Raw genomic sequence first — 288358 nt, forward strand, 5'->3', positions numbered from 1 at the left:
AGCTAAATGTCTTTCATAGATTTTCTTTAATCACAGTAACAGATTTCAGTATGACACTAGAATGCTATTTACTGTACATGGCCTTTTAAATAATTAAGTAACTTCCAAAAACAAGCACAGATTTAAACATTATACAAGTGAGACTGGGTTGAAAATATACAATTGTCCAATTAAGTGATGAGTAAAACACTGGGGTTTGCTGTTATAGGAAAATAATCAATGGCAGAGTGATGTTATGTGGCCTGTAGCAAAAAAATGACTTTCTGTTATCACCCAGAAGTGATTTTTTGCGTTCTGTACCAGAGCAATTTCATAAGGATGAGATTATTATTTTTTTGTGAGTGAATCGTTGTACTTTTGATCAATTTATAGTTACATGTACTGTGTTATTGAAATGCACAAAGCATGCAATTATGAAAGTTATTGCAATTAGTCCTTTGCCTTGAATATTGTTAGAATACGATTGCTACAATAATGTTAAATAAACAGAAACCTTCACTATATTTAAACTATTGCTATTATGTTTTCTTTGTCAAATCACCATGCTTAAAAATAAATCATTTTTTATTGGTAGCTTAAGATTAGGTAGATTATCTGCCATATACATAGCTACCTGTGTAATTCTTTCATTAAAGAAAAGCGTAGAACAAGCACAGTTTAATAAACCTGTCTCTTGTATTATGGAATTTATTGCTGTAGTATAACTATTTATTCCTATGTATACTAAAAGTTTGTATTTAGTAAAGAGCTTCCATGCATGTTTGAAGAATTTAGCATGTACTGAGAAATATAGCGTTGTTTAATCCATCTTTAATCCTCAATTAAAAAAAGTACATCATGAATAGTTCATTATGTTGGTTATTTTGCTTTGGGTGGAATGAAAGGGTCTGGTCACTTTGCAGGGAATCTTTATCAGAGTTACTTATAAAGAGCGCACACATATCAATGACTATGGGAAAATAGTAGAAGGACAAATAAGGAAAATGTTTTATGGTTATTAGATAGAAATACTGCAATCTTTACATCAAACCACTAAACCGTTGCAAGATGAAAAAGCTCTATTTGGTAAGAGAGTCTGGCTATTACCCATCTCCAATTAGAGAGGATGGGTGTACTGTTCTTGCTCCGGCTTAATCCCCTCTTAAATTAGAAGAGCGGCAGCCAGGCTCTCAGAGCGATGCATACGGTCCACTCGCTCACCGCTTTTCATTATGTGTACAAAAAGCAGACACACACGCTTGCACAGTGGCTCACAAAGCATGAGGCGTCAGTCATCTCAGAGATTGTGTTGCCTCTTGGGTTCAAACCAGGATTTGTACACTCAAGCAAAACATCTTTCAGCCTCTCTTTTGTTCAACCAATTTATCCAGGAGGCAAAAGAGTGAGCACTAACCCCCACCATTACAATGATTCTCTTCTACTGCGTTCAATCCATAGCCAACATGACTTTTCTATCCAGCCGGATTCACAGATGCTATGATTGATATTGGTCAGAACCACAGTAAAGCTTATAGAAGTGAAATACTGTCTGGGATGCACCACAGATGGACGTGCTTGAAAAACAAAAGCATGAAGGATTACAGTTGGGTTACAGTCTTGCTTTATTTATCATAAACTAAATGAATAATGTTGGGCATTTGTTTGGGAGTTTGTGTGTTCAAGCAAAAGATTTGCGGTTACTAACTATTTCTCTGGATGAAGTTTCAATGGCTTCAGTGGGTTTCAGCCATATTAAGTAGCGATCAGCACCGGATTTTGGTTTTCCAGCCTGGAATTAATGACTGTTTTGAAGGTTTAAAAAAATCTTTTTGGTGTTAAGCCAACTGGTTTACTAAAATTAAGAAGAAAGCAAGAAGATCAATGGAGTTTGTTTCACTCTTAAAATCCCTTTGCTTTATGTTCCATTTGAAGTTCGTAGTGAGGGGGTGCACGTTCGATGAGAATCAAAGGGCTGTCATTTATCTTTTAGTCGGAGATCATGCTATGGTTAAAGACTTTAAAAGTAATTATCCAAATATGAACAGCAAATTTGAGCTTATATTTTGCGATTGTTTGCCTCACACAGACCATGGTGATGCCAAATATGCCGCTGTAATTAAACTCATTGCCTGGCACCAGGGTGCCTCATCGACCAACAGTATGCATCACTGTCATCGCATCAGGATTCATCATCAGCTTTCATGTCCTTACAGAGAAAGAGCTTCAAGACCCAGCTGAGTTGAGCTGAGCAATCCAAGCGAACACACATTCACTGAACTGCGCAGAGAAAACAACTTAGCAGAGCTGTATATTAGTCTGAGGGGTTCCAGAGTAAACAAATACAGTCTGTCAGAACGTCTGCGGTATAATGCCGTTTTCAGGCGATCTCCGCTGTTGTCCCACAGAAGTGTCATTCTCCAATCCAAAGGCTTCCCACATGGACCACAAAAACGACACGCTGTGGTACTGATGCAGTGCTATAAGCTAATCGAGAAACCAAACCGTAACCTTGACTGAGCTTAGTGAGACTCCGATCCAGCACTTTACTGTGGCTTTTAGTCATTCTTTCGCCCCGGTTCCATCTGGCTCGTCTGGCCGGGCCCCTCAGAGGGCACAAAGGACGGATTACTGCAGCTGCCAGTCACGTTAAAACCCTCAGCCGCTGCCGTCTTCGGCCCACATCCTTGTTTATCACAAAGGGACATCATTAACATGGTACAATGGAGCCCTCTGCCATCAGCCACACACTCACACACTCCTTCTTCAAGAACACACCAATGACGTGAAAGGACAAAGAAGAAGAGCCATGAAATATTCAGATTAAATCCAGATCTCCATAATGTGATTTGAGACGCTCTCACTCTTGACATAGCCAGAAAAACAGCATCTGATTGAACATGTAGTGTTGCTGCTGACCTGAGTAGTGGTGATGGAGCACTCGAACATTAACAAGTAAGAAAACAATTCCACCAAATCCCTCAGAACGGTATTTGAGGAACTGTTCAAATATTAGGCTTGTTATTTAATTTTGCATTTTGCTGATTTATTGGATAGAGCTTTTAATTCCTGAACTTTCCATTGACAAGACCGATTATGTCCAAGTTGACATTATTTATAGGCCTAAGTGTTTTGCACTTATTACGGTTTGGATTAAACCCAGTCAGTTCATACTAATAATTATAAGGACTCAATAACTATATGGGTAATGGCGGTTTGTGTTTCCACTGTGGTAACAAATAAAATAAATCACTTGAACATAACCAGTGGGATCCAACTCAACTAACTGTATGATTAATATCCTCACGTTCTTCCAAACCAAAGAAATTTTTGTATGCTTTATATACACTTTTCTTATTTCTGGATGGGTTCTTAAGAATTCATGATCAAACGCAACACATCATTATTAATCATACATTCATAAACTCATGAAAAATTTTAACTCACATACTTAACTCCTATTAAGAAAATTACAAAGGAAAACATAAGGGTTAGGGTTTCCACGACTTCACTTCTTCTAATTTATATAACGTTTTATAAGATCTGGTTCAGTTGTTGGATTTATATGGTACTTTTAAAAGCTATTTTGATGCAAGATCTAAATATACAAATTTGCTTTAAACAAAATGCTGCTTAATCCATCAAGAAATATTTTCCATAATTTTATATTTGATTAAAAAAATATATATATATATAAAAAAAAAAAAACTTTTTTCATGGAGATTACAACCCACAAGCCAAATTATTAAAACTGAATAAATGAATAATAATAATAATAATAATAATAATAATAATAATAATAATAATAATAATAATAATAATAATAATAATAATAAGTTTGATAATTGGATTGCCCTCCTAAAGAAAATCTCTGGCATTTTGAAAATGTCCCATTGTCTCTAAATGAAATCAGTATAAACTCTGTAAAGTCCATTTCTTTGCTTTTCACTTTATACAAACCTTTAAGCAAGAAGCAAGGACTGAAGTAAGCTATGGTTTATCTCAACAGATGCTAGGCATCTAAAGCAGCATGTTTAGGGAGTATGGATGTCTATGTGGCAGTGTTGGGGATTAATTTTGTCTACCCCTGCGATCCAATCCACTGCCTCTCAGCGCTGCCCTCAGGAACTATTGGCATTAACAGAAATGATCCAGAGTGGATTGGAGTGTCGTATTGTGCCATTCCATCTCTCCCCTGGTGAATTCATGGGTTAGGGATGATGTTTTAGGGATACAGTGAACTCAGGGCCTGTAAGGAACACCGGGCTCTGAGGATTTACCCAGCAGTGCCGCTTCCCTTTGGTGCTGAAAAACAAAAACAACTGTCTCCATTTCTGTTTGTGTTGTGTGATGAGTTTGTCATATTCCATCATCAATACACTGCCCTGAACTTTGCTTAATGGTCTTTATTGATTCCAGTTTTCATGCCCCACGTGCTGACAGGATCAAATGTCAACAACAAAAACAAAGATGTTTCATTTGATGCCACAACGAACAAAACTGGAAACACACACCGTGACGTCTTTGGAACAGGATCTCTAGATCTCTGGTGCCTAATGGTAACCACAGAGTGTGTTCTCTTCTCTTCTTTCATCCCATGGAAAATGTGGCTAGCCGAGAAGAGTTTCTTTTCCCCATGGAGGTTAACGTACCCCTGGGAGGCCACATCACACACCATAGCCACTGAGAGTGCAGGATCAGATCCAATAAATATCCCTTCTTTAATGACGTCCTCTCCTCCTTGCGGGAACTTCTCTGCCATTGTTGGTTTTGATTAGCTTAAACTGCTTAAGTCGTGACAAGTCCAGAGCGATTGCACAGACGACTCTTAAACCACACAGGCACGGATTGCCTCTTTATTGGGAACGTAATGGGAGAGTTTGGGAGATTTTTATGATGCTAACAGAGCTACGCGTTTACAAGTTTGGGCTGTGCTTGGACTGTTATACAGGCAGTGGGAGATCGTCCATATATTTTTAATCCAGGAGTAGCCATGATCTGCATCTGGAAATGCCATAATGTATTTTTATTGGTGCATGGGGGTGCATGGGAGTTCTGGATCACCAATCTGAGATTAAAACCAGGTGTGATGTCAAGATACTGCTCTGAAGGAGTGCAGAACTTTGAACGTGATGACCTGAGCATGTAAACTTCCATGCAGAAAGGAAATATCTGTATGCTTAAATGATATAAATGACAGAAGTTTTGATTGATTGTGTCTCAGTCTCAATGTCTAACTCTCTGTGTGTGTGCATGTGTGTGCATGTGTGTGCATGTGTGTGCATGTGTGTGTGTGTGTGTGTGTGTGTGTGTGTGTGTGTGTGTGTGTGTGTGTGTGTGTGTGTGTGTGTGTACATTGACGAAACTCTGTCCACAGTTGAATTGGTGCTCTCCAGACATATCAAAGACCCAGCATCAACTAAACAGCCTTCAGATGAAGAAATGGAGAAAGCCCATTGGGTATGGTGTGTTTACCAGAGCACAGGAGGAATCAAAGCACGGACATGGCGTCTGGAGGCATGAAAGAGGAGGAGCAGGCATGGGAAGAAGAAGGCTGAGCGATGAGGAGGAGATTTAAGATGGAGGAAGGCCAAGTGATGAGACCAAAGCCCCTGGGAACTAAAAAAAGGACATCAGAGTAAGCCCACCCAAGCATGTAAACGCTGTAAACAAACTGTTGGGGCATGTTTTTTTCCCTTAGTGTTTACCCACCAAACCCCAAGTCGGCAGGCTTCATAACACGCATGGTAGCAAATATTTACAGAACCATGCTCAGTGGGTTTTATTATAGAATGTTATCGTATCTTTCTTGTATTGGGTCATGTTGGAGATTTGAGATTAAAACTCTTTAATCATAAACAAGCACTGTGAAAAGCTATCTCCAGGGCAGACAAGAAGACATAAGCGAAAATCAAGTGCTCGTCACTGTAAACATTTACGGCAGGGCTTGCTCCACTTCTCTCATACAGCATGGCCCGAAAATGTCTTTTAAGTAGCCGTTGGGTTTAAAATGAAACCATCTGTTTTGAAGCAAAAAGTTATGAATCGCATACATGTTGTGTAACAGTAAACCAAGCATGACAAATATTCTGTCAGAACAACAAGAAACTGAATAGTACACTGTGTTAATTTATACTGGACAAGTTTCTGATAAGAGTGAAATGTATCTTGTGATTATGATAAAATGATACACTCTCTACTTCTTACTCTGCATTCCTATGATTTATTCAAAGCAAATGTCAAGAAGTGGAAATCAAACACTTAATAATATAAGAGTAAGCCATATAAAATTTAGCAGTTTAGCATTTAAAATGCATTTGATAAATAAATACATACCTACATGAATACATACACTCATTCACAGGTTGTGAACATTAAAGTGATCGAAAATATTATAAATTATAATATTATAATATATTATAGTATACTTATAAATTTTCTATACATACCCCAATTGTAGACAATAATCCAAGACTTGTTTGATGTTTTCTTTTTAATGAGGCTAATATACTAGCTAAGAAGTAAGCAAAGCTAATAACTAGCAGCTTACAAAATGCAAACAAGAAACTGTGAAGAAAACACATTTAAAAAAATATATATATAAACAAAGCTGTAAAGCAAACCGCAAATATAATCTCTTTACACCTGACACACAAGTCTGCGGTTTGTGCCAATGAAGAAAGTGATTCTGGCTTCATAATGGCTGCTATGACTGCTTATAGCTATGCAGTATGCTTCTTTCATACCTTACAGAGTGTCTTATAGCTTTAGAAACCAAATCAAGGTTTGTCTGTTGATTGACTGATTATTTAGTTGTAGGGTTTGATTCGTTTAATTGTTAGCATCATTAGGGGTCACATAGCACAGGGTCACCTATGATACAGGGTTAAGGGCATTGCTTAAGGGCCCAACTGTGGCAGCTTGGCAGTGCTAGGGCTTTATTGTTGTTCTTCTATGAAAATATGAATTTAAAAATCGAGGAATTGTGTATGAGGCAATAATATCTTAATTTATTTGTGGTTATTTTGCAAACAATAACTGCATTTTATTTTCTAGAGAACTAGGAACCAGTTACCCTGAAAGCAACAGAGTTATGTTTAATAGAATTAGTTAAAATAGTTCAAAAAGTTAAAATAAGTAAATAAATGCAGTTAATTAGCATCCAATGGCATGTGGACAATGCACAATGATTACATAATGATAGACATAAATAGTGTTAACTTGTGGTTTGGGGAGCAGAATTACTTACATGAAAAAAAATGAAAAAAACTCTTCTTCTTCTTCTTCTTCTTCTTCTTTTTCTTCTTCTTCTTCTTCTTCTTTTAGAAATTTGCAGGATGCGACTTCCTGATGAATGAGTGACTTATGGAATATTCCAAATAGTTATTAGTCTTATTGAGTCAGAGCTGAAATGTGCATTTTCTAACCTGTAATGAATGCCATATGGTCAAAAAAAAAATGGTTCATTCAAGATAGATTCAATAGATTAACATAATTAAGCAAAATAAGGCTTAATAAGTTGTATTCTGTAATTATATTATTCATCTGAAACATGTACATAGGTTGCTGGACATTTTAACTGTGTTATAGCTTTATTTTACTTACATACATCCATTTTCTGTAGCATTTATCCTACACAGAGTCACAGGGAATCTGAAGTCTATGCCAGGCGACCTGAGGACAAGGATGGGGACACAGTTCCGACCCATCACAGGGCAAGATAATACACACTCATGCATGTATTTACACATCATCTGTGTGTGGGTGATTTAGAGATAATAGATATGTATAGATAGTCTACAGAGCATGTATTTGGACTGGTAGAAGAAACCGGACTTCCCAGAGGAAACCCACAAAGCACAGGGAGAACATGCCAAAGAAGTTCAAACATAAAGGCCAGAGACAGAAATCAAACCCCTGACCCTGACCCCGACCCCGACTCCGACCCCGACCCCTCGAGGTGTGAGGCAAATGTTCTAACCTCCCTGTTTTATATTATAATATATTTCTTATACTGCAATATATTTTAGAAATACAATATCAGCCAGACACAAATGACACTAAATTTGTGCAATTTCCATGACTCCTGTTCTTGTCCTCTTGTCTCTAATGTGGTTCACACACATGTTGTGTCTTCAAGTCAGGATTTGCCATGGATCTAGCAGAAAAGTTGAAAAGCAGGCATGACTTACATACTGTTGTCCCGGAGATAAGGTAAGTCACTTTGGTAAGCACACTGAACATTTATTATCGTTAATGAGTCATGTTTCCCTGCTTTGGATCTTCAGACTTAATGCTTTTTGTTTAGTAATGTCACTCGCCAGTAGGGAATTTCCAAAGTGTTTTTTATTGACATTTTAGAGTTTGAATGAAGCCTTTCAACTCCACAGAGTGTTGAAGTGAGAGGGCCTGTAACTAATCCACGGCTGAGTTTTTGGCGACGTGTGTTTGGGAAAGGCTTGCGTCAAAGAACTGCTCATGGGATTTGGTTAGAATCCGCTCAAAATGAGAGAAATCAATCAGAGCCCTTCAGCTGCACACTTCAGTGCTTGGGAGCTATTCTGCAAGCACTTAGTCATTTATTTAAACAAAGGGGGGAGTATGTTTTACTCCTACACTGGTTAATGACACATGCAGACACAGGCTGAAGACAGACATGTGTAAATATTGCTGAACCTGACATGGCACACAAACAGACTTAAAAATCATTACTTTGATGTGCCAATGCACCCTACGAAAATAATTATTAAATAGTTAATTCATTGGTTCTCAACCTTATGCAGATTGGGGTGAAGGGGATTTTTTTTTTTTACCAACCAACCATCATGTTATTTTTTTTAAAAGCTTATTCAGAAATATTTAATTAGAATATTAATAATAAAAAGGTTCTGAAATTTCATTAGCCTGGCTATATATACACACCCTATCCATTCCTATTGGCTGTATTATTAGAGCTGCTGTAATAGAAAATATGTTTCAGTCTGCATGTGCAGAGACATTATAAAAAAATACAATTGCAAAGAAGGTTTATTTCAATATAAAGTTATTTAGTTACACACTATAGCAATATAGAAACACTATAGACATTTTTAAGCAGTAGTGATACGTTAAAAAATGAAGTCACTGTGAAAAACTGTTGGACTTTAAACTGGGGTCACTGGCCAAAAAAGGTTCAGGACGCCCAAGTTAACTTCTTTTCGATGGTGGATTCTAATTACATACTATAGTGCAATGGTCAAATTTCTTACAATTCTTATAAAGGTTAATATTTTTCATTTAAACCAGAGACTTTCTTAGTATTTCTGAGTAATTCATTCAGTCTGATCTGATTGTGATTTAGTCTTTGATGAGTTCACTCTTCATATATTAGTTCAGTTTTAATTCAGTGTTATGTGAAAAACCCCTTTAGTGTTTCTAAACAGAAAAGAAACAGACATATACCTGAAACAAGTCACCTAGCAACATGACGCAATGAATACTTTATAAGTTATGATCTGAATGAAGAACCTATCAAGAGTCTTTATTTAAGAAATTTATAACAAATGAGAATGGGTTCACTTTTGAGTCTGGTTCCTCTCAAGGTTTCTTCCTCTTCCAGCTAAGAGAGTTTTTCCTCGCCTCAGTCATCTCAGACTTGCTCATTGAGGATAAATACAAACATATTTAAATGTAAGTCTAATATTAATCATGAATTTTTGCATTATATTAATCTTTGTATTATATAATTATAAGTATTATGTTTCTTATGTTCTGTAATGCTGCTTTGAGAAAATGTCCATTGTTAAAAGCCCTATTCAAATGAATTTGAATTTATTTGAAATGGAATCACATTAGATCCAATGTTATCAAGATACAGGTAATGTTATAAGGATAAACTAACATTTTTAAATGTGGTAACTCTTTACTTGTCAGCTTCTAAATTGCACTAAATTGGTGCATAGCCATCTTTTCTGACATAATAGCTACTTAGCAAAGAATATCGGCAAACCACAACTGTTTTCTTTTAGCTTATATTATAAAGAATTTCATCCCACTGTAATATTGTTTTATAATTCTTTACAATACATTAGTAAACATTAGGATGCTTTAGTTCCCACACATGCAGACAGACACACACACACACACACACACTCGCGCGCGCGCGCACACACACACACACACACACACGCGCGCGCACACACACACACACACACACACACACACACACACACACACACACACACACACACACACACACACACACATTGTATCCTGACTGTATACTGTTTACCCTGCATACTGGTGGTGATGAGATACAGACACTAAATCACTGATAGCACAGGGAACAAAGCTTGTTTGATCTTTCAGTGAGTGTGTGTGTGTGCGTGTGTGCGCTTGATTACAGGCTGGACGGGTCCACGCGACCCCTCAGCAGGTCGAGCATGACCTTTGACACCTTCCCAGTGGGCCTTGATGCAAACCCAATGCATTCACCAACAAGACTGTGGGATGAAAGGACGAGTCCAATGCACTGAGCAACGAGAGCATTTCCTCTCTTTTACACGCACACCACACACACACACACACACACACACCACACACACACACACACACACACACACACACACATATCCTAAACACAGGCTACATTCTCACTAGGTCCCTATATATTACCATGTGCTTCTGTATGGTTCCAGAGGCTCATTTCTGTAGTCAAAGCACAGGCTGTATACAAAAAAATAAATAAATAAAATCCAGAATTTGTAACTATTACATTGTAATTTTTTATGTGTAGGTCATGTTTTATGTGTCATATTGTGTTTAACATATTAACTTGAAGCATGTACTAAACTGTTCCTAAATACAAGTGCTCATAAACCAAAGGAAGTAAACTTCTCCAGAAAGTACACACTTTTTTATAACCCATCTCTTGCAGCATAGTGTGTGTGTGTGTGTGTGTGTGTGTGTGTGTGTGTGTGTGTGTGTGTGTGTGTGTGTGTGTGTGTGTGTGTGTGTGTGTGTGTGTGTGTGTGTGTGTGAAAACTATGCTGCTTTTCACTAAAGTTAATTATTCATAAATAATTATTCCTCGTTAATTATCCCTTAATCATCTCAAGAGCTCAAGAGTTCGGCAAATGGAATAAATATGGCTGCTAACAGCATCACCAGAAATATTGTAGCATTTTTCACTTTTAAAAAAGTTTAACTGTATATACAATTGTATATTTTTGTTTGTTTAAGACCATGTAGACATGTTCACTTGTTAAATCCATAACACTAACTGTATATCTTGATATTTATGCCAGGTAAGTAAGATGAGTTAGATTGTTGCTAACAAAAGACAAACATGGAAATGTTCATCAACTTTGTAGCTCAATTTTAATGTGTGATATTGTAAATATATAAATTTTAATAAAAAATAAAAGGCTTGAAAACCTTTGTGAAGGTTCTCAATTGAAAAGTTACAAATCTTCGGGTCAAAGAATGATCATTTTATTTATATGCATAAATATTCTACAGAACATATATTAAATAAAACTGAAACAAAACCGATTAGCAAAAGGGAATTTAATCTCATTTAAAAAAAAGTTTCTGAAAAAGTTTTTTTTTTTTTGAGATCTATATGAGATTGTTGAGAAGAGACAATTAACGTTCCTAGATTTTCCTCTGAGTATATACAGAATATTTACACACATTGATAACCCACTTTTCAGGAAAAGTACTAAAATGCTGTATATGATGTATAACAAAAAACATCAGCTACCATGGGAGAGAGCACGTTTTCAACCACACATATTGTTTATTCACTAATGAACTCAGATTGTTATGAATATTTCATCGCACTTTAATTGTACTGGCCTCGATTCTTTAGCTCTCACCAGATGTTTTTAACAGAGCCCAGTTTCCTCATACAGAAGAGACAGATCAGAAGATTCCCACTGTCCTAATGGAGATAATCAAAAAGACGTGTGTGTGTGTGTGTGTGTGTGTGTGTGTGTGTGTGTGTGTGTGTGTGTGTGTGTGTGTGTGTGTGTGTGTGTGTGTGTGTGTGTGGATTTCAATACCACAAAATATAATCAGTTGAATATGTATATGGTCAATAGGTACATATACTGTATTTCCTAAAATTGCATCATATCCAGCTGGACATACAGTAGATCCTCTTATTACATATTTTATTTCCGATTGTGTATTCGTGGAAGGGATTTTTTTTTTGTCACTCTGTTTATTAGAAATGCATGATTATATCTGGCTATATTACTTACAGCATTATGAAATCAATCTAATAAAATGAACCTAAAATCCATACCACAGTTTCACATTCATCTTCCAAATACATCGCTTTATTACTTATTCATTTACTTGTCTGAAATTCGGCATCATTTGACATCATTTCTTGTTGCTAGGGTGGTAGACTTCAACTGGAAATGTGGATATGCTGTACATTTAGGGATATAGTTAGATGCTACCTTAACAAAGTTAAGCTTAAACGGTGTACCATATGCTCTTTGCTAGGTAACACATATGCATAGGAACAAAAGGTCAGGGCACGGTGTGTAATTGGTTAGCACGTTTGCTTCGCACCTCTGGAGTTGGAGGTTTCCTGCTTCCATCTTATGTGCATAGAGTTCCTCCTCCTTCCTCCTCCAATCTAAAGAAAGGTTTCTAGGTTGAATGAGGTCTCTTAATTGTCCATGGTGCATATATGTGTGTGCAGTTGTTGGCAGCTCAACCATTGTGCTCTGCACATTGTGCCCTGAATCCACTGGTATAGGCTACAGGATCCCCTGAGCCTATGTTGGATAACTGGTACAGAAAATGGATGGGTGGGTGGATGGATGGGTGGATGGATGTGTGGTGGATGGATGGATGGATGGATGGATGGATGGGTGGGTTGGACGGATGGATGGATGGGTTGGACTGATGGATGGGTGGGTTGGACTGATGGATGGGTGGATGGATGGATGGAAATGTTTACCACTAAGGCTTTCACCTCCTTTTTTTTTACAGGGCAATAAGGATGGACGATGGTGCTGATTTTTTTATCAATAATAAAAAAAAGTATCATGACTTCTATCCTGATCCTGATACTTTTATTTTGTGTGTGTTTAAAAATGATATGTAGAAAATATGCAAAACTGTTCTGATATAAGCCATATATCTCTCATTATGTGTGTTCAATGTTTTTTCTTTCATGTGTTTGGGTGTTGAGAGAGCAGATATCCCCACAAGGATAGGAATATCTCCAACTTTTCACTTTGTCTGGATAGTTGGCTGGTCCCCACAATGACATACATAACTAGCCATTGATTTAAATACAAAACACATATTTTTTTTATTGTGCTCTTCTTACTGTATTGCCATCCAACATAGTTTTAGACTGAAAGCATTCTTAGTCTGTGACCTAGTGAACTTAGTGAACCAGTATTGATGTATTCATTGAAAGAGACTTCAAAAGCACTTTTGTACATTGCTCTGATGATGTCTGCTAAATTCCATAAATGTAAATGAGTGAATGAATAAATAAACAAGGAAATATTAAGGAAATAAATACAATGAGAAAACTGTAACATCTTCATCAGCTATTAACCTCGTATGTTAAATATTGCAGTGTTGAATGAACACAAGTGGTGTTGGATTTAGTGTACATTTATGTTCAGTTGGATTGATATAAACACTGCAGGTGTTCATTTGACTCAAGAGGGATTTTACTGCTCACAGTGGTCACAAATCAACTTGCCTCCAAACGTCGATACCAAATTTCCCCTGCAACCCCAAAGCCCCCCCACCCAGTGTCTGATTTGATTTTAATAATAGTGTGTCTGCTTGTGCTGCCGGCACTGCAGTAAATTCAGCAGATCACAGGGCAGGCGCGGGGCTGTGCGCCACACTAAACTGTCCCCCCAAGACACTTTACTCTCCACTCAACCTCACCTGGGTTTCTACCAATCCAACACGAGCGAAAACCATCACTCAACATGGACCTCCCCTCTCATCTGACTCCCCTTATCTGATTTTTTTTTTTTTTATGATGATGATGATAAACGGCTCTTCTTTTTTTCTCCCTCAAACTTTAATTGCACGCTCTTTTCATCTTAATGTGGTGTTTGTTTCCTGTCGTTTATGCACCAGTGGCAGGGCTATAATTTTTGGATCCAGGGGAGGTGTGAGGGACTGCAGCAGGTGGAAGATCTGTTTGCCCTCGTGCCAGGTCTATCCTCTAGACAAGAGGATGTGGAGGGAGATTTCACCACCATTTAAAACAAATCTCCAGGAATGGTGTCTCTAATGCTGCTAAAATCACAGGGCCTTTAACGATGCTCATAATTCCATGGCCAGGTGTCAGAAGCCTGCTTTGTTTTACTGCCATAGATCTCAAATTCATTATTACATGCTCTTATTTTATTATACCAAATTGATCAAAAGCTTCTAAACTGTATTGAGATTAATTTGTTTGTCAGCTTGACATTCAGTGTGACCTACAATTAATATATAATACATGCCTTAAGGGTTATGGGGAATTCTTCTTAAAAACTCTACATTTTCACCATCTGACCCTTTAACTGTTGGTGTTTTGTGATAAAGTATTTTGTTCTAAAAATGGTCTAACTGAAACACAATATGAAATCAAAACTAACTCTTTTAAATCTACAATCTGTTTCTGATCATTTTGTACATGAATTATCAACATCATGTACTTAAAAGACAGAATTTGTAACTTTTCTCCACCTCTAAAGATGATTTAAAAAAAAATATGCTCTCATACATGCCATTACAGCAATAAAGAATATTATATTCACATTAATATGATTTTTAATAGCTTAATTCTTAGAATTATTACTTTATTTGACAGGTCATTTGAATCGAATGAGTTTAATCCAAACCTCAGCAAAACTATAAATAATGTCAACTTAATGTCAAACGAATGTGTTTTAGAAGTCAAAGGTTCAGGAGATAACAGCTCTACCTGTGTGTGTGTGTGTGTGTGTGTGTGTGTGTGTGTGTGTGTGTGTGTGTGTGTGTGTGTGTGTGTGTGTGTGTGTGTGTGTGTGTGTGTGTGTGTGTGTGTGTGTGTGTGTGTGTGTGTGTGTGTGTGTGTGTGTGTGTGTGAATAATAAGCTTAATATTTTTTTTACTATTCTTCATAGGAAATTATGGACTGAGTGGAACTGTGGATGCAAGAATTTGAGAACTTCTATTGTAGCAAGCCATTAGTCTATATATCAAGCATATACGTGTAAATAATGTACAGCTGGCAATTATGAAGTCCTCAGAATACCAGTGCAACACTCAAGCTCCTTATGCAGGGGGTGTGAACACATGAGTACAGGATGAGCAAATAGTAAAATAGAGCCCAGTAAAACAAAGCCCAGTATGATAGTGTAGGCACAGTGGACAGTGGCAGTAATGACACACTGCACATAGTTAACACACAGCACTGAGTTTTAATTGCAGAATGCTGAGCAAACCTTCTGATCTGAAGTCCTCATTTTCAAGCTAAGCGTAAGGATGAATAGGATGGCTGAGGTCAGTTTGTCTCTGCATTCCTCCTCAGGTCCATGTTTTAAATCTGCTCTGATAAGTTATGCTGTGTTACAGATATATTCCTGCAACACCAAGGTTATATAACATTTAATATGCAGTAGCTGAATGTGAGAGACAGCTGAATTCAGGTCAAAGCACAGCAGGAAGGCTTCCTTTTCATGTTTCATCCAGAGGGGTCATTTCTACAAACTCATTAAGGCAAGAAATGCAAATGCTGCCTGTTTTTATCTCTCTTTACTAAACCCTGCCTCTTATTATTGTATTAGCAGAATGATTAGGATGTACATGAGGTCCAGCTCACACTATATCCCTGCAAGATGGTTGTTTAAAAATGAACAATTATAATTGAGCATTGGACATGATCGTATGTGGTTACGTACTGTGGTAAAATATCCAATTCTTCTATGTAATTATAAGTGTGCAGCTTACGCATTTTATTTTTGCAATAGCTGTGCATAGAGACATTACATCCATGCCTTTTTGCATATAGAGTTATGTAGGCATGATGTATGTCAGGTTATGTATTAACTGCTCGTTTTATTTTTTAAAAAGTAAATCATGTCAGCTGGAACACAAAACAAGCAATTAATACTTTAAAAATCATTTCTGCTTGAGCATCATGTACGTGCATTTACGCTCTGTCTTTGGGCCAGAGCAAGAGCAGGATTGTCTGAATAAATGTCTTGCTAGTTGATCATTAACATTAACCATAAATGAAGAAGGAATATGAACACACTTCCAGCCAATGTTTACTATACATATTAAGCTCTTTTTTTTATAATACTTAATGCACTGATAAATAGAATCCTTGATTGTTATCCAGACTCTGCTTGCGTGTGTGTGTGTGTGTGTGTGTGTGTGTGTGTGTGTGTGTGTGTGTGTGTGTGTGTGTGTGTCTGGGTTTTTTCCCTCTCCCTTCTGGAATGCGGCCAGTCGCGGCTCTTTTGAATCCACATCTACACTCGGATCCAAATCCAAAGCCTTTGATCTTTTTCCCCCCCTTACCCGGAAGAGAACCCTCTCCCCCCGTGCGCTCTCTCTCTCTCTCTCTCTCTCTCTCTCTCTCGTTCTCAGCTGGGATGAGCGCGCACGTGGAAGTGCTGGCGCGCCTCCATGCTCATTACCAAATTTAGTCATACAAAGGAAAAGGAGCGCGAGCGCGAGGAAGAGCGAGGGGGATGGAACGCGGGGGATGAAAGAAGCCGCCGCCAGAAGATCAAAGGAAGTCGTGGCCCCGCCTATTAACCCCTCCCACGCGCTTTATAAGAACCCGCCTCACAGGGCCCGGCTCACTCTCACGCGATGTGTCCGAGGCGCAGCTTTTTCTCGCTGTGTTTTTCCTTCTTATTTCCCCTGCTTGTTTTTATTTGGCTTTTTTATATTTGTTACGTTTCCTATTTAGAAATAAAGAGTGCATGTGTTTGCCTTTGTTTCAGTCGCTGGGAGTTTGGGTTAAAAGTGTAACGAAGTTTTTTTAGATCATTTATTTTAACCTACATTTACTTTGGATGATTTCTTGCATCACTATTTCAAATGATCAAAATAGGCTAAGAGTTGCATAATAAATGGCCTGCTTTTTAAAAGACAGAACATTTCATGAAGCTGTTCTCCCTCTGGTTGAGGTTTCCAAGTGTTTAATATTTCATGTGTTTGTTAAAAATATAGTATGTTAATAATCTATCTGGACAACTTTGCCTTTTGACCAAATTACTCCTAATCCACATGGCTCTTTAGATGCTTCAGACTAGTTTAAGCTCGTTTTATTTTAGAAACTGAAATATCTGCCATGCACCAAAATGTAAAAAATCACCAAATGTTTAGAGGACTCTTCATATAGCTCATTTAAGGACACACTATTTTTGCTCAGGAAGACAAAAGGATCTATTAACCCAGAGTGAGTCATTTTCTGCTAATTATGCACGCCCTTCAGCTCCACCTATGGAAGCAGATCTTTACACACTGTGACTAATTGAACAACTCGAGCCAGCCTTTCCTAATCTTCTAACCCTTTATTGCAATGAAAGATTCGGATATTTCTTGCTTTTACTTTAAATGAATATTTGCTATCGACTCCTTTACATGGTTATTAAAATGCAAATAAATAAATAGAAAACTCTGAATATATAACATATATAATCTAAATATTTTAACATTGTCTTTGGCATCATTATAAAATAATGTGAGTGGTGCATAACCTAATAACCTAATAAAACAGTAAGGTCAAATTTGTAATGTTTTTTTGTTAATTTATCACTTTTTGGATAAATATCTTACACTAAATTGTACATTTTCTTGTCACTGACATGGAACCATCTAGTTTTTCCAACCTGTAGTACATGTCTTTTACATGGTACGGTGTATTCAAAATGAATTACAAAGTGCATAACTGCACCTAAAGGACCAATGTCCCATTTGATTAAGCTTCATTTAAAGGTACCGTTCTTGTATGTTTTGGACTAAATGATAAATCAAAAAGACTTTTGGGATTTTTAACTGTAATGTGAATAGACTACATAATTATACCTATCTTTCAGTAATTGATTGCATCTTTAAGATGTCTTCCAGCATTGCTCTCTTCCCATCTGTTGTAGTGAAAGCAGTATAGGTCTGGTGGAGTTCAGAAGTACTCAACACACCTATTAAAGCTAATCATGAAGTGTTGAGTTAGAGGAAACGTGTGTGACATGCAGAGCAATCACCAATCACTAAAGAGTTTAGTACCAGTTTAGTACTTTATTTCCTGAGAGTTTATGAGATTTATGCTATATATCCAGAAATAGGATTGATGGTTGCTTCAAAAAATAAAATACAATAAAATAAAAAACCCTAAAACTGCACTTTATGTCAAAAAAAAAGTAGAAAATGTTGTTGTTATTGTTATAAATCATTACCAGACAAAATGTGTACATTGTTGTACAGGCTATGTGTATAAAGATCATTATACAGGATAGATAGATAGATAGATAGATAGATAGATAGATAGATAGATAGATAGATAGATAGATAGATATTTTATTGATCCTGGAGGAAATCAAATATATGTATTATATGTATATGTATAATAATTCAATAATTTTCAAAAATACATCAATCTATTAGACAAATAATCTGACGTAACATTTTAACTCAAAATGATTATCCTACAACTCTAATAATACGTATGAAGCCTTTCGCCATTGTTATTTACAAATTTACAGTATGCATATAGTAGATTGTAAACAAATATCAATGCTATTATGTCTAATAAAAAATACACTTATGGACGATCAATTTAAAGCGGTTTTATTTTAGAGCAATATAAGGGGTAAATCACATCCAAATCATTTTAAACTGTTTGACATTTCAACAAACTTTCAACACAATAAAAATATATATGTATACACACATCATATACTTTTTTTTACATTTTATACAAGTTTTGTTTGTTGCTTTTTTAACCTCAGAAATCAGCTTCATAGGGAATTGTGTAAATCGTGCAAATCAATGACATGGTTCGAAGATGATATTTTCATTATCATATTTTATCAGTTCTAGCATCATTATGTGCATCATAAACAGTTTGTATTTTAGTAGAATGCCAATTAATTTTGTTTGTAAACGTTTTTTTTTATCATTCAGATAAAAAAAGTAGAAGGTTACTGGGCTGTTTCACACAGATATGTTAAAGCCATTGTTTTTTTAAAGTAAGATAAAAAAAAATATTTATTATTATAAAATGTTTAAAAAATTACATGCAGTTGTAATTTATGCATCAAACTAATGCATCACACTAATTTATGCATCAAAGACTTAATAGTATTCTATGTTTAAATAAAAAATACACCACCTTAGTTTTGTTCACTATATAGTTTGAGGTGTATCAATTTTGTTAGAAATCACAAACAGACGAAAAGTAGACACTGGTGTACAGGTTATAATCTTTAAACCTACACACATCTCTCTCTCTCTCTCTCTCTCTCTCTCTCTCTCTCTCTCTCTCTCTCTCTCTCTCTGTAGATTTGCCGATGAGAGATGTATAAACTCTCCCTCCTTCCTTCCCTCCCATCTTCCCCCCTCCTCCTATCTTCCTCCTTCCTTCTTACGGGAGTGTCAATCAGAGCGGCGGCGTCTCTTTCATCTCTACCTTCACAGTCAATGCGGGAGCTGGAAGAGGGAAAAAAAGGGGAGGAGAGTCGTTGCTACGTTACAAACACGCAGGCGCGCTCACGCACACACACGCACGCAAACGCACTCGCTCCAATGTGCTGCATATCGCGCGGAGCCGCTGCTCCACTTCGGAACTTGTGCTGTGTGCGCGCGTGTGGCGCTTTTCACAACAAGCGAGTTGGTGGGAGATTTTTTTTGTGTGTAGCTCGTTTACCGAAATTCTGAATAAAAGCCGAGTTGTGAGGTATTCGTGGACGTTTGTAAGAGTTTAACGTGTAGTTAAGACGACTTGGAGTGGAGTGGAGAAGGTGAGAGTGTTTTGGTTAACTCGCCAAACAAACCAAACAAACCAAACAAACTTAAGACTGTTTTTGTTTTTCTCAAGAGGACAATTTCAGACAAGGGAATACACGAAATACGGAGTCGCTTCATCACAGTGGGAAAAATTGCACGTTTTCCTTTTTTTTTTTTTTTTTGGGTTCATTCAGAAAAAGAGTTGTTGTTTTTAACCCAAAACTGAACACGTTTTTATTTCACGTTGGATTTGTTTACCTCGTTAGTTGAGCCGAGTTACTGTAGGTTATAGTGTTGTTTGTAGAACTGACTCCGCGTTCAGGTTGTAAAAAGGTTGAAATTCGGTGTGAAGGATTTTTTTTTGAGCTGTTGCTGCTGCAGAAAGTTGTCAGGAAAAAGGTGTGAAACATGCCGCAGCTGGCGGGTGGTGGAGGCGGTGGAGACCCGGAGCTCTGCGCCACAGACGAAATGATCCCGTTCAAGGACGAAGGAGACCCACAGAAAGAGCAGAACTTCGCAGAAATCACCAACTCTGAAGAAGAAGGAGACCTGGCTGAGCTCAAATCATCTCTGGTCAACGAGAGTGAAACGAGTCCGAACAGCAACAGCCATGATGTGAGTCCTCAGATTCACAACTCCACCAAACTCTCACATCATATCATCACTAATGAATACAAACATGTGCGTACATTTATTTCTGGGCTTTATTTTGTTTATTGAGTGATTTTAAAATAAAAAAAAGAAATGCAAATATTTATATTCTTTCTAAACTATTTATACGAGCTGTCTGGTGTTTAGCAGGAAATCTCATTCATTTTACTTATACTGTTTTATCCTGATGTGTGTATATATTTCTTTTGCTGTATTTAAATCCACGTGTGTCGTCTTGCTTCTGGTTTTCAGTTCATTTAAAATGTAAACGCATTAAGCCTTATTGATTGAAACTCGTTTAACCTCTAATGACAAACACGCACAAATTTTACGCACAATTTATATATAGGAAAATAATCAGTAAATAACTTGTTGATATATTTTTTTTAAAGATTAAGATAATGCTGCTGTTTGCTCATAGAGATGTGGATAGAATAGCATTCTAAATATTAAGGCGTTAAAAATGAATAGAATTCCAGTTTGAATAAAAGAAATACTAATAATATTTAAATATAAACACATCTTCAATTTTAATTTCTTTAACTTTAAACAATTTAATCTGCCATGCTGTTTTTATTTATTTCACTTATTTCACGTATTTCAGACATTTTGGTTGCAGAGATAAAGCTGCTTGTTCTGTTTTTTTATTCTGTTTATTATTTCCATTTCATTTGTTCTGTTTACTGTTCGTTGCCTTACATTTAACGTATTTAAAATGAACCTTTTTTTGTTTAAAGATTGGACATTTCATTTTACTGCCTACAAGTCTGCTTTTTGTTTGTTTTTTGGTAGTAAAATTCTCTTTAATCTTTGCCAAGGATGTGTGGATGCAAATGATCTGGCTTTGTTGCATCCTGTCTTAGTCTTTCTGCCTTTTCTGGAGATAATGAGATCTTTCTAAACAAACATTACTAATCATACTTGGTAATATTTTTTTAAAAAAAGTAGGTTTTATTTGTGTAATTCCAGATCTCTGAGACTGTTTTATTACAAACTATAAACCATTTATCATCACAGCATGGATGGAGCAGAATGTGCTTTATTAGCCAATGTTAATGAAAAGCTTCCCTCCTGACACGGTCAACATTTAGGGTTAGGAAGTGTCGTGAGGAAGAATCAAACACTTGGCTAAATGTTGATTAGAAATTCGTTGCAGATCTTTGGCTCTAAGCTCTATTTTTGCAGTGTGTGTGTGTGTGTGTGTGTGTGTGTGTGTGTGTGTGTGTGTGTGTGTACAGATTTCTTTTATTGTCTCAGGTTTGTCTTCTCAGAACAAATATGAAGTACAGATTTGGACTGTTTATTAGCAAAAGATATTTACTTATATATTAAATATTCATCTCCACAAGGAGAGAAAAACACTTTGTTTAAACCTATGAGTTGAAAAGCCTTGTTGCTTTCCCTCTTTTTCCATTACTTCTAATGATTGTTGTGTTAATATGCGTAGCATGAATATGATCGATTATCAAATCTTTATTTCCTTTTTTTCTAACAGGCAGCTAGACAGTCCCAAATAACCCCAGACTCCTATCATGACAAACACAGAGAACATCCAGACGATGGTAAGTGATTCCTGGCCTTTTTTAAAATCTCCTTTTTTTTCCACATAACACACCATGTGCATTTAGTACAAGGCTCTTGTATTATACAGAAATTTTGCTTATACAATTTTATGTTTATATTTGTAACTGAATGGTGTCTAAAATTGCTTGACACCTTCAATTTTTGTGCAGTAAAAAAGGTCTAAATAGCAACAGAAGGTTGTATATTTTTTTAAAAACACAGAAAAATTTACTGTTTGCAATCCCAAAGCATTTATTTATTTATTTATTTATTTATTTATTTATTTATTTATGCTTTATCCATCTTTTAGCTCCATTTTGCTTTTGTCAATAAGACGAGCAGTAGACTTTGTGCTGACGGTGCTCTGCACGTGCCAGTGTGGTGGTCTAGAGGACTCCCACTGACACTTTGGCCTACACACACACCAGTGCTACCATCAGGGACATGTAGCTGTGTAGTTTATTTGATCTTTACTGATTGCTCGTCAATCTAACGCCCGAGTGTCGGACTTCACAATAGTGGGGCTTGTAGCCCTTTTTGTTCTCGGGTCATTGTGAATAGTATTCGGCCCCCCTCTTTAAACCAAGAACACGCACATCACCACCCCCGAAATCGGTCTCGCTCACACCCCCACCGTTCTTACACAGGAGGCTGTCTTTCTGTCTGGTCTTCCTTTAGAAGCAACCTCCTGTTCCAAACACTTTCTGTCTCTCTTTCACACTAACACAAAAACATGAGCACTTTGAAGACCTCCATAAACAGTCGGGGGTCGTATGTGTTTTGATACTTTGAGTGTATGTCTGTGTGTGAGATACTGTGTGTTAATTGTTGCTAATTGGCAAAGAGGGCTTCTATTGTCCTGCTAAAAAACAGGGCTGTGCTCTGGAGAAGATGAAGGGTGAAAACATTTAATAAAATGTTGAGAGAGACATTTTTATAGTCGTGTGCACTGAAAGAACAATAAATGAAGGAACTGAAAGAGACACATTTTAGGTCTTCTATATAGTGCAGGGATATTATATTGTTGCTATTTTATTTTTTATTTTTTTCTTTCTTTTACAGTATTCATTAGAAAAAGCAAAGAATTTTATTGTACATATGACATGTTGAATCGATTTATTTTGCAGTAAATTAAAGAAGCAAAAGTTGAAGTTTTTTATTTGATTTTGCTTTCTGAAAACAATCATTCTCTAAGGCTGAGTAATAAAAATATGCATTTTTAAAAATATTTTTTGCACGTTAGCAAAGAACATGACTCATTTTCCTATTATGAATAACTTCATTTATAATAGCTTATTGTAGACTTTGATGTGTATTACAGATCTGTTTAGCTCTGTTTAAATTCCACTGGACTTTACTTTCAATGCTAAAGGCCTTGTATTTGAATAAGCAAATAACCACCCTGTCCTGTTTTCAGGAAAGCTCCAAGATCTGTACAGTAAAGGGCATGCCTACTCTGGTTACCCAAGTTACATCATGATGACCAACATGAACAACGAACCCTACATGAACAACGGCTCGCTCTCGCCTCCCATGCCCAGAACGGTGGGTTTTGTCTACTCTTGTTCTTTTGCTGTAGGACAGATCAGTACTAGATGTGTCCTTGTTGTGCATGATTTTTAACTGTTCTATATTGTGATGGGAGTAATGCTGATTTGAGGAAATTTGGACAATTTGCTTCATGTTGTGACTGAGAACCTGGCAACCATGTGGTGATGTTTTGAGAGAAATGCTTATCATACCACTTTGGCTTCTAGCATGCTGCATAATATTCCCTATTAAAATCGGGAAGCATTGAATGTGTTCAGTTTACAGATATGTGAAGAGTAAGAGTAGCTTGATGCTATACGTAATCTATACCTCGTCTTTCTTTCTTTGGTGCTACTCGCTCTCAGTCTGCTCAGCCTCTTTGCAAATCTTCGGTGCCTGCAAAAAAAAGATGCAGGACATGCAAGCAGCTGTCCAGTCTAATCCTGTTTGGAGGTTTTTGTATGGAGAACAGTCTGGCAGTGGCCCTGTGTCCGGGGACAGGCACCCGCCGCAGGCTAACATACGAGCTCATCTCTGGCATTGTTCACCCAGCTCCAGCCTGCGTGTGCTGATCTTGAGCAAATGTACCGATTCTGCCAGTGTAGGAGTTCAGCTGTGATGAAAGGATGCTAGAGAAGGCACCTGTACATTTCAAGGTCTTTTGTGTTCATTTGTTTTAGATAAATGTGATGTAGGAAGCATGGAGCACACACTGATGCCTGGGTCTGGTGTCACATGATGAGTGTTGTCTAATTATTGGTAGGATGTCTAATTTTCTATTTATTTCTTCAGACATGCATTCTGTGCAACGTAAAGGACTATGTCCCTTTTTTCTCATTCTCTCACATTCTCCATTGGCTCAAATACGTTGACACAGTATCTCAAGCCTAGGATAATTTTTTTTCCCCAAGATCAAAGGCACTACTCCTGCCCCCCCATCCTCTTCTTTCATTCCCTGAAGTTTGGATAGATTACCATTGGCCATGACATTCCAGGGCTTGACACACACCCAGTCAAGGGTCGGCGGCTTTTCTGCCGCTCAGCAGATTTGCTCTGCTGCTACCTGACTGTGGGAAGGTATGAGACTGTGAGTTTAGCGAAGAAAGCAGTGGTGAGATTTAAATGCTCCCTCAGGCTGGCTTCACTGACCCATGCTGCTATTAGCTTACCAGTGGCAGTGGCCCATGGAGTCTGCGCATGTTGCTCTGGTGTAGGGCTTCTCCAATATCCTGAAATCTGGAAATGATATGAGCTCTAACCAAACGTCATTGTACGGGTATATCAGAATTGCAGCTAATTTTAGCCATGAACATTTCCATTGCCCTTTGTCACTTAATTACTGTTCTTTTTCCTCATGAATGGGGAAGTGTTGTTGTTTTTTTTTTTTTTTTTATCAAGAATGGTCTCCAGAAAGGAGAGGATGAAGATAAAAAGAAAGAAGGCTGGTGAGAGGATGGGTTTTGTTTGGCAGCGTGCTGAGTTCCTGTTCCTTTCGTAGCATGTTTGGGAGCAATCAGCAGGGGTTCGCTTGAGGTCTTGCTGTTCCGTTTTGGGTTATTTAGAGTGACTGTCTGTGCAGTGGTTCACATTTCTTCACAAACCACTCGCCAAAAGGCGGTGGTGGAAGAATACGAAGGCAGGGGAAAGCAATCCGGTTCATTTCATCATTTTCATGCCTTAGAGGGCCGGCACAGAGAAGACGTTACAAGTCTGGTCTGTAATCCATCAATTAGCTAACACCTTGCTATGGGAACGCTGCCAGAAATTACGCTGTGGCTTAAAGTGACAGTTTTATGTTAAGACTTGCAACATTTTGTAAGTTGATGCCATTTCCTTTCCTGTGGCTGATTTTAATAGAAGCTAAAGGGATCGTGGGTAATTATTAAGCTGGATTTATAACATAAAAATTTTGGTAGTAAGATGTATCTGAGACTTTATAATACAGATGTGCAGGGAAGTACTTGGGATGTCAGAGCAAATTGAGGTTTTTTGTTTGTTTGTTTTGTTTTTCTTTTTTTTTCTTTTTTCCCTTTTTTTCATGTTCCAGTATGAATTGGCACACAGTGGTCGGTCTTTTGAGGGTTGTCTTTTCTGCACCCATTTCATACCAACCCAAGCTTCAGGAATAAATTCTCTAAGTGTTCCTGTAATTGCTAATTTGCTGTTTGAATGTAAGATTGTGTAGGATTTCGGTGGTAGTTCAAAGGTCATGCTCATCCTGCTCACCCGCCCATTAGGGCTGGAAGCTGGCGATAGATCACACACGCTCACACACTCTCCTTTGATGTGGGACATGATGGATTTCTTCCTCAGGGTGGATATGCCATGGAATGACAGCCTCCCCTAACCCTGGCTTACCTAACGCGATTTAACACTGCCGTTAACCGAGCTTCCTTTCTTCGCAGGCTCTGCGGCGTCAATGTCAGCAAACCACATTTCCCAGCAAGCCATGCTTCCTGAGTATGGGTTGGTCTCACTAATGCCTTTTTATTCGGATTGCCAACTTTTCAAGGACTGGTCTTGAAACTCAAGGAGTTGGCTGTGGTCTTGTGGAATTATTAAAAAAAAATCAGTCATTTAGTTTTGCTGGGAATAAAATCCATGAATGACACAGGTAGTACTGTAAATGGTAAGAACAACCCTTACACCCTTACTCGAATGGCAGATTAACAGCTACATACAGAATGCATTAAGGTGGTGTAGGCAACCCTATTCATCCCTTTTTTTTATTTTTTATCTAACTTGTGTTATGCTGTTCAAGCAGCAGATTTGTCTCAATGCTACAGTAGATGGCATGGTTGTCTTGCTGATCTAATTCGTTTTGACATCAACCACTTATTATTGTCTGATTTCTTCCACCATAACTAACATGTAATTGGCCTGGCTTTACCTTTTTGTAGCTTTCAGTGTTCAAAGCAAAGAACACTTCAGAACTGGCTGTTATTGGATATACGTGGTGGTACTGTAAGCACAGCATGTTCGATGGTGATTGAATCCAATTGTACAACAAGTCAAAAATTAGAAGAGCTTTTGAACTGTTTCCCGTTACATTAAATTATGCGGAAGCTCCACAAGATAAATTAGTTCCTTTTATCACTTTAATTTAAACAGTCATTTACTCATCATTCTCTCATTTTTTGTTTACTTAGTTAAGACAATTAAACAGCTTTGTCATCTTTTAAAGGAAAGTGAAAGGCTTAAAGATGTCTGTCCTTAAGGCTTTCTGATCGAGGGAAACTTTTTTTTTCCCCGAAGCACTGACACTGCACTTAAACAACTTACAACATTACCAAAGAAATAATAATGAATTTAAACTTTAGGAAAAAAATAAACTCACATAGACACAACTACTGTCACGTAGGCCTAACAGAAAACACCTTGCATCAAACAAACTTCAGAATGCAACCACGCTGTGGAACAAATCATATTCGTACATGACATGCACATAGACTGTAAACATGCTGAAGCATTTTATAGCATCGAGGTGTTCATTTCATTTCTGTCTTACTTTACAGTAGCAATAAAGCCTCCACACATGCAGTGAGTCAGTGAGGAGGGTCACAGAGACGGCCATGTCATCTGCAGAGCAGGTCTGAACACACAGACCTCACAGTGTGTGTGTGTGTGTGGCAGCCCGCAGGCCTTTGAAGTGCTGATGCACATTCAGGCTTTATAAACAAAGCCATCGATACTCCGTCTCCATCCAGCACTAAACACTGCTCTATTGAATCCATGTGGCTGAGGGCTTTTTATTTTTGAGAAAGAGAGAGAACGGGTGTGGGGGTGAGGAAATAAAGTATGTTTCTTTTTTTTCTTTTTCTTTTTCCTTTTTTTTTTTTTTTTTTTTTTTATTGAAGTGGTTAGAAATGGTTCTGTGAAAACCTTTCACCTGAGTGTCAGAGTTGTAATTTGTATGTGGTTAGTCTGGTGGCGTTAAGAGAAAAACATTCTCCGGAACTAGCAACAAAGCCCTGCTGCATTTAACTGTATCCAAAGTTTTCTAATCAGTGCTTGCGATGCACAAAGCTGATGCACACGTGACTGTCAGCATTGGTTAATAAACAATAAATATTGGTATTGAATTGGAAATTTGGGATTGGTAGGTCTTTGAGCTTAACGTTAAAGTGCATTTATTTTATTTTCATCCCGCATTAATTTTGCACCCAGTATCGTATGTGCTGCGCTTTTCAGGAGGACTGTCTGATATGAGAAATCTTTATAAATATTTTGATTGATTACATTATCGTACACTTTTCTGGTGATATCAGTACTTGTACTTGTATCTGTCCAAGTGCTTTTGGTAAACAAAGGTACCTTTTTGTAAACATTTTACATTTTAAAAATGTCATTAAATTTATTTTTAATGTTTTGCTACCAAATTTCTGGCACTATTTTAGCAAGACTTGTATTGTGCTGCATATTTTTTGTCATTTAACAAAAATTAATTAAACTTTTTCTAGTCAACATGCGCTAGTACAGTACCTTGCATGTTAACTACTACTGCCTACCACTTAGTCTCTCTGTCTCTTCACCTGTGTAGTGATTTTTCACACCCTGGGTCTTGAGTCTAAGTATGAAAGTCATAAAATTGTTCTGTGTTTGCATTCACACGACTTGTTGTTGTGACTTAACGGCTATGTGTGACCTTGGTTAAACGCGCCTGCTCAGCCCTGCTATGAGGCGCCTGCTCAGCCCTGCGCCGTTGTCACTCGCTTATCAGACTGGCTTCTGTGTTTGCACCGCATGTTTTCTTTTGTCTGTTAATTCTGATGGCTTACTCTGATTTCCTCAGATGACCAAAAATTTCATACTGTTCCTGATGAACATCTGTCTAGTGCATAGCGACATCCACTTTTGACGTTAATCCCATGTTTGGGCGGTGATGTGTAAATTGGGACAGATTCAGCTTGTTTTTAGTGATTTTGTGTATTGTAGAATGACAGAAACGAATGCTTGACATGCACGATGTCGGATGCAGCCGTGATAAAGGAAAAGCTTGAGCTGTGGACTTGTACGATGACAGATATGGGACTCAGTGGGAGGTGTGTCTGTGTGTGTGTGTGTGTGTGTGTGTGTGTGTGTGTGTTAAATCCCAGTTCTCCTCTGAACTTCAGACGCTGGAATAAGCAGCCGCACGTCCCCTCAGTGGCACAGATGATCAATGGCGACTGCAGCACAAAGTTACAGTTCTTTCTTTTTTAACTTCTATCTTTTTGCAGAAGCTCATTATTTTTTGCCCGTCTCTGTGGGTGAGAGTTAAAGAGGCCCGTGTGCTCTGAGGAGCCGACAACACTGAAGTATTCATGCTCTGTGCAGCACGAGTTCGATTCTGGCCTCGGCTGAATTGCAGTACAAAGGGACGGCTGCCACCAGGCTTTATTAGCCTGCCGCTTTAATGGATGTATGGATACAGCTGCTCCCCCCCTCACTCTCTTAATTTTTTCTGTCTCTACCAGCACATTTATGCCCCCCTTCTTTTCTCTCTCTCTCTCTCTCTCTCTCTCTCTCTCTCTTCCTCTCTCTTGCGGTTTGCTATCAGTTCATTTTTGTGTGGTCTCCATCATGAAAAAACCCCCCAAAACAGCCTGTTCTTTGACTGTGAAAAAAACCTGTCTTTAATTTTTGGGAAACTCATAAAAGTTTGTCGCTCCTTTCATATTGGCCACAGAATTGAAAACAAATGCTCCCCTCCACCCCAGCCCCCAACCAGAACCCCCCCCCCCCAGTTCCCTTTGAACTGCCCAATTATGGAGTTGTGAAAATAAAAATCACTCTGTCGATCTCTCTCCCTCCCCTCTTACACTAGCGCATGCTTCTCTCATTCTCTTTGTTTTTTTTTCTTTCTTTTTTTTTTGTCTTTTACGTCGTCACCCCCCCCCCCCGTCTCACTCTTGTTTTGAAGAAGTGGAGGGGGGGGGGGGATGGGGGGTTCACTGATGTCAAAGTCAAAACCAAGAGCATTAAGAAAACCGGCGGAATGCAATCCAGCTGCAATCCGACATGACTCTGGAAAATGGGGCTGAGGAGCAGAGAGGCTCACTGTATTCCCAGAGTGCCGCACTGCTCGCGGCCTTGCCTTTGATCTCTTCAAAGCCTCCTGCCTCTGACTAGATGGAGAGTCTTGGCTGCTGTTCGTGAGCGCAAGAGGGAGAGAAGGGGGTGGAGGGGGGAATTAGAAAAAGGAGAGGAGAAGGAGAGTTGTGTGTGTGTGTGTGTGTGTGTTGGAAGGAGGATGAAGATGAGGGAAGAGAAAATGAGCGAGCTTAAGACCGTCTTTTTTTTTCTGTTCCAAGATGAAATCCATCAGAGCAATTACTCGTGGTTCTTGATTAGTGTCTTGGTTACCTGAGCACTCGTGTCTCTCGCAACATAGAGGCTGATAACCAACAACACACTTAGCACTTGCTTCTGTCTAGCAGAGCAGGAAACAAGAGTCCACAGTGGATGTATGCAGGTGTCCCCATATTTATCTCTCATCCGTTCCGCCTTTGTCCACATAATGCCCTAGCATCCCACCTCACTGACCCCAATGTGCAAATCCAAAGCATATCAAAGACACATGAATGGAACACACTTTCACACACCTTATTAAGGGCGAACACTAGCAAAAGTGAAAGTCCTGTTAAGTTTCGCCCATTTGGTTTAGCCAGAACCAAAAGTTAGCACAGTTCCCAGGAAATCACCAGGAGTGTGAACAGAAGCAAGTACCTAACTTTTTTTTTTTTTTTTTTTAATTATACCCTTTGATATGCTGGTACATTTTGTGGCAGGTGATCTTACATTAGTTCAGTGAAGTGGCCACAGAGAGGAAAGCTCTAGATGCATCATAAATATATACACAAATCAGGAGATGTCAAGAATGCAACTTAAGTTCATAATAACCAGTCATTACATCTTCATGTAGGTGAGATGTTGTTAAGGTTTATCAAACGAATGGATATCAGCTTTCATGTCTGAACCCGTGTTCTAGCTTTATTCAGTCTTATTCGCTAATTGATTTGGACTTGCATAAACGGACTTGGTCTGGCCAGGAAGCTCTCGAGTGTTTGGTCACAGGATAACTAAGTGTTCAAGTGCCCTTCTTGGGTGCTTAGTGCTTTCACAATGAGCCTGAGGTGGACTATTATAGCAGGGCAATATGATGATAATAATATCAAATTTAACATTGTCCCAAAGGATCACAATACAGGTTCGTGTTTGTTGTATGCTTTGTCTTCTGCTGCTTGTTACTATACACTTGATCACATCTCCTCTCTCTGCTGATTTCAGAGTTAGTGTTTCTTTGTTTATCTTTTCTGTCCTTGGATACAGGATGATGAAATGCATAAAAGTTTTCAGCAAGAGCGTTCATGTGAGTATTCGTCTGTAATGGCGCTTGTATGCATGTCTGATCAGGGTACACAGCGCCTTGATCCCTCGTTATAGCAGCTGTTAATACAATTTCATTTAATTTTTTCACTCAAAATGTGCATGCAGTGAAGAAATTATTTGATTTTATTAAAAAGCTGTGTGGAGGATAATGGTGAAAATACTTTCTGAAATGCAAACTTTTTTTTTTTTTTTTTTAAAAAACATTAGAGCAGGTTCATAGTGCAGATAGTTGTGGATCAAAAATCTGATCCATGCACCGCTGTTTATGTTCATGTTAGGGAAGTAAGTGGCATTTTAAGGGATTTGCCTACACACTCTTACACACACGTGCACATCTGTTGGACAGCGAACATTATTCTTCTTTTTTGTCTTCATAGTCTTTATTTCTTCTTCAGTTCTCTACACAGGGTTTAAATGTCTCCAATCCTTTTCTTTTTTCCTATCACCATCCAGCCCTCTGTCTTTATCTCCTTTTAAAATCGCCTACTGGCAAAAGAAAACAAAGGCCTTGCGCACATCCTTCAGTCGTTGTGATTGGCCTTGTTCCACACAGGGCCGTGTTTCGTTTGCTTTGGCCCCTGACAAGTCACCGAGGCGCTTCTTCAAAAGTATCGACTGGGGGAGGTGCTCATCGACTTTCGAGAGCTTGTTGAAGTGCGCCGTCATCATACAAGGGTGGGGAAAAGGCATTTGTTTAAAGTAAGCGTGTGTGTGTGTGTCTGTGTGTGTTTTTCACTTTATAATCACAGCCTGAAAAGCAGTTGTGCTGAGGCTAACTAGCTAATCCTACACAATGCGGCCCGTTAGTAGTGCAGCATTGTCCTACCTACTAAAGCCGCCTCCAGAGAAGGGAGCAGGGGTGTGAGTGTCTTTAGTACAATGTCCTTTTGGCTGTTCTGTCCTTGTTGTGCAGTACAATGACCGAATAGCCATTTGATGAAAAATGCCTCGTCATTAAGTAGGTCTAAGATTTTTGTACACAATAAAAACACCTGGACATGAAGGCTTTGCGGTTGCAGGTCTGTGCGGGGGCTGATCGTGGGTGGAGACTGAAAATGGGAGGTCTTTACTCAGGTGGCTCAGGGCCACAAGTTCAAATGGATCGAGCTTTTCAATGCCTTTCCTTTTTTAATGAACAAGAGACCTTGTTTCAAAGCTTCATAATATCTTTTGATGAACTGAGTAGCAGTGCAGACATGTGAATGCAGGATTTGTTTTGCCCTTGGTGCCTTACTTTGTTCATTATCGTGTCCCTCACACTGGCTGCTTTCAGACATGTGCTTTAATGTGCGATTCAAAATGGCAATTAATCAGGAAGGGGTCAAGTGTGAATACAAGGTTAAAACCTGTCAAGATGGGCGATTTAGTGCTTGGGAAATGAGCTGATGTATTCCTGGAGAGGATGAAATCTTCATGGCTTTATCCCATCACAAGTTTGTGAGCTGATTTAAAACAGCAGGATGAAAAGCACAATCTCAGCAATTTAGACATATAGACAGGACGCTGTTGATCATCTGTGTTATTACAGGATGTGTCACAAATGAGCCTGAAAATGGCATAAGTAGAGTAGAGGCAGGCAATAAACATGCTAAAGTGATGAAATCGTGGTTATTTTCTAATATTGTCTACCCAGGAATTTCTATGTTGAGGCACAAGTAAATGTGGGGATCATTTGTATTTTAAAATGAGTAAGATCAAGAGTGGATCTGGATTCTGTCGATTCATATGGATGGTCTCACCTGGATCATATCGACTCTTCAACTCTGTTCATAGTGTGCAGCATCCACTCAGCACACTAATGTCTGACTTTATACTGCTGTAGAACAGTCATGGTCTATGATGTCATTATCTGGTGTGAAGAGGGTGAATGAATCTGGTTCCGCTAGATCTAAATCTACATTTGGATTTCTGTAAAGCTGCTTTGGGATATTATTAATCGTTACAATTGTTATACAAATACAGTTCACTCTCACAAGATAGTTAATCAAAATTTGTGTATTAAGTATTTCATTTCACAGCAAATTCAGTCATGGGCTAAATTACATATTCATCCGTCACCAAAGGACTTAATTTGTGGCTTTGAAATATTAAATCGTTACCTTCTTAGATATTTTGTGTTGCATCTTGTGTAAAAAAAAAATAAAAAATAAGTAAAAATAAAAAAAAAACACACATCACATTAACAAAGCAAGAAAATGTGTTTGGATAGTGCATGTCTGAATAACTTGCACCTTAATATATTAATCATTCAAGTTTTGATGAATAACATCACAGGATTTGAGACTAATGATTAATCAAACATTAACCTGAATTCAGCCCTGCTGCATTGAGACAGATAATGAGAGGATCGAGCATTAAAGAAAGAGAAAGGCCGCCATACTGCTAGGGATATAAAGCCATCAGCAGGCACCATTCTCCTCTCACTGTCGGTTTCCTCAAATCCAGACTGACAGGCATTCACCTGCAGATTGCTGAGTACCTGTGCGAACGAGAGTGCAGCACTATCAACACAGCAGGCTCGTCCCTCCCTCTTCCTCAGCCTCATCACCTCAGTGTCTGCCAAAAGGTGTTCAACACCCCCCCCCCCCCACACACACACACACACACACCCCGTCTCTCACTGCCATTTTATCCTTCTTTTTCATACTAGTGAAACATCTACTAGGAAAATTTTTTTTGCCACATCTTTTCTTCATATGTACACACATACACGCGTAGCGTGTTTAGCACTAAACCCCAGCTAAACAGATGCAATGCGATGTGTAACAGCTGCTGGAGAACGGTGGCTATAAATAACTTGAATATAAAGCTGGCACCAGCCATGAAGAGGGAGTAACCACTCGTTCATTCATTTGTGCTTGATCGAGGTCACGAAGGCTGTAGAGATCAGTAGAAATGATCGCTCTTGTTTCTCAGATCTGCTTGTGTGGCTTTTTGTGAGGGGTTGGTTCAACCATGCTGGGTTTTAATTAATTAATTGCGTGTGTGTGTGTGTGTGTGTGTGTGTGTTATCCACGCACGCGTTTGTTCGGTAGGAGCAGCCGGGCCTGCTGACTGGGTTGCTCCAGTGGAATGTTTGACCTTTCGGCAACGCTTTGATGTGACCAGGCCCTGCTGTGCTAATGAGCCTCGGGCTGCAGGGGGGCCAAGAACTCAGCCAAACCCTCTCAAAACCCTGCACAACCAATCAGACACTCGCCCAACCATCATACACCAATAAACATCCACAAGGCCCCTATTCAGCCACTGGAAAACCACAACAACCAAAGAGCCCCACGTGACTCAAATGACTAAGCAGAGATTTAAATAGTATAAAAACCAGCATAGTTTCGCAATGTTGCTTGCGTGATTAGCTTTAGAATGCTTTGCTCAGTTGCATGACAGTGAGACACACAAACAGCTTTTAATACTGATATCACAGAAGCCTTCAAGACACGAAGCATTCTGACAAATCACAGACGAACGTTCAGTGGTTGGCCAAAATTGTTGGTTATGACCAAGCTTTAAACCAGATCACACAGGTTTGTGTGGGTTTGTAGCAAGGTTATCCAAATGTAATAGTTTGGTCTGTATATGAACATGCAGTCATGTTCAGTTCAGTTAAATATCTTCATATTTAAAATCCTGCTTTTGATCTAGATCCCTAATGAGTGAGACGAGGAAAAACACTTAGATGGAATGAAAAAAACAGTTGAAGTTGAATATTAGTCTCAACACACACAATACTAATCCTAAAGCTTTAAAGTTCATCCTGGCAAAGTCTTTTGGTTCATACCGAAACACACAATGATATAATCATTGAGTCATTTCATTTTTTTTTAGCAGTCACGTTTTGGCAAGATGAGAAACGGTAGCTTTGCTTTGCGTTGACTTTGGCAGCATGCCACTAAAACGTGTCTGAATCTATTTGTGATTTATTGTTAATGTCTGTCAGTGCAGTAGTGCCTGCATCGGTTATGTGACCTGGTCCTGTCGGGTTAATTATGGAGCACACATGCGCTGTGTCTTGAAATGGCATATTAACTGAACACCTCGAAAAGCAGTATTTTGTGCAGCGTGTAAACATATTTCCTGTTTGCAAAAAGACACCTGGATGAAGTAATACTCAGACCAAATTTCCTAATACTCATCTAGGGCTATTTTTATGAACTGCTTATTTACTTATTTAATGTGTGCAATAGATACATAGCTTGGTAGTCTGTTTAGCCATATCATTTAATCTGGTTTTAATTTTTCGTCTGTCTGTAAGATAAGATAATACATGAAATTCTCTTGATCATAGCTGTGTCTTAAAGCCTTGCATTTTTAATATAATTGCTTTATATTTGACATTATCCATTAAATGAAATTAAATTTAACCATATATTTGACGTTAACCATTAAATTTAACTGTAATTGACCAAATTCTATAGTTCTGGCTTTCTACACTGGAGCAATAATAGTACACCTTTCTATGGTCCTTCTGGGGCATTGCTTAAAACATATTTTCTATCGTATTGTTTTGGGAAAAAAAATCTAATGCTTACTCACTTTTGCAGAAGGTTTGACCAACTCGCGTAATACACCCAGTTAGTATTTTGGTAGTATATTTGCAAAATATCCGATATTTTCTGATAACTTTCTATTTCTCTTCTCAAATTCAAAACAATTGAATGTTTTTAACCACACCAGGACAAAGCAGTTAGTGAAGATGAATGAAAGCACAGCACCACAAGAACACCCTGTATGCCCTCATGTTCATGAATGATTCTTTGTGCTTAGAGCTTCATATCTGATCTCCCGCATGAAAGTAAAAGCCACCCACTCCAGCGACTCTTTTGTCAGGTCCCCAATGCACACCTGTAGAACCCTTAATTATCCTATGAACCCCTTTTCTGAGATTGTTTGTTTTAACTTTGCAGTTTATTGGTAAATATTTTATATTTAATAGCTAGAACTTGTCAAGATGTTTAAAATTCAGATTAACTGAGATGGTAGATGGGCTCATCAAAGGGTTTTAGAGTTCATTGCATAATTACGGTGTCTTGGCCTCCTAAAATGATTTTACTCCAAACTTGGTCAAATAGAGAAGTCTGCTGTTTTATATAAAAGCTTTTAAAGATCCCCAGAGGGACAACCGAAACCTCTTAAATTTTCTAAGCGTGTACAGTTTTCACTCATGCTGCATAAAAGTATATGACGGTTTGAAAAGTCATTGATGTTTGGCTTCTAACTGGAGCCTGATTTCACATCCAGCAGCCAAGTGACTCAGTAACACAAGTTCAGTATGATGGATGCCATAATCACAATACAAGGCTTTAATGTTTAACATGTGTCAGTTTTGTGATAATATATGGATAGGTTTTCTTTTTAGGTTTTATGATGAGCATTTATCAGTGATGTGAAATGAAATATAAATGGTTTTTTTATGAGGCATCTCATATGGATGGCATGCTAAGATTTCTGGTCATCTGAGGACATTCTGAGCATTGAGGAATAGATGAACTGTTCGTAGTGAAGAATGACTGAGAAACGCTTCATTGATGTCACTGTTTTTTCACCCTCCAGGGCAGGCTTTCTAACGTTTATTTTTCCTCTTACTCTTCTTTTTTTTTTTTCTTTTTTTTTTTTATTATTAAACCCCCCTCAGTCAGTCTTACTCACTCTGTCTGTCTCCCTCTGTCTAAACTCGCTCACTTTTTCTCTGTCTCATTACCCAAGGCGCGTGGCATGTGCCGAAAGTCACCCTTTCTTCTCTGTTAATTGGGTTTGGTTACATTTAAGGCCTTTGGCCAAAAGGATGTCCTGCCAATAACACATTCCATTTTCAACACTCCAGTGAAGATGGCAGGCTTTGCTTGTTTTTTTCCAGTGCTAATTGGTTATTTATTTAAGCATCTAATTTTATGGTTGTATCCCAAACAAGTTCATTGGTGCTCTGTGGCTTGTTGAGATGCTTTGAAGGTACCAGGGCAGTAGAATGGTGTGTGTTCACCTTTTGTTGTGTAAAGGTCACGCATTCCAGCTGATCTGAGCAGGAACACCTGCCCCAGCCCCACTGTGTAGGCAGCGCTTGGGTGTGCCCCGCCTTTGGCCTTTTAACGTCATTGTTTAAGCAGCTAAATAGAGTAAACCCTATAACTAAATCACATCATCCCAACATTCAACTATCAAAAAGAAAATCTGTTGTTCCTTCTTTTAATGCTTATGTCATATGAAACTCTCTTAGTATTGTTCTTGTTTAGAGAATAATTCTCTGTTGTTTCTTATTCTTTTTTGCTGCTTCTTTTTCTACAGAACTTTATAGAACGAACTAAAATTCCTCCTCAGGAGGTTAAGGGTGCAAATATAAACAATGTAGTTTCAATTGACCATTTTGCTTCTGGTAGAGTTCATTGGGGTGAAGTTTCACCCAGGAAGTCTGCAATCCTCAGAAATGAATGAATAGGAAACAAAAGAGCTGGTTGTGGTTTCATTGTTCTCTAAAATGTTAAATGGACAATATGCAAATTTTGCATCCTTAATTTCATGATATTCCTCTGCATAAATATACAGATCAGTTATTTAGGGTTGAAATCATATGACCCCAGGACTGCCAAGAGTCATGATTTTTGCCTTATGTTTGTGAAAAACAGTGAGAGTTTAGTGTTATGCTGCTTAAGCTCCAGATTAATGTAGGTGGCGCTCGGGAGAACTGAGTGCATGTATAATGGCAAGCTGTGCTGACTCTTTTTTACAGTTTTATTAGGCTGAGAATCTGGCTTCAACGTTTCAGTTCCCTGACTGAGTGAACTGTTTTGCTCTTGCTCGACTGTAGCCGTGAGCATCACGAGTCCTCATTGCATATAAATTACAGAAGTGGGAAGCGATTATCATAAAAGTCCTGCTTCTCTTTTTTTTTTTCCCTGCATGTCTCAGAAGTGGGATAATTGAGTTGAGTACAAAAATGTAGTAAGTAGGGAGGGGGGTGTTTGGAGAATTACTACAAGAACAATTTAAACATCAACGGTTAGGAGAATGTTGACTGGCCTAATCTATATACACCTTTTGAGCACTGTAGAAAGATTTTTACACCACTCTCTTTCTGTCTCTCTACCTCTAAGTTTCTGCAGGACTTCGGCCAGCTCAAGTTCCGCACAATGAAATTTCTCTTAAAACCACATCTGAGGTTGTTGTGAAGCCAGGCCTGGTTATAAAACTCCAAATGGAATAGCTTCTTTCCAGTCCGTGGCCATCTCTCCCCAAATATGAAAAGACAGGCTTAAGCCTATTATTTTTCTTCACAATAAAAAATGAAATGGCGACAGGGACTCCCAGCATGGCTGCCTTACACTCTATGCCTTCCCACCCAGTCTGTGTAATTGTAGCATCCATGAGATCCCACCAGTTACCATGATGCCGACGACTTCGGTTCCTGTGGCCACCACATCCTGGGCTGCATCAGTAAAAGTGTTTGCACAGTCCTTGATGAACGTGTCAAACCCTTTGCTTTATTAAAGGCTGCGGCTTTGCAAATTAGACTGTGTGCTATGTAGAAGGACTATATTTTTGCAAGACTTATTTGATTGAACCTACTGCTCAAGGGCTCTTATTTCAGAGATTGTAAATATTGTGACTTTGTAGCTCCTCAGGCTGTGCGTGTGTGTCACATTAGCCTAGCTGTTGAAGTGATGCACAGTGCCGGGAGTTTATTAAGAAGTTGAGTAAAATGCACTTTGACAGCTGTGACTGGGGCGAGTACAAAGATCCAATATGCTATCGAAGGAAATGCAAGAGCTCTCCACTCTTCTGATTTGCTGCAAGTCAACAGCCTTATACTAGCTTGATAAGAGTGTGTGTGTGTGTGTGTGTGCATGGGACTAAGAGAACAGCTCATTTTCATGAGCAGTTTGATGACAACCCCCCTCTCAGCACTTCCCCATTCTGTTCTCTACTCGTCTTTCTTTTCTTTTTCACCCCACTGTGAGACAGGGATAGGGGGCTTAAAGAAAAAATTCACCCGCTTCTTATCTCTTTCCCACAGGAAAAGCCAATAGGAGCTGAGAGGCATAAAATAAAGGAAAAAGCATGCATGCTATCATTCAGGCCTCAAGTTCGGACCTGCCTCAGACTACAGGCCTCTGGTTGCACGTTATAAGTAGAGGCTGGGTCATGCTTAGACTTCCTATGCTAAGATAGCGTTTATTAAAGGTTCTCCTCCACCTATATTATTCCTGACCTTTAACCTTGGTCATAAACAGGCCTACTATGACGTACACAACCAACCACACACCCTATTTGCTAGAAACCAATGCTGGAATCCTAACATGCCCATATGTTAAGTTCCTGCTGCTAACTGAAGTCCTATTAGCTTCTTTTCTCAATTCATCTTGATTATTTTGCTATGCTAGGACAAGGACAAGGTGATCCTTGGGGTAATGTGGTGCCAGCCACGAAAGACTCCCACACACAAACTCCCACGCCTTACGGCTTGAAACCAGGCCATCTCATGAACCAATAATGCTACCTTCCACCGCCCGCTTGGCCTCTCTTACCAATTAGCGGGTCGAGAATGTCGAGCTCTGCTCACAAATTAGAACAAACTAGTCATTTGAACCCAGCCCTACCTCCAGGACCACATGGCCGTTTCGGGCTCGCCTGGCCTTCACGGGCAGGTCAGGAGCATAATTTACTGGATGGGAGAACATTAGCCTCAGGACTCTGAAATAAAATAAAGCTTATTGGTCTTCACTGACTACATGAACACTAAGGAAATATTTATATATATTTTTTCCTGTCAATCCTCCAAGTTGACAATGAAGTCATAAGTGGTTCATTTGGGTTACATGAAATGGATAATCATTATGGCAACATGTACATTCTGAAGATGTTGGGGTTGCTGTATGCATTTGTGGGTGTGTGAGTGTGTGCTGCTTAGTGTCAGGACGTTGGCTTTGTGAGTCAGCCCACAATCCTCTGTGTGTGTGTGTTGAGGCCGCTGCTGACGTGATTAACCCTGCTTAGTTCCACCGCAGACGGCCGGAGCTCTGTAATGAACTCCCTTATTCACCGGCTAATGATTCCCTTTGATCTCCAGCCCCAAGACCTCTGCTCTGCCTCTGCCCTGTGGCACTCCCTTCCTCCAGCTCTCCTTCCTCCCTCCTCTTTTCCTCCCTCCTAAGTATTGCAGTGGAATATTTGGTATGATTGAGAGAATGTTGATGATAAAGTATGGCATGTTAGGTCACCAATTTTTAATCTTTTAACCAGGGCATACTGCAGATAAGAGTTAAGCAGTGATCACAACAAACATGAATGTAGTTTGCTTTAAATAGAAATAAGGAGCAAAAGAAAGGTGTGGTATGTTATGGTTGTTGTGATAATAATAAGAAAAAAGACAGTTATTAACTGTATCTCAGATCTGAATTTGATTTGCTATATTCACATCATACAAGGATCATGCATAACCATCTCATATTTATTTAATCTTTGCGAGAAAAGATTGACATGACAATCCAGTGTGATCATTGCTTTAATGCTGTGATGTTTAATAAAGTGTTCTAGAATCCTAATGTGTCTCCTCCTGTGCATGTGTCCTACAGTCAAATAAGGTTCCTGTGGTGCAGCCATCCCATGCAGTTCACCCCCTCACACCGCTGATCACCTATAGCGATGAGCACTTCGCCGTTGGCCCTCATTCCGCACACCACCCACAGGATTCCAAAGGTATACACACACACACACACACTTCTTCTATATACATCTTAAATTAATACATTTGATTAAGACTCATCCTAGAACAGCATTGAGTCGAGTTCCACGTTGTCCTCCTTCAGCTCAGCAGTTTAGAGCAGCTGGAAGAACCAGGTCTGTGGGGGTGGCAGGGGGTCTGGCAAAAATCTGCACACAAGCTCAACTCCATATGTGCTCCTTCCGGCAGACATTTGTCTCTGCAGCAATTCAATACGAGGGAGGAAAAAGATCGAAGGAATGAAGGAGACAGATAGGGAGGATGTGGTGATGTCTTGGAGGTCTAGTGAGCTATAAATATCCTCAATGGAGTTGCACACCATATGAAAACATACACACACACACACACACACACACACACTCTCTCTTTGCCTGATTCTCAGCATCAGCCAGCCATTCATTGTGCTTTTCCAACGGAGACAACTGAAAATCCAGATATGTCTGTACCCTGGTTAATATTTCCCATCTTTTAATAGTAACGAATGTATTGACACACAGAATTAACAAATGTAAACAGAGTTCTCTGGAGGCTACAGTAAATGCAATGCTGGTGTTAATATTAATTAACAAAATTACAATTAATTAATTAACAATTAACAAAAGTATCCATCAACAACATAATAGAACAGAAATTTGAGGTCTGAGCTACCTTTTGCTCTGCGTTTTTGAAAATCCTTAAACCAGTCCAACAGAACTTTTATGGGTTTATTTTGGATGACATCAGCCTCAACTAAAAACTGCTATACGGTCCAGTAGAAAAGTTTAAAAGTGTATAGCTAGGATGGGCCAAATCCCAGACTGCACCCTGCAATACTAAATACTAAGCCACTACATGAAGAAGCAAATTGTGGAAAGCTAATATATCGTATTATCAGACTTGGATCGTTCGAAGAATTTGCCATACAAATTGTAATTAAGGCTTCAAATTCGAGTAAAGAGGCTTTTATTGTCATGTCAACCAAATATAGGCTGACATATATGATGCAGTACACAATGAAATTAAACAAGATTTCTCCAGGACACTGGTACTGAGCTACGTCAGACTAGGCAAACAAAGGGCAAAGGGGTTCTACTCTCGACTGGATAAATATACCAATTACTATTTAGTCTGTGGTTGTTCTTTTTAAATGAGTCATTGACTTGTGATAATTCACATATGACTGCATTTGATTAATCAGTAGCCTGCACTGCTAGCTCCACCTCTACATCCCTGTTTGGTACTCTTAATATCCTGAAAGGAAGGGGAACTAAAGTCTGAGTTTCAGTTTGGGCCAGTTAGCATGAAATGGAAATTATGACAAAATTGTATGATATAGGTTTGTTACCATAACACACTGTATACACTGTAACCAGGTGGAAAAGGTCTGTTGGAGCTTAAGGTCTGTGTTTCCTTTTCATGGATTTGCTCACTTTTCAATCCAGACCTGGTTAGGATTTGAGTTTGGTGTTGATTTGAATGTGTGTTTGAACCCATCACATCATACAATACTTAAAATAAGGGATGGAGCTTGTCTTTGGTTGCACATCTGTCTGCCAGTGTTGACTGTATTTGTTAAAGCATGACGTGCTGTTTGCTATAGGAAGGTAATGTGTGTGTGTGTGTGTGTGTGTGTGTGTGTGTGTGTGTGTGTGTGTGTGTACTTACTGTGTGTCTGCATGGTGATCAAATGTTAAAACAAAAGATACTATGCACATTTCTCTGTGTATACAGGAATGCCTAGGCATCATCCTGGTCCAGATATTCCTAACTTTTACTCACTTTCCCCTGGAGGAGTTGGACAGATCACCCCACCACTGGGCTGGTGAGTATGCACACACAAACACACAGAGCTCATCAGGCAGCCTAAATCAGCAAATGGCATCAATATGGTGCATGTGTGTGTCTCTACTGCTGTTCCCATCTTGAGCTTTCTCCTGACTCAATCCTGGCCGTGCGCCTCCTTGGCTCGGCCCAAGCCACATGCAGCTGCTCCTCAGCTTGCCCTGGCTCCCATGAGCTGAGCGTGAGAATCATACGAGACGGCAGGAGAAAAGAACTCGCCCGAGCGAGGGCTGAGGACTCTGTGTGCAAACACACTGAAACAGGATCAGACCACAGGCAGGCACTGAGGTCAACCGTCCCCACTGCAGATCAAATGGGAAAGTAACTAGAGATGATATGGAAGATTAGAAACCAGTCAAATGAACTTTATTCATGCTTAAATGTTAATTGGTGTTTATGATCAAGAGATCAATTCATTAATGACAGACTGGATAAACAGCACAAAAAGAAAAACAAAGGATTTGAAGAAGAAAGATTTATTGATTACTGGTTAATTAATAAATCTTGGATGTTATTTGCTATTTGTTATAATATTGGGCACAATAGGAAGTAATGATACTTATGGTACCTGCTGATTGGTTGCACATGCTGTATAATATGAGGCACAAAGTGTATAATTAGTGTCTCAAAAAATTTCAAACAGCATTTTAGAAAGCTGTTTTTTTGGTTCTTTGAAAATGAACATTGGCACACTATAAGTGACTTGCATGGACCTTAAGTCTTACCACCGTACACCATATATAATCATTAAAACACTTTCACATGCATAGTGTGCTGGTTTAATTAGGGGGCACCTGTAACCGTCAAGAACAACTTGTGAAGAAAACCAGATTTAGATTCCTTAAGAGTTCACCAGTCTGTACCAAAGACGCATCTAATCCTGGGACTTAGTTCAGCTCACAGAGCGGAAAATTACTTCTATCTGATGGCTACATTTGACACAACAGTAGCAGTAAATTGCAACAAAGGATAATGATGATGAGATTTATGTTAAGCACTTATTATCATTGATTCCCTGCATTACTCCTCTCTGCTGTGCCTTTTTTCCCGCTTTCTATCACACACATTCACTTTCCTTGGTGGTTCGGTTCTGTTTCCAGGTTCCCACATCACATGGTTCCAGGACCTCCCGGACCTCATGCCACGGGAATCCCCCACCCTGCCATTGTCAACCCACAAGTCAAACATGAGCCTCCACATGAGACGGACCTTATGCACATGTGAGTGGTAGCCCCTCCTCCTCCTCATTATCACCCTCTTCCTTCTACTCAATCTGTTCCCTGAGACAAGAAAATTAAAAACATTAATACCTTTAATTAGTCATAATAGGAAAATTTTGGTTGCCAGTTTACTTTCATTTTTTTATATGTATATTCTTGGGGATGTTTTTATCATGTAACAATATTTTATCTAATAAACTAGAGTTGCAAGTGGCACCAGTGTGACCAGATGTATAAAAGTGACACTCATTACTCATCCAGCTGTTTCAACTAATTGATGGAACAATTAGTTGAAACAGCTGGATGAAAAAATGACGACACAAGCATTTCTACATTGTTTGATAAAACATTAGTGTAAACATGCTGTTATGTCCATAGTGCCGAATAGATGTAGTCACTCTTTCATCACTGCCATCACTAGGACTGATCCAATTTAGTGGAAAACAAACTACAATAAAAAGACAGGAAGCCAAGTTGTAAGGTGCTTATAGATTGGTCTAAATGGATGAAACAAACAAAAAATGGAGGGATTTGACAGTGGCAAGTAGTAAATCTAACCAGCTTTAATTCCTTTCTTCAAAACCAGTCCATGATTTTTAGCTGGGTAATTAATCCTAATCCAATTGCATCAGTTGGGATCTTTTTTGCCTTGATTGCCAGCCAGAGAAAGAAAGGTATTCTGAAGATTTGGGGTTTTTGCCATTTTGTAGCTATGTGAAAGCATAGTGGAGAATACAGAGTGTTATGCATTTAAGTGTTGACCCTAAAACCACACTGCCCCATATGTTGTATCTGAAGAAAAGGTGACAATTAGTTGTTTTTTTTTTTTTTTTTGCTGCTGCATAGCTGAAAAAACAACAACAAAAAACGATCCCTGGCATGTTACCCTTATCACCCCTTTGTATCTCTTTGTGTATATGGAAAAAATAGAGCATCTATAAAAATTATTTTAAGGTATATAATTGGACCAATAATTGGTGCTTGCAGAGAAAAGCTTTTCAGATACCTGATGGTAGCTTTACAGAAAAAACAATGCATTTTAAAGGTATTTCAAAGCACCAAGCAATGGTAGAACCTTTTTTTCCCCCTCAGAGCATAGGTATGAGCAATATACTATATGTATAACAATCTAAATAATGCTGAGATTTCAGCATTCCTGATATTTATTTAACAGGTTCAATGCTATTTAATTAAAATGAAGGCAAAAATAAACATAAATTTGATCTGTGGCAGAAAACTGTTTCCCATGTAGATGTCATGATACATAAGACACCGAGACATTTCCATGATACAGAATATGTATCTTGTAACGATTTGAAAATAATCATGTGACTTGATATTAATTACAAAAAAAAAATAAATGGATATAATGACCCGTTCCTGCTTGTATAAGGTGATCTCATACATTTTTTTGTGGTGATGGTTCTACATGAACTTGTACACAAATGTACATGCAGGTTTGACCCCTTTTTAAATGTTTGTCCCAGACACAGGGCTCAACAGTTCCCATTAGCAGCACATCAAGACCTGCTTGTAGAATCACAACCTCTAATTAACCTCGATTGGCTGTGGATAAGCAGTAGTGAACAGATAAGCCTCTGTGCTCCATTTGGCCCCAGGTAGCAGATCTAGCTCTGAGATAGACATGTGCAGTTAAAAGGCATTGTAGAGGGACGACTCTTTTCCTTTATTGGCAAGAGGAGTGAGGAGCAGGGTTTGGTTGCCATTACTGGTGAAGTAATCTCTCTTTGCATGAAAGCACCCAACTGGACGTGATTAAAGGCACTCTGCTAGTGAGTCGTGCAGCTATGCTTTGGGTGACCAAAGCAATCACTTGCTTTTCTATTCTCACACTAGCTGCCGTCTCCGTGGCGTCGGCCCCAACGACGCCTCCGCTGCCCCCCGCTTTTTTTTGTTTCTTTATTGATTCCAAGCTTACTTTAAATGCTTTTGTGTTCTTTCTTGCAGGAAGTCTCAGCATGACCAGCGAAAGGAACAGGAGCCCAAGAAACCTCACATCAAGAAGCCTCTCAACGCCTTCATGCTTTACATGAAAGAAATGCGTGCCAACGTGGTGGCTGAGTGCACACTGAAGGAGAGTGCTGCCATTAACCAGATTCTAGGCAGAAGGGTAAGCATAGAAGTTACAATCCACCATATGTCCTTCATCACTAGCACTTTTCATTTAACAGATATTTGGATACAAGGGCTGTCACTTTGTGAAATTTAGTGTTTTTTTTTTTGCTTTTGCATGGGGCTTGGCACAGTCAAGCCGAGCAGTGCTAAGGTTTGCCAGGACGTGTTCCTCTTTTCGGAAAGAGAGGAACCACTGAGCATGTTTAATGCTTTAACCAAAGCCTGAGCGGTTTGAGGCAGCCAGCCACAGCAAAGCACCGTTCTGTGGTTGTGTGGGGTAATTGCCCGCTGACATAGTTTGAAGCAAAACGCCGCTAAATTGGAACCAGTGTTTTGATATGAAATCAAAGTTTTTTCCCGCCCCCTTTTTCCCTCGCTGTGCAAGTTAATCTCTTCATCGTGTTTCCCCCTTGCCACCAGCACCCCCCCCAAATACAAATCATTTGGCAAAGGATTTTGTAGCAAAACACTAGCATGCGTCCCTTTGCTGGAAACTTGAAAGCACACAAGTAATGGACTGACTCTGATTTTCTTTCTCTAATCTTCCCTTTGCACCCAACAGTGGCACGCTTTATCTCGGGAAGAGCAAGCAAAGTATTATGAATTAGCCCGCAAGGAACGACAGCTCCACATGCAGTTATACCCAGGCTGGTCTGCCAGAGACAATTACGTAAGTATCCATACATGCTTGAAGTGTGTTTGTGTTTTGAGCTTCTGTCAGCGCATGTGTTGCTGCTCACTAGAAGGGTCTGACTTATATAGGCCATTAAAAAGGCAGATTTTGTTTGGTTAACCTTGTTTATTTTTACAGTAATTTGGTCTGAACATCAACAATCACACCTTAAAACTGGCAGGTTAAAAGTGTAGTTAAATCTAGGATCATTTGGGGTTTTATGCTCACTCCACCAATAAGGACTTTTTTGTTATGTCTTTAGTTTGGTTCTTTAATCTCTTTATAGGGCTTTCCAGGGATAAACATTCTGTGCATATGAGCAGATAATTTTTTGTTTTGCCAGAATTGCTTTTTTGAGGCTTTAGACCATAATAATCTTAATTCAATTGTTTCCTGTACACTTCAACAGAATACTTTCTTATTGCTCTGACTGGTGAGACCTGCAATAAAAAGTCAGACGTTACAGCGCATATACAATCCTAAAGTGCTGAACCATTCAAACAGTGAATAGGATTGAATATCCTATATAACACTATATAATATTTATTCTAATAAATATATTTTCCAATAAGAGCGTATCCTATAGGGTTTTGTTTTAATTTATTCCTCTTATACCAAAAGTGATGAGATTTTGTTGAATATTTTTATAGTCTGTGAAGACATATTACAAGTTACTCTTATCATGTGCATTATAGCAGCTATAAACAGTCTTTCTCTCCTCCGTCTTTTTTTCTTTGTCAGTAACGTGACAAGCTGAATTTATTGACAAACCACATATATATTTTTGTGTTATGAAACCAACAGTCTGTCACAAAACCAACACTCTGTCACAATGTCTGACACTGGAGGCTCCTTCCATAGACATTAGATTACAAAAAAAATCACCATCAATGACTATAGTCTTCTGTTTTTTATATATGAGCAGAAAAAAATCTGTTAACTCATGAATTGTTAGTTACAAATGAGTATCAGAACAATAATTCTAATTTAGGATTTGCATTCCAGCTAGCACTATGTATAAGCTGCTGCAGGAAATCTATTAACATCATCTGACCATTTAGTTTTAAGAATTCACTAGTTTGTGGTATTATGCATAGGCAAGTACAAAAGGAGTCCAAAATAACAATACTGATTTTGTTAATGTAAAATCGATGTATTGTTACTTTTGACGCCTTCCTTTTAACTGCAATCAGACCCGAGAGATTCTACTCAAGCTGTGAAACAATTTAGGAAATGATGGACATGAACATTTTAAGTTGAACCAGTCACCAAGCCAGTAGGAGCAAAGAAGGCTAAGAAACACTTCAAAGAGAGACGAACCTTTCACTCAGCTGGTTGCATTAGCAGCGGCCATACAGCTGTATTTAACTGCGCTAAGCACTATGAGCCCATCCCTGCTCTGTCATGCACGCTCATTCACTGCTCAGAGTTTCATGGCTCTGTCAGCCACAGCTAGAATACACAGATTAGCTGCTGAATAAGTGGATTATCAGACTTTTACAGCAGGCAACCAAAGCACGCCTGATATTGGACCGCAAAATGACGGCACAGAGCAATCTATACCTATAGTCACCCTGCTAGGGGATTTAGGGTAAGCTACAAATCCTCAACCAATCCTGACTTCTGGCTCAAGAGCAGTGATCTTCATGGAATTAGAGCAGACCAATTTTTTTATTCCTATGTGTGACTTTTGGACTGATCATTATTTCCTAATGTCTTGTAGAAGGATTAGTGAGATGTGTTTGAATTGTAACGCTTTCACAGACATAAAAGATTGAATCAGGTAAAGTAAAGAAAGACAAATGGGTTGAAGTGTACTTTGCGTGTTTGGTAAAGAGTGAGCATGAAATCTGGAGTGGTCAGGAGGGATTGAGCTGTATTTTTAAGCATTATTCTGGATATTTTCTAGGGAAAGAAGAAGAAAAGAAAGAGGGAGAAGCTCCAGGAATCAGCCTCAGGTAAAGAAAAATAAAATACAATTCCACTCGCCTACTTTGCTATATTTTCCTATTCCACTCCTCTGCATTTGGCTCCCTTCTTTTAGCAAATGTACTGTACAACTTCTGGTTTGAGACTGTGCTGCATGCTCTACTCTGCTCTACTATCGAACCATAAAACATGCTTTAACCCAGTGTTATAACCTTAGTGCATTTTCAGGGAACCTTCACAATCGTTTAGTTAGCATTTAGACTAGCGCAGGTTCTGAAAGGTTGTACGAACACTGCAGCAGCACACTTCCTGTCGTCACTCATGCTTTTCATTCCTCCATCCGTCTGTCACTTCCTCCACATGAATCACAGTCTTTGGGATTAGTCTGTCCATTCTTTGATAAGACTCAACTCCCTCAGGCTTTAACTCTTTTTCTTTGCCCTGTCCTTTTGACTTCTACAAAGCTGTACCTATTGGCTTAGTGATTATTATTTACTTTTTCTGTGTATTTGTATAAGCAGTCAATATGTTTTTGTTTTTTTGTCTGATAAAAAGGCCTGTAAGATAGCATTGGTGTAATAGGCTAGTGGGGAATACTGAATGTGTTTTTGATAAAGATAATTGACTAGTCTGTCTGTGCTTATCAAATTATTCTCTATGACCACACATTGAAGGTACAATGTTAAATTACCATCCCCTCTTTTGGTTAAAGACTTCCATTTTCTGCAGGTACAGCCCAGAGAATGAAAACGGCGTACATCTGAGCAATGGTAAGAGGCCCTCCGTGTCCGTATATTAATCGTCTCTTAATACAGACTAATCCTAAAGCTTCGCCAGTGTGTTTGCGTACGCTCATGTTCTACCAACCACACTTAACATACACGCTATATAGGCAAAAGTATTATTATTGTTATGACCATCACACCCATATGTGCTTGCTGAACATCCCATTCCAAAATTATAGGTAATTAAAGAGTTGACCCAACTCCTATAACAGCATCCAATATTCTGGGAAGACAATCCACCTGATTTTTGAGTGTGACACATCACTAGCACTTATAAGTTGAGGAACTGATATCATGTGAGGGCTCTGTGCAAGCCACTCGATTTCTTCCACATTGACCTTGCAGATGATGTCTTCATGGAGCTTGCCTTGTCATACTGGAACAGGTTTGGCACTTTAGTTCCAGTGATGGGAAATTTTAATTGTGAGCTTCCGAGTGGGTAGCACCAGTTTGGGGAAAAACCACATATGCAAGTGATGGTCAGGGGTTCACATACTTTTGACTATATAATGTCCATATATTGCATCATCCAGTCGGTGTGTCTATTCATCCTTTTTTTTTTTTATGTTATTTACTTGATTTTAACACTGACTAATACAGGTATTGCTCAGTTTAAAGGTTCATCGTTACTGAAAGTTTTCGAAGATCTGTAATAACCATTACAAGATTCTGTTTTAATACTAATATACATCTTGCTTGTTTCTTCATCTCAGACTTTTGTTTACACTTGCTCTGGTCCTAGTTCTGCCCTCCCAGGGCTAGCACAGTTTTCTTCTTTCTTTAAACACACACACACACACCCCCCCCTTAAGTACACAATAATAAGTGCAATACGATCTATATTTGTGTTATACATTTAATTATTATTTACACAGACCGATACAAAGTCGCCACAGTCCTCACTCTTAACTTTTGTATTTAAAATCTTGAGTACAGAGTGTAGAGGAATGTGTGTGTGTGGTGTGTGTGTGTGTAAGAGACTGGCTTTAAAAGAGCAGACCCAGATGTGATCTTTCCTTATCCTGCTATCCACCCACATGGCCCGCATGTGTAATGCGGCAAGCATCATGAATGACGAGTGGTTTTGCCCGCAGTTTCTGTGTATGATGGACTTTTTGACTTTGTGGAATTCTAGAAACAAGGCAGCGATCGTCTTCCAATTAAACCTAACCCCTGCCAATATCAAGCATGAGGGCCTTCTTTCTGTCTTTTTCATAAAATGTGCCACTGTATCCAGTTATTGCGCTCCCTCTGTCTGCAGCGAAACGTACGCAGATGTGACAAATCTGCTCTGCGAATAAGATGAAAGCCACCAGACAAAGGTTTTATGGTCGATCGATTCGCGACCCTGTGGCTCTCTGAACCTTAATCGGAACCCTTTTCTTCTTCGTGGGCTCGGTGGCCACTGGCAAGAAAGCCATTTATCCCTGATCCAATAATTAGCAGTGCCGAGCAGACGGGGGATGGACACCCTCGCTGATTCATTGTGACAGCCTTAAACTAATATGCATAATACCAAGAATACTGCTGCTACCCTGAAAGCCCTCAATTTATGCAGATCTCAAGAGCTGAATTGATGTTAGCTTAGCTTAGGATCACGAAAACATTTTTTGTATTTTTTTTTTTGTCTATTTTTGTTTACTGCCTTCTCATCCAAGGAAAGTCACATGACTGTTTCTACCAGCATGTATTAAGTTACAGTTAATGTAAACTTTATTTTTTTTAATCTTTTTATTTAGACAAGTTAATGACTTTGTATTAAACATTGCTGTTATTATATTTAGAGCTATTTTGATCAAATGTTTCTGCTTAATCCTTTGAAGTTGGTTGTGAAGCATTTTGTTGTTGTTTTAGTTGTTTTTCTCTCATGACCCAAAAAAATGGCAGGCCACTTAAGCAGAATGTGCGTGTGTTCGTGGGCGTGTTTGCGTGGGTGTGTGTAAACTCATTCAGCTATTTGAGAGTTCGAATAATAATGGTCATTTTGCTTTGCTTGTGTTCTCAATTATCCATTATCCTTAGCCTGTCTTTGGCCATGCTGCTTTTAATGACCCCCTGATTTCCTTTGAGCCATCAGATTATTATCTGTGTTGGAAAACACATGGCCTCCAGGCTCTTACGTTTTCCCCATGTGTGTTTTGGAGGGGTGGGGAAATGTTATGTAAGGAATAAAACACAACAGGACTCGGTGTTATTAATAATCGATGGTGTTAAAATAATCGATGACTCAACTCTGGCCAGTAGGTGATGAGGAGAATACAGCAATGCCGTGATATAAATCGTACGAGATGCTTACTGGGGTGTGCTTAAGGCATTAAGGTATGATTCCATGTTACGCATCTGAATACACTACTTTTTCAGGTATCAGAATCGGTGCATGAGGAGAGACACTTTTTAGAGCTTTAAGAAAACTCCTAGCTTCAGAGTTTGTTGTTGCTGCTGGCAGGCTGCTGGGTAAGGTTTGCCCTGAATCTGGGTGCGGCCGTGGTGGGATTTCAAAGTTGTGTGTGTGTCTGTGTTTCGGAGCATGTCTGAGGGAAGTGTGGGAAAGTTATAGAGGTAGGGGAGCGGAGTACAGGGCCAGCTCTGAGGAATGAAAAGAAGAGCTGTTTCAGAGCGATCCTCAATCCCCCCCCCCCCCCCCTCTCCACCCCGATGTGAGGACAGAAGTCAGCTGTCAGCCTTTGATGAGGACGAGGGAGAGAGTGAGGGAGAATTGTAGAAAATGTAAATCTCTCATGCACTTAAATGACAGGCTGTTTTCTCGTTTGTCGTTTAACACTGTGAAGCTGTGAATTCATCTCTCTCTCTCTCTCTCTCTCTCTCTCTCTCTGTCTCTCTCATACATTTTTCTTCAGCATGCAATGAAGCTTAGCATGCAATGCTAAAATTTTGAACCATGGCATGCAATAAAGCTACCTGATTGAAATAATGTGAATTAGTTTTTTTTTTTTTTTCACCTAAGGTGTACACTCTCAGAAAAATGGTACCATAAGCATATTTCTAAGTTCAACTATTCTTGTTCCTGACAGAGACGGAGACCCTTTCATACAAACTATACGCTACGTTTTACTTTTGAAAATGTGTTGAGGGTTCTGTGTAGATTCTGAAAGAGTGTACCCAAAAATACAAACTTAACAATCGTTTAGTCTTCTTAATTAAGACTGCATGCAAAACTCAGTATTTCCAGTCAATAACACGCATATAAAATGCATCAGATTTCACAAACGCAAACCGATAATGATCCTGATGTTTAGTCCCGTGTGAGTGCATGACTCAACAGCAACAGCTGCACCGTAAACAGAGGTTGAGGCCAGAGACTTTTCTTCAGACGCTGAGTCTGCTATCGGCACATCAGAGGGTTGAGACATCCCTGTGTGTTGTGATGTCTTCTCCGTTTCCTCTCACTCTCATTCTTGCTCTCGCTGTCTCACTCACACACACACACACACACACACAGACCAGCGATGGAGTTTCTCTAAATCTGGCTCCTATTGTGAATGCAGGCGGAACTTCCCCCCTCTTCCTCCCCACTATGAGCGGCTCTTTGAAGCCTGCCGCCGGTGGATGCAAGCAGTCATTGTGCCGCTCTTTGATAGTGCCGCTCTGGTCCTCAGCTCAGGCAGCGCAGGGCCATATCGGCCCTGGGGCCCCTAGCCACCACAACCTCAGATGTGGGCAGATCCTCTATACTACCCCATCCTCCTTCTCCCACCACAAATGCACACCCATCGTCATTCCTGCTGACCCCCATCCTCCCCCACCAGCATATGCGTGAGGTTTGAGGAAGTAATCGTCTTCCTGCCCCACTCCAGTGCATGTAGGCTCTACACTCATTCGCATGCATCTTATTCATTTTCTTTTGGGCTCTTTTTCAAATTAATCCTCATTGTGAATGTGTAAGAGGGAGACCCTTGCCTCATACACACATACACACACACACACACACACACACACTTTGGTGGTTGCAATAGAGTTATAAAGGCATAATTGTTCTGGGGCTTTTCCTTTTAATGTTACGGTCTCTGCGCCAGATGAACTGCTGACAGAACAAAGTACTTTGTTCAAAAATCTAGTTTTATTCCAGGTGCCATTTTATTACTGGGCCCCAGTGTTTAGCGGCTTCCCCCGAGCACTGGCCCACTTGCAGCGGCCGTTTGATTTTATGGACTCGCTTCTTTGCAGGGCATTGCCAAACCAAACGCCTAGTCGAGCATTGCAAGGCCAGGCCACTGGCACAGCGTCAGGAGAGAAGGAGAGAGACAGGAAGAGGGAGGGAGTGAAAGAGAGGGGGGCTTTCCAGTTGGCTGGACTTAACACAACCCAGATTATGCTCACGCACACACTCCCATACACTCAGTACGTAGTACTTTATTCAAGCCGCTCTTGCCTGCCTGCCTGCCAGAGTTGGACAGTGATGTCATACACACTTTGATCTGTTTTATTTCCTCTTGTCGTTTCACAGTTGTTGTTTTTTCCCCCATTTTCTCTTTTTTGTTTTTATTTGTGCATAACTATGTAAGTAGCACTTGCAAGAAGGTTTGTGCAGGTTCTCTACTCTCTGCTGTAGCTTTGTAACCTTAACAGGTCTTCCCTGTCTTAAAAAAAAAAAATGTTCAGCACACTGCATGTGGGATTCTTTTGGTCAGCTTATTTTCAGAGTCTTTTTTTTCGGAGAGAAACCCAAACCGCCAGTGTGGGAGAGCGGAGCAGAGAGGGAGGTGTGTCGGCTCCAGCTGCAGGCTCTTTGATTTGGCCCGGGAGGTGAACGGGCCGATTGAGGGACCCAAGGCCGTGCCAGTTATCTTAACCTCCCACACTTCAAAGCCTGCCTAGCTTTGCCTTGCCTTTCCTCACCGCTAAGAAAAGGGAGAGCAGATGAGAGAGAGTGAAAGAGTGAGAGTGGCTGGCTCTCAAAAACAGAGGAGCATTTCAGTCCCTGCGACTTGGTACAGGCTATTCTGCAGCACTAAAGCTTGTGAATCCTAGCTCTTGTATTGAGGTGGGCCGTGCGAATCCGTCTCAACTTCCCTCATTCCCTCCCTCGCTCCCTCTGCCCCTGGCAGGAAGGGCAGCTAGACCTTTTCATGTGTGGCCTGGAAGGAAAGTGCGCTCCAGGAAGGGGGCATGGGCCGCTTGGGAGCTTTGAGGTGCAGGGATGAAAAGAGGGGATGGAGGAGGTAAACAGAAGCACTAGGAAGCTTTGGTCTCTACCGCCCTCCTCTGCCCGTCTGTCTTTCTGTCTGTCTTTCTGCCTGTCTGTCTGCATGCAAGATATCACCTGGCTTTCATCCACACAATATAAAGCAGTAAAGGTATGTGTGTATGACACATTTAAACAGTGGACTTGTATCTGGAGCTCTTACCTCAGCTCATGGGAGCACTGCTTCTCTATTATCTCCCTTTGATCAGAAATTCCATTTCATGTGCTCCTCCAATACGTCCGTAAAGCTTGTCAATATGCGCAATGGAGTCTGTATCATTGAATTCTTTATGACACGTGGGAGTCCGATCAGGTTAACGATCCACTTCCGGATGATTTTCAGAGTGAAGAATGATTGTATTTTTTTTTTCTCATCCTTTTCAAGGCTGGAGGACATGATCTGAATGCTCTTTCCTATCTGTACATAAACATGTAAATATAAGTACTTGAAGCTGTATTGAAATGGCTAAAAACAAAAGTAACCTTAAAAAAATCACAGTCCTCCTTGTCAAGTACAACACCATACAAGACATCATCTATAATTAAGTGCACTGCATATGAATGAAACAATGCAAAAGATTGTATAAACCTGGGGCAAAAACTGTGAGTTTGCATCTCATTTAATTCACAGATTTAGCAACTTCAAGGGCATGTAATGTACACTTTGTTTTTATTTATTTATTTATTTAAAAAAAAATTTTTTTTTATCTGCTTTTTGCTGACCTTCCTTCAAAACATTTGTACCTGTCTGGCATTTGCTACATTCTCATCAAACTCATACAGTGTGTTTCTTTGTGTTGAACAGGAGGAAAACGAACTGCTTTCTCCTCATGCAAAGCGAAGCCAGCAGCTGCGGGGGCCCTTTTGGAGATGGAAGCCTGTTAGATGACCTCTGACCCCTTCTGCAACCTCTTGACTCCCCCCTGCTGACCTCTTGGAGGGCTCCAGCTCTTGAGTTCGCTCCTCTGCTGTAGAGACACTGAACTGAAACCACAGACAATCGCTTCCTGCCTAGACCTGCTACTATTTTACACACAAACACATACACGCATACTTAGCCCTTCATAGTTCCGAGTACACACACACATACACACACAGTTTGTTTGGGGTTCGCTTTCATTTTAGCTTATTTCTCCCAAAGTCCAAGTTATTGCACTGATCATGTCTTCATCCAAACGCACAGAATCACCACACACATGTGCACAGAGGCAAGAAATCAATCACACACCTGTCCCTAAGTTATTTTAAATTATTTGGCACCCCTGTTTTTCTGTATGTACAGTTCATCCCGTGCACAGTCTCACTTTTCACCCGATGATGTAGCATTTCAGGGCCCAGTTTTCAGGAGCGTTCTCTTCGGGCATCACACGGATCATTTATTCCCGACTTGAAAACTCTCAAGACTATTTCACATTTCAACCAGTGGGTGCAACATAAAAAAAAACAAAAAGTATCAAAGTTTTGGCTTTTATGGGTTCAAGTTCTTGATTTTGCATTTTAAAAAAATATTAATTTCATCTCTTGGTGTGTATATTTTAAATCATTTTGGGTTTTTTTTTTTTTAAATCTTTTTTATATATATATACTGGTGTGTGTATATATATAAAAATATATATATATATATAAAAGAGAATAAGCTTCACGATAGGAAAGCTGTTCTGTTTTTCTTGCAGAAACGACCTGCTTTCATTTGAGAACTGTAACTAATGATGACCTCCCAGTGCTCAGATTTAAGTAATGCTCAGTATGTGTACTTTTTAATGAAAAATATCCAGATATGTCTCTTGTTGGTATTTTTGCAGGCAGCGTTAGGACATGCGTGTTCGAGTGGGTACTCAGAGGCCTATATTTTATTGTTCTGAACAGACAAATGAAGCAGATATATATATTTACCCCAGCACTTGCCGGTCTCTTTTATTGCGAAGTTCCTCTGTTTCCTCTCTATCTGCTAGATAATAGTGTGGTCTTTTTGCCATGTTGTTTATTACATGCAAGCATTTCTGTAACAATTTGATTTTTATATTCTATTCTTTAGTATTATCGGATATGTTTTTCTTTTTTCTTTTTTTTTTTTTGTTAAATATTTTTTTAAATTCGTTGTCATTTCGATTCACTGTCATCTTGGTTTAGCATTTTGCTTCCAAGTGGTCACATTTGAACTGTGTTTCTACATGCCTTTTTTAAAAAACCAAAAAAAGACAAAAAAATAAATCAGCATCTTTGACTGACCCTTTCTCTTCAGTACATTTATGATTCTTACACCTGTTAACCGCTCCGTCTACAAGAAATTACATATTTTCTCTCTTGAATATGGAGTACGAGATGCGGTCTTCTAAAGGAGTCGAGGAACTGAAAAGGTGCGTTATGAAGAGCTGATTGTAAATTTCAGGTGGTTAAAGTATATGACGATTAACTAATTAATACGTAATGGCTTAATCTTAAGTCCTGTTTGAGTGAGCATTTTGTTGACTTTCTGATGGTTCTGAAGTAAAGTTTCTTAATTTTATTCTTGCAAATGTTCAAGCAGAATGATGTTTAGTGAAATCCTTTTCATTACTGCTCACTAACAGGCAGGTATTTGAGCATTTCTGTGATTTGTGGTGTTATTTATGTCCAACTGATTTTCTACTTGTGTGTAAATTAAAGTTAAAATACGGGTTAAACTCTTGACAAAGTGTCATAACAAACAGCATACAGTATCTGCATACCTCAGATCAATAACAAAAGACCTATAACTATTTTCTACATAATATGAATATTCAAATTCCAAAAACTGGAGCATTAGTTTGCATTATGGTATAAATCCAGCTATCCTCACATGCTTTAAAAAGTCATCCTTAAAACAGGATTAACGTCCTACAGCATTCAGCTTCATTTTTTTCCCACCAGGGCTAAAAAGCAGCACAATCTCAGTTTAATCCAGTTAATAAATGCAGTAATTTGTATTGCAACTTCATCTTGTGTTTCTAGTTGTTGGGAAATGGAGGAACTTTCATAATACAAATATATGAAAATGTAAAGTTTATTTTATTGTAGAATTTTTTTTATGCATGCATTTATGATTTATGATTATGCATTCATCCTTTTATTATTTTTGCCCTGTTGTTATAGTGATATGGGAAACGGTAAACTCCAGCTAAATTCAGTATTCAGACCAAACACTTTTTTTTTTTTTTTTTAAAAGAGAGAGAGAGAGAGACAATCAGTTCACTGAAGTGGAAAGGATGTGGGACGTGAGACGTGCAAGACGTGTTTTTATTTCTGGTGTGGTAGCAGTGTGAAGTTACAAACCATGGTCTTGTAAGGCAACACAAAACAAATACGTAGAACTGTCATCTCTTTGGTCAGAAAAAAAAACAATTAACTGCTTATTATTATCAGATAAGCGGTAGAAAATGAGTGAGTGAGAGAGTGCTTATTATTATAATAATAAAAAAATCATGCCAGACATATTTTCTGGCTGTTTTTATACTATTTGCTTGCCATATATCTGCTAAAATTCAGTTTCCTTTCTGGTACCTCTGTGTTGGTCTATTAACTGATGTAGATCTTTAAAAAAATTGCCTTTGGCCATATACATATATATGGATTATTATATTATCTAAAACTGCACCAGCCATGTTTGTTCATCAGCATTATTTTATTGAATATGCTTCAATGGCTGCAGACTTTCCAAGAGTGATGACCTTTCATGGAAGTGAAATAAATCCGTCAATGGGATCAGACTTGGCACCAGAGCCGCTTGGACAAATGGAAATCCAAAATATGAGGACTTCATAATCAGGGCTGTCATGCAGCGACTTTATTTAAGCTGGAGTGAAATGTTGCAAATGGATAGAAAGACTTCATCTGTAGGTCAATGACTACTGTATAGTTATTGCACTGTTCATTGTTATCAACATTCTTTGTCAGCTGGTATAAGATTTGGCTATTTTGCAGATTTGAACATTTCTTTTCTGGCTTTCAACAAATCAATTTCTATATGGTGTTTTCCAATCTTCCAGACCAAAATGAGAAGAAAAATTTGTCATTCTTTTTTCTGTCTTGTCAGTGATGGTATGGTAAAAATCTAAAAACATAAAGGCTTTTAATAAAACAAACATAAAGATAGACACAAATAAATATCATTATATTATCATCAGACATGCTTTCATTCTCCAACAACAATGGGAAAACTGTTTGAATGTATTTTTTTTTACAGACAGATGACTTTAGACAAGGCTCACTAGGGTCAATTTTGAACGACTCAGATGCTGCTAAAAGTGTCATCGATATTGAAAATAATAATAATAATAATAATAATAATAATAATGTTGAATCAATAAAATAATCTTTAAAATAATTCGGCTCCTAATTCGGCTCCACCTAAAAGACTTGGTTCAAAAAGTTGACTCTTTCGCAAATGATTCATCACTAGAACTGAAAATTGGTGCTCAGTACGATGATCTAATTTGCATATTAACAGGATCTCAGTCGGTTTGATAGGAGACGAATGTGGTTAAAAGCAGTAGAAAGTGTAGCTTGAACGCACACACACACACGAACACACGTACGTTTAGGCTTTATTTGTAACGTATGGATTTTAAAGACAATGGCATGCTGCCATCTAGTGGGGAAATTGGTGTATTAAGGCTCTAAACCTCACATCTGTGATGGAAAAGAAACTGTATGAAATGAGGTCCTGTGTAATGTGTAACTGCTGCACTTCATGTTTACTTGTTGAAGCTAGAAAAAATATATATATATTTCTAATCAATAGTTTGAAACACCAGGGATTTCAACAGACTTTTACTACAAAGCTAGTAGTACAAAATTTTATAGGTTACTGTAGAATTACAATATCTTCTCTGGACCTAAGAAACTCAAACGTGTACATATATATATATATATATATATATATATATATATATATATATATATATATATATATATATATATTTGAAATTGAGGTCATGTGATATATATAATATATAAATAATATATATTTTGTTTTGTTTTTTTACACATATAATGCACTTTTAATCCAATCCTGCTAAACAACTGGATTAACCAGTGGTTAAAGTTGCTCCTGCAAAATTTTACTAGATGTTTGTACTACATCACATGAAGCATGAAGTCTGAATCCCTTTTACACTAAGCAGAATGAAACATCATGCAGACATCAGACATGACCCCTGATGATTATCTGCCCAGAATGGCTTATTTTGAATTGCTGGTAAATATTTAATCAAGGCCAGACTGGTAAGTTTTAGGTCATTGGCCTCATGCATGGAAAACATCCTATCCACATTGCATTGGCTCCCAGTCCAATTTCACATTAATTCTAAAATACTATTGCTTACCTATAAAGCACTTAATGGTCGCACGACACAGTACCTGAGAGATCTTTTGGTTTTTTATGATCCATCACAGGAGGCAGAGCTTTTTCTTACAGAGCAAAACAGTTATGGAACAACCTTTTAATTTGTGTTCGGGACTCAGACACAGTCTCAGTGTTTAAGTCCAGGCTGAAAACACATTTGTTTAGTCTAGCTTTTTATGAATAGCTTTTCTCAGATAAAGGAGCAGATCTGGAGGGTTCATTGGCGTAAAGTGTTTAGTGAACTGGTTCAAGGTTTGCAGACTGTGGTACGCTTTACATCTCAGGAAGCCCTCATGTTTGTGTCACCTTCTAGCTCTCACACCAAGTCTTGTTATGGAGTCCCTGTCTGCACCCCCATTCCATTCATACCACATCACTGTAATATTTTCCCTGTATGTTCTATTTTCTATTTATTGTCCATAGTGTGTGTGCCCTGCGATGGGTTGGCACTCCGTCCAGGGTGTATCCTGCCTTGATGCCCAATGATGCCTGAGATAGGCACAGGCTCCCCGTGACCCGAGAAGATAAGCGGTAGAAAATGAATGAATGAATGAATGAATGAATGTATCTTTATGTCTTCATTTTTCTTCACTACATATGGCACTGTGTACGATCGTGTTTACAACAAATAATATTTGAATTTGAGAAATGAGTCAGTAAGTGAACAAAGACGATTTGGTTCACTTAAAAGAGTCGTTCAAAAGACTGATTCGTTCACACACGAAACATCACTGATTTCGTGAGAATCTTTGGTCTTGCAGGACAATTAATGAGTCTTTTATTTCACCTAAATGACACAAGCACTTTCATGTTTAAATAATATGATACACATATCTGGCATTTATAGTGACTTTACAAAAACAGACTACTTTTTCTAGTCAGTTACAGAACTTGAAGACTTTGATCTTGAAGAAATCACTTTTTTAATTGTAGCACTACATGCAAAACTAACACGGTATGAAGTGCACATGAATTCATGATGATCTGTTCTGAACATGTGTTTACAAAACAGCAAGGCACTAGTGTTCATTCTTTTTTTTTCTTTCACTATTGCATGACTACTGTTTAATGATCCATTAGTTCCTCATCAGCTCTCTGGACTTTTTGTTCATGTTTGTTTTTGTGTTTTTTTTAAACCAAGAATACAAAGTTCAGGTTCATCTCTGTTCCGCTTATTTGTACTTGTAGAAACCCTCTCCGGTTTTCTTGCCCAGCTTGCCCTCGGACACAAGCTTGTTAAGAAGCTGGCTTGGAGAAAACAGCGGGTTTTCTGGTTCCATCTGATACCAACCTATAACGACCCATTTGAAGTGAATTAGAAAAAGATACTACAGTTTTGTTAAATGTAAAAATAAAAGGATAACCCAATTGCATGAATGCTCACCGTCTATAATAAATTTAGACGTGTCCAATCCTACATAGTCCAAAAGCTCAAACGGACCCATGGGATAACCGGCTCCGAGCTTCATGGCCACATCGATGTCCTCCTTGGAACCGTGTCCTGAATAGACAGAGATATGAACACAAACTGTTGTGAAATAATGTATGCAGGCGTAAGTGTAAATCATCTTGAGCACGGGTAGGAAATGTACCTCGTTCGTGTAGTCGCACCGCCTCCATTAGGTAAGGCACGAGCAGCCGGTTTACAATAAAGCCTGGAGTGTCCTTAAACAAGAACAATACTGCATTACAGGTAGAACAGCTCACTCGACGCCTACAGTATTTACAATACAGCATCTCTCGATTTAGCAAAATGGTCACTCTAACTGCCTCAATATATATGTTTCTGTATTGGCTTATAAGATAGATTCAGAATAAATTCATTTTCCTCAGAATTGTTTTTTACTTCCTCACCACCAGCAATAAATCCCAATAAATTGCATCTAATTATAGCACATCAGCTATGAATGGCATCATGGATGTAGTTTCCAAACGTACTTTGCATGACACCGGATGCTTTCCTAACGCTTTGCCAAAATCGAGGAGTGCGTTAAATGTTTCTTGGCTTGTTCCTGGAGCCTGAATGACCTACAAGCAGAAAAGAGACATTTCAGAAAATGTAAAGCACTTCAACATGCAAAGTTTCACTTCTAATCTAACACACTGTGTTCCAGATAATCAGGGAGAGCTGCAAACGAATCGATGTGGCCCACTCTGTACATAACCTCCTTGAGTGACACCGTGTGAGCGCTGGTGTGTCCAGAGACTCATGAGAGTCAGTAGAGGTCATGTGATCTGTGGCAAAGATCCCACACTTCTTTTCCTTCATCTTGTATGAAACGATGCAGATATACACTTACAAATGTTTTGCCAAACCTCCCTCCTGCATGATTCATTTCAGCTGCAAGAACACTGGCTTACAGTCAAGTCGAATGCTAGTTGTGCCACCAACTGATGAACATTACTGATAAACAATTTACTATGACAACCAATAGTAGAAACGCTCACTGATGAATTCATAATACAGGGACTGGAGCCTTTCAGAGATAAAAATCACTGTATGTAACACCTACAGTACAAGTTTATGGCAGTGTCTGGAAACTTTAAGGAATTGCAAAAAAAACCTCAGAAGACAATTCCAGATATGATGTCAGCGATGGCAAAACATTAACAAAACCTATGGGCGTTTTTTTTTATTTTTTTTATTGCGGTCTCTCTAATGTTTCGTAACACATACAGAACGTTATGACAAGAGAAAACATGGCAGGACGTGTTGTGGGAAGATCACATGGGATGAATCCCAGCTTTGGAGGTACACAAACACGAATATTATTTATTTATTATTATGAGAACATGAAACGATTTAATGCATGGAACATTCGCTGCATCACTGTGCAACTTTCTGACATGAAGAACAAGGTATTGTGTAGTCTATTAAACAATTCTGCAGAGACTTAACTGGATCATTTTTGTACCGCGTGTTAATCTGAAAGGTCGGTGGAAGCTTAGTGTGTAAAAAATGTGTCATGTCAGAATGGTAGGTTCAAAGTTCATTACTGGTCACATACATATTACATACATGTGATTATAACATCACATACATATTACATACATGTGATGTAACATGGTGAAATGTTTTGCTTTGTCCCACAGTGCAACAACAAACAGAACCAACAACAAGGTTAATCTGTTTGCTACTTAATAATAATAATAATAATAATAAAAATAATAATAACAATAATAATAATATTGTGATTTATTATTATTATTATTATTATTATTGTTATTATTATTATTATTTTTATTATTATTATGTTCCTGTGGCACCAACACTGTTCCTGTGGCACCAGCAGCATAGAAAAATGTGTTATGGATGCTGGGCATGTCATAGCGCACAGACGCCTGTCAAACAGGGAGCTGATGTTATATATGGGTAGACATAAGATGTGCCGTTTTCACTGCACTCTTACAACTAAGGACTTTGCACAGTGCTCCAGTGCTATAAAAGTGTGGTTTTATACAACAATAACCATAATAACCCTTTCCAAAGCACCACTGAAGTAAAAACCGGAAGTAATATATCCCCTGGTTAAGCCCCAGCATGGCCACGCTTCTTCTGTTCAGCTCCTGATTAAGGTCCTTAATTAAATTCAAAATCAACCAAATAAATAGACACTGCATAATTAAAGGAAGATACCTCCACAAGCTTCATCATAGGGACGGGGTTGAAGAAGTGGATCCCTCCAAACCGGTCTAAGCGAGTCGTAGAGACGGCGATGTCCGCGATAGGAATTGAGGATGTGTTGCTGGCAAAGATGGTGTGTCTGATGAGAAACACAAGCACCCATCACTGCTTGTTTCATGATGTGAAATATACATGTTAATAATAGCAAGACTGTATGGTATTTAAACGAATGATAAGAATGAACTAAAAGGGATTGAAGCTCTCACTCTGGTGCCACTTTATCCAGTGTAGAGAAGAGGTCCTGTTTCACTTTGAGGTTCTCCACGATGGCCTCCACCACCAAATCAGTGCTCTGCACCACTGACGTAGCGTCTGTGCTCGTGGAAATGTTCTTCAGCACCTTCTGAACAAACTCCTCTCCAGCCTGTGGAGAAAAGGCACAGAATAGACTGGTTCATCAGGCTTCATGTTTCAAAGCTTCAGGTCATTTTTTAATCACTATGATGCCAGTAGAAATCTAACCTCAGGTTTATCTGAAAACTTCTTTTTAACTACTCTCCTCAGACTGCCCTCGATGCCCTTGGTGGATTTCTTCAGGATGTCCTCGGACATGTCCACCAGCACTACTGAATGTCCAGTCGCCGCGGCAACCTGGATGACGAACAAGCAGCAAAAAGCAAAATAAGTCAGAATTCCTTTAATAATCCAACGTATGGAGAAAAACCATGAGTATATACACACACAAGTGCTTTAAAAATAATACACAAATGTGACCTTTTCCTTTTCACACTATAAACTTAACAACTTTAAAATTGTAAATAACAAAAATAAATGCCTATTGTTAAAAATATAAGAATTGTTATATAAATGTGTATGGGTTTTTTTTTACTACTTTTCTTTTGTAGCTTGCATATAAGACAAAATGTATATAAAAAAGAAAATAATAATAATAATAAATTTAAATAAAATGCAGATTATATTGAAATGAGATAAAAGAGTCTTGATAAATGAAATTGAAATGTATTTTGTTATAATGGCTGAATCCCAAATCCCTCCTTAATCCCTACACACTTTATAACTTGGTCTTCTCCACACTATCTAGTGTACTACATGTACAATAAGGAGCTATTTAGGGTTTACCTATAAAACTTATATTTTAAAGTGCCACCTTTTCCATGCCTCAATGCAATCCGATGCAAAAGCGTATATCAACGTGTATGAGACGTGTTTTTCATGGAAATATCACGCATATGAAACTAAAATGGACTTACAATGGACAAGTGATCTGCTGCAAAGCTAGTGAGATATTAGCTTGCTAGCTAGCTAGCTAGGCTGCTTACTAGTTAGCCGTTAGCTTGTTTGTATGCTAGTTAGCCTACCTGAGTGATTCCTGAGCCCATTAATCCTCCTCCGATAACAGTAACATGTTTAATGGCAGCGTTTCGGAGTGTAGAACAGCTCAAAGCTCGGGTTATGTGGTGAGTGAAAAACGCCATGACTTTGTGTGACAGCAACTCTCCTCTAAACTGGGGGAAAAGTCAGCCTGGTCACGTGATCAAATCTCATCTCATACAGAGACTCAACCCATGTGACTCCTTCTACACTACCCTACTAACTAGTGATGGGAAGTTCGGTTCTTTTCCGCGAACTGGTTCTTCGGACAGTTCGTTTTAATAATCCAGTTCAATAATCCAGTTCACCAGTTCTTTTACGTCCTGACATAATAACGTAATTCACAATGACGTCATGACGTAAATTCCTTCATCCCGCCGCTGCCGGCATATATATCAATACAATCAATTTAACACATTTGAAAAGTTCTTTGTAATCATAACTTTAGTTTAATACGTTTCTTAAATTTAAGTTTTGCAACTAAAACACCCAGTACAGGCATCGATGTGCAAACGTGGATGTTTTACGTGTCTTAAAGATATAAAGTTAATAAACTAATCTTCATCAACTTCATCAACAAAAACTGTTTCTTTCGCTCCATCAGTTGTTTCAAAAACTAATGTAACTGAGTTAAACACCCATACGTTGATAAGACATTAAATCGTAACCATTTCCATTTGTTGCTGTATCAGTTCAGTGATTTACGCATGCGCAGTAACAACAGCTCATCGGTTCTCAGTATGTCGGACGCGTCCGAAAGAAACAGTTCTCAGTTCAGTGTACTGATGATTCGCTGTATCGGTTCTGTTACTCACGCATGCGCAGTATCAACAGCTTGAGCTCACAGTTCTCTCAGCACAACATGTCTCAGTTCAGTGTACAGGAGTTACATATACTCCGGGATATTAGTTTATTTAGAATCGGAGGGGCTGTCAGGCATGACAGCTTGTGGAGGTAGCTTGTGGATCAGCGCTGAATCAAGACGCGAACTGTTTAGAACGAATAAATCCGATTTGGTGAACTGGTTCATCCAGTTCACTAAAAAGAACCGGTTCAAAAGAACGATTCGTTCACGAACTGGCCATCACTACTACTAACTAGTGTACCATAAATCTGTAAGACAGATCTGTTCTTGCATACTGTTTAGTACACTAGTATCTGACTCAGGACACAAATAATAACCAGAATTATTTAATTTTTTTGAAAGTGCTGTCTAGTTTTGTGGGAAATAATGAGCAGGACTTGAAATTGTTGGATTTGTTCAAAATGATAAATAATAAATAAATCAATAAAAAATATGAAAATAAAATAAAAATATGAGATATTTAAGCATTAACCGTATACTGTTTTTTTTATTCTACTGAAATCTACACTGCAGGTGGTATTATTATAGCAGGACGATATTATCGATATCATCGTGATAAAATGTGACACGATACACTCACCTGAGATATTATAAGAAATGTTTTAATGATTATTCTTTCATAATTATAAACTGAATGGAACAAAATAAAATGAAGATGCTGATTCATTGGTATAGATTTTTTGTTTCCATATTTTTGGTAGACATTAAAATAAAGCTAGACTCAATACAATATAATGATAGGTTATAATGATAGACTGGTACTCTAAAAATCTTTAAGTATCATGACATTTTTTTTTCAGAATTTTTTGTTTAATACAGTTATATTGTTATTATTGTACTATATATATATATATATATATATATATATATATATATATATATATATATATATATATATTAAAATAATAACAATATATTGATAAAGAACAATAGATGTATTCCAAGATATAGACAATAATTTATGTAAATGTCTGAATAAAAGCTTACATATTACAATGTTGCGGAGAGTGGTAAATTATTCTATCTATCTATCTATCTATCTATCTATCTATCTATCTATCTATCTATCTATCTATCTATCGGTCATTTTTTAATACTATTATACATTTAAGTGAGCAACAATAATAAACATGCTGTCTCAGTTTTTTTTTATCCATTTATATCAGTGATAAAATAAAATCTTTACGTTCCAAGGCATGAAACATGAAAGGACACGGTAAATACCTTATTTATATATAAAGAGAAAAAAGTCCCATTTGATTCCATAAAGAGACTTTATGGAATTTGTGTGTGTGTGTGTGTGTGTGTGTGTGTGTGTGTGTGTGTGTGTGTGTGTGTGTGTGTGTGTGTGTGTGTGTGCATGTATAAATTAAATATAATTAAAACTATACATGAGTAATTAAGAGATCACCAGCATATTTTATATTTAATGTGATAATAAAATCATATCAGAAAGCTTTTAATTTGAAATTGACATTTTAAATGAAACATCATAAATGCTGTAGTACGTATGCATTGATCTGCATCTATAATACATTACTGCATTATATATTTACACTTGCATTCTATACAAATCCATAAATTAATTTTGAATGCTCTTAAGGCCACTTGTACTTCAAAATTCATATACAGCAGTTCAGAGTTTTTGATAAAACTGAAATTCATTTTGTTAGAGTTTGCTGGATTGTTCAGTAAGAAAAATCAAAACGTCCTTGTCAATGTCTGTTCTCTCATTTTATAGAAATGAATGAAAGATATGAATTAAATGACTAAAATACAGTATTCTAATCACAAAAAAATTAAAGCTGAAAAAATAAAGGGTAAAAGTATGAAATGTAAATTAATTGTATTAATACAATCATATTATGTCCAGGATTTTAGAAATTGGATTTCATAGCAGTAAAGTGCAGAAGGTGAACGAAAGCTGACATTAGAAATGAATACAAAAACCACAGACAACTGTAGTATGAATGTACACTGATTTTGTAAAGGAATCCGACACCATTTAGTGAAATGATTTGATACAATGCACAGACATTCTCACTTCATCACCTTCTTTTGCATGATTCATTGCCCTAAAAAGCATTAAGCTCATTCCAGCTATGAAAGAAACCGTTATCAATCCTGTGTTTGTGATTTTCTGAAGTGATAATGTCTGTTTCGGTTAACGTGGCGTTACACACACACTGAAGTGACAGGGAGCCAGCGTGAGGCCGAAGCGTCCGTGCATGGACAGAGGTTGGTGTCCCTCGGGGAGACGAAATGTGAAAGCCTGCATCAGGCTGGTGAACAGCAGGAAGAGCTCCATCTTCGCCAGCTGTTCTCCCATGCACACTCTCCGACCTGCGGACACGAGGATGACATCTCACCTTACACAGGTGACAAAACCCCAACAGAAATGGAAATGGCTGTGATTATTTTCTGTTCTTCACCTACTATATTTCTAAATTCCACCTCAATAAAGTCCATCCTTTCATCCATCCATCACCAGTATACAACCCTCATCATTTTTAAAGGAGAATTCTGTAGCATCTAGTGTATGAATTTTAAGAGTCGTATATATAAAAAAATCCCTGAGCAGAGTTTAGTGTAGTTTAGTTTAGTTGATGGTGTCTGTAACCTAATGACCCAGTGTTGATGTATTCATCCATAGAGACTTAAAAAAACTTTTGTATGTCACTCTGGATAAGAGAGTCTGCCAAATGAAGTAAATGTAAATATAAAAATAAGCCGTTTCGCAATCGATGGCAAATGTCGTCGAAAGCACATACTGTAACATGACATCACTAGCTTTAGCAGAATAGTGATTTTTTTTTAGTGTTAAAAAATAAATTGCAAAATTTCAAAGACATTTCATAGATGGAGTTTTTTCCATTTTTCATAGATGGAGTTTTTTCCCTTCTCCCTCTTTAAAAGCAAAGCTGTGAGTGTTGAGGGATTCACTTTACTTGTCTGCACTTCTTCTTTTTTAGTGTGAACATGCTACAATGGTGTAGAATAGTGCATATGTGATTTGAGATGCACCTTCTGGCTTCAGCTGCCAGCAAGAAGCATTTGGCATCTTCAGAGTAAAAGAAAAGCACAAACCATACCTATTCCAAATGGAATAAAATATTCCTTTCTAAGGAGCTGGCCTTCTTCATCCAGAAACCGTGAAGGATTGAAGTCATCTGGATTCTCCCATACAGTGGGATCTCTATGGACCGACCACAGGTTAGGAAGGATGACTGTGCCCTTAGGAATAGTGTACCCTTGTAATTCTGAGGGGGAAAAGAAAATAATTTAATCAATTCTTTTCACACATCTATTTTAACAATAGCATGCTTTTTGATCACATGTGAGGGGATTTTATTTCTGCTAAAGAAACATATTGTCTGGTTTTACTTCTTAGTCTGTGGTTTAGATCACACGACAATCACGTGACTGATTTACAGAACACGGGATTTTGTTTCTGCTAGTTCATTTGTTTTTCTTCCTAACCTGTAGTCTTGGAAGTCATGTGAGGGATAGCAAGAGGCACTACCACAGCCAGTCTCTGCACCTCCATGATAGTGGCCTCGGTGTAGGGCAGCGTGCCTTTATCAGTCAGTGACGGCAGCCTTCCACGACCCACTACAGCATCGATCTCTCGCTGGACATTCTCTAAGACAGCGAAGGAAAGATGATTCCTTTTAGCTCTGTGGCCACAAGGAGTAACTTAAAAACATGTGATGTTTAACCCAGTGTATGTTCAAAAGTGTATAATAAATAACTAATTAAGTAAATAAAAAATCAGAAGTGAGTATTTCCACACCTGTGTTATGATGTAATAATACTACTTAAAGCATGTCACTTAATATAGTGTTTTTTACAGACCCAGACATATATAAGAAATATAAGAAATATCATATTATAAGAATGTGTAGTAAAGCAATTCTAAATAAAAGCAGAATCATAGAATATTGTATCGCTACATTCATATTAGAAAATATTTGCGGTTAAAGGTATGTTTACCTTGGACATCAGGATGCAAACACATGTACAATATCATCCACAGGATACTATTAGTGGTTGTATCTGTCCCTGCAATAAACAGATCTCCTATTATGTAGAACAGGTAATCCTCGGAGAATCCATCCTCCTCTGACCCTCCTGTTTTCTGCTGCGTCAGCATCTCCACCAGATACATATCGATAAAATCCCTGGGGTTGTCTGGGTCCAGCGTGGCCATGTGTCTGGCTATAATCTTCTTCAGGAATGCTGTGATGTCCCTCTCCACTTGTCTGAGCTCCCCGAAGACGCCGAAGGGGAGGTAGTAGAGCCAGGGGAAGATGTTGATGAGCACGGCGGAGCTGTTCATGCTGATCTCCAGCCCATGGGCCATGAGGTTCAGCTGTTTACGGAACTCCTCATCCTGGTGGTGGAAGCGCTGACCTAGGCTGATCGAAGAGATTACGTTGGACACGGCATTGCTGATAAAAGGTGTCAGGTCCACCCCCTCTCCTCCTGCCTCCTGGTTTTGCTTTAGCAGCTCAGCCTTGACCATGGCAAATCCCTCGTGTATGCACGGCTCCAGGCTCAGCTTTCCCAGGCCAAAGTTTCGAAGAGTCATGTGGCAGAACTTGCGCTGTTTTCTCCAGACTGGACCATAAGGTGCGAACACAATGCCTATGAATGAGAAGAATTACATAGGTAATGTTTGAGAATGCTTTGAAATGTTGTTTTATAACCTATACCACTTGAAGCTCTTAGATGTCCATCACATTCCTGGAGGTTTAGCTTCGGTACAGCCTTCTCTATCTATGAATAATAGCCTTAGATTAAATACAAACTCATTTGTTTATGCCGGTGTACTCGTCTACATCTACAGATGGTTGATACATTAAGGGAAAAACCAGCAGCGCTGTTATGCTGCAAGATAACTAATTGTCTAGGTTCTTCTGTCTAAACTCTATCCTATGAAGAATCATTTCTATCCTGACTCAACCAACAGCTCATTAGCCTAAGATATTTATTCAATTTGGAGCTACTTAGTCAGTCAGTCAGTTAGTTAGTCAGTCATTCGTTCATTGAGTAAAATGTAACGCTACAACATACAGTTACTTTCTAGACTATTGTGAGCTTACAAATTGATGGCATTTGGCAGACACCTTATCCAGAGCAACTTACATTTATCTCATATACACAGCTGAGCAACTGAGGGTTCAGGGCCTTGCTGCGGGGCCCAGGAGTGGCAGCTTGGCAGCCGGGATTTGAACTCACATCTTTTGATGAGTCGTCCAATGCCTAGTCCTGAGCTACCACTGCCCCCAAATTGCACCAGTTTGTGGAAGAACCACATACAGGTCCACAAACATCTGGACGTCTAGTGTATTTTGGGATTAAATATAACCAGCACATAGATATAAAACAATTTTCTACCTTCGTGTGATACTATGTATATTGAGTTCACTCATGATGGCAGAATGAATGACAGATGAGCTTCTCTCACCTTTCCGCTTGGTCAGAATGGAGATCAGAGGGATGTCAGGTCTGTCAGAGAAAACCTCGGCGTTGTTAGACAGCGCCTCTCTGATCACCTCGTATCCGTTCAGCACCACGGCCAGCTGACTGCCCACAAACAGGCTGTAAATGTTACCGTAAACCTTGGACAGCTCCGTCAAACCGACCTGCGGGGAAATTGGGCTTGCGCTTGTCTTTTTATAGTCTTCAGCTTTTCGCACGAACAGCTTCAAAATGAACGGCGGCACGAACAACCTGCCAAAGTTCCCCACAATCGGAAGTGGTTTCGGACCAGGTGGGATGTTTACAAACAAGTGTTTACGTTGTCGATTCTTCTTCAGCAGGTAGAAAACAACAAGGATGAAAAGAATAAAAAATACAAAGGACAACGAGGGGAATTCGACTTCATGCCAGATTTGACTAAATACAGCCTCCATGATAATAATAATAATGATGATGATGATGATGATGATGATGATGATGATGATAAAGAAAAAAAAAACTTCTAACTGTTAGTTAGAACACTTCCGGTTAGTCCATAGGCAGATTGTTACTGATATATCCCAGTGATAGCTGACAGTCTTTTTAACATCATTTAAAACTCAAAGCTCATCATAAACAAACCATTTAAAATCGTCCGACGAGGCTCTCGCGCATCTGACACTCGAGTGTTTATTATTATACGCGTGTGTTTTGGACGTTGCGTGTTGGGGACGTGGTGAGATCTGCTGCTTTTCATTGGTTAGCGTCAGTTTCATGTGGCTTATACACGGGCATGTCTATTCGCAGACGTTGTCCAATCAGATGCCACCATAGATTTGACGCGTCAGCCGCGTCGCCATGTTGAAGAGGGCTTTCAGGTTTAGACAATGCTTAAATGTGCTAAAAGTAAAGAAGGAATTTTCTACAGCACAGAGCAAGATAATAAGGAATGATGATTATTGTTGTTGTTTTAAGTACAAACAATCTTTCATACCTAGATTCACTAGAAAGGTGTAACTCTAGACTAGAATTAAATAAAGAAAAAATAATAAACAAACTCTAGTTTGTTTATTCTTTATTTTTAGTTGTAATTTTAGGAGGGTCGATGTAATGTGTCATGATTTTAAAACAAATAAAAAAACAAAACATGTTGGGTGTTAAACAGTATTTTGTTTAAGTTTTTAGAATACTACATGATGTTCCCATAGCAAACACTAATGTTATTTTGATTAATGATTTCTTAAATTAATAAAGGGTTTACAGATTGACACTAGCAAAATAAATAATAAAACAGCTTTTGGGCATTTATACTAAAAGCTATTAACAAACTTCTGTATTTTATTTTATGGGGGAGTTCATGTAGGACATATGTGTGGACATACATGTGTGATTGGCTTCTCATCAGTTGATCTTGTTATAATTTTTTTAGTTTTTCTCCTCTGGATGTTCTGTGCTTGTTATAGTAACCGCAATAAATCATCCTTTAAACAATTATTGCAAATGTTGTTTGCATAGATGAGCTGTGTGATTTCTTCGGTTTCTGATCGATTAAATTACGGACTGATTTAGACAGTGTGATTTATTAATAATTCTTATTAACAAACACACTACACGCTCTGATTTGTCAGCTTTTTAATGCAATCTTTTGTTTAAAAAAAGACATATATTTAAAAAAAAGTAATAAAAATTCAACATTTAACACCAAGCAATAAAATTCACCAATACAAGGTCAAAAAGGCACAATTGTGACCATTTCATTGAGTTGAAAAATTGAATTTTAAAACTGAATACCATTTCTTGTTAATGAATTATTCATAGAATTTATTAGTTATTCATATCATTTATTTGGGGGAAAAAAAATCAGTATCAGGTAAATATTTTAAGTTACTGAATTCCGCATGAAATCCAAATTTAATTTTTAATTTTTTTAATTATATATATTTTTCACACCTGCCTAAAACTTTTGCACAGTACTGCATATATATATATATATATATATATATATATATATATATATATATATATATATGATTAAACCTGAGCCATTGAATTCTCCCAACCCCTTCACAAAGTCTTTGGTATTACTGATATGCAAGATTACAAATGTTAATAAATAAATGAAATACAATGTTGCAGTAATTGTAAAGAACAATAACAGTGTGGAGGTGAAGATGTGACAGTCACTCCTCACGAACGCTCTGCACCATGGAGTATTTTTTACACGGGTTCTTCAGGCAGGCTGGAGGCCACGTCGGCGGCCAGCAGAACGAACAAGGCACTTGTGACTGCACGTTACGCTCCAGGAAGTTGAAAATGGGGTTCCACCATGTGTGGGTGAGGTAGTTGTTTGGTGAACACCTTAGAGCCTAAAGGAAAAGCACATGCAGGAAATGTTACACTGGAGAAAGAAGGATCTGGTAGCTTAAATGTGTTGTGTAGAAACAAGAAATAAAAAAAAAACATTTTCAAGGAAAACCCATTTATAATGTTGGTTCCAAAGAATCCTTGCTCAGCTCAGAGTTTTTCTTGCCACCGTCACCTCGGGATTGTTCATTAGGGATAGATGATATATAGTAATTTAAATTTGCGACTGTGAATTGTAAAAAGCACTATACAAATAAACTGTATTGAATAACTAAGGTCTTACCACTAATGGCTCACAGTGAAATACACTGGAAGCTGAGTGAAGGAGGAAAAATGGGAGATAAAAGAAATTTATAGAGAGAGGAAGATCTATCTATATCTATCCGTCTATCTAGCAGAGGGGAAAACGTTGATGTAAAGGGGCAGTGGAAAAGAGATAAAGAGAGAGAGAAGAAAGACAGATGAGACAGACAACATTAAGAAACGTGAGAAATCTATTTTTTCCTAATCCATAATTCATCATGGTTTGTATTTCTTTGGTTCATTGGAAGTGTAGTCACAGGTTGCAAATGTGATGACTTGCTGGATATAATGCTTAATATTTCATTTTAGGATTATTTTTTTAAAATTAAAGATTAAGTCTAATTTAATTAATGTGTCTTCATTTCACTTCAAAGGTGGAGACACATTCATCTGTCTGGTTATGTCAAAACTTCATTTTGTTTCTTGCAGGTGTGAATATTTCTTCACACTAAAACTGTGTTTCTCTTGTGTGTGTTGGTGTGATGATGTTTGATTTGTTTAATTGTCTATTTCAGAGGATAATGGCTGACGTTAACAGGTTCTAGTTGACAGGAAGGCCACAATTAAAAAAAAAAAAACACTCTACAAACGTAGTGAGCTGAAAAGCATCTCAGTGAATGTATATTGTTTATTTTATTTTTTTGTCACCCGTGCATTTAAATTTGAAGAGCCTTTTACATTAGTACTATATACTAATAGATACAACTTTATCTTATCTTCTTTTTGTACAGCATCACAATGACAATCATTTCTGTTTTTGGTGTCTATTCTTTTCTGTCTGGCTCTAAAGGATTTGTATTGGCATACTGTACTCGGGGAGCACTTAGAAGTCATCAGAGAGTCATATCTCATAAGCCGTGTACTGTCTAATGGATGAAAGTGTTTCTCCGAGTCACGTAAACACTTTCAGCAGGAGCTTAGTGCCATTTTAAAGTCCTGTAATTCATCTGTCTTTCTTCGCATTAAAACCACACAGAACGAGCCTCAAGTGTGAAGGTGTGTGTTCATGTTTCCATTTGGATTTGAGCTCATAGTGTGTCGTATCTATAAAGAGCACTTGAGTTCAAGTAGATTGAACAAAATTCAACAATTACATTCAAATGTGTGTCTCACAGAAGTGTATGTGTGTGTTTGTGTGTGTGTGTGTGTGTGTTTGGATGTGTATTGCATATGTGAGGACTGATTTCTCCTTAGTTTGACCTGGTTGGCCTACCTGCACATTGGCCATTGTGTGGTACCAGTAGAAGAGGCGGGAGGTGATGAAATACGCCACCACCACATCCACAGTGTAGTGCTCATGAGCCACAAGGATACACACCGCACCCACTGCGGCAAGGAGCCAGCAGAGTAGATGATACCACCAGAATGAACGTGGGGAGTCTGCAGGAAAGGGGATTACATCATTATTACACCAACAGGTGCTGATGGTGAAAACCTGTAGCCTTTGACCCTTAGAACTTAAGAATAAACATAAGGTACCAAATTATACTTTTTCTTGTCACTAGGCTGGTGGAATTAATTAAACTTATCAGCTGGACCATATCTTCAGACCTTGATGATGAAAATGTTTTAAGGTAGTAATAAGAGTTAAAGACTTAAATAGAGTTCAAGTCCACTTATAAAGTTTAGCTTTACGCTTTATGCTTAAAAGCTAATTAAAAGTAACCTACATGCACCTTTCCCAGGTATACGGTACAAAAGATGTACCCTTGATGGTATCACTCTAGCAAAATTGTTTGTTTTGTTTTGTGTCCTCTTATTTGCTGCTTAGATTCATAGAAAGTTATATTATTGCTGACCAATTTGGTGTAACTAGTGTTTGTGTTTCACCTTCCATTCATCCATTTTCTATACCACTTTATCCTATGGTCACAGGGAGCCTCGAGTCTATCCAGGGGACATAGGGCTACAAGGTGGGTGACACCCTGGATGGAGTGCCAACACATTGCAGGGCACAACCACACACCCACTCACACAACAACACAGACTATACACAATCTAGAGATGTCAATCATGTATTTGGACAGGGGAGGAATCCAGAGTACAAGGAGGAAAGTACAGAGAACATATGCAGACCCACAGGGTGGAGGTGGAAATTGAACCACCACACATCAGACACACAGGGTGGAGGTGGAAATTGAACCACCACACATCAGACCCACAGGGTGGAGGTGGAAATTGAACCACTAACACCAGAGGTGCAAACATGCTATTCTCACTGCTTTGTGTGTTTCACCTGTAATTTTCAAATGTACTGTTCTAATGGTGGTCAGATATTGGATATTGGAGGCCAGTGTTCCACTATTCTCACTGTACAAGTCACACACAGATTTGGTCTTGTGGACTTTACAGTTCTTATCCTATAATGTGGGAGTGTCTGTGTTTGACAGTATGCACAAAAGACCAGCATGCTGACATTACGCACAAAAGCCAACATGCTGACCATCTGCTTTTAGCCTACATTATGTTTGTCCAAGGGTCACAAATTACTGACAGTGTACACTATGGTACATTTATTGGTGTGTATGCCGAACCCTGATTATGATGAACCAAATACTAAAGTAATATGAATGAATGAATGAATTAATTAATTAAGTAAATGTGTGAGAATATGGGGTTTCCTCCCCGGGTCCAAAGACATGCATGGTAGGTTGAATGGTATCTCTGGAAAATTGTCCGTAGTGTGTGAGTGAATGAGAGTATGTGTGTGTGCCCTGCGATGGGTTGGCACTCCGTCTGAGGCACAGGCTCCCTGTGTGACCCGAGAAGTTCGGATAAGCGGTTCATTCTTTGTAATCCGTGAAATGAATTCGTCTGGGTAGTTTCCCAACCATAATTCTCACCTAGTGCCCACTACATTCTGCTATAAATGGTAGTTAAAATGGCTTAGAGGTGTTCTCAGAAAAGGTCAGCCATAAACAAAACCACAGAGAAATACCAGAGAGAGGTGGTGCAGAGCCATGTAGCAACAGAATTAGCAAGTACCATGTCTTTAACAAAAATAACTCCCAGAGCCTGCCAGAGGACAATAAGCTCCTCATGCTGAGACCTTGTTCTTTCACAGAAATATTTCCTTGCCTTGCTTCTAGAAACTACAGCTACATTGTTATTAAGTATGTCTTAACTAAGCTGTGTATTATAATCTGGTCTGGTGTAATATTAAATCCTCATAAAAAGGCCTGGCTGAAGGAAGTAATGACTTGTTAGTGAGAATGTTGGTGATTTAAAGACTCACACTCCTTGATGAACAGGTAGGTGAGGGTAAGCATGACCGTGTGGCCGCTGTACAGGAAGTCACCACACATGATGTGGGAACCGGTGATGGACAGACCAGCTCCAGAGATCAGCTGTAGAACTCGTTGTAGCTTTGCCTGTGAGTCTCCATAAAGCTGGGAGGAGAGAGAGAGAGAGAGAGAGAGAGAGACAGAGAGAGAGAGAGAGAGAGAGAGAGAGAGAGAGAGAGAGATATGAAGTGACCCATGTAAGAAGTGAGAGGAAGAGAAAGAAACAAATAAGAGGTAAAAAAACACAGGAAAGAAAGAAAGAAAGGAATAAAACGTTTAGAGATGCAGGAGAGATGCAGGGAGTTTAACAAAATGTATCAGATAAGTGGTAAGAAGTGAAAAAATAGAAAAAGGCAGAAAGAAATATTTCATTCAGAGAGATAAAAGATTAAAAGAAAAAGAAACCAGGGAAGAAAGAGGAGAGGATGAGATATAGTGGGGAAAAAATGTTTAAAATTGTATGAAGGAAGTGAATGAGGGAAAATAAAAATAAAGTGGAAGAGATATTGCATAGAGGAAGAGCTAGACATTGGAAGAGATTAAAAAAAGATGGACAAAAAAAAGAGTACCATGGATAAAGGAAGTAAATATACAAATAGTAAAGATAGATAGATAGATAGATAGATAGATAGATAGATAGATAGATAGATAGATAGATAGATAGATAGATAGATAGATAGATAGATAGATAGATAGATAGATAGATAGATAGATAGATAGATTCCTTGAGGTATAATTCAGACCTGATATGATGGAGAGAGTTTTCATGCTGGCTGTTTACCTTTGGGGCACAGGACATGTGTATGCCAGGCACAGGCAGAGTGGTGACGTACATGGTGATGCAGCGATACAGGTACAAAGTGCCCATTAGGAAGAAGAACCTCCTACCCAAGATGGCCCTGTAAGCACAGGAGAGCAGATCTGATGATGTGAACTGTGAGGCTGTAGGGTGGAAATCATGTAAGTGGGCGTTTAATCTAATACAAGTGATGTGGACAATAACTGGTCATCTCCGACATGACACAGAGATCAGTATCTGAGTTTTTCAGAATGATTCTCTGGAAGGCTAATGCTCCAGTTACACTGTGTTATTGTGTTTCAGCACATTAAACCAATTCATTTTCATTTAAAATGTATGTTAGGCATTGTGACTTTGTGTTGCAGGAGGAGTTTGTAATTCTCCATTCAGGCGTACATCGGATTGCTTTTGTGATCAATTTTATTAGCTCCTAGCAGATAGCATATGTAAATTGTACAGGATCTGTAGTTTGACATGACTCATTCACAACACAAAAACACACATTGTGAAGCAGAAACAGAACAACAAAACATCACGCTAAGTGACAAAAAAAAACCTGAAATGATCTCAACATGGATTATTTGTTAGAGAGAGCATTAAAAGACTGCTATTCCTGACCATGTCAATATTATAACTGGCTTAGCTTTAGTAATTTGGATAGAAGATGTTGTATGCTGGGGGGCACGGTGGCTTAGTGGTTAGCACGTTTGCCTCACACCTCCAGGGTTGGGGGTTCGATTCCCGCCTCCGCCTTGTGTGTGTGGAGTTTGCATGTTCTCCCCGTGCCTCGGGGGTTTCCTCTGGGTACTCTGGTTTCCTCCCCCGGTCCAAAGACATGCATGGTAGGTTGATTGGCATCTCTGGAAAATTGTCCGTAGTGTGTGTGTGTGTGTGTGTGTGTGTGTGTGTGTGTGTGTGTGTGTGTGTGTGTGTGTGTGTGTGTGTGTGTGTGTGTGTGTGTGTGTGTGTGTGTGTGTGTGTGTGTGTGCGCCCTACGATGGGTTGGAACTCCGTCCAGGGTGTATCCTGTCTTGATGCCCGATGACGCCTGAGATAGGCACAGGCTCCCCGTGACCCAAGGTAGTTTGGATAAGCGGTAGAAAATGAAAGAATGTTGTCTGCTGGACTTTTTTTTGGATGTGAATACAGCAGATTTATTTATTTTAAGCTTTATTTTTGTTAGAATGTTTCATAAAAGAATCTAAGCAGGTAGCATTATTGGCTCACAGCTCCAGGGTCCACAGTCTGATCCATAGCTTGGGTTGGTGTCCCATGAAAACATTGGGAAAAAAATCATGTTCTCCCTATATTGGTGTAGGTTTCCTCCAGGATTTATGTTTTCCTCCTATCTCCAAAACCTCATGCTAGTGAGTGGATTAGCTGTGCTAAAAATGCATTCCATCCTCAATTGGTATTCCTGGGGATATACTCCGGATTCAACCCAAAACTGGTCAGAAGATTCATCCACAGTCCTACAGCATATGGTGTTACTTTTATAACGTTTGATATTTAGTGTTATGTCTCAATATGAATCGGCTCTTGTGTCGAAAATGCATTTTATTCTACAAATATTGTGTGGGATACACACGTCTATATACTGTACATCTGCTCAATGTTTTATATGTTACACAGCCATAATACAACATGAAGTCAGTGTGAGCGGGCCATGTGGTCTATAAAATAATTGTGAATGCAATGTGACGGGCACAAACCTTGCAGCATGCTGTAATTATATCATGAATGAATTTCCAGACAAATAAGATTCTATTCTTGTTCAAATGAAAAAATGAAGACTTCCAAGATTATGGCTTGTTCATTTTGACTGAAAAGGCTATAAATCTGGACTAAAATGATTTAGCACTAACAGAACCAAAGCAGACAGAGAAACATAATTAGGAAATCTTGAAACCATTTAAAGAAAATGACTTCCTACACAGCTTACTTGTGGGTGGGGAATCAAATTATCCTGTACATAAAGTTCTAAAAAACCTTAAGTCCTGATTGCTTTCTTTGTCCATGTATAAAGTAAGACAAAAATTTACATCAATTTATGTGCATGTACTTTGCTAGGAGGTCTCCTTTTTAAAAAAAAAAACGGGAACGTGGGTGGTTCTGGTCTTGATTAAAGCTTGTGCAAGCTTCATCTACACAATTTTGATTTTACTTGTCCTGCCTACAGATCTTTAATCAACAAGACCACAAATATCTTAAAATCTAATAAACGTATCTTATATATAATAACCTGGCAACTCACTCACTCACTCATTCACTCACTCACTCACTCACTCATTTTCTACCGCTTATCCAAACTATCTCGGGTCACGGGGAGCCTGTGCCTGTCTCAGGCGTCATCGGGCATCAAGGCAGGATACACCCTGGACGGAGTGCCAACCCATCGCAGGGCACACACACACTCTCATTCACTCACACACACACACTACGGACAATTTTCCAGAGATGCCAATCAACCTACCATGCATGTCTTTGGGCCAGGGGAGGAAACCCCCAAGGCACGGGGAGAACATGCAAACTCCGCACACACAAGACGGAGGCGGGAATCGATCACCGACCATGGAGGTGTGAGGTGAACATGCTAACCACTAAGCCTGGCAACTCAGACCCTGATAAATTGTGAGCACATTTAGTGAGCAGTTGATGGACAAGAATATCTTGTGTTGGTAGGAAGCAACATTTAAATTGTTTTCACAGATCAATTCTACTCAAGTGCCTGCGGTGAGAACGGCTTTCAAACAGACTGAAATGTAACAAACAATAAATAATGCAAAATATTAAATACCAAATAATGGTAATTTAATGTATGAGTTTAAAAATTAAAAGTATAGAAATGTTTTGTTAATCAAGTAAATGTAAATTTACTTTTTTTTCAAAGACTCGGTGTGAATGTTCTTGGCAAAGATTTTGTTAAATTTTCTCGTACGTATATTTAGTAGATTTACATTTCTTTTGTCTCCAACTAGTGGGAAAAGGGTTTTTTGCCAATGTAATGCCTGCCCATCAATTGTATAAATTTTCCTTCCTGATGTGACTTTTAGTGCAGCAACAAATCACATTATTCTTTTAGGCAGAAATGCCCCAGATTTATTAAGACAAATAAGAGCAACAAACATCACATTCAATCCTTATTAGTAAAATAGCTTTTTACACACACTAACCTGTAGTGAATCCAGGCCTCAATACAGATCTCAATTTTCATTCATTTATTCATTTTCCACCGCTTATCCGAACTTCTCGGGTCACGGGGAGCCTGTGCCTATCTCAGGCGTCATCTGGCATCAAGGCAGGATACACCCTGGACGTAGTGCCAACCCATCGCAGGGCACACACACACACTCTCATTCACTCACACACTACGGACAATTTTCCAGAGATGCCAATCCACCTACCATGCAAGTCTTTGGACCGGGGGAGGAAACCGGAGTACCCGGAGGAAACCCCCGAGGCACGGGGAGAACATGCAAGCTCCACACACACAAGGCAGAGGCGGGAATCGAACCCCCAACCCTGGAGGTGTGTGGCGAACATGCTAACCACTAAGCCACCGTGCCCCCTAGATTTCAATATTGATTTATGGAAACTGACAAATTATTAAAGAATCACACTTGTAAATTTAATATTGGGTTCCTGGATTGATCCTTAGATCAGTTTTGTGGACTTTCAAATGTCTTTGTTCCACTGGGTTTTCTGGTTTCTTCCCACCTTCCAGAAAAGATGGTAGTAGGTTGGCTTTGCTAAATGGGCCAACAGATTGGCTTTGTTAAATTGGAAATGCAGAGCTCAAAGAAAATCCAGAATGTCCCATTCAGAATTACACTTTGTGCTTGTGTTCATGTGTGGCAAATATGAGGTAAATATCATTTATTTTACATGACTTGAATGCACCATTAGATTAGCTAGTGTTTGAGAAGTGTTCCTATTAAAGTATTGATGCTATATCTCCTCTGACTTTAAGGTTGATTTGGCTGATTTTGTTTCTTTGTGTCATTCACACAAGACATTGGCCATGTGAACATTCTAAGAAGGAAGTGTCGTGCCTTTCCTTACCGATATCTATGGAAGAGCCATTGTATAGACCAAATCCCCACCAGCAGCATCCCATTCACTTCCGTCACAGTGAAAGCCCACTTCACACGGTCCACATAGTCGAAGAACTTATCCGGCAGTGGCGGGCTGGCCTCCTTCTCTGGGACTCGCTCATGCACCACTGTGATCATCACCGTTGTCAGCACCAGGTTGAACGTTGCGTATATGAACGCAATCACTGTCTTCCACCACTCCATGGGTGGAGGCTTGCCCTTGCCGTCAGGTACAGAGATCTTCACGTAATCTCGATGTCTGCTCAAGCCCTTACGTATGGCACTGTTCTTTACTTCCTCTGCTGCGGGGCTGTGGACAGGGCATTGCGGGTGGATGTGTTGGTGGGCACCTGTGGGGTGTCGCTCGCACTGGTGGTCTGCCAAAGCCATGAGAGCTCCCACACGCTACCCACTAATTATGCGCACGCTGTGATCCACCAGGCTTGGCTGCTTTTCTGAGACCCGCCCAGGTTACTGCTGCAAATGAAAGGCTTCTTAGTTCGAGGTTTCAGGTGTGGTGCTCCAGCTGTAATGAAAGAAATAGGCAAGAAATCTGATCCCATAATCCTCTAGAAAGCATTCAGTCATTTTTAGTAGGTAATAATAATCAATACAGGCTTTTTGCTGCCACAAATAAACAAGGCTCTCATACTGACAGGACAGCTTGTAGATGTGCCTGACAGTTATTGAGAATTGCTTCTAGATGTATGCAATCCAATCCCAGAACATTACCCTGCTCTCTCTTTGCATGGTTTGTACATGAATATTACTTTGAGGTCACCGGGATTCTGGCTGAATACCAATATATATATGAAGAAAATCTGGAAACGACAAAAAAAATGAAAGGAAGATAGAAACTTGAATATCTATTGTCACCCGGCGAAGTTTTTTTTAGTTGTTTCAAGCTGTTCGGTGTCTAATCTCCTCAGCACAACAGCTGATAGTAGCTGCAACAAATTAATCTCACAGCGAGGAAGTTCCTCCAGGATACAGTTTAAACTATTCACCACTTTAGGAAATACATCAGATATCAGACATTATGGATCTGTAAAATAATCAGATATCTATGCTTTCTTCACCTCTAGTGTGCCTTTACAAGTAACTGAGGAAGATATGAGAAAAATTGTGCCACAGTGCCAAAAGGCATAGCTCAGATTATTAGAGAAAATACCACAAGTCCCCAAAGTCTACCAGAACAGAAAGAGAACTAGGATCAGAGCAGTTCTACACTAATACTGAAGAAAACAAGAGTGTAACCCCAAGGCATTGTTGACTGAAACTCATACTGAACCTGATCACATACTTTGGAACTCCCTTGAAAGGTGAAACCTCAAATAGATAGGATTAAATATTCTAAAAAATAAATATCACTCAATTACAGCTATTAGTACAGCATCTAAGAACGCTGATAATATTTCCTAATCAGTTTCCATGACCCATATTTTTGACAAATAAAAGGAGGTCTCTGGTTTCTTAAATCGAGAACCCTCTTCTTTAGCTTATCCATGTGGAGAAAGCCTTAATGTTTTATTTTATTTTATTTTATTTTTCATAACACAGCTTTTCTCAATTTCTTTCGCATTTCTTGAGAAACCAACCCTCTCTGTAGAACTGTATAATCATTGTGGTGTAACACATAACACCCTGTGTTAACACCCTTTCCCAGTTAAACGATATTCCTTTCTAAACACATTTAGTCAAGCTATTTGGAAATCCAGTGACGGTAAATCCAATTCTTTCTATTGTTAAAGTTTCTCCTAGCAAAACCTCTCTAAAGAGAAGAATTGCTGTAGGAATCCTTGTAGATATTTTAATAGTTTAAGAGTGATAATTAAAAACCTTCTTCTCTGATGCTACAAATCTGACACATGATATTAACCTAAAACACTGGATCGTGATGTGCACAGGACAGTCTTTATGATATCAGCAGCAGGTCTTATAAGTACAAATCGATAGCATTCAGGTGAGATGATATCTGTAAAAGCTTTGTTCCTTATTGCCAATAATGCTAGAATAAGTGCGTTTGATATTATTTCAAGTGTCTGTTATGACTAACTTTCAGTAAAAGGAACGGTGAAGACACAATACAAGACCAGTACAAGACAAAACAGATGTGATGATTAAATATGAACACAGTTACACTCAAACAACTAAAAGTTTATAATTAGAAACAGTTTGTCACTTCTTTTTCTTCTTCTTCTTCTTCTTCTTCTTCTTCTTCTTCTTCTTATTATTATTATTATTATTATTATTATTATTATTATTATTATTATTATGCTTTGTCACATTAATTAGGCTACCTAGCTAGCTAGCTAGTTGACTAACTAGCAAACAAGTGATTTCGTTTGTTTTGCAAGTGAGACAAAATTTTCAGAATCACCTGTCAGGGAAAGATTAATATCCTTAAGATTAATATTAGCTTAGATTTGATTTACAAATCAATTCAATTCCATCGCGTTGACCTTAAAATAAATGTTTAAATAAAAAGCTTGCACCCAATTTACCCCCAGTATAATACTGAATTTCAAAGGCACATTGAGATCATACATCCAGTGTAAACACAATAGATCAATTTTCTGTTCAATAGCATCACTGCAGCTGTCTTAGTAAACTAATAAAACCTAGCATAAAGTGGCTATCTAGAATTTCTGTCTTGAAAGCTAAAAAGCTACAGATATCATAACCTGTGTACCATAACTTGAGGTTTCTGTTTATTTGGATTTATTTAAATCACACTTATCCAACCATCCTTTCAGACTTCAATATCAGACGTAATTAATGACTTCTCCTAGGCTGAAAACACAAGAGCGTATCAGGAATGGCTTTTTCCCATAAAGTGCCACTTAAAAGCTACATTAAGAGATCAGAGACCATTCACTTTTCCCAAAATGCATCTCAATAGCTAGCAGCAGACAAACACTGGAAAAACAATGGATATGCTGGAGGGAGGATGAGGACAGAATGATGGAGGGATACAAGGCATGAGGGGAACCATTTCCCCTAAATGTTACTCCTTTTCAGAAAGACTTGTTGCATGGATAATGACTCTCCAAACAGAGCTTGGATACATTTACAAGATTTATAGACTGGAATACTATACACAACACACACAACACACAACACACAACACACACACACACACACACACACACACACACACACACACACACACACACACACACACACACACACACACACACACTTACCTATAATTTTAAACATTCAGCCAAAGAGAGAAATTGTACTGTACCACATAGAAGATGACATCTGAATGCTGCATACTGTACCATAGATGTGTCCCGGAATCCTATGCAATCACAGCTGTAACTTATGTCCCTGTTTGCATGTGTGTGTGTCCTCCTCCAGGCTTATCCTTCTCTCTCTCTCAAACTCAGAATGGTACGTTTACCCAGCCTCCACCCTTCTGCCCTGATGGGGACATGTGTGGTGGAAAACTGGCAGGGGAAAATGTCTTCCACATGCACACAGACGGTAATGGATGGGTTGTCTGTTTGCGATTGCTCTGCCCTGCCTGCTATTTACAGAAACGCCGACCCAGGGCTGTGTTTTACGTTCCTGACCTACACGTTAACACAAGCTGCTAATGACATGCTTTGGTTTTTTTTTTTTTTTTTTGCTTTTAAATACACGGTCAAAAGAAAAAAGGATTAAAAAAAGATCTAGCCATACCATACCATCTGGTCACAGCACAGTGTACAAGAGTAGAAGGACTAGCAGTTAAGCAGCAATATGATATGTTTAATGTATTTGGGTCTTGTACTTTTTCCATGTATAACTGGGGTAAATTAAAAACCCAGTAAAAGTTGATTAAGGATGTGGCCTGAATTTAGTTCTACTCCCCCTGGATTTATACTGTAGGTAGAATGCAGATATAGAAAGAAATTCAATCTAAACTTATATCTATATATCTTGTAGCTTTCTTGATTTCTTTGATTTAAGTGACGTAAGGTGATGTAAAGGTAAGATGTAAGGAATAAAGCTGTTAAAGGACAATAATCATTGACGATGTGGTGTGAAGCAATTTTTTATTAACTCTTTTTCCAGAGGCCAAAACATGGGATTTGCACGCACCTGATTTGTTGTGTCCATGTTCATTGAATGTCTTTGTCATATCAGATTCTACATTGCTGGTTAATTACTCATATGACAGTAGATACTCAGGGCTTTAGGAAGTAGTAGTATGTAGTATTTCATAAGTAATTATGTTTTACTTAACCTACTTGTGGCAATACATTTATAGAAAAGTTCCGAAATTCTTTCTGAGATGACGTGACTGTTAAGGTGTTATATTCTAACACTAAAATTTCACTTGCGGCTATAAAATAATGCATATACTGTGTTTATACTGATAATAGGTTTGCCAAACAATTTAGTTTTTATTAAAAATCATGACATACTTTGTAGGTACCATTTATAGCTGTAGAATATACATGAAACAAGTTAGTTCCTCTTGTCACTTACATTATACTGTACAGTAGCAGCTATAAACCATCCTTCTGTTTTCAGCCTCTTGTTTTTCTGTCTCTTGAAATGAATGAGACAAAAACTGCAACTTTTTATATTACCAAGAAATTACAAAGCACTCATTGCAATCACTAAAAGTGCTAACACTGGAAACTCCTTACAAAAGTGCTAAATTAAAATCTCCTTACAGAACATATCAAATCTAAGGTTGTTGTTACAAGTCCATATCGATTTTAGAGGATTTATTTATTAGATCATGTGGTGATGTGTTTTATTCCTTAGCCTTGTGAAGAACTAAAGAGAACATGGACAAGAGGACCAAAGTCTTTAGAGTTTCAGAAAGATTTCCTGGTTTGGGATCGTAAAGTAAAATAAGACACTGGCTTATAAGGTTGGCTTATACTGTAAGACAGCCAGTGTCTTATAAGCCAACCTTATAAGCCAGTGTGTTGTTTAGATCATTTTAACACAGCACGAGGGACAGCAGCACAGCAACACCGCAACACAAATACTAAAGTTGTGTGATTGCATTTATTTAGCTTTTTAAACCTTTAACACATGGCACAAAGCAGAGTAGTAGCTACATTTGCACAAAGAACTACAAGCTTTTGCAAATATCCCTGGAACTTGTAGTGAAAACATGGTTAATATGGTAGAAACTACATACATTTTGTAAAAAAAAAATAAATAAATAAAGATAATAAACAAACAAACAAACAAATAAATAAATAAATAAATAAAGGCCACATAAACATTCAAGTGTTTGTTAAATGGCAGGGTCACATATAATAACTAAAAAGAGTGCTGGAAATCCTTAAAAAAAAAAGTCATAAAAAAGTGTTGGAAATGATTTGTTCTTTTACTAACTGCTTATCCCAAAGCTTTCATCTTTTGGAAAAAGAAAAAAAGAATGATATAGCTCGCCTTGTATAAATTGTTTAAGTGTGTATGTTTGTGTGTAGAGGTTTTCAGTACAGGGGAGATTCAACCATACGGTCTCTCATTGAGGGCTGGGAAAAGGTTGGTGGCTGTAATTTCTTTCTCTGCGGATAAGTGTGGAGTTATTATAGGCTAGTGGTGCAGTTTCTGGACTAAACAGCAGGTTCCAGATTTACTTCAAGGAACCAAGAACAATAATTTAAAAAAAAATCCTATAAGTTACATCAAAGCTCTTGTACACGATTATCATGTTGCAGTTTGGCCTGAGATTAAGCCAAATGAACAACTTATGAAAACCGTTTTGCAAAATGTTTTGTGCCTTAGATTACTTAATTACTTAAAAATTGCCTAAAAAGAGAAAGGAACTGTAAGTTTAAATGCTTTTAATAAACCTGTTACTATTTATTCAAACAATGAAATGAATAAAGATGTAGTAAAGGCAGTGACATATTCAGGTTGCACCTGTAGCTACCGAAAACGCCTCTCTGATTATAATTACATTTATCATCCCATTCAAACCACATCACTGTTCCACACATGGATTAATGACTGTAATTACTGTATTTAGATACTACCTTTATATATAAAATCTACTTATTCTCCTATTTCCATTATAGTCTCCCTATTCATTATATCTTATTTGTATTTTATTTTAATCTAAATCTTATTTTTATCTTTTTACACAATTGTTATTTGGCTCTATTTTGTATATCAAGTTGTTTTTTTTTATAGCTGTCGTAAAAAGCATTTCACTACATGCCTTATTGTGTATGATTGTGTATGTGACAAAATTTCAATTTGAATTTAAAATGTAAAAATCTTTCTGCACATGCGTGCTTCACTTATACGTACAGCCATTTATCCATGCGTAATATAAGGTATTTTTAGAAGATTGTTTTTTAGTAATAAAGTAGATAAATAGCATAAAATACTTGCAATTTAGTGTTTCTATTAATCTATTGATCTATTAATGCGTGTAATGGTAGGACATTTAGTTAAATATGGGGTACACCTGTGTTTTCCCACACGACTTAATGCATATTACTGTCATATATAGCAACAGGTTCTGCCAACTCTGGCCCTGAAACTGCTGTTCTAATGTTATTTACTACTGTGTCTTTTCTTTTGCAACTCGTGTTTCAGGTTTCTTTAGGTTTAATCATTCATTATCCAGTATTTTTGCTGTTTGCCCTTATGCGCATTTTGCGCACAGCCAAAGACGAGAGCGCGCTCTTATAACGTATATTATAGTAATTGTATCATCTAATGCATCTTTCTGCTTGCAATAACATACATAACTGTACAAAAGGTAGTTTATATGGATTTGTATTTAGCGTTGGTTCTTACCTTATTGAGCTCTCAGAGTGAATGAGGAGGAAGTGCGCCTCCAGCCTTCTGCTCTCACATTTCCTGTTCAATGGGTCTTACTGTGAATCAGAGATGCTCTTCATGGGAGGAAGAAAAATCTGGACTCACTGCCACGACAATTACTGAATAAGTCAATGTAAAATATTATTTTCTACCCTGATCCTGTTGAATTCTCGATTCTGATTGGTCAGAAAGAAAGAGAAAAAAAAGGCTATGTGTTTATAGCTTCTGTAATGTAAATAATAACAGGAACTGACTTAAAGATGGTTCAGCACAGTTGATATATAACTATAAAGGGATATAAATTGTATGAATTATTGGCAAATAGGCTTCTTGACTTGACTTAAATTTACTGAGGGGCAAGAGGTTGCCTTTATTTATTGCCTTTATTTTATACTTTCATTTCAGATGACCATTAGCTGCTGAAAAGAGTCTACATACATACATACATACATACATACATACATACATACATACATACATACATACATACATACATACATACATACATACATACATGTATGTATGCCTACAATACTTGAACATGTGTCTAACAATGTGGTCCACCAATGGATTAAATATGGTTAGAGATGATATAAAGATTTCGATATACACTATTTGGCCACAGGTTTGTGAATGCATGATCATCCTTGTTAAACCTTCTGCTTTTGTAACAATCTCCACACTTCTGGGAAGGCTTTCCACTAAATTGGGACCATGGCTATTATTTGATTTATTATTTGGGTCAGACATGATGGTGTGTCAGATGGTAAGGTTGAATTCAGGGCTCTGTGCAGGACACTAAACTGGACAAATCATGTCTTCTCAGCGCTCACTTTGTAGACAGGGGAATTGTCAATCCGGTGAAAGGAACGGAAGACATCAGATTAAATTGTGAATCAACTTTTATATTAATTTATATTAAGGTGATTGTCCTTGACTTTTGACCATATGGCATATTTAGAGATGATATGAAGACTATGATATAGTTTTTGAGATGATTTATGACATGAAACTTCCCAGTGTTTATAAAATACACAGATTTTAGCCCTCATAATAGGATTTTTTATTATTATTTTATTCCTTTAAAAGATTTTACACTCCTAATGAAAGGTACGTTAAATAAATGAAAAAAGTCTAAAGAAACACGTATTAAAAATCTATCATTTTTAAGCTCTTGTGGATGAAATTGTGCAGCAATGACATGGTATGGCCACTAGATGAAGACATTTTCAAGTTATAGAATAGGTTCAGGTACGAGGAGTACTTGAGTCTGGTGTGAACATTTTTGGGCAAAGAAGCTGAATATTGTTGGTTTTATGATCTGGAAGTTTTATGTAATGTGAAATTCTGAGCATAAATTTAACAAAGAACCAAAAAAATTAAATGGTTGAGCTTACAAACATGGAATATATGAGTAAAAGATAGATAGACGCTAGGAACTCTTCGCCGTATTTCGTTGCAAGTCGGTGTGTTTTTTATGTAACACGCAATTCCAACCAGTACTCCACGTGAATCAAAGTTTATTGACAGCGGTTTTGTAAACACTGTAAGTATCCCATCGGTAAACATATTAGTTACTAAAACATCTATTTGTCTTTTGTTTGGCTTAAATTATACGGGCTGAACGTTGTTTGTTTACATTATATTGATCACTAGTGATGTTCACATGACAAACTGCTGAGAAACAAAATGAGACAGAATTTGAGGTCTGTTTGGTGTTTGGTGGTTTTGTAATGTTTACTAATGGTGTTTCAATGTAAATCGTCCTAAAAGTGAACCAAAATAGGCAAATAAATTGTTTTAGATGTTTGCTGGCTTTGAACAGACTTTCAGTGTCATGCTGGACTCTAGTTAGTGTCATAATCTCTGTCTTTTCCATTATTTTGTATTAATCCTGGCTTTTGGGTGGCTTGAAATGAAACCAGATGTATATTACATATAATAAATTACATTCAAGTTCATTCTTTTATCCACCCACCCATCCATCCATCCATCCATCCATCCATCCATCCATCCATGTTTCCACCCATCCATGTATCCATGCTTCCAGTATGCACTTTACCCTGGTGGATCCTGAGCCTATCCCAGGAACTCTAGGCATGATGTAAGAGAATTCATCTAGAATGTGATGCAGATTGTAGCCATTCAAAGCAGTGTAACCATGTTTTTGGAAAGAGGAAACTATATACATACACACACTTGCGCAAACTACACACTCTTCCAGTATACATCCATGTACATAGCACCACCATATCAAACTGTTTACATGCTGTATTGCACAGTTTTTTGCTCTTTGCACACGCTGTCTTTCACATTTCAGTTGATTGCTATTTCACACAATACATTACAATTCCAGTACATCTGCACATTCAATAAATAACACATTATTTACACTGGTCGGTGCTGTTCGTGTATTGTCTTTTGTGTATTTTCTTGTATTTTTTGTGCTGTATTTTGTGCCTGCACTGTTTGCACCAGGTTGCACAGATACACTTTATGTATCTAGGAATAACTTACTAAGTCCTTATAGCTCTGTCTTTGTATTATGTAACACCATGATCTTGGAGAAATGTTGTCTCATTTCACTGTGTACAACAGCTATATATAGTTGAAGTGACAATAAAAGCTTTTGGACTTGCCTTCAAATCAAATCAAATCAAAGTTTATTTATAGAGCACCTTTTTAAAACAGCAGGTGTTCTCCAAAGTGCTGTACAAACAATATAAAATAAACAATAGAACTAAAAAGCATAAAAGAATAATAATAATAATAATAATAATAATAATAATAATAATAATAATAATAATAATAAATAAATTATTATTTATTTGAAACTCTGGATCAAACCAGGGCCCCTGGAGATGTGAGGCAGCATAACTATTCTCTGCATTACCATGTCACACCAATTCAGTATTAAATTCATTCAGTTTCAAATACAGACACACGTTCAGTGATCTCTATACTGAAAATGTGTGTCTGTATTTGGAACTGAATTAACAGCAATGAACATTACTAGCTGAGTAAATTCCCTTTATTTTTGTTTTTAGGATCAACTCAAGGCTCCATTACAAATTGCTGATACATCAGATCAGAATGAAGCACTCAAACATAAACCCAGAGCAATCAAGCCTTTTTCTGGAGGTCTATCACGTCGGCGGAGTTGCGGTTCTTCCGCTACACTCCTCCATTGCCCTGTTCCTTCTGTCCTACACTGAGTGCAAGTCTTTCCAGGTCTCCTTGGTCTCAGATCAGCCTGGCAGTGTAGAGGCTTTGGCAGGATCCCTTCCAAAGAGCCTGTCTGTGTCTGAAGTGAAGAGGACTGAGGCTCCAGCCCTGGTAGCGGCATGTCGTTTGCCAGCTGTGCTGGAGCCAAACGGGCGATTCTGCAGAGCCGGACTGGCTGTGGTGCTCAGACACATCATCCAGACAACCTGCTGCCTGGAGCCTCAACGCAGAGACGTGGCCTCACTGCTGGGCTTCAAGAACACCTGCCTGAAGGCCTGCGCTGAGGTGAGACAAAAAAGCAAAGAGGACACAGGGACTTGAATAGTGGACGTTTCTCTTAAACAGAAGAAAAGACATGCTTTTATTTACAAAATTGGAGCATTTAAAATACATGCTCTTTTTTTTTTTTAACAAATTTAAACACATAATTGTTGTATGGTGAAGTTTAGTGCTGTTTATTTACCATTTTGGATGATTGATTATTTTTCTTTAACAGCATTAGTTATTTAATTAATAATATGACTTTCTCAGCTGCATATTAATTAGCAGCTTAGTTGCATGATCCTTTCTATTATATTGTAAACCCTCTATGTGTGGAACTGTAAATGACTATGCCTCGTTCCCGTGACAGGTGAGCCGCTGGACCAGGTTGTGTGAGCTGGACATTCCCTCAGCGGTAGAGGATCACCTATGTAACCCGGCAGAGGCGCGACTCCATCTTCCCTCCGCTCTCCTCCAGCTGGAGCACCGCCTGGCCGAGCCGGTCAAGGTGCACAACGATGACAAACTAAGACGTCACAAACTTCAACAGCAGAAGACGTCTGAGAAGAGCTCTGAGAGGAACCCTGAGATGAACCCTGAGAGGAACTCTCAGCCATCTGAGAGCCAGCAGGAGGATCCTCAGAACCAGTGTGGTGTAGAGATAAGTGCAGCTCTGGCTAAACTGTCTGTGTCCGGAGCTCCACCCGTTCCCACCACAAGGGAGAGCTCTGACGTAAGGAAAGTGAAGACGACTGAGCTTCCAGAATTGGAGCATGTGTTCGCAGAGGGGCTTTACTTCACGCTCACTGATGTGGTGCTTCTGCCCTGCATCCATCAGTTTCTGGTAAAAGAAAATTCCTCTGGCTCATTTCACCTCAGAAAGGTGGCATTTATTTTTTCCATTTTATTTTGATTGCCCACGTTACACACACACTTTCCACCAATACCTGTATGGACACGAGCAGCCAAGATATTCTTGGTGTGTCAAGTTCGCAAGTTAGTTGCATCCGGGAGCCATTAATGTAGCTGAGATGTACTCTGAGGGAAGTGGACAATTTGTCCTCATGGAAAGTTCATGCAAAATATTAACACTCACTCACTCACTCACTCACTCGAAAAAGGAAATGTTTTGTCTGTAAAAATAGACAAAGTAAAGGTTGCACAGAGAAAGGAGCCGTAGCAGCCATCCTTTTTCCCCTTAGCATAGCATATGGTTAGGGATCAGTGGTTACCTCATTTATTGTTTCTGCTAATTACACATCAGATCAAATCAAAATTTATTTGTCACATACACGTACATACAGAGTACGACATGCAGTGAAATGCTTTTTACAACTGTCCGGTGTTCAAGTATGAAAAGAAAAAGGAATGCAATTTGGGATAAAAATAATAATAATAATAATAATAATAATAATAATAATAATAAATAAAAACAAAAGGGGGGAGAGAAATAAAGTATAAACTATATAAAAACAATATGAAATATGAAAATATATGTGAAATATATACATAAATGCGTTTTTCTGATTGTCCTATGTGGAGAGGAACGTTAAACATACGTTACGTGAACGATAAGTTTCAGATTCTTTCTAAATAACCCTTAATTGGGGGTGGGGTGGGGTAGAGAGACGGTGGCTTAGTGGTTAGCACGTTCGCCTCACACCAGGGTTGGGGGTTCGATTCCCGCCTCCGCCTTGTGTGTGTGGAGTTTCCATGTTCTCCCCGTGTCTCAGGGGTTTCCTCTGGGTACTCCGGTTTCCTCCCCGGTCCAAAGACATGCATGGTAGGTTGATTGGAATGAGTGTGTGTGTGCCCTGCGATTGGTTGGCACTCTGTCCAGGATGTATCCTGCCTCGATGCCCGATGAAGCCTGAGATAGGCACAGGCTCCCCGTGACCCGAGAAGTTCGGATAAGCGGTAGAAAATGAATGAATGAATGACCCTAAATTGGCATTATACCATTATTTATACTAGCGTCTGTATGCATATATGTGTTTTTTAACATCACAATATATTTGCACAAATGTAAAAGTTCAAAAACTATGCTACTGATAAAAGTAATTGCAGGATAAGAGACAGATTTGTTTCAGCTTTTATTTACTGCAGACTTTCAGCGGGCAGATTATACACGAGTATTTTTTTTTTTTACATCACTTTTTAATTGCTTTGTTTGAATCAAGCTTTCGGTAAAACCTTCCACAAAGCTTCTGAGAATACCTTGCCTGACCTGGTGCACGTTCCTCATGACAGAACCGGTGTAACTGAGTCAGGTTTGCAGGCATCCTTTTTCAGTTCATATGATTCATATCAGGGTTTTGTGATGTACACTCAAATATTTTTACTTTGCTCTCTTTAAACTATTTGCTTACCGCTTAGGATCATCGTCCTGCATGAAGAACCAGTCATAACCAGGTATTAGCTTTTTGGCTAATGTCCTCTTGAGTTGTTGTTTCAGTATTTCTCTTCATCGTGATGCATCATGATCTATTCATGCATTAGTCACCTTTTCTAGCAACCAGCCAAGACCTCACTGACACGATGCTGCCACCCCCATGCTTCACAGTTGTGAATTAAAAGCCTCATGCTTTTGTCCTCTGTATCTAGCACTCTCTATTATAGCCTTTATACTCTATCTGACTAGACAACACTCCTCCAGAAGCTCATAGTTGTCACATGCAATTTTCAGTCTGGTTTTTATATGCAATGATCAGAGTAGGGACTTCCTCCTTGTGTGGCCATACAGTATAGAACTTTCTTAATAGTGGATGCACTGTACCTCATGCCTTTAACCCGTTCCTTTGTTTTGTGGTTCGGTTAAATCTTTCAGACCCAAGCGCAACTCTGAGCGGTTACTTGTGCCTCTTTCCAGTTTTCTGTGTGTTTTAAAAACATTTTTTTAAATCATAATTGCACACAATTATTGCCACAGACACGTGTGGTATCTTCAGTTGTTTGTATATTGCTCATATGGAGTCTACAATGTTTTCCTGAGGCCTTTGCAAAGTTGCTTGGATTTCAAATGGAATTATGGGCAAAATAGCACTGACCTTATTACACCAGATTTAACATGGTGTATGTAAACTTCTGATGAACTGGAATAGCGAGTTAAAGCTGAAATAAATTCATCTTTGTTCAGTTGTTTTAAAACGATCTCCGATGTAAACAAAGCTAAACCGTCAGCTGGAAGCTTTTCCGATAGCTGCCTTTTAACATGTTGTGCTGGTCATCAGAAGTGCGGAGCTATAATAAAATAACCATGTTGGGGCAGTGATGGCTCAACTGGTTAAGGCTCTGGGTTGTTAATCGGCCAAGCTGCCACTGCTGGGCCCTTGAGCAAGGCCCTCAACCCTCTCTGCTCCAGAGGCGCTGTATCATAGCTGCCCCTGCGCTCTGACCCCAACCTCCTTAGTTGGGGTATGTGAAGAAAAGAATTCCACTGTGCGATAATAAAGGCTTTTATACCCCCGTTCTATAAATACGCTCATGCTGGTGACACCGGATAGGGCGATTTATGAAAAATCTACTTTTTCTAACTGTGTACTATTTGGTCAAAAAGCGCAATCATGTATCCAGGAAGTCATCAACTGTTCACTCATGGTCTCCATGGTTTCTAAGTCGTACAATCCACATGTAATGGGAAAATAATTTAGTTCATAACAGTAACTCTCTTCACATCATCACACTACTGACTATTTTGTAATAATAGCAGCTTGATCCCGTACATCCTAAACACGTATACTACTCATTTCGAACACTTCATGTTTACCGTTAAGTCCCTAGAAAACATTTCTGGACGCGTGTGTGTGCACTCTGTATAACTAACGCCATTTGCTCAGGAGTGTGCAGTATATTTCTGGTCATAATGACAGACAAACATCTGTTTGAAAACATCTGTCATCTTTTTTTTCAACCTAGAATCGTGTCCGAGGCCGAACTGATGCTGTCGTTCAAAACTTTGATTTGGTTTGTTGTTTATATATTCATTCATTCAATCATTCATTCATTTTCTACCGCTTATCCGAACTTCTCGGGTCACGAGGAGCCTGTGCCTATCTCAGGCGTCATCGGGCATCGAGGCAGGATACACCCTGGACAGAGTGCCAACCCATAGCAGGGCACACACACACTCTCATTCACTCACACACTCACACACTACGGACAATTTTCCACAGATGCAATCAACCTACCATGCATGTGTTTTGGACCGGGGGAGGAAACCGGAGTACCCGGAGGCGGGAATCGAACCCCCAACCCTGGAGGTGTGAGGCGAACACGCACACACACACACACACACACACAGGTGTGTGTATGTATGGTAATATATATTAGATAGATAGATGGATAGATGGATGTGTGGGTGCTATTATAACAGTTTTCTACCTGTGTGTTGAAATCCTTTTCCATGCATAAACATAGCTGGGACTCAGAGCGTACTAAAGGTGCGTTTGGAGCTACTTTTTTCAGGACAGCTCAGGTGAGATAAGCACTCTGCTCCGGGGTGGTCCTGCCATTCCACTGTGGGCATGTTGCAGTCATGCGGTCAGGATAGAGACTGAACCAGTCAAAACTTTCTACAACTGGTTAGAAAGCGAAACTTAGGTTTATGATATGACTAAAGAAATTAAATGGAAAAACATGTTAAAGCTCACATTATTATTTGATTATATATGATCTTATCATGCATCTAAAAGATCAGTTCAGTCTGCTTTCTTGCTTTCTTTTTTCTTTCTTTCTGTTCTGTTCAGACTCTCAGAAGGTTTAAGGCTACGGTAGGAAAGTGCAGTGTTTTGGGTATATCGATGGGAATTTTATCCAGAGATGCAGAAACGATGAACAGAGTGGGAGAAGAGGAGCAGGAGGAATCAAGCAGGTCTGTAGGGTGAGACGAGTGAGACGAGTCACGGCAGGAGAAGTGCATTGGGATCAGGGAGAGAATGAAAGAGAAATGGAAGATAAGGAAGAGAGATGTAGGGAAAGAGAAATCAAGATTGAGAGAAAAAGGGAGAAAGTGATGGAAAAAGAAAGATGGAGGGATTATAAGATGGAGGGTGGGAGAAAGATTTGTGGAGAGAAATGGAGAGAGCGAGAGAGAATTAGTTGTGGTTTTATACTGCAGGTCAGGTGGAGACTCCAGCAGGAACGTGTCCTCCTCCAAATGAGGACATCTCAGCTGTAACTCTATCTATATGGCAGAATATGACCCAAATATGTCCGAACTCACTTTCAACAAAATTGTCAGACTCTAGCTTTTATCTCAGAAGGGCAGCGCTGAAGTTTGGCCTGGAAGCCTGGGCTGTTGAGCTTTATGCCTCGTGTCTCACTGATGTGTTGCTGCGGATAAAAGTGTCTGAGTAAATGAAACACACACATCTCTTCGTGTCAGAAGCTCTGAACATCTAACAGAAGGAGTGAGTTCCCACTGAGGAAGGGATTCACACCAGACTGGAAGTGGTACTTTAATAATACACTCAGGCTTTTATTAGCTCTGATGTTTTCAAAAGTGTGTAAACGTGTAGACTGATCATTTTATTACTTATAATTACTTATAATCATTCTGACTGATATTTAGCCAACTTAGGCTTCAATTTTGTTTGATTGAACATTGTTTCCCATTTAGCTCCTTTCTTTCTTTCTTTCTTTCTTTCTTTCTTTCTTTCTTTCTTTCTTTCTTTCTTTCTTTCTTTCTTTCTTCTCTCTCTGTGAACTATGTATTCAGGGCTTAATCCTTGCTGTAAAGTCTGATAAAACACACTTGTAGGTTTGCTGTAATCTATACATTTGAAGTTATTTTAAAGGTTACTAATGGTAAATGATCTCAGGGGAAATCATTCCAGTGTGCAGACAAGTCAGTGCGTGAACACTGTTACTGCAGTGGAGCAGAAAATCATTACAAAATCTGATAAGGTTTAAAAGCATGAGCAGAAAGATTTATTGGAATGTCTAGAATGTGGAGTAAAGTGGAATGTGGAATATGGAGCAGTAATGTGGAGCAGGGAGCGGAGCAGTAATGTGGAGCAGGGAGCAGAGCAGAATGTGGAGTAAAGCGGAATGTGGAGTAAAGCGGAATGTGGAGTAAAGCGGAATGTGGAATATGGAGCAGTAATGTGGAGCAGGGAGTAGAGCAGAACGTGGAGTAAAGCGGAATGTGGAGTAAAGCGGAATGTGGAATATGGAGCAGTAATGTGGAGCAGGGAGCAGAGCAGAATGTGGAGTAAAGCGGAATGTGGAATATGGAGCAGTAATGTGGAGCAGGGAGTAGAGCAGAATGTGGAGTAAAGCGGAATGTGGAGTAAAGCGGAATGTGGAATATGGAGCAGTAATGTGGAGCAGGGAGCAGAGCAGAATGTGGAGTAGGGAACAGAGTAGTATGTGGAGCAGGGAGCAGTATGTGGAGCAGGGAGAAGAGCAGTATGCGGAGCGGAGAGCAGTATGCGGAGTAGGGAACAGAATAGTATGCGGAGCAGGGAGCAGTAAGTGGAGCAGTAAGTGGAGCAGGGAGAAAAGCAGTATGCCGAGCAGAGAGCAGTATGCCGAGCAGTATGCCGAGCAGAGAGCAGTATGCCGAGCAGAGAGCAGTATGCCGAGCAGAGAGCAGTATGCCGAGCAGAGAGCAGTATGCCGAGCAGAGAGCAGTATGCCGAGCAGAGAGCAGTATGCCGAGCAGTATGCCGAGCAGAGAGCAGTATGCCGAGCAGAGAGCAGTATGCCGAGCAGAGAGCAGTATGCCGAGCAGTATGCCGAGCAGAGAGCAGTATGCCGAGCAGAGAGCAGTATGCCGAGCAGAGAGCAGTATGCCGAGCAGAGAGCAGTATGCCGAGCAGAGAGCAGTATGCCGAGCAGTATGCCGAGCAGAGAGCAGTATGCCGAGCAGAGAGCAGTATGCCGAGCAGTATGCCGAGCAGAGAGCAGTATGCCGAGCAGTATGCCGAGCAGAGAGCAGTATGCCGAGCAGAGAGCAGTATGCCGAGCAGTATGCCGAGCAGAGAGCAGTATGCCGAGCAGAGAGCAGTATGCCGAGCAGTATGCCGAGCAGAGAGCAGTATGCCGAGCAGAGAGCAGTATGCCGAGCAGTATGCCGAGCAGAGAGCAGTATGCCGAGCAGAGAGCAGTATGCCGAGCAGAGAGCAGTATGCCGAGCAGAGAGCAGTATGCCGAGCAGAGAGCAGTATGCCGAGCAGAGAGCAGTATGCCGAGCAGTATGCCGAGCAGAGAGCAGTATGCCGAGCAGAGAGCAGTATGCCGAGCAGTATGCCGAGCAGAGAGCAGTATGCCGAGCAGAGAGCAGTATGCCGAGCAGTATGCCGAGCAGAGAGCAGTATGCCGAGCAGAGAGCAGTATGCCGAGCAGTATGCCGAGCAGAGAGCAGTATGCCGAGCAGAGAGCAGTATGCCGAGCAGAGAGCAGTATGCCGAGCAGAGAGCAGTATGCCGAGCAGAGAGCAGTATGCCGAGCAGTATGCCGAGCAGAGAGCAGTATGCCGAGCAGTATGCCGAGCAGAGAGCAGTATGCCGAGCAGTATGCCGAGCAGAGAGCAGTATGCCGAGCAGTATGCCGAGCAGAGAGCAGTATGCCGAGCAGTATGCCGAGCAGAGAGCAGTATGCCAAGCAGTATGCCGAGCAGAGAGCAGTATGCCGAGCAGAGAGCAGTATGCCGAGCAGAGAGCAGTATGCCGAGCAGAGAGCAGTATGCCGAGCAGAGAGCAGTATGCCGAGCAGAGAGCAGTATGCCGAGCAGAGAGCAGTATGCCGAGCAGAGAGCAGTATGCCGAGCAGAGAGCAGTATGCCGAGCAGTATGCCGAGCAGAGAGCAGTATGCCGAGCAGAGAGCAGTATGCCGAGCAGAGAGCAGTATGCCGAGCAGAGAGCAGTATGCCGAGCAGAGAGCAGTATGCCGAGCAGAGAGCAGTATGCCGAGCAGGGAGCAGAGAGCAGTATGCCGAGCGGAGAGCAGTATGCGGAGCAGAGAGCAGTATGCGGAGCAGAGAGCAGAGAGCAGTATGCGGAGCAGAGAGCAGTATGCGGAGCAGAGAGCAGTATGCGGAGCGGAGAGCAGTATGCGGAGCGGAGAGCAGTATGCCGAGCGGAGAGCAGTATGCCGAGCGGAGAGCAGTATGCCGAGCGGAGAGCAGTATGCCGAGCAGAGAGCAGAGAGCAGAGAGCAGTATGCCGAGCAGAGAGCAGTATGCCGAGCAGAGAGCAGTATGCCGAGCAGAGAGCAGAGAGCAGTATGCGGAGCAGAGAGCAGTATGCGGAGCAGAGAGCAGTATGCGGAGCAGAGAGCAGTATGCCGAGCGGAGAGCAGTATGCCGAGCGGAGAGCAGTATGCCGAGCGGAGAGCAGTATGCCGAGCGGAGAGCAGTATGCCGAGCGGAGAGCAGTATGCCGAGCAGAGAGCAGAGAGCAGTATGCCGAGCGGAGAGCAGTATGCCGAGCGGAGAGCAGTATGCCGAGCGGAGAGCAGTATGCCGAGCAGAGAGCAGAGAGCAGTATGCCGAGCAGAGAGCAGTATGCCGAGCAGAGAGCAGTATGCCGAGCAGAGAGCAGTATGCCGAGCAGAGAGCAGTATGCCGAGCAGAGAGCAGTATGCCGAGCAGTATGCCGAGCAGAGAGCAGTATGCCGAGCAGAGAGCAGTATGCCGAGCAGAGAGCAGTATGCCGAGCAGAGAGCAGTATGCCGAGCAGAGAGCAGTATGCCGAGCAGAGAGCAGTATGCCGAGCAGAGAGCAGTATGCCGAGCAGTATGCCGAGCAGAGAGCAGTATGCCGAGCAGTATGCCGAGCAGAGAGCAGTATGCCAAGCAGTATGCCGAGCAGAGAGCAGTATGCCGAGCAGAGAGCAGTATGCCGAGCAGAGAGCAGTATGCCGAGCAGAGAGCAGTATGCCGAGCAGAGAGCAGTATGCCGAGCAGAGAGCAGTATGCCGAGCAGTATGCCGAGCAGAGAGCAGTATGCCGAGCAGTATGCCGAGCAGAGAGCAGTATGCCGAGCAGAGAGCAGTATGCCGAGCAGAGAGCAGTATGCCGAGCAGAGAGCAGTATGCCGAGCAGAGAGCAGTATGCCGAGCAGAGAGCAGTATGCCGAGCAGAGAGCAGTATGCCGAGCAGTATGCCGAGCAGAGAGCAGTATGCCGAGCAGAGAGCAGTATGCCGAGCAGAGAGCAGTATGCCGAGCAGAGAGCAGTATGCCGAGCAGAGAGCAGTATGCCGAGCAGAGAGCAGTATGCCGAGCAGAGAGCAGTATGCCGAGCAGTATGCCGAGCAGTATGCCGAGCAGTATGCCGAGCAGAGAGCAGTATGCCGAGCAGAGAGCAGTATGCCGAGCAGAGAGCAGTATGCCGAGCAGAGAGCAGTATGCCGAGCAGAGAGCAGTATGCCGAGCAGTATGCGGAGCAGAGAGCAGTATGCCGAGCGGAGAGCAGTATGCGGAGCAGAGAGCAGTATGCGGAGCAGAGAGCAGAGAGCAGTATGCGGAGCAGAGAGCAGTATGCGGAGCAGAGAGCAGTATGCGGAGCAGAGAGCAGTATGCGGAGCAGAGAGCAGTATGCCGAGCAGAGAGCAGTATGCCGAGCAGAGAGCAGTATGCGGAGCAGAGAGCAGTATGCGGAGCAGAGAGCAGTATGCGGAGCAGAGAGCAGTATGCGGAGCAGAGAGCAGTATGCGGAGCGGAGAGCAGTATGCCGAGCGGAGAGCAGTATGCCGAGCGGAGAGCAGTATGCCGAGCGGAGAGCAGTATGCCGAGCAGAGAGCAGAGAGCAGAGAGCAGTATGCCGAGCAGAGAGCAGTATGCCGAGCAGAGAGCAGTATGCAGAGCAGAGAGCAGTATGCGGAGCAGAGAGCAGTATGCGGAGCAGAGAGCAGTATGCGGAGCAGAGAGCAGTATGCCGAGCGGAGAGCAGTATGCCGAGCGGAGAGCAGTATGCCGAGCAGAGAGCAGTATGCCGAGCAGAGAGCAGAGAGCAGTATGCGGAGCAGAGAGCAGTATGCGGAGCAGAGAGCGGTATGCGGAGCAGAGAGCAGTATGCCGAGCGGAGAGCAGTATGCCGAGCGGAGAGCAGTATGCCGAGCAGAGAGCAGAGAGCAGAGAGCAGTATGCCGAGCAGAGAGCAGTATGCCGAGCAGAGAGCAGTATGCCGAGCAGAGAGCAGTATGCCGAGCAGTATGCCGAGCAGAGAGCAGTATGCCGAGCAGAGAGCAGTATGCCGAGCAGAGAGCAGTATGCCGAGCAGAGAGCAGTATGCCGAGCAGAGAGCAGTATGCCGAGCAGAGAGCAGTATGCCGAGCAGAGAGCAGTATGCCGAGCAGTATGCCGAGCAGAGAGCAGTATGCCGAGCAGTATGCCGAGCAGAGAGCAGTATGCCAAGCAGTATGCCGAGCAGAGAGCAGTATGCCGAGCAGAGAGCAGTATGCCGAGCAGAGAGCAGTATGCCGAGCAGAGAGCAGTATGCCGAGCAGAGAGCAGTATGCCGAGCAGAGAGCAGTATGCCGAGCAGAGAGCAGTATGCCGAGCAGAGAGCAGTATGCCGAGCAGAGAGCAGTATGCCGAGCAGAGAGCAGTATGCCGAGCAGAGAGCAGTATGCCGAGCAGTATGCCGAGCAGAGAGCAGTATGCCGAGCAGAGAGCAGTATGCCGAGCAGAGAGCAGTATGCCGAGCAGAGAGCAGTATGCCGAGCAGAGAGCAGTATGCCGAGCAGAGAGCAGTATGCCGAGCAGAGAGCAGTATGCCGAGCAGAGAGCAGTATGCCGAGCAGTATGCGGAGCAGAGAGCAGTATGCCGAGCGGAGAGCAGTATGCGGAGCAGAGAGCAGTATGCGGAGCAGAGAGCAGTATGCCGAGCAGAGAGCAGTATGCGGAGCAGAGAGCAGTATGCGGAGCAGAGAGCAGTATGCCGAGCAGAGAGCAGTATGCCGAGCAGAGAGCAGTATGCCGAGCAGAGAGCAGTATGCCGAGCAGAGAGCAGTATGCGGAGCAGAGAGCAGTATGCGGAGCGGAGAGCAGTATGCCGAGCGGAGAGCAGTATGCCGAGCGGAGAGCAGTATGCCGAGCAGAGAGCAGAGAGCAGAGAGCAGTATGCCGAGCAGAGAGCAGTATGGCGAGCAGAGAGCAGTATGCCGAGCAGAGAGCAGAGAGCAGTATGCGGAGCAGAGAGCAGTATGCGGAGCAGAGAGCAGTATGCGGAGCGGAGAGCAGTATGCCGAGCGGAGAGCAGTATGCCGAGCAGAGAGCAGTATGCCGAGCAGAGAGCAGAGAGCAGAGAGCAGTATGCCGAGCAGAGAGCAGTATGCCGAGCAGAGAGCAGTATGCCGAGCAGAGAGCAGTATGCCGAGCAGAGAGCAGTATGCCGAGCAGAGAGCAGTATGCCGAGCAGAGAGCAGTATGCCGAGCAGAGAGCAGAGAGCAGTATGCCGAGCAGAGAGCAGAGAGCAGTATGCCGAGCGGAGAGCAGTATGCCGAGCGGAGAGCAGTATGCCGAGCAGAGAGCAGAATTAAATTTTGTTCAGATGGTTAAACTGAATGTGCTGTTGCTCTTTTATTGTTTGTCATTTTGTGTGTAAACATGCTAGAAGATCACACAAGTGAGTGCCATCAGTTATTGTGGGAAGTGTGAGGAGAACTGGAGTGTATGTTTCACCTCAGGATGCAGTGATGTGGAGTTAAAAAAACCATCCAGGAATTTCTGATCAATTATGGATTTTCTGCATTATTCAGAAAAACTGTTTTTTCCCCCCACATTTCCTGCAAACACTTACTGTCTTTCTCATGATCTCAATCTGTCTATCTTTAGACCAAGTTCTACAAACCCCTTTCCCTCACGCTTCATTTCCTCTTTCTCTCTCTCTTTTCCTGGCTCCCTCACTTTCTCCTTCCCCACCTCTCTCTTCACACCTCTCCCCACCATCTCTTTCTCTGAGCAGTGTCACACAGATTTTCCTCTCATCTCTTTCTCTCTCTCTCTTCCTGGCTTTCTTCCTCTTTTCCTCTCATCTCTCTCTCTCTTCCTCTCTTCATCTTTGTTTTCTTTGTCTGTTGGGATAGTCAGAGGGAGGGGTGATAAAGTAGTTGATGACACTTTGATGGATTAATTACGCATCTCTGCGTCTCTGTGCGTCTCTGGTTAGACCTTCACTATGATGCTGCTTTATACACTGCCTGTGTCTCTTTCACTTCTGTAAAATATAGTTCACTTCTCAAATCTTATATCCAGTCATTTCAGTAACCTGTATGTCATCTAATTTCTCATATTTAGGAATTATTTACCACAGAATACCATGTATAAGTGTTTAAGATATCATCCAGATTTGAATACCCAACTGATCCCAGTAAATATTCTAACTCTTTATTATATTATTATTTATATAAAATAATATAATCCCTAATCAGACCTTTCAAGATTGTTTTTCTTTCTTTCTTTCTTTCTTTCTTTCTTTCTTTCTTTCTTTCTTTCTTTAACATTTTTCTTCTTCCTCCTCTTTATTATTTGCTTCTCCTTACTATTGTTGTTATTATTATTATTAATCGAACACTGACAAATCCTCCGTAGAGATCTTTAAGATCTTTTCATTCATCTGGCAAAGAGCTTCACCTGGTCGCTCAACACCAGCCCCATCACCAAGAAAGCCCAGAAGCGTCTCTACCACCCATCCAGACTACGTTTTTCAGGGAGAGCATCTTGAGCAGCCGCATCACTGTCTGGTTGGTGAATTGCACCCACCGTCTCAGATTGCAAGACAATGCAGCGTACAGAGACGACAGCTGAGAAGTTCATTGAAGTCTCTCTTCCCTCCATCATTGTGGATGACCCCACACACCCCCCACACACACTCTTCTCTCTCGTGCTGTCTGGAAAAAGCTACCGATGCATTCGGGCCTCACGACCACACAGTGTAACAGTTTCGTCCACAAGCCATCAGACGACTCAACAACTGAACTTTACTGTAAACACACACACACACACACACACACACACACACACACACACACACACACACACACACACACTCAACTGTGTGGATTGCACTGATCTGCATCAAATACACACTCATCCAGTATACATCCATGTCTACAGCACCTCCATATCAAACTCTTTACATGCTGTCTTACACATTCAGTCAATTGCTGTTCAACTCATTTACAATACCTCAAATAACTGCTGCTATTATATTGTGTTCATTCCTATATTCTTGCACATGTACTGTGTGTGTGTGTGTGTATATATATATATATATATATATATATATATATAAAATATGTGAATATATATACTCCGGTCAGTGCTGCTTTTGTGTAACGTCTTGTATTGTTCATCTTTTGTCTCACACTGTTTGCACCAGGTTGCACAGATGCACTTTATGTATCTAGGACTAACTTTAAATCCTTAGCTCTGTGTTGTTCTATGTAGCTTTGTCTTTATTCTAAGTAGCACCATGAGAAACGTCTAATTTCGCTATGTGCTGCTTCAGCTATGTATTTTTGCAATGACAATACATTTTTTTTAAACTTTATCTTAAGCTTTATCATTATTATTGTTTCTTTATTTACAATTCTCCTTTCCTTTCCTTTCCTCTCCTCTTCATCGGAGATTTTTATTTAAAAAAAAAACTGTACTCCAAGAAAGACTGATGGACCGTGTGTAGGATTTATATCGAGTTCTCTTTGCAGAGGAAATGAGTAGATTTTGGAATGGATCCAGACAGTGTCAGGGTCTCAGCAAGGCCAACAGTCTCCGTTTTCTTCAGTAGCTTCTTTCCTGTTTAAAAGATATTTTAAGGGAATTTGGTGCAAATTATATGATGATGTATAATATCGTGCAGGTTATAACCTTTTGACTGTCTTTTTTTTAACAGAACCTTGAAAATTTTCACATGGATGAAAACAATCTCCTTTTTACTTCGCTCACTTCTTGTAAGTTTGCTTAGACGTTGGGATAGATATGCGCTCCGGTGTCTCTAATGGTCAGTTTATGCTTTGTTTGTTTCAGATCTCTCTACAGAATCATGCTCCTCATGTCCTGATGCAGCTCCCTCTGCTGCTGCGCTGGTACCACCGTGTGCAGGAAGTGCCAGGGGTCCGCCGTGCCGCAGAGAATTGTGGGATTGCTCTGTTCAGACCGCAGGTGCCACAGCCGTGCTCCACTCAAGCATACACTCCTCATTGCCTGGAATCAGAGCAGGAAAGCCCTGCTCCACCCCAAGAGCGCTTTGTAGGAGGTCCGAGACCTACGCTTACCAAACTCCAGGTAATCCAAAGAAACTTTTTCCCCATTTCTGTTTCCTGTTTTTATACTCAACCGCTCTTGCTGTATGGTAAGAGGTTTTACTTTGCTGCTCTGGTGAACCCGTGAGTGGATGATAGAATCTCCTTCCATTAGCATGTTGCTCTGCTTCACTTTATAGCCGTCTGTTCTGCAGGAGCAACTTTAAGGGATTTATGCCCTCCAGTGGGCTGCAAACACGCTATAACTCTGCAAGCGCTGCCCGAGCTTATACAGCTCTCTGTACTTTGCACTTAAAAGAAGAGGCTTGTGCCAGCTAAATTAGGCCATATATTCTGAGTAAAGTGGTTTTATATGGTTTGCTGGCTCTATGCTAATGGGCAAATTCTCTTAGCTCACACATTTTAATCAACATCTGCTGTAGACCAACTGTTGCAGGTCTTAAGTGTTTGTGGGTCTTTCTGTCTTTCTCTCTTTCTGTCTTTCTTTTTTTTTTCTTTCTGTCATTTGTCTTGTTCAGATATGCTTTTCTGCTCACCATGGTTGTGAAGAGTGCTTAAGTCACCATTCATTTCTTGTCTGAATGATCCAGTCTTACCCAGAACTGATCCAGGGTGACTTACATTTATCTCATTTATACAAATGGGCAGATTTTACACTGGTAAACACTCCAGTGTACCAGGGCACTGGAGTGTTTACCAGTACACTGGAGTGTTTACCAGTACACTGGAGTGTTTACCAGTACACTGGAGTGTTCGCCAGTGCGCTGGAGTGTTCGCCAGTACACTGGTGTTACAGTTTGCTGGTAAAATAGATATCTATTTATCAAACATATTTAATTTGTAGAGACAAATTAATTATTTTCATGCCACAAGTCTGATATAAAATGTGTCAGGATTTTTTGGGCTTGAGTTTTTCTTTCTGTTGGGAAAACCTTATACAGAATTTATTAGGCCTTTGTGTCTGATTCTGATCACCATCCTCCTCTGATGTCTATCATCAACAAGGACATCTGTCATCTGCCTGCAGAGCTGTAACATACAGGATGATTTTCTGCACCATATACTTTCTTTCTTTTTTCTTTTTTTTTAAGCTTAATGTTGTGTAAAGGCTTGAGGGCATAAGGAAACCAATCTGATTTCTTTTTAGTATTAATTTAGTTATCAAAAGAGCAGACACGTGCATTAAGCAAGGTTAAAGTCCATGAAGAGAGACAAGACGCTGTAGAAACTCTAAGATTTCCGCCGGTTGGTATGCGCCTTGACAAGGAATAAAAATCCGGGTCAATTCACATGCCCGGTTAAAATTCTACAGCACATATAAATAACAGTTTTTATCTATCTTATGTTACTGAAATGACTGGAATTTTTAGTTGAGAAAATAAAAGGATTTCTATCTTGTGTTCATGTGGCCTTGGGGGTGACCGTGGTGGAGCAGGTTGAAGGAGAAAGCAAACACCACAGGTGTTAAACACTGCAGTGTTACTCTGGACTTCTGAGTGTGAATGTCTAGATAAATAGCTGTGCTGAAATGTTTGTATATCTTGGGAGAATTTGCAAGATGTGTACCATTTATGTATTAAAAAAAAAAACGGTGAGAAGGTAAAACAAATTTATTTTATTTCTTATTGGACTGAGATTAATATGTTAGGCATAACAGAATTGCACAAACATATATAAAGAAGAATATAAGGAAATATTTCCTATACAAAAGTGTATTGCCCCCTTTAGCATCAATGATGGCATGCAGTCATTTGTAATAATTTTGCATGAGGTTCTTCATGTCTTTAATTCTCTCAGGTGGTATAGCTGCTCATTCCTTTTGCCAAAATGCCTCTGGTTCCTGTAGATTTTTTGGTTGTCTTGCATAGACTTCACGTTTGAGGTCTTCCCAGAGTGTCTCAATGATATTGAGGTCAGGAGCCTGTGATGGTCACTCCATATGGCCACTCCCTAGCCATTGGAGGGGTCAAACTTTTGCTTTGTGCTTTGGATCATAGTCGTCATGAAACATTCAAAAGCGTCCCATTTCTATATTATAAACACAACACTTTTGTTTTTGCCCTCATTTTTCATGAGCTGAACTCAAAGATCTAAGACTTTTTTTCTATGTACACAAAAGCCTGTTTCTCTCAAATATTGTTCACAAATCTGTCTAAATCTGTATTAGTGAGCGCTTCCCCTTTGCCGATATAATCCATCCACCTCACACGTGTGGCATCTCAAGATGCTGATTAGACAGCATGATTATTACACAGGTGTGTCTTAGGCTGGCCAGAATAAAAGGCCACTTTAAAATGTGCAGTTTTTATCACACAGCACGATGCCACAGGTGTCGCAGGTTTTGAGGGAGCGTGCAATTGGCATGCTGACTGCAGGAATGTCCTTTGGCTCCTTTATTTTTGTATATATAAAACTATTGGGCTTTTATGCTAATGCTTATATGCCAATCCTGTTGCTAGGCTGCGTGTTTAGCAAAACAAACTAGCAAGGAAGTAAAAGTTTAGGAACAGCACCTTTTATTAGATTAGAGAATATTTTTATGACCGTGATGTCTTAATGCATTATGTTTTTTAGTTAAAGGTGGGGTGCACGATGTGTGAAAGGCAATGTTGACATTTGAAATCACCTAAACAAACACGCCGCTAACCCAAATGGGTGTCACCCCTGTTTTGATAGCTCCTCCCACACATACATACGTAACCCAGGCAACTATTATGGCAGAACCTGCTGGGGCAGCTGACCAAGGGTATATTTTTATCAATAAATGAACTAGATGAGTAATACTATGGTAATACAAATGTGTTTTTGTAGTACTGTGTGTTGTTCCATGAAAGGTTTAGCTCTGTTTCACGCAGAAGATGACATTCAACACCTAGAACCCGAGGCAGAGGTAACGGCAGGTATCCGCCTTGTCAATCTTTCATAGACATGCGCACTGAACACTCTCTCCGCCGCATATTGACAAGACACGCCCCTTTCTGCTCATTGGCTACACGTTTGTTTTGTTAGTCGGCCCGACTCAGTTTTCTGAAGCATTTTTCAAACATCGTGCACCCCACCTTTAAGTTAGGTGCTATGTCAGTGGTTGTTTTCTCTTTTTTTTTTGGTGGGTCCAGGGGCATAGCTAGGGTTGAAATGGATGAGTGGCCTGGCCCCTGAGACTTTGACTTACCTATAGTTGCATTATTATTACATATTATTTTTACAATGAAAAAATAGACTGTCCAATGCCTGTATACCAACCGTGCCACCTGCTGACTGGAATAGATACTGTCGTGTAAATTAAGTGCTCATGGACAGACAGGTTTCTTGTACTGGCAAGTCTTGTACTTTATTTGTGGTGTAAAATGTGTACAAACTTTTAAAAGGAACCTGTAAATTATTCATTCATTCATTTTCTACCGCTTATCCGAACTACCTCGGGTCACGGGGAGCCTGTGCCTATCTCAGGCGTCATCGGGCATCAAGGCAGGATACACCCTGGACGGAGTGCCAACCCATCACAGAGCACACACACACACACTCTCATTCACTCACACACTCACACACTACGGACAATTTTCCAGAGATGCCAATCGACCTACCATGCATGTCTTTGGACCGGGGGAGGAAACCGGAGTACCTGGAGGAAACCCCAGAGGCACAGGGAAAACATGCAAACTCCACACACACAAGTTGGAGGCGGGAATCGAACCCCCAACCCTCTAGGTGTGAGGCGAACATGCTGACCACTAAGCCACCGTCTCCCCCTACCTGTAAATCGTATTGTGTATTTTATGAAGGAACAGGAATGTAATAAAAGGAGTCTCTGTAAAACACACTATCATGGACACACACAAACTTAATTTGTTTGTCAGAATTTGTCTGGCATCACTTGGTCTTTATCCTTATTCTCATTAACCAAAAAGTGTTAAATTGGATAAAGTGTTTGTGTGGTTCTAAAAAAAATATCTTATTACTGTGGCTTAAGAGGAATAAAACAATTCATGTGCTGTTTCTGGAAAATAACCAATCTCCAGGCGGTATCAGTATGTCCTCCATACATTTGGCCACGTCACACTGACCATTGATCGTTTTCCCAGAACAGCACACCAACAGTGTTTTATACCTTGTTTATCACATCTGATCCATTTGCGTACATTCCTGCTTCATCCCATTTGTGCATAAAAACAGTTGGAGGAAACATTGAATTAATGTTCCCCACAGTCTACACTACTGAAAAGCTAAAGCGCTGCTAAAAAGCTACCATGGCGACAATGTATTGTTTCTTTCTTTCTTGCGTGAAACCACAGCAGCACCAGCACCAGTCCACATATCTTTTCACACATGCAACCTATTTTGTTGTTGTTAAAGTCCTCACGGACACATTGTATTCGATGTCAGCTGAGTCAACGGAAAACATCTTAAACCCAGGACGTATTTAGAGCCGAATGAATGACAAGTTTGCTTTCGTTTTTTTCTTTCCAGACAGCCTTCCATAAAACCTTCGGCAGAGAGACTGATCGCTGATGTTTTAGTGCATTTCTCTGTGTCTGCTCCACGTCATGTGTGAAGTCTGATGCCGTCAGAAAAGGCTTTGTTAAACACTCGCCCTAAGCCATTTCACTCGACCGAGAGATGTTTACTCGAACACGTTCGGTGACACGAGTGTTAAGAGGCATCAGGTTGGTTTGACATTCGACCCTTTAAAGTAAAATGGTGGTTTATTTATTTATTTATTTTTATTTTCTATTTTAAACCTTGGTTACTGCATACTAAAATAGCAGGATATCAGTGACACTAAATAAACAAAGGAATGTGCTGTATGTCAGATTTAAGGAAAGACGTTTTATTAATTAAAGACGTTAAGCAATTAAGGGTTAAAGACCTTGCTCAGGAGTGGCAGCTTGGTGGCCCAGGGTTGTGAACTCATGACCTTCCGACCAGCCCATCACCTTAACCACTGAGCTACTACATCCCCATGTGTATACAGTTGGGATATAAAGTTGTTATGCACTTGTATACCATTAAATCCCATCACCTGAGCTATTATGTAATATGCAGTTTTTGTTATTTTACTCACAAATTAATTCAGTGTTCAAAAACCTTTCCATCATCATTGTACAGTGCAAAGATGCATTGAAGAAACACGGAAGGAAAACAAATAATTGTCTGTAACTGCAGCTTTGATAGTAGTTCTGTTTATTCAAGTACTTTGTTGTTCTATAGTAAAATCTCTACAGTTCTTCTTTTTTTTTTTTTACAGGCATTTGTTTGGAGAAAATGCAGCATAAACAGATTATAACCCAATCTGTGTAATTGTTAATATGGTGAAACATTGGAAGGAGTCTCCAGTGTCATTGCTTTGTAACCGTGCTTCAGTGTTTAAAGGTAGGGTCTCCGATATTTGAGAAATGCTTCAGAAACCTGAGTCGGGACGACAAGCTAAACAAAAATCAAAACAAACGTGTAGCCAATGAGCAGTAAGCGGCAGGTCTTGTCAATATACTGCGGAGAGAGTGTTCAGTGCGCATGTGTAACATTAGCAGAATGTCATTGACATGGAGGATAAAAAGAAAGAAAGTGAAGAAAGGCTTACGATAAGGCAAAAACTAGGACCCGTGTTAATATAGGATCAGCTTTCCAGCGCTGGAGAGAACTGAAGGAGCAGGAAGTTGGCGCATATTCACAGATTGGAGTTTCCCGAGTCAATAACTCCTGAGCTAAACGCTGTTACTACACAAAACGGTTGCCAGCTACGGTTGTAGCTGCCTCTCTACATTACTACGATAGAAAATAGGTGTTATTTGTGTAGTAACAGCGTTTAGCTCAGGAGTTATTGACTCGGGAAATTCGAATCTGTAAATATGCGCACATGCGCACTGAAAACTCTCTCTCCGCCCGTGTTGACAAGACCCGCCCCTTTCTGCTCATTGGCTACACGTTTGTTTTGATTTTTGTTTTGTTTGGTGGCTCAGTTTTCTGAAGCATTTCCCAAATATCGGAGACCCCACCTTTAAGTGCCAGTGGTAAAGATATTTTTCAGGTTTTCTAAAATGAAAAAGCCTGAAAAACTGAATTCTTTGTATTTCTACTTTCTCTGTAAAATGATATTTTGCATTTTTTATTGTTCTTTTTGTTGTGATAATTTTGTGGTGGGGCAAAGAATATAGCAGCAATAAAGTGATGACTTGGTTCACAACAATCCTTTATATTATGTGTCTTGGTACTGATGATAAGTACTACAGCATTGTGTGCTTTAATAACAACTAAAATTGTATTTTCTGAAATATTTTGGTGTTCGATGAATTAAACACTTACAGTATGTGGTGTGTTTTATTCTTTTTTTTTTGTCAGATAAATAATGATGAATTAACAGACCAGTTGTTGAGTCTGAGTGTATGGGGTTGCTACGATAAGCATGACAGAACAAACAAAGTTTCCTGTTCCCAAATATCACATAACAAATCAAGGACTCAAATAAATTCCAGTAAAACATTACTTATGGAAATATTCCCATACGGTTTCACACTCCTGCGGCTACTCTGGCACCATAAAAGATGAATTGATCTTGCTTTCTCTTCACGCCCCATGTGGTTATTTCACTCTGTTTCTGTTCCCATACAAACTGCTGAACACAACACAAAATCCAATAACACTTTATAGCTGGTGTAAACAGGGTGGTAGTAATGAGGAACTTGCTGTGCTGCAGTGCTATACGTTCTCTTGCACTTTCGTTTTTTTTTTCGTCTATTAGTCCCCTCTGGAGAGGTGATCCTGCTGCTGTATTGCTGACCCACTTAGACCCTACGCTGAAGTGTGTAGGAGCAAATGAACTCACAGATGCGGCTCTGGAGGAAGTTCGGGCCAAGACCTGACTCCCAGACTGTACCCCGGTGGGTGTCTTTACGTGTTGGCCAGCACTGACACAGAGTGTGTAAATAAATCAGTGATTTCCTGTCAAAGTGATAACCGTATGTGTGTGTGTGTGTGTGTGTGTGTGTGTGTGTGTGTGTGTGTGTGTGTGTGTTTGCGAAGGGTGGAAGCGTTAAAACCGTAACGGTGGTCTGAGGTTCCCAGGCTGCATGGATGCTTGTCATGCTTGTTTGGTCTACTCCACAGCTGTCGTTGGTGGCTCTTTTGCAGTATATTTAACGCCCCCCTTACCATGTGGCAGGTCCATGTCTACTGGACTCGGTGATCTTGGCACCAGGCGGTGACACTTAATCCTTTACTGCTGCTGATCCACAGAAGTTTTTGCTAATCAGCCGGGCCTGTCTCAAATCAGCAATGCATGCTCACAAGCGCCTTCATTACACACACTACTGGGAATCTGACTCCAGCTGTCTCAGAATACCCCGTGTGTGTGTGTGTGTGTGTGTGTGTGTGTGTGTGTGTGTGTGTGTGTGTGTGTGTGTGTGTGTGTGTGTGGACTTGGTGTTATGGAGTCATTAAAGCCTGAATAACTAAAACAGCATGCTGGTTGTGTCCGCATGAGTCCCTGTCCTCTCTGTTGAATCATAAAATGTCAGAGGCTTTAGATATGATAACAGACTAATACAGAGGCACTGATAACCAATATACATATAGAAGTTTTTTCCTTTTTCTTTACAGAAGTGAAAACACATCATGAATTTCTATAATAGCTTTAATCGTGTTAAAAATTTTTTCGTGATTTTTATATCAATTTGAATCAATAATCAATCAATAATGAATTTGAATGAATACGGGCCCTGGCGTTCTGCCCTTCAGGTTCTGATCGGTGTCTGTTGCTAAGTATCTAGCTGTGATATTCGCAACATAATGTAGTAAAACATAATCGTTTCATACTGTACACATTTGGCACCACAGTGTGGGGCTAAAATAGCAAAAGCCATGACAACCCATCTTCCGAGTGCAAAACATTCCTCTACTGGGGGATGAAAGCTAGCTTTAGAGTAGTAATGTCTTGTTTTTTATTTGACACATCGCTTCTTAATACACGCACCATGCTGAATGCTTCTTTAAGACATCTTAACATGTTCAGTTTTAAACCTGACAGGCCAAAGACCCAGACGTTCACACTGTATTCAGCTTAATTACTTTTCTGCTTTTTTGCTCATTGCTTTTGAATGAAAGAGTCTTTACTAACCTTATTTTTTAATACAAAAAGGCATTTAATGTCGTCACTTATGTTTACAATCTACGGAAATGCATTTTTTCTTTTTGGCAGTTTAGATTACACGTTTGATTATCGATCAGCTGATGGCAGCACAGTAGTAAAGAAAAGTCTAAGGTGCAGTTTGCCTTCACCTTTAAGCGTTGTACTGAATACTAGCATCTACTCAGTATTTTACTCGACGATGCGCATGTTGTGTTTAATACTTTTGCTACGCCGGAAGCAAACAGAAATGTTTGAAAGCCCTAAAATATAGTTTGGAGTCGCTGTACATTTTCAGACACAACAGGCAATGATAACGCAATAAGAAGTCATGCTTTCTGTTTATTTTTTAGAGTTGCTCAGGCTTTTCACCCTGTCCCCTTGCTGTGTGTCTGTCTGGTGTGGGTGTGTGTGTGTGTCTGTGGTGTCTATCTGTTGTGTTTGTATGGCTGTCTGTTGTGTGTGTGTGCCGTCTGTGTTTGGTGTGTGTTGTCTGCATGTGTGATGTCAGACGTCTGTGTGTGTGATGTCAGACATCTGTGTGTGTGTTGTCTGTGTGTGTGTTGTCTGTCGTGTGTTTGGTGTGTGTCATCTGTATGTGTCGTTTGTTGTCCATGTGCACGTTTGTGTGTCTGTCTGTTGTGCTTATATGTCTGTCTGTTGTGTGTGTGCCGTCTGTGTTTGGTGTGTGTCATTTGTCTGTCGTTTGTTGTCTGTGTGCGCGTTTGTGCGTGAGTGTAGTGTTTTGAGTGTTGTGTGTGTAATAGGTTGTAGACAGTGACATGTCTCTCACACAATCCTGACTGAAACACACAATCCTAGCACAAGAATTAAAAGCTCTGTAATCTGGAACACCATATTTTTCGCTTTCGTTCCAGTTGAACCAGAAAAGCTGTTAATATGCATGACAGAAAGGAAACACCTGCATCAGTGTATTTGGTAAAACACCAGCGATGGCAGACAGGCCTGAGGTGATTGACTGTGCTTATGGGAATCAAAGATGGTGTCAGTAGGATTGTTTTATCCCTGTTTTAATGTCTAATACATGCTGCTGCGTGATGTTACAGTATAATATGTTTCAGACCCCAATCCTATCCTTTTGGAAACAAATCAGTAAGACATTGTTATTAGTTGCCTAACATGCCACCGTCTACCTTATAAAAAACATATCGTAGCCTGTCGGGATCCCGGTAAATACATTTTTATTTATTTGTTTGTTTATTTATTTATAGAATTGAGCCTATATTCAACTGGCTCTTTTTCAGTTAAGACAGTTAATATAGCCATGCAGAGTTCTGTCATAATCGTGTCCTTTTGTCATTGACAGGATTTAAAAAGCAACAGTAGAAACGTCTGTGTGCTGCCAGACTGAAGTTTAATACTGTTTTTATTAGTCTAAACGGAACAGAGGAAGAGAACAGAAATCAAACACGGCTCAGAAATCATCTGAACTCACTGAACAAACAGATCTTTTTGATTGACGTATGCTTGATTTGATTGACAGCCTTCATTCTGAGCGTTCCAGCCTGCTAAACCGTCCGAGCAGAAATAAACACAGCATAAACATATTAAATTATAGATGTTTCACAGTGTATTGTGGAAAGGGAATATGAGGTCAAGAGAAAGCATCTGTGTCTGTCTTTCTGTCTGTTTATAACATGTGACGGCATGGCTTTCAGAATTTATAGTGTCCATCGATGATATAAAGTCTTGACTTGGATTCAGTTTGCTTCATGGCTTTGAAAATACAGTGCATGATGACGACGGTACAAGGAAAGTATACATCAAGAGTCTTCTCTGTTCTGGGGCCAAGAACAGCCGAATCATTGGCCGACTGTGTTTGTGCTTATGGGAATTTGACAGGATTTAAGTCCTGGACATCAGCCATTTGCCATTCCCACACGATCAAAATGAAGTCGCTAATTTTTCCCCTAGAAATGGTCAGCTCTCAAAAATATAAAACATCTCTTCTTTGTTTCTTAAAAAGTTTTCTGAGCTTTATTCACCAATTTGACCAGACTTTTATTTGTTTAAAGTACAGTGACCAGTTCTTACAGTTCGGTGTGCGAGGACATGCGCCGTCTAAAGAAATATCTTGTTTTACATTCTTGAAAATGGAAAGAAATCATTCTGAATGCAATGTTTTAAGTTTTTATTTGTTGGATCGTTAGAGAATGTCAAAAAGAAACATAAAAAAAAAATCGTAGTGAAATCTGGCCTGATCTGTAAAGTGGAATAAATCTCTGCATGAAGTGCTAAGATTTTATTTAAAAACTATTTAAAAACTCATGAGCTATGAGGAAACTACATATTTACAGTTTAGTAAAACTGGGGGAAAAGTACCTCACGTTCGAAGCCCAGTTTCATTTTTGCAGTCCATGTGGCAAAGTACCCACTGTTTTTTTTAGAATCTGTTGCTCTGGGGTTTTTTTTTTTTCGTCAGTCAATCACGCATCCTGGGTGACATGGCCTTTATTACCATCGTCGCCTTGGAGAGAAAGCAAACTGTTCATCACGAGAGATTTCCATGCAAGAGATTCAGGAATAGCCAGAAGGTAGCTAGTCATCATTCCTGCGTTCAAGCTTCACGTTTTCACCCTGAGTTTGATTGGCGTTCACTCAGATTGCCTGTCAGAGCCTTCCAGGCAGGAAGGTCTCTAGATTGACTGTTCTGATCTCAGCGGTGCGGTCAGTGTCACGACTTCCTGTGCAAACTTGAAGGTGTGTGCATAACTTATTTATTTTTTATTGCTATTGGGAATTTTTATTTTTATTTTATTTGTTCAGTTAAATGCTGAGAAGCTTTTAAAACTCTGCAATGACACACCATGTATGTAGAAGTCCTGCACATTAGGGACAGCTGTAGAGACAGCAATGAGTGGACTTAAGGCTTAGAAATGTAATTCAGCTACATCTCAGCTAGTTAACAAGAAACGAGGTCACTTGCGTGCTTTAGCAGATATTAAAGGTTGAAGCTACAGAGGTGACCGAGCTGGAGAGACTAAAAGGGTGAAGTGCCACCACATCACTATGCCTTTGGGTCAATATCACTTGGGTAGATACCACAGTAAGCAGGTTGAACTGCATTGTGGGGAATAAAGGAAACCATTAACCAAGTTAATCTTAGGGCAATATGTCATGAAATAAATGTCTGTTTGCTGTCTTCTGCAGCTTTTAGATCAACAATTTTAAATTTTTTTTTTTGCGTCCTTATTACCTTAATAGCGTATGTTATTTGACCATGGAGCCGGACCAAAACAGATCATCCTCACTTCATTTGTCTGTACATTACCAAAGATGTTACGCTGTGCTCGCCTCCAACATACACCGAATCTTTGCCCATGAAACACAGAAATAAATTAAATTAAGGAAACAAAACCACATAGTTCATAAAGTCTAGTGCTTAGTTTCTGTAATTTACTTTCTTATGATCTTAGTTACAGCTGATTAATCATTCAGCTTATTTATAGTCTCATATTCAGTTTCCCAAGAATCACTGACCTTAAAGGATAATTTCAATTGAATTCAGTTATATTTTATTTGTATAGCACTTTTAACAATGGACATTATCTCAAAGCAGCTTTACAGAACGTTAGAAATAGGTAAACGTAAGCGGCTTTGGATGAGGCCGTCTGCCAAATGCTGTAAATGTCTTTCACTGCTGAAGCTCGTACATCTCTGGGTTTCTTGTGCTGTGTATTCTGACATGCTTTTCTGCTCACTATGTTTGTAAAGAGTGATTAAAGGTGGGGTCTCCGATGTTTGAAAGTCAATGTTGACATTTGAAGTCACCAAAACAAACACAACCCTAACCCAAATGGGTCCCACCCCTATTTTGATAGCTCCGGCCCACACATACACCAGACAAGTATAACCCAAGTATAACCCAGACAAGTATTATGGTGGAACCTGCTGGGGCAGCTGACCGAGGGTATATTTTTATCAATAAATGAACTCAATGAGTAATACTATGGTAATACAAATGTGTTTTTGTAGTACTGTGTGTTGTACCGGGAAAGGTTTAGCTCAGTTTCATGCGGAAGACGTTCAGTTCTCTCCAGCGCTGGAAAGCTGTTTTTGTATTAACACGTCCTACGTCTTGCCCTATCGTAAGCCTTCGCTTTCTTTCTTAGTTTTATCTTCCATTTCAGTGTTAAAACCACTTTCTGCTAATGTCACACATGCGCACAGAGACACCGCCCATATCTCTCCGCCCAAATCGACAAGACACGCCCCTTTCTGCTCATTGGCTACACGTTAGTTTTGTTTTTGTTTTGTTTGGCGGCCTGACTCAGTTTTCTGAAGCATTTCTCAAACAACAGAGACCCCACCTTTAAGTTACTCGATACTCAAACCAGTCATTCTCTCACAATCTCACTATTTTTTTTTCTTCTTCATTCTGAACTTTGATGTCAACATTAATATAAGCTTGTAGCCTGTGTCTGTATGATCGTATGCATTGTTTGTAGGTTTGTGACAGTGTGTGTATAATTATCCAGACAAACCAATCAGATAAATCTTTGTGTCTTGCACCTACTGACATGTTGCCAACACCGCAGTTATGTTTTAATTGGCTTGGAAATGAAATATCCTACAATCATCAGCAGCAGCATGTGGGCATGTTGTTTTGTCAGCTAATTAGCAGCTAGCTTCCTTCCGCGAGTGGCCGTGTTATACGTCGTGCGTGATCCAACCCCACAGCCAGGGAATTGAAGAACGATTGTGTCTGAGGATCCTGTGTTTCAAAGAAGATGATGTAAGAAATAAATGGTCATAGAAACCAATGGAGAAAAAGTGGGCAACAACTTAATAACCCAATTTTAGGAGTGAAAGTTGCTAAACACACATGCAGCTTTTTCATTTTTGTGTTCTTTAGCCTCACAGTGACTTGTGTGGTTATATTCCTCAGGATCATGGCATCGAGGCTATCTTCTCTCCACACCCCTGCCCAGCGTGGACCCTCGACTGGGAGAGTCTGCCTGCTGCTGTCAACCCTACTGAAGGTACAGAGTGCAGTATGTATGTATGAGTGTGAGTGTCAGTGCCACCTCGATGAGGCCCAGAGCTCATTAAAATGTAACGGAGCACCTGAACTTCACAGGTGTTTGCATAAAACATCACTAGTGTGTATTCCTCTGTGATTTCCATCACCTACAGACTGTTTGCTTTCTTCAAACCTTTTGAAACTCTAACAAATTCTAGCAGAATGCATGTTTTCAGCTACATACTGGTACAAGACTCTCCTCAGTACCATCGAAATCCTTCAGTATGTACTCCCATTAGACACCTGTTTACTTGTGTAGCAACAATCAGCCGTGACAGGAAGTGGCACTAACTATGGATTTTGCTCAGGTTACTATAGGTATTTATTTATTTATTTATATGAATTCATACGGCAGTACGAAGGTATGAAAAGCTTTTGTGTTAAGATGTTGAACTACTTATCAGAAGGCTATGAGTTCATATCCCAAGACCGGTTTAAGCATTTTTCACAAACTCAGCTATTTTCACTTGATGGAAGCTTTGGGTTGAAATGAGCCAGAGATTTGTTCTATCATTATATTACCATCTGTTTGTGAACACCTGATCGTCCTCATTCAAACTCTTCCTACAAAGTGGGAAGCACACAGTTGTCTAGAATGTCTTTGTAAGGTGTAGAGACAAACTGTTCCTACATCACTGTGTTCCTGTGCACACAGCGAGCTCCATAAAGACATGGTTTGTCTTGTAGTAGATACAATCCAGACCTCAAACCCAGTGATATTTTATACCATTGGGATGAACAGGTATGCCAACCTCGCTCGAGTCCTCCTCGCACGAAGGACATGTATAACTTGACTGGACATGATTAAATAAATCTTGACTTGTTTAGGTTCTACATATTTTACATGCTAGACTTTAGCTTATAGTGACATTAATATAGATTATACGATATGGGTTAATAATCATTTTAGTACTTGTCTATACAGGAAGATTTTTTTTCTATTAAGTTGATACATATGTCTATCTAAAATTAGAGAGATAGATGTTGATTGACCAATCAGAAGGTTGTGAGTTCGATCCCAGGTCCACCAATGTACCACCTCTGGGCCCCTGAGCAAGGCCCTTAACCCTCAATTACTCAGTTGTATAAATATGAGATAATGTAAGTTGCTCTGGATAAGAGCTTCTGACAAATGCTGTAAATGTAATGTTGATCATTTCATCTGATTTATTGCTCATTATCATGAGAGAACATTTTGATTTAATCAAAGCTCGGAGTCAGGTCTGACACGTGATGCTGAGCCGGTACATACTGAGCCAAAACTCTTTGAGCTTCTGAAACACCCCCAGGCTTTAACAGCAGTGAGTTTTAAATCTGTCTTTGTCTTATGTCCATGTGCATGTCAGCTGTAGAACTACACTTCGGTCATAAACACAACTCTAGTGTGGCATGCCAATGATGTGTAGACTTAAAAAAACACCATGAAACTATAAATGATATGAACAGATAAGAGAGCTGGAACGTTGGCTCTCTTTGTCATAGGAATGAGTGTAGATTCGAGGCCTAGGTATAATGTATGAATTGTTCCATGCTTCATTTATGAAACTGTCATGCAGCACTCAAGTGGGTGTACATGATGAATCAGTTAGCTTTGGCCAAAGCCTACACACCAGTCCCTAATGTACGTGTGTGTGTGTCATGGGCACGTAGTGCATCATGTGCATAAGATGAACAGGTGCATGTGTATACACACACACACACACACACACATCTACACACTATTTACAAAAAACTGAAGAAAGAAATGAAATGTTATTATTATTATTATTATTATTATTATTATTATTATTATTATTATTATTATTATTATTATAAGTAGTAATAGTATATAATTCCAAAAACTAATAATATCGATAATTATTATTAATATTATTGTTGGTTGTTGTTTTCTACTTGTTATTGTTGTAATCATTACTGTAGCTTTTGTCATTATTTTTGCTCTTTATCCTTGTTGTTTGTTGTTTTCCTTGTTTGTTGTCACTGTTATATGGGATTTTTGTCATCATAACTATATTTGTGATTGTTGTTTGCAGTGTTGGTTGCTGGCATTGTTTGTTATTGTTGTTGTGGTGGTGTAATATTTTTGCTGTTATTTTCATAAATCTTGGCTGTCTTTAGTGTCATCATTGTTGTCTTTCTCACGTTTGACGTTCATTCGATTTCACTTTTGTTTGTCATTGGTGTTTTATTGTTGTTGTCACTGTTTATGGTTATTGTTGCTGTAAATATTGTTGTTTAACTGCAGCTGCGTCGCAGTCAGTTGTTATTTATTGTTGTAGTTGTGCGCTGTCTTTTGCCCTTGTTGGTGTTCGTTGCTGTTGTTTTATTTTAACGAAGGTATATTATTAAAATATAAAATATTGTGTTCAAAGAGACCTTTCTGAGTTTAACAGGTCATATTGAATGTCAAATGGGAAATTGATAAACAGTAGCACTGATGAAATCTCTGCTTTTTGATTATCTGTAAGCTGTTAGCTTTTTAATGTGACAGCTTTTGGATTCTTTTGAAAAGTAACACGTGATTTGAAGAGATTCATCACAATGCTGGAAGTGAAAGTGCAGTAATAAACAGGCAGAGATCCAGTAGATTGTCTTGCCCTTTGTCAATGTTGATGTTGTTGCATTGTTTCTGAGGCAGAGAGAGAGAGAGGCAGAGAGAGAGAGAGAGAGAGAGAGAGAGAGAGAGAGAGAGAGAGAGAGAAAACACTGGAGCCTGCAGCTCTGGGTCCTTCCACATCAGTCAGGCAGCAGCTGTTCTGCTTCAGCAGAGAAACACACACACACACACACACACACACACACACACACACACACACACACACACACACACACACACACACACACACACACACACACACACACACACACACACACACACATGCTGGCAGATAGGAGGCACACTGCTTAGTGATAAACCTGCAGTTACTGTGTGCACCAAATTGAGGTATGCAGAAGTAATAAGAAATAATGAATTGTGCTGATACGCTGTGCTGCATGTTCTTGTCCTTGTTTTAGTCTAATCTATGACGCTGGGCTTAAGAGTCTATTAAATACAGTACTATCAGTAATTACGGAGCAGCAATAATCAAAAATGGACTTGTGGGGGGAAATGAGTAATTTAGCCCTTTATTCTTTGATCATTGTTATACTACTTGTTTTTATGACTGTCATTAGTGTTCTTCAGCTTGCTCTTTATTATTCAGTAATCACCAGGTTACTGCATTTTGCCAGTTTTCCTCACTCTCTACATGAATTCGAGATATAAAAACGCAATCAGGCCGGCTCTGGGAACCCGCAGAGATCTCCATTTAAGGCGCTTTCGCTCTGGATCGGCCCTGACAGCAGGTGCAGGCGGTTTGCGTCACCGACATTATCATTTCTAAAGCAGATCTGCTGTAGATACTGTAGGAAATAAGGAATCGGTGTATGTTAATGTTCCCGAGCTCTGACAAGCATGAACGATCCACACAATGCCAAAAAGAAGCAGTGAAGCGATAGAGCTGTGTGTCTAAAGTCTGTCTCATGTTTCTTGTACGGAGTCTTCTAGAATCTGCAGCTTACCTACTGATTCAATTCAGAGCACTTTTACATTTGAAATATTTTTGTATTATCGAAACGTTCTGCATATAAGACACTCACACAGTGTATTTTCCTCCTTATCACGAGCCTGTTCTTTTCACTGGGCCAAAGAAGGAAATCGTGCTGTACTGTAAGCACCAAGAGCTCGGAAGCTACAGATGATGATAATAGTACAGCACAATAGAACTATTCTCACACAAATCAACCAGCAGCGGTTTATCCATTTTATTTATTTATTTTTATTGTTCTGGGGGGAAAAAATATATATAATATATATATATATATATATATATATATATATATATATATATATATATATATATATAAATATATATAAGTGTTATATAAATATATAACACTTTCGTTTGAAAGAGGAGAGACTTAACGTCTGTGGTTAAATCAACTAGTGCTTTCTACATTCTGGTAGTCATTTTATTTTTCGTGCTATTTTTAATTAATAGCACTGACTACGATCTAAGGATCTGTTTGATTATATCAGATTTCCTCCACGTTGGACAAAATACACTATGTCAATAAAGTCTCTATGTGCAAACACCTAAGAGACAAATTCCAAGGGACCGTCTGCAAAGTGCAAAACCTGAAAAGCGAATGCAATTTCATAAATGCAACACACTACAGTTTTTTCTATACTTTCCATAAAGGTAAAAAAATGCAGTGTTATCTTCATTTTAGATGTCAAAAGGGTTTTGTGTTTTTGCCTGTATTTTTTTTTCTGTGGGAAACGGGTCCAAATTGCTCTTTCAGTATTTAAGGTTGCAAACCCCGATCTAAACTATCAGCAGACTTTGTCTAGAAATGTAAGTAGTTTATCATTTTTGTACACCTCAAATGATCAATTACAATTAGGGATTTTTTTTACTCTATTTGTATTAAAAAAAAGCATTGGCTAGCCTACGATCCTGCTTGAAGTACATGAGAGAATTGAAAATATTTGACATGTTAATATTTGGGTTTTTACCTTGACTGATGAGTAATGCAGAACGTCTCCAGAAACTGATTCATCAGTGTCCTAATTTGTAGTGAGACACAAAATTACTCGTCCACTGTGCAGCTGATTGTGGCTCGCTCCTACACTTTAAAAAAATGTCCTCTGATGTAATTCAGTCCATTAATGGGGATGGATTTTGGTGTGCAGACTGATCACAGTGTGAAGATTCCCACTGCTGCAGTCAGTATTGAACATTTTACAAACTGTCATTACATAATTCACACCATATAACACCACTTTACTAACAATGGGGTCAGGAAGTGCAGGGTTCAGGGCATCTAGCATTTGCATATTTAAGGATTTTTTAGGGTATAATTAAGTAGGCGCTGGCATCTGGTTTACAATATTGTCAAGCGAAGTGTTTTCTGGTATTTATTTTATTTATTCATTTTTCCAATAATTGTCGTGTTGTGGTGGCCCGTGACCAAAGATTTTGTTGTGGCATGATGGCATTATTAAATTTTATCTGGATACATAACATTTGTTATTATTTAAACCATCCCATGAGAATTAACATTTGTAATTTAATTAATTTTAGATGCAGCTTTATTCAGCTGTGTTTGACAGAACACGTGTGCTAACCATCACCACTGTGATACACACCTCATTCACCTCATTTCTAAGTCCAACTACATGCAAAAAAACACGGTAAAGAATTTTGCGTGGTAAATGAGGTCTTGTATATTTGTTACATTTCAACACCTGTATTCATAACCCTTTTAAGAATGATCGCTTCTAATTTAGCTTAAAAAAGTCTAACTAGGAATTTTAGCTTAAGAGTGATTCGGGACAATACAACAACTTTTATCTTAGAGAGGAGGCGGGGCTTAACCCTGTTACTAGGTATGACACATACTTTTGAAGACTGTGATTGGTTGTCTAATAATAAAAAAAATAATAATAATAGGAACGCTTTTAAAATTTGGTCTATTATAATCCTTCCCTTTGTCTCTATGTTAAGATATTTGAGTCTATGTCGTGACCGATCATATTAGAGATGCGTTAACATCTGTATGTTATAAATGTGATGTTATTGTATCATTTCAGCCGTTATGGCATTGCAACTCTATTTCACAGGTGTTAGCGTATCTCTAAATGCCATAGCGGCAGAATATATACAGTGTGTATGTATGTATATATATATGTATGTATGTATGTGTATATATATATATATATATATATATATGAGATCTCCTAATCTCCTAATTTTGTCACTAGGAGCAACTCTTTGCACTAAACATTTTCATGAATACAGGCCCTGTTTACTCATTGATCTCTTTTCCTGGGAACATTTTTATAAAAGTTATATATAATAAAAGTTGCTCTTCTGTGTAAAAATGAGCAAAATGAAAGAGATAAATAAGTGGACAGTATTGTCTATAGCTTATGCTCTGCCTTTGTTTTGTGGAAAAATATTCAATTTAATATATAGAAATTTTGATTTTGTGTAAATCAAAATTTTGACACTTATGAAGACATTGTGTCAAGATAAATAAAAGAAAAATCATTGTCTAGCTTCTCTCTAGGCATGGGGCAACGTGATTCCTGCGCCAAACTCTCTGAATTCACGTCTGTTGGTGACTAAATGGTTTGAATTTCAACAAGCTTAGACAAGAAAATTATAACATCCACCACGACCCCAAAGTTCTCAGCTACAGTACATACTTGGCAACACTTGACACCTATATCCCATTAAACCTGACAACAAGGCCAGTGATCTAAAGATACTCGCACATCACACACCAGTGTGTAGCCTTGTCTTCTTGCTACCACTGTATTATGTCCAAGTGTATTTAAGTCTCATTTTTCAGTCACGCCAACACCCAGTTCATTCACAGACGTGTAGCAGATATGTGCTTTTCTTTTCATCTTTTCTTTTCCCACGCAGATATATGTCCAGCATTCATAGACGTCCATCTGTCGCTTTCTCGTTGTACAGCAGATCCACGAGTCTTTCTGACATGAAACACCGCTTTACAACAAATTCAGACATTATGCATTAAGTACTTTTGCAGAGAAGCTGTGGCTAGTCAGCAAATCCAGTCCACCTACACAGAGGAAAACATGTCGTGTTTGTGTTTTAGTATTCGCCAGGTTCCTGAAAGGTTGAACTAGTGGGAGTGACTGTTCTCAACACGGCACCTGGAGACTCGATTTTATACCGTTATTATTTTAGACGGCTGATGCTAGAACCATTAACGATGCTGTCTCGCTTTTTGTGTAGAAACGAACTCACATACACACTGACTATTTTTCACTCCTGTCATGAATTATTTTTTCACTTTATTTCACATATTTTTGTTTGCATGGGATTTTTGTTTCTGCTTTGTTTTTTCTGCCCTTGTATTGTTTTTGTTTTTTACCCGATTGTGTTCGCCTGGTCTCTGTTTCACCCTTCATTAGTTTGTGTGAGCCTAGCCTGTTGTTTCATAGCCCTTTTTTGTAACGGCTTATATTTCTGTTTTGTTTATCTTCCTTGTTACTAATTCCTTCTATTTTTCCTTGTTTTGTTTTGCGCATGTTTTTCTTTCTGATTTACAGATTATCCATGTTAAAGATTTTATATTAGTATATTATCTAGTACGTTTTAAATGTGGCTTTTAGATTGCACTTGAGTTTGCACACTTACCTCCTACCTCTGTTAGCGATGTCTGATGGCCGCTTTAAATATGGTCTGCTTACTTTTCTCACATTTTATTCCAATGAGCTGTTGTGGGGTACGGGCCTTGCTCGAGGCCCCAGTAGAGGCACCTTGGCAGTGCTGGGATTTCAGCTCACAACCTTCTGATCAGTCGTCTTAACCACTAAGGTACCAGTATTACATGATTTAGGGTTTCTTGGTTGTCAGATGTTTTAGGTCTACAAAATGTAGGCTAGTTATAAAATAACAGCAGCAGGGTATTAACCGAGCCTTTGACGTCTCTATGGTTACTATGCCAGAGACTCCAAGCGGCATTCTGAGAGACAGGAATGAAGAAATTTTTTACACTTGCTCTCTGGAAACCAGCAATAAAGCAGAAACCACCTTTTCTAGCAGTTAAAAAGTCCAGTTGAATAAAACCTTCATGATGGATTGAATTACTGTGATGGACTATGATTACAGACTTTATCGTCATGATGACTCCTGATCTGTTGTCGAAATACAACAAGCCTTACTAACAAGGCATTTGGAAAACCTCGCCTCGACGATCGTGACCACCACAAACTCTTCTGATCCAGACACCTTGAGTTTTCATACCCGCTCCGATTCAGTCTCTCTTTATACGATTGAATTGAGTTTGCAGATGTTTGACACCCAGCAAACAGAACATAATATATTTTCTGGATGTAAGTGCTCCAAAAGCCACCCACATTGAGTTCAATTCAGGAGTCTTTTGAGGCCAGCAGGTGGGAGGGTTTTAACTCCTGCTCACATCGTTATCCCTTTCTTTCCTCCTTATTCACTGGAAATGGTTTAAAAAAGGGCTTCGGTTTCCACTTATTTTTTGGATGCATGTATTTCTTTTTAATCAGCGTCATTTAAGTTTCTGAAACATTGACGGTTTCAATGGATGTTTGATTACGTGGAATATTTGGATATTTTGATGTGTCTTTAGTGGTAAACGATGTTGACATGGCCTTATGTCTTTAGATTTGTTTCTATGTAATGATTCTACTTCAAATAAATTACTTCCATGAGGATGGATTTGTATTTTTTTTAATAGATGATCGGTTTAATAAGAAATGTAAACATGAGCAAAATATCAGTGATAGATAAACTGATAGAGGCGGTGATAGCTCAGGTGGTTAAGACTGTGGGTTATTGATCGGATGATCGTGGTTCAAGCCCCAGCACCACCAAGCTGCCACTGTGGGGCCCCTGAGCAAGGACCCCAACCCCCCAGCTCCAGCGGTGCTACATCATGGCGCTCTGCACCAACACTCCAAGGATGGGATACGTTTTTGCAGATGCTCTGGTCCAGTTATCTAGTCATCACAATGTGGTCCTTATCAAAGTCACTCAGATGATTTGTACCATTGTACTATGGTAACTAGATAATCACTGTTTTTCACATCACTTGTCAGTGGTTTTAATTTTATGACTGATTGTTGTATGTATTTTTGCATCTGCATTTTTCTCCCCCTGGGAGATCTTGAGAGAATAGAAGAGATTTTCTCAAATCACTCTCACTGCTGCACAGCTGCCTTGAGCCTCAGGATCACTTGGGAAATGTGGTACACTACTGAGTGTGTGGGTGTGTGACTGAACCAGGCCAAATCTGCTGCACACGTCTGTCTCCTTTCCTTTAGCGTCTGTCCGTCTTGACTTTTAGAGGTTATGAAATGCCAAAGGGCAGAAGAGGAGATTAAGGGAGCTGGCGATGAATTCCTGAGGAGGACGACCATTGGCACAGGGACTCAGGACCTGATTATTGTACCGACAGGCAAGCGTGGCTCGATTTGAGATAACATTTTGTGATGTGTCTGAGGTGGCAGATGAGGCCATCTGCTCCTCGAACAGGGAGACTTCAGGTGAAGATTGAAGGAAGGAACGGTAGCATTTCTGTATAATTGTTGACATTTTCCCACATGAGAGTAACACTGATATGCCATGAATGTCTCTGTGGATATCAGTTGTTTGGTTTAAATCATGATTATTGTTTAATGAACAGATTTTATTTTAGATCTGCTAATTTTTTTCTATTTTTTCCCCAATTAAATGGCAACTTGATAGAGTCCATATTTTTCACGAATGCAGATAATTCCATGGGACATTAACCTGAGCTTATGCTTTTTTCAGACCAAAGTTCTCTACATGCTGAAGATGGTTCAGCACTTGACATGTAGAGGTTATTTAAAGGCAGAAGGTGAGGTTGGGGAGTTTTAGGAGAGCAGAAGATGGAAGTGAATGATTAACAAGGAGTAATCTTTGAGACCCAGGACCTCTAGGTTCTCTAGAGCCTCATTACAGCTCAGCCAGGTTCTTCAGCTCAGCTTCTGGAGATCAGAATTACAGTATGTGTAGATGTGTCTGAAGCAATCCAAAGAATGGTGGTGATGACTTTAAAAAGAAAAGGGAACAATTTCCTTGTCACGCACATTGCTTTTTGTGCTTTTTCTGGTTATACAGGGCATCAGATAATATGCCCTGTATAACCAGATTTTTTCTGGTTATACAGGGCATCAGATAATATGCCCTGTATAGATGAAGAAATCTAATAGACAGATCATGCTTAGACACAGAGTATGATGATTTAAATAAAGATTGAAAGAGTTATCAGAGGCTTAGCGAACATAAGTCATGCGACCGTGCATAGTGCAATTTATTTATAACATTTATATCTTTTCGATTCTAGTGATTGTTTATAGGCTTTCAAATTCTTGAAAGTTTTGTTAATTTGTCGCAGAGTTTATTTTCATCCAAGTCTGATGCTGATTTCCGTCTGTCTTCTATCGGCCTGCAGCGCTCCCTGAACTGCTAAACTGTTATAATTGTAATAAAAGATAACCAGGTGATGTTCTAGGAATCAACATCGGTGTACTGTGATACAGCCTAAAAAGTTCAGTATTTTTCATGTAACAACCCATGCTAAAATGTTTTATTCCAATTATTATAATGCAAGTTTAACCAATTTATATTTACATTTTATATCATTGAACCTCTAACTAATTCCTGTTATCACAAAGTGTTATCACTTTGCAGCAACAATAATCATTTGTTCCATCAGCAGATTATTATTATTATTATTATTATTAAATAACAGCTTGTCTGCCTGAGAAACCATACAATTTGACATTTTCAGCATTGAGCAGATGCCTTTATACATAGAGACTTACATTATTTAATTTTTATACAACTGAGCAATTGAGGGTTAAGGGCCTTGCTCAGGGGCCCAACAGTGGCAGCTTGGTGGACTTGGGATTGAACTCACAACCTTCCGATTGGTAGCCCAACACCTTAACCCCTAGGCTACCATATGCAACATCCTGTGCTGAAGACTTTGACATGGAGGACAAATTACAGGCTGTACGTCTTACATGTCTCCTTAAAGAAAAAAATAATCATACTATGTAAAAGTACTTATGGACTGTCTGTTATACAAGTTCTATATTTGTTACTATAGAAAGAATAAACCATTAGTTATAATCCTGTGATTTGCCTGACAGCAGGAGCTACTGTCAGAAGTAATGTTCTAGCTAATTACTTAATACCATCACGGATCAGATTTGATTATTTTTCAATTATTAACTGCTTGATCCCTGATTGTGGTGTTTTTCTAACAATATAAAGACTATGGGTGAACTTAGATTCTCCTCATATGGTCCTGAGAATAATTTCTGTAGCTTATTTCTCTCTCCTTATGAGAGTTACTCTACCTCCGGGGCCTTTTTACTGCCTTATTATTGCTCAGGCAGGCAAACTCTCCCAGGAAGATAACATTTAGTGATAGGAACTGATATAGGGAGCTTGCTGTGAGAGAGAGACGGAGACGGAGACGTTGCTCTTTCTCGAATCTCAATCACTGCAGCCGAGCTGGAGGTCTGAGGGGCCCCTGGGAAACGTGAAGCTCTTGTGTATTCAGGCTATATGTGTGTGAGTGTATGTGAGGATTAGCATGACACTCTGGAGGGTGACATGTCTGTCTGCACTCCTCTGGTATCCACCTGTCTGAGGTGGTTTAACTGTAAATCTGTAGAGGGGATTAAAGGTCAGCAAGCAGAAGAGGCATTTAGGGAGCAAGAAAGCAGTAATGAATCCTTGAAAAGACACGTCAGTGGGTGAGATTCAGAGCCTCCAGAGGCTTATTACAGCCTTCTTCATGCTCGGCCTTGCGGACGTCTGGTGTTATTTTGTTCTCGGATCCATTACCGATGCTGCACTGGGGTCTTGCTGCGAAACATTGCAGTTCAGAGACTGTGCCAAGATAATGGGCAAAAACAAATCAAAGAATTAAAAGGAACCAGCTTCATGGCTGAAATTTTACTAGTTGGACCTGTTTTCTTTCATAAATATCGAAAGTAAAAGCCTCCCTGCTGAAATTTACCATTCAGTTTTAATTGTGTCTCAATTTTAATTATTCTCTATAATCAAAGCTCCCTTATGACTAATGGTCTATGTGGGAGTTTGAGTTTTAAGCAGCTTATCGGTTTTTAGCTTATCACCGCACTGTTTTCCTCTCCTACTGTAGCAGTGACAGAAGCATTTCTCCTGGCTCAGAGGAACCTCGGATATTTCTTCATTTGTGTCTTTCTGTTCGATTAACTGAACTCCTTTATTAACTTAAATGGGAGAAAATTGATAGATCTCAGTTACACATGCCTGTCAGAGCAGACTTGTAGGTTTGTTAAGCTCAATTAAAGCTTAATTACCTTTTTTTTTTCTCCCCTCGACTCTCCTGGCACCTCAGAAGCGACCACTGAATTGTGGTAATTGTTGAAATATTTCAGTCATCCGTCTATATGCATAAACGGGAGGTTTTGGCTTCTCGCAAGTGCCAGTGTATGAATAATTATAGCCTGGATATGTGTTTTTCCTCATGTCAGTAACGGTGTTGCGCTCGATCTGACAAGTAATTATGAGGCTGCACCTGCGGCCTTTTGGTGTGTTTTTGTGGTTAAAGTTACAGATTCTCTCATTGTCTACATTAAGCTCTGTGTGATGTCTTTATTTTTAAGCCGTATGAACAGAGCTGGTCGATATAAATGTTCTAGTAGGGTGAAGCCGTATCTGTTTTTCAGGGAAACGCACAAATATGGTTTCTACACCTTTTGTGCTTGGACCCCTAACAAGGCTCAATTTTTGCCAGCCACACTGACTTCATCTCGAGCCACAGACGTTAACTTGGAACTGTTGTATCTTGTGTTATACAAGGAATGTATTTGTCATGACAGGAAACAAAGCATTTTCATATGATGAGCTCAATTTAAGAGAATTCTGTTTACCAGGTGATATTGCACCTATTAGGGAAAAGGTGTAAAAAAAAAAAAGTCTTTTGATACAATGCTATTTGGCACTAATGTAAATTTTTCAGTAGTCTGTGTCTGCAAATCTACTGCGAATGTACTGTACGTTCAAGCCATGTGGTCACCTTTGTTACCTACTGGTACAGTTTACTAGGTTTCTATATTACATATCTAAAAAATGTGTCTGAAGGAACTCTACTGTAATTGTCGAGTGAAAATGGAGATGTTAAAACACACATTTGCCAAGTCAGAGTATATTTGGAAAGTCAGCCAGCTCTCATCACCACTTATCGCGTTTATGTTTTATGATGCATCATCGGTGCTTTTTTTATATATATATATATATACCAAGAATTTAAGTTTCAGCTGTTTCTCTTTTCTTGGATCAGTTTTCAGCAGAAACTCCTGTTCTGCCACTTTGTTTTCTATTTCTTGCCATCATTTCCATTTGAACTTCTTTCTCAGGTCGTCCTCCCAAAGGATTTCTCCTAAGTGCACAGTGCACTCCTTACTTAAAGGTATCGGCCCCTAACCAACAAATTAGAATCTATTTTTTTTCCCCACCAAGTCCCATTTCTGCCCTTTTTCCTTACAGCTGTCCTCTTTCTCTCTCTCTCTCTCTCTCTCTCTCTCTCTCTCTCTCTCTCTCTCTCTCTCTCTCTCTCTCTCTCTCTCTTTCAGCTCTACTTTCTCTCTATTCTAGGCAACATCCATCTTGAAGTCCTAAGAGGACTGGTTTCAAGGACACCCACCTGAACCTGCTTCATCTCTCTGCTGTTCTGTTTGTTTCTGTTCCTCTTGTAGCAGAATCCTCTTTAATCATCTAGAAAAAATGATCGTACTTAATTGATAAGCCATTTGGATGCTTTGCCCTATTTCTTTAATTTGTCTCAGAAGGTTATATAGTAGATTTGTTATGACCAGTGGGTTGTTTGGTTACATTCGCTAAGTGATTGCTGGCCTGTTTTTTGGGAAGTTGTCTAAATATCTAAGCGCTCTCGAGGGCTTTCTTGTTTATTCCGTTTCTCGGTAGCAAGCACTTTACGGTATACAGATCGGTTTGCTAATCCCCTGTGGTCTCCAGCTTTCTTCGAATAGGGTATATAAAATCCAGTTAAAAAAAAAAACAGATATTTGTCGAGATTCCTCCATTTTTCCACCATCTTTCATCGCACGCAGGTTGACGGATGACAGCAAGGTGCTTTCTCACAAACTGATTTGTACGTGCTCACTTTTTTGCAAAAAGTGCATGTTCTTTTCTACAAAAATGTGCTGTACACTTTTTTGTCGACACAATTCAGGACATTGTGTTGCACTCTGACTGCTTCTGCCATGTGGTTGCACCAGGTTTAAGTGGGAGATCTTCTGGAAGGATGACAATCCTAATCCGATGCTTCAATAACCACTGAATCAAGCTTTTAACATTCCAGTCACCGTCCCCTGACCTGAAGCTCAATTCAAACCTGTGGGATGACCTCAAGATGCTTATTTTTGGCATATATATGCCATTATACTGGTATTCATAACATTAAAAGACAGAGACAGGTACAATAATAATACTTCACTTAACAGTTATATCGAAATGAAATTAAGCAAATGAATTTCAGACATTTTTAAAAATTATTTATGCACCTTTTAAATAAATAATTTTAAAAAAGAGTCATAAAAGGTCGTATAGGTCATGACTCTGGTAAGACTCTGTATATATAGCTCTGGAGGGCTCCTGCACTGCACACTTCAGCATTTTACCCTCTCTAGAACACCTGATTCAGCTCAACGGCTCATTATTCGGCTCTCTTGGGCTGTAACAGGTGTTTTAGAGTCGGAAAAAACGCTTCACTGTGCACCGCTGTGGCCCTGCAGGACTTGGCTTGAGCAGCATCGCCTTTGGGCATTATGAATTTGTCTTTTTAAAGCCTATTCACAGGGCCTGCAGAAGTTAAAAGCTGACTCAGTGGAATTGTAACTTTTAAAGTGTGACAGCGATTGCTAAGGGCCAGGTTTCCATAAAGTGTTCTTGCTCTTAAGACTGTATTGTTCCAGCATTCTGATGTAAATCTTATGTTTTCTTATCGCCATGCTAATTGTTGAATTTTATTAGTAAGTAAGTGCTGATTAATTATCTGCATTAATTGACAGTCGCTGTGATTGAAGTTGCAGTTATAATACAAATGATAACGCCTTATTCTAATGTTATTTTTTCTATATTATATAACAGTTGCGCTAATTTAATCGGTCAAGATTAGGGTTTCAAAGGGGCGGAAAGTTTCCGGTAAATTTCCGGAAACTTTCCATGGAAACTTAATCGAGAATTTTGGAAATATTCAAAATTAGAAACTTTACGGGAATTTATGGAAATTTACAGGAATTTACAGGAATTTATGGGAATTATTTGGAAATATAGGGAAATGTATATAAACTATATCACTTAGAAACATAAATAAACATTTTGTTTGGTCATAAGCAGACATGCATGCAAGGTAATACAGTGTTGGCTCAACTGGTTAAAGCTCTGAGTTGTTGATCAGAGGATCGGGGTTCAAGGCCCAGCACAGCCAAGTTGCCACTGCTGGGCCCCTGAGCAAGGCCCTCAACCCTCCCTGCTCCAGGGGTGCTGTATCATAGCTGCCCCTGCACTCTAACCCCAACCTCCTTAGTTGGGGTACAAGATGTGAAGAAAAGAATTCCACTGTGCTGTAATGTATATCTGGCGATAATAAAGGCTTCTATGCCCCATTCTTCTATTCTATTTAAAAAATTACTTCTTGACTGATTTAATTGTAAGTAGAGCTTTAACTGATTCTTTCATTGAGTAACACAAAATCATAATAAACATTATTATGCTTGTAATAAACATAAACTTAATAATTGTAATAAACATATTTCCCTATGATTGCTGTAAAATGAAAGCGTCCCCCATCCTTGCCCTTCTAAAAAAGTCCCAATCAAAATGTAAAATGAAGCATTTTTTCTCAAACTTATTAGGTCTCTGCTTCTGTGGTAGTCACGGCCTGGAAAATGGAGGTTAACCCCCCCCCCCCCCCCCCCCTCCCAAGTGATATATGGAGGATTTTTTTATTTCAGGGGGATGTTGTCATCAAATTATGACTATCAGCAGTGGTGTAGTGGTCCCCCTCCCAGCCTCATACGCAACCCATCCTAGAGCGACACCCCATAGGCACCACCACACTCACCAATGCATAAAATATGCATCTACATGTAATTGAGAGCATTATTAAAGACTGCTTATGTGTTATCAACATTCCAATTTATTTTTAAGCAACAAAAGACAGTCAGCTGATAAAACCTGTGCTCCAGGTCCCATATAAAATTTAACACAAAAGATGATATTTTGAAAAAATGTTGGTAATCAGACAGTTGGCAGCACCCATTGACTTTCACAGTAGGAAAAAATATAGACTATGAAATTCAATGGGTGCTGCCAACTGTCTGATATTATCTTTTGTGTTAAACAGAAGAAAGAAACTCGTACAGTTTTGGAACAAATTGGAAATAACACAATTTTCATTTTTGGGTGAACTACAGTATACCTTTAAGAGCTACATTTAGCCTTAAATGTTACATGAATATGGGACCTGGAGCACAGGTTTTATCAGCTGTCAATTTTCAATGTACATTTCATTGTGAACAAAAAACATTTGTTCATTTCTATCACCAACACTCTTTCATTGCAGAATATTATGAACAAACTGGTAGTTTACAAAGCTTTCCAAATACTCGGGCTGTGGGTGAAATGTCACCCCAAGCTGCTGTAGCTTTAGGCGCAGGCTTCCGAAAGAGTGTAGTTTGAGTCTGCTTTCGTTTCATATCTTCTCTTACATTAGTTAGTTAATTTCAAATTTGCGCCAAAAAACACCGCCAAGCAACTGATTTTCCTCCTCGGCAGGTGACGTCAGATCAGGTCACAGGCCACGGAAGCCCCAATGGTCCAAAAACGTTAGTGATTCGCAATCGCAACCACAGTCTGTGTTCGCAACACAGACGGGGTGAATTTGTGAATGAAAGTTGTGTCACAAAACGATATTGTTACGTATCCTCACGCTTTTTAAGTGGGTATACGGAAATCCTTGGCTTTTCCTAGTGGGTATACGGCGTATACCTGCGTATCACGTAGACTACACCGGTGACTATCAGCATGGTTGTGTTTACCCACGCAGTCGCCCTCATGAGTGCTCGTTCTATATTGTATAGGGGATATTGTATAGGAATATTTACGTATTGTAATATAACAGTCTAATGTTTATCCGGAGATAATATAACATTTATGGAACAGGTCTGAGAATCCTGTCACATAAGGAAAATATTTAATACGCAGGACTAAATATGTCTACTAAAAATGTCTACTAGAGTTATAGAGTTGTTTAGAAACACTTGTGTATAGCTGCCGTAATGTACGAGATATAGGGAAGTAACTTGAAATGAAACACTTCAGGACATGTCGTTAAAGGAGAATAATCCATTTTAGGGACCAGCCATATGGTCAATGATTATTTTCTTAGAACAGAATGTGCTGTTGTCTTTTATTCCTACTTGATTAATCACTGAAACACTCCATGCACTCAGGTCCTGAGGAGAAGAGCTTCTAAGCTTTTTATCACTCCTTACAGTCTGTAGATTTCTCACCCTTCTAAACCTGCATCCCTCTTTTTTTAAAACAGCTTTTTTGCTATTAAAGTTTTTATAACCCGAGTATCTCTGAGATGGTGTGTGTTTTGTTTTTTTTTTTGTTTGTTTTTTTGATAGTACCAGTTTTCTGGGATCAGCTTGTAATCCACACCTTTTTGATGTTGATAGACACCACCAAAGTCAGACACTATCCCAAAATGTTTAAGCTCCTTGTCTTGATGTAGGCTTGTGTCTTAATAACTGCGGTTATCGCCAAGTTTTTCCTCTTGGCAACTGTAAGTCCCCTAAAGAGAATTCTTCACAGAAGATCTGCTATCAGTGTCATTTTGTTTCTAGTCACGAACTGCATTTCCCATGTTGTAGTGAAGTCCAAACACTATTTTAGGTGACTTTTGAATATTTGCCTGATGAAAATGCCAAGGAAAAAACAACCTAAATGTCACATGCTGTATTCATAACCACATACCACCATAAATAACTCATCAAACAGTAGGAGGTGGACAAAATGATTGATGGGCCACATGACGTAATACCTTGGCCTAATAAAAGCATATGTTGGCTAAAATTGGTCTGATATCCAAGTAAGATTTTTGCAAGAAGGAAAGAGGGCAGTTAACACTTTAAGCAGGACGCTGGCATTTGTACATCTGTACATCTGTCACCCGACCAGTGTTGTGATACTGTAGTTACTAAGAAAAAGTAACTAGTTACAGTTACTAGTTACTTCATTCAAAAAGTAACACAATTACTTTGTTTATAACTTACACCGAAAAGTAACGCATTACTGTTAAAAGTTCCTTTTTTAAGAAATAATGAGCATATTTCCACTTAGAGAAACTCTTCTTGCTCTCGCCTTGACTCGCCATTACTGCCACACATACTTGAGTAAACGGAAACACGCCCATCGTCTTCGTGTTTACAGGTTGGCATCCACCAATCCTACAATGTGTTGCTGCTGTAAACAGGTTAGACTGAAATGAATTAATTTAAAAAGTAACGGACAAACGCACCATATGATAATGGTTGGCTCAACTGGTTAAGGCTCTGGGTTGTTGATCGGAGGATCGGGGTTCAATGCCCAGCACAGCCAAGCTGCCACTGCTAGGCTCTTGAGCAAGGCCCTGAACCCTCCCTGCTCCAGGGGTGCTGTATCATAGCCTCCTTAGTTGGGGTATGTGAAGAAAAGAATTCCACTGTGCTGTAATGTATATGTGGCAATAATAATGGCTTCCGTTCTATTCTATTCTTCTCTAACGGAGTTAATTTATTTAAAAAGTAATGCGTTAAAGTATTAGTTACTGTCAAAAGTAACTGCGTTACAGTAACACGTTACTGCCCAACACTGCTCCCGACAGAACGGAAATCGACTTATGTCACATTTTCAATTAGTATAAACATATGAATTATTTTGTACACTGTAAGTCTGATACATAATTAGACAGGTTTTGGTGTGAGATGCTCTTCCCTATTATGGGATAACCTTATACAGAATTTTACTGGTTGAAAATAATGCCTTCAATTTCTCAGAGAGCAGAAATAGGTTTGATATCACAATTTACTTTGAAGTTGGATTGAAACATTTGGATGAATACAAAACTAACCGATTTAAGAATATTCAAATTTTTCTATGAATTTATTGCCACTAATAGACTAGGTAAGCACACTACTACTTCTGAAAAACTACAAATTTCTAAAGCGACGATTGTCTGTTTTTATATGTGCCATTAAGCCCATCTGAGTCTGTGTATGAGAAAATGAATTTGTTAAACACTAAAGCCTTCTCTGATGTTTTTCATCTGCCTTTAGGTGCGACCTCCATCTTGTTCAGTGATCAGTTACAGTGATCTCAGGCTAATCAGAATATACAATAAATGTTTCCGCTGAGGTTCAAAGTTTCATAATGGAAATAGGGAAATTATTATTATTTTTTTAAAATAATTATTGTCAACATGCTGTTCAACAAACATTCAAGAAAATACTTTTTTTCTCTGAAACTGAGGGTCAGGACTATATTATGTGTTTTCCCTTAAGCAGTATTAAGCCATATCGGCAATATCATGGCACAAATATTCATCTTACCTAACATATTATTTACATTTATGGCATTTATGGCATTTGCCATGGTATTATGGCATTTGGCACTCATGTCAGAGCGACATACATTTTATCTCATTTTATACAACTGCGCAATCGAGGGTTAAGAGCCTTGCTCAGGAACCCAGCAGCAGCTTGGAAGACTTTGGGATCGAACCCACAACCTTCCAATCTGCAGTCCATTGCCTTAACCACTGAGCTGACACCCCCCCCCCCCCGTGTTTGTTGTCATAGTAACGTTCCAACATTAGTTGTGGCTTGTCGTATTTCTGTGGGATTTGCAATCTAATGCAGTAAAGTTGCATAGAGGGCACTTGTGCGCATCTTCTTTCATGGCCATAGAGAAGAATTTTGCCCTCTGGAGTGCGACACCATAGAACTCACTCTGACAATATGCTCTTCAGCTGCACCGCTCAGGAGCCGGCGGTGTTGCATAAATGTATGCCTCAACATCCACTGATGGTATTCTTACTAAAATCAATGCAATGAAAAGTCCTTCAATGCACTTTAAGCATTGTGGATGGTTTCAAGGGGTTTTAAGGGTGTCAGATGTATTTCTAAGATAAATGAAGCTCAGATAGCTCGAGCCTAAATACACACTTCTACATGGACACACACACATTCACTGGGAGCCTGACATTTCTCCTCATCTCGATCTATTCATGTCCTCTCATCACCTTTGACAAGTGGGAAGAATTTCAGTTCCTCTGAAGGCTGTTTGGCTGTTATGCTGTTTGTCAGCATAAATCAGTAACACTATTGTCCTTTTTTTTTGGGGGGGGGGGGGGGAATTAATCACTGACATGTTTATTCAGTTTCAGAGCTTCTCTGGAATGTGCTTTTTGGCTATGTTTTGGCCTTTTGCTTGTTGGACCCGAAAGCCTATGGAAAAGATAAGCGTGAGAATTACAGTGTTATCGGCATGTATACGTGAATGTGCCCATACACACGTGTAGTTTAATGGTGGTGTGTATGTCGCCCTCAGCTCCCTCAGTCTGCAGAAGTCTCACATGAACACATAGGGGTTTGTTATCAGTCTCTTCAAGACAGTCTGTCTGCCTCACGCATGTCCTGAACGCAAGCAGGTGTTAGCAAAAGGACTGACGAACTAAATCTCGTGCTGTTGTGATGTTACATTGTCATTCCACAGTGATTCCTTCATGCTTGAATAGTTTTGACCTTGGATATTGATGTATATGGACCACTACCATACTGTTTTTCTATGCATGCATAGCATTTCCGAAAGCTACTTTATCTCAGGATTGTAGAACGTAACTACTTTTACTCTTTTCCTCTTATTTCTATGAAGAAATTCACATTACAAGTACTTCTGACACACACAAAATGCACAGACTCAATCATTTATGTTCCTTTGCCTCTTCTGCCAGTTCATTCAGTTATGTTTCTGTGTAAGTGATACAGCAATTAACTAAAATGAAACTATTTTGTCACTGAATCGGGTGAAACGTTAGGGACATGGACTGGAAAAAATCATATGTTGAGAAATAAAAACATTTTAGATATGATCATGAAGCCCTACATTAACCTATTGTGTTAAACATTGCTTCGTTTACCGGTGTCTGTCTTATGTCTGTCTCCCGAGGCATCCAGAAATTGTACCAGCTCCGATTGTCTTCCGTGCAATGAATATTTTGGACCCTCACTGAGATGAGGCAGACTCTTTGAGGATCCTGAGCCGTCTAGAGATCTAACAGCTCCATTTAGACTCTGTGATACTAAGAGGAGATGCCAACGTCATGTGGTCTTCTGCACCAATACAACATTTGCCAGACTGTATATTTATATGTATCTGTATACCCATATGAGGATGAGGTTCCCCTTTGAGTCAGGTTCCTCTCAAGGTTTCTTCCTTCCATTCAAAGGAGTTTTTTCTCACCATAGTCACCATAGTCACCTCAGACTTGCTTATTGCGGATAAATACAAACACATTTAAATATATCTAATATTAATCTTGAATTTTTGCATTATATTAATCTTTATATTATTCTTTATAATAACCTTTTGTTCTATGTTTGTGTTATGTATGTGTGTGTGTGTGTGTGTGTGTGTGTGTGTGTGTGTGTGTGTGTGTGTGTGTGTGTGTATATATATATATATATATATATATATATATTTGTTTATTTATTTATTCATTTATTATTTGGGATTATTTGCAAGTGGTTGTCTTTAAAGGTGTAGATGCTATTAACCTTTTCTGAGACCTCTGTTTAAGAAAAAATTAGCAGTGAACTGAGCATGAACTGAACGCAGGTCATTTTAATAATCTGAATACATTTTAAATAATCTGATCTGGAAATGAAATTATGAGCTCGGACTGCAGCTCTTAATAGCGAAGGCATGGCCACTGAATGGTGGCATGGTGAATGATGCATGTCTTACCACTCCTCCAAGCTCACCATGGTTTCTTGCATTGTATTTCCTTCTAACAGCCCTGACCTCTATCATATCGAAGCTTTAATACACTGTATAGAGTATAGAGACCCATGTCGTGTATTCAGAGCCAATGGGAACAATATCTCGTATGTTGAATATTATGATTTATGGCACTGATTAACTCGGATTTTCAGGAGAGCTGCGATCTCAGTCCTGAAGCTGAAGGTACGAATTATGCTGAAATGCTGCCAGCATACCCATGATCAATCTTCATCTATATTTAAGTAGTCATATGCTGCGACTATGATTTTCCCACACGTCTGCCTCGAAAACATACTTTTTTTTTTTTTGCTCCCAGATCTTCAGGCTGCAGTGTTTGATGAAGAACTAGCCATTGGGAAGTTTGCATTTTTTTTTTCCAGGCGACGGAAAATGTGTGTATGTTTCATATCTGGTTTCAATCCAGAGTTTTGACTTCTTCACTAATAACTGGGGAGCAGCTGGAGGATCCCTTTATCTCACGGCTGGCAGGATGCGCCTCTTTCTTTTCCTGCCATGCCTCCTGGGTTTGCTGAGAATTTCGAGACTCTCTTTGCATCCCAATGGTGCTGATTTAATTGTAGATCATCTCATATTTTCATTGTGCAGCACACCAGTTAAATGGGAGCTACCATCTTTATCAGCCAAATGTGAATATATATATATAATTTTCCCTCCTCAGGTGAGTTATGAATAATTAACTTTAACATGAAGTGACTAGTTCGATATCGCATACTCACACACTATTCAGTGGCTTTTTTTTTTTAGTATAAATAGTGTGAGTGATGTGTTCATGCTGAAAATTTCCCAGTATCCAGTTCCTAAGTACACGGATGATGCTCTTATTTAACTATTCAGGGAAACAAAGTGTAGAATGTTGACTATGTAGCAGGAGATGAGTGGGGAAACCAGCAGTGACACCGACTAAGGGGAAAAAATTCACAATGGCTGTTGATACTCTGTTGGATCACGTTGCAAGCATTTTTAAATTGCTCGCGGTAGGCTTTTTTTTTTTTTTTTCCAGTTCAAATTTTCCACCTTATTCTGCTAAATCCTGCGACGTTGCATTTTGTAGTTTTGACGTAATTTGCCAATTGGGAAACGCCTTATTCTTCCAGTTAGTGTTCTATTTGAGATGATAATACCCTTCTAAAATGCATACACTAGACAGTAGAGTACATATTGGATAGCGTATCTGGGACCCAGCTGTTGTCTGGATCTCAAAATCTGTTAACCAAGCGGTTCTGCTAAATTTATATCTGAATGTACGTGTGGATCTTGTTTTACTAACACGACATGTAAATGAGCTAGACAGCTAGTGAGTGTGAGAGAAGTTAGTCAGCTGACAATCTGACAGGACTCAGATTGCCAGATATTATAATTGTACAAGCTGTGCCTCTCTTTTGAGGCAGAGCCTGACTTCAATCTGCGGCAGCTGCTTTAGGAACGCTTTTTTTTTTTTTTAAATAAAATATTCCTCTAGTGTTTCAGAGTATCCTGATGACATCCTATAGGCAGGTACTTTCTCTCTAATGCCAGCTTGATGTGATCACAATGTACAGATTGTGTTTCCACCTGTCTGAAGACCAGACAGCCTACTTACATTACATTCACACTGCAGAGAAGCTAAACAGTTGGCAGCTTTTGGGGACGTCTCACAAAAAACAAGCTAGTTTAGCTGTCAGGGAAAATAAAATGCTTGCCGAGTTGTAGATTTTCTTCTCCGTGAAGTAGAGGTTAAGCACCGTGACTACACTGAAATTTTGTTCACTCTTAAACATTGTTGTGGAATTTATTTATCAGTTGATGACGATTATACGGATGTTTGAAAAATCGGAGCTACACGGTAGTGAAGAGAGCTGTAGTGTAGGTGGATTGGCTAATCAGCCTTTGAATTAAAAGTCTGCAAATATCCGAAACATCATTACTCATCATTACTCACTCATTAGTATTTATTTAGCATTCATTTAACTTGATCTTGATGAGGATCATGGTGGATTTGGGGCCTTTCCCAAGAATGTGGGAAGATGTGAAGTGGGAATAGACTTGAAATGGGATTGGAGTCGATCACAGGATCACACACAAACACTATATTCACACATAGGGACAATTTATCAAAGCCAATCCACCTGAAATGATTGTGGTAGATTGGAGGAAAACATGAATGAAAGCTCAATTTCAGGCTCAAACCAGAGGCTCTGAAGCTCCGAGATGCCGATAGAACCCTGATCCATGAACCCTGTCATGTATTGTACATGATCTGATACCCAGCTCATGACAGCCCTAACAATCAATTTTGTTTAATTTAAAAAAAAAATGTTTTTAGCGTTAAATATTTTGCATCGCTATGGAAACATGCCAGACAGGACTAGCTATGCCCATTAATGGACATTATTTTCCTGATTCAAGAAAGGCCCATAGGCGAGTATATGAACTGTGATGCGGTGAGTCAAGTTCACTGCCAATACAAACCCTTCTAAATGTTCTGTTGACTTTCCAATAACATGTCACGCTGTGTGTTCATTTACACTTGTCGTATTCGCTGGAATAAACCCCACAAAGCATCTTTATGCAAAGAAGCAGTAGGGATATTCTTACAGCTTCCACTTATCTAGGAGGAATTTGTTTTGGGTGTCGTGGCTATCTCACAGTCGTACTGGATTACCGCTTCTAGCATACCGTATTGCCCTATGAACATCTGTTTGGAAACATGATGTCGAAGACACCCACCATACACTGCTGTGAACCTTATGATCCACTGCAGCTGACGAAAACTCAAATCTGGCCAAGCTCCGTTCCATAGATTTAGCTAATGGAGGGCATATGGTCTTAAGTTGCAGTTGAAGTGTTAAACCATGCCAGAAACTCATTTAGATGTTCATGCTGTCTTTCCCCCAAATCCCAGCGTTTCTTGCCAAAGCAGTTATCAGCTCCTGCCAACTAGGGATTTTTCCAGCAGAAAGATAAAAGACAAAACTGACGAGGTTGTGCTTCTTGGAGAAATTAACTTGACGCTCACTGTGTCTGAAATATGTGCCACTGTCTCGCTTTTTTATTCTGTTTGCCTCCATCTGTGTGCCTACTCCTCATGAGCTTTATGACTGTGGTTGGAAAGCCAATACCCGAACTAATACCTTAGCAGATGACTGCTGGGACTTTCAGTCAACTCTAACATTATTGGCACCCTTGGTAAAGATAGGTTAAAAAAATGTAAAAGGTCTTTGTGGTTCATTAACTGGTATTTAAAGGTTTTTGTGGTTATTTTACTGAATGTTACACTGAGAATAGGAGAGAAATATATGATTTAATTAAAAGTCCTTAGATAAACAATAGCACGGTGGTTTTATCAGCAGTTATTTCTTTAACTATAAAGCACAAAAAAGAAAGGATGTTCAATGCTCTCTAATTTTATAGTTTAAATTAAATTAGAGAGCATAGAGCAGTAAGTAACAATCAGTTTAAGGTCAATACCTAATTTGAAATATTCCATAATTATTTTGTATGTTTTTTCAAAAACAGCTATTTTTGAAACCTGTAAGTGCAAATGCTAAAACACCAGATTCATCGCAGTTCTGTCACGAGGTGTCTGTCTGTCTGTCTTAAGTGTTAATTAAATCGATCTGTGTGGGTGAACTGTTAGAACATCAGTGTAGGTGGAACACATGGTGTTTTGGTTGAACATGACACGAAAGACATGTGTTGGAAAGATAAAAACGAGTGCTGACAATCTTGACTACTGAACCCACTGTGCGGTGTCTATAGCCTTGCTTGGTTTGCATAAAGTCTGTAATTGCTAAAAGTACACAACGCCTACAGTCCCCTTTAAATACGACAGTTTTAGCCAGTTAGCAAGAGTGTGCAAAATATGGAAAATGACATTTCCATGAAGTTCGAATCACCAGGATATAAGCACTTCGTAGCTCCTTGTCTTAGACAAATCAGCATGCAGCACTGAGTCACTTGGCTGTTTGGAGTGCTTATTATTACCTCCATGGAGCTTTAGCTCACTACCGACCTGCCAACTTTTCTATTAAAATTGCAAATGTAAATTATTGATGTTTACTGCAGTATTTATTAATGGCACCTTGCATATGTGTGTGTTTGTGTGTGTGTGTGTGTGTGTGTGTGTGTGTGTGTGTGTGTGTGTGTGTGTGTGTGTGTCAGTCATTGGTGGAGAATCGAGTGGTTACATGCTCCTACCAGTCTCCTCTTCATTTCAGAATAGGGTTTTAAATATCTTAATATTTAGCATGGAGTGTTTAATTAAAGTCCAGCTGAGGATGTTGAGTAGGTTATAGTCTATAGATTTATAGTCTCCTATAAATCCTGGCCAGTGCTCCGTCTGAGCTGCCCCGGCATTCACTCTTTACCTCTTCCACATACACGAGTAACGACAGTCATGTCTGAAGCATTGGCCATGTTTCTAACTGAAAACTTTATTAAAACATAATTAAGTTGGACTATTAGACACAGCCTGATAAACTGATAGACTGATAAACAAAAGTCTGTATATTGTTTGTATAACACAAAAAAAAACCTTGAGCCTGTAGCATGAGTGCTGTAGGTCATTAAATATTGCTAAATATTCTGTATAGCCGCACGATTGCGAGGGCGATAAGGCTTTTATAAATAAACAGCAGTTCCACAAACAAGAAACTAGTTTTAAGTGACATTTTTAAACACATTATAGCCTAATGTTTATCGATCCTGAAGAAGCCACACTCGCATTATAACACGTCCTCTACCTGGCCAGCTAACTCTCATTGCGTTTGTACATTCCAGTTAAAGCCCTTTCCCTCACTTACCTCTATGTCTGTGATGGATTGTAGTGGATCTGTATTACTTTTGTGCACTTTATATGTGTTTTATGTATCAGGTATTGTAATGTACTTTATAACTAAGGTTTAGAAAAGTGAGTCATAGATAAAGATTTCTTACCTTCCTGACTTCCTGTCTTCCCTATTTCCTTTTTGCCTTTCCTAGTTCCTTCCTACCTTTTCTATTTCCTTCCTGTCTTCCCTATTTCCTTCCTGCCTGCGTTATTTCCTTCCTTTCTTTGCTGCCTTTCTTCCTGCCGTCCTTTCTACCTTTCTTCCTGCCTTCCTTCCTTCATTCATTCCTTCCATACTCCCTTCCTGTCTTCCCTATTTCCTTTTTGCCTTTCCTATTTCCTTCCTACCTTTTCTATTTCCTTCCTGTTTTCCCTATTTCCTTCCTGCCTGCTTTATTTCCTTCCTTTCTTTGCTGTCTTCCTTCCTGCCTTCCTTCCATACTTCCTTTCTGCCTTCCTGTCTTCCCTATTTCCTTTTTGCCTTTCCTATTTCCTTCCCACCTTTTCTAATTCCTTCCTGTCTTCCCTATTTCCTTCTTGCCTGCATTATTTCCTTCCTTTCTTTGCTGCCTTCCTTCCTGCCTTCCTTCCTTCCTTCATTCCTTCCTTCTATACTTCCTTCCTGTCTTCCCTATTTCCATCCTGCCTGCTTTATTTCCTTCCTTTCTTTGCTGCCTTCCTTCCTGCCTTCCTTCCTTCCTTGCTGTCCCTCCAATTTATACCCGTGATCTTGTCCTAGAGGATCAGAATCAACAATTCCGTGGTGATGCATTTTAATAATTATTAGTGCATGTGAACAAATTTGAACAAAGTTGTAGCAAAACAAATTCTGATGTACTTCAGAGGCAGCATTAAAACTACTGATTGAACCGAAGCTGTAATGTTTGTATTATATTGAATCACTTTTTAAAAGGGAATAATTCAAAAATTCAAATGTTATTGTATGTCACATACACAACCGTACACAGAGCGGTGCTTTTTGACTGCCTGTCAGTGTAAAGATAGATTCAGTAAGAATTAAAAAAATAGAATTTACTGTAAAGTCGTGTACACAGAGGATGTGGAAGCTGTCGTTAAGGTGTTGTACTTATGACTGGAAGCTCAAACCACAGGTCCACCAAGCTGCCATTGCTGGGCCCTTGAGCAAGGCCCTTAACCTCATTTGCTTGGTTGTATAAATTATTTAAATGTGCGTTGCTCTGTGTGACAAATGTGTGCAGAATGTGGTAAATATGTGAAAGGGAAGCTAATAAAAAATGTATATATGATTGCAGATCACTGGTCATGCGTTATGACTAATTTCAGGACAAGTCCAGGTTCTAAAAGTTGTCCTGTTTGAGGGCCTGAACGTACTGTGAGCAGAAGCTCCTCCTACTTCTCTTTGTCTTTCCTTCAAGTAGCGGAAGTGAATTCTTAACCGCAATGCAGAGAATCGTAGGGGGCACGGTGGCTTAGTGGTTGGCACGTTCGCCTCACACCTCCGGGGTTGGGGGTTCGATACCCGCCTCCACCTTGTGTGTGTGGAGTTTGCATGTTCTCCCCTTGCCTCGGGGGTTTCCTCCGGGTACTCCGGTTTCCTCCTCCGGTCCAAAGACATGCATGGTAGGTTGATTGGCATCTCTGGAAAATTGTCCGTAGTGTGTGAGTGAATGAGAGTGTGTGTATGTACTCCGTCCAGGTTGTATCCTGCCTTGATGCCCGATGACGCCTGAGATAGGCACAGGCTCCCCGTGACCCAAGAAGTTCGGATAAGCGGTAGAAAATGAGTGAATGAATAAATAGAGAGAATCGTCATGACCTTTATACAACAGCCCAAATATAGTCAAACTAATTTCATGACTAATATTGGTTTAAAGATTATTTCCTTTTGTCACTGGAATCATACCTCTATTTTGTGTACCTTGTTATCGCTTGATAAGGTAAGCGCAGTGTAACTTATTTTTAGGTCTCTCTTTTTCTCCCTTAAGATTTTCTTTATCAGGACTAATATGCGAATCACCTTATAATATTTCCAAGCCTCCTCCTGACATCTCAGCATTTCCACTCTTATGTGTTTATAGCCTTGTTAAGGGGTCCGTTCCTAACGCTAGATTACACACACATCTTGTTATGGATGATCTGTCTGCCCTGTCTTCTGTCCACTGTTTGTAATTGAGTGTGGAATTTTTATGAGCAGATCCATCACACACAAGCTCTCCTGCGACTCTCGCTCATTAGATGCCGTCTAAAAAGAGACGTAACGTTTCTGAAAAAGTAGCCGAGCTGTCGATTTGATGGGTTTTGTAATGCTCGGTGGAGCCTTATTTTTAACGCATGCAGAAACGTGAGTGTCCTTCACGACGTCAGTGAGTATGATGTACAGTTCTGGTCTCAGAGGGCTTAGACACATGCAAAGATATACAGCAAAGCAAAGATTAAAAAAAGTCAATATTGGATGTGAAATGAGAAACGAGCTGTCTACTGAGCATCACAGAGAACGTACCGTAGTTCTGTTGTAGTTCTTATTCTTATCTTAATTTCACCTCAATAATTCAGTCCATCCTTCCATTTTCTACACTGCTTATTTTACACAGGGTTGAGGATAACCTGGGGTCTGGATACACTGGTAGATTTTGGTATTAATCCAAACAGGGTCATGGTCACAGCAAGGTCAAGAGTCTTCTTCCTTCCTGTTTGTTCAACAGATGTTATTGATTTGTTTCTGTTATTTTAGCTATCTACGATTTTTGACTTTGTGTCCTTCTGCTCGAGATTTGAGATTTAGTGATTGAAAGTTTGTCGGTTTTAACATGAAGCAACATTCTGAGAAAGACTCTTACAGTATGACTTGACAGAGCGGTGGTACTGTATCACTCTGATGTTCGTGGTTCAATGTATTTTAACTTTCTTATACCACAACAATTAGTCCAGTTGTTTTTATTTATTAAAGCATGACATCCATATTTAGATTTATTTTATAATTTTTTTTTTCTCTAATCGCGATCGACAGCCGTTCCCTCGTCGGCCTCTCTCGATGTTAATTAGAAAAAAAAAACCTTCTCAATCTCCTGACTATGTCTAATCAACAATGAAATGATTTTAAATAGGTTTTCAATCCATATCTACAATTTGTCCCAGTGTTGGGTAACTATAGAAACGGTAACATATTACAACAAGCGTGTTGACGTTGATACAAACCATGCAGGTAGAAATACACACCAGACCTTTTTTTATTAATATAACTAATACCATGTGTACAGTAAAGTATTTAGTGCTAAAGTATTCATCTCTGTTCCTGTCGGCCTTGAACAGCTTGTGTACCCACAGGACATTAGCAGGATGCTCTCTGTGTGTGTGTGTGTGTGTGTGTGTGTGTGTGTGTGTGTGTGTGTGTGTGTGTGTGTGTGTGTGTGTGTGTGTGTGTGTGTGTGGTTATTTAATTATTCAGTTCAATTATTTGTATAGCGCTATACAAATTACAAAGGACATTGGTTCAAAGCAGCTTTACAGAACATAAGAAATATAGTACAAAAAATTCAAAATTAATATTAGACTTATATTTAAATGTGTTTGTATTTATCCTCAATGAACAAGCCTGAGGTGACTGAGGCGCTTGTGGTGAGGAAAAACTCCCTTAGACGGAAGAGGAAGAAAACTTGAGAGGAACCAGACTCAAAAGTGAACCTCATCCTCATTTGGGTGACACTTGAGGGTGTGATTATAAATTATTATAATAGAGTTATTATGAATAATGTCCTTTCTACACTTGTATACATATAAGTGATATTATAATTATTATTATCTTTTTTGTTGTTTATTACAATTATTACTTGTAATAATACGTTACTAGGTATACAAGTAATGTTTAGATCTAGTTTAATAGAAGTGATTTCTTTGATTAGTTTTTGATAGCAGGAGGTTGGAAAAAGTCCTAATGAAACATTATGCAATGTGTAATGTACCTATTTTGGCTTGCCGTGCAGCTGCGTCCTTGCTTCTATAAAAGACATTCAAACCATTCAAGCACTCATTAAAAGACGTTATTGATGGGTGAAAGCTCTGCCAACAAAATAGTTAAAAGCTGATCGTGAAAGTAAGTTGGCAGCAGTAGAGGGTTTTAATAAAAAGAAGCTACACATCTATAGTGCTCTAAACATTAGCAGTATTACTTCCTGTTTCCTTTGGAATAGCAGTCTTGTGTGTGTCACTCGTGGCTTGATTGATTGTGTGTTTTTCTTTGTGTCTTTTCCTTTCCTGTTATCTCTTTGGAGCTCATCATCTGTCAATGTTAAGAACAAACCATTGGAAATGAACCAAAATGTTGACCTTTCTTAGGATGAAACCTAATTTTCAGTCCAGATTAAGGTGTGTAATAAGACTATTAATTTGATTCGGATTTCACTTCTCTTGAAGGAACGAAGAAGCAGCGAACGCTTGAGCTAGTTTATTCTGCCAGTTTCCGGCCAACACATGTTTAAACAAAAGCCACCGGTGTGACAGTAGTGCTGTTTACATTCCTATCAGAGACAGAGATTGTCTTCTGAGGTGTAGAGCTGTCTGTGATGAAGGCTGATAAGGGCTCTTTTTCATTGAAGCTGAGCGAGATGCCATCCCTCTTTGTCCTGTCTACTTTTTTGTGTGTCTTGTCTCTCTTTGTTTCCACGCTTGCGCGAAGCTGGGAGAGTGACCCCGGGGCGTCCTCTTCACAACGGGGATCCCTCGACTGCCAAGCCAGTGTTTATCATGAGAGACAGATGGACAGCTTGCTTCATTTCCCTGCATACTTATACACACCCCCCACACTCACATAGATAGATAGATAGATAGATGGATGGATAGATAGATAGATAGATAGATAGATAGATAGATAGATAGATAGAGAGATAGAGAGATAGAGAGAGACAGATAGATAGAGATACAGATAGATAGATAGATAGATAGATAGATAGATAGATAGATAGATAGATAGATAGATAGATAGATAGATAGATAGATAGATAGATAGATAGATAGATAGATAGATAGATATTCAGACAGATAGATGTGATGTGACTAGGGTTGATGTGATGTGACTAGGGTTGCAAAGGAGCGGAAAGTTTCCGGTAAATTTCTGGAAACTTTCCACGGTGACTTAATCTGGGGAATTTTGAGAATATTCCAAATTGGAAACTTTATGGGAATTTATGGAAATTTAAGGGAATTTATGGGAATTATTTGGAAATATAGGGAAAGGTATATAAACTTTATCATATACAAACATAAATAAACATTTTGTTTGGTCATAAGCAGACATGCATGCAAGGTAATACAAATTTTAAAAATGACGTCTTGACTGATTTAATTGTAAGTAGAACTTTAATTGATTCTTTCATTGAGTAACACAAAAGCATAATAAACATTTTTATGCTTGTAATAAACATAATAAACGTAATAATTGTAATAAACATAATTACTTATGATTGCTTTAATCTACTCTAGTTAGTAAGGTAGTTATTAAGTTTAGGTATTGGATACAATTAAGAATGTAGAATGAGGTAATGCAGAATAATGCATTAATATGTGCTTAATAAGTACTAATAAATAGCCAATATTCTACTAATATTCATGCTAATAAGCAATTAGTTAAATGACACTAAAATAAAGTGTTACTGTGCATGTTATGCTAGAATGCAAGTACATGCAGGGGGTTTGGCCTCAATGGCTCTCCAGTAAGCAGTGTGCTGTGTGCAAGTGACCGATTAATGCAGGGTACAAATTTAACTTAAATTGCATTAAATCTTGTTGTTTTAAACAAAATTATGCTGCACATTTAAGTTCCTTGTTATAGGCAACTCTGCATTTTCTTAAAATAATTCCCATATATTCCTGTTAATTCCCATATATTCCCGTTATTCCCATGGAAAGTTTCCAGCCTTGAAAATTCAAGAATTTTGCAACCCTAGATGTGATACACTTATTCTTGGTAGTAATTAGTAGCTCCATTGACTATTCACTTTGTGTTGATGTGAAGATGCAGCAGACTTGTGCCTAAATGTACTTAGGTTAAATGAGGCCAGTTCTACAGTCAACTGCACAACCCTGCAATGCAGGGAGAGAAAAAAACCTTTCTTTTGCTTTAACGGATCATTAACACTTTCTCACTTGAAGTGGAGAGGTGTGTACAGGTTTTTAAACTCGACTTCAAGGCTCTAAGTATCTTCTATTGTTTTGCTGCCCACTGTAGTCACAGGTTCCTGTTTTTTTTTGGCTAACAACATGGAATTCAATGTAGTCCTATGCTTTGGTAGTCCGTTTTGCGTGCTTTCAGATGCTTTTCTGCTCACTACGGTTGTAAAGGTTGGCTTACTCGACTCTTGACTTGGCTTGACGCGTCTGCATGAATTACTACGGGTGGCAACCACATATGACATCTGAAGTGTTGACTTTTATTTTACTTTTACTTTTATTTTTGTCCATTTCAAAAACAAACTAGCCAGCTAACTTAGTGATCATGCGTTTATAATATTTGCTACCTCTGTGTTAGAGGTTTAACCAACTAATGTGTCTGTGTCGATGAAAAATTGAGTACACGCTACTATAGACGCCACAAATCAGGCAGCTTCTTTTTAGAAGTTGATTTTATATTATTTTAAAGGCTTTTCTGAAGTGGTCATACCATGATGTATCAGTCATATGATGTGAATTCTCTTGAACTTTAAGTTCTTTGCACATAGCTTGTGATTTGGGTGTTTGGCATTCATTTGCATAGTGACTGAAACAAAAATTGTAGCATGACCACACCTTTATACATGGTGCTAATTGGCTGGATGGATAATTTTATGAAAGTGTTCTATCACGGCTGGTGAGAGTTTATGAATATGTATGAATCTAACACTCCTGTTTAAAATCTCATAGGTTCTCACTTTGTTTTCTCTTCAGAGCCCTTCAGACTCTCACAAAATGCTGGCCAGAAATTTCTGGCTGCACCCCAGCATCCGCAAAGTGTTTCGAGTTACTTCAGGGCCGTGTAATCATGAAGGCACAGGACCGTGACATTTCACAAATGGACTCACCTGGGCCATTCAGACGATTGCTCTCCATTTCCAAATCCAGAGTTCATGATGTAAAAAGTGCTAATGGTGCAGTAAATGGCGCATTTAAAATCAGGGGCCAGTGTTCGAAGCAGATTGCTCAGGGTGGTGTGTTAAATGCTAAATTGCCCTTATTTCAGGCTTCCCTTTATTTCTTTTTACTGAATGGAGATCTTTGGAATACACTAAAGACTTTTTTTTTTTAGACATTTGAGCCCTCAATGAGAGATTACAAGTAAGTAATAGCTGCATTTTTGTGAAATTATAGATAATTGGAGCAAGAACGGTACAAATAGTGTCAGTTAATTGTCAATAGATTAACAGTTAGTTGTCAATAGGTCTTCCATAATGTTTCAGAGATTGTGGTGTCATTTTTTTTCCCTCTCTTTTCCTCAAGGCTTATGTTTATAAATTATGTCTAGACAATCTACTTTAAAACAAGCACTTGTTGTTAAGCACAAAGAGGTTTAATGAAAGCAAGTACAGTACTAGTACATAGACACAACACAGTTAGAGAATATTGGGTGATGATATAAAGCACGTGTCTTGGTATTAAGAAAACATTTATATACTCTCTGAGTTAAGATTGCTGGACTTGCGTCTCTATCGATCAAATATCTATGACAAAACCGTAAAAATATTTTAAGTTTCACACAGAAGACAACTGTAGCAGCAAATGTGGACAAGTTTTGAAGACAGACAAGAGTGACATCTCCACCCCCCCAGCGACCCCTTATTTAAAACAGTTCGGCTCAAGCCCAGGCATTTTTAGTGTCATGATTGAGGACAATTTCCCGTTCAGAGACAAGCTGTTTCGTGTTGAGGTTTTGTTCAAACCGACCATCAAAAATACCCTCTCTAATGAATGTTTTTTTTTTTCATTGGTTGTTGCGTTAAATCTTACCCAGGTTCAATAGTGCTATTTTCTGATTGGCTATTGTGTAGCCTCTTTTATTTGAATGGCTGATAAGTGTCAGGCTCGACTAAGAACTCGCTTGATTCCTGCCCGGTTCCATAGAGACAGTGTTGCGGACAGATACATCTTGGGCGATGCGGCATATTAAATATATGATAAATAGTCAAAAAGTTTTTCTGTGTGAGAAATACAATGTGTGGCAGGAGAGCGTGAGAAAAGACCGGAATATCCCTGGTGGTACGATATGTTAAGCTCCTGTCTTTGTGAGCATCCTTGTGAGAGATGCCTTGCCTCAGTCTCACTAGTCATCGACAGACTGCAATTGTCTCAGTCTTGTCTCAGTGCACAATTTTTTCTTACGACAACTAAGTAATTTAGCCATTATTAACTTAAATTAGTTCAATATGCAGACTGCGTACAGAATCTTGTTGAGTACAATACAACACTTTAATGCATGTATGATCTGAAGCTTTATTGATTCCATTTAAGTTTTTTTTTTTTTATAACATTCTATTAGATTGCATTAACCAAATGTACTGTAATTTTTTATATTATTAAATAATTACAGTGTACTACCTCATAGTGATCACCTTTATCTAAGACTTCGGAATAACTCTTATTAATTTATAGCTCATGGTAGTGTTACATTTACATTACATGGATGGCATTTTGGCAGATGCTCTTTTCTAGAGTGATTTACATTTATTTAATTTATACAGTCAAGCAGTCGAGGGTTAAGTCCCTTGCTCAAGGACCCAACAGTGGCAGCTTAAGCGGCGAGCTACCACTTTCTTAAAAATGGACAAAAAAAGACTTTTATTCTATAGTGCTGGATGAAATCAATAACAAACACAAATTACTTCACAAATGACTCCCAAGCCTCTGATCACTGAAATCTGGAAATATTGGTATAAAGTGTTGTTTTTTCTTGAAATATTTTTCGAAATATTTATACACAAATGTGTACTGTATGTATGTAATATACACTAAAATGACCAATTACAAACTTTGGGGACACGATAAAGTTTTCTGCTGTGGTATAACTGCTATAATGAGTAGTGTTTGTTTATTTTTGTACACATTTATAAAAATGCCTTCAAACTAAGTATTGTGTATATACTTAGTAATAAAGGTGAATATACGTACAACAGTACAATTTTTACACTTTAACATGTAAAATGGCTCTAATGAGTTTGTTACTTGCAATAATCAAGTCATTACACTTATATGCAATCTTATATATATATCATAGTGTGCTCTATTCTTAATTCTTCCTATCATAAGCAGCTTAGATTTAATTATGACACTTAAGATTAAGTTGTAAAAATTTATATTTTTACAACTTAATGTAATTGTAAAGGATGTAAAGAAAAAGTGTATAGGATTATGAGTGGGTATTTGGGGGAAGCCTTTGTTGGGGCAAACTGTTTGGGCAATGATCACAGAGAGTACTAAGGTCTAAATACAAATGTGCACATTTTCTTCAGTAACTCAAAAGAATTATCTTATTATCATCAAAGTCATTTCTCATTTATCCTTCAAGCTAGTGGTATTTACTCAGTCAAAGGAGGATTTTATTGTGCAGTGTCATGGAGTGCAGTCCATGACTGATGTTGGATCTAGCCATGTCTCCGCATGAGTGAGAGCCGCCTTCATCTGGTGATGTGTAAGTTGAATCAGGCAGGGCTCTTAACTTTTACTCGAATACAGAGAGAACCAATTAGGCCCAAATCTCCTACTGTTGTTAAATAACACCATAAATCCATGCTGCTTATGCTGGAGTGCTGCTAGCACTCATCGGTCAAACAATTCATGGGATACAGGCAGTGAATTAGACTTTGAATTAGGGCATGTTGAAAAGATCAATTGAACAAGTTGAGTTGTGAAATGACAGGTTTTTAATGTTCTTTTAAGTTAGGATTAGACCATCATCAGTTCAATCTCTCAGCACCTATATGTTCTTGGTAGTCACATTTCATTTTTGAGCCTCAGTTTTAGTTTGGCTTTAGATCATGGGAAGTTCAAAGGTATCAAAAAAAAATCAAAAAAAAAAATCCAAGATGCTCATTTGTAATTACATGAAGGAGAAAAAAAAGGGAAATGTTGGGACAATTAATCCAATGATATTTGTATGAATTCATAAGAAAATCGGATGTTTGCCAGTGGTTCTGTGTTATATTATTAAAATGTTGATTCTGGTGTTTAAAAGTCTTAGTGCTGCAGGGAGACCTGGTGGTTTGTAAGCAAACTAAATGAATTCTCGATTACTCCATTTAGAATCACTCTTTTTATCATAATATTTGAACATTTTATTGCGTTCACTTTAACCTACAAATTTTATATCCTTGTCTGGGTGGTTCCCTTTAAGATGGACAATTTCAACCAAAAATGGCTGTGAATGAACTTTAACACAGATCCTTCCAGAGGACAGCGTTATTGATCATACATTCCTCCAGAACATGATTTTGGATGGGTTCGTTATTTGAAATCCGCTGTTGAGTAGCAGAGGAAACAGTCCAGGACATGCCTTTCAGCCAACATGACACAAAAGGGCTTTTCATACTGTGCATAACCCTCTTGTCATCGCTATAAACCCAGAGTTTAACCCCCAATAGAGGAACATTTCACACTGCTAGCTTGAAGCGAAGGTTGCACCACTTTTTATGCGGGGTTAGCAAGCCTTTCTCTGAAGGAGGCTTAGCAACACTTTTGCAGTATTAACTCATTAACCCCAGTGCCAAACAGTGTACAGTGTGAAATGACTACACATTAAATATACAAAAAAAAGGAAACCAAGATAAATCCTTAGACCTTTTCCCACCCTTAGTGTGAAAAATAAAAAATAAAAACATTTACTCTAACCAGGTTGCACGAGTGTGTACACTCTTTTAGAATAAGTGTTGTGTTCAGAATAAACCAAGCATAAAAGTATTCATCATACAGCTGGACCAAACATGGGGCATTGAAATGGTGAGAAATTCCAATATACTAAATGAAAAGTCAACTTTCAAAGCATGTTGTATTCCTTTAGCAGAAATCCATGAGCAAATACAGATTTTATGAATCAAAGAATGGCACATCATACTTATCCATATATACAGTATGTACACTGTCATAGCGTGTTTGCATCATGTATGTAAAAAGACTTTCCTGTGACACTGTAGACTTCTTCCATAAACGAGCATCATCTTACAGAAAAAATTATTTAAAACAGCTTATTTTATGTGGAGGATCTGTTTATGAATGGAAATGGAGTCAAGAGAAATCCTACGAAAATATACAGACACTGGAAAGTCACCGATTATTTGTACAGTGAACTACATATTATATGTTTACAAGACCAACATAAATCTGGGTTCCCTGGTGATCACTGGGTTCCCTCAAAAATCACCAGTTTGAACAAAACTTGTGTGTTATTAATACATTGAAATAATTAATGAAGAAACCAAGAAACGAAGGATGATCATAAACAATCAAAGTAGAAAATTTAATTTTGATTTAGATTTAATATTGTTAACAAAACATATGACATAAAAATAAATATATGTTACCAAATAATTTGATTTAAATTGAGACTGAAATGTAATGAACTCCATCGAAGAAATAGAGCTCCAAAGTTGGCTAAACTGCCCGATTTCCACAGTCTTGGCAGTTGCCTGAAAGCTCCTTTTTTATAATGTGGTGGTTTAATCATACAATAATTTTTGTTGGTTGTAATAATTCCGAGTAATCTAACAGATTTGAGAATCAACTTCATATCTCGAAGGCAACCACATTAATAGTATTCTGATTTCTATGACTCAAATCGCACTTGAATTTTTTTTTTTTGGACACAAAATATCATTATGTCTCTAATTGAGGCAGCAGGAAGAACAGTTACACAGAATAATAAGCAATGGACTGCAGCATAATCATTTCTGTTCCTTCACCTTTTTCCAAACTCGTATGCAAAAAATTAAAACAGTCACAGACAGGAAGATTCTGAAAGCATTTGAGAACAATAATACACTATTCCAGTAATTTAGCTCATTGTGTTCAGGGATAGAATAGTTCTCAAGATTATCTTGAGAAAGCCATACTCGGTGAATTACGGGGATGAGAGCATGATGAATTTTTGAATGTTGATGAATGTTTAAGAACATATGAGAAAAGAAGTTCATCTCATCATCCAAAAAACTCAATCTAGGGGATGTTTTGAGGTTTGTCCCTGAACACACCACCAAAGAATATCAAAATAACCATCATTGTTTCTTGACTCGAATCCCATTGAACATTTGTGGAGAGTTTTGAAGATGAGAAACCAGCAGTTGTGGGACTCTTACAACTTTGTCGAATGGAAGATGATTTGTCAAGCAGAATAAGCCAAAAACAAACCAAAATGCTTCAGCAAAACAAAAAAAAAATCATTGCTCTTAACAGTAAATGATAAAGCTGTAATTAGCCAACAGACAGCTCTTGATCTCTTAATGTTGGTAATTTGTGGTGTCTGAGTACATTTTTCCCCTCTATTAATTGAATGTTGTGTTCATATCTCCATTATACTTTTTTGTTGATGGTTATAAAGTCAAGCATCGTGTGTAAATGTAATGTGAATGTATAGACCCGAGGTTTATTAAATAACCAAAAGTGTCCAATTTCCTCCCACTAAAAAGTGCACTGATTCAGTATAGTTAAATGTGTTTAAGATTACATTTTGAACTCATTTTCCTGATCTCAGTCTTATTTAATGCTTGAGATTGCCTACCTCCCAAACGTATGATGAGTATTTATGTGCTCCACTGAGTCGGCGCCTGGCACCATCTCACATCTGACAGGGTGTAAACGCTTGACGAGCTGGATGGAGACAGAGCTGTAGTTATGGCTGTCTAATAAAGTTAATTATATACGGTTCCTTTTGGCTCAGGTACACACACGTGCTCGCCTTCCTGTATTGCATTGACAGAGCGCTACATGGCTCTAATCCTGAGAAGACAAAAATAGAGTTTGCATGCTCTGTGAATGCAGGTCTGACTAATCCTTCATATCGCTTCTGAGACTTCAGACCTAAAGAACACTGCTGTTAGCTTTTAGAGAAAAAGAAAATGTGAAAGCGAGTGGCTCGATGCCAAATGCACAGGAGCTGCAGGGCAACGTTGTACCGCAAGTCCCTTAAGAGCATCGCCGGAAATAGCATGTTTGCATAAGCGCTTGCTTCGGTGCTGGTTTTGTAATGCAAAAGTCATTTGCAATGCACCAGTTCAATTTGGTACTTTTTTAATCGAACCATTTGATTTGAATAATATCGAGATGATATTTTCCTCATATCATACCAAGATTCTTGTAGCTTCATGAATATAAATATTGGTGTTACTCCGAAAAAGCAGAAAAATGCTGAGTCAGGAGTAAAACCTAAGGCATTCTATTAGAGGAAAATAATCAATGACTGTGGTGCAGAGGGCTGTGAATACTTCAGTCAATTATTAAACAATAAAAACACGTGTATCCCAAAGTATTTTATTTTGTTTTTACTCTTTGTCCATTTTTAAATAGTTGCATTTAATGTCACGGAGCAAGTTTTTTCTGTGATCTCTTACGTTATAGCAGCATCAAACAACAATTGGCACAGTCACCAACTTCTCTCTCTCTCTCTCTCCCTCTCTCTCTCTCTCTCTCTCTCTCTCTTATCTTTCTATCAATCTTCTTTTGTTATATAAAAATAATTATTATTAGATTATATGCCACATCTGCAATGTAATTCTCTTAGAATGACCTGTTACTATAGCAACAACAATGTATTAGGATGAGTGTAATGAATCAAAATCAGTCATTTGAGTTACAGTCAGCATTAATGTTTGAGCGCGTAGAAACCGAATAAACATCATCTGTCCAATCAGAGTCAAGAATTAAACAGCATTATGGATTATAACACTGATATAGCAGCTTACAATCTGAGAGTTTAATTGTTATTTAAGACAATGTGTGATACATAAAGATGCTGTGATTATATACAATACAACAAAATTCAATTTAACTTTCTGCCACTTCTGAAAGGAAAAATTAAGAATAAAGCACGCTGTGATGTGTGTGTGTGTGTGTGTGTGTGTGTGTATATACACATTAGAGGCATTTTACACGTAGTATAAAGTGAACTGTTGTGCGTATACTCACCTTATTACTAACAGTGTTGTATAAAGTAATAGAAAGCAATACTTGAGTAAAAGTACAAGTATTGTACTAGAAAAAGTCTTTGGTAGAAGTGAAAGTTACCTTTTAGAATATTACTCAAGTAAAAGTCTTAATGTATCTAATATTTACTGTAAAGTAAAAGTAAAAATTCAAATTTCAGTGATTTTCGGTAGGCATAAGAGACATTTCATCCGGTAGGAGGAATCTTTCAATTCCAATGTACAGAAACATTTCTTGCAAATACGGCCACGGGTGTATAACGTTATCTACTTCACCCTGTTCACCACTATCGTCAGGGTGCTCGTCTACGACAGGGGCGGTCTACCCGCGGCTCCTGAGCTGCATGTGGCTCTTTGCCCGGTTTTATGCGGCTCTCACGTTCTCTTAAGTTTGTATTTGTGTCTTTTTATTGTGCGTGTTCGCTTCGCTTGTGTTCAATGCGGTATTTTCATCAAACGCGCATGTGAGTGGGATGAAAATACCTCAAAGTTTCCCAGTAGAAGCAAAATTATTTGAGTAAACAATTTGTGTCAAATTCGCTCTAAAAATGGCAGGGGAAAAAAGGTGATGATCATGTGTGCCCATGTGTATGATGTGGCTCTTTGCGGTAACACAGTAAAAAATGTGACTGTTTGGCCAGCCCTGCTCTACGATAACGGGAGGTCCTCCAGTAGGTGCTTCCATGGCAGTTTCAGTTGTGCTTCCTCCTCCTTTGGCAACATTACGCTGAAATAGAGCATGCGGAGCTGCGGGATGTAATCTAGGAGCAGTGATTCGCCAAACCTCCCTTATTGCAGTCAGACACATTTTCTGCTGATTTTATTTTGTAGTAATGAGTAATGAAGATGCTTAGTGGAAATATAACAGAGTAAAAATGTAGTGGAGTAAAAGTGAAAGCTGACATAAATTTAAATAGCAGTAAAGTAAAGTACAGATACGTGCAATTTCTACTTAAGTATAGTAACGAAGTGTTTGTACTCCGTTACATTACAACACTGATTACTAAGTATATACACAATACTTAGTTAGAAGGCATTTTTATGAATGTGTACAAAAATAAACAAACACTACTCATTATAACAGTTATACCACAGCAGAAATCTTTATTGTGTCCCCAAAGTTTGTAATTGGTCATTTTAGTGTATATTACTTACATACACATTTTTGTGTAAATATTTAGAAAAATATTTCAAGAAAAAAACAACACTTTATACCAATATTTCCAGATTACAGTGATCAGAGGCTTGGGAGTCATTTGTGAAGTAATTTGTGTTTTTATTGATTTTATCCAGCACTATAGAATAAAAGTCTTTATTTTGTCACATATACATTACAGCACAGTGAAAGGTACCTTTGGAGGTAGGAGGTCAGAGCACAGGGTCATCCATGATACAGCACCCCTGGAGGTCAGAGAACAGGGTCAGCCATGATACAGCACCCCTGGAGGTCAGAGAACAGGGTCAGCCATGATACAGCACCCCTGGAGGTCAGAGCACAGGGTCATCCATGATACAGCACCCCTGGAGGTCAGAGAACAGGGTCAGCCATGATACAGCACCCCTGGAGGTCAGAGAACAGGGTCAGCCATGATACAGCACCCCTGGAGGTCAGAGAACAGGGTCAGCCATGATACAGCACCCCTGGAGCAGACAGGGTTAAGGGCCTTGCACAAGGGCCCGACAGGGGCAGCTTAGCCGTGCTTGGGATTGAACCCTGAACATCTGATCCACAACACAGAGACTTAACCACTTTTTGGTGTGTTTTTTTCTTCTTATTTTTCCCTATTTCTTGTTGTTTTATGTAGCACCAGGGTCCTAGAGGAATGTCTTTTCTATTTTATTCTGTATTGCCTAAGCTAAATATGGTCAAAATGCCAATAAACTCTAATTGACCTGAGTTGATATTGCACTGCCCTCCTGCAAATTGGGAGAAATTTGAAAATAATTTTCTGAAAGTTTCATGAACGTTTTATAAGGCTTCGCAATGAAGTGCCATTTGGAATCTTTTATTCTAAAGCCATTTGATGAATCATGCTAATTTGTGGTTAACTGTCATCTTATTGTTGTAACATATTACTCTACATTAGTTGCACAACGTGCGATGTCAAAAACCCATCTGTTCTAGTAATTTGTTCTCTAGGAAAAAGAAATGGAAATAAATGAATGAAGATTGTCACACTAATACACTGTAAAATTGACATCCTGTGTGTGTGTGTGTGTGTGTGTGTGTGTGTGTGTGTGTGTGTGTGTGTGTGTGTGTGTGTGTGTGTGTGTGTGTGTGTTTCCTTCAATTTGGCAAGCCAGAAATATGTGGCAGCGAAATGTAAATCTTGATGTAGCTGCTGTAAGTATGGGTTTTGGAATTGGTGTAAATTATCATCGTGGACGTCTGACTCACACTGAAGCTCACACAGGTGAGTTGGTGAGTCAAACATGCAGGCTGATATCTACAGAAAGTCTAGTTTCTCACTGCCTGTGTCCCGAGAGTAGAAAAGAGGCAGTACAACACACTCATGCACACACTCTCTCTCTCTCTCTCTCACACACACACACACACACACACACACACACACACACGCAGAATTCCAAAAGGCTTTTTAAGCAGCACAATTAGCAGTTCTGTTCCCTTTCATTCATCATTTCCTCCTTTGTCTGTCTTTAATAGAATGATAATTGCTGGGCAAATTCAGGGCTGCCTTTTTTCCCCCTTATTTATTTATATATTTAATTATTTATTTTTTTTGTTCCTTCTTCTCCTACAAATGTCACATGTTCTAATTTAATTCAGGGTGAAATGCAACAATTCTAAATCAGTTATCCACTTCCTGTCTTTACAACCTATTTTTAATTATCATTTAAAAAAAAATCTTAGGCTTATATTAAACCAAGCAGAATAAAGACTCTAAAAATGAAAAAAAAAATCTCTCTCTCTGTAAGTAAATAATCCAAAAAAACATGACTTGTCACGTTGCAGAGAAATAAAATTTTCCATCTCGACGAAAGCAAATCTGACACTGAGACTCTTTCCATAAATGTTGGAGAAATAAACGTCTCCTTACAGAAATCTTCAGCACATCAGTGACCGTTATACTCTGTTAAATAACAGCAACTCTTTAAAATCTGTTTATTATTAGGTTTTGATTATGTGGTGCATCTCTGATACAAGTCTCTGTGAAGAAGCTGTTACTATAGCAACGGTGATGTATTAGAACAAGTGCGGTTGCTCGAATTCAAATTGTATTGGTCACATACAGACTCGTACACAGTATCGCATGCAGCGAAATGCTTTTTATGACAGGCCGTATCATAAAAATAGAATGGAATCGAAAAGAAATAGACTTAGGAGTAGGACTGTTATGACTAAAGTGCAGATACTGTATGTGCAATTCCTACAATCAGAGCTGCTGTTAGAGAAAATGAACACATTCTGACCAATCAGAATCAAGAATGGTTAAAATGTTAGATTATTTATCAGAAGGTTGTAAGTTTAAGTCCCAGCACCACCAAGCTGCCATTTCTGGGCCCCTGAACAAGGCCCATAACCCTCAACTGCTCAAATGTATAAATGAGACAAACATAAGGATGAGGACATCTGCCGAATACCGTAAATGTAAAAATTCTTGATTTATTTGAGACAAATATACGTTTAATGGCAAATATATGTACTGTAGATAATTAATAAAAACATTTCTGTAAAAATATAGAATTTTTATAAAATTGTGTGTGTGTGTGTGTGTGAGAGAGAGAGAGAGAGAGAGAGAGAGAGAGAGAGAGAGAGTCTGTCTATTTCAATCATAAATATAATTTATTTGTATGTTTATTTATTTATCTATTTCGTACTGCTGCTGTTTGCGTTCTGTGACAGTGTAACAGTACAGGCTCATGAACACTTAACTGCACTGAAATCCTGACTAGTATCGAATTATTAGTATCATTGGTAAGGGATTATTTATCGAATACCTGTTGATAAAATGTTTCATTTTCTAAATTGCCTGCACATAAGCAGAGAATTGCAGTGCACTGAAGAATTGATTGTTTTTCCCTCTAACTTTTTGCCTTCGGCCTTCAATTTCTATTTCTCGATTCCATGCATCCTGTTTCCTCTACGAGTCTGGGCGCTGCTCCATGCTAATGTGTTATGTTCCTGTGGGAGTTGAATTGGCAGGCATCGGGGATTGCCTCATTTCTATTTTAACTCTCCAACTTTGTGTCTCACACTCCAACTTGGCATCTCCGCTAATACCCACGCACTCATTATTTATTAAATGCCGCCAAACCTCCATCTCCCTAGTACCCACTTTCTGAAAGCTTGCTGGATACAGTGCAATTTTGCTTGTTTAGACCTTGTTTGCTAACTTTTAAATATCCCATTTTCCTGCCAATCACAACCAGCCACAGGGACCGAAGCAGTGGCCTGGAACGCGGCTGAGGAATCAAACCACATGGGCCGTCCGCCATGGCTATTTTATCATCTTGCATATACAATTATTAATAAACCTGATGAGAGATGCTTTAGCTGAGTGTTGAAATGTTCTGTCTCTCACCTCTTTGATAAGAAACCACTTTTAGTAAATGCTTTGTCACGTACAGTTGCAGGAAGCGAAGAGTTTGTGTCGGTGTGAAGGTGATGGAAACCATTCTGCCCTGACACATATGGTGCTGAAAACATTTTTCTGTTAAATGAAACAAATGATAAGATTAAAGGTGGTTCTTTAAATGGAGGAAAACCTGGATATGGACCACAATTTCTGGGGCAATCGGGTTGTGGGTTCGAGTCTCTGGACGGCCACGACTGAGGTGCCCTTGAGCAAGGCACTGAATCCCCCCCAACTGCTCCCCAGGCGCCGCAGCATAAATGGCTGCCCACTGCTCCGGGTGTGTGTTCACGGTGTGTCTTTGGATGGGTTAAATGCAGATAACAAATTCTGAGTATGGGTCACGATCTCACGTCACAATCAATCAACCAATCATGACAAACCGTTAACCTTCTAATCAACATCTTTGAAAGGCTAATTATTATTGCCATATGCCTTGTGTGATGATGTGAACTTGCACACATGCTGATTTCAGATCAGTTTTTAGATTATGGGCATTTTATTTAGTTTATTGAGTACTAGCTGTTCAGAAGACTGACTTTATTTTGAAGTTGAAAGATCTTGTTCTTGTTTACTTCCTGTTCATTATCCGTTCATCAAACTTTTAGCAAAAAAATTAACAAATTCCAAATGAACAAAAATCCAGTTTGCAGCCTCATTAATGTCAAATTAAATTGGGACATCTTCAGATGTTTTTTCCTTTTAAGAAGAAACTCCACACATCATATCATTGCATCTGTTTAGCTTTTTCTGCCAGTTAAACATTTCCATGAAAAGCTTCTCTACTGCATTATAGATTAAAATTTTAATAAGCTTATTTTAATAGGTTGCCAGATTGTTCAGCTAATAAGAGATTGTGAGGAACAACCATAGGTCTGGAAACGAGTACAAACCTTAGTTTAGGTAAGTTTATGATGGTTTGTGGACACAGTTCCCAGATTGTGATCATGTGTTTTACATCTTTTCTAAATTGTTAATCCTGGTCAGGGCATCTTGGACCCAGAGGAAACCTCTGAAGGGAAAAAGCCTTTAGAGTTTTATAAAAGCTTTTTGTAGGGTTTTGTGGATTGATTGATTGGCTGGTTGGTTGGTTGGTTGGTTGGTTGATTTATGGGAACTGCATCCCTACATATCTAGTCTATATATACTGATATCCTACTTATTTGTTTCTCAGTTGTGATGCTTTACATATAGAAGGAACCACTGTCACTTCATTAACCTTGTGCCCGCTGTCCCTCTTTCCACACTGCAGTTTATATCATAGTGCACCATGAGAACGCTCCTCAGAGTGAGGATGAGATCAGATGTGTCACTCGGGAGATGATAAGGTGATGCCGGCTTTGTTTTTGCTTACAGTCAATTGAGCGATATAGGATTCATTGCTTTATATATCTTTTTTTTTTTTACTTTTCTCTGGACGATTTATCTAGATTGCTATGGGCACAACGGGGCCATGAATCGCTGAAAGAGACGGCCTACCTTGACTTCAGAAAAGGCTTGCTTGCTTCTTTAAGTGTAGTATTCTCTGTTAAATAAAATCTTTCTCAGAGTGTGTAAACGTGCCATGTACACCATGCTGCGCATTGAGATCTCTTCCACTTACGTCTCTAACGAAGTAATCATGTGCACAATAATTATTTATACCCATTGTTGTTGAATTCTCGTTTTCTGATTGGTTAAAATAATGCAACCTGCGGCAAGACATCACAGATTCTGATTTTATCCTTTGTTGTAATGATATAACGAGGATTTCTCGGAAGGAGATCTTGATTAGACATTTTGCCGTAGTAATAATGTTTATCAATGGGTGGCACAACTAACATTTCTCTTAACAAATCAAACAAATTTTGATTTGATTCAATATGATTCATGAAATGAATCATATTGGAGGGAGATTTGGTGGTTGTGTATAAAATCTCATACTAGATGAAGAAGTGGTGTGTCCTTTTTGACACTGATCACATCACCTCTTCACTCTCATTGGTAGTCGCTGCAAATATGGTAGTCAATCCATATTTGCATAATGTTAAATTAGTTAAATTGCTGGACACGCCACGGGGGGCACGGTGGCTTAGTGGTTAGCACGTTTGCCTCACACCTCCAGGGTTGGGGGTTCGATTCCCGCCTCCGCCTTGTGTGTATGGAGTTTGCATGTTCTCCCCGTGCCTCGGGGGTTTCCCCCGGGTACTCCGGTTTCCTCCCCCGGTCCAAAGACATGCATGGTAGGTTGATTGGCATCTCTGGAAAATTGTCCCTAATGTGTGAGTGAATGAGAGTGTGTGTGCCCTGCGATGGGTTGGCACTCCGTCCAGGGTGTATCCTGCCTTGATGCCCGATGATGCCTGAGATAGGCACAGGCTCCCCGTGACCCGAGGTAGTTCGGATAAGCGATAGAAAATTAATGAATGAATGAATGCTGGACACGCCCACATCTAGTCGTCAAAACTCACCGTCTCTCCTGTTTCTGGAAATCGCCAGCTCTTATCGAAAAGAAATAATTAAGTCATAACATAAGCAATAACATGACAAGCTCGTCTTAGTAACAGAGAGACAAAAGTATGGTTAGTGAAAATCTGCCTGTTTATAGCTGCTATAATGTAGGTGATATCAGGAGCTAAATTGTGTTGCAGACAATTCGCAACACTCATTTAAAACTTTATAGAGTTAAATAGTATGAAATGCCATTCTTTAATAAATAAAGGATTTAAAGAATGGTATTTCATACTTTTTAACTCTATAAAGTTTTAAATTAGTGCTGCCTATATATTTAGAATTTGGTGGACAACACTGGGGTGGTGTCAGTGATTGTTGACTATTTTGAGAGACAGAGAGAGACAGAGAGAGACAGAGAGAGACAGAGAGAGACAGAGAGAGAGAGAACCATGAGAACATTTCTCATGAGAGAGAACATTATATTTCTGCACAGAGAGAGAGAAGTGAGATAGATAGATAGATAGATAGATAGATAGATAGATAGATAGATAGATAGATAGATAGATAGATAGATAGATAGATAGATAGATAGATAGATCTGCAACAAAGTTCATAGATTTTATTGTATTTTTTTTTCACTAAAGGAAGTAGTTACATAAATAAAGTAATAAGTAAATAATAAGTAATAAGTAAAACTTTTACACCTGGTCATGAGTGTTCAGATTTAATGGTGTTCCACAAATATACTGATAGTCAGCAACCTACATAAGTTCACGTGTGGGTAAGTTCTAATTTTAAATGACACTCATGTGGCAAGAAAAGATTCTACCAAAAAAAAGAACATTTTATGTACAATTATATACGACAAAACCAGTAACTATCTTGCGTATACTGCTGGCTTGCATGCTCTGTGCGTCACACACAAACTTTCTTTGTTTTTCTTTCATCACTGACTTCTATTTTTCATCTAGAGGTGTGATTCTTTTTTTTCTTTTCTTTTTTCTTTAAAGGTTTCCTTGGACTCTTGATAACCTACAGTATATTCTTTCCTCATCTTTCAATCTCTTTCAGGAAATGAAATTTTGAAGGTTGGAATTGCATCATTTGTTTCTGAGTGAAGAAAACTTGCATCAAATTTTGCATACAGTCTATATATATATAGCGGCAGTACATTTTAAAAGAAGATAGAAAGAAGACAAAAGTGATAATTATACAAAAGAGGGTATTTTTTTAATTGATCTTTCTGTAACTGTCATTAACATCACACCTGATTTTCGAGGTTGTTACAACTGCTGTTTGTACTGAAGATGAACAGAAGGTGTGAACTAAGCTAATTAAAGCCCGAAAACAAGTTTCTAATTGTGGACCTGAGCATATGTTTAATAGAAACTCTCAATAATTAATGCATACTGCATATGTGTAAAATATGTCAAGCCTTGGTGGCTCTAACATTTCCTAAAACCCCTAAAACCATTTAAAATAAATTGCAATTCATCTTAAGTTGAGTGAATTTGTACAGTTACAGTAATATACAACTTTATAACCTGTAATAGTTTGGTATCTATATTGTACAGACTTCGTGATGAGTCGTTTCTCATTTGTTCTCAGGTAAGATGTCAGACACTCGAGCTCTACGTAAGCGGCAGCAGCTGAACAATCTTGTCGCCATGGTGAAGATGCTGGCTGGTACTAATCACACTATAGTGGACTTCTGCAGCGGAGGAGTGAGTCTGAAGGGTTTCTTATCTAAATACTGAATTTGGAAAGTGTAAATGAAGACCATCCTAGTTTACACACGCACTGACTGTTCTGGGGTTTTATTTGTGTACATAATCAGTTTTTTTGTGGTGGCTACTGATGCTACTGAAAACAAAACTGCCACATTTCAGACAAAAAAAAGATTTAATTCAATTCAATTGATGTGTAGAGCGTTTTTAGCAATTCACCTTTTCTCAAAGCGGCTTTCTACAAGTATAGAAACAGATTAAAACATTTAGGTTTATTTCAAAATTAAGTTACTACTGTATGTACTTCTAACATCTATTCCTAATGAACAAGCCTGAGGTGATGGTGGTAATGAAATGAGATGATATAAGGAAGAAACCTTGAGAGGAACCAGACTCAGAAGTGAACCTCATCCACATTTGTGTGACACTAAACATGAAATATGGGGCACAGTGGCTGGAGGTGGGTTTGGGGTCATTGTCCTGTTGAAAAGGTGGTGTGTCCAAATTTTGGTCTGTGCTATAGTACAGACCAAAATTTGGACACACCACCTTTACAACAGGACAATATATATATATATATATATATATATATATATATATATATATATATATATATATATATATATATATATATACATATACATATATATATATAGTACAGACCAAAATTTGGACACACCACCTTTTCAACAGGACAATGACCCCAAATATATATATATATATATATATATTTAAAGCAGTGACCCACTTGCCCCAAACAATTTTTAACTTTATTTCTCTCCCATTGTATAGCGTGTGAGACTGACACATGTACATACACACACTGTCATGTTCTTTGGTGTTTTTGTTATGCCGTGCACAGCAGCCATGTCTGGATATTCCGTCTTTCATGTGCAGTTCACAGGCGTCGAGGCTCGCAGGGCAAAACTCTGACGGACGGAGCTCGGCTCTGACGGCCAGCCTTTGATCTGATGGTACTTTGAAAGCTGCATCTTGAGACTTTCTTCTTTTGTTTGTGCGTTTCATTTCAGGGCCATGTTGGGATTGTTTTGGCACACACACTTCCTCAGTGTCGGGTAAGTCGGCATCGCTTTCTTCCTTTTGTCCTTCCGTAGTCGAGGCGGAGATGAAATTCTACACACGTCTAAAATGAAGACTGGAGTATTTACTTCCAGGTAGCTCAGTGATGTCTGGGGTTTATAAACTCACTCTGACTCGGCTTACACTGATGCCAGAGATCAGTAATGATTTATTGAAAGCTTAGGTTTACACTCACTGTACACTTTATTTGGAATGCTGTATTAATAATAGGAAGTGCCTTCCTTGGCTCTCAAAGCAGCCTCAATTCTTCATGGCACGGATTCCACAAGATGTTGGACATATTCTTTTAAGATTCTGCTCCATGTTGATAAGATTGCATCATACAATCCATCCTTGCAGATTTTTCAGGTGCACTTGTATCCAGCGTATCTTCTGTTCTGTTCATGACACCAGTCTGAGAAGTTTTTTTCATGCTGGAAGTAGCCATTAGAAGATGTTAAATTGTGATAACAACGATGTTCAATTAAGATGGGACGATTGATTGGTATTATCAGCATCAATGTGTGTGAAGAAAACATTTCCCCACACCATTACTCCAAAACCACCAGTATGGACAGATGACACAATGCAGGTTTAATGCCATCCATGAATTCATCCTTTTGGCACCAGATTCCAGCCTTACATTCTATGTGATTCAGAATAAATCGAGATTGATGAGATCAGATTACATTTTCCAGTCTTTACCTGTCCAGTTTTGATGACTCGGTGCCCATTGCAGCCTCAGCTTCCTGTTTTTGGGGTGACAGAAAGGGACACCTTCTGTTTAACTCGTCCACCTCACGGTTCAACATGCTGTATGTTCTGAGACGCTTTTCAGCCCACCACAGTTATTCAGAGTGATTATCTGAGGTATTATTTCGTTTCTGTCAGCTCAAACCAGTGTAGCCATTCTCCATTAACCTCTTTCATCAACAAGGCTGTAGTAGGCTGTCTGCAGAACTGATGCTCGCTGGATGGTTTTTCTGAAACTGTGAAAATTCCAGAAGATCAGCCCATCTTTCACTAACAATCGTGCCATGGTGAAAATCACTGATATCACACTTTTTTCCCATTCTGATGGTTGATATTACCTGAAGCTCCTGGCCTGTATATGCATGATTTTAGATAGATATAGAACGGGGCACAGAAGCCTTTATTATCGCCACATATACATTACAGCACAGTGGAATTCTTTTCTTCACATACCCCAACTAAGGAGGTTGGGGTCAGAGTGCAGGGGCAGCTATGATACAAGGGCCTAGCAGTGGCAGCTTGGCTGTGCTGGGCCTTGTACCCCGATCCTCTGATCAACAACCCAGAACCTTAACCAGTTGAGCCAGCGCTGCCGTGCACAAGCATTGCACCGCTTATACGATTTGTTGATTAGAGATGCATGAGTGAGTACATTTGTTCAGGTGTTTCTGATAAAGTGTTCATTGAGTGTATAAATACAGCAGGGTGTGCTGAAACAGGAAACAGTGTGGTATATTATGATTGTTTTTTTCCTTTAGGTCATCCTTATAGAAAACAAAGAAGAGTCTCTGGTTAGAGCAAGAGACAGAAGCTCACAGCTCGGGCTTCAGAACATCAGCTTCGTCCAGGCAAACCTCGACTACTTCGTAGGAAACTTCCAAGTCGGGGTGAGTGACGATCCAATTAAAATGACGGTCTAATCTAATTACAGACAGGTCAACTGAAGCTTGTATTCATTTACAGAGACGTTAGCGATGCATCTCGGGCACAGACAGTCGAGTGCGTACACTGACAACAACATGAAGACAGACAGCAATTTGAATTTACAAGACATTAATTTTTTTGACGATATGCATAATAACTGAGCGGATATGTACTATAGGAGTCTCTTTAAATACCTTCTTTGTCTTCTTTGCAGCTGATTCTTTGAAATTCAATTAGATGTTTTATTCAGTACATGTTTTAACCTCAGCATCCTGAGGACATGGCCACTGATGTGACGTTTGTTGTTAACCACCAGACTAGGAAGATAACATTTCTTATTCAGCAACGTTAAGCCGTACATCAACGCTAAGCAATTTCTGTGCATTTAAACCTCCAGTTTTATTTATTTTGAAGTCAGGAATGCGTATTTGAGTGCAGCTTTTGTTTGCTAGCACTCACGCAGAACCGAGTTGTTGGATTGCTGTTTTTTTTCCCCACCGTCGTCAGTGGGAACGGTTTTGTTAGTTCTTGCCTTTTTGCGATGTGAAAAATACCAGATTCCGCGAGAACGAAACTGTCGACTTTTAAACCACAGCTCTGCTAGCACTCCCACTACTTTAACACCCAGAAGAGTGCTATTTTCTCTAAATTAAGGAGTCTTTATACTAAGTGTAGCGTTAAAAAGTGTGTGATTTTCAGAGTCATCATCAGACAGAATGACTTGGTTTCATCAGAAAACTAATCGTATATTATGTTACACTAAAGCGTGGTCTGGATCAGAAGGAGGATAGATGAGGAGAAGGAAGAAGAGGAGAATGAACAGAAGGATGAAGAGGAAAATGATGAGCAGGAGCATGCTAATGATTTTGGCTACAGCAAGGTTGAGATTTCACATCACAGCTTCCTCCCAAGCTTTCACGCTTGTTTCATTGCATAAGAACCTCAAACCGCAACTGCTCGGTCGTGTTCGTGAGGTGGTGAGGAGGAGAGCCATGGTGTGAGTAGCAGAATTTTGAGGAGGAGGATGGAATGAAAAAAGAGAAAGGTGGAAAATGAGGATGCAATGGACCATGGCAGTGGGATTGAGAAAAGGTTGATGAGAGGGACGAAGAGGAAGATGTCGATAAGCAGGAGGAGGATGATGAGAAAAAGAGGTGACGATGACAAAAGTATACATTGTCGGTGTCACATATACAGTACATTACAGCACAGTAAAATGCTTTCTTTGCATATCCTAACTTTGAGGTCAGGTCAGAATGCAGGGTCAGCATGATAGTGTCCCTGGAGTAAAGAGGGTTAAAGCCCTCGATCAACAACCTCAGAGCCTTAAGCACTTGGAGTGATGACAACGATTATGTTGATGATCATGATGATGCAGAGGCAAATGTTAATGAGCAACTGGAGTGGGGAGGAGGAGGAGGAGGAGGAGGAGAAGGAAGAGAAGCTAGGAGAATGTTCATGAAAAAGAGGAGCGGGGACAATGAGGAGGAGGAGAATGTTAATGAGATATCGAAGCAGGGAGATGATGAAGAATTGGCGAGCAGAAATAAGAAGGAGAATAACTGAATATATAGAGAAGACCTGAATGAGAAGTAGAGGAAGAGAGTGATATGGAAAATTATGATGCAGTGGTGTAGTAGTATGATGATGATGATGGTGATGATGATGATGATAAATAGAAGAATGATGTGGAGATAAAAGGACTATTAGAAAGAAAAGCAGGATAAGTAATGATCCGGAGGAAGAGGAGAATAATTCTAATAAAGAAGAGCAGAAGAAAGGATGATGGGCATTCTGAGGAAGAGAACCGTAATTATAAGAAGGAAGAGCAGGTGAAATGATGAGTGTGCTGAGGAGGATGAGAAGGAGGAGAAGGAATGGATGATTTTGAATTGCAGAGCAGAGATAAAGATAAGAAGAAGACTGATGTGGAGCAGATATGAATAAAAAGAGGATGATGTGGGAATTGGAACTGGGGGGGAAAAGGACCAAGATGAACCGAAGAATGATGAGGCAAATGAGGAGGAAGAAGAAGGATTATGAGGTGGCAAATGATGGGGAGGAGGAGGAGAAAGAGATGGAAGCTGGAAATTTTTTTAGTTCCACCGAATCATTATCATCATTGATCATTAATCGTTAGCATATATTTTCATTCATTCATTCATTCATTTTCTACCGATTATCGCAGGGCACACACACTCACACACTACGGACAATTTTCCAGAGATGGCAATCAGCCTACCATGCAAGTACCCGGAAGAAACCCCCGAGACACGGGGAGAACATGCAAACTCCACACACACAAGGCGGAGGCTGGAATCGAACCCCCAACCATGGAGGTGTGAGGAGAACGTGCTAACCACTAATATATATTTATATATATGTGTGTGTATATATATATATACACACTCTGAACAAAATTATAAACTTTTGTTTTTGCCCTCATTTTTCATGAGCTGAACTCAAAGATCTAAGACTTTTTCTATGTACACAAAAGCCTGTTTCTTTCAAATATTGTACACAAATCTGTCTAAATCTGTATTAGTGAGCGCTTCCCCTTTGCCGATATAATCCATCCACCTCACACGTGTGGCATCTCAAGATGCAGATTAGACAGCATGATTATTACACAGGTGTGTCTTAGGCTGGCCAGAATAAAAGGTCACCCGTATCCATGCTTATCATGCAGTTATCCAATCAGCCAATCATAAGGCAGCAGCTCCATGCATTAAATCACTCCTATGCAGATTTTCGGTCATTGTTTCACAAATAGAACGAGGGAGAAAAATCTCAGATCTCTGACTTTGCCCATGGCATGTTTGTTGGTCTTAGATGGGATGGATTGATTATTTCAGAAACTGCTCATACTCTGAGATTTTCACACGCAACAGTCTCTAAAGTTTACACAGAATGGTGTGGAGAGCAACAAACATCCACCGAGCTGCGTTTCTGTGGGTGGAGACAACCGAGATGAGCAGAAAAGCAGCTTGCAATAGACAACACACCTAACCCCGAGTTGTATTATATTATTTAGATATTTATTATGAGTTGCACCGAATAGGGTCAGGACCTTGACAGATAAACCTAAGAAGCTTGCATAAACATGAAGATGAATATAGTAATAACCCACCTCTGATAGATCAAGAACGAAACTCGTGTTAGAGATTCGTTCTCGATTGACAGCACATGACAGGACAGGGTGGAAACTGAAGACGAATCAATAATGAATTTTAAGATGAATTTTAAAAAAATGACATTAGCAATATTTATATCTAATCATTTTTTTTGCTGCTGTCAGTCAGAGACACACTAACATCTCCGAGCTAAAATACCATAGCGACGGAAATGATATAATTTGTCTCTCTGACATTTCTGCTCTGTGTCAGAGATGTCTACCTTTACATTTACATTACATTTATAACATTATTATGACATACAGATTTTAGCGCATCTCTAATATGACCGGTCAGAAAGATAAGCGCTCAAATATTTTAACATAGAGACAAAGTAAAGGCTTACAATAGATTTCAAAAGCAGATTTTAAAAGCACTAATATATTTTTTATTGACAACCAATCACAGTCTTAGTAGCCAGGTTTAGCCCCGCCTTCTCTCTAAGATAAAAGTGTTTATGTTTTCCTGGATTACTCTTAAGCTAAAATTCTTAGTTAGATCATTTAAGGCTAAATAAGAAGCTCTCTGAGATTATTCTTAAAATCTTTACGATTAATGGCCCAGCAGCGGCAGCTTGGTGGCACTGAGGATCGAAATCACGACCTTAACATTAGTAGTTCAACACCTTAACCACTGAGCTACCACTGCCCTTTAATCATACGTGGAATTTTTTTAAACGTTAAAATTGTGCACTTCACCCAAATTACCTTTTTATTTCTTGGCCTATTGAGCAGAGTTTTGAGTGCAGACATTTTAAAGGACAAAGGACTGCTGTTCCATTTGCCTTGACATTGGCATCTGTGATGGAGATAAGAGTGGGGAGATTTTCTTCTCTCCTTTTGTTTTCTTGGCATTTTATTTAATCTCTCTCTCTCTCTCTCTCTCTCTCTCTATATATATATATATATATATATATATATATATATATATATATATATATCTGTGTGTGTGTGTGTGTGTGTGTGTGTGTGTGTGTAGATAGATAGATAGATAGATAGATAGATAGATAGATAGATAGATAGATAGATAGATAGATAGATAGATAGATAGATAGATAGAAAATTTTGTTTGTTTGTTCTGGCTATTATCAAGGTGAAAGGCCCATTAGGCATCAGACTGGGCTTTTACTACATGGGTGTTGTTTAGATTCTTGAAAGTTACATAACCCATTAGTACGAATTGTTATTGTAAGTAATGACCAACGTTACCGAATCATTATAGATCTAAACCCGATTTTGATTTGCCTTGGAATTGTTGAATTGACTTGGGAATTTGCCGAAGATTTGTTGAATTAGTTTCTCAATTTCTTTCTAATGTTTTGTTGAAAAGATGTTGATTTCCCCTGACCACAGCGGGTTTTCTGTGTGTAATCCACTATGGAGATTGAGCGGCTCATTTCTTCTGCAGAGCTGTTCTTTTGATTGAGTTACATAACACGGGCCTCACTCGAGTGACGCTGTGTGTGGCTGTGCTGTTAGTGTTTTGTTGGACGTCTATGTTTTCTGTGTGCTCATTGCCCTAATGAGACATTTCAGCTTGCTCTACGCTCTGTAGGGACCTGCTCCACTTGGCCTTCCATCCATACCATGTGCTGGTTGTCAGCCTGGCAAATTGTCAGTCTTCCCCACACACAGGAAGTTTATATCCTCTTAAATGTGCCTATGTGGTTGGGATTTAGAGAGATTTCTCCTGGGAAAGCAACATGTAATAAAAAGTTCTATATTTTTCCATGTGGGTGTCTTTCACAGGATGCGAGCCATTGTTTTCGCATTCTTGCTACCCTAAAATTTTGCTTGGTTCCCTGGTTCGAGTCTGAGCTCAGGCAGCTGTCGTTTGCGTGGGTTTCCTCTGGGTTCTCCATGAAAAACATAGGTGTGAATATAGATTTTCAAACTTGAAATATTTAACTCTTCGTCTTTGTAAACTCCAGCTAAACAGAATCCTGGGTTTTCCTGTTTGACGTTTCACACTGCTCATAATTTACCTGGGGTTAACGCTTAATATTAGATGTTCATCCAACCTTCTTATTTTCATGTTTGTTGTTTCAACGATGATTGGATAAATCCAGTATGTGACCGCTTTTAATGACGGCTTCTCTAACTTTCTGTTCATTGAGGGTGGAGAAGCACCAGACTGCCTTTCTGCTCCCGAGCTTATATTCTTATCTTTCACATATTTAAAATCTTTTATTGTCCTTTTTAAAATAGTCCTGTAGTTGATCAGGTGTTTACTGATATCTAACTTCCACCAATTTTTCAGTGTCATGAATGTCCCTCACGCTACGGCGAGCACTTGTTCACTGCTGCTCAACACTACCGACTCCCAAGCTGGTTTCATTGAGTGTTTCTCCATCCTGGTTTTCTCGTGAGATGAGGCACGAGCTGTTCGGTTTCTGATTGCTAAGTATCTCGCTGTTACATCTTAACACAGCATTGTTTCACACTGTACACTTTTGACAAACATTTGTGGGGTTAAAACTATAAAAGAGCAGGAGCAGGTTTTTATAACCTGGGGTAAATAGTGACACAAACCCCACTTCAAATGTTGCATGGTGTTTGAGCTTGCCGTCCAGGTTGTGTTCAGTGTTCCTGGGGTTCCATCCAGGTCCAACCTGACACCTTTAGTGAAGATGAAAGAAAACTTTGTTCATGCAGTTTTAATTTCTTTCTAGTATTTTTTTTTTTAATATATGTATTTATTCATGTTTTAATATATATTTAGTGTGTACCCAGAACTCCAGTCTCCTTGGTTGGATCAGACAGCTTTTGTGCTGCTTGCGCAATGAGAGTCTAAGAATCTGATCGATCTGGTCTTACAATAACAGCGTACAGCTGGATATCCTTCAGCAGTGCTCGGTTATGTTCTGTCTCACACACCGTCTGCTTAGATTCTACCTCAGAAGCCAGACTGAGTCTGTTACAATCTCATCTGGGGTTTGAGGCGTGAAAACGAGTCGCCGCAATTTCTTCTGACAGTCACACATAAACTTGTACTTTCAGCTCCAGGCTTGTGTGGAGATGTGAGTAAACATAGCAGGAGCGATGTACTAGGGGGAAAACTCTGGGGCTGAAGGCTGGTGCAGACTTCATTTGTCGTGGCTGTAGCATGGTTCAGCAGAACTGACTGAAGACTTTTAGGGTTACATTTATTCATTTGGCAGATGCTGCTGTTCAAATCCACTTACAAGAGAGGCCGAATCTAATCTAAGCCCCAGGTTGTTAAAGGAAAAGCGTCAACATTTTTCAACCTAATCTCTATGCACCACAGCTGTAGAATATGTGTCTACCAAAAGCAATCATTTTAAACCTGCTTCCTGTACAAAGTCAACCAACAACAAAATCAATTTGTATAATGTATAATGTAAGCCTAAGGGGCAGTTGACTCTGCCGATTAACAGTTCTTTACAGCTACACTAGCAGTCAAACTTTTTTTTAACCAAATTGAGTTTATTAAAGATTAACCACAGGCAAATAAAAAAAGGGGGTAAAATATAAATAAGTGGCTCTCAAATGCCTAAATCTTATGCCAGGTCCCAAGTGACATTCTAAACACTATGCACTTTTTTATGCACAGTTCTCTAGCGTCTAGTTTATGAATTTTTGTATCATCTCAAATGGATCCTTTATTTTTAACTAACAAGAAGTATTAGCTACTGTATTTCCCAGTCGATGGCAAATAACATCAAACACATTTAATTAGACGCCTCCAGCGTCTTTAGTGAATAAGTGTGGGAAGGAAGGGAGGAACTGAAGGAAGTGAAGGAATTGATGGAACTGAAGGAAGGAAGTAAAGAATGTAGTGAAGGAATTAAGGAAGTAAAAGAAGGAAGTGAAGGAATTAAGGAAGTAAAGGAAGGAAGGAACTGACAGAACTGAAGGAAGTAAAGGAAGGAAGGACATGAAGGAAGGAACTGAAGGAAGAAAGAAATTGAAGGAAGGAAGGAAAGAAGGAACTGAAGAAAGGAACGAAATCTCAATAAAACTTGAATTAATCACCTGTATTTATGCAGTCGCATCTTTTGAACATAGTGTACAGTCATAGAAGGGAAACGATTTATAATCACATTATCCAGTGTCACCCAGATTGAGTCTGTTTCCCCTCAAGGTTTCTTCCTCATATTGTCTCATAGAGTTTTTCCTCGCCAATGTCACCTCTGGCTTGCTCATTAGGGATCAATTTATATTTCATATATTTCTGTAAAGCTGCCTTGCGACAATGACTACTGTTAACGGAGCTATACAGATACGGTAAAGTTACAGTCGAATTGAACGACAACCTCATGAGCCACTTCTTCTTTTGGGAACACCTGCACCTTCATGCAGTTATCCAAGCAGCCAATCATGTGGCAGAAGCACAAAGAATCAAGTCGTGCAGATGCAGATCAAGAGCTTCAGTTAAGCATCACTTCACATCAAGCATTAGAATGGAGAAAAACTCTGATCTCTGTGACTAACCATGGCATAGTTTTTAGTGCCAGATGGGCTGCTTTGAGCATATCACAAACTGCTGATCTCCTGGGATTTTTACACACACACACACACACACACACACACACACACACACACACACAACAGTCTCTAGAGTTTACACAGAACGGTGTAAAAAACATCCAGAGAGCAGCAGGTTTGCAGGCAGAAACACACTGTTGATGAGGGAGATCAGAGAAGAATGACCAGTCTGTTATGAGGTGCCAAGAAGGCAAGGGTTACTTACAGTAAATAACTACTCTTCTCTGAGCACACAAGATGTCAAACCTTGAGGTGAGTGGAAAACAGCAGCAGAAGATGACATACTGTAAGCTTTCACTTTTTAGCTGTATAAGCACTTGTTTTTAAGTGTATAATCTCAAGGTGTGACAATCCCAAGAGCTTAGAAAGTATCCCTTGATGATTTTCCCCTTTGCTGAATTGCTGTATCGAATGTAAGCCGATCAGAATGGGATTCCACAGCCCCCAAATCTTATTTTGCATTTTCATATTTTCATAATATTGAATCTCTACAAAAATTCAATTCGTTATTTAGATGGTTTTAGCATGATTTGTAGATTTTTAAAAAATATATCTAAACATTTCTATGGTGATTTATTTTATTTTTTTTTTTTAATTATTATTATTATTATTATTATTATTATTATTATTTTTTAAAGCAGTAGTGATTTGAGTTGTCAACTTAAGCTTTGCACATTATAAATATTATATTATATAATTTCCAAAATTATATACAGAATGTTGGCGGATATATATTTTTAGTTTGGGCTTTGATTCTACGGTTCCTAAAGGCTGGATGTTGTGTTTGGTTTTCTCCTGTTGGAGCATGTTGTTGTTGTTTTTTTGACTAAATGCAGATGTCTTGCTGAGGGAAGCGGTTCTTTCATATAGCTTTTCGAAATCATGATGCTGCTGTACCATCACCAGGCTTTGGTGCATGGGGCAATAAATATAAAATTTCTCATGAGCAATTTTTGAAGCGGGGACACAAATAATACAGTCTAATTGTACTTATAAAGATTATTATTGTAGCATGGAGACGCGTCATTATGCTTATTTTCACAGTTTTTATTCAAAGAAAGTAAAACTATCATAAAAATAATCACAACAATAAAAACAAGGAATTAAAAAATATTTAAAATTTTATTTCAAATTAACTAAGACACTTAATAACAATAGAAATTGATTATACAAAAAAATACAGTGAGGTCAGTTCGAACGTAGCACAGTGCTCATTTAGTAAATATGCTAAACAGCTAAACAATATGCTAATTGTGGCCGTTAATGTTAAGTTAACATTATGCCAAGTCGTCCCAAATAAAACAATGCATGGGAAACGGCTTTGCCGTGTTAGTTACAGTGCACCATGCAACAAGCAAGTAAACAAGCTCACGTTAACTAGATAAGTCATATTTTAATCGCTAATATTGCAGATTCATGGAAAATTACATCGGTAATCAGCATTTTTGCCACAACTAATTTATGAATGAGTCTGTATCAAGTACATTAAAGAGAATCGCTTAATTTAAAGTGAATAAAATCCCCTACTTAATGGAGTACATTTATTTTATTTTTTTTGGGGGGGGGGGGGGATGCCCTCCCTCCCCCGGGGTTTAAGCTCACGATCATGCTTTAACTTTAATCTCAAATAGCTCATCATTTTTCATCTTGTCTCAGAGTAAAAAAAAAAATGTTTCCTAGAAACTTTCAGGTTTGGATCTGGATTATGGAAGCTGGATCAATGAAGAACTCATCATATTGTTGAGTTCTGTACAGGTACTTTTTTTTCAGCTCTGTAACTTCATTCACTGCTGTACAGTAGCTGGCCTCTTGGACACTGTAAATTACCCAAGCTCTTGGTTTGACCCGAGTTTGGTAGTGTCTGGGTTTTTCCCTGCTTTATTTTACTGGATTTCACAATACACCTAAGAAGGTTCAAAGCTTTGCTGATGTTATAATAACCTTCTCCTTCTTATTTTCTCATAGCTCCACAGGCATTTCCTTGATCTTCATGACCGCAGGACTGATTTGATCTGCCGTTTTTAAGCTATGAGTTCTCCCAAAGTCAGATATTATTCATTACACATTTGACAAAGTGTAAATTAAACATATTTGTAACAAAGCTTAACATAGGTGTATTAATGATCTCTAGCATTGTTGTTTCGTGTCATTATTAAAATCAAGAGAATTTGTGTTTGATTTCGTTTTGAACAATCGCTCTCAGCAAAAATTAATGCTCAAAACAATAACGCAGTTAAATAAGGTAAAAATCCCATCAACCACATTATCTGTTATCTTCTCCTCATCTGCAAATAATTGATGCACAATGAAGCAGAATTGCTGGTTAATGCAAGCCTCATTGCAGAGCTTTTCTTTTCCTTCATCAATAACAGAAATTAGGTTTATTCGATTTCACATGAGACTACTGGTCCAAATAAAATATTTCATATTAGTTTCCATGGAGATACTTGGTTTGGGAGAACAAACAAAATTAGCCCTTAAAAATGTCTACTTATCCATACCAATAATAATTTCACTGGTCTTCTGGCAAGATAGCTTGTTTTTATTGATTATGAAGGTCCTTTGCAGAATGTACAGGTGAAGGTGACCTCATACTACAAAAATGAGGTTTATTTCAAAAGCAAAACAGTGTGTGAATTTCAGGAAATTATGTCGCAAGGAGCAGCATGATAAGCGCTCTTGTTATTCTGTTACACGAATCTGTATTATTAGAGGAGATCTGATGCACACTGCACATTACTTTTCCATTGATAGATGGCCGAGATGCAAGACGAGACCGACTCAAAAAATTTTATTTAGCACCTGGGCTTCAAGATTTGTATTACCATATTGTCAGATCTGAAATTTAATGCATTATAAGGATGCTGAGCTTCAAAGAGTTGAGATGAAGTGGTATTGATTCATTGATCATGAGGTCATGTGAATCCAAAATGATGCTATTCTAATTTTCACCATGGTATAACAGTCATACACGAACAAAAATCGAGAAAAATTTAATTAGAGAATTTTAGAATTGTGTACAAGGACAATATGTCCATCTACAGACACGTTGCTAGGGCTGAGCACCTGGACAAACTCATAGAAAATAACCAAAACAATCTCAGGTTCTTATTTTGCACAGTGTTTTTTTTTTTCTGAAGATTATTCCATCACAGTTTAGTAGTGAGGATTTTCTTCACACACAAAAAAAAAAAAATTAAAGTGTCAGGATCAAAATTGTGGATGTTCAACCACTGACAACATCATGTGATCCAATCTCCCCTAAAGCTCCACAAGGCTTTGCAAGTATAGGACAGGAAAAGATATATAAACTTATCACTACAGCTAAATTGACATCATGTTTGTTAGATCCCATTCCAGAAACTACAGAAAGAAGTGTTACAGACAGCTAGAGAGCCTCTTCTCAAGATTATTAACTCCTTGTTACATTCAGGTCTTGTCACTAAATCCTTCAAGTTGGCGGTTATTTAGCCCCTTATTAAGAAACCTTATCATAAGATCTAGGATCTTATCTAGATCCTAATAAATTGTCAAATTACAGACCTATTATGTTAAAATATTAGAAAAGGTCATCTGTTCAATTATGCTCCTTCTTATGATCGATGTTTTTTGGTTTCAATAAGGTTTCAGGCCCCATCATAGCACAGAATCTGCTCTTGTTAAAATGACAAATGACCTGTTTTTAGCTTTGGACCAAGGCGTCTTCTCACTGTTATTTCTGCTTGATCTTAGTGCTACATTTGACACTATAGATAACAACATTCTCTTAGATCGCTTACAAAATTACACAGGTATTCAGTGACAGGCATTAAGATGGTTTAGATTCTACCTGTCTGATCACTCTCTCTCACTCTCTCACACACACGCTCATACCATGCATGTCTTTGGACCGGGGGAGGAAACCGGAGTACCCGGAGGAAACGCCCGAGGTACGGGGAGAACATGCAAACACTCCACACACACAAGGCGGAGGCGGGAATCGAACCCCAAACCCTGGAGGTGTGAGGCGAACATGCTAACCACTAAGTCACTGTGCCCCCTCTGTCTGATCAATATCATTTTATTGATTTAAATGAGAATGATCCGGTTTAATGCCTGTGAAATATTTAGTCCCTCAAGGATCAATTTTAGGACCTCTGCTTTTCTCAATATACATGCTTCCCTTATTAGAAGGCTTAGGGTTAGTTTGTTATGCTGATGATAATACCCAGTTATATATCTCATCAGAACCAGATGAAATATCTAAATTGTCCATGTTAACCGAGTGTTAGAGATATAAAAGATTGGATGATCCATAATTTTCTATTGTTAAATTCCGATAAGACAGAGATATTACTTATTGTTCAAAAACCTGTACGCCAAAATTCATCTTGCACTTAGAAGGATACTACTAGCTCAGAAGTGAAAGAACTGGGTATTTTATTAGACAGCAAGTTGTCTTTTAAAAATCATATCACCCATATTACAAAAACGGTCTTATACCACCTTAGAAATATTGCCAAGCTAAGAAACATCCTATCTGTATCTGATGCTGAGAAGCTAGTTTATGTATTCATGACCTCTAGACTGGACTATTGTAATGCATTACTACGTGGTTGTCCTGCATCTTCAATAAATAGGTTACAATTAATCCAAAATGCAGCTGCTTCAAAATGCTTCTTACCTGGTCAAGAAAATATAAACAAATAACCCCAATTTTATCATATCTCCACTGGCTACATGTTATGTTCAAAATTGATTACAAACTGCTGCTACTTACATGCAAGGCACTAAATAGTTTAGCTCCCATGTATCCAACCAGTCTAACATGCTATTATCAATCACGATCTCTCTGAAATCACAAAACTCTGGACTTCTTGTAATTCCCAGACTATCTCAGTCTACTAAAGGCGGTATAGAGCATTTTGTATTCAGCTCCTAAAGTTTGGAATAGCCTGACAGTGTTCAGGGCTCAGACACACTTTCCCAGTTTAAATATAGATATCTTTAGCCAGACATACACATAATACACCCCATAAACATATGCTCCAGTACATCTGATCAAATGCACATTATCATCTAGTGCTTGCTAATATAATGCATATAAACAGCAGCTACACTAATTCCTCTCTACTTGCTCCTCTTTTTCTGCACATCTCAAGGGATATAGAGACAATTGCCAGCTACAATTGTGTTCCGTTGTGTTCATAAAGACTTTCTAACCCCATGAACACATTGAAAAGAACAACCTTTTAATCAATACACAAAACATTCTACATATGCTGTATCTCAATCATTGAGCATTTAAGACTTTGGCATGGAGGAGTTGGTGTTGAATCTATGATGAACTCAGAAGCTTGTGGTTACACAACTCCAAATGGCTGTATACTGTATACGATTGTAGGACATTACTTATAAGCCCACTCTCCAGTGTTTATAATAATTTATATTCACACTCTCTGTTGTCACCCAAATGACTATGGGTTCCTTTTGGTTCTTCTCGAGGTCTGTTCCTCATACCATTTAAGGGAGTTTTTTCTTGCCACAGTCCTCACAGTCTTGCTCATTTGGGACAAATCGGGATAAATTCAAATACATTTTCAATTACAAATTAAATGTAATTTAATTCATTTTGACCAAAGAGTACATGGTTTTTCTGTAGGCCAGTTAATGTTTTTGAGTTATACAAATTGAGCTGATATATAAACCTAATTGCTGTTCAAAGGTATACATATCAGTTGTATAAGGCATTGTTAATATGACTATATAACACTTACATAAACCCTTATTAACCATCAGACATAAACTGTATATGTCGGATGGTCATGATGTATGAGTTAAATAGCACTGTGAAAAATGATCTTAAATACAGCATTATGCAGTTAATTAAGCAGAAGTGCTTGTGTATGTTTTATGTAGAATTTTAAACCCTGCCCTTACATAAGGTGCCATATAGATTTATTTCCAGTGATTAGGAAGGACTTATGTATGTGTAAAATAGCAATGTGAACACTGCTATTAAATAAAGCTTGTCAGGTGGTCATGAAAGAGTTGTGTATGTTATGTGTAGCCTTATGAACTTTGTATTGAAGAAAGGTGTCATACTTTGTAATTAAAACGTGAGTGAGAGCGCATCTGCTTTTGGGCCACTACAGCAGTCTAATGCAGAGAACACAGCAATGACTAGGTGTGATTTATATAAGTCTGTGATATTTATAAAAAAAAGTTTAAAATGTAACCAGAACATTGTACTGTAAGTGATTATCAGAGCATCTTCCCCCTCATTACCTCGGATTCTCATCTTAACTCCGTCATACTTTCCAGACTGGAGAAGGAGACAATGAATGCTTGTCCATCTCTTACCCATCCTGTCGGACCTCATTCATTGTGCACGATCATCGGCTCTTATTCAGCTTCCTTTAAGCAGTTCTTACCAGTTTGCAGCTAATGTGCACAGACTCCTCTGCTGTCATGCTCTGTTACACTGTTGCCTGAGAGGAACCGCAGCTTCGTGCTGAAACTGCTAACAGATCAATGAGTACACTTCGTTAGTTTGTACTCCACTCCAAGTGTTGTATTAATTTAATCAACCACAGGGTATAAACTTTGTGTTTACCAACTAGAAATGGGACATATATAATATACATGGTGCACATTAGCCACCAAGATACACTGTTGTTGACTGAACCAGTAAAAAATATATATTTTGTTATTATAATTATAGTTGTAGTTGACAATTGAAGCTAATATCCTGAACAGGAAATGAAGACATATTTTGAATTATATTTTAGGATTTTATTTTATTGTATGGTTTATGTCTAATTATGACTGTTCTTTTTAGTAGAACATAAATATATATTTTTTTAAAACAACCAGTCAAATCCAGATGAAGAAATGATGAATTCGGGGGCACGGTGGCTTAGTGGTTAGCACGTTCGGCTCACACCTCCAGGGTTGGGGGTTCGATTCCCGCCTCCGCCTTGTGGGTGTGGAGTTTGCATGTTCTCCCCGTGCCTCGGGGGTTTCCTCCGGGGACTCCGGTTTCCTCCCTCGGTCCAAAGACATGCATGGTAGGTTGATTGGCATCTCTGGAAAATTGTCCGTAGTGTGTGATTGCGTGAGTGAATGAGAGTGTGTGTGTGTGTGTGTGTGTGCCCTGTGATGGGTTGGCACTCCGCCCAGGGTGTATCCTGCCTAGATGCCCGATGACGCCTGAGATAGGCAAAGGCTCCCAGTGACCCGAGAGTTCGGATAAAGCGGGAGGAATGAATGAATAAATGATGAATGCTTAATTCACTGTATTCAAATTTATTTAATATCATTTTCTCTTTTTTCCTTTTTTTTTCTCCGATATGTGTGGATCCTAAATTCCTTTAAATAACACTTTCAACTTTTTGTTCTGTCCCAGGACTCCAACCAGACCCCCAGGAATTATGCTAGGCACACAGCCAATCAGAAGTTGTTCTGCATCTGTGGTTCATTCATTATTATGCCACAGACAAGACTTATTAAAGTGCTCATCAACTGTGTGTTCTCATATCCTAATGGGGCTCTAAAGTAGTGCTTGATTAAAGGCAGCTGCAGTCGGAGGGTAAACCAGATGCCACTAGACAACCCATAAACAAGTCAAGTGCATTTTATTGACATTCCTCAATAAAATTAGTGTATATTGGAATGAAATTGCATTTCTTCAGGACTATGGTGTAACACTGCAATATATCTGAATGGTACACAAGACAAAAATATAATGCATTACATTTATGGCATTCGCCCTTATCTAGAGTGATTTTTGTACAACTGAACAATTGATTGTTAAGTGCCTTGCAGTGGCACATTGGTGGTTTTGGGATTTGAACTCATAAACTTCTAATCAGTAGGCCAATGCCTTAGCGCTTTAATAATAATACAGTAAATGCCCACTAGGCACAACAACAGAACAGTGTTATAATAGATTATATGGTAAAGCTGAGAAAGAGCTGAACTTAGTTGTACAATTATGTGCTCACTGTACTGAAGCACTTCATCTGTCTTATTAGCAGCAAGAATGGGAGAAAAAGTGGGTTATGGGATATGCACTGATTTGTAAAGTACAGGTGTGTAATGATGGTTTTATGTATTATTTGTGTTTTACCTGTTGCAGGTGGCTCTGCATGCATGTGGCGTGGCGACAGACATGGTTCTAGATCGCTGCATTCAGGCTAAAGCCGGATTTGTGATCAGTCCATGCTGTTACGGCTTCATCCAGAATACCCTCAAGTTCAGCTTCCCTAGGAGGTGAGTGTGTGTGTGTGTGTGTGTGTGTGTGTGTGTGTGTGTGTGTGTGTGTGTGTGTGTGTGTGTGTGTGTGAAAGACAGACAGACAGACAGAATGTGAGTGTGCATGAATGTGTGCGTGTGTATCAGAGTGAGTGAGTGTGTGAGTGAGGGTGTGTGTGTGAGTGAGTGAGTGTGTGTCTATGAGAGTGAGTGTGTGTATGAAAGTGAGGGTGTGTGTATGAGTGTGTGTGTGTGTATGAGAGTAAGTGTGTATAAGAATGAGTGAGTGTGTGTACGAGAGTGAGTGTACTGTATGATAGTATGTGAGTGTGTGTGTGAGAGTGAGTGTGTGTGTGTGAGAGTGAATGTGTGTGTATGAGAGTGAGTGTGTATGAGAGTGAGTGTGTGTGTGAGAGTGAATGTGTGTGTATGAGAGTGAGTGTGTATGAGTGAGTGTGTGTATGAGAGTGAGTGAGTGTGTGTATGAGAGTGAGTGTATGAGCGAGATGGTGTGTGTTATTGAGTGTGTCTTTGTTTACTTTTCTTGTTCTCACTCTCATATGAAATCTGCCTGGTCATGTTCTTGCATGTTATTAAATTTTATTAGATGTCCTGTCCTTCTTGTCCTTCCCTCCAGCAGTGTATCAGCAGCACGATATAGCTGAACTCAAATAAATAAAAAACAAACACAACTTTATCGTTTGCTATGCATTCCATTTCAACCTTGGCGTGCAGTAGGCGTGTGGTCTGGGTAATCCCATAATTCGATGCTATAAGAGATTTTCCTCCAGGGGCTCTGGAGGATCGGTACGAGAAGCCGAACAGTTGTTTTGCCGCCGTGCCTGAGCTGTTACCATGACACTGCCATGTTGATTGGCTTTCTGGCAGCAATGTTTGTCTAACACGAGTGACGTTCATGGTGCAGGATTGTTATTTTACTGTAAGCCTGTCAGGCAGTCTGTGTGGTTCAGAGCGTTTGCTTTTCACACTATCGCACAGCACTGAAAACGGGAACAAGTTAAGAGCTCCTGTACTGTAGAGTGACAGCTACACATCATCACCTTTATAATGTTCGAGATATTTGGTGTGGCACGTCTCTGACCACGGAGTACGACAAGCAAAATCTCTCCCTTAATAATACTGAAGGAACGCTAACCAACGACAGAGAGATTAAATCAATGATACTCTGATCATTGAATTTCGACTCTGAAGAGACGAGATGTCTGAGATCTGTCAGTTTAGCAACCAGAAACCTTTACCTCATGTCTCCAGCCCTGTAGCTGTTCTCTGACCTGATGAGCTGCCTTCAACTAAAATATTGATATAAATGCAGGTCATTTTGTATCCACCAGAGGTTGAAAAGCCCCTCAGGTTTATGCTTAAAAAACTACAGCCAGTTTTTCTTTCATACCTTTATATGCTCCTGCTACTGGAATGTTTCTCATGTACATCGTTTGATCTGGTGAAATACTTACTATAGTATACTAGCAGTTTCTGCACCCAGAATACAGTCCACCAGTTGACAATCCTAGTAGTCACAGTAATTATATGTGCGAATAGACTATAATAGCGGCTTCGTACGTACTTAAGCTCTCTGGCTTATTATGACCATATATTGTACCCGTTCCTTCCATTGTTTTAATGTGCAGTGTAATCATTTGTTTATATTGTAGTTCATGTTCAGGGACGTTTTTTTAATTATTATTATTATTATTATTATTATTATTATTATTATTATTATTATTATTATTATTGTTATTGTTATTATTGTTATTATTATTCTAATTTTGGCTCAGTAAAGTAAAAAATATTAGACACCATATCATTTCAATATAAATGATTGCTTTTAATTGTTTCCGTGTTGTCTGGTTAAAAAAAAAAGCACAAAAAATAAGTGACAAGTATAAACATATTGGTAACAGTTTAATAATATTAAAGCGCTAATAAACAGCACAAGGTTGTCAAATTGCAATATATACAATTCTACACATACACACTTATATTTGCTCAGTTAGAAATCAAATAAGTTATGTAGAGGTTAAGGATGATGGATATCGTTAATGGATTTATTTATGTTTTTTTTTTTTTTATTAATTGAATTTTAAGTAAGTAGTTTCATTAAAGGTTTTAGTTGCTTAGAAGCAAAGGTTCCTCAGCTGGTCTTTAGTTAAAGGATCTTTGCTCCATTAAAAGCATATTGGAAAACATTCTGTTTTGAGTTAAGGATTTCTCTAGAGTGACAAACCAATTAGCCTTTTAAACTTCTGAGTTTAACCATTTTTTAAAGCATGTGTATTGTTTAGTAAGATCCATGTGAAGGATGGGAGATTGATCGTATTTGTTCAAGATGTTAAAAGGGTTGGCTTGAATCATCAACGTAGTTCCGAGTGGGGTTAAAGGTGAAGCAGCTTAGATCAGGGGAATAAATCATGATGATTTAGTTGTTTTTGTCCCTCTATAAACCTTTGCAAGAGATAGAGGCTTCTGTAATAATAATAATAATAATAATAATAATAATAATAATAATAATAATAATAAAATAAAAACTCTTCTTTTTCTTCCCCATTTGACTTAATCACACTCACTTAAATTAAGTTTTAGCTTCGAACATAGAACTGTATAATAATTTCTTCTTGTCTTTCACTACGTTTTTTAAAAAACTTTCATTTAAGCCTTACTTTTACTACCGTGTGTCATTAATCCTCCTTTCTTTCCTTCCTTCTTCACAGTAAGAAATTTGCAGACACATTGACATATAAGGTAAGTGTGAAGGTATTCGACATTCCTTCGTTCTTCATCATTCTTCTTCATGTAGATGATGTCTGTCTCTCTTCCTTGGGTTTATTCTGTCTTAACACTCTACATAGTTGTAACAGCTCTCATCTCAGTAGTAACCCCATTTTATTCCAGCATGTAGAACTCTGAATCATATTGCAGAGTGAATAAGACAGTGAAATCCATACACATGGTATCAGATCTGTGCTGGATAAACTGGGTGTCTCAAGAGATTAGTGTCCTCCTGCTGTGGGCTTTGAACAGCTCATTACAGCTTCAATAAACTCTTTACAGCGAACTCACATCAGTTTATTAGTCTTGTTTGTGGATTCCATTTTGTTTGCAGCAGACTGTTCAAACAGCTCTCAGATGTTCCTTAGCACGTTGGTATCCTCATGAATGATTGTGTTGTACACCTAGTGGTTGTAGTTCTCGCACTTTTCTGTCTTACTTTGCGTGTAAGAGACACATAAATCTGACTTGTGAGTGATGGATTGAACATAATCTGCAGGATCTACTGCGATTGCTTCAGCTCCGACAGCTTAATGTCCCGACAGACGCAGATAAGTTACCTCTGAAAATAAACTGTGATTTATTTTATTTCTTTATTTTTTTAATTGGTCTGCCTTTCTCTCTCTGGTTAATGACTTCCTACTGGTCCAACCTTGATCGTGGAGATCTATCACCATTAAGAGTCTAGGTCTATCAATTCACTTGGAGATCTGACACATTCGAAAGTTTAGATCCCACCTTGTTTCTAAAGATCTATAACAAAGTTTGGGTATCATCATTTACCTGAACTACCAATGCTCCAGATGTTAAGTAAGATGTTGCTCAGAAATTCTATGACCCAGTTTACAATTACAGCATTTAGCAGATGCCCTTATCCTTAGCCCTTATAAATTTAGACTCTACCCTTCTACTGGAGATGTACCACCCTGTGGAATTAAACCTTTATACTGGTGATTTATTCATTCATTCATTCATTCATTCATTCATTTTCTACCGCTTATCCGAACTTCTCGGATCACGGGGAGCCTGTGCCTATCTCAGGCGTCATCGGGCATCAAAGCAGGATTCACCCTGGACGGAGTGCCAACCCATCGCAGGGCACACACACACTCTCATTCACTCACACACTCACACACTACGGACAATTTACCAGAGATGCCAATCAACCTACCATGCATGTCTTTGGACCAGGGGAAGAAACCGGAGTACCCGGAGGAAACCCTGAGGCACGGGGAGAACATGCAAACTCCACACACACAAGGCAGATGCGGGAATCGAACCCCCAACCCTGGAGGTGTGAGGCAAACGTGCTAACCACTAAGCCACCGTGCCCCCTTTGGTGATTTATTATATAACTTAATTTGGGTTCGACCCTAATTAATGGAGGTTTACTGCCATGAAGAGTTTAGGTCGAACCTTGTGTCTGAAGATCTGCCACTCTAAAGAGTTTGGGTGTAACCCTTACACCCAAATCTACCACCCTCTAAATGTTAAGTCAAATGATGCTTCAACAATCTAAGACTTTTCATTCCACCTTTCTCCTGGAGTATTGTCATCTTGCAAAATTGATTTCTTACCCTTATCCCATGATCTATCACACTCACCTTTGAGTTTGAGGGGTTTTTTTGGACATCTGCTGCCCTGCAGGTTTAGGTCCTACTTGTTGAGATATACAGTACATTACCATCCACAGGGTATAGGCAGTACTTTGCTCACTTTGTTTCCACTATGTTAAATTTAGACACAAACCTGCTACTGGAGATGTACCAGCCTGTAAAGTTGAACCTTTGACTTGGAGCTTTATTATGGAGCAGAGTTTATAGTCAGCCCAGGACATATGCCACCAACAGAATTTAGGTTCAGCCTAATTCCAGGATATCTGCCACCATGAAGGTTTTAGGTTCATCCATAACTGTTCATCAATATCACCCTGCAGGGTTTAGTTCCTCATTTCTTCTCATGATTTTGAAGTGTTTATGCATGTTCTTACAGTATGTTCCTATCTTAACCTTGCTAGATTTGTATATGTGAAAATATTCAGGTTCTACTATTTTTCTTAAAATGTAATTATTTGTGGTTTAGACTGCTTTTAGAAATCTGCCAACTTGCAGATGAGTGAGTTATAGTCCAAACTGTTTCTTGGAAAAATGCAAGTCAAACACTCTTCCTGGAGGTTCTGTCATCCTGAAGATTTCAGCACTGGCCCTGTTTCTGTAAATCTTTCTAGATATATACTGTCTGTTATAGTTAAGTTCAGACCTACTGCTTGGAAGTCCCTCAGCCTGTAAAGTTAAATTCTGTTCTTACTTCTAGAAATCTGGCTTTCCTCAGAGTCTTTTTTTTTCTACAGTATAGTTGTCTTCTGTCTCCTTGAATTTTGATGCATATCTGCTTCTGAAGGTCTTGAGTGTTACAGAATATACTGTAGTTATAAACCCTTTTATAGAGGTCTATATGTCTGTGATTCTAAGCTTCTTCTTTTTTCAATGCAGTCATATTTTCACAAGCTATATTTTGCACAATGGAAAAAAAAAACAATTTGTGCAAATATGCACTCAAACAAGGCTTCTGGGGCTGTTTGATTCATGAGGGGAAACAAAATGTACAGCATTTATTGTAGCTATGAACACATCCATGACCTAAGATTAGAGGTAATTCTGTTTGACTAGGCAATTACACTCCATTTTCTACGATTTCCAACGATAGTCTAAATCAATTCTCAGTTTCAGAAGATCTTCAGATGAATGTTTATAATATTTGATTTGACTTCAGAACACATCATCGGACGCTAAAGGCTTTTTCATTACATATGACTTAAAAGCCATTACTCTGCAAACTGAAATTAGGATTGAATGTGTCTGCAGTGCATCTTTGGAACACAATGTGCTGCTGTCTGCTCTAGGCTGATTATGGAGTTGGAAGCGGTTGTGACAAATTACATATTGGTGTAATATGAAGCACATGGTTTGCAGTATTATACACGTCTGCGATTCAGATTGCTTGTAATTTGGCCGCATATTCATTACTGACCACTGGGAATGAAGGATAAAAATACCAGTGCCCCCAAAACCCCATCCCCTTTGCATATTTCATGATTTTTCACGATTGACCTCCTAATCATCTCCTCAACACACCCATGGCTGTTAAAACATTTATTATTGTTAAGATGAACCATGCAATCTCTGTAAACAAACACTGGCAATAGAATGCTTCATGCTTCAGTGACTTTAAATGTAGCACTGTCATAAGACACCACAAGTTATTTCTTGAACTTTCTACCCTGCTGGATTTGCCCCAGTTAATGTAAGTATTATTTTTGTGAAATGGAAATGCCTACGAGCAATTGCAATGCAGGAGACCACACAAACTCACAGAGCAGAACCAATGAGTGCTGAAGCGTGTAGCATCTGAAAATCACCTTTCCTCTGTTAGATCACTCACTGCTGAGTTCCAGACTGCTGCTGGAAGCAACATCAGCAAAAAAAAACTGTGCATTTCATGAGGTTTCCGTGTCAGGGTAGGCCTCACACAAAGCCTCACTTTGTCACATATACAGTACAGTGAATTTTTCAGCTTGTGAGAAGTCAGAGCTTATTATGGTGCCCCTGGAGAAGAGATTTAAGATTTAAGGTCCTTGCACAAGGGCCCAAAAGTGGCAGATTGATGGTGTCTGACCTTCTGTTCAGTAGCCAAGAGCCTTATCTGTTGACGCTTCACTACCCTAAGATCACTATGCACAATACTAGAGCAGTGGCAACTTGTTCTCTGGAGTGATGAATTACTTCACTCTCTGGAAGTCTGGTGGATAAATTAGGGTTTGGAAAATTTCAGGAAAACAATAACAACCTGGAATGTACAGTACCACCTGTAATATTTGTTGGAGGAGGAACCTTGTACCCCTTTTCCACCAAAAGGAACCGAGTGATGGTTCAGAGCTAGTGCTGGTGCTGGTTCAAAGTTGGTTCCACTGGCGAATCTTCTAAGAACCAGTTTGCCGTTACTTCGGTTAGAGAGCATCACAGAGTCGAGTCTGACGTCACTGTATACGGGTCACGTTACACAGCAACGTTAGCGCAGCAGCGGCAAACACAGACACATCAACAGTGGCGGATATTGCTTTACTGTTAATGCGCATGGCTTTGTGAACCTATGTAGTTTCATGTAATCTGTATAAACGGAGGTTGTAATTCGAAAAATTACATAACATTATTTTGTCATTAACACAGAAAAAAGTTAGCCTTAGCATGTAGCTACCTACTATCATGTGTGCTGATAATGTATAATATTGCGGTAAAGTAAAAGTCTATTAAACATTAGTATACTTAAAGTACATTATCAAATGCGCTAACAGTAGCCCCGCCCACAGCCCCTAACGCAAGCGGTTCTTAAGTCTAGACCAGCAACGTTTTGGTGCTACTTAAGAACCACTTTTCCTGGTTCAGAGCCGGTGCTTTGGCGGTCGAAAAAGAAAGAACTGGTTCTAAATTAGGCTCCGAACCAGCACTCAAACTGCCTCAGTGGGAAAGGGGCATCGGTGAACTCCTTTGCGATGAATTGGAACCTGAGCCAGGTCTTGTTGTCCAAAATTTATCCCTAACCTAACAGATGCTCTTTATTTGAACCCACTCACATACACTCACACACATGAAAATCTTGGGATTATAATCTTGGAGCCTCGGTGCATTCCAACTCTGTGTAATTAAAGTTAAGCAGATTTACTATTTTTTGCTTGAGATGTGTATTTTTCTTTTTTCTATGGCTGAGTACCAAAATTTAGTTCCCCCCCAAAAAAATGCCAGAAACTTCAAAAATTGGCAGCATTTTATACAGAATGTGCATAATAAAATAACTTACATTCTTGAATACCTACCTACTGGAGGCAAAGTTCCCAACATGGGAGATGAAAGTGCGCAAACACGTCCAAGCCGAAGCACTTTTAAATCTGCTTCAACTTTTCCAAACCACATAAAAAATGAGTCAGATATTTAAACTGGCAATTTAAAAAAAAAAAGTCTGTTAATACATAAACCCCAAAGAAATGTGTATCACAACAGATTAATCTGTTAAAATAAAAAAAAATAAATAAAAAACTGCAGCCTTGACTGCATGGGAAACAACACACACTCACTTTCCCAGGAGAAGCTTCCTTTTTCTCACCACCATCCTGAATTAAACACAAACACAGAAAAAAAGGAAAAGGTGGTCAGTCAGATCTAGGTTATACTGTATATCACTATAATGTTTCTGAACAAAATGCGATTTTATTGCTTATACTAAACTCAAACAAGTTTCAATGGCTAATTCCCGTGACTGTTTCTGCACTGAACAGCTGATATGGTGTTAACAATCACCAATGTACTGTCACTTTTCTTCTGTGTTTTGCATTATTTTGCACCACTTTAAAATCATGCATCCTTGCACCACCCAAAAACTATCATTACACTTCTGTATGTCCATCCATATTTATTCTGTTTATTCTGTGTGTGTATATATATATATACTGTATATCTGTCATACCACTTCCTACTGTATCATACTTATATAAAAACCATACTATATATACCCTTATTCAGTTACATGTACATATTACTACACCTTCTGTATAACCTCATACCCTTATTTATTACACTGCAACTTGTAAATAAGCCATCTATGCACTTCTGGTTAGATGCTAACTGCATTTCATTAGCTCTGTACATGTACCTTGCACAATGACAATAAAGTTCAAGGGGTTTGATTTTATTCAGTACATAATACAGAATACTCACTCAAATGATGTTGGATGTACAAAACTAATTGTGTTCATGTTACTCAATGCAGTCAAGTCAAACCAATGTACGAGTGTCGAATCTATGATGAACTCAGATGATGAGCTAATTTACGAGTTGCTCAGGATCTCCTGGTTACACAACTCCAAATGGCTGTATACAACCGTAGAAAGGATGTTATTTATAATCACACTCTTCAGCGTTTATAATCATTTATTTTCACACCCAGTGTCACCCGAATGAGCATGGGTTCCCTTTTGAGTCTGGTTCCTTTCAAGGTTTCTTCCTCGTACCATCTAAGGGAGTTTTTCCTCACCACAGTCGCCACAGGCTTGCTCATTAGGGACAAATATTGCTAAACATTATGTTCTGTAAAGCCGCTTTCATTTTTAAACGTGCTATACAAATAAAATGTAAAAAATCTAATCTGAATTAAGTCAATATTCCGATTTTTTTCAGTGCACGTGACCGTTGGGAATTGAATGTCCTTTACAGTTATTAATGATGCTTGCAAAGCAACATTCTTGTTATTGTGCCGGACACTTTTTCGCGCGTGACTTGTCCCGCAACTTTTGTCCTAGTCCCATGAATGAGGTGTCAAATTGACTGGCTCATTGAGGAGAGGTGTGCTATGATTTTATATGCGATCGGAATTCCGGAATTCCCGGTACGGAAGCTCAAAGTGGCTTTTTTCCCCATAGACTTCCATTATAAATTTTGGAGGTTTATAACTCGGCAAGTTTTCGAGTGATTTACACCAAACTCGACCAGCTCCTTTAGGACCTTACTCTGGACGAAGTTTTATTTTCAGTAGCAACTTTTGTTCAAAAGTATTGGCACCCCACCGGGTATTCACGTGACATCACGTGTTGCCCCGCACCCAAAATAAGCACAACATGGAAATGTACATTCTAGTTTACTACTACTGTAGTGCTCAGTAGTTCTTAAACGTTTAGTCTCTGTGTTTTCCTCACTCTTCACTTAGCATTCATTTATGAGTCCTTATGTGTTGTAAATGGTTGGTTTGGAAAAAGGTCATATGATATCCAGGTAATGTGTTTGTAGCTAAATGTGTCATCTTTGTTTTGTCCAGGAGCACATGATCCTGTGCAGATTTGCTGATCAGACAGCTGTCCAGCTTCCCACTGAGCGACGTCTAATCGGTGAGTTTGTCTTATTTTACTGGGGTGGAATCCATTTAATCTATCTAAGACCCACTTTCACCAACCACTTTAATAGAAACACCTATATACCTGCTCAGTCATGCAGTTTTTTCTTTAAATCAGCCAATCATGTGGCAGCAGCACATAGATCCATAAAATCATGGATATCAGAGTGGGTTTTTATGTTCACATCAATCATCATTTCAGAAGCTACTGATATCCTGGGATATTTACACACAACAGTCCATAAAGTTTATTCAGAGTAAAAATAAGTGGCAGAGTAATTCAAAACGAATAACTGAAATAATCACTATGTACAGCCGTGCTGATCCGAAAAGCATCTCAAAACGGTTAGTATGTCAATCCATAAGATGGATGGGATGAAGGACACATTAGGTTTCAGTCCTGTCAGGTAAAGAGATGAATCTGAGGCTACAGCGAGAACAGGATGTCTAAAACTGGACAGTTGAAGACCAGGTGATTTAGATTCCTGCTTTTGGATGACAGGAGAGAAACTCAGTGTGGTCTTCTGCTGTTGTAGCCCGTTCACCTCAAGTTGCAACCTGTTGTGCACTCAGAGATACAGTATTTCTCTGCTTTGTATATATTCCATAATACACATTTTACAAGCCAGGGGGGGCACGGTGGCTTAGTGGTTAGCACGTTTGCCTCACACCTCCAGGGTTGTGGGTTTGATTCCCACCTCCGCCTTGTGTGTGTGGAGTTTGCATGTTCTCCCCGTACCTCCGGGTACTCCGGTTTCCTCCCCCGGTCCAAAGACATGCATGATAGGTTGGTTGGCATCTCTGGAAAATTGTCCGTAGTGTGTGAGTGAATGAGAGTGTGCCCTGCGATGGGTTGGCACTCCGTCCAGGGTGTATCCTGCCTTGATGCCCGATGACGCCTGAGATAGGCACAGGCCCCCCCGTGACCCGAGAGTTCGGATAAGCGGTAGAAAATGATTGATTGATTTTACAAGCCAAAAACAAAGTTCTTCCTTTCAGATTTAGATCTCTAGGCATATCCGTGACAGGATATTTGTAAACTATATAAAGGTTCATCCCTGACTTAACTTTCCTCTCTACAGAACTACCTGCTTATGCACATTTCAATTAAAATAAACACGCTCGCCCTACCAAGTTAATTAGTTTTTCAGGGAAGGTGAAGTTTCAAACCTGAGTTGCAATCCAATATAAATGGAGTGTGAGTGAATACTGGTGAAGTGCAGATCAAGCCAAAGCGAGGCAGCATCACTTAGTCTCCCGTTGTGACGGCTCTCCATCACACTGTGCTGCAGCCTCATTGCGCTGAAGAGCTCTCGTTCAGATTGGATGATCAGTCATTCCTGCCTACCATGCTCATCCTTGGCAGCTACCCGGAATGATACACTGTCCTGCTTTTCACACATATACACATACACACACGTACATACACAAAGCATTGTCTCTGATGTGTATACTGACTGGGAAGGTTAATGCTGCAACATATAACCTGCAACATGCTTCAACAGTTCCACTGTTTCTCTGCACACTGCCCTATTTACTGTTACTACAGTACACGTAACTGCGTGTTTGTCTATTACCTTATGCACATTATGGACAATATTTTATATCGTTCTTATCACTACTTCTCCATTTCTTTTTTTAGCATAGTTATTTTATAGAGGAGGTCGGGTTTCCATTTTACTGCAAATTTTATATTCTATATAACTGAATAAGTGACAAATAAAATCTTGAATTTTGAATCTTGACTCGATAACCATAAGGTGTAACACTCTACAATTTGGAAATTGCATGCATGATTTTTGACCCATTTTTATAGTATTACAGGAGAGACCTGACAAGTGCAAGAAAAAAAAAATCACTGAAGGAGAAAATACATGGCATGTGAAAATTTGCTTCTGGTAGCGAGCACTTGATATGCACCGACTTTGTCATGCAATGACCACTTATCTGGAAATTCATAAGGATTCATGAGCTTCTGTCTTATGCACCAATCTTATTTTATCACCCTCACTGTTTTCTTGCTTTTGCTTGATGCAAAAATGGAAGCAAATCCCCTTCTCTTTCGCTGAATTGTGCTAATTCATTTTTTTTCCTTTGACTGCTAGGATTTTACATTGGCACCTCTGTATATGTTTATTTTTTTTAGTCAATATTCATTGTCGAAGTGTTTAGTAACAGGTTAATATATCAAAAATAACAACTAGTGCTTAGAACAAAATGACAAAAATACTCCGAACATTGGTCATAATAGAAGTCACAATTTGAATTACACATAAAGAAATGGTTAGTGCAGATTTATTCTTTCTTTCTTTTTTCTTTTTTTCTTTATTTATTTTTTTCTTTACACTGGTTCATCAATGTATTCATCCATCCATTAATTTGCACATTGATTCATTTATTCATTTTTGCTTTTGTTCAACTTCAGTATCCGCTATTTTGGGTACAAGGCAAAACTACACCTTGGATTAGATGATAGTCTATCACAGGGAACTACACACACACACACACACACACACACACACACATACACACACACACCTACAGTCAATTTAGTGTACCCAATTAACAGGAAACACACAGGGACACATCAAAGAACCTCAACAACTCGAACCTTAAGGGTGCTTTCACACCTATAGTTCGGTTCATTTGGTCCGAACCAAAAGCAAATAAATGATGCGTTGTATATTTTCAGCAGTTTTGGTTCCTTTTCACACCACACTGATCGTTCTGTTCCAGTTGAACCGAACCAAAATGCAGTCATGTGATAACATCCACATCACTCATTGGCCACATATATTTCCTAAACTGCTTCTCAATTGGTCAGAATAAACGTGCGGGAAATTTCAACGAAACTCCGGAAGTAAACAAAAAGAGGAAAATACAGCATACAGTACACCATGGAGAGACGACTGTGCGCTGCAATTATGTTCATGGTTGTAATCGACTACATCGCTTGTATACAGCATTCTATGCAAAGTCTTAATTTTCAGAATGAAGTGCGGATGCGGCTTTACAATATAGCATTACTTTTGCGAAACTGTGACATGCTTATCTTCCGAAAATATTGCCAACAACCCACTACGGCAGCTGGTTTAGTCCAAAATGCGCAATACTTTTTGCAGTCAGATCTATTCGATCTCGGACCGTGTTCTCACCACAAACGAACCATACCAGAGTTCGTTTGAAAGCATACCGAGACCACCTCTTCAAGGAGGTCTCGGTACGCTTGTTTAGTCGGCTTTTGGTGCACACCAGAGTTCGATTGCTGCATTCTCACCTGCCCAAACGAACCGCACCAAACGAGCAATCGAACTCTGGTACGATTCAACTGAACTAAACAAGGCAGGTGTGAAAGCACCCTAAGTAACGTAAGTTCTGGATCGAAGTGGAAACCCTTGAGCCGGATGTGTTCCTTTCATTTTTAGGTCCTCTAAGCAGAAAGTTCCATCTCGTACTGTGCAAAAGTGATGAGAGAAAAAAGAAAAGACGAATGAGATGATGGGAAATGAGATTTTTATTGTTTTTCTCAAGAAGAATGCATTAACGGTTCAGAAACCTCACGTTTCCCGACGACCAGTGACCTTTCCCGTTCTCTAACAGAGATGCAAAAGTTTTTGTAAGGTTCGGAAGAATAATAATACGTAATACATTTCAAAATATAGCCTAGATGAAAAGAATGGGAAAATGTTGAAAACTAGAAGAATAATATGACAAACATGATTAACTGTAGGTGCATAGAAGGCACTATAGTTCCCTTCTGAGAAAACAAATATATTTTCACGTGGTTTTTCCATCCCCAGAGTGTCGTTCCTAGCCTTGAAACTAACCTACTTTCATATTACTTTTATATTACTATATCCATCTACTGTATATGTAAAGGCTCACTTATGATTCAGACAAGCTGAAGCACCCACTGTTACTGATATGTGTGTGAGTGAGTGTGTGTGTGTGTTTGGGGGGGGGGGGGGGGCATAGGGACATACTGTAGCCAATTTATTAACATAACCTCGTTTTCTATAGTGAAGTGAAAGTGTTGTCCGTTTTAAAGCCAGCAGCTTTTAAATAAATTAACTAGTTTATTGACTGAGTAGCGAGAGACGAAAAACAACGTCCTTTCAATCGCTAAAGTGTTTTTAAATTAATGGATGGATTCTGAGAATATTTCAAAACCTTCAAATCAGGTTTTCAAAGGAATATTTTCGTAGATGGAGTTTTTCCATCAATAACAGTTGAAGAGTTTTGTTTTTTCTTTTTGAACCAACGTCAAAAAAAATGTCATATATTCATGTAGCACTACTAATAAGGATGGTTCGCATAACTGGTTTAGTAGCTGTTTATTACAGGATCCAGTTTAAAATGCTGTTTGTTTTTAAAGTTTACTAGACTTCCTTTGGCCTTTGACTTTTCCTAATAGCATTTGCTGAATGTCAGAAAAGCGTCCATTGAGTGGAAGTTTTGCCTTGTTGATCATCATCTTCTTTCTGCTTTTCCCGTTAGAAGTCGCCACAGCGAATCCTTTGTTTCCACCTAACTCTATCCTCAGCATCCTCTACTCTCGCACCAATTAACTTCATGTCCTCTTTCAACACATACATATATCTCCTCTTTTATCTGGCAGCTCCATTTCAAACATCCTTCTGCCAATATAACCATCTCCCACCTCTGTACATGTCCTCGTGATGTGTTCTACTGATTACTGATGAAAAAGATCATTTATTATATGAATATCAGTTCTTAATGAATGCAAACTCTTACACTGGTGATTGATGGTTCTGTAAATAATCTAGAGGACTGACAGAGTGATGTTTTTAGACAGTGCTGTCATGACCGTTCTCTGTTCCGTCTCCAGGGAAAAGCTGCATGGGATTGGTCGACTTGGATCGCAGTTGGGCTGCAGAGACTCAAGGTTACTCAGTGAAGGTGATGACCATGGAGCCTGACAGCTGCTCCCCCAAGAACAACATGCTAGTCGGGGTTCTAGCATAGCATCTCTATCACATGACTACAGTATAAAAGTATAACTGGACGTAGACTGTAGCCTTGAGGAACACCCGAATGTTTTTCACAGTAGCTCTGAGGTGTATGTAAGTCGTGAGAATTTGTTGAGTCCTAACTATTCAAAGCGGATTTTTTTATAAATAAATAAATTTGTTTGTTTGTTCTGTTTTTTGTTTTTTGTTTTTTTTTGCAATGATTTGCTTTCAACAGTGGATGTTTTTCTCAGGAGGCTGTTCCATGATTTGTGTTTTATGTTCATGACAATTTAAGTACAATAAACATGAAATGAATGATGAACGAGGTTCCAGCTATGCAATTAGGAGAAAATAATCAATGACTGGAATCATTCCATTATTTTATTATAACAGGTTTATTCCTCTTATACAATAACCTGTATTTATTAATGAGTATTTTATAATGATTTCTAACTATCGACAATTAATACAAAGACATTTGAGAGCTGACACTGAAGACTCCTTCCATAACTGTTACCTACATGCATCATAACAGGAAACGTTACCAAATCAACAATTATAAAAAATCAGCTTATTATTAAACTCGGATTGCAGTTGGGGTCAAAAATTTGCATACAGGTTGAAGACAAAAAAAGACAGATTATAAAAAAAAATGTTATTTAGTTCTGCCCGAATAAGCCTTTTCACATAACAGATGTATTCGTATAAATATATAAGACATTAAATAATAACTGAATTTACACTAATGAAACAGTTCAAAAGTTTACACACACTTAATTCCTGATACACTGTCTTGTTGCCTGGATTTTAAAACACAAATTGATATTAAAAACACAAATCTGTGCTTTGAATTACATCTAGAACTGATCTAGAACAGTTAGCAGTTGGCGGTTGTGCTGATTTGCTGAGTGTGAGCTACCAACTCAAGCAAAACCAGCGGTACTCCGACTCGTTCACAAGCTCAATCACTTTAATAAATTAAAAATTGCTTCACGTGCTGTTTTCTAATGAGGCTTTATTGGATTGGTTTATGCCATCCAGCATATTTTACTCATTATAAGAAGAACAAAAGACTGCGTCTCGATAGAAACCGTCACGTCCCGTCCCACATATTATCGATGTAAAATTATTCATTATAATCCGCTGCTCCTCCTTACAAGAAGGCTGCATTTTTTAATTCATTCTTTTCAGGAGTAGCCTGTTGGGAATGACTATAGCGAGATATTAATCACGCAGTCATAGCCGCTGCGTGTGGATGGAGCGTTTCAGGAGTGTGTACGACTCGAATGTTTCAGCGGTTCGTAGACTATATAAAGGTCATTTCATGACAATGGGCCACAGTGAGATATACACTCTTCTAACTCTGTGTTTATGTATCCTTCTTCTGATGGTTGGATTGTTATTGCACACACACACACACACACACGTGCATTTCCTCAGCCTATAACAGCCAGCATGTCACGTTAGATATCGAGTGGGAAAATTGCTCTCGCACTGTGAGGAAGTGGCCCGAGTGTGTGTGTGATACAGACACACACCAGGCTAGCAAACCTCATCTGAATTCTGCCGGCGAAGTCAATCTCTCCAGGATTGAATAGCTGGAGACGCTGAGGCTCTTTCCAAGGAGAGGGAATCATGTGGGAAAACCTGCAGCGTGTCGAGAAATGTGTTCTGCCGTAGAGAGAAAATAGAGAATCTCTCACTTTTATAATTAAATATAGGTGTGAATTACGGAAAGGCTCTAGTTTATTAGTGTGTCGGTTTCTATAATTCAGAAGTTGCAATACATTAAGCGTTGCTTCTCATGCAAATGAGGCCTATCGAACAGTGTACAGCAATCCAGCAGATTCTCTTCTGTCATTATCTCTCATTATGAGGAAAACAAAAGGAAGTGCCTCGAATGAGCCATCTCATTTACTACAGGGAGAAGATATGTGGTGCTCGAAAGGCTTGAAGTGTGGAATGACCTTATAGGTTTATTAATGGTGCCGTGACCTTTAATACCTTATGTCGTTTCAATTTGGTTTAAATTTCATGGCTATGGATCGAGTTAATTTCCCATATCCAGCGCCAGCTCTCATATTGCAGGTGCTTGATTGAATTTTCTTTGCATTAATGACTCTTAGCTCCAGCTGCCTGCACTCGCAGTGTTTTTCCAGTGGTATTATTTGATGAATCTCAAACTTTGAGCATCATCTTTTTGGTTGTGTTTTGAAGATAAGGATCTCAGGAGGTGGTGTTTCCATTTTCTTTAAGCGTACGCAGCAGGTTGTTTTAAACTTTAATGCAGATGTTCTTGTACTATTTTTTGTCCAAAACGCCCTATTTTCTTTCTCCCCAATAATAAATTCAATGAATTGCTGTTAATAAGTGAATTGTCTGCAGAAGATATCTTTCCACATCTATTCATTTATTTTAACTTTGATCCATATAAAAATATTAAAAATATATATTTTAAAAATTGGTATACATGGGGGGGGGGGGGCACGGTGGCTTAGTGGTTAGCACATTTGCCTAACACCTCCAGGGTTGGGGGTTCGATGCCCATCTCCGCCTTGTGTGTGTGTGTAGTTTGCATGTTCTCCCCGTGCCTCGGGGGTTTCCTCCGGGTACTCCGGTTTCCTCCCCCGGTCCAAAGACATGCATGGTAGGTTGATTGGCATCTCTGGAAAATTGTCCATAGTGTGTGATTGTGTGAGTGAATGAGAGTGTGTGTGTGCCCTGTGATGGGTTGGCACTCCATCCAGGGTGTATCCTGCCTCGATGCCCGATGATGCCTGAGATAGGCACAGACTCCCCGTGACCCAAGAAGTTCGGATAAGTGGTAGTGAATGAATGAATGGTATACATCAAAAAAAAATTTGCTGCAAAAAAAAGTGCTTCAAACCTGAACGAAAGCTAAATTTATAAATATATTAGTTTGAGTGTCGAGTGCTTTTAAGGCGCTTTTTCCTTCTGTGATGTGTACACTTGACTGTTCGTGGAAGTTGCACAGCACATCAACAAACAATGTAAAATTGTACATCAAAGTAGGAAGTGTAATCAGTGTGTGATTGAGATATAAGGAGAATGCTATTATATAAAAAGCAGCAGTGTCTCACATCGCAGTGTGTCTGGCTTTCTCGGCACGCTTCAGACAGAAAAGATGTTCAGACACTGGGTAGTTGACTAGTGAAGTCTGAGGATATATGAAAGAACAGCCTGTAATCTGTCTGAAATCTAATCAGAAAAATCACAAAAGCTAATCAGAAGTTAGAGCGTACCCAGGAACAAAAGAAACTCGACTGATTGTGTATGATCTGAGTTCATGGAATTATCCATGTACAGTAGCAGCAGACCTTTATTCTATTTGAGTTAGTTCTTAAGATCAGCATTTAGAAGTCTTGCTCAAGGACCGACGTCTTTCTGGTAGTCTCTGGATTTGAACTTGTTGTCTTTTGGCATATGCTGATGCTGAATTGCTGCACAGATGCTGAATTGCTGTCCACTCCATCGTGGATGTTGTTATGATGACGTTCATCTTGTATGCAGTGACTTACAAGACTAATATTTCACTAGCACTTTGTCCTTCATGTTTCCTCTCAAATCGTGACCTGTTGTCTTGACACTTTTTCACTCAGCACTGTGATAAACAGGCGGGTTTTAAAAACGCAGGCAGCAGCACTTTTTAAAGGTGCGGTGGTGGTAGAAAACAAGGGAAAAACCCTACTGTGAAAGAATACTTCTCTGTTTGTTGAAGTGAATAATCCTTCTGTCCTGAATGGAAGATATTATCATTAAATCGGGAATAATTGTATCTTTTCTTAAATGAGCATTAAAAGGGTTTTAATAATACATAATCACTTAGCTTCAATTTACGTCATGAATTTGTCATGGCATTGTTTTGACAACTTTATGTTAAGTTACGGCATTTTATTTCTTCCAGAGTTACATTCTTTTTTTTTTTTTTTTTTTTTGTTTTTTTTTTTTTTAGAGATCTTGCATTGAAGACAGGAGACTCGAATGTCTCTGTAATGTCTTCTTCAGCACAGAGCAAAGACTTTCAATGAAGTAAAGGTCAGGTATCTCTGGTGGCAAATTCATGTGTGAAAATGATTCCTCATGCTTCCTGAAACACTCTTTGATCATTTGAGTCTGATTAATCATGGCATTGTTATCGTTGAATATTCCTGTGCTGTCAGGGAATTAAATACTTTGATGGAATAATCTGGTCATTCAGAATGTTCTGATACTCAGCTGACTTCATTTTATTACCACTTAATATTGCTAAGCCTGGTTCTGACCGATTGGAGCAACCCCAGATCATAACACTGTACCTTCTTATGTGTTCCTACCACTGGTTGCCATAGTAATGATGTGTGTAAATCAGCGGGTGGTGCCAGGAGATTTGATGTTTGTGTATACATTTTTGTATATTCGTTCCATATTTGCATGAAATTCAACTCAACTTCTACATCTAGTCGCCAACGCTCGCTGACTCTCATGTCCCCAGAAGTCACCACCTCTGGCTGTATGTGTAGACATTGCATTGGTTCGAGTCTGATGTGCCCATCACTTTTGTAATTTTTACCCCATCAGACCACATTACTCCACAGTCCAATGTTCCTTAGGAGTCATTTGAAGTCATTTATTCCTGATTAGCCTCAATAATAATGTATGGCTTTCTTCTAGCCACACAGAGGTTTCGTCCCAAGCTTGTAATTTCTCACCATATTGTGCATGTGGAAGTGCTTTCAATTTCACTGTTGACATCACAATGTGATGTCACCAAGCATTTAAAAAAAAACTCTGACAATATTTCTTCCACCAAATTGACAGTTCACCACTCGCCTTCCAGGTGGTAATAACACATTAGCAGTACTTAACCCGATTTCAGTGATTTCAGCAGTCTCCATGGTTGTTTTGATGCAGTCCAATTTGTGCCTTATGAAACACAGTAACAGTATTTTCCATGAACCACAGATGTGTCTTCCAACATGGTTGTTTGAGAAAGGAGAAGCTGCCCACTGTTCCAGTTAGGGTTTAAAGAATTGTTGTCAACTGAAACATAATCACTGCAATAATAATCCAGTCATTGTCTCATAAGTACTTGCATATGTAAATCCAAACAGAGATGCTCTCTTGACAGGCTTGATGTTTATTTTGCATTATATCAAGTTGAGTGATATATTTTTTCCCCTAACTGTATCATTAGGTATTACAAGCCATTAGCACATTGCTACAATGTGCACTCAAATTCTCAATAAACAGCCTTTAGTTAAATGACTGTATTACCAGTAATGCACCAATGCACACTATGTCCCTGTACCAAAATGCACAGGCTTGGTGAGGTTAACAATTTTCTATGACTTCAGTTTCCTATTTTTATTTCTATTATAATTTGTCATGTTCACAGTGTTTTCTGAAACAGGTCAGCTGTCTTCATAACTGCTGCCCTACGTAGTGCTCTACTGTATATAGGACATGCTTTATAGTAAAGAGTGAAAGAGTGAGTCACGGAGTGATTTTAGACATAGAAAATGTTTCCTTCACGTTATTGAGGCAGAGAGGCCACACCTCCTTCACTGTCACTGAGGATCTAGGGTCACACCTCCTACACTGTCAATGAGGAACAAAGGCCACACCTTCTTTACTGTCACTGAGGAACAAAGGCCACACCTTCTTCACTGTCACTGAGGAACAAAGGCCACACCTTCTTTACTGTCACTGAGGATTTAGGGTCACACCTCCTTCACTGTCACTGAGGAACAAAGGCCACACCTTCTTCACTGTCACTGAGGAACAAAGGCCACACCTTCTTCACTGTCACTGAGGATTTAGGGTCACACCTCCTTCACTGTCACTGAGGATTTAGGGTCAAACCTCCTTCACTGTCAATGAGGATCTACGGTCACACCTCCTTCACTGTCACTGAGGATTTAGGGTCACATCTCCTTCACTGTCACTGAGGATTTAGGGTCACATCTCCTTCACTGTCAATGAGGATCGAGGGTCACACCTCCTTTCACTGTCACTGAGGATCTAGGGTCACACCTCCTTCACTGTCAATGAGGATCTAGGGTCACACCTCCTTCACTGTCACTGAGGATCTAGGGTCACATCTCCTTCACTGTCACTGAGGATTTAGGATATATATATAAAATAGATGATGTAAGTCGCTCTGGATAAGCACGTCTGCCAAATGTTGGAAATGTAAATGTAGTTATGAAGGCTCTAGAGACCTGCATCGTTTTAATATTCCCGACTCATAACATGCCTGATACAGTTCATGAGTGAATTATCAAATCCAATACAAGTTGAGTCAGATGAATTAGAAGTGGAAGAACCCGAAATGAACCTTAGGACTGCAGAGCTCAGAAGCCCTGATCTAGTGGATCAGACTCAGTAAAGTGCATGTCAATCAGTCATCTTTTTCAGCCCTTGTATAGTACTGAGATGCAGATATTCATATTTTTCTATTAAAAGAAAAGAACCTTAAAACCTTTTCTTCATTCTCTGTCAGTACACCGAGCATCTGAACTTTCACTCACCCGGTGGACGTTATTAGATCATGCAGATGTTTGGCCTCATTAAATGGGAAAAAAATTGACATGCCTGAAGCCACTAAGTTTCTCTTGCTTTGCAGGTCTATATTTGAAAAGGTGTGCACGTGTATGTGGTTTTAAATGTGTGTGTATACACAAAAGAAGCTTCTGGCATCCTAACATATCTCGTCTCAGCTTGTAAGAAACACCTCAAGCCTTGGATCATGGTTTGAGGAGGTTCCCCTAAATACTAAGGATGCGTGCTGAGGAAAGAAGCCAACTACACTCTTAGAAAGAAGGGTTTATTGAATATGTAAAGGTTCTTATCTTCCTAAAAAATTTAGTTTATTTATTTATTTATGTATTCATTCATTCATTCATTCATTCATTCATTTATTTATTACTTTAAGGTTTAATAAGATCCTAATTTGTGATATTTTTGTCTATCCTTATTATGAGTTTACAACTACTAAATTCCTCATTCACTTTAGTGGTGAGTTGTTGTTTTTTTTAATTTATTTTCATAGTAGCAGCTCTTACAGTAGTACAACCTGATATTCAATTCACACCTTTAAATGAAACCAATATGTGGTAATATGTTAGCATTTATATTGTGACCTCTTAGACAGGGACACACCACATTGTTTAATAATAAACAGAACATAAAATGTATTTTTATTATGGTATATTTTATAGAGAAATTCAAATGTTTACTGGTCACTGGACAAAGGGAAATACTTTTTTTTTATCAACTGTATATTTCTCAAATCAAATGGAATCACGAGTGACATTTTTTTTTGGGGGAAAAAAAAATCAATTACACATATCAAAGCTCTTAATGTGATGTGAACTGTCCTAAAAGAACACATACAGTAGTTTTGCTTCAACCAGTTTTGAAAACCTTGACCTAACGCATATGTGTTTTGAGAGATGCTTCTGGTATAGCTGTCAATATAGTTTGCTTAGTATGTACCCAGAGGACATTTTTATTAACAGCATCTATTTTGAATGTATCCCATATAAAATCACTTAACAGGTATGTAATGACTGACTGTCACCCATCTGCTGCTACTGTATACACGATTACACAGCCCCTTTCTACCCTGTCCAGAATGGCAAAGTGACCATTTTTGACCACATATTGTTTAAGGAATGCACAACAATAGAAGAGTTTTTTGTTGTTTTTAATTGTGTAATCAGTATCGAGTCCAGTGGCGCATAATGGGTCTTTAAAAAATGTATTAGACATAAATCAATTAAACACCATGGTGCTTTCAGTAAGTAATACAAATTAGCTCATTTGTTTCTAGGAATTATAAAAAATAAATAAATAAAAAAATAAAAAAAAAAACAGGCAGACAACAGGCCACACCTCATAACACTAAATGCTACCAAGACCCCATCATATAAGAGACATAATAATAATAATAATAATAATAATAATAATAATAATAATAATAATAATAATAATAATAATAATAATAATAATAATAATAATGTTATCATCATCATCATCATCATCATCATCATCATCATTATTATTATTATTATTATTATTATTATTATTATATTACATAATATTATAATAACAATATTAATAGTTATCATTATTATATGACAAATAATGTTTATTATAATAAATAAACAAAATTGATTTGTATGACAAATTACCCAAAGTCTAAATTATTCACAAACATGTAGAAGTATTTTCTGCATATAAAAAACAGCTCTCCGTCGGCATCACGAGTCAGTTTACTGATTCGATTCTTTTGAACAAGTGAGTCAACAATAAAAGTTCTGATTTGTTTGGCTCGCTACGCTGAGACACTGAGTAGAGTACAGTTTCTGAGGGTTTGCCTTTAGGATATAACATGGATATAGTATTTAATATGGATAACTAAGTAAATAATAATAATAATAATAAAGTGTATGTATGTGTGAATGGATAAAGTATTATTATTATTATTATTATTATTATTATTATTATTATTATTGTTGTTGTTGTTGTTGTTGTTGTTGCTATTAATAATAATAACAATAATAACAACCATAATAAAATACAATAATAATAATAATAATAATAATAATAATAATAATAATAATAATAATAATTCTTCTTCTTCTTCTTCTTCTTCTTCTTCTTCTTCTTATTATTATTATTATTATTATTATTAGTAGTAGTAGTAGTAGTAGTAGCAGTTGTAGCAGTATTAGTATTATTATTAATAATAATAATAATACTAATAGTAGGCAATACCTCAAATTACCTTGACAAGTCAAGTAAGGCAGGTTAAAAATGGACGACTGTTTTATTATTTTATTATTATAAGAATCTTAGACAGTAAAACACATTAAAGTGGTTAATGTGTAAATTGTGCCTGTTAAATTTAAAAAATACAAAACAAATTTCTGATCCTTTCGCCTTAGGAATCGATTCACCTGATTGATTTCCCTAAGGGAGTCGTTCAAAAGGAGTCGGCTCCTTGATGAATCCTTCATCAGTTTTGTGCGCACCAGCAGAGTGCACTTGGCTTCACGCGGTATATAGGCAGGACTCTCAGCACCACACCAGTGCAGTTCACACACACACACACATACTGCATGAACTGGTAGCAGAAACAGCACCGTGCTCTTTTCATGCCGGACCTTCTGTGAACTTCTCGATCTGTCTCTGAAACGTTATTTTTACAGCCTGCTGAAATCCCGGAGCGGGTACGAAATTACCGAAGTGTAGGATTTCTGTGTGAACGCACGCGGAGATGTTGAGAAAGTTGATCGTGTTGTGGATTTTCCTGATCGGTGTGAGTGCAGAATTTGATGGGAGGTAAGCCTATACATGCATGAGCAGGTTTGCATATTGTGAATGATTTTCTTTGCAGAAATTATGCAAATGTATGTAGAGTTTGTTTCTTTGGGTTTTTGTCCCGATAAAACGCATTAATATTTTTTAGGGTAGTGCATCATGTATCTATTTATTTAACAGAGCAAAGGATAAATATCAATACATGCAACACACCTGATATGTATATTTATGCAAAATACCCGACAATTGAATTTCCTATATTCTTGAAATGCATAACATATAATACCTTTTTGTTTGTTTGTTTGTTTGTTTACTGTAAACTTACTATTGCACAGAGGAAAGGACATGGCAGGAGGAATGATTGAAGTGTAAGTGTGTATTAGTGTTTCCTCTGGACTGAGAGAACAGACTGAGAGCGCGCGCCGGGATGCCGGCTTTTGGCTTCATGTTCTAACATGAAATGCTGAACTATGTGAAGAAGAGCGCTGCAAAAACTCACACTCACACTCACACCCTCCAGACAGCACCCTGAGCTTCACATGCACCTAACCCTGATCTCAGATTTTTTTTTTCAGGTCAAATTCTTGCTCTGCAATAACGCGCAGAGGCTTTAGGTTGAAACGAAATTAATGCGCCCTATTTATGGATAACAACTTCGCTTTCGGCACCAGTGACAGCTACATTTACCCGAAGGGGGCTATTTTAAAAGTATGTTTCAAGCCCTTGCATCATGCTCCCTTATTAATATACCTAAGCTTAACTTTCCCTGGCATGTGGTGCTGTAGTCTCCACTTACAGCTATGTTTCCTGTGCGTCCTGCTCCTGGAGTTCCCCTGCGCTATCACACCTGACCCAATTCATCAGGTCATTAACAAGTTCAGTTGGGTGTGTTAAGGCAAGGAAACACTAAAATTGATATTCCTAGGGCAAGACTGGCAATCACTGGCTTGTCAGCTACAGTAAGTGCTATTGGAGCATTCATCATGCCCTGAGGTTTTACGTTAGCAGAATGGAGGAATGTCTGAATACACTGCTCTCCAACTTTGCTGTAAAATAAAACTTCATTTACTTTGGGCTCTGCGCAACTAAAAATAGGGCAATCTTTTAAAATGGAGTCATTATCTTCTCAGTTGTAGTCTTTTTTCTTCTTCTTTACCTCTGTTTATTTGTCACTGTTCCACTCGCAGAGAGAGAGACCTTGTGAGCGATGCAGGTTTTGCTGGAATATTTCTAAGTTCACCACAGAAATGTTGGATTTTAAAACAAGCACAAGCTCTGTAGGATCTGCAATCGATTCCTTTGTCCACACAACTATACATTTGCTTTCAGTGCTCGCCAGACATTAATGTGACCTGATTTGAAAAGGAAAATAGTGGGCTGGGGATTGATGATGGCACTCCACACAGACTGAAAGAATGGAAGCTCTTAAAACAATGTTCAAGGTAGCCACTTTCGGTGTCCTCAATCATCTAGAAGAATCTTTCACCTGAGTTCCTGTTAGAGAAAGTTCCAAGTCTTGAAGAAACACTTTGGGAAGCTGTGTAAGTACCCTCATCCAAAATCCCTAGGAGAACCATTGAAGTGTGGACAGGTTATGAAACTTAAATCTCAAACTTAAGTCTTGACTTATTTTCAGCATCTAGGTCAATGTGCATTCATACAAAATATGGAAGCCTCAAGGGTTCTTCTGTTGTTCTGTTAAAGGTCCAACTGAGTGTTTTCTTATTAAAAGGTGTTCTAAAATAAAAGCCTTTACACCAAAATCCTTGATGAACCACTTTATTATTCAAAGAAACCTTAAAATGGGTTTATTTCAGGGCTCATTTGATAATAATGTATGTTCTTACTTTAGGAAAATACTACCTGGAACTACCTGGAGCCCTAAATTTTAACCATTAAGAAAGAAAGGGTTAATTATTTAGGATACATTTGGTAAACTGTTCCAAACTGTTTTGAAGGCACTTGAAGAATCATGTTTTCCATTAAATAATCTATACTACCATTAAATAATCTATTTAGCTTAAGTTTATTTGTACTGTAGCTGATCCATATTTTTACCATTTTTTTTTTGTTTGATTGTATGAATGAAAGGGTTACTTTATGTTTAGCATTTTTATATTTCAAGGAAACACACTAGTGTGTTTTTCCCCACACTTGAAGCCAGTGGAGTATTACAAATGTACACTAAAAAATGTAAATTTGTGTATTTAACAGTTTTCCCCACATCCTTCTATGCAATCAGTTTTGCTTGCACTGCCAAGTTATCGATTGCTATTAGAGTTTAGCCTTCCATCTAAATGTTGTGTTTGTACTACATTCAGCTCAAAGGTTCAATTCGTGAAAAATCCCAGTGTGTCTCATATTGGACATCAGAGCATTTCTTTAGAGTTGGCTGACCAGCACATAATCAGCGTACATTAACCCTCCAGCATGCTTCATTAATGCCAGCCGTGAAGGACGGAGCATGTCAACAAAGTCATTATTTGCCAATTGCTACTGCTTATAAACCTACTTCACTTGCCTCAATCTAAATTCATTGACAGAACATTCTCAAAGAAAGGACTATGAGAGACCCATTCATTATTTCCTGTCCTTTGGCAGGGCTATTTAAAAGTCGTGTCTAATGGGTTGTTCCTACCTAAACTGCATACAGGCATTTTGTACCACAATGACAGATTTAATCAATAGAAAAACTCATTATAGCAGTTTGCTCAGAATAGTAGTGTTGGTATTTGGATTTTCTTTTAAGTTCAAGGTCAGATACTGTAGGTTACTGCATCAGCTACAGTATATATGATTGAAATGACAATAAAAGCCTCTTGACTCGCTCTCACTCTATAGTGCAATTATCAGAATTAAACAACACAAAAGTATGTCTATGTTTTTATATCACTAAAAAGGATAGTTGACAAAAATGTATCTAGATAAAATATACATGTTTAATGAACAATTCGCTCACCTGTTTGATTATTGGTGCCAAATATACCACACTGAAAAATGCCTTCAATGTTGTTTAGTCTGTGCTTAACTCAGTTATTCTGGGAAGCATAGAATTCAGCTGGAACAATTAAGTTTCTGTATCAGAGTTTGAGTTCAAAGTTTGTCTGAGATCCACCTGAGCTTTGGGACTTGGCCCTTCACTCATTCTCGTATGTGTGGATTAATTCTAATTAAATCAGTCCAGACTCAAGCTGGCATAAAAATAATTCAAGTTGTTGAGGTGCTATATTAACACTGAAAATCCTGGCACATCCAGACAACCAGTTGAGCTTTTCCACTTGGCTCCTAACTCGTACCCATATGCTTAGATTGGATTGGATTGGATGGGATTTTAAAAGCATTCAACCCCTGACTGTCTGCTAGTTAAGGGAAAAAAACACCAATCCCAAAACCATTGCAGCAGACGTTTGGGTTAAAATCTTGGCACTTCCAGAGAAACAGTTGGGCCTAGGCCTTTAACTCACAGCTATAAGCTTGGATTGTATTCTGCATCACTATGTTGCTCTGTATGAAAATGTCTGCCATCAATTGTTTTTTTTAAATATCTCAGTGTTGTAGATTATTATGTCCCAAGATCCCAATTAATACCTGACTGTGTTTTATAACCGACTGTGTGATAACATTGCACATGATGCATCCTAAATCGGCCGATATCTAAAGTATAATGCTAAAGAATTATTTTACATTTTTGCAAAAGCCTAACATCAACCTAATAACTACTCGCTGAATCTCTACTGTTGCGTGATGCCACACCACATCCAGCCCTGCATCCACGTTTAACTCTGTAGAATGAGCTGCAATAACAGTTACTAGTATTCTGGCCTCAAAGAATTTCCAATATTAGATCCAGGTTGCACAATATCGCTAACCCCTGTTCCATTTGCTGCTGCACTTCCTGCCTCATTAAGCTCATCATTAGTCCTGTGAGATGGCTTCCATACTATTTTTTTCTTCTGAACCACTGGGTACAATTTATCTCCTTCTTTTGTCAGTTGCTCACTAATTATCTGTGCACACATGCATTTTATCTGCATATATCCGCTCAGCAGCTGAGAGACCAATGACCAGCCGCACTAATATGCTTGGTCATTACACACAGATTGCTGGAATTTTATATTCACCCTTTTCATTATGAGCGATTAGCCTTCATTAGCTTGCCGGAGCGAGACGTGAGGATGTGCTCTCAGAAAAAACTGGTGTTTCAGTGCACACACAGTGTGTATGTGTGTGGGATGTGACTGTCAAGTGTGTGTGTTGATGACCCGTGTCTGATTGTAGGCCAGTCAGGGGAGGTGTCTCAGGAATGTGAAGAATATTAAAGGCACTTTTTTCTTCTTCTCAAACAATGCCATGCATCATTACATCAGTATTCATGAGATGAGTGTACATGCTAAATGACGGTGTGACGCTCAATATGAATTTCATATGGGACTGTAAAAGTGTAAAAATGGCTTCAGGCCTTTGTGTTAGACTAGAGCACAAATTTCATGAATTTTTCATGACTCTTGTTCCACCCTCAATTGCACTGGAGCACAAATTACAGCCTTCTACCAACAATTTTGATCTTGGCCTCTACATATAAACCGTAAGGCGAGGATTTTAAGAGAAATTACTCCACCCACGAGATGGATGTAAGTGGCAAAGTCAGAGAGAGTAAGCCGTTGAGAGTGTGTGGTTGACAGGGTGAAGCCAGGCATTCGAATAGGTGGCAAAGATTAGTTGTGACAGTTATTTTACACCAAGCTAAGCATGGATCCTGGCGCCAGGCATCTCCTCCTCTCTTTTTCTCACCCCCCCGTATCTCACGCTTTCTCTCACTCTGGCATGTCATTGGATGTGGTCCAGGGTTCACAAACTGCAGGTTGGCACGCGATGATTCGTGTGCCTTCTTTTCTGGCACCAGGGAGGTGATCTCAGGCATCCTCCCATAGCCCACACATGTCAGAAACCTTTATAGGGTTGACATTCTGTTCATATCTATCTTTATTCTTCTTCTGGTCCTATTTTCTTCTATGTCACTTTGTTCTCGTTTTATGCTATTCTTTCTCTATACATACTAACTGGCCTGTCACCCAATTTAAACAAGTTTCCCACCAACAAGGTGCCAGGGCTTTTTCTGGAGCTTGTGCCTTATCTCAAATGCTTTGTTTGTAACTTCTGGGCTGGAACTATGAATCAGTGATCTAGACCCTTGAATGTGTGTGTGTGTGTGTGGGGGGGGGTGTGTGTTTGCAATCACCATGGCATAACTCAGGAAATCTTTGGAAGATTGTTGTTGTGAAATTTGGCAAATTGTGAGCATAGTACTGTAAGGTGCTCTCTATGCAACTGATGGATTTGCAGTATGCTGGGGAAAAGGAAGTGCATCATGGGAACTTTACTTTTCTACACCATTAAACGGTTTGGCTAATTCCTCTGGAGTGACACTTGTATTCTATGATTCTATGAATAACCCTCCAACAGAATGATTTCCTGTCAGATAAGCCTTTAATTAAGAAGCTTAAAACCCATAAGTACCTAAAGAATCCTTGAGGAACCTTTAGGAACCCAATTTTTTTTAAATGGTAGGATTATCACAATTGTTATCTCTCTTTTTGTTCTCTTTTTCCATTTGGGTTTTTATACTCATTTTCTCTACTTCTACATACATTACACATGCCAGATGGGCCTCCATGAGACTCCACACATTGTCCACCTCTCATTTAGCACTTTTTCCCAACAAAATGCCAGTGCTGGTAATTTTAGATTCTGTGAATTTATCAAAAAAAAAAAAAAAAAACACATCCAAAAAGCTGACAGGAATTTTTTTCTTTAAAGTACTTTTAAAGTACACAGCTAGATAACTTTATTTTTTTTTATGCTGCAGCGCCCAGGGAGCAGTTGGGGGTTCGGTGCCTTGCTCAAGGGCACCTCAGTCGTGGCCGGCCTGAGACTCGAACCACCAACCTTAGGATTACGAGTCAGACTCTCTAACCATTAGACCACGACTTGCCCCAATGAAGGCAAAATAAATAGATAGAGATGCTTTTAGACCATCTTGTTTGTTTTTTTTTATTGTATGTTACGTATTATACTCACATTAAAAAGTAAAAAATATTAAAAAATTTTCTTGACTTTCCTGAACTTCAGCGCTAGCTCCTTCACTGTCTCTTTTTCGTATTTGCTTGTTTCTTTTACTTTTCTCTTTCCCTATAGCTCACATGGGCTGTACATTCTCTCAATCCTTTGTTCATCTTTCTCTCTGATTATGTCTCTTTGTCTCTGTTTTGCTGCTATATCTATATTTGTTGATCTTGCTTGTCTGCTTGCCCCTTGTTCATAGCTCATCTTGCCATTTGCCTCTCTCTCTCTCTCTCTCTCTCTCTCTCTCTCTCTCTCTCTCTCTCTCTCTCTCTCTCTCTCTCTCCCCCTCTCCCTCACTCTTTCTCACTCTTTGTTTTATGAGGTATTTGTAAACCATGTAAGCAAATGATCCATCAGTTGCTGCTAGGCACGTTGCCACATTACTGCAGAAACCTTATTGGGTTTGCGACCATTGTTAAAATGCCTATCTGGAGATCGGCCATGTTAATTATCAGCGCTTGCAAAAAAGCAATCTGGTGTTCATCTCTCTCTGTCTCCGCATGTGCCATTGTTTGAGCTGATTAGCTTTATTATATAAATTAGCATAATCAGGGATGATCAGATTTAGTATCGTGGCTAATAGTTTAGTAATCATTTAGCAGTCAGTATTTAGGTACATGTTTTGATTGGAATGGATGATCAGATGCTTGAGAGCTGTGTGAATACGGATACAGTGAAGGCAGAAAGTGTCCATCCTGCTGTGTGTGTCTGAGGCTAGAAACAAGAGATTAAATAATGACGGTGTCAGAGTAAAGCCAGACGCTGACGCTTAGCATGCTTGGTGTGACTTCAGAGTCTTTGTGAAGAGTCATGTCCCTGTCTCTGTGCCAGACAGCACACAAACATTTTTTTTCCCAGGCCTGCCGTTGCTGCTTTCCATCAAACCTTCTCTCTCGGTGATTGGCAGCACGGGCAGCCAGAGGCATTAGCATTTTCCCTGGCTGGCAGTAGAAGCTAATCGAAGGGGATTGAGGTGAGTGTGGATGGAATTAACAATGCCATGCTCTTATCACAGGTCCTCCAATCCCACCACACCTGCTATATCCTGCATCCCTATTTTCTTCCTTTCCTTTCTCAAAATGGCTACTTCTCCAGGAATATTGCTTTAAAGTGTATTTTTAACCTCACATTTTGGCACGTGATCCATCTAGGTCATGCAATGACCAAATATTGGAATCTGCTCTTCATTTTCCAAGACCTTAAATGGTTCTTTCTTCTAGTTTTAAATAAAAAAGGTATTCTAATCCTACTTGGGACTGCCAACAAACTAGGCCTACTTGCAAGAACACTTCATCCTAGGCTGAAGACATCTTCTCCATTTCACTGAGAAATGACTTATGGTGGATTAAACGCAAAGCCCCCCACAGAAACATCTCATTACTTTAGGTCATTTTGTATTTCATTTCAATATCGCTTATTATTATCATTTCCTGCACCGTTGCTAGTAGATGCTTGGGTGTCTGTAGGGAGAGCAGATATAGCTCGTCTTGCCTCCAATGCTGAACGACGGGGTGATAATTCACACTGGTGTTATCTGTAGTCCCTCTATCTACACATTCAATGGAGGCAGTATGAATGCAGATAAGGTGTCATTGACTCACTGATGAATAGGATAAGCAGCATCAGCCAGACAGGCTCAGCAATATTACACACACCACAGGCATTCATATAGCTTGAGAAAATGGCCTTTGTTAAAATATCAAAGCTTGTATTTGAAAATATCTTTCATTTCTACAACTATACAACCCTGAATATATACTGTCATGAACAACTATTCAGGTCAAATCGACAAAAGACTCATCTGCAAGATATTTGGGCAGGAAATAGTTTACATGATATTCAGTTCAACTCAACCCATTCTCGTTCACACTGGATGGTGTGATTAGAAATCATTTCCCTTCTATAACTATAAGTGCATTATTGTTAGCAGAAGATTCACAAAATGAAATCTGTCTTGTTGAAGTTATCAACTGTTCACTGATGGAGGTTTGAGTGTTAGTGTTGATTGTAGTCTAAAAAGATCTCCATAGTTCCTAACTGATATACTATCTATATCAATCCCATGTATCTCCAGGCTGTGCGTGTAGGTTCATGCTCAGCAGCAGCACATGGCCTTAAAGGGATGAGACTCCTACCAGAAGTAGAGCATCGGGATCGATCGGGCAGTTTGGGAGAATCAAAGTGCCAAGGATCACTAGTATCTCAGGGTTAGCATGTGTAGCTCGACAGAATACAACATACTGTATAAGGACAAGAACATAACTGGGTGTGTTATAGGAAAATAAACAATGATGTGCTGGCTGTGATGCCAGCCATTGGGTGTAAGAGTTTCTGTTCTTTCTGTAATTAAGTTAATCATTTTCCTAGCATGGTTTGTTTTTAATTATTTATTAATTATTCTTACAGCACAGCAATTTGCTTTTACATTTAGGGTTATAATAATTAAGACCGTGCCAATTACAGCTACATGTTCAACATTATGGAACAATTAATGACAAAGGCTCTTTATTTCTGTCAGCTTCACTGTATATAGGAGAAACAAAATGACAGTTTTATCCTACTCAAGTATAGCACATAAACGCCATGGAAAAAACCCAAAACCATTCATCTTGTACTGTTGACTAAGTGCATTTTCACAATCCATGCAAACAAGTGTCAAATAATAATAACCTTTACAACAAACATAATTACATACCATCAGTGAGGTACAGAGATGGTACAGAAGTGATAGTGAAAATTATGAGATGTGAATGAAGATATGAATAATTGAAATAAAGTGTTGGTATGTGAACATTAAGGAGTACCTAAAGAATCCTTGAGGAACCTTTAGGAACCCAATTTTTTTTAAAAGGTAAAAATAATCATGAGGGCTTTGCTCAAAGTCCTGACAGTGGCAGCTTGGCGGTGCTGGGCGGTACACCCGACCTTTGGAGCTTTAACCGCTGTCCAATTGCAGTGCATGATGAGATCAGTTTAGCATGAAGATGCACTATTGTAGTGATTCCTCTGATATCTTATTATATTTATTATTCTGTCCTGACAGGTGGCCCAGGCAGATGGCCTCGTCCAACGGGATGTGCCGCTACGGCACTCACATAGACTGCTGCTGGGGCTGGACGCGACGCTCTTGGGGGCACTGCCAGCGTGAGTAGCATGCCGCTACCTTGTGCAGCTAGGGCTCTTGGGCTAGCTTAGAGGGGCTTTCACTTCTTTTATATGCTCTAACTTTCTGCCACACACTTGCACACAAATATAAACTGACTATACAGGAAGTTGCCAGTTCTTTATTAAAAAATAGGTCACTATTTTCTATTTAGCGATGCAGAAACCTGAAAGCATGTGCTGATTACATTATATTATATTATTGAATGTATATATACTTTTTAATATGATGAATAATACCATGTTTATCTGCAGATATCGAGGAGTCACAAATTAGAGGACAGCATTTTTTGCTTTTTAAATTTGACACACTTTCCAAAATGGAAATTTCTACACTCTCAGATAAAAAAACAACAAAAAAACAAACAAACAGTTTATTTATTTTTGTTCTCTGCTGTACAATTAATATAAATATGCCATCATATGCCAGTTCTACAATTTAAATGGGTCTATAACACACCCTTGAGGGTCACCAACCCAATGACAGATTGGTTACCTTTTTTTTTTGGTACCAGCAAGAACATTTTGTCACGTCCACCATAAAGATATCATGTGTGTTGAATATTGCAGTATATTATATGATGATCAGCATATGCCTAATAACGTATAACATTAATATTAGATACATTCATTTGAAAAAATATTCCACTCTATGTAATGAACTGGTGACTTGTGTTAAGTCAGAATTAAATTTTGTAACCCTGACAGATTAAAAAATATATAATATTCTTATACCACAGAGCTATTGAATTCTAACAGTAATTATGGCTGCAAGGTAATATGATATTATTTCTGTAATAACATCATGGGCATAGACTTGCATTGTAGTTAGTGGCTGGTCCAATTCACCACATTTAAAATTGAGTAATTGTGAGGCGTGAGGCGATAAACTATTTTTAAATTGTTAATTTAATCTTTTTCACTGTCATGTATTTTTTGGCACCATTAGTAAACAGTCTCTCTAGGCTTTTGCTGATTTTTTTTTCATGATTGTTGCTGCCAAAAAGGCTGAATTTTGTATTTTTAGTGGAAAACTACTTTAACTGGCGATTCTTTCAGTTCATGGACAATTAATTTGACACTTATTAATTGAACAGGGTTTTGCTTGCATCATGTAGTGAATACATCACATAGAATGTCTTGGGACAAATCTGCAAAAAATCTTAAAAATTCTGAGCTTCTTAAAACATTGAGCAGTTTGCTTCATTTTGCAGATTTGCAGGATCGCAAAATTGCAAATTCCTGGAGGGATTGATTAACATGAAAAATAAAATGCTGGAGCATGTTACATTTAGCAGTTTAATTATACAGGTCAGGAAACCAGTCATGAATTTATTCTGTATATTTCTTCATCCATTGGAAATAAATTTCTGGTTATGCTGCTGCCAGCAATATCCATGACGTGCTTCTGAAATGTTTTAGATGCGAGTGTGACTTACATCAATCACAGCACGAACTTTGGTTTTATAGATTTACGGTAACTGGCCTTCAGTGGCTACATTACGTGCATGCTGTCACTCAGTGATAGTGAGAATATGTTAAGTGGGAGTATATATTAAAGGCCATTTTCATTAAGTCAATGTGAGCTTATTGAAATGAGGCATATATGTCAATATGTCATAACACTTCTTTCTAACTTTTTGAACTGTTAAGTAAAATGCTTCAAGGCAGTTGTAAACTTTATATTTGTAATGCATATTACATCGAAATATCTCTATACACCTCAGAAAAGCAAAATTCACCTCGCTTGTATTTTGTCTCACAATATACAAGACAACGTATAAATTCTGTCTCATGCCAAGAGATTAATAAGATAGTGAGCGTTCTGTTTCTTTTGGATTTTTAGAAGGTGTCTCCAGTGTCTTATTGAGAAAAAAGAGAGGAAATGGGTGTTTATACTGTAGCTACTATAATGTAAGTGATTACAGAATGCTGGAACAGTGCCAGGAATCTATAGTCAATCTAAAGTTTCTATAAATGGATAAAACATATAAAACATTGTTACCAATGACAAATTGCTGTGGTATAAGAGTAACAAACACCCTATCCGAGTCCATTGTGTTTGATTCCATACTTTGCAAGATACATTTACTTTCAAGCTCAGGATTTTCTTCATTTTAATTGAATTAATTTCGAATTAATCACTATAAAACACACTCTGTACCTAAAATATAATCTGTAATGCAGTTCCCCAAATGATGCTCCACTGCTATGATGAACGAATGAATGAACCTTCTGACTGAATACCTTTAAAATGAATGTGCAATCACTTTAGATGGCCAATGTGCTGCGCTACTCATGAGCTCCTCTCCTCTCATACTCACAGTGATGAGCTCTCTATGTCTCTTTCATATAAAAAAAAAAACAACAAAACAACGCATTTATATTTACATCAGTTTTTTTTCCTCATACAGAGGCGCTCAGTTCATCAAGTGCATTCAGAGCATTCCAAGGGCGAGGCAGCAGCGCTTGCATTAACAACATTAGCATGTTTTATTATGTCTGCTGCTGCATGTTCCTTACACATCCAATAAAGTTAAGGCATGTTTCCAAGCCCAAACATTTAGCCTTACTGTGAGATCAAAATAACCTCACACTTGGGGTAATTGCGTTTGGAGGTGTATGAGGATATTATTAGCGAACTGAGCGCAGCTGGCAGCCTGACAAATGCGCAACATTCTCTGCATGGCTTGTACGCATGATATTCCAGCTGTTGCTTCGACTGTGGGAGCGTGATATATATGGCTTTCGCTCGAGAAGAAAGCTGCTTGACTCACAAATCAACTGACGGAGCTGTAAGTAACAGCTAATGCGATTTTTCTAACCTCATGGTGTCTGATGCGTCTGTGCACTGAGCCGCAAGTCTCTCTTATCTCTTTTAGTTTATGTGCCAGCTGTCGCTTAATCATGTGTGGGACAGGATGAAATGAAGCATGGGTGCATACCTGTGATTTTGTGTTGGGTGAGTGAGGGAGTGAGAGTGAGTGTGTGAATCTTTCACATTTCCTCTGGTGCTTTTTTTGACTGAAATATATTCTAAAAACACTCACAGAATACTGCTTAATTTAAACAGGGTCATATTTACTATGTTTATGATAAGATTCGACATGGCCTAGTTAATCTAGAAGAACTTAAATGTAGAAATTTTCACACCTCTGACTGAGCCCATGAGTTTATAACACAAGGCAGGGAGGCAAGAATGTTTAGTATACGGCTAATGTTAATTTTATTTGATGGAAAATAGAGTTTCCTATGAAAATGTTTATGTTAAAATGAAAATGTTTATGCTGTAAAAAGCTAATAAAAGGTTCTGAAACTAAAGCCCAGGAACTAAAATCCTGCTTTTTCCAATCAATTCTAAAATTCATTGCTTCCGGAAAAAAGCTCATGGCTTCTTGAAATTGTTCCTGAAGAAAAAAGGTACTATAACATTCTCTTTAACTACATTCCAGAAGCTAATATTCCGGACCAAGACAAAATGGTGGAAGCAAAACTACTGCCCAAGAACTAAAATTATGGTTCCTCTAGTTGAAGCAAGCGTAAAAATTCACAGGTTTCTGAAAAGGAACCCAGTAACATGTTTTTTCAAGTGAAGAAACTTCATGAATGTATACATTTTTATTATGGTTAGATTGTTTGTTTCAGGTACAGAATTTTAGTTCCTTTTCTCTAGGTCCAGAACTTTTTAGCACCTTTTACTGTATCTTCAGGAATTTTTTCTGGAACCCATTTTAGGCAGGTTTTTTAGAAGAACCAGGATTTTAATTCCTGCACTTCCAGAACTTTTTTGCACTGATGAATTTTAAATTTGTTTATGCAGTTTTGTTTAACACCAGAATTTTAGTTTCTGGATTATAGTTCACTTCAGGAATTTTGTCAGGAACATAGAACCTCAAGGCAGGTTTTTCATTGGAAGAACCAGAACTTTATCCGGTCAGTTGTATGTAACTCCTGCTTTACAGAAGTGCTTTTATGAACCAGGAACTACAAGGTTTGCACTTAAGCTGACATGCTGTATCATTCAAACAAGTTCGTTCAATTCTGTTTATTTTTGTTGTTCTATAGAAATATAAAATTTTGGTTTCCAGGAATTCTGGAAATGTTCACTTTCTGTAAAGGGTTTTGTAATCTCCAACTAAACACAGCTAACATGTGAAACCCAAGGTCAGTGTGTCCCCAATCGTAGCTAGCGTGTAATCAGCAAGCGGTCACATACTCAGGCAGTAATTGAAACTGGCTTGAGAAGAGAGGAGAGAGGATAAGGGTGAATGAAAGGGACAGCAGGAGCTCTGTCTTTCTTGATTGCAGTGTTTCAGCTTCTTCCATCATCCCTCACATTCTTACACTCATGGGGATGTCCTGAAGTGTAGGGGTAGAAGATCCTAATAAAAAAAGCCTGGTGGAAAAGACAGGTCATAGAGGGGAAAGTGCTCCACAGTGACCTAGCATACAGATCTACTCCCAAACACAAAGCTCCACAGCCGAATGCTGGACCATAAACAGATCTGCCACTGTTCACATCAGCGACGACCAGAAGATAAAGAAAAGAAATGTTTTATCTGGATTCTGCAGGTCAAAGTCTCAGTGTCTTTTTAATCTGAAGACTGTTCACATACTTTAGACTGAAGCACATTTTCACCTTAATCAGAGCTGAAGAAGATTCTTCCATTCTTTCTCTTTCTCTCTCTTTTTTCTGTATTGTTATCTCTCAGTGTCTGTTTATCTTCCTCGACTTTTCTCTCTTACAGATTTACACCAGGCATGGAAAATATACCATCAATTTAGTTCTTCTCCTCTGATTTAGCCGTACTGCCCAAGCATTTCCTTTTTGCTATTGAAAATATAAATATAAAATAAATATTATATTTTATTCTTATTATCATCAAATGAAATATTCTACAATGGTGGTATACTTTAGGTCTCAGTTCTACTAAAATGAGTGAACATAATAACTTTCTCCTCAAGTTCTATTTTTTCTTTCAGAGTTATAGAACTCAATAAGCCAGGCAGGTGTAATCTTGCACCCATCTATTGTAATTCAAATAATAAACAGAAACCTAACATGTAGTCACATACAGTATCAAAGACAAACTTTGCAGTAAGAATCGTGGCAAAATAGGCTTTAATTAATTAATTTTAATTTAATTTTCTGAATCTGAAACAGGGGTAGGTCACAATGGTGCTAACATGGCATTTAACTTGGTTGCATTTATTCTTTCATTTGCCTGACTGGATAGTGTTCCTAATTGCTGATCACCGTTGTTTCCCAAAAAACTGTGGCTGATCACCATTATTTTCAGTGATCAGTCACTGATCGATATTGTCTCCCAATGACCAATCACAATCACTTTTGTCTCTGAATGACCAATCTGTCAATACCATTGTCTCCCAATGACCAGTCCCTTACCACCATTGTCTATCAATGAGCAATCAATACCATTGTCTTCCAATGACCAGTCCCTTACCACCATTGTCTATCAATGAGCAATCAATACCATTGTCTTCCATTGACCAGTCCCTTACCACCATTGTCTATCAATGAGCAATCAATACCATTGTCTTCCATTGACCAGTCCCTTACCACCATTGTCTATCAATGAGCAATCAATACCATTGTCTTCCATTGACCAGTCCCTTACCACCATTGTCTATCAATGAGCAATCAATACCATTGTCTCCCAATGACCAGTCCCTTACCACCATTGTCTATCAATGAGCAATCAATACCATTGTTTCCCAATGACCAGTCCCTGACCACCATTGTCTATCAATGAGCAAACAATACCATTGTCTCCCAATGATCATTAATGATTACTGTTGTCTCCTATGGATCAATTATGGTTACCATTGTCTCTCAAAGAACCAATCACTCAATAGCATTGTATATGATTGACCAATCACTGATCACCATTGTCTACCAATCACTGATCACAATTGACTACCAGTGACCACTCACTGATCACCCTTGTTTCCCAGTGAATAATCACTGACCACCATTGTCTACCAATGGCCACTCAGTGATCACCGCAAAGACTAATCACTGTCACTCACCATTAGTGTCACCCAAAAACCAATCACTGATCACTACTAACAACCAATCACTGATCACCACTATCTGCAACAACCAGTCACTGATGCCCATCATCCTTTGTGACCAAATGCAGATTGCCACTATGACACTGACCCAATGACCAAGAACTGATCAACATTACTTATGTGTTAATCATTAATGACAAACCAGTGATAACAGTTGTCCCTAAAGATCAATCCCCAGTCAACATTGTTCCCAATGACCAAGATGGGAAGTTCATTCTTCTGAAACACGATCATCAAGTTAGACTGTTTATAGTCAGGTACATCATCTGATTAATCATTTATAACAACATAGTGTTTAGTGTAACATGTTAGTGTAGTGCTTTAGTGCTGTGTATAGATAGTGTTTTAAAGCAGCTGTACCAGCTCTTGATGAATGAGGTGTCAGCAAATCTTCATGCTCGTCTCGAATACGTCCACTGCTCAAATCCGTTACGCCTGCACTGTCTGTTCTGCTCTGTGTGCTCTGTGAACCAGGACAATCTCTCTCTCTCTCTCTCTCTCTCTCTCTCTCTCTCTCTCTCTCTCTCTCTCTCTCTCTCTCTCTCTCTCTCTCTCTAACTCTATATTTGTATGTCTCGCTCTGTTGCTTGCTCTACCTCTCCCACTCTTTGTCTCTTTGTGTATGTCTGTGTCTGCCTTTCTGTGTCTCTTTTTCTTAGTGTCTCTTCACTTGTGTCTCTTTCTTTCTGTCTCTGTCTATGTTATCTTCACAGTCTGTCTCTGTCTGTTTTTCAATATTTTTTTTCTGTTTTTATCATGTTCTTATTTTTTTTATTATTTTCCTGCATCTCTGTTCATTTCTGTCTGTCTGTCTGCTTACCTATCTTTCTCACACTGTGTCTCTGTCTGTTTTTCTCTTTTTCTCTTTGTGTCTCTCTGTAGTTCTCTCTGTCCCTGTTTCTTTCTTGTTCTCTCTCTCTCTCTCTCTCTCTCTCTCTCTCTCTCATCCTCCATGTGATTAGATTTACACTGGGAAGATTAAGCTCGTATTAACTCTCTCTCTGACACGCTCTACTGCTTTGATCCCACTGGCAGATCCTGAAAGCCAGGAGGATTTGAAACTGTTGGAGGGGCCTTTCTGCCTGCTTAGTTCATGATAAGACTACAAAGAAGCTTGAATCAGATTTGAACTTTTAATTGGTAACATAATACACAAACACGTCTGGGTGGATATACTGTAAGTGGAGCAGATAGTCAGAAATGAAAGGGAATTTGTTTATGTATGAAAGTCAATAGGAGCAATATCCTAATGTTAGGTAGTGTCAGAATGACAGAAATAAAGAGTAGCACCCCCCCAAAAATATCATGAATTTTATCGTTGATGTGTGGAGGTGAGTGAAACAGGCCATAAAAACTGCATTTGTCCTCAAAATAAATGTCATGTTAAAATGAAAATGTATAAAAGAATGGGGGCAGGGTGGCTTAGTGGTTAGCACGTTTGCCTCTCACCTCCAGGGTTGTGGTTTCGATTCCCGCCTCCGCCTTGTGTGTGTGGAGTTTGCATGTTCTCCCCGTGCCTCGGGGGTTTCCTCTGGGTACTCCGGTTTCCTCCCCCGGGCCAAAGACATGCATGGTAGGTTGATTGGCATCTCTGGAAAACTGTCCGTAGTGTGTGAGTGTGTGAGTGAATGAGAGTGTGTGTGTGCCCTGTGATGGGTTGGCACTCCATCCAGGGTGTATCCCGCCTTGATGCCCGATGACACCTGAGATAGGCACAGGATCCCCGTGACCCGAGGTAGTTCGGATAAGCGGTAGAAAATGGATGAATGAATGAATGAATGTATAAAATAAAATCAGTGTGACACGGTGGAGCAGTGCATTTCTGTGGTGGTCTGCATGTTCTCTTATCCGTGTGGGTTTCGTCCATGTGATCTGGTTTCCTTCCATGTCACATAGAACATGCCTCTAGGAGAACTGGTTAGACTAAATTGCCCTTATTTGAGACTGGACTACAGATCACTATTCCACCTCTGCAAATGATCCAGAATGCAGCTGTGTTTTTAACCTCCCTAATTCTCCCACACAACCCTATTTTTACGTTTTCTTTTTTAAAACACTGATGCTTGCCGACCAATCTGAAAACGGACCAGCATCCTTTTACCTCAAAGCTCTTATCACACCCCACACTGCATTACACTCCCACCCTTTGATCCTCCAGCACTGCTCGACTGGTCCCACCATCTCTGCTCCCACCATCTCTCAGGATACACATCAAGACCATTCTCTGTTCAAGGACCTATGTGATGGAATGACATGGAACTTCCCCTAGATGTCCGATCAGCGACTCTTCCTGATAAACTTACTGTAAACTAGTATCAGTGTATTCATAGCTAGAGACTTCAAAAGCACTTTTGATTAGGATATAAAGCCTACTGAAAATAAATGTATTAAATGAAATAAATAATCACATGCTAAAAATATAATCATGGTGTGAAGTGTAAATAACAAGCACCTGCTATACATTCTGGCACGAGTAGGCATTACATAGCAATGTGTTAAACATTCCCTGGATTGCTCTGTATTGTACGGAAGTTCTAAGAGGTTCATGCATTATTACTTCTTTTCTTTCTTGTTTTCTTAATTATTAAATAAAACTCAATTTCCTCGTGATCTCAGCATAAGAACATGTTCTAGAGGCAGCAAAGGTGCAGCATCATGGATGATCACATTTCTCTTTTACTGCGATCCGGGACTCACTCAGATAAAGTCCATCTCTACTCCAGGCAATTTACATTCATGATTTAAGATTTCAGACACAAATACGCTCATACACCAGAAACATCCTCAAGGCATGAGATTTTTCTCACGATACAATTACATCATGAGAAAACTGTCCTGATAACGAGAAAACAATTAAGAAAAAATATAATAATGCATGTCCTCTTAGGACTTCTGTAGTATTGTCACATTCTGGACTGGGGTTCAGGATTTTGACTTGAATAAGCACGTTATATAATTAACAATTTTGTCATGAAGCTTTTCCTCTTTTCTACAAAAACACTCATGCTTGCATGTAACGTGTTAACGTTATACGGTAATGTGGGTATTTTAAAAAATCCAGTTTAAAGATTTTATAACCTTTACACTATCTGCATTTTAAAATTACCTGCATTACCGTATCGCATTACAACGTTTCATGAGCCTGGTGGGTTCAGAATGATTTAATAAGTTAAAGTAAGGTACTTTATAGTCATTGTACTGTATACAATACAATGAAAATTAGTTTGGTAACACTGACATTTAAACATAAGACTATGAAGGAATTTACATTAGAAAGTTAAAAAAGAAGGATTAAGAATAAATAAACAAAATACACAATATGTATGGTGAGATGTATATATTGCTCATAGTATAAATCTATTGCACATTATTACATGTCGATCTTACTCAACGTTGAGGTTAACTCGGTATAGATACGTTGGTGCATACAGTGCATTTGTTATTAATTATTATACAGAATGATGTCTCTGGGAGACTTGGTCGAATTTTTAACATGTTATACCCCAGTACTGTAAACATCTTTACCTAATACTTAAAAAAATAAATTCCACAGACCCTCATCAACACATTTATTTCATCAACATAATCTAACTGACCACATTTAACTGTGTACAAAATATTTTAGGTATTTATTTATTAAAGCCACTTTTTTTATTCATGACCTTTCCTCCTTCAGAACACATTAGTGACATCCCAGTAACATTATTCATAGGTTTTTGAGTTATTGAGATTTGAATTAAACCCATCAATTCTAGTGGCCACTTAAGTACGCTAATGACTAAAACAATTCAGTACCTTTCATAACACTGCATTGTGAAAATCGTTGACTCTTCACAAGCTATTTTGAGAACCAGATCCAAGGCAATACAGCCATTTTAATGCTTTAGTATAGCCAGGAAAGCTTTTAAATTCCCCTCATCAGCACTGTGTACCCTTGTATTTTTTCTTTATAGCTGCATTTAGGTGGAATATTATGTAGAAACATGCTATGCTGAAAAATAATACCTTTATTTAAACCAAAAATGAAAGCACTAGTAGATATTAGGTATCTCTGTTCTCTGATGGTTGGATGCAGTCTCATTGTGTTCTGGCACTGAGTTGGGTTTCACTGTTCAGTGTACTCCAATACTCTGAGTCTCGAGCCGTACAGAATGTGCTTACGTTTCTTGGCTCAGAATATTCGTGCGTGGCAGGATTTGTATATTTTAATGAGGTGCTTGGGTTATCAAGGCTCAAGGACCCCATTTTAATCCCATAATGAAACCGTTCTCTCTGCACTGCGTACCTAATGTTCTTGCTCTTGCACCAGATGAAATGTGAGAGACAGTATGTATGGGTTTGTTTATGTGTGTGAGCCTTGTTTGCATTTTATGGATTGAATACAGTATGTGCTGTAAGGAATGCATGTCGTTCAAGGCATGGCTCCTATGTAATGTTTTCAGCTTGTCTTCCCCCTCCCTTGTCATCCTTTTTTTTTTTTTTTTTTGTCTGGCCGTTTGTTTTGCAGCTCTCTACGACTTAACCAACAGGCTAACAGGCGGGATAAGGTGCCAGGCCAAAGGTTAGCATTATACGTTCCACTTTTGCAGTCATCTCTGCTAGTGTTTATGAGGAGCCTTGTCCTCTGGATCCTCACTTCCTGTTTATTTATAACTCTCACTCATGCTCAGTGAACATGCTGATTTCCTGTGAACGTTTCCCACCTGCTGCTGCAGCCTCTGTTTGCACTGCTGTGCTTGAGATGCGTGATTCTGTCCAAAACAACACTGGCTCTTTTTTATGAGTCTATAAATTAAGGTTCTCCTAGACACAGATGGAAATTAGAAGTCTGTATAGGGTACAAATCTCGTAACACATGTCTAAGCATCGAACAACACAGAATACAGAACAAACTCAGGAGCAAACATAATATACGAGTCATATATTAGTTATAATGCTTCATATGAGTGTTATAAATAGAGCCAATGTCATGAATGCCACATAACCGTGTGAAAAACAGGTATGACATAAATAACAAAAAAACTTGATGTATGTGACATACAGTGTATGGAATGATTATAACTTTTGCCTTTTGTGTGTTAATTAATTCTTATGAGTGCATTATGAACACTACTTACCCTAATGAATCATTTTTCCAGTTCTAACACATGCTCTTCATTTATTCGAATTCATTATTCTACAGGATAAATATTTAATTTACTACTTATGACTCTTAGGTTCTCTCATATCGATGCATTAAACCATTTTACATTATCTTGAAAATAAACAAGAATGCTTAACATTTTTTTTACATTTAGATTTTTTAATTGAATTTAATTTCGTTTAGTTTTGTTTAGTTTTGTTTAGTTTTGTTGACAGAATGCCGAGGTCAGAATTGAGACTCCACTTCTCAACTGCATCATAAGGCTGACATTTATCATAACACTGTCATGAATCGTCTTAACAATTTGTTTTAATTGTCAGACCACACTGTCATGTTATGCTTAGTGAGGTTTACTACACACTTTATGATGCATGTTATGACATGCGCTTATTGTGACTGTCATAATGCATTTGATTTGTCCTTATAAGATGTGACATATTTGCTCATAAAAGGTTCTGAGCTTTATTGTGACATTTCTACGTCTATAGCAGCATCATAAAGGGCTTGTTATGACATTAATAATAGCGTGAGGGAACCACTATTGATTTTAGAATGACATATGGAGAAAAATAAAATAAAAGCTCAACAGATTCCTCAGAAACAACAGGAACTGGAGTTAACTTCAGAATTATTAGCATGCTTTAAGAGAATTATTAAGGTTTTATTTGTAAGTGTATTTTTCAACGTCTACAAAAAATATTCGGACACATAATTTTCTTAACAACAATTAGATTTGTTTTGCCAAAATACATCGAATAAAAAAATCGAATGAAGATTTCTAATAATACAACCAATTGTCATGCTTGAAAAAAAGAAACATTTTCTAATAGTCCAAATATTTCCTGAATTTTGCCATTTTTTATGTTTAATTGGTATAATTAACAAATCATTTATACACATATAAAATCTGCTTGATTATCTATCACCATAAGAAAAACATAACCTGATTTATGGTTTATAAATTGGTTAATATGGGGGCCTGAGGAAGTGCGAGCTGCCCTAGTCAAACTTAACAACAGGAAAGCCCCTGGCATATGTGCAATTACCGCAGAGATGCTAAAGTCAGGCAGTGAAAGCATTGTCGTTTGGCTTACTCGCATATTCAATGAGGTGTGGGAGACAGAGAGGCTCCCCAGCGACTGGACCAGAGGAGTCATCTTGCCCTTCTGGAAACATAAGGGCGACAGGCTAGTCTGCGGCAACCACAGAGGCTTTACCCTTCTCTCCATCCCCGGCAAGCTCTTTACCGGGATCTTACTCTTGCTTACTCGTGCTCTCCCAGCCATTAGAAGAGAAGACCTATGAATTCCGTAAAGATTGTCATCTTTAGATCGGATTCATAGATCCGGAGTCTGCCTTTGATACCGTCTGCCACACTTCACTGTGGAGTATCCTACACACCCTTGGAGTACCACACAAGATCGTTGCCCTGTTCAAGCTGCTTTATAGCAACGCTCAGAGCTGTGTCCACATCAACGGAAGAGACTCAGACTGGTTTCCCATCTCCAGTGGCGTTCGCCAGGGCTGCGTGGCTGCACCTGACCTCTTCAATTGCATCATTGACCATCTGATGTCCAGGGTTTGTGAGTGGGTCCCCGGTGTGTCCTTCGGCAGCTACCACCTGACTGACCTGGAGTACGCTGATGACACCATCCTGCTCAGCACGTCCTACAGCCAGCTGAGAGACGCTCTGGCCATATACAGTGAAGAGGCGGAGAAGCTCGGACAAGCTTGTCGGCTCAACGCTCAACGAAGCTTGGACAAAAACCAAGTTCGGACAAGCTGGTCGGCTCAACGCTCAACAAAGCTTGGACAAAAACCAAGCTCATGTATGTCGGTGACAGACGACATCCACCTTCCCTGTGGCTTGGGGAAATAAAATCAGAGATTAGCCGCAGAAGAGCCCTGGCTGCATTAGCTCTGCAGTCTCTCTGGAAACCACTCTGGCGGCACCAGAATATATCACGCAAGACGAAGCTCCGGATTTACAACTCGGCAGTACTCTCCATCCTGCTATATGGCTCAGAGACTTGGCCCTTAAACTAGACACTGGCTGCAAGATTAGATGGCTTTGATAACAGGACTCTCAGAACCATCGAGAACATCAGGTGGCCCCAGCGGGTTTCCAATCAAATGCTTAGAGCCTGCACGTGCCAGCCCAGAGCATCCTCCCTGGCCGCACAACGTCGCACCTGCTGGCTTGGCCATGTCCTCTGCCTCCCTTCTGACCATCCGACGAGAGCTATTCTCCAGTTTGATCCGAGGGCTGCCGGCTGGAGACGACCACCAGGTAAACCCTGCACCCGATGGCTTGACATCCTTGCGGGTGACCTTCAACAACAAGGAGTTGCTATAGAGGATGCAGAGCAGCTGGCACAAGACCATCAGTGCTGGAAACAACTAGTTCATCTGGTCAGCTCAATGCACAGGGATGGGACACCCCCCTACCCATCGCAGGAGCCAAATTGATTGATTGATTGATTGATTGATTGATTGATTGATATAGGGCACAAAAAATATGAAGAAAAAAACTCAAAGAACACAACCAGATGCTTCACAATGGTGATTCACAATGGTGTTATTCTTGAAATATGAATTGTATAGGGTGCCAATAATTTTAATAATAGTCTTTTGCAGAACTTATTCTACTCCGTGAGGTAGGTATGTGGTTAAAAAAATATCACTCATTGTATTTTCTATTCTTCATTTTACTCATTTAATATGAAGGGTGCTAATAATTCTGGACTGTACAGTAATGTAAGAGGCGGTGAAAGAGGTGTTGGTTATTTCAGCTTTAAGAAATAGGATTTGTAGATATTTTACTTCCTCATTACTGAAATAGCAAGTCTTTGTTGTTAGGCCTAGCGAATTCTCACATATCAGTAGGCTAGCCTATTACAAATGTTGCTATGGTTACATCTCAGAGGGCATTCTGGCTCTGTTCTTGACCCTTTTACTTAAAAAGAAAAACAATTATCCACATTGTACCTTATAAATAATTCTGTTTAACAAAAAAATATAATTTTCATGTAGTCTAGCATTTTATATATAAACATATAGTCTCTATGTCATATCATTGGAGATAAACTGCCATAGCATTTACATTTAAGGCATTTAGCAGACACCCTTATCCAGAGTGACTTACACTGAGCAACCGAGGGTTAAGGACCTTGCTCAGGGGCCCAGCAGTGGCAGCTTGGTGGACCTGGGGTTCGAACCCATGACCTTCCGATCAGTAGCCCAACTCCTTTACCACTTCCCAACCCCCCATATATGTCCTCTACCATGACAAGGTTAAGTCAGTCTTGTGATCCATGGTTAAAGTAAACTGTTACCCCAGTTACTTGGGTAATGAAGCTCCATAAAGTATGTAAGGCACTTGCAGGGACAGTTGGCAGTTTTTGATGTGGGTAGTCTATACGGGGTATTTTCCTTGGCACGGTTTGCCTGAGGCATGTGTGTGCCAAGAGCTGCCTTTCTTCTGAGCCAGGCATAAAGTATAGGTTTCCCCTTACTCATGGCTCATTCCATAAGCTCTTACTGTTGCTTACAAATATAACCTCATCTCATGATCAGGCGGTACGTCCTCTAGACTAATCCATGATTTTGTCGGGTTTGATAGCTGCCTGACGTAGCGGATAAATCAGTGACCTGGATAACAGCCTCAATGTCAAAGCTCAACTGCTCGCTCTGTTTGGTTCTTTTACCAAATTAGGCCATAAGGTTTAACTGGAGAAAGGTTTTGATCAGGTGACATTCACAGTGCAGCTTAAAAGTGAAGTAAAGTGAAATGAGACGGGGTTATTTTTATCTACCCGCATTTATAGACTGGACAAGTGCTTTTGAACCTGCCGCAGATGTCGTGTTCGTTATTTCCAAAGCGCACTTACAAAAGCTTAGGTTTTGTCTCTTAATCACCGACCAAATAATTACATAGCAGCAGTCGCTCAAGGTGGCAGCGTATCATTGATAGTTCCAGGGTCTTTGGTTCAATCTTGAGCTTGGGTTACAGTCTGTGTGGAGTTTCTGTTCTCTTGTGTCTCCTTGGGTTTCTTCTTGGTTTTAGGTTTTCCTCCCATAAGTCGGCAAATTGGGTACAAATCTACCCCTGAATGGTTTACTGCGATAAACTGGCATCCCATCCAGGGTGTACAGTATGTGCTATATTAGTGTTGTATTATTCGCTTGTAGTTTATCAAAATGCATAAAGAAAAAACTAACTTTATAAAATATTTCAGGAAAATCTAGCAATTTGGTTTGTTTCTTTGCCTAACATTCTGTAGGCCTTCTCTTATACCTCCAGAACAGCTCTGACCCATTGACACATGGGCTCCATAAGACCTCTGAAGTTATCTGACAGGAACACATTAGCACAAGATACAGTTCAGTGAGGTGAAGCCTCCTTGGATGGAACTTGTTTCTCCAGAACATTGCTCAGATGCTTGACTGGATTAAGATTTGGGAAATTTGGAGGTCAGCTCAACACGTGTCCTTCAAACGGTTCCTGACCTTTTTTTGCAATGTACAGCAATTATGGACTACTGTTGGCATGAAGGGATGTAATTGTTCAGCAACAATGTTTAGGTAGGTTATTACATGTCAAAGTAACACCCACTTGAATGTTAGGATGCATTGTTTTCCCAGCAGAACATTGCTCAGTGCATCACACTGCCTCTACTGATTTACTTTCTTTCTGGCTTGCCCTCTTCCACTGGAAAGTGATGCACACATTCAACTTGATGTTCCAGCATGTGATTCTTCAGACCAGGTCACCTTTCTTTTATAGCTCCATGGTCCAGTTCTGATGGTCACATGCCCATTTTCTGTAAGCACTTTTGGTGTAGGACAGAGTTCAGCATGGGCATTCTGACCTGTCTGCATCCCCATACACAGCAAACTGTGACTCACCGTGTGTTCTGACTCCTTTCTATCACAGCCAGATTTAACTTTATAAGCAGTTTGGGATTCAGTAGTTCTTCTATGGAATTGGACCAGTCTTTGGTGTAGGCTTCACTCCCCACTGCATCACTGAGCCTTCGGTGCCCATGAACATGTCACATTTTTGGTAGGTTCTAACCTCTGCACACCAGGAACACCCCACAAAAACTGCTCTAACCCAGTTGTTCAGCCATCATAATGTGGTCCCTGCAGTTAATCTTCTTTTTTTTTGCTGCCAACAATCAATTTCCAGAACTGATTGTTCACTTGCTGCCTAATATATCTCATCCTTTGACAGGTGCCATTGAAGTGACATAATCAATGTTATTCACCTATCAGTGGCTTGATTTTTATGGTTGATAAATACAGGCGCTGAATTCATTGACAGAATGGCACATTGAGGATACTCCCTTGTTTGCTTATCCAGGCACTTATCTTATCTTGGCTTGCTGTGTGTGTGTGTGTGTGTGTGTGTGTGTGTGTGTGAGTGTGAGTGTGAGTGTGGTCGGCAGATGGAGGTGTCTGACATCCCTGTCCCTTATTGTCTCTGCTGTCTGTCTCTTCGTCCCCACACTGGGCATAATTAACGCCTTTCAGAGGACAGTATTATGACAGACTTAATGAAGCTTTTAATGGAAATTAATCCGACTTGGCTGGAAGCTGCCACGCGAACAGGGCTTTGAAAAGGAAAAGGCTTGCTGCGGTTCATGGCGCCTTGAGTGAAAAGAAAGCATGTGGTGTCTGGCAAGAGGAACACATAGCAATCACTCTATATATCTTAATATCCTGACTCAGAGGTGGCAATGTTGAAATTTGCATTATGCCACATACATTATGCCACTTTTCATATTTGAGAAGCTGAGGAGCTTTATTTTCCCAGGTTCAGCTCTGCGATGGATGTGTCCAAACGTTAGATGAAATGAGTCGTGAAGTTGAAGTGCAGAATAGTGTGCACTAAGCATGGTCCCGAGCCTAAAGGAAAACAATACAGTGAAAATGATCCGAATTAATGAATTAATCAAGGAGTGAAAGGTTACCGCACATTTTTAAGTAGCTTTTAAACAGTGCATTTTTTTGGAAGGAGTCCTCACTGCCAGTGCCTTGAACCATAGAGATAGAGCTGTAACTTGGGTTCTTTTTCTTTTCTTGTTTTTTTATCCTCTAATAAACAGAGCGGGAGAAAAAAGAAATTGGGTCATATGAAGGCTGATGAAGAAGCAATTGTTTATAGTAAGCGTTATAAGGCGTTAAAATACATTTTTTTGCAGATTCTGCACAACATTAAATCTAACTACAAATGGAGGAACTTTATGAATTTCATGGACAAATTATTCTTTAATAAATTGTTGGAAAGTTGCTGTAGTGTAAGAAGAAGAAAGGACTTGAGGTTACAGGAAAATAATCAGCTTCAGGGTAGAACCTGCGTTGATTAATTCCTTTTAACCGCACACTTTCAAGTCTTTTACTGTTTATATTTTACAAGACCTGGCTTATTATTCAGCTCTTTACCAAAAAAAACATGATCCTGAATTGGTTCTTTCAACCACTTCACCAACCACTTCACCACCGTAGGTCCATTTAATGCAGCACACATCAGCGAGACAAGTTAATGACATTGTTTATGCAATGAGTTCTTATTAAAAAAATTGTCATATTACCAAAAAAAAAAAAACAACAACTCTACACTATGCAAAGATTGTGGACATCTAACAAGCACATCCACATGTGGTTCTTAACCCAAACATTTGCCACAAATTTTAAAGCACACCCTTATCTAGGATGTACTTTTGTTTTAACGATGTAATATATTACTTTTTTCCCCTCACTTAAACTTTCCTACTTGTCTCATATCATGTTGTTTGAATGTTATTCATGTTATTCATATGCTGATTGACTGACTGATTGTATTGCTTTGCTTTGTGTCGAATATATCTGATGATTGTTTCACCTGTATGGGAATCTCTACAGCTCTGTGTCAGCACGGATGCAAGCACGGAGATTGTATCGGACCCAACAAGTGCAAGTGTCACCCTGGATTTACGGGAAAGACCTGCAACCAAGGTAAGTGTTTAAGCAGTAACAAAAAACGAGAACATGCTAAAATACGTTAATTTACACACACACACACACACACACACACACACACACACACACACACACACACACACACACACACACACACACACACACACACACACACACACACACACACACACACACACACACACACACACACACACAAGAGGAAAACATGTCAGTCAGTAATTTGTCCAGATGTAGTGTATTTTTTCCTGTGCTGTATTTTTTCTGACAGTAATAATTCCCTAAGGACATTTCGCATTTATTTCCTTTCCTTTATTTTGTTAATTTTTATTCACTTACCATCTTGTTTCGTGAAAGAATAATTCTCAGTTTGCACACAACTGTCACTCACTGCAATTTTTTTTCTCTGTGTAAAGTATAAAAGACCTTATTCAGCAGAATGAAGAAGCAATAATGTCTAATCTTTCTCAGCCTTTAGCGATACAATCTCAAACACTGGCCTCAGATAACTCAGCCCTGAAAATAGACAGCGCTTCAAAGTAATTTCACTGTAAGTGCTCTCAACACTGGGACACAGGACGCGGCATCACAGATAACCTTTGGTTTTAAAACAGTACGTCTGTCCGGACGGGAGACGGCTTGTGTGATTTGAGGAGTGAAACTACTGCCCTAAGAGAGCAATGGGAGAAGGTGTAATTAAAAAGGAGAGATGAAGGAGGAAAACAAAACCGCTCAGGAATGTGGAACTGAGTGATCTCGCCTTCCAGCCTGACGCAGTTTTGTGTCGGTTCATTGTTAGGGCAGTGGTCAGGGCAGGCACCGAGCAGAGGAGACGGAAATGATCTTTTCACTTAAACAGACAAGATAATCGTGTTACAGTTCACATTACTGTAAACCTAATTTAAGTGGAACATGTGTAATATAGTGCTGCACAACTAACTGTAATTTTGTCAAGGAACTAAGTATGATAGACTGAGATTATCTGGCAAGTTGGATTATGTTATATAACGTGTTTTGGTTTATTGACTTGGTTGCATAGTATGGGGGAATACAGACTCTGGAGGGTGCAAGTGAAGGTCAGCTGAATAGGAACTGATCACTAAATTAAGAACAGTTCCAGTGAACAATTTAAAAAAATAGTGTGAGGTAAATAGATGGTCAAATTAGGCACCGGTTAGACAAGGTAAAAACAGGTCAAAATGGGCTTAGCAGAAATTGTGATAAAAAAAATCCATCCATCCACCCATCCATCCACCCATCCACTACACCAGTTATTCTACAGGGACACCTAAACCTGGGGCCTATCCCTGGAGCCTCAGGCACGAGGCAGGGTATAACCTAGACAGGATGCCGTTCTATTGCAGGGCACAGTCACACACACACAGACTACACACAATTTAGCAATGCCAGTCAAGCTACATCCTACACATATCTTTGGACTGGGAGAGGAACCCAGAGTACCCTGAGGAAACCCCAGAAGCATGGTGGAGAACATGCAGTCTCCATACACAAGGCAGAGGTGGGAATCAAACCCAAACCCTGGAGGTGTAAAGCAAACATGCGAACCACTCAGCCTTTAAACAGTGCTAAACAGAACATACTACTCAAACTCAGATATACAGTCAGCAGGATGGTGGCTTGGAATGAGGAAGTGCAGGTGGATGCTGGAATTCGAGTCGAGGCAGCCGTGTTTGTACTCTGTCGTGAAACGGAGTCTGACACAGTTACAGTAAGTGTAAAAGTTTAAAAGACATTTTATTTCTAATAACAAGTTTTCAGTTATATTCAGGGTTGAGTTACATGCACACATGCAGCTAATAAAGGAGTTTATAGCCTTTCATTTTCAGACCTCGGGATTTTAGCACTACACAGACAGACGTGTAGGAGTTGCCAAAAACAGAGGCATATCTCAGTCAGGCACTGTTCTAAAAGTTGGACTTAAGCCCATTCTTCTTGCATAATTTTGGCTCGAGAAGAGCAGAATGAAGGCAGATGCTGCTGACTGACAGTTTGATATAAACACAATATCTCAAGCTGACACTTTATGCTTTGATCTGTAAATACACTAAAATATTGAATGTCATTGGAGATCAGTATTAAATACAGAAATATGACACTATTAATAAATTAATGGTATCTGCATAACCAGAATGAGAAAGATTCAAATCTTTTTATTTGTGAGGATTTCGGCATAAATTTCAAACTTATTAGGTTAGATCCTGGATAATCATGTATAAAAATTGCCTATGTATTAATAATACAAAAATCTAAAGAAAGAAATTATTAGTTTGGAAGTTTGTTTCCTTTTTTGAACATGGAACCCCCTTTTTTTTTTAAAATAAAATAAAAAATACTTCATTCAAAAACTCTGGAGAACTTTATGCTTTATCTGCTAACCAATCCTGATCATTTTCTAGTCTCCGCTTCCAAAACATGCTGAGACATGTCCGTCTTTGTTTAGTTGATGGCAAGCAAAACAAGGATAGACGTACAAACGCAACAATTACTCACCATTTTAGAATAATTTAAATTCTTAAAATAGATTCGTCGTTACAATAATTATGCTAGCGTGTTACTTTTTTCGTTTTTTTTATTTTTATAATCAAAATAATAAACTTAATTAAAATAATGATGAAATTATCTGATAGACTGAAAGATACAAAGCTGAACATTTGCTTCACTTGGCTCAATAATTGTCTAATTAACATGATTATAACACTGAGAAAATTAATCTTGATTAATGTTTTAGCTTTTATTGTGTAGTCCAGAGTTAGAAATTACTTACTAATAATTCCAAGTGAAATGTGAACAGCTTCAGTGTGAAAAATGTGACTAAAAGTGTGTTGACCTCACGCTCACCATCTGTCCCTGTAACGTGTGTGTACGCTGACCAAACACCGGCTCCATGCGATTGACAGTGTTGATTGTTAGATAGCCCTCAAGCATTTTAATGACCGAGGCTGTTAGGTGTTTATATACTTTAAAGAATTTGCCATCTCTACATTAAAATGTTTTCTTTCAGTTAAATTGTTCACTCAAGATGTTCGTTTAAGCTTGAACTTATTCTTTGCGTACTCCATGACCAAGTTATTTTAAATCATTAAGAACAATCTGTGTAGTCTTTAAAATACTGAAATGACAGAAATTTGCATATTCAGAAATCTTATTATTACTAAAAAATGTCTATCAGACTCCTTGTCACGATTAGATACGGTGAGGCAAAGAGGCAAATGAGGATCTAAATGCAGTCTGAGATTTAATGACAAAAAACAGGCAACAGATAAGATACTACACCAACAAAGACTAACACCAGGGAAGTGAACAAACAGAGTAGATATAGTGAACAAGAACCAATCACAAGGCGGAGACAATCAAAGACTAAGACAAAACACCTGGGGAAGAGATTGAGTGCAATTAATGTCCATGGTAACAAATAAGTGGGCGGGGCCAACAATTAACAACAGGGAATGACAGCAGACAGAAACAAAGGAAAACACAGACAGACTCATTACATTCCTCTATCATGTCCTTCCATCCTGAATAGCTAGCCATTCAGTTAACTCTCAGGTTAACATGAGTGAGATTGAGGTATCTGAGTCTTGATTTATTCACATTCATAACTAATTATATTACACTAGGCAAACCTTTAAAAATATACTACATAAATACAACAAAATTGTTTCATACAGAGTCGAGTTGGTGGTTATCGTCAACAAACTGAGGTTGAGCTTTAGATTACAGCTTAATATACTTCTATATGTGACTTTCATTTAGCAGTTAATCTATGATCTCTGAGAATTTACAAAATGAACTAACTAATTAACTTTAGGCTAATGATATATCCATGACGCAATGCCAGTGACGCCAGGAAGTCTTGTTGTAACATTCCAAGATTGAAGTAAAGTGTAATACTGTATCATCGTCTCCCTGCTTAGGATCCTGTGGTCTAGTTTAGTTGGTTTCCCTCGTCACATTTATTTTATTTAAAATGCGATTATTGTGGTCATGAGTTTTGTTCAAAAATAGATCTTAAGAAATTACTTTCACCGGTGTATTTGTTAATTTGTTTTATGTCATCAGTCTTAGCAGCTCTGTGGTGTTGTGCAATGCTAACACTAGTTAAGTTAGCTCACTAACTAGCAAACATACATAAGCTTATATGTGATTCTTTCAAATACTTAAATATCTAGTGTTAATGTATCTACAATTTTCAACTGTGAAACTGTGACTTGTTTTTTTAGTGTTAACAAATTTGTCGCAAACATTCACACACTCTCAAACTATATTATCCAAATTAGCAGCCCAAATGACTTCAGAGGAACATCTTAAGTACATTTAAAACAATGTAATTAGATAATTACACATTAAAAATATGCATAAACCTGATGGATGGATAACTGCACCAGGCTGTTAGTGAAGTCCGTCACAAAGAATGAATCACTGCTAATTGAGCAATCCTGAGCACTGCATCGCAATCAGTAACGTGAAACTATCTTTTGGACTAAATTCCAATTAAAGCCTCATTAGCTCGAACCTCTCTTGATCTCCATTTTGTGTAAAGAGGCACAGTCGCTCATCTTAACTTCGTATCATCATACTGCTGATGTGAGGCAGATGCATGAGGAAATGCAAATAAACCCATTAAAGCGCTAATCCATTTTAGACGCAACGGCGTCGGGCCGTGCTTCATTCGGAGCGGATCAGAACGTTTTAATCAGATGATTATTTGCTGTGGGCGACATTGTAAATGAGAATCAGCTCACCTGCTGCTAACGCTCTCAGTAAGGAATGTATTATGAGCCCGTCTGAGGGCAAGTATGCTTACATTTTCCTCTTTGTATATTATCTTGTTAACAGATGGTGCCGAGCACGCTGTTCAAATCTCCATGAGTGCTTCTATTATCAGAACGATAGCTCGTATATGCAATCAGTCCACTGGCTCCAGCTAAAGCTGATAAGCGGCTGTACAGTTTAAAATCAACAAAGTCTCCCATCCAACTGTTTAATGTGGGATAACGGTTCATGTTTTGCACAAACCACTCATGGAAAAACTGGCTGTTTTCCTGTGATATTTATAACTTGAAAGCGAAATGACGCTGAGAGGATTTCGAGACAGGCTTTACGTGTCATCATATAATTAGTCGTAACGCAGCTGCATTGTTCAATTACACCGCAACGTGTTTTCCTTTGTTCTTCTTGTCCGACGGATCGAGCATTTAGGAATGCTGACCAGGATAAAAACGGCACAGCTGAGTTTTAAGACTCTATTTTTGTTGCAATACAAAGGTGGGGCAAGCACGCAAACCTCTCAAACCCTTCAAACCCTTCCAAACATTTTCACATCTCCCCAGCCCCCATTTTCCCTGCTGACAATAAACAGTGCTAACTGGTGCCGAGGAGGACAGATCTGGACGTGACTGTTGACATGTTTTGACACTGAAACCATGCTCGCTTTTGTTCAGAGGAAGCAGATGGAGGCCGGAGACACTCCTCACTCACTCACTCACTCACTCACTCACTCTATTCAGTCTCTATAGCACAGGAATCTGGCTTTTTTTTAAAGCCAACTCACACATGGATAATCCTCTTTAGTGCCTAATGTCATTCTTGTCCTCTGCAGGAATGTGGACCAGTTAAAGGTGTGTGATCTGCTGGAGATTTATACTGACGTGATCTTGTTTGCTGTGTTGTTTGTGTTCCCTTTCTCTCTTTAACCTGTTAGCAGAACAACAGAACTATGTAAACCCCCCAATCTGGGACAGTCTTCCCCCTCTGTTTGTTCCCATGGACCACACAGCATTGAGGGTGCCTTCAGAGGGTGAGCTAATCCGATGGTCACTGGGCGATTCCTCTTTTCACCCTTCTGCCTCCCGCCCACAAACCCACCCACCTCCACCTGCATGGCGCAGTGCGTTCAAGCGAAGCATAGTGAATACCCGCTCTTTTCCCTCCCCTATTTTCTGAAGTTGATCCCAGAGCCTGAATGGGCATGGCCAGAATGACATGCTGAAAGCAGAGCATGCCATCTCTCTCTCTCTCTCTCTCTCTCTCTCTCTCTCTCTCTCTCTCTCTCTCTCTCTCTCTCTCTCTCTCTCTCTCTCTCTCTCTTTACTTCTTCCTCTCTACTCCCTCTCACTTTGTCTCTCTTTTCACCTCTCTCTGAGTCACTATCTGCCTCTGTTTCTTCTCCCTGCTTCTCTCTTAGTCTCCCTCAGTCTATATGTCTTTCTCTCCTTCTATCTCTATGTCTCTCCCCTATCTCCTTGTCTCTCTCAGTGTCACTGTGTATCTCTGTATGTATCTCATTCTGTCTACGTCTCAGTCTTTCTCAATCCCTGTCTTCTTATTTCTCTCTGTCCCTCCATCTTTCTCATTTTTCTCCATCTCTATCTTTCTTCCTTGTCTGTATTTCTGCTCTTTATTCTCTTTTCTTTCTTTCTCTGCTTCTCTCTCTGTCTCCCTCTGTCTATCTGTTTCTCTTCTTCTCTCTCTTTCAGGCTGTTTTTCTGTCCCTCTGTATTTTGCTATGTTGCTCAGCCTGTCTGTCTCATAATCTATCTCTCTCTCTCTCTCTCTCTCTCACACACACACACACACACACACACACACACACACACACACACACACACACACACACACACACACACACACACACACACACACACACTCAAACAACACTAAGACTGCAAGTCTTTCTCGATTCCCAGCACCGTGAACTTGTGAACCAAACCATCTTTCATCTCAGAGCACCCAAGTGCTTGGCCTACTGCTCTCTCCCACACCGACTCTTTTATCTCCGCTCTCTCTGTCTCCCTGCATTTCTTATCCCTTTCTTTCTCAAAGTCCTCTCTTAGCACAAGGGCTACTGCTGAACTCTTTAACTGTGACACTGTGTCTTGTGTGTTGTTTATCACATACTGTACAAGTGTCAGACTGACAAAATCAGACAAAATATGGAGTTGTTTATGTTGTTTTTTACTTAACAGTCATAACAAAGAAATAAAGATTAAAGGAGCGATTTGAGATGTAGGCTGAATTTCCTAAAAAATATGTTACCAAACCAACACCACTAGATCCTGCAGCAAGCATCACACTGAAACCTGTCTGTCTGTCTGTCTGTCTGTCTGTCTGTCTGTCTGTCTGTCTGTTTGTCAGTCTGCAGTATTCATCACACAATGTTTATGACTTCTCATATCTAATTGGTCAGATGGTGTATCAAGGTGGTTGAGCTAATATTTTTTATGGAACTGCAATAAATAAAATCTCATTATTATCACAGTTTTCTGTAAGGAGATTTAATGGAAATCTTAAAGACATTAATGGAAGGAGTCTCTAGTGTTAGTGCTGTGGAAAAAGCACAGGAAAATATGACGGATGGAAAATGTTTTGCTGTTTGTGGGTTTTTTGGTAGAAGGACTTTGTTATTGTTTTTATTGTTAACTTAATAAGAGAAATAAAAAGAAATTCTGGAGAGAGAGAGAGAGAGAGAGAGAGAGAGAGAGAGAGGGAGAGGGAGAGATGTACCTCAGTAAATCTCCCGTAGGGGAAATTCAAGAAAAGACAGCTGCATGAGTAAGAGGAGTAATAATCACTAGAACCTGTACTGTTAAAACCACAGCTGCTATAATGTAAGTGATAACATGAAGGAGTTTGTTTCAAGCATGCATCAATTAATTGTGAATATAAATGGATATAAATATGTATGTCACAAGTGTTGATGTATAAGAGGAATAAAACACACTGGACTTGAATTTAGAGGAATGTTTGGGGTGGTAGAATTGGTGTCGACCTGCAGCAACAAACTACACTGTACACTGTTGTATGTATGTATGTATGTATGTATGTATGTATGTATGTATGTACATAGATATAATATACATAGACTCTCTCTCTCTCTCTCTCTCTCTCTATATATATATATATATATATATATATATATATATATATATGTTCTCTTTATTCTCTGTGCTATTGTTTAGTGAGCTGAGATTCTTCACACTCCATTGGCAGTGAAAGGTTCTGTGCCTTGTACTGTAATGTTTCTTTAATCTACCCTGCTCTTTCCATCTCCTTCTTATTCCCCTCGATCCCTCTACCCACCTTTTCTTTCTCCTCCTCGCCCCCCCTTCTGTTCTCTTTTTCTCCACAGCAAACCTTTCTGCCTCATGTTCTTTCTCATTTCTTCCTCATGTGCCGTAGCCCCTAGCTCACTGATACTGGACGGCCGTTCCACTAATCCACATTCATGACATTTAAATTTCGCTGTTTTTAGGGTTTTTTCCCCCAGAGGCAAAAAGAACCAGCTGAGACTCTGCTTTAAAAAAAAAGGAGGAAAACTCTTTTCTTTCCTCCCTTAGCATTACATATTTTTAATATAGATTTGTTGGCTCAGTTTGATAAGAAAAGTTTGACCGAGACTTTACCTGAAGGCTGTGTTTCTACCGATGCTGAGGTTATTACAGAAATGGAAGAAAGAGAAATGAAAAACAACCCAAAAGGGGAAAAAAATCATAAACTTGGGTGTAGCACAGTGCATGAAGGTTAAGAGAACATTTTGCTATGTGTGCACATGGTTTTTGGTGTCTTGCCATATAGAAAATGCTGCACTAGTGAGTTCAGATAGCGTATCAGCTCAGGTTTAAAATAATGCTAATGCATAAGGTTCCTCCATTATTTACCTGTTTTAGGAAAATAATGCAGATCTGCACTATGCAGAGCCATTACCACCACTGCAGTTATTTATAGATAGATATGCATCTATTATTATTTAAGAACAACACATCATACATTTTATCCATGTATAGTTATATTCTGGAACTTCTGCATATCGTTGCTGTCGGGCGAAATCCTCGTATCTCCAAAACCATTACTTTTCAGGAAATTAAAAAAACGTTGTATTTTTTGAGTTATTAAACATTGTATCATTAAAGTTGTTATTATGCCATATATTGCTATCATATACTGTTGTGTACCAACATTAACACAACATTTTCCCAAAGTCATGTTTTATCGGAGCTACAAGCTTTATGACTTGGGAGATACGAGTTTATGCTGTCATTGATGAGAATGGTACGGACACAGACGTCGCTGCTGCCAGCACGCTGTCTGCGGTCACGTTGAGTCTTTTGACAAGAGACAAGGCTTCAATAGTTAACCAAAGCTAATGACTGTAGTAACATACATCTTCCTAAACTCTATTTTAAAGGTTTAAGAGCTATAAGTGATGCAATACAAAACACGATAAACTGATTAGGCTGTCTAATAGGTGGAAATTAGTCTAATCTACTCGCAAACTTACCTTCGTGGCTCATGGGTTTCTTTCTACACAGAAGCATTACAGCTATCGATTTTTAACATAACAGGCCTACTCAATTGTATCCAACCTAACTATTTTCACTTGTTAGTGTCCAAAAAACAGTGTTTTACATGCACAGTGCCAAGAGAGGTATTGTCTGGCTTAAGTAGGCTGACTTAAAGTCAGTAAAATAATAATAAAAACAATAATTTAATAGTGGTATCCAAAACATTTAAAAATTTAATTCAAATATTATATTAGAAACATTTTAAAACGTCAATGAACATGTATAATAAGCAGTAATAAATAGTAATAAATAGATGATTCGTTGCGACTCTTAATCTTGAGGAGAAATATGCTGCTAAGCTCTCCCGCGGAGTGAAGAAGAGGTGGAGTTACGAGATTTCTCAGACCGTCGAAGTGTCCAATGGAGTTTAGAGATTTGTGCTCAAGCTATTTTCAAGATTTTAGATTGGTTAATAACTTGTAAAAATAACAGACCCACATGGGGACAGACCAACAGCATCGATATGTGAAAAAATATGGACATAGGAGGTTTCCGCCCGACAGCGACGATATCAACTTATCACTTAGTTTATAGCCATGATAAACAGCCAGTCTCTCATAAACATTTATTTTTTTCTATTAATCCTCTATTTAGTTCTCTGGTGTTCTGGCCTATGGATTGGAAATGAACTTATTGGAAATTTTCAGTCAGTATGAAGGAATTAATTGTTTTATGATTCTCGTCAGTTTGATATAAAATCAGGAAACTCTTGGCTTTTAACCTTAAGCAAAATTTTAGTGTTTGTAAATAACAACTTTAAATTTTATGAAAAAGCACTTGGTGCTTCTCAGAGAGTGTGAATAGATTTGATATCACCATTTACCTGGAAGAAAGGAACTTTTGTGTGTTTTTTGGGTTATTTTATTTGGAAACACCACTGTGCATTGAGACTTGAGAAAGAAATTAAATGCTGAACATAAACACAGCAAAACAGGGAGAGTTAATACACACAAATTGTCAAAAAAGTGAGAAAACAGAAAGCACAAAATTCTGATTACTTTCCTGTGGCAAAAAAAGCATGCTAAATCTTACAAAGTGCTCACACTGGAGATTCCTTCCACAATCTTCTTACAAAAAAACGTAATAATCCATTGTAATATGTTTTTTTTCTTTGTTAAACAACACCTTTTTAATTCATGTATTTATTGGCTTTACTCTCAGAGCTGCTGATATAAAAACAAACCCAGTCAGAATGAAGGATTCAACAGTGTTGTGGTATAATTGAAAAATAAATGATTCCCATACTTCCTGAATGGAGTTCTAACAGTTAATTAACCTGTAGTCTGATTAATTTGCCAACTGTGCTACCATTTCACTTTATTACTACATCCTGATAAGTCACGGGCATGTGGCGTTTAACAGCTCTGATGATATCTACAAGAGCTGATTGTCTACACCGAAGGTTTGGCTTGTTCAGCCTCTGCTAATTTGCACCTTCAATTACATGATAACTGAAGCCTATCTAAAAAAAAAAGATTTATTGATCGATGGAGTAAGATGGTGGATGTCTGCATGCTGTCCAGATTTTGACTTCTCTGACATTGGGCAAGTTTTGGAAGCTTGTCAACTGTCAGAAAGCAGAAAGTTTGGTAGAAAGCAAAGTTTAGTAAGACCAATAAAACAAAAAAAAAACTCACACCACAGGGATAAGAAAAACATTGGGCGGTCAGATCAAATGTCTAGTTTTTTTACCTGACCTCGATACTATTGTTATAAATTATTAGGCATTTCGAGGGCATTTGCAGGTTTAAAGCTGCCTGGAATCTCGTGCCTAGATAACATTTTGACATACTACAGTATGTGTTGTTTTCTTGCTTTAAGGAAATACAACAGAGACTGGAAGAATTTTTTTTTTTTTCAATTTTGATTGTTATTTGAAGATTCAGAGTCCATCGTCTCGGGTAAAAAAGTCGAAAGCTCAATGTATGAGAAGCTTGAGTAGTTTTTTCCACCATAAAAGCAAATTTTAAAGCGTATTATCTAGACATTATTACAAATGTTTCATTGTACAAAAAATACTTCAGAATCACACAGCTTCAAAATGTAGCCTGTCTAATGATCATGTCAAGACAAGCATTTGCCATAGAGTGTGTATTAAGGTCAATAAAAGCTCAGACGTTTCACATATTTACATAAAAGTGTGACTCAAAATCTCTTTTTGCTTTGTGCACCAAAACTTCAAACATTTTCTTCATGTTTATTATTCAATCCTTGCCGGGAAAATCATTTTGAATGCACGACTAAGTAAAATGTGAAAACCCGTAGGAGTAAAAATGACACACGTACGGTAAGATGAACTTTTCTTTTCCTGACCGTGCCCTATAAATGACCTCACATTAGTGCTGTTTTTACCATCAACAACATTAGCACATTTGTCTATTTAAATCGGGGGGCACCTGTCAAAATTCAAAATCGCGCTATGCCACAGAATACGTTCCAGGAATAACTCGAAGCTAAAGATGGCGCCGTTCTCTCTGTGCTAGGCTACGTTCGAGCTAATCGTACACCTTCCAGTGGGATCTGTTTCACTGTGGGGAAAATTAGACTGAAAACCTGGAGTTATAACTTACAGTATGAGGAGGAAAGTGATACACAGTTGACCCCCTGACTCAGAGTGGAATCGCTTTTCAGCTCCGTGCACGTGGGTCGGGATTCTTTATATTCTTGTCATGCATGCACCGGGCTGGCGGCCCGTGATTAATTTCCGGGCTCTGTTGACATTTCTGTATGCTTTCCGAGCGTTTTGGCAGGTGCTAGACTTCAGGCAATCTATCTAATCCGAGCTCGACATATCACAGTGTCTAATAATATTTTTGAAAAGGTCAGAGGTTACTGGCATTTAGCATCACAGAGACGTCAGTGCGAAAACACAGTGTCTATTTGTATATATATAAGTGTGGGTGATGGTGGAATCCCTTTATTGAAAGGTAATAACCAGGAAGAGATGCTTGAAGGTGGGCTTGTTAAGACACAGGTCCTCACCATTCTCTCATAGATTTAAGGGGATTGACCTCTGAACCGTGACCGCTGGCTAATTCTCTGAAAACCACACACGCCGTACACATCATAAGGTTTTCTGTCTGGTTGCCTTAACTCATCCTCCTCTCTCTTTCCTGCAGATCTGAACGAGTGTGGCCTGAAGCCTCGACCCTGTAAACACAGGTGCATGAACACGTACGGCAGCTACAAGTGCTACTGCCTCAACGGCTACATGCTTCAGCCTGATGGGACCTGCGGAAGTGAGTCGTGCTTCGCTTTTGCTCATTTAGCCCTCAGCCATCCAGCTGGCATGTTGCTCCACTTTCATGCACTAACACCACCACCGAACGGTGCGCTCACTAGTCATGCGTGCTCGCTGTCGCAGATGGAAATGGCATGGCGTTAAGGCTGAACACTAATGAGCAGATGCTGTTTTTATGCTACACAGATTTAACTTCATGCACAGATGTCTGATGCATGTAAATTTGCCAGCAAATTTATCAATCCAGCTTAATTAACAAGCTCAGGGGCCAGCAGTAAAAATGGAAAAATTAAAAATGGCCAGTTCTGGTTTGGACACTCAAATTGAATGAAATGGAGTATGGAAATGAGAATTTCCCAAAGTCTTACAAAGGCTTACACAAGAAGTACACATGCAGTGTGTTTCCTTTTATGATCATAGATAAAGTAAAGACCAAACTTGATTTAACTGTCTAAATGTCCAATGATTTCAACTAGAGTTCCAAGATATTTGATACCGAATCGCTATATTTTAATGTTCAACCTGCATCATTTTTGGAGTGTGATTAAAATGACATATTAAAGATGTTTAATACTGAACATATTCAACCCCAACATAGGTGCAAATTACAAAAACATCCAAAAAAAGAAATCAGCAATATACAGTATACCAAAGGTTTTTACCTCCTTAGTCACAACTAGCCTGCTGAACCATTGGGATATTCTTATATATCATGTAGAAAATGCAAACGATTTTTTTTTTTTTGTAAAAAATTTACAAACCATTATAACGACCTGGAACCATAGAAGACTAATATCTAATATTTTCCTATTATTTTCCAAATTTAAACAAAGACCTTACATTGTACCGCAGACTATTTTGACTTTTAAGCAGGTCCTGTTCTCAGCCATTTTTCTGTCACTATGTGTTCTTTTCCATTTCTATTGTATGCAACTAGGATTACGTTTTTTTCTCCCGAGAGTTTTTCTTTTAATATTCCCACCAGTCACCCTATCAGCTCGGGGCATGGTTAGCCCCTGTGGAGGCTTTTACAGTGACTCAAATGAAAAGTGAGTGAGAAAGAGAAAATGAAGGAGAAAGAGAGCAGAGTGAACTTCAACCCTGGCAGTAAATCCTGACATTTCTAGCTGGCCCTGAGCTATTCTCCCTGTACTGAGAGGGCTGTGCCTGTGCTTGTCTCGTGTTAACCACTGAGAATGTTCAATATTTCTCTTTCTTTCAGAAGCCCCACACTATTGCATGCATGCTCGTATCGTTGCATTTATCAAAGCGTACAGGAGAGTTTTTTTTTTTAGAGGGGGAGGATAAAGATACCGTCAGTTGTGGTTTTTGTTTTTTGTTTTTTTTTGGAGAGATTTCTCCACAGGTTTGGTTGCCGGTATTAAATGACTCATTTCCTTGTATCATCAGGCACTCCAGATGTTTCTGTAGTGGAGATGATTAATGGTTATTTTGATTGATAATTGATATATAGTTTTGTTTTTTTTAAACTCATGACTAAACCTCAGGATGTAGAATGTGACGTCAATCTTTTTCCCAACAAATTAAAGAATGGATTTATTTCGCCAACAACAATATGCAACATGAATAATTAAATCGATGGTAGATTTGATTGTTTGATAATGATTGCTGTTTGTCTTTTAAAAACAGATACAGATTGTTGACAAATTAAAGGAAAATTTTCAAATTAGTTTAATTTATTTGTTTTGGTGCTTTTAACAGTGGAGATTATTTTGGGAATGTGACAGCATAATGGTTATTGTGTCTGACTACTGATCAGAAGGTTGTGAGTTCAAATCCCAGGTTCACCTCTTAAGCTGTCTCTGCTGGGCCCCTGAGCAAGGCCCTTAACCCCATAATTGCCGAGTTGTATAAAATGAAATAAAAAATGTAACACTCTGGATAAGGGTATCTGCCAAATGCTGTAAATGTAAAGTTTATATATATAAATAAACTTTACATCTCTAATGAACAAGCCGGTGGTGAGGAAAAACTCCCTGAGATGATATGAGAAAGAAACCTTGAGAGGAACCGGACTCAGAAGAGAACCTGTAAATGTAAATAATGTCATTTCTACAATAGTTTGTAGTCGAGTGGAATTGTGCAGTCAAGAGCTCCTGAGGAACTAACAGAGTTGATGAAGAAAAGCTGACAGACGCAAATGCTGATTAACGACAGCGTGATAGTGGTTCTATAGACAGCAATCCCAAAATCAATCAGAAGTGTATTTTACAAGTGTTGTCCCAACTTGAGAAAATCTTTAGTGCGCCTTTGCAGATTGTACGAATCTCTGCTCTGGAAATGCACTAACGCACTGAGCTCCATTCTTCCTAAAGATATTTTTTGATATTCCTTCACCTGATGATGATGATGAGGAAGAGAGCTGTCAATCACATCGCTTCAAAATCTCCAACCGATGTTCAATCAGACTGAGATGTGTTGACTGTAAAGGCCATAAGATATGATTTACATTCTTAATGGAATATCATGCTCTCTGGTGCAGGGAAACCTTGAAAGAGAGCATGTGCTTCGGGATAGAAATGTTTCATCTAATGATGAGATAAAGATGATGGTGATGATGATGATGATGATGATGATGATGATGATGATGATGATGAGTCAGAAGATCCTTGTAGTGATTTAGATTTGCCATGATGCTGCAGTCTAAAGAGACTTTAAACTTTAAAAGTCTAAAGAGACGTTTTCCTGTAATTCGTCACCAGTCACTTTATCACTTCAGTCTCTTAGCCAATAGCATAGCATAACCAGGGCTATGTTAGGGATGATGGAAGGACATTGATCCTTTCTAATTTGCATAATCATGTTTTTGTCCTTGGTTTTCTTCATGATAAATGTCTAGAGATGCTCATAGGCTATTTTTATTACATATTTAAAGGCTTAACTTATCCCTTAACCTTTTTTTTTTGTCATCGCTAACATCTAATATTAAATAAATAATATCTGTCAAACTTGTTGTGTATATAGCCATTGTTTATTACTGAATAATGTCATTTTTGACTATAGGACCAAAGTTGAAGAACTGCTCTGTGTTTTAAGGCTCTAGATGATCCATTTGTAACCCTGCTGAAATCTTTAACAGCTCTTCATATTTTGGCTGCTGGGCATAATAAGCAATTTCATTTCCCTGTTATTTTGGAAAGAGCAGGTTGACCCCATCGATGACCTTATAGTGGTGCGGAGTAAAGAATGAAGTGTGGGTTTTTTTTTTCCCTTCAGTGCATTTTTGTAGATGGGAATGGGATGAGGTACAGTAATAGTACGAGCTTTTGCCTCAGGGTCAGAAAGACCCATTTACAATCCTATTTACTTACCCAAAGCTCTGAAACCCGAACGACGAAGCAGTCGTTCTTTTCCCTTTGGATACGAACCTGTGCATTCGTTATGTTTGCTTATTCTTGCACATGTGTCTGATTGTTATTCATGCCTAAAGCGTTACTGATTCGATTTGCACCTCATACTAACCATCACCGTTCGTACTTTTCTGTACTGAAAGGGTGCTTTGATTTGAAAGAATTTCATTTGAAATTAATAGAAGCTGCTTAATTCACTCAATTCTCTGAAACTTCTGTGAACATCTAAAATAATGAAATGATAAATAATTATACTGTAGCATACGGTCCCAGAAAGCAGATGGTACCTTTAAACCACATCATTTTCCTTGATTTTTTTTTATTTTCTTTCTTAACCCTTGTATGTTGTTCGTATTTTTGTTACTCAGCCAGTTTTGGTGGGTCTGGTGACCCGCTGCATTTTTGGGTTTTTAATTCAACACAATCGAAAATTTTATGTTAAAATACTCTACAGATGTTTACTTCATCCCAATTACAAGCAATATAAACAGCATATAGGGCTAATATTTGCCCTTTACCTTTATTACATCATGTTTTAATTAAAGTGCAACTCGTTTTTTGTTTTTTAATAAAATGTAATAAAAAAAAAAGAAAATCAAATGTAATCGTTATGAGTGGGAAAAAATCAACAAATTTACAAGGAGGAAAAGTTTTTCAAAACTATTGATGTTTATGAATACGTGTCCCACAGACCCGAAAACCATACAAGGGTTAAGACTTGGTGAAATCCATGTCCATCACCATCAGATTAGCTGCTTTGAAAACACACACATTATGGAAGCATTGCACTTAAATGTGTTTACTATGGAAAAAAACACAGATACGAATAACACCAAAGTTAAATTACAAATGGTTTATTTTGGTTTGATTTCAGTATGGAGATGGAGATGTAAAATGAGATTTTTCTCTAGACGTAGCTAATGCTGTGTCTTTAAGTGTGCGCTGGTACTACTAGGTTAATGTAGACAAGTAAAGGAAGCTTATAGCACCAGGTTAGCACACATCACACACACACACACACACACACACACACACACACACACACACACACACACACACACACACACACACACACACACACACAAGCCTCTAGCACCGATCAGATTTTTTTTGTTTTTAAGCTAGCAATATGCTCTTTATTTATTTTAATTTTTTTTATTATGTTTTGATTTATTTTTAATTTTACTTGTATTTAACTCCTTTTAAACTACAATGAAGACTCAGGTGTACGTTGTGAAGACTCTGTACTCATGTTCAACTCAAGTGGGTTTTGGTTTAATGTGTGTTGTGATGATGTCACATGATACAGCTTGGCCCAAATCTGTTGAATATCTGTTGTAATTTAGAAAAATTGCACACGCAACTGAATGTCGCAGTTTGCTACATTTTTGTGTTTATTTCTGTGATCACAAAATGAAAAGTGAGAACCCTCGAGGCTCTGGTTTATAAGCAGTGTAAGGTTTATAGCTTCCTGTGGGTCCTCCGGTTTTCTCCTCCGGTCCGAAGACATGAGGCGAAAGTGGATTGTCCGTCTTTTGTCAATGTGTGTGTGTGTGTGTGTGTGTGTGTGTGTGTGTGTGTGTGTGTGTGTGTGGTATTGTGATCTGTTATAGAGTTCTATACTGTCCAATGTGTACCATACCCTGCTTTGTGCCTGGTATAGGCTCCAGGTTCCCTGCACCCCCAATAGCGAATAGAACGATGAATGGATGTATGGATGTATAGATATAAGGATGAATGAATGAATGGATTGATGGATGTATGGATGTATGGATGGATTGATGGATGGATGAATGGATTGATGGATGGATGAATGGAAAAATGGTTGGTTGGATGGATGGATGGGGAGGGATAAGGTTCAAAGCTACAGAACAAAAATAAAGACGCTTTAAATAACGGACTGGTTTTATTTTTGTCTGTAATGAAAGGTAAAGTCATGAGAAATATCAAAACAAATCTGAACGTATGTAAAACGGAATCTAATCCCGATCTAGTTTTGGTTTGTACATCCTTACTCTTGATGTTTATGAAGTTTACTGCAGTAATAATGTCTTCTCCTTTTCTTTCCCTTCTTTTATGTGTGTCTCAGATGCACGCACATGCAGTATGGCTAACTGCCAGTATGGCTGTGAGGTGATGAAAGGCGAAGTTCGGTGCCAGTGTCCATCTCCCGGCCTACAGCTCGCCCCAGATGGCAGGACATGCGTGGGTACGGCTGCTCGCTGTGAGCCAAACAAACTCTGCTACTTCACTCAGAAATCAAAAGCACACAAGCACAAAGAAGCACAACGCCGAGTTGCTTCGCCTTTTCCTCCTTCTCCCTCTGGCGTGTTTTTTAACTCTGATTTGTTGCTTGCTAATCAAACACAGGAGTCTTTTGTTGCCATTTTTCTTATTCGGTGCTTGCGGTGAAAGATGACAGAGTTTTGAAATTCAAATAGCTGCAAATAAGTACACAGATTCTCTTGAAGCTCTCTGTTCCTGTGGTATTCCAGCCGCTCTTGACAACCACACAATGAGCTCTTTTTCTTTACCCATCCGACGCTCTAATTACAGTGCAAGTGCTTGGAGATTGCATAGTGGCATTCGTTAATGGCCGTATTAATGCCCTTCTGCAGGTGCTGAGCCGTTAAAGCGGTTCACGTCCTTTCCTCTTCGCTTAGACGTGTCTCCCTGCACAACATTAAATCACAGATGGGAACGGAAACAAATGGTAGCAGTTAACCTGTGTCACGTTTTAAATATATGATTCTGTTACAGAGGATGAGCTAAATTTTACAGCCCGGCCTTTCTCCTTTTTTTTTTTTTTTTTTTTTTATTCCCTTGGTCCACTTTTCAGCCATTGCGTGTCAGCCTCTCGAGAGCGAGAGCGGAGGAGTGGTGTCTAGAACAAAAGCCCATCCATCACAGAGAGCTGCGGAAGGTGGTTCAGCGGCACAGGTGTTCCAGTGTCGTAATATTTTAGGAGAGTTTTTTACAAGCCCGAGGGACACATCTACGATTACACAGAAAGACTTCGAGATGTTGAGACGTAAACCAGAGGGCAGAGGTCACATAAACCGTCGTCGTATCCACAAATAAAATGCGCTTAGAACTACAGAATTGTCTAGCATTGGAATACTCCAAGCATCAGTCACTGCTTGGAAATAAGCATCCGTTGTGTGACAACAGGAATGAAGAGCCTTTTGATTTACGATTCCCACAAGTCTAGTTTTTTACCCCAGCAGATTTTTGGAATGACTAATAGCGTCATCTGACGTGTTTTGTTCCTCGTCTGACTGAGCAATCTATCAAATGTGTTTGTCTGAAAAAAGAGGAGGTAAAAGGAAATGATCCTAATTGCATGATTATGGAATCAAATGTTGCTCAGGCAAGCTGAAACTCCAGCACAGAGTGTTTTGGACAAGGAAAGGAATGATTGATGAGGCTTTGTTGCCTCTCTCTCTCTCTCTCTCTCTCTCTCTCTCTCTCTCTCTCTCTCTCTCTCTCTCTCTCTCTCTAGATATCTGTATTTTTGGCTTTTCTCTCTGTATACTATCTTTCTTTTTTTTTTTTATTTCTGTCATTTTTTTTTTAAAACAAATATTTTATATTTATCTTTCCCTTCTCTATTTTCTACTCTCTCTCTCTATTATCTTCTCTCTCTCATCTCTCTTCTGTTTTTTATTTGCTTCTTACTGTCACTCTCTTCTTTCTTTTTATTTTTGTCTTTCTCTTTCCTTTCATTTAACACCACTATTTTCTCTCTCTCTCTCTCTCTCTCTCACACACACACACACACACACACACAAACACAAACACACACACAAACACACACAGACACACACACACACACACAAACACACACACACACACACACACACACACACACACACACACACACACACACACACACACACACACACACACACACACACACACAGAGTCAGCACACAGCATTCTTCATTTCTACACCCAAGCGTGAAATATCCCATCCAGTGTTTATTCTGCATTACCCTATGCATCAATACTTTTCTTGTGAAAATGAAGGATGAGGTATGTGAAATTCCTGACCATCCACGCAGCCTGATCCTCTGAAGCTTTCTATCTAGATTAGTCTGTAATCCACCAATCCATCCAGTTTGGTGAAGCAAAAGCAGTTTGAAAGCAGAGGGAGGATTGAAAAAAAATATTAAAAAGAATGATGCAAAGGAATGCTTGTTTTTCAGACGTGGACGAGTGCGCCACAGGCCGCGGCATTTGCCCTCGCTTCCGGAAGTGCGTCAACACGTTTGGGAGTTACATCTGCAAGTGTCATGATGGCTTTGACCTGCAGTACATCAACGGCAAATACCAGTGTATAGGTGAGCTCATGGATACAAGTCAGATCTGTATATAGATTGTGTTCATTAATTTAAATTTTTTCCCATTTTTCTGTGTTTATGTTATTTAAAAATCTGTTTTTGCTACTGTTCTGGGTTTTGTGGTGATTTTTGACCGAAGAGCTTGTAGTCGATCAGAACAAAGCAGATGGCCTGAAGGATACAGCAAACTGCAACATCCCCAGTGTTGATTATCTCTTCCCACTGTTTGTCCAGACGGACACAAATGAACACTGTAAAATCTTTAGATTTATTGTTGTGTACTTGGGCATTTTGAAGATCGATCTTGAACTTCTTTTAATCATTTAATTAGATTATTTTAATCTGTAACATTTACAGGTTTCATTTTTTTCTCAGTGAATTTGAAAAACATTATTCAGATTACACTTCACATTGTTTTCATTACAATATTATATTCACTTCTGCAATCTATTCATTTGAATGATTTTTTCAGATTTATTCCGTGTTATTCCTTTCTTCCCGGTCAGACAGACAGCTACTGTACACTGGGGAACTTACTGATTATAATAAAGACTGAAGCGCTTATTAGCGCAAATTATTTTTCGGTCTATTTGCCCAAAGCAGTTGTAATCTTTTATAAGCATTAACATTTAATAAGGTGTAAAGTTGTATATTTGCTTGTATATTTGCTTGTACATGCTAGAGGGATGTGATAGCTTAGTGGTTATTGTGTTGGGCTACTGATCGGAAGGTCATGAGTTCCTATCCCGGGTCCACCAAGCTGCCACTGCTGGGCCCCTGAGCATGGCCCTTAACCCTCAGTTGTATGAATTAAAGAAACTGTAAGTCACCCTGATAACGGTGTCTGCTAAATGTAAATGTCTCGGAGGATAATGTGACTGATGTGATTTTTCCAGATGTGGATGAATGCTCGACTGGACAACACCAGTGTAGCATCCACTCCACCTGCTACAACACACCGGGCTCCTTCAAGTGCAAGTGCAAGGACGGTTTCCGAGGTGGAACAGGTCACGAGTGCAAACGTGAGTATTGTGCAGATGGAAACGAGGCACGGGGAGAACATGCAAACTCTACACACGCAAGGTGAAGGTGGGAATCGAACCCCCAACCCTGGAGGTGTGAGGGAATCGAAACATGTAACACATTACTCAAAAACTCTAATAAGCCTCACTGTTTTAAAGGTAAATAAAGTAGAAATAAAGTAAGATACTTCTGCCTGTGATTGTTTTGAGAAAGTTGTATTTTCTCAGCATACAGATATAGGGCCGCATGGTACTTTCATGTTAACATAGATAGTTTTCCATTCCTCAGACATTCTCATTGCATTTTAATTACATTTCTGGAGATTTATTGATCCATTTCAGAAGTATAACGAGTGAGTCTTCTTATTCTATTGTGTATCAATCATCTGCTCCATTTGCTGTTAATTCAGCTCATCTTTTCAGCTCTACCAGGCAAAAAAAAAAATATATATATATATATATATATATATATATATATATATATATATATATATATATATATATATATATATTTATTTATTTATTTTTAATAGCGACCTAACAATTCACACTACTCCACAAATGCACACTCATACACACACTTATGCCATGGCATCTGTTGTCACACAGTGAAAAGGTACAGAGGATTTATTGGCTCTTTGTTGTTCAGTCAAGCATAAAAACATGTGAGGACTTAATCCCCTAGAATGTAAGGTGCATTTCTAACAGCACAGGACAGTCAACGCATTAAACACTAAAGTTAATATCCATCTGTCAGTTTGTCACATGTAATGACAGAGAGAGACAAGCTCAGTGTTTAGTGTTCGGTGGCCTCATTTGCATAAAAAGGTCTTAAAAAGCTGTGCTTGTTGCTACACCGCCCACCGATCTGTGCAAACAGATGAAAAGTAAATTAATTATTGCTATAACAGTAGGTTAAACTGTCAGATTCATTTGTTTTTCAATGAGAAATTATTCTTCGTTAAGCCTACTTCTGGGAACACTGCCATTTAAGTAACAACCCTTATTCCATTCACGCTATAATGAGAGATGTCAAGCATGAACAAAATTCCCAAATCCATTAACTGCACTCTGTTCTATACGAAATTTATCTATGATGAGGAAATAATTTCTTTGGGACTGTTTGTAAAGTACAACTACTCACTTATCTTTCATTCTATATTGCATATCACAGCTTATGTGATGTTTAGAATTAATATAAATATATTAAACCTACTTCACATCATACAGTACGTGCAATGATATTGTCTAAATAAAGACTATGTACAGTAAATAGAATGAAAGTATTGGAATTGCATCTATGTTCAGCATTGAATTTCTTTGTCACGTCACACTCCACAGTGGTGCTTAATGATTCATACGAAAGTAGACACTCAGGGCTTTAAGACATTATTTTTATCTAGCATACTAGGGGCAATATATTCATCAAAAAGTTCCATAATAGCATGGCTCATGATATGTTTTATTTTTGATGAATACTCTTAGCCATCCCTAGAGTGATCATCGAGCCTCCCAATCCTGGAAAGATCTCACCCGGGAACAACAACAGGATTCCAGATACAGACGAAAAGAGAACCACTACCACTGCTCGCCCACCAGTGACATCAAAAAGGATTTCCACAAGCACAACGCCATTCTACAAAACACCATCACCGCCCAAGAAAATCATCCCAACACCCAAAAAGCCAACCATCCCAACCCGTAAACCCCCTACGATTTCTCCCAGACCTCCTACTGTGGTTACTCAAAAACCCCATGTCACACCTCACCGTTCCACTACCACCACCACCACCACCACCCAAGCCCCAGCTCTAACACCAAGAGTGCCAGTTGTACCCCCTCGCACGACTATTGCCCCTCCAGAAACTTCTTTGGACAACAACATCCACAAAGACAACAACGAGAAACAGAGAGGAGACGTCCACAGTAAGTGAACTTCTTTTTCTCTTTCCATCGTCCTTTTCATTCTTACTGCAGTGTCTTTCAAGGCTTTGTTGACTCATTTAGCCCTAAAATATTACTTTATACACGTTCCTAGATGGAAAATCTTGTAATTGAAGTTGTTAGGTTTTACACAGAACCTCTAAGAGTTTCAGTTTCCAGACGGACAACCAGTGAACACAATGGTTTTGGATTCAACCTTGATTTTTCCTTAAAGTGCACTGTTTAATTTGTGCTGCTTTCTCTAAAAGTTTTTTTTTTTTTGGATTGTTCCCAGTATACTTAAAATGAAGTAATTTGGAAAACTGTTAAACTGTTAACCATCCAAAGAATTTTCAAAGACCTTTTTCTGAGAAGGTAACAACATATCTTAAACCACAGACTGCTTGCTACATTTTAAGATGTAGTCTAAATGTGTATTTAGATATTGTCAGGAAATGGGGTGTCTTCCCAGATAAAATTCAGACCCGTATGCAGAGATAACATAAAAAGTGAGTGAGTGAAGTGACATACGGCTGTATACGGAATAAGTATGGTGAACCATATTCAGAATTCTTTCTCTGCATTTAACCCATCCAAAGTGCACACACACAGCAGTGAACACACACACACCGTGAACACACAGCCATTTTATGCTGTGGTGCTCGGGGAGCAGTTAGGGGGTTCGGTGCCTTGCTCAAGGGCACCTCAGTCGTGGATGGCCCGAGACTCGAACCCAAAACCTTCGGGTTACGAGTCAGACTCTCTAACCATTAGGCCACAACTGCCCCTTAATAAAAGGGTTTATTAAGGGAAAAAAATAACAAAGGGCTAGAAACACTAGGAACAAAAACAACAAAACACGGGAACACAAACACAAAGACTCAGCAAAAAAAAAAAGGCAAGACAACCGGTATATATAGGGGTGACAATCATTGTAACACAAGGAACAGGTCTTGTTCAGAAAAAAAAAGCCTGACGCTTTTTTGTAAAAGGTTAGTTCTTTTGGAGGAACCCTTGAACGTTTTTGTCGAACTCTACAACTTTTCTCAAGAAGAATTTGAAAACCCTTAAAACGATCTATCTACAAAATATCCTATTGACACACAGTGCTCTTTGCAACATGCGTTGACATGTGGTATCTTTGTGGTTGGACTACTGATCAAAAGGTTGTGAGTTTGATTCCCAGGTCCACAAAGCTGCCACTCCTAGGCCCCTGAGCATGGCCCTTACCCTCAATTGTTCAGATGTATAAAAATTACGTTAAATGGAAGTTGCTATGGATTCTAAGAACGTCTGCCGAATGCTGATAATATAGATGCAAACATGACCTACATACTGAATCAGGTGTGATTTTGTGTTAGTGATATGGCAAAATATTTTATATTTTTCTATATGTTTCTATATGTTAGCGTACTAGGTAGTGCTGTCCATGCTGTCTAACTCTCTAGATCATGGGTTGTGCATTGAATTTTCAGTTATGGTCATGTTACATATAATTCTTTGCTTACAAAGCTCTGAATAAGCAGCTATCACATATGACAAACTATCATGACTGAGTGGTGACACTGATTACAATTTAATGCTTAAACATTCTGACAAATCTGAAGTTTCTTACTGACATACAGATTAAATACTGTATCTTTTCCCACTGGAGTACCAGGTTAGCATTTTTGACTAGCTCTATGGTCTCTGAACAAGTGACAGACATCTATTGTGAATTTGTTGTGGTCGGAATAAACACATCCTTCTCTGTCTATTAATTTTGAAATATTCTGTTTTCATCATCCGTTTGGTTTGGTTCATTAATCAGATCAATGAAGATGACTTGAAATCTCTAGCTGTCTAGCTTGTCTGGGATCAAATATGGCTGCTAAATAATTTTTTTTCTTTCTACAGTACAGTTTTTTTTCCAATATTACTTTCACCAGTGAAATACATTAATAGCCATCTTGCTAATTTGGGCATAGTTTACGATCCAAAATGATAATCCAGAAATGATGATGTTAATGTCTATTCATTCGGTGCGTATTTCTCGCAGGCTGATCTAGTGTTTTGTAACAGTGGGGTTCGCTAGTAGGGAGAACATCAGTTTTGCTTTGTGAAGGAAAATAACATCTGAAAGCCTTGGCTTCCAGATGGCAAGACCTAATGAGAACAGAAAAACAGCGACGACTATTACATTACCGGTCAGCATTGCCAAAGCACATCAGTCAATTACCTCATTCTGGAACGAAACCCTTACCCACCGGCTGTAAAAAATCTTGTGGCTGAGATGTTAGGCAACGTTCATTAGAACCACATTTCTGAAATTGATTCAAAACAATAATGATTGAATGAAGCAGTTAGGGCAGCATTGCTAGCAGCATCTCTTACACCTGTAGTGCTTTGTAATGACTTTGTCCTCTGTGAGTTTATTTTGTTAATTTATTTATCCGAACTGGAATGGGGGCACGTCTGGGGAATGCGGTATTCGACTACAAGATAGGGAGGTAATTGAAATCAATGTAGTAATCACAAACTAAGGCTTGGACACATGGCCTTATCTCCTTGCTGTTATCCTGTTCTATAATTGGCACATACACAGTGCAGGAAAATGTCACCAACCCCAGCATCAGGTCCTCGCCACTCTTTTGGGAGAAAATATTGAGAGGGCGACTTGTTTAGCCTTCAGCGAGTATTGTCTCCTCTGAGCACTGTTCTGTTTGGCTTCCCAAATGTTTGCAAGGAATCAAGTGCGATGAATAGAAACAAAGATCAGCAGAGGCAGAGAGTTAAAGGGCAACAAAAGGGCAATGTGAAACCTGGAAAAAAAGCCTGAGGCATGACACGCAAAGCCTACGTTCCACACAAAATAATATACTGCTTCACTGCTAGTCTAAAACTAGTTTTTTCTAGCCAGAAGTCCAGAAGTCTTTTTATTAATTAAGGAATAACCCATGTGATAATTAAATAATCAGTGATGGGAAGTAGAATTATCGCTATGAATGAATGAATGAATGAATGAATGAATGAATGAATGAATGAAAAATAAATTTATTTTTTGTATGAAAAATAAATAATTTTATTCTTTTTATATCAGAACAATTTGACATTTGAATCTTGATTGTGGAATGTTGTACTTTTCAACAATTTATAGTTACATTTATGAAGCTTTTAAGCATTAATAAATAGCCACCAACCTATTTTTTGTTATTCTTTTATTTTTTTATTTAGTAAAATGCATCCAGTTATGTTACCAATAAAGCGTATAATAACAAATTGGGAAAATATAAAGTAAGAAAACTTAAAGTTATAGGCTTACAGGGGTTGGACAATGAAACTGAAACACGTGGTTTTATAGCACAATAATTTATTAGCATTTATTAGGTATAGATACTATAGATCTACAGATACTATTACCCCCACCCCCACCCCCCAACACACACAAACACAATACCCCTTTTGCGACCACTAGAGCATCAATTCATCTTGTAAATGACAGATACTAGACCCAGCACAATGGCCAGAGGAATTTTGACCCATTCTAGGCCGCAGAACAGTGGCAAGGTCACTAAGTGATGAATATTATCCTGACTCCAAAACACCCCAAAGTGGATCAATATTATTCACATCTAGTGACTGGAGCCCATGGGAGATGCTTCACACTGTTCACAGCTGAAGATTTTTATTGGTGGCACAACTGACACTGACGTCTAGCGTAGGCACAAGTGACCAAAGGTTTGGCTATAGCCGCTATAAATATTAACCTTGTAGAGCTTCAGATGAACGGTTTTGGTGGAAACAGGAGTGCAGTGAGTCGGGCAGCTGTAGTTTTATGTTTTTTTTTGGATACAATCTGGGTTAGTACACAGACATCCGTCTCAGACAGTGTGAACATGTGGTTCATTCTTCATAGTGGTATGCTGACACTACACTGGATACTGTGGCTCTTGATAGAACACACTGAAACCTCCAACTGTTTAGTGGCCAGTGTTCCTTTATTTTAGTACCTTTATTCCAAAGCACTGACACTGAAGCCTCCTTCTGTTAACACCTAAATAATCATCTACTGTACAAAACTACATTTTATTAAAATAAGCACAAAAACAAATTATTAACACTTTATTTAAATTATATTAATGTCTAGAGATCTTCAGCTTGTTCCTTTAGAAGTTCTGTGTAGAACTTTACAAAAGACATCCCTTTCAGATTGGGTTCCAGGTAGAACCTGTTGGGAATCTATGTCAGTCATATAAAAACAGTGCTGATCTTTCCAATATTTCATTAATTTAAGAAGCTGAATATAATTTTAACAGCTAGGGATAATGTGGATATGTTCCAGAAAAGGTCTCAAGGCTTCATGAATGCACAAATGCATAACCTGGAAGATAAATCACATAATAATTGCCCTTTTCTCTCTATATAACTCTCTTTTTTTCCCTCTCTATCTTCTACATAAAGACATAGTTAGATACATGCTTATAGACTGTTCCTGTATGAAGACCACATTTCAGTAAACATAACCCAAACGGAGTGTTAGTGTTTGATATGTTTATTTTAGTGGCTGGTTCATTGAATTTTTGTAGTGGTTGTTGTTGAGGGCAGAGGTAACATTTTACTTCATCTAGTTCTGCTGCCATAACTGCAAACTTGGAAAGGTCTCAAACATATTTAATAAGCAGCGAACGTATGCCAAGGCATTGGCTCTCTTAACAAAAGAGTTTAAGCTTCTTGGCGTTCAATCCAAACCACCAGCAGGAGCAATACTACATTTACATTTGCTCATTTGACACCTTCATCCAAAGTGACTGAGCAAGAGATGGATGAAGGTTTTGCTCCGAACAGTGGCAATATGCCAGTTCTGGGATTTGAGCTCACAACCTTCCTTGATCAGTAGCCCAAAGCCTTAACCACTAGGCCTCTACTACCCACTCAGTGGTGTTTGATTTTTTAAAATGTGCTGCCAAAGAGTTTTACTCCAATAGAGGTTCTCCTAGTGAAGGTTTAGGTGAATATATAAAAATACGGTTGTTTGTCCTTTAAAAGCAATGCTGCATTTTTTCTGTCTATTTTTTATTTATTGGATGCCCTGGTAGCAACTGGGTAATGTTTCAATGCTGGGCCACACTTACCACTTCATTTCACTCACGCAGTAGAATGATGGTCATTCAACTCCCACAACAGACACGGTACATCTCTAGCTTGACAACTCTAGGGACAGTATATTTCAGCCTAGATTATAATACAACCCAAGCACAGGCTACAATCAGGACATTTTTGGCCCCGATTCCAAAAGCTGTATAAACCTTAAAGCCAGTGCTTTTTTTGGCCAAGAATTCTGTGCTAAATAGCTTCCAAGTGTCGCAACAGAAAAGTGTTTGCACTATAGTCAGGACTATGTATCTGTTGCTGGGAGCCAAAGACAGCAAAATCATCTGTGCTAACAGGGACGGAGATGTGGCATACTCTCTCTCCCTGTCAATCACAGCGACACTAGCCAATTACAGGCATCTATAAGCATACATGCAAAAGGGGACGGATTTCACTTTCCTCTCTGTTTAGTACACCACCCCTACCCACTTAACCCCCCAAAACGTCCTCCCAACCTGCCAAAAAGTGAATATCTCATACAAGCTCTAAACATATGTGCTTACTGAATGTTGTGATATTGTGTAATTGTGTTTAACTGAACCGTGTATCACTTATCTTCTGTGCAGTCAGTCATCGTAACAGAGTCGTGTCTATAAATCCTGATGTTTCTTCTTTTTTCCTCCATAGTACCACGGAATAACGGAAATAACAACGTTCTCGTTACCGATTTAGACATTGAACTGGGTAACACCGAAGAAGAGCTAAAAGACGATCCAGGTGCGGTATACTTTTTCTATATCTGCTCTATATCCATGTCTTTCTATTTACCTTCTCGACCCAAACAGTAGTACTTCTGAGATTGTTGAAGTAAAAAGGGGGGTCAGTGCGTTTCATGTATAATCATATTAATGTATATGATGCCTCATGAATGTTCATAGTTCATTACATAAAGGGCTAAAACTCCTTTTATAGCCTAAAACAGTGTTCAGTATGTGTCTGGGAAGTGAGCCCAGGTTGCTATCCACTGTTTCTGCATGCTGTTAGAAGTGAGGTCAGAGGTTCGCAAATTGTCTAACGATTTCAGTCTGTATCCTGGCACTCAGCGCGAAAACACGATCAGTAGTCTGGCATGGACAGAGCTTTCATTGGCTTCTTAAAGCTTGCAAATATCCATTTCTCCTACAGACTGATTGCTGCTAGTCTGATGTGTGTGTTTAAACTCATCTGACTGCGTCAGTGCTCAGTTCAAAGTTGTGTTTTGTGTTATTTTTTGGAATCCAGCTACATTTTTGAATTGCTTTGTAATGCTCGGTTTGGTATTTTAGAGGCTGGATTTTTGAGCTGCTCCTTTGATCAGGGTCTATGTGACTGGATCCAGCACAAAGAGGGAGATGTGCACTGGGAGACAGTACCAGACCCTTCAGGTAACTGCTTTACTATAAATGACTCAGCACATTATATATACAAAAAAATACTGCTTTACTTTAAAAAACTGATAAAGACTTGAATATATATAACGCCTTACATCCTCTAAGGTGTTTTGCCTTCTTTAACAACATATTTACCTATTAGATTGCATATTAGAATAAGTACATTAATAAAAACCTTTGGGGGGCACGGTGGCTTAGTGGTTAGCATGTTTGCCTCACACCTCCAGGGTTGGGGGTTCGATTCCCTTCTCCGCCTTGTGTGTGTGGAGTTTGCATGTTCTCCCTGTGCCTCGGGGGTTTCCTCCGGGTACTCCGGTTTCCTCCCCCGGTCCAAACACATGCATGGTAGGTTGAGTGGCATCTCTGGAAAATTGACCGTAGTGTGTGAGTGTGTGAGTGAATGAGAGTGTGTGTGTGACCTGCGATGGGTTGGCACTCCGTCCAGGGTGTATCCTGCCTTGATGCCTGAGATAGGCACAGGCTCCCCGTGACCAGAGAAGTTTGGATAATCTGTAGAAGAATGAATGAATGAATGAAAACCTTTTATTAATCTTCAAACCTGTTCTTCTGTCAAAGCTGTTGTTAAGCAAATTAAGCAACACCTTCTGACCAATCAGATTCGAGTATTGTGCTATTAAATCATGTTATATTGGCTTTGAATATATTCAGAAGATTGAGGAAGATGATAATCCTAATTAGTGGTTTACTGTATTGGAAAATGATGTTTTGTAGATAAAATGTCTATATAATACTGATCAGTGACTCTCTATACAACTTATTTATTTATTTATTTATTCTGCAGAGGAAATATTTTGCAGCAGGTTTGTGTTGTGTTGTAAGAGCATGGTGTATGGTTGTTTCTATTTTAGGTGGAAAGTATCTGACCATCTCAGAGGCGTCGGGTAAACGGAACGGCCGTGGAGCTCAGCTCATTCTTCCCCTGGCATCTCCCTTTAGCGAGGGTAACCTGTGTCTGGCTTTCCGACACAAGCTGGCGGGTCACCACGTGGGCATGCTGCAGGTGTTTGTGCAGAAAGGCCGACAGCACAGTCCAGCCGTGTGGGGTCGCACAGGAGGCAGCGGCTGGAGGACGACACAGATCACACTGTGGGGCAATGGCCTGGAGAGTGTGAGCCTGACATTAAGATTACTTTTGTGCTCTGCCTTTGCTGAGTTTCAATTAATATTCTAGCATTATCTCCTCTGGATCAGCAGTAGCTTAACATCTGGTTCAGATGTTGGATCTGATCAGAAGGGCATGAGTTCAAATACCAGCACTGCAATGCTGCCACTGTTGGGCCCTTGAGCAAGGCCCTTGAGACTAGCACAGTGTCAATATACTGTACTTAAAAATGCTGCAATTGTGGTAGCACCTTAAAGATGATTGTGGATGTTCTCACTTTGGCAGTGTGAGGATTTTACATGTTAAAAAAAACCTTGTGAACTCATTTATTATACAGTAGATTAAAAAAACCCAGTGCGTTATTGGAACCCAGACAGATATATAAGGACTAAACTCAAGAGCTCTGTTTAATCCCCAGCTCAGAGAAATAAAATTTCATTTTAGTGTGTAAATGAGAATGTTGGATTAATGTGATTACATTTGAGTGATCTGTGTGTGTGTGTGTGTGTGTGTGTGTGTGTGTGTGTGTGTGTGTGTGTGTGTGTGTGTGTGTGTGTGTGTGTGTGTGTGTGTGTGTGTACTCACAGGTGATTGTGAAAGGTGAAAGGCGGAGAGGCCATGCTGGCGAAATGGTGCTGGATGACATCAGTCTGAGGAGAGGTGTTTGTCAGGAAGAGCACAACCTGAGGAGACTCTAACAAACCCGCACAAACAGGAAGTTCTCTGACACGACGAATCGCTTCAGAAAGTAAAGAGAGATCTGCTATTCTGTACACTTCCTTCGAGATTATGAGTGTGTCTCCTACAACAGACGAATCCCCTAAAGCCTCCGATAGCTGGATCAATTTGTCTGTGGAATACAGAAATACGATCAAAAGATAGTTCTGAACAAGGAAAGTGTGCCAATTTCTTTTGTAAATGTCATAGACTTTGTATAATTTGCATTAAGACGATAGGAAAACGGACCCAACTGTGCCACGGCCACGTTTGCTCTTGAGACTGCCTTTTTAAAGCCTTTTTAAATTAAACAACAAGAGCATTGTGTGCATAAAAACCTACCCGAGAGACGACGTATTTCCATTGTATTATTGTAAATGTATCCATGTGTATATATATATATAAATATATATAAATATAATATAGATATATTTGAAAAAGTTGCTTTGCTAGTGCAGAATTACAGTATGTGAATTCTTCAATAAGTGTAAGTGATGCAGGCCAATGTTTACACAACCTGATTTCAAGTGTTCCCTTGATATTATGTATACTGTAAACTACCAGCCAATAAAATTGTTTTTCATTATATTTTTAAGTGGCTGTATCAGCCATTCTGTACTGGCATATGATACGCGTGTGTACCCTTTAAATCCTGCAGTAGGACATGCCGATCTTTTTGGCCCGAACTCCCGCTGTCCTCACATTTGTTGTAGAAAAAAAAACGATGTCACTATTTAAAGATTTATGCCAATAAAAATTGTGAATGTACACTTTATACGTTTGTCTTGTGTATACCACTTTGGTTTTAAAGAAGCAGTTTGTATAATTTAGAGCCCTCTGATGACTTAAAGGTGAACTGCATTGAATACACCTTCCATAAGAAAACTGTCACATGAGGTCACATTCGTTCTCAGCTTTACTCTGGCCAGAGGTGGAGGTGGGAAGGAACCAGAGAACCCAGAGAAAACCCATGTGGACACTGTAGAACTCAAATACAACTACAGAGACAGTAACGCAAGGTGAAGATCAAACCTCAGGGCATTCGGAGCGGCGAGGTGCCAACACTACCCCTTTCATGACAAGTATACGCTGAGATAAAGAAATACGTGGTCAGTCATTCATTCATTCATTTTCTACCGCTTTATCCGAGCTACTCTCGGGTCACGGGGAGCCTGTGCCTATCTCAGGCGGTATCGGGCACCAAGGCAGGATACACCATGGACTCACACACTACGGACAATTTAGAGATCACGTGGTCAGTCAGATTTAAGAAAAAACATCACACAGTTTTGTTTTTTTGTCAAATTCATTTTTCACCAGAATGTGATTTCATTGCTTATACCAAACTTAAACACACTTTCCCTAACAACTAAACTGAATAATGTTTGCATAAGCTGATAAATTTGCATAATATTAACATAAACCAGATACATTGTGAATCTCATGAAGGCATTGCTGCTGAAGGGAGCTACAGTTTAACGATGGGATTAAACTTGAGCAATTAAATCATGCATATTAAAATAGCATAGCAGTAATGTGTCTGTTGTAAAACACCACCTTTGTGATTTTGATTCTCAGCTCAGCTTGATATTTCATATTATACAAGGTTTTAAAAAATACATGATTAAATCATTTTAATCATTAAATACAGTGTAATTGTGTCAGTGTTGCTTAGTTCAGTTGTGTGGAACCGATATAAAAGTTTGAATTAAAGAAATTCAGGGTTTTTTTGTTTTGTTTTTTTTAGTGCAGTTGTATAATTTCATAAACTACATTTCATGTTCACATTTAAATTAAAAAAAAAGGCAAAACTAACAAACAACGCTGCTTGATTTTTTTTTAAACGCTAGCTGATCATAAATGTAGAAATCAAACCATGTTCCTAATTTTTACCATTTCAAACCGTTTTAAGCTCCATGACTATCTATTCAGTTCATTCATTCATTCATTCATTCATTTTCTACCGCTTTTATCCGAACTACCTCAGGTCACGGGGAGCCTGTGCCTATCCCAGGCGTCATCGGGCATCAAGGCAGGATACACCCTGGACGGAGTGCCAACCCATCGCAGGGCACACTCACACATTCACTCACACATTCACTCACACATTCACTCACACATTCACTCACACATTCACTCACACATTCACTCACACATTCACTCACACATTCACTCACGCATTCACACACTACGGACAATTTTCCAGAGATGCCAATCAACCTACCATGCATGTCTTTGGACTGGGGGAGGAAACCGGAGTACCCGGAGGAAACCCCAGAGGCACGGGGAGAACATGCAAACTCCGCACACACAAGGCGGAGGCGGGAATCGAGCCCCGACCCTGGAGGTGTGAGGCGAACGTGCTACCCACTAAGCCACCGTGCCCCCCTCTATTCAGTTCATTTCAGTTCAATTCAATTCAATTTATTTGTATAGCACTTTTAACCATTCACATTGTCTCAAAGCAGCTATCCCTAATGAGCAAGCCAGCAAGGAAAAACTCACTGAGATGATATGAGGATTAAGAGGAACCAGACTCAGAAGAGAACCCATCCATCCTCATTTGGATGACACTGGACAGTAAATAATGTAAATGTAAATAATGTAATTTCTACAACAGTTTATAATAGTGCAATGGAGAGCTCCTTAGAAACTAATGGGTCAGTGCAAACTCTGAGTTCACCACAGACCTAACACTAATTCCTTCCTGTCAAAGTCTTCAAATCGGCAGCCCCATCCCCAGCCAATCCATGATTGCTAGTTGACCATAGTTGATCAATCCCGGGCAGGGCAACAGGACTTCTACCAGGGGTAGGATTGATGAAGTAGCTCCGAAGAGACGATCAGACTAGGAACTCAGAACACTGGTAGCTCGGGAGTGGCATGTGTAGCTTGACAGAGAGAGAGAGAGAGAGAGAGAGAGAGAGAGAGAGAGAGAGAGAGAGAGAGAGAGAGAGAGAGAGAGAGAGAGAGAGAGAGAGAGAGAGATTAGGGGACAGACAGACAAAGAGACATACCAAAATACAGAGGGACAGAAAAACAGTCTAAAGGAGAGAGAAGAAGATAAACAGATAGACAGAGTATGACACTGGTATGATCGTATGATCGTAATCAGGTGACGGACAATGTAAATTATGTGCAAAGTGCAGACAGGGACTCCATAACAAGACTTGCTATGACAGCATAACTAAAATGCTAGAGCCAGAAGGTGACACAGACATAAGGGCTTCCTGGAAAGTAAAGTGTCCCACCACTCCACAGTCTGCAAACCTAAGCGACTTGTGAGGGTGGTAAGACGACAGCATCCAGACATCCCAGTTCACCAAACACTCTATGCCCATGAACCCTCCAGATCTACTGCTTTACCTAAGAAAAGCTATTTATAAAGAAGAAGAAGAAGAAGAAGAAGAAGAAGAAGAAGAAGAAGAAGAAGAAGAAGAAGAAGAAGATGAAGAAGAAGAAGAAGAAGAAGAAGAAGAAGAAGAAGAAGAAGAAGACTGGGTAAAAAAAGAGGACTAGTAGAAGAAGAAAAAGAAGAAGAAAAGGGGGAATCGAAGGTCACATCATCCAAAAGGTGTCCAGTGGATAGTTCTTCCACTCCATCCTTAACATATCATGTAAAAGAGCTCAAATTGTGCACAGGAACACTGTCATGCCGGAACAGGTTTGTATCTTAGTTTCGGTGACAAGAAACTGTAACAATGCAGGAGACTAAAACATTGTAAACCATCGAGTTCTTTCATATTTGTGGTAACAGTTTGGGGAAATCCTACAGTTTGGGGTCACTTTGGGATTTTCATACACAGTAGCTTATGTCTATTTTCAGAATTAGAATCTGTCAATTTTCTGAAGTTAAACTTGTGTCATTTTGCAACATCCAGAAAAAAATCCTTACAGTGTTACTTTAAATCTGATTGAATTTACATTTATATTATCTAAAGTCCTACACCAGCTTCCACAAGGTCTTCTATTTTTAAAAACTTTAGATATTACTGTTTTTGTAAACTTGCATTTAAAATAAAAGGGTGAGATCTGGAAAATAATTTCAAACACCTACCACTAATTGAAAAAAGTAGCGCTATATACACGCTAGAGATGCATTAATCATGTGTCATACAAAAATATTATATTTACTTATTATTTTATTCTTTTATTATACACAGCTATAATCAGATTTAATATTTTGTCCATTTTGATGCACAATAGAAAAATAAAAATGATCTATGTGCAATCATATTTATAAAGGTCTATATACAGAGTGGCCAGGTATGTAAATGTAAAAGAAAAGTGGGAGGCTGTCATTTTTGTTATGTTGCTGTTTTAACAAAAGTTTAACAAAAGTATCTAAATCAAATGTGTCCCTTAAAACAACCGTTTCATTTCAAGACAACAAGATGCTGAATACCACAACAATCGCCTGCTAAAATAAACAAAATGCTAACAGATTTACCAAGTCACAATCTTTAATAAAGAAAAAAAAAAAACAATAAGGAAACATCCTACCTGTAAATGTCAGGATAGCTAGCAAATGTTTGCTAACTTAGCAAAGCTAATATTATGTAGCACTGCTTTACCTCTGAGTATTGCTACTCTCCTGCTTCACTAAAATAACTAATGTTTATAATTTAGTCGAGCTTAATGGAAGAAATGGGAAAGTAAAAATTTAGCCAAACCAGATTTCCTATATGCTTGTAGCACCTAGATTTTCCACACAATTTCTTGTTGTATAATGTGTTGTAATTTTTTTATTTTTATTTTTTTTTAATTTTTTTTCTTTGTTTGTTTGTTTTGTTTCTTGCTTTTTAGGGGGGGATTTTGTGAATTAAATTGATTGTTATGATGACTGTGATTTTTATTTTTATTTTTTACTGTTACTCAGAATTATTTAAAATCTAGCAATAAGAATTTATTTCTTTAAAAAATAAAAGCAATATTTATTAGCATGGTTTGGTATTATATGGGTTACATATAATGCTCCTTTATGAAACCTGTACATCATTGTATAGATTGCAGCAATAGTTTACAGTGGATTGTCCATGTGCTTTGGATTAAAGTGGTCATATGGAAGTTTCAGATAAGTGTACCTAGCTTCAATTTCACCCATGAGAGCTTTCAGATCCTTTCGTAACTGCTCCATCTTTTCACTGCACACGACCTCGGTGAAGCGTTAATCGGGGCAATGTCCATGTGGTGACTGTGGAAACATAAAAAGGGAGAACTATCATTTCAAAACATCACAACAGTAATGTTCATTTAAATTGAAGTTTTTGAAAGTAAATTGAAAGTGTTATTTAAAGACAAACATAGCAGTTACTGAGAGAATGAATACTGTACTGTGCATTATGCAGCCCAGCAAGCTACACAATGTTAATTTTATTATAGAGCTTTAGCTGAATGGGCATTTTTTTGTATTTTGGTCAACCCTTTTTTTGTGTTTTCCAAAGGTTGGTCCTCACAGACAACTCAAAGTCACTATGTATCATTGTATAATGTTAGGACATTAAAAGCTAGGAACTGAGATTCGCACAGCTCTGGGAAATGGATGTATTAATTCTCATTGCTTGTCATCTTATTTTTTGGAAAGCCATAATTACCATGAAGAGGAACTGATGTAATTTCACTCCTGTTCTGTTTTGTGAACACTGACAATAATTAATTTCGTGGAAATTAATGGTCTGCTTTAGGCAAAATCATATTGTATTACCTGCTGATGCCAAAGTGAAGCAACTCAAATTGCAAAGATCAGCATCATGAACAGATCAGCTTTAAAAACTCTGCCACTGTCTGAAAAGTCTCCAGGTTTCTTAGAAATAGAAGGAATTATTTGCAGTTCAATCCATCTCATACACACTCTCAGACACACTCACACATATATAATACATTTATAAACATAAATTATATACAGTACTATTAAATTAGTAATTTAGGGGTATTTAGTTTGTCCCACTGGATAATTGTTTGGACAATTGATCGGAGGGTTTGCCTTTAAGAAAAAGACATAATGTTCCTCCCAAATGACATAATTATACTACTTTTCACCATTTTGTAGCATAAGTAATTTGAGTCCAACTGAAAATTTCAAGAAGAAAAAGTGTGCTTCCAGAGATTGTACACTTCATGAAGATTATGCACCTTCAGTTAGAAGAGGCCAAAACTGTGAGAGTCCTGGGGTGTTCCAGCTCCAGTTGGATTCTGCTTCATAAGGATTTTGGACAGTCAAAGAGGAGATGGTGGTCTCTAAGGACTACAACCTATTTATTAATACACAATTGTCAGACTGTATATTTATAATCACACCCTCCAGTCTCACCCAAATGAGGATGAGGTTCCCTTTCGAGTCTGGTTCCTCGTAAAGGTCTGAAAAAGTGTTTCCTCACCACAGTCACCTCAGATACCTCAGGCTTGCTCATTAGGGATAAATACAAACACATATAAATATATGTCTAATATTAATCTTAAACGTTTGCATAATATTAATATGTGTATAATATTAAACTTTTTGTATTATGTTTCTTATGTTCTGTAAAGCTGCTTGGAGTCAATGTACATTGTTAAAAGTGCTACACAAATAAATTTGAATTGAATTGAATTGAATTGAGCTTCAAGTACGCTGGAGAAGTGGTAGTTCAGTGGTTAAGGTTTTGGACTGCTGACTAAAAGGTTGTGAGTTCAAATCCCAGGGCAAACAACTATCGCCTTTGAGCAAGGCCCTTGACCCCAATATATTATAATAGGCATATATTTTGTTTATAGCACATACCATTCTGTAAATTTCAGTTTATAGTAATAGCCATCTGCATATTATATTCATAGTACATGTATATATTCATCTGTATATTATGTTCATACTGTAGTACATATATATATATTTATCTGTATATTATGTTCATAGTACATATATATTCATCTGTATATTATGTTCATAGTACATATATATTCATCTGTATATTATGTTTGTAGCACATATATGTAGCACACATACACATGTAGCACACATACATCTGTAATTTACTGTTTATAGTAATAGCCATATATTTTGTTACATCCTTCTGTAAATTTCAGTTATTATTAGCCATCTGTATATTATGTTCATAGTACACACACATCTGTAAATTACTTCTATATTACTGTACCATTTTATTTAACCTGTTTACAGTAAATCTTGTACAAACTATATATCCTGCACTTACTGCTATTGCACTCTGGTTAGACCTAAACTGCATTTTGTTGCCTTGTACTTGTACATGTGTAATGACAATAAAGTTGAATCTAATCTAATCTAATCAATTGCTCAGCTGTGTAAGTGAGATAAATATTAGACGATCTGAATAAGCATGTCTGTCAAATGCCATAAATGTACACTGATGATGCACTTATTCACTTGAAAAAGTGGAACGTTAAACAGTTCCTGCACTTAACACTTGGTTGACAACGTTCTGCTGGACAAGACATCTTACAAAGAGATTTATTTATCAACATATTAGAAATTCACTGTATCCTACTGAAGCTAGCAGCATCACCTGGGAAATTGCTTATACTTCCATTGAGTACCATGTGAGATGATACAACATTTCTACAATCAATACACTAGATGTTAGAGTAAATAGTGCATGTAGTGTGGTATGTTATTTGTGACACTGCTAAAGATTTCTAGCATTGCTATGGTACCTTGGCAGAAGACATCTTCTTCTTCTTCTTCTTCTTCTTCTACCGCTTATCCAGCAGAAGACATGATTTTTATTAAACATGACAAGTAGCAACTTTCACATGTTTACAGGAAGACGTCAATCCAAGCTGTCCTCTAAAAGCTCATTGTGGCACAGAGAGAACTTTGCATGGAAATCAACCTGAATATTGCTTGATACTGAAACATATGGCCAGATAAGTGTATAAAACATATCAGATCTTCTCTGTGTAATGTTAAGTTTCTGTTTAACCATCACTGTACCATAGAAATACAATAAGTATTTAAAGAACCACTGAAGAGCGAGCGCTTTCTACGAGTGTAGAGGATTTATCATGCAATTTAATCTAAAGGCATGTTTAGGGCATGTGTTGGGGTAGTAGAAGGACAGCATGAAAGAGAACAGTGTGCATGTGCAATGTGTTTTGACTTTGGAGGGATAACGATATTTTTCCAAGAGATATTCTGCCATTTTTGGAGAACACTGTCTGACATGTCAATCGTTACACATCATGCATCATAAATGTCTCGTAGGTATTCAGCTGGGTTGATATCTGGCAAATGTGAAGACCACATATGATTTACATAAGATTGTGGAATCGCCCTGGACGAAAAAACTCCCATCATGAACATGCCTTTGCCTCAAGACTAATATAAATCTTTAAACAATCAAAGCTAGATGAAAGTAATATCGCTTTCAATGTTGTGGGTTTTTTCACATTTTTTGTTGTTCTAGCAGCGAGGGAAAAAAATGTCTGAATGCAGCCTAATGTTTCACAACCCGAGGCCATCATCTCTATAGACATAATGGCTTCCTTCTCTCGGACAACAGACCGATAAAGGTGAGGACATCGCTCTCCTTAAAAAAATAATCAAACCTCCATCACCTAGACAGGAATCAATGAGTGAAAAAGTCAATTATAACACCTACATTAATTATCATGCGGATACTAAGGGATTGTACGTAATTGTATGGATTGCATGGATTGAATGCAAAATCAGTTAAAAAAAAACAAAACAAGAAAGGCATTTTTGAGTTTGAGCTACAACATCGATTAAGAGCATTTTTAATTTTACAGTTTAATCATTGCTCATATTGATCTTTTCTACTATTGAAGTAATATTTGTAACTAGTAATACTAATACAACAATGCATAAAATATTTACTGAAGCCTTTGCATGATTGCAATATTGCACTGAAATAAAGTGCTCTGTGAAAGTTTACTTTAAAAATGATAGACATCAACACTGGATCAAAAAAGATTAGATTCTTCATAGTCCAGCATTAAGAGCAGTTAGAAAATAAAAATAAATAAGATATAAATAAATAAATAAATAAATAAATAGATAGATAGATAGATAGATAGATAGATAGATAGATAGATAGATAGATAGATAGATAGATAGATAGATAGATAGATAGATAGATAGATAGATAAAAGGAAAGACTCAGCTATTAAACACACTGACACTGGAGACTTCTTCCATGAATATGTTACACAAAAAATGTTAATAACAACAAAGCTTTGCAGAAACTTTAACCATGCTCATGTTGTTATACCACTGATCTATATTCATATGTAGACTTTTAGATTTTCTAGACATGTTTCCCTTCTGTGTTTACTATGATTATTTTTTATTCTATTTTTATTTACTTTGATGACACAGATATATTGTATATGGTTTGTATTTGACATCAAATTTGATTTAGAATGTTATTATTTATACGGTTATTTTTTAAACATTGCTATGAATCGTCTATCAAGTTAATTAATATGCTATAACCAGATCTGATTTGAAGATTTTGCAGCGTTTTACATGGTTAATGACGTATATGAAAGTAGATACAAAGGGCTTTTTTAACTAAGCTACAAGGAGCAATATTTTCATTGAAAAGTTTAAAAAAAAAAACACACAAATATTTCTGACTATTTTTGCTTGTTCTTGTTCAGAAGCTTACAGAACTAAAAATAGTCAGATATTTTTGTGTGGGGAAAAAACTAACCTTTTTTTGGAACTTTTCTTTTTTCAATTTACTTATTTATACTGATTTATACAGAAAATGTCTGATCTGTCGATTTCCGTTCCACCGGCAGACTGAGACAAGATTAATACATTAATGCTTTATACCAGTGTTATAAAAGCAACCTTGATTACCACTTTAGCTTGAGGGCAAACAAAGCACTAATTCATAACTAAACAGCTTCCTTAACATGTAATGTAGAGGCTATTTTCTTTCCCAGGCCTCGTTGCTGTAGTTTAGTTAATCTTGTCATAAAAGCTGACAGCATAATTAATGGCACTTTTGCACTCTCTGTGCTAACGCTATGTACTGTAATTACAAAGAGAAAAATTATGTCTGTTTAGACAGTGGAATGTTTATTTCACAGCCTTCCTGTCTGCAGTTGACAGATTAAATAGTCCGGTCTCTGTACGCTAATTTCCATATCAAACATTTAGGACACTGAATTCAGCATATTTACATGTGCTTTCACAAACTCACCTTCATTAATTCATATACACTGACTTGCTGGTGGAATTGCTGCAGATTTAACAAATGGAAGCCAGAGATGGATGGATTTAATAGTGCAGTGCCTACATTATGGATTTTACATGACTGGTTGTTGAGGTCTGTAGCCGAGGCCATTTCACAGGCGGATAAGATAATCACAGATAATCATATATTCAAATGAAAACAGACAGGTAAAATGAAGTAACCAAATACCCATTAAACAAGTATAGGGAAGGAGAAAAGAAGTATAGAATATCTAAAATGACCAAGGGATGCGGACTTCTGGCTTAGCTAAGCATGGAGCAGGTCGCATCGAGCTTCGCTCCTACAGAGTTTGTTTCTCCATTATTTTTAGGCACGATTTGCTCACATTTGGTAGCTTATAAGTTTTTTTTAAACCTGTTTTGAACAAGAACTATTTTGATTTTTGGTGACTACAATGCCACCCAAGGTCAATAAAAGCACAAACGCCTCTCAGCCTCACTTGCAGCCTGTTGCCAACGCTGCATCCCCGCCTCGTGGTAAAACCTGGCCGTTGCTAGAGGCCACGCCGGCCGATGCCAATGTTACTGCTCTCAGGACTGAGCTTCTCTGCACCCTTCGTGAAGAAATTCCAGCAATATTTAAAGCTGAACTTCACACAGCATTAGGTGACAACCTCTCCTCGATTAAATCTGAGTTGATAGCACTGAAAACCGATCTTTCCTCCAATATTTCCACTATGCAGCAAAGCTATACCGGACTCAAAGACACTGTTTCAGAGATGTAGCAGTCCCTCTCCACTCACACCGATGACATAGAAGAAGGGATGCCAGGTCATTGGTTTTCTTATGAAATCGGGCCCCTAATTTTTCTCCATCTCTTGGGTTGAGGTTGGATGTTTTGTATACACTAGATACACTAAGATTTTACTAGTCAGAACCCCCTCTGTGTGTGTTTACTTAATAAACTAATTATAATAATAGGCTTATTGGGCAAAAATGTTTTTTAAATCTTAGACAGGGTCAATTGATTTCGACTGTAGCCTGAGTTTTAAGTTGTACTGCTGCAGTCCAATTGTTTTAATTTGTGATGCGCTGTGCATTTTGAGATGCTTTTCTGCTCACCGTGGTTGGAATGAGTGGTTCTCTGACATAGCCTACAATCCAAATCCCAGCTATTCTGAAACACTCAAGCTGCCCATCTAACACCAGCAACCATGCTTCTGTCAAAGTCTTTGAGATTGCAATTATTTTCACAGCTCTTGGATTATATCTGTAGATTTTATGAAGTGGCTGATAATAGTTGTGGCTCCAAGGCAATGACAGGTTTGCTGTAACTGTAAAGGATGATTAATGATGAATAAAATGAGCGTAATACATTTAGCATGCTCCCACTTCACTGTCTTAACACGGGACATAAAAGAGATAAATGACTCACAAATGACTGCTCTTTATAGTATGTGTTCAAGTAAATACTGTATCTCTACTTTAGACTGCATTTTAGACTCTACATCACTGGGTTTCTTTGCAAAGCAATGATGCATTTGAAACAACAACATTTAATAACACGTTTAGGCTTTGTCACAAAAAATGTGATAGCAATTTCCTGTCAGTGAGGCGTTCACTTCTAGATGAAGTAAGAATTGATTCATTGTAAGAGACTCATCTGGAATAAATATTCAAGTGATTTAAAGAGAAAGAGAACTGACAGTTTAAATTAGACATAATGAACGATTAAACTTTTACACTCAACAATAAGCGTAACTAAAGAACCGATATATTGTTCTATACTATAACGATTTGTCCTTGCACACACACACACACACACACACACACACACACACACACACACACACACACACACACACACACACACACACACACACACACACACACACACACACACACAAACTGAAGGATCACAACAATCTAATCCATCATTTTATACACAAGCCCTATAAGTGTACATTCTCTGTATGTGTTTATTCATATTGTATTACTCAGTATATTTACATTCAGTTACACTTTAATATCCTCTGATTATATACAGACCCCTCTGTTTGACTATTGTGCAATAACTTATTTATATCTATATATTTTTTATCTTTATAAAATATTTACATACTTATTTATACCTAATACATCATTTACAATATATGACTTATTTATTACTATCACCTTGACTTATGTTTTTTTTTTTTTTTTTTTAAGTTTGGCTTGCACCAAATTAGACATGAATTTGACTGTAAGGGCTGCTTTAATTTCGCTGCACTCAGTATAGTGACGATAAAAGAATCTTAAATCTCTTGAATCTTTAATGTAATAAAAATGATAAAGTATAGGTTTTACACACTGCTTTAACCCTGGGTAGAGGAAGAACTGTTAACCCCACAATGTGGTGCTAAACCTGTACAGAGTGAAACAATGCTGGTGATATTTATATGACTGGATGATTAGAAACAAAATCCTAATCAGAAACAAAAGAGCACGTGCCACATTCCATGTGAAAACCAAGACATAACATCATAAAGCTGGGGAAATACGTGATACTAAAAAATTAGTAGAAATGGGATATCGGTGAACGGCTGATCAACTACGCAACGCTATTTCATAAGACTAAAATTGATTAGAAAGCTGATAGAGATAACAACCCCTTTACACTGCTCATACTTTACTTCAGGTTAACAATTAATGCTGGCTATTCATAATGCTTCACACTGTACACTCCTAAAACCTGGCCTAACCTTCGTATTTGCATATTCTTATATGTAGTGTCAACAATGTACATATGTACTGTAGAATATACAGTATGTACTCTAATGGGTGCTGCTTTTGTGTATTGTCTTTTGTGTAATATCTTGTAGTGTTTTGTCTGGCACTGTTTGCACAGGTTGCACAGATTCACTTTATGTGCCTAGGACTAACTTACCTCAAGTCCTTAGCTCTGTGTTGTTCTATGTAGCACCATGGGCATGGAGAAACGTTGTCTCATTTCACTATGTATTGTTTCAGCTATATATGGTTGAAATGACAATAAAAGCTTCTTGACTTGGCTTTAACAACCATGACTGTATAAATTCAGCATGTGTTTCTAATCTTTTTGGGGCTTTTTAAGATTATCATGTAGTTGGCCAAGTGTTCACTGATAAGTGCAGAGTGAAAGTGGTGTAGTGTGAAAGTGGTGTAGTGTGAAAATGGTGCAGTGTGAAAATGGTGCAGTGTAAAAATGGTGCAGTGTCAAAATGGTGCAGTGTGAAAATGGTGCAGTGTCAAAATGGTGCAGTGTGAAAATGGTGCAGTGTGAAAATGGTGCAGTGTGAAAATGGTGCAGTGTGAAAATGGTGCAGTGTGAAATTGGTGCAGTGTAAAAATGGTGCAGTGTGAAAATGGTGCAGTGTGAAAATGGTGCAGTGTGAAATTAGTGCAGTCTCAAAATGGTGCAGTGAGTTTGAATCCCAGGTCCACCAAGCTGCTACTGCTGGGCCCCTGAGCAAGGCCCTTAACCTTAATTGCTCAGTTGTTTAAACTGAGATCAAATGTAAGTCGCTCTGGATAACAGCATCTGCTAAATGCTGTACTGTAAATGTACATTTTGAGGAAATAATCTGCCTTTTTAATACTGCTCTTGACAAAAATGAATGATTAGAACTGCAAGTTCAACCCTATATTGATTTCATAAAAAGATCTCAGCCTGAGAAATTAGTCCACCTTTCATATTTTCTTTGCAGAGAAAGTCGATGAGAACTGAATCTTTGGAGATGACTAATTGCTACTCTAAAGAGTATGTGATGTTGTGTGAATTGACGCCGTGCCTCAAGCACAAATGTTATTTTCCTCAGTTTCACAGAGGTCAGTATTGAACATCTGCTTTCTTTGAGCAACATTAAAGCACGACTTTCCCGATACATTTCTGAAGCCTACGCTGCGGAATCTTCACTATAGCTTCTGGGTTTTTTTTTCTATTGTAGATAGATAGATTAAATAGATTGAACTTTATTGTCATTACACATGTACAAGTACAAGGCATCTAACCAGAAGTGCAATAAGCAGCAAGTGCAAGATGTACAGAATATACAGTATGATTACAGTATTTACAGTATTTACAGTATGAACAGAATAATATACAGAGGAATATGCTATGGATATATAGGTATGGATATACAAGATATACATGTTGGGTGCTATAGACATGAAATATACAGGTGCTATGGACATAATATACCGAGGTGGTTGATCATTGGGAGTTCAGTAAGGTGACAGCTCTAGGGTTTGTGTGTAGCTAAATATGTGTAAATAAATCTGTGTAGCTGCTTGTAAGTACATTATGTCTCTACATGAGTGCAACTAAATGTGTTTGTGTAATTATAGGTGTGTAAATACATGTAGATAAATGTGAGTAATTGCATATGTTTGATTACATGTATTTAACTATGTGTGTACACAAATGTGTGTGTGTGTGTGTGTGTGTGTGTGTGTGTGTGTGTGTGTGTGTGTGTGTGTAAAACAATATGCACTTAAACTCATCTAACTAGCTGCATGTTCTTAACCACATATGTGTAACTACTTGTGTGTAACTAAATGTGTGTGTGTGTGTTGTGTGTGGTTTGGTGAAACAACATGCATGTAAACACATCTAACTAGCTGCATGTGCTTAACTACATATGTGTAAGTAATTGTGTGTAACTGATCACGTGTAACTGAACATACATAACTACATGTGTGCAATTACCTGTGTCACAACCTGCACAACTGGACATAACTAGCTATAAGACCGTCATGTCCTGTGTCTAAGTGCATGTTGTGTAATTAATCCTGTGTATCTAAATGTGCATTAATACATCAGCAGAATAGTCCGTGTGTAGTTACACGTGTGTCACTACATGTCTGTATTCTTATTGTTACACTAATTGGTAATGATTCAGATGGAATTAGAACACCCTAAAAGGGATAAGTAGTAAATAATGGAATAGAGGCGATAGAGAAGAAGCTCTCTGTGTGCTCACTATCACTATCACTAGAGATTGCTTTGTGTTGAACAGTGGAAGATGTGAGAACGTCTAATCCACAGTGAATCCAGAACTGAAATGTAAATATGGTGAAACATACTGCAGTGCTCTCGCAGCACAGTTTATACTTCCCTTGTATTATTCGCACCGCTATTTACGCCCACCGACTCATTACTGATTCAGCCATATTATTATTATGCAAAGATCACTTTTGATTTGATCGAAATTGCATTACAATGACACAAATGACTGGTTTCGATGCTTTATCCGTCAGCATGCGGCGCTTTCACGCAGAGCGTCACACTCTGGCCTCCTGCTGCATACTAATGACAATACAACAGGTCTGCTGCTGTAATTCAAGTTCCAGCTCAGACAAATCTGCCAGTCAAGCATGAAAAACATGTAACCTGATTAGCATGACAGACATCCGCAAAAATAGGATCCTTTTTCAAATGCCAATTAGGTAAATAGAAATGCCACCGGTGACTAATTTTAATGCAAAACAAAAAAAACAATCCCACATACACAAACACAATAAATAGGCTTCCTGAAACAAAACCCAACAGAAATGTTTAAATTTCATGAATCAATTTATTTATTTACCCCAAAGACATGCAAGACTTTCTCTGGTCTTTCAAGTGATCTTTTTCCTTTCAGTAGAGTGAAAATTGAACATACATTCAGAGAGAAGAAGTTTGATTCAATATGACTAGTACTGCACTTTTAACTATGGACAATTTTGCAGAAATATTTTTATTCAGGGTTTAAATTATAAATGAAAGCTTAACCCTAATGTGTAAGTCAGAGGTGTCGGTGAGAAGAAAAAACTCCCTGTGACGATATAAGGAAGAAACATTTGAGACGAAGCAACCAGATGCCCGTCCTCATCTGGGTGACAGCGGAGATTGGATTATAAATCGTTTTCTTTCTAAGATGTTATGGTCAACAGGGTCTTTAAAGAATGTCTCAAGTATTTTTTTTAGCCATATTACATTTATTGTTAAAGTTTTGAAAATGAACAAATGAATAAAATATAAAACTGCTAAATTCAATATAATCATAAAGCAATCACATTATTGAGCATAATCTGTAACCCTTTACTAAATCTAACAAGTTTGCAATTCCTATCAATCATTTTCTTTCTTTTTCAGCCTGCTTCATCTGTAATAAGCTATCATACTGTAGAGACTTTGAATTCTGGGACTGATTTCTTTTCACGGTCATTTCAAGTCCTGGACATTTTTAGGTCTTGCAAATTTATTGTCTCAAAACAGCTTTACAGAAGCACAGAAGCAGAATAAAAATTGAATAAAATTTCAAATGAAATTAAATGAAACTATCTCTAACTTCATCCCTAATGAGCAATTTTCTTCAATACAATAAAAACAAGAGTATCATGCACTCTATTTTCTCATTTATTGAGCAGTAATAAAATCTGTAAGTACAATATCTTATTATGAAAATCAGTGTATGTTGTAACAGTCCTGTGAAAATCCAGTATGACAGACAGACAGACAGACAGACAGATAGACAGACAGACAGACAGACAGACAGACAGAAAGATAGACAGACAGACAGATAGACAGAAAGATAGACAGACAGACAGATAGACGGATAGATATACAGACAGAGAGACAGACAGACAGACAGACAGACAGACAGACAGACAGATATACAGACAGACAGACAGACAGACAGACAGACAGGCAGATAGATAGATAGATAGATAGATAGATAGATAGATAGATAGATAGATAGATAGATAGATAGATAGATAGATAATCACCCAAACTTACATGGTAGAACAGAGGGTTCTTCAAATGAAAATAGTATGTTGAGGAAAATCGTTTAAAATACAAGCATTTTGTCATCAGCTTCTGTCTAATGACAGAATGAGTCATACTGAAGCCTCCTTCTGCAAATGTTCTATAAACATCTCTACTTCATAAACTTTACAAATGATGATCTGCAATGCAAGTTTCTTTTAATGAGCTGCTGGTATAGAAACAATAACGTATTAGAACAAGTTCAATAGTCAGGACACCAATCAAGGAGTCACCAGTTTAAGGTACTGTAATTGAGATCTGAAAGTTTAAAGTTTTGCTCAGTAATAAATCCTACAATGCACCGCAAAAAAAACAAACAAAAAAAACAAAACAAAGAAAAACAACAGGAAACATCGATGTTGACTGTGAGAAATTAGTGGAAATATT

At 38.8% G+C, this 288358-nt stretch overlaps 6 protein-coding genes across 18 annotated transcripts; 3 read left to right on the forward strand and 3 right to left on the reverse strand.

The window, feature by feature from the left end:
• Nucleotides 1-19611: 19611 nt before the first annotated feature.
• On the forward strand, nt 19612-56760 carry lef1 (lymphoid enhancer-binding factor 1). 4 transcript variants are annotated; one of them, XM_047813016.1, is made up of 11 exons: nt 19612-20622; nt 22088-22154; nt 23573-23700; nt 40617-40740; nt 42476-42566; nt 43687-43806; nt 45775-45937; nt 46505-46612; nt 48525-48573; nt 49257-49314; nt 55338-56760. In XM_047813016.1, the coding sequence occupies exons 1-10, from the start codon at nt 20350-20352 to the stop codon at nt 49289-49291; spliced, it is 1158 nt and encodes a 385-aa protein (XP_047668972.1). In that variant the 5' UTR covers nt 19612-20349; the 3' UTR covers nt 49292-49314; nt 55338-56760. The 4 variants fall into 4 exon arrangements, with proteins under 4 accessions (XP_047668972.1, XP_047668971.1, XP_047668973.1 ...); XM_047813015.1 differs by having other exon boundaries at nt 19618-20622; nt 49274-49314; XM_027145785.2 differs by having other exon boundaries at nt 19626-20556; nt 49274-49314.
• A 4040-nt stretch (nt 56761-60800) lies between these two features.
• Nucleotides 60801-65224, reverse strand: hadh (hydroxyacyl-CoA dehydrogenase). Its single transcript, XM_027145784.2, has 8 exons — nt 64899-65224; nt 64042-64170; nt 63786-63943; nt 63532-63658; nt 61833-61922; nt 61487-61559; nt 61279-61395; nt 60801-61185 (listed from the first exon to the last, which is right to left on the reverse strand). Exons 1-8 carry the CDS (start codon nt 65013-65015, stop codon nt 61067-61069), a joined length of 930 nt encoding a protein of 309 aa, XP_027001585.1. The 5' UTR covers nt 65016-65224; the 3' UTR covers nt 60801-61066.
• A 1961-nt stretch (nt 65225-67185) lies between these two features.
• Nucleotides 67186-71963, reverse strand: LOC113642355 (cytochrome P450 2U1). Its single transcript, XM_027145783.2, has 5 exons — nt 71247-71963; nt 69770-70423; nt 69257-69418; nt 68869-69036; nt 67186-68119 (listed from the first exon to the last, which is right to left on the reverse strand). Exons 1-5 carry the CDS (start codon nt 71692-71694, stop codon nt 67941-67943), a joined length of 1611 nt encoding a protein of 536 aa, XP_027001584.1. The 5' UTR covers nt 71695-71963; the 3' UTR covers nt 67186-67940.
• A 1309-nt stretch (nt 71964-73272) lies between these two features.
• sgms2a (sphingomyelin synthase 2a) lies at nt 73273-85550 on the reverse strand. Its single transcript, XM_027146021.2, has 6 exons — nt 85371-85550; nt 82052-82609; nt 77972-78089; nt 77142-77295; nt 75120-75286; nt 73273-73605 (listed from the first exon to the last, which is right to left on the reverse strand). The coding sequence occupies exons 2-6, from the start codon at nt 82471-82473 to the stop codon at nt 73420-73422; spliced, it is 1047 nt and encodes a 348-aa protein (XP_027001822.2). The 5' UTR covers nt 82474-82609; nt 85371-85550; the 3' UTR covers nt 73273-73419.
• A 4584-nt stretch (nt 85551-90134) lies between these two features.
• On the forward strand, nt 90135-202850 carry gstcd (glutathione S-transferase, C-terminal domain containing). 3 transcript variants are annotated; one of them, XM_027146011.2, is made up of 12 exons: nt 90138-90424; nt 91926-92388; nt 92735-93208; nt 106339-106596; nt 119603-119696; nt 169041-169156; nt 170191-170235; nt 171751-171879; nt 187717-187850; nt 190562-190592; nt 197481-197550; nt 202405-202850. In XM_027146011.2, exons 2-12 carry the CDS (start codon nt 91972-91974, stop codon nt 202539-202541), a joined length of 1905 nt encoding a protein of 634 aa, XP_027001812.1. In that variant the 5' UTR covers nt 90138-90424; nt 91926-91971; the 3' UTR covers nt 202542-202850. The 3 variants fall into 3 exon arrangements, with proteins under 3 accessions (XP_027001815.1, XP_027001813.1, XP_027001812.1); XM_027146012.2 differs by lacking the exon at nt 170191-170235 and having other exon boundaries at nt 90137-90424; XM_027146014.2 differs by lacking the exons at nt 170191-170235; nt 171751-171879; nt 187717-187850; nt 190562-190592 and having other exon boundaries at nt 90135-90424.
• Nucleotides 202851-211571: 8721 nt separating this feature from the next.
• npnta (nephronectin a) lies at nt 211572-271730 on the forward strand. 8 transcript variants are annotated; one of them, XM_027146036.2, is made up of 14 exons: nt 211572-211876; nt 221022-221122; nt 231744-231797; nt 239286-239378; nt 245083-245178; nt 251842-251961; nt 257424-257543; nt 259543-259677; nt 260574-260699; nt 262185-262625; nt 268380-268469; nt 269018-269116; nt 269992-270251; nt 270833-271730. In XM_027146036.2, the coding sequence occupies exons 1-14, from the start codon at nt 211812-211814 to the stop codon at nt 270941-270943; spliced, it is 1911 nt and encodes a 636-aa protein (XP_027001837.1). In that variant the 5' UTR covers nt 211572-211811; the 3' UTR covers nt 270944-271730. The 8 variants fall into 8 exon arrangements, with proteins under 8 accessions (XP_027001837.1, XP_027001842.1, XP_027001841.1 ...); XM_027146041.2 differs by lacking the exon at nt 251842-251961; XM_027146040.2 differs by lacking the exon at nt 245083-245178.
• Nucleotides 271731-288358: the final 16628 nt, after the last annotated feature.

This window comes from Tachysurus fulvidraco, chromosome 4, assembly GCF_022655615.1.
Source record: "Tachysurus fulvidraco isolate hzauxx_2018 chromosome 4, HZAU_PFXX_2.0, whole genome shotgun sequence".
Classification (NCBI taxonomy): domain Eukaryota; kingdom Metazoa; phylum Chordata; class Actinopteri; order Siluriformes; family Bagridae; genus Tachysurus; species Tachysurus fulvidraco.

Excerpts from the sequence above, each read along its gene's own strand:
- lef1 (XM_047813016.1), top strand. The coding sequence starts at position 20,350 with ATGCCGCAGCTGGCGGGTGGTGGAGGCGGTGGAGACCCGGAGCTCTGC. Across the intron at positions 20,623-22,087 it reads TCACTAATGAATACAAACAT|GCAGCTAGACAGTCCCAAAT; the intron begins GTGCGTACATTT and ends TTTTTCTAACAG. Across the intron at positions 46,613-48,524 it reads GGTCTGCCAGAGACAATTAC|GGAAAGAAGAAGAAAAGAAA; the intron begins GTAAGTATCCAT and ends GATATTTTCTAG.
- LOC113642355 (XM_027145783.2), bottom strand. The coding sequence starts at position 71,694 with ATGGAGGCTGTATTTAGTCAAATCTGGCATGAAGTCGAATTCCCCTCG. Across the intron at positions 69,419-69,769 it reads TTTGCATCCTGATGTCCAAG|AGAATGTCCAGCGAGAGATC; the intron begins GTAAACATACCT and ends TCGCTGTCTTAG. Across the intron at positions 69,037-69,256 it reads CATGACTTCCAAGACTACAG|AATTACAAGGGTACACTATT; the intron begins GTTAGGAAGAAA and ends TTTCCCCCTCAG.
- sgms2a (XM_027146021.2), bottom strand. The coding sequence starts at position 82,473 with ATGGCTTTGGCAGACCACCAGTGCGAGCGACACCCCACAGGTGCCCAC. Across the intron at positions 77,296-77,971 it reads ACATGTCCTGTGCCCCAAAG|CTTTATGGAGACTCACAGGC; the intron begins GTAAACAGCCAG and ends CTCTCCTCCCAG. Across the intron at positions 73,606-75,119 it reads ACACAATGGCCAATGTGCAG|GCTCTAAGGTGTTCACCAAA; the intron begins GTAGGCCAACCA and ends CTTTTCCTTTAG.
- hadh (XM_027145784.2), bottom strand. The coding sequence starts at position 65,015 with ATGGCGTTTTTCACTCACCACATAACCCGAGCTTTGAGCTGTTCTACA. Across the intron at positions 64,171-64,898 it reads TGGGCTCAGGAATCACTCAG|GTTGCCGCGGCGACTGGACA; the intron begins GTAGGCTAACTA and ends TTCGTCATCCAG. Across the intron at positions 61,396-61,486 it reads GGTGCGACTACACGAACGAG|GACACGGTTCCAAGGAGGAC; the intron begins GTACATTTCCTA and ends CTGTCTATTCAG.
- npnta (XM_027146036.2), top strand. The coding sequence starts at position 211,812 with ATGTTGAGAAAGTTGATCGTGTTGTGGATTTTCCTGATCGGTGTGAGT. Across the intron at positions 239,379-245,082 it reads GGGAAAGACCTGCAACCAAG|CAGAACAACAGAACTATGTA; the intron begins GTAAGTGTTTAA and ends TTAACCTGTTAG. Across the intron at positions 251,962-257,423 it reads GCCTGATGGGACCTGCGGAA|ATGCACGCACATGCAGTATG; the intron begins GTGAGTCGTGCT and ends TGTGTGTCTCAG.
- gstcd (XM_027146011.2), top strand. The coding sequence starts at position 91,972 with ATGAAGCACTCAAACATAAACCCAGAGCAATCAAGCCTTTTTCTGGAG. Across the intron at positions 169,157-170,190 it reads TGGACTTCTGCAGCGGAGGA|GGCCATGTTGGGATTGTTTT; the intron begins GTGAGTCTGAAG and ends GTTTCATTTCAG. Across the intron at positions 170,236-171,750 it reads ACACACTTCCTCAGTGTCGG|GTCATCCTTATAGAAAACAA; the intron begins GTAAGTCGGCAT and ends TTTTTCCTTTAG.